Consider the following 215,078-nt stretch of genomic DNA (forward strand, 5'->3'; position numbering starts at 1 on the left):
TCTTTAGGGCAGATACAAGAAGGTGCTTGTTTGTTTGTGCGTGTGTGAGCAATAAAAGCGGCTCAATAACTCTTTTACAGGAGCCTCACATCTACATCAGAGCAGAGCTAAAATCCTAATGCACCTGATTGATTTTTTGGGAGATTCTTTTCCCGTAAAAGCATTGACTGACGTGATTCAAAGTGCTTTGTTGGCATTCAATTTAAAATAAAATAGTCATATTAGAGACGGTGAAAATGAAGTTTGTAGAAAGTGTGATGCTGCTCCAACTCCAACCTGCATGCTCTTCTCCACAATTACAAGACAAAAATACCCCACATGCAAAGATATGTCGGAGGCATTGAGTAAATGAATCGGCGTAATCTGAAACCACTGTGCTGAGATTACAGAAATCCCTAATCTGGGCTGTTCCAGGATCAACCACATCTTCAGATAAGAGTCTTATTTCCTCGTATCTGCAGTGCAAAAGAAAAGCAGGTTGTAAACACAGAAAACTCAGGAAGATTTGTTTAAAACATTGTATTGGTTTTTGACAAAATAAAAGGTACAGTGTGTAGGATTTGGCAGCATCTAGTGGTGTGGTTTCAGATTGCAAACAACTGAGTACCCCTCCGCTCACTGCTCCCTCTCCAAGACTGTGGTAACGTGAGCCACTGAGTGCAAAACCGTGGTAATGCTGTTCGCCTCGCTCAGAGGTCATCCTAACCATAATAACACTACTTTAGAAGTAATGGAAGTCAGAAGGCGGCTGACAATACAACAGTTATGCACTCTGAGGTTCATGTTACCACAGTTTCACAACTACCCAGAGAACTACGCTGACCTTCAGGTAATGTAAAAATGTGAAAGGCTCTCTCTAGAGTCTGTGTTTTGTTTGTCCATTCTGGGCTACTGTAGAAACATGGCTGACTCCGTGAAGAGGACCCGCTCCCTATGTAGATATGAAGGGCTCATTCTAAGCTAATGAAAACACAATTATTAGTTTCAGGTGATTATACACTAATGAAAACATAGCTATTATAGTCCATTTCTGCTAATAGATCCCCCGAAATGCTACACGCTGTTCCTTTAATCCATTGATATAACTTCAGACTGGAAAGGTGTCCTGCAGGACTCCCTGGCAGTTAACGAGCCACAGATGCTGTCAGGTAAAGGCAGACCAGGTGTGCTTCGTTAACCACCAGCAAGGACCATAAAGGTGCAGGACTTCGGTCCAAAGCAACAGTGATTCTTTACAATCCAGTGAGTTAACGGTGTTTGAACAACAACAGGCTGAACTGATGCAGGTAGCTGATTATAGTGACACGTGATACTTGAGGATAAATCAAAAGTTGCTTCCCTAAACTAGAGGCTCTCAGGAAGTTTCCAGGTGAGTGTAATTAGTGGTTATTAACTTCCTGGTAGGATAGAAAACTAGAAGTAGGTTGGGTCTGTTTGGATAGACAAAAACTAGTAAAGGCCCACTGGTGTTTTCAATCAGGTTGTCTGATAGGGAATGGGAATGTGACGTCACCGACTGCAAGTCGACCATTTTTTGGAGCATAAAGGGTTGTTTACTGCGTCAAAAGTACTGCTGAACTAACACAAAACACTGCACGCTGAATAAAAATCAAAAGACAAAATTGTAGTATATATAGTATACAGTCAGATACAAAGGTAGGCTAACGTTATGGGTTTCATTTTGCAAAATATCAGTAGATTAATTATGCTGTATGAGCATAAAATTAGCTATTTTATCTCTGTTTGGAGGAATGTGTAGTTGGCATTTGGCTTGTAGATCTGAAGGTCCTGTACCCTCTCGTTTGTAAATTGGACATGGGCCTCCAAAGATTAACATTTTTTGAATTGTTGACATGTGTAGGGAATAGGAATGTGACGTCACCGACAGCAAGTCCGCCATTTTTGGAGGATAAAGGGCTGATTGCCTTCCGTATCAAAAGACAACACAAAAACACTGCAAAGTGAATAGGATTAAAAACACAAAATGTAGTAGTATACAGTTAGACGCAAAGGTAGGCTAACGTTATGGGCTTGATTTTACAAGATACCGGTAGATTAATTATGCAGTATTACTCAATTAAAGGTTCTATGATATTTAGAGCATTAATATAGCAGCAAACGACTAGCAGAGAATGAAGTCACTCTCCCTCTATGTGTGTTGTAATCCCAGTTGCTCTGTGCTTTGTTTATATAGCCGGCCGGGCCTTTTAGTGCATGTTCCTGCATGTGAGCGTGCCCCACTGACTAGCTCACGGCCGCCGCTCTGCACCGCTCTCAAATGGCGGTTACAGCTGATAACGCCATCTTGACAAACGGCATCGTCGTGGAAGCGTAGCGCCCACCCTCCGGTTCCTCCTCAGGTAAACACGGTTATCTCTGTCAGCACTGTTGCTGTTTTTTGCACTGTCAGCGATGTTAGCAGCATCGCCATGTTGAGAGCCGTGTGTAGGCAATAGATACGCTCTCAATTTCGAACATGTGCAACAAGGGGATGTCAATCAAACGCGGTCTGCACCTGTGCGGGTGCACCATAAGGTGTGCAGTGACTTTTTAAGTATTGATAATTTACTGAACATTCTGGGAAAATCAAGATATATATATATAAAAAAAAAATTTAAAAAATCATGGCTGACTGAGCTACAGCTTCAGGTTTATTGGAGTCCTGGAACTGACAAAATGTAGTAAAAGATTATCAGACAAGTAAAAAATATAACTGAATATATCAATTATTAATACAAATAAAAAGAAATATAAAGTGTTATTCTTTTCCTTTAACTTTCAATCAGTTCGTAGCATAATGCATTATGGATGATTGATGACACACATTGGACTAATCATGGAAGAGTACAATAAATCATAAATCAATAAAAAGTTTTAATTAATATAATCCACTGGTTAGTGGAGAAGGAACAGCATGTCTTTGTATTTCTTTTTGCGGTCCATTTTTATCAGTTTTTCGGGGCTCCATGCTGTGCTCTTCTGTGAAACTAACTTCATGAGGAATTCTTCTCGAGGTCACAATGACATTTTTCTGAGAAACTTGAGAAATGTCAATGTCGAGTGAAGCATAACAGACAAAACACAGCAGGACCAGGTCCGCCCACAGAAATGGCTTGGCCCCTGAAAAGGTCTGATGAAGGGTGAATCCCCAAATCTCCTATGCAAATTAGCTAATAGTTAGTTTAGATCAGTAAATTTCTTCTTCTTTCTTTCGTCCTTTGTTGTTGTTGTTGTTTTTATCTGCAACCGTTGTGTACAGTTTTTTTTTTTTACAGAGGAGGTTTTCATCATGAAAAAGGCTATATTTTAATAAAGCAACAATAATACAATGTTTATTTTTGTTGTTTTAATAAGTAATGGTGAATATTTAAAAAAAAAAAAAAAAAAAAAAAAATTATATTTAGTATGAACATGATTTGTTGGCCTCCATGTGCCCCCATAGCGGCTGGGCCTCAGAAAGCTTTCCCCTTTTTACACCCCTGAGTCGGCCTATGTTGTATTATGTTACTGTAGTTTCATAAAGCCTTTTACCTTCCCATTGGCTGCTTTACATCATTGTTCAAATCATAAATTGAACCATGTTTTCCTGTTTTTCTTCTACATCTTGGGCTCAAAATGAGTGAGTGTTGTTGTCCAAAATATTTCCCCTAATCTTCAGTACTTGTTCTCAATGTCTCTGTCAGTTTCTTGGTATCACTTCATGTCCACATCCAGCAGTGAGCAGGCCACCTCTGCTCTTATTTAACGTAGTACAGTATGCAGTGGTGTTGTTATGCTCTGTGCTGCTGTTTTGCCACATGGGTAATGTGGTGGGTGGTGCCTGTGAAAGACTGAGCTGAGCTATTTATAGTCTCTGCAGTCCTGAGCTGGGCCGCCTTACAGCAGGTCTCCTGGCGGCAGCAGCAGCAGCAGAAGCGTCTGTGTTTGTCTCCCCTCTGCTCTCCAACACTAGCAGGATCCAGCAGGGACCCACCAGCCTCACATATGCTTTAAATCATCAGGTACACTGACAGGTACAGGCTCATTGTTCAGAACCATTCGTGTGGAAAGCAGTTTAGCTTCAGTAGGCTGCACAGGAGGTTCATTATGAACCTGCGAGGATAAAATCTGATCTGTTCTTTGCTGCTGAAACAACATCTAGAAGGCTGATGTAATAATATGTAAAATATTGTGTGATCCACAACAGAAATATGGCCTCAAACAGTAGTTGTTGAATCAATGTCTGACATGATCTCAATATAAATCTGAAATTAGGCTCACAGGAAACCATCTGCAAAATGTGTCACAAAATATGTTAAATTTCTTATTTGTTTAAATGCCCCTGTGAGGGTTTATATTTGTTTTATAATTTAATTAATGTGTTTTATTAATTCTTCATTTAAAGGGACTGTTGTAAGATTCAGAAATGCTTGTTAACAGTGACACCTGTGGCCGTTAAGTCAACGAAAGTCAGCGTCGGGCTCGCACTTGCTCGCTCCACATAGACATGAACGAGCATCGCTCAACACAATGAGGCGACACACGTCAGCTAAAACCACAATATCACTCTATATTTCACCTGCTTGGCAGTAATGTTAGCTGACCAGACGAAGGTCTCTCTATGAATCAATGCTGATCCTAGTGTTGGCTTTTCCTGCTTCAGCCTCCCGACCAGGAACAGGGGAGACACCGGCACCCGGTTTGAGACGATAACGTTACTCGCTGCGGAGCCCCGTCACTTCACAAGACACGGGAAACCTCTGTTGGTCTGTAGGAGCTGCAGCATTTACTAGATAGAACTTCACTAGATATAACTTTGCAGTTTTGGTGCTTCCGTGTAGTTTGTGTTGGAGTCTGAGTCTGAACAGCGTAGCCACACGCGAGCGCGCATATGCGAGCGCGCATGGGAAACCGACCCGGGAGATTTATATGTGTAAGAAGTTACAAACAGTCCCTTTTAAAGGCCCAAATGTAACCCAGATTTTTTCATAATGTTAGATAGGCACAATCGGTCTGCTAACTCTTAAACTACTGTATTAATCAGGTTTACATTTGATTGTTCTCCACAGACTAAAATATAAATTCAGAGAAATAAATCTCCATCCTATCAAGTCTTTTCTGTCAATAATCAAGTTCTTAAAAGACATTTTCATCAAAAGTGAAAAACAAATCTGTAATTGCATTCAAAATCAACTTTTTTTTTCAAGACATTTTCCAGGAATTAGAAATAGAAAGTACTTTTTGTTATTGCTAAAGCTAATTGCTTTTGTACTATTGAAATTTGTCTTTGGTTTGCATGTGCAAAACCTGCTTTTAAAAAAAAGGTACATTAAAACACAACATATCACATCCAGACAGGACTCAATAAAACACATTAAAACACATAGACACTACATTAAAAGGTGCACCAGGTACTCGATTCAGAAGCAGCTTCTGTCCTGACCTGATCCCTAACAGACCTGATGTGACCTATATTCTGTTCACACTTTATAGATAATTAGGTGACCTCCCATGAAATCACCTGGGCATGTCCTGAGCCCAGCTGCAGAGGAATTCACCTGAAAGGAACAACCTCTGCATTGTAAAACCACCTGAATGCTCGTACTGTTTATAGAAGGGTTTATCTGAATAGGAGTGTCATCACTCAGGCCGCCCTCACTGAGGGCCTTTGAATGCCTCGTTTTGTGCTGCCTTTGCACATTGCTCTCCAGCGAGGCCGGCATCGGCCCGCTTTTGAGTGCCTGATGCAGATATGAGGTCACGGGATGAGGAAAAAAAGCCTTCCCCTCTCTACTGAGGCCTGTGGGTACTTCTACCCGAGTAAACAAACAAGCAGGCGGCACTTTGCGTCCCTCAGGGGCCAATGATTCCCCTCCAAAAAGAAGCAGGAGCCACAAAAGCAGCTTTTAGATGCTGGTGCAGACGATCCCCCGGGGACGCTTCGTGGCTCCGTAAAGATCATCAATATCTGGTGCCACTTAGGTGTATAACAGGAGCTTTTAGAAGTGAGACAGCACATTTTTATTTAACAAAAAAAGATATTCACTGCTCTCATAAAGCAGCGGGTTGTTGCTCTTTGTGCTGCGACTCAACAGACTTCAAGGAGAATTATTAAGCATTTTGTGTTGTCTGTGTGATGCAGCTGGAAAAGTAAATTAAAGCAATTAATCAGGGACAGCGGCATCATAACATGGCATGTGGCTCCCTGTTTGTATTATGTTATTTCCCTCAGCAATACTTAAGTGTCGCAGTGGTGGTTTTGTGTCGGTGTGTGTGTGAGTGTGTGACTGTGTGCTCGCTTGTCTGTGCATGATGGATGATTACGCTGTGAGCCATTAGAGACTTTAAAGAGGCTCCTGTGTGAGTGCGCTCCCGAACTGCTGTATTAGTGAGGACCAAAAGTTGCTTTCCGAGAGTTAGGTGAGAATATGAACACCACTTTCAAACCTGTACAGTAAATATGAAGCTGCAGCCAGTTAGCTTAGCTTAGCACAAAGACTGGAAACGAGGGGAAACTGCTAGCCTGGTTCTGTCCAAAGGAAACAAAACCCTCCTACCAGCACCTCTAAAGTTCACTCGTTATATCTAACACGTTATATCTAGTTTCTGTTCAAAAACCGAAGTGTAAAAACGACAATGCGCCAGTCGTTAAGCAACCAGTGGAGACTCCAGGAAGTTACTGGTCAGTAAGATAATCTCCACAAATGAAAACCACTTTTATGATTGCTGAAGTGTGAATGCTATCGGCAGAAGTAAAAAGCTAACATTAGGCTATAGATGAACTACACCACAGTTGCATGAGCACAAGTATACACAACGAGGCTGTAAAGGCGGACGAGTCGCCGTGATGGCGTTTATTAATCTCGTTTAACCGCTTGTTAGCAACCGCCTTTTTTAAGACACATTTAAGGCTTCAAAATTCACGAGTGGGGATATTTATTGATGTATTTTATGTCGTAGAACAAAGCATTAAAATCTCTTAAGCTTGTGTTAACCACAGACATTATTTCATCTAACTAAAAACCCATTCAAAAAAAAATTGACTTCCAGACGAGGGACCTGGAGGTGCTAAAATGCGACCTCATTTCCAGGTTTTAGGACTCATTCCTGCAGCGCTCTATTCTGAAAACTTGAAGCTCATGTACACGGGAATAGAGATTTAAATGTATTTACATAATGTTCATAAATAAACCTGAGATAAACCAATGAAGTGGAGTGTAGTAGAGCTATATTTAGGGTCCTCATATGTATGCAGATACTACTGTATGTGTGTGTGAGCCTGCAGGTCGGAGGTAGCATGAAAGCACAATGCCATGTAAGGTCCTTATTTACCCTCCTGTCTTTATAAAGTGCAGCAGTGTGTGTGCGTCTGTGTGTGTATGTTGTAGCCTGGCGGAATGAATCTACAGCGTTGCATGTCTCTACATGCAGACGAGATGTGAGTGTGTTTTCATCCGGATGGTAATGAGCTTTTTAAATACCTAAACAGACATTTAGCAGCTAGAAATACCATGAATGTGGGCCTTTAAACCCGACGTGACCCAGATGTGATCTTTCCCTGCCGTCACCACATACGTGAACATCTGTAAAAATCTGGGTTACAAATCACATTGCTTGTCCTGCTTTGCACATTTTTGCACATCACATTTAATCATTACACATGTATATTAATCCAGACAGTCGGCCCCTGCCCTACTTTAGCGTCCGCGAGAGAGAGAGACAGACGTAAACGTAGACATCAACACCGAGAGAGGCGGTCAGGTCAATCAAAGAGACAGAGGAGGAGTGGGCATGGCAGACCCAGACAGTGCATGACACCAACTCCTCCACCGCTCTGTTTTAGGAAAAAGAGAGAGAGAGAGAGACGGGGTTGCTAGGAGACCTCACCCAATGCAAACATAGCACCATCTGCTGCAGTGAGATTTGGAGTGGGTTAGCCAAGTCGGACAGAGAGAGGGAGATCAGCCCAGGAGGATCACTGGAAACAACACTACAGGCAGAGACAGGGGAGGACAGGAGGAGGAGGAGGAGGGGAGGATAAAGGATGATAATAGAAGATGAAAGTAAGATATGAGAGTGGAGGGGAGTGGGAATTAGGAGAACAGGGAGAAAGTAAGCATGACGAGAAGCTTGATTAATGTATGATTAAAAGGTGTGATACCCACTCATAACCCTCCTCCGCACGTGAGCATCACCATCCCGTCACCTTCTGTATTAAGGTGCGATGTAAACACTAGTGGAGGCGACACCAAGCTGCTGCTGCTGACGTTGGTTTGTTCCCATTAGTAACAGATGATGCACTTGTTACCATGGGGACAATAAAATGTCCCCATCAGATATCAGTCGCAGCAGGCTTTGTGCCCACGTTATCTGATGACGCCTGGTCAATTCACACAAACATCAACCTCATAATTAGTGTGAATGACTCATTTCTCTCATCGCTCTCTCGCTGTTTTGTTATTGGTGTGTTTTAAGTAGGAGGAATGTGATCAGTGTGCTGAGAGGCACCGATCATCTGCAAAAACAAAACATTAGGTTCACATGAGTTATCTATGTCGCAGACGAGGCTGCACTGATCCAATTCAATCTCTTAAAGGGGCTCTCCAGTTTTACACATGGGCTTCTTAAATCAAACCAATATATAACTTTTTTTTTAAAAACAAATAACACATTATTCTTCTCACAGAAGAAAAGTTGAACACATAAGCAATAAAACAAACCCTTTCTCAGTCCAATACACTGGGCTTTGATATTATTGCCCAACAGAGCCAAAACTACATTACATATTTGGAAAAAAATTGACCAGAATCAGATTTGTTTACATCATACCTTGCCATAAACATTATTATACCATTGAAATGTGTAATGTCTGGGGGGGAAACAGCATGAAACATTTCCTAAGAACTACAAAACGGAGGTAAAAATCAAACTGCAGTGATGGTACTGCCACTGCCGCTGGTGAGATATCCTTGGCTAAAGCTGATTTATTTCCTGTTTCCTGGCATTGAAAAATGAACTTTGATGCTCCAACATCTTAGCAATCAAGTTTGCAATGGCAGATAAAAGAACAGTGGCTAAATCTTTCATCATAATAGATTGGTGCAGGAATGAGTCATGTGTAAATATCATAAATGTTTGTTTATGCCACAGAGCTTATTTTCTGCAATAACCCAAAAGCCAATGGAAAAATCTCATTGGGCGATTCTAACTTCCTGGTTGGCCTACAAAAATACCTCATCCCTGCAGCAACACCAGATAAACTAGTTCTGCTAAAAACTAAAAAGTTTAGCTTTGCAGATGATCAGTAGCTGTCATTTCTGCATCCTCTGATTTTAGAATTTAGCACGATCCCTTTCTTGTCACTTGTGGTCACCATTTAGCAAAGCTGAATCCGCTATAGTCTTGCTTTAAGGCATAAGAAAATAACCCAGATGATGTCACCAGGATTATCTTGAATTTTGCTTTAGACTTCTTCTTCTTTTTTTTATGTAGTAAAGATTAAAAGGCGCAGGCATTCACGGAGCGGCATGGTCCAATGAAAGACGCTACTTAGTTGCGTTACAGAGAATGAATTCCTGTGTTATTGTTGCTCAACTCATACTTGAGATTCAAAATCAGGATATATCAGCCTCTGCTGTATCAATTTTAAATATTTCTAAATATCTCTTGTGAGTCGGCCAACTTAATTAAGGTGCATTGCTAAATCATTGACGCTTTAAAGTGCATCACACTTAAGAGATTTAAGGTTGCATGAGAAAAAACAAACACTATATTCCATACAGATATCAAGGTGCATTTTATTAGATGAAGATCCAATGATATATAGTCAACATCAGCATCCTCCTTTACAAAAGACATTAAAATTGAAACATTTTCAGTAAAAAAGTAGTATCGTACAGCCAATGTGGGGTACCAGAGAGAAAGCATGACATGACCTAAATCATATTCATTCATCATCGTATGGATCATAGATAAAACACAATACATTAACACTATTTACAGTCTGTAACACAGAGGTTGACATGAATGGTAATCCTCATGGTGAGTACAGTAAATAGAATATATTCATATATTAAGATCTTTTGTTTACAAAATCATAATGCATTATATATATATCACAGAGAAAGGCTATCCACAACCTTGGCTTTCAGCTATACACACCCCCTTGTTTAGCAACACGTTGCCCAAGCAAAATGAGATCTTTTGTTTGGTCAATTTATTGTAGATGGGTGGGTTCTTTGGTTGTGCTGGGTTTAATGTCGCTGCCTCCGACTGAGCAGTCAGCTGCTGAGTGTTACTGAAGAGAGTTTAGGTTTGGTTGTAACAGGAGAGTCTTGAACAGCACTCACCATATACAGGGCAACTTCTAGAGCAATGTTAGCCACAACGGGAAACTATGTGTGACAAACAGGGCAACTAATTTTAATTTTCTAACAGGATAACATTTAACCTGAAGAAGAAGGATCTCACAGCTCAAATGGACTGAAGTGAAACTGATTAGACGTTGTATTACAGCACAAGGTTTCATTGCAACTCTAGTACACACAAAATGTTCTTTTCACAAAAATGTGACGAGGACCGAGCACAAAACTGGTCAGAACACTTGTTTCACTTCATGCATGCATTAACGTTGCATTACCACGGGATGGATTCTCTCATTTGAAAATAATACATTTCCACCAGAGAATAATAACACATCCAGCACATTTAAGGGATAGTTTGGGTGTTTTGAAGTGGGGTTGTATGAGGTACTGATCTATAGTCAGTGTATTACCTACAGTAGATGACGGTTTGTACGACCCCAGTTTGGAGAAGCAGACAGGAGTAAAGCAATGTACTGCTGTGGACGGGGCTTTTAACCACCTAAAAGAAACAATATCAGTTTAAGTGTACGCTATATTTAGAATATTTTCACCGCTTTATCTTGCCGTCAGACAGCCCTTTCCAACTGGGAACTGAAGCCGTTGCATCCAGCTATAAAAACAAATTTCATTTTACTTTAGGGTTGCTGGTCTACTGCTGCGTCAATTGGTTAGTTTGTTTGTGTTATTGTATGACTTTGGTTAGTTCGGATTCACCAAAGTCAGCAAGAGTAGACTTGAGACACCCGTGTTCTGTGAGGTAAAATTACAGTTTTTTTCAATGGAGTCTGGTGCATAGATAGCGGCTTCAGCTCCCCGTCAGAAACATTGACTGTATAGCTGTCTCTCGGCAAAAATATTCTAGATAGAGCGTACACTTTTGGATAAGTTCCTCACACAACCCCACTGCAAAACACCCTAACTATCCCTTTATGTAGGATCGCAAAGAAAAAGTAGCATCGAGGTACCTGAGCAATGCTTCCCCTTAATGTTACCTCAAATATTACCCAGGTGTCATAACTCAAAGGGCCATGATACATGAGGAATATTTAAGCTAACTGAGATGGAAGAAAAATGATCTAAAACGTGGGCAAAACCTAAGAAGATAATGTGTTGGCGCATTAAAGAACAAAAGAATAAGCGGTCTATCTAGTGCATTGCTTCATAATGTTGCCCAGTAGGTTTGTTATGTTTTGTGAGGGCCAGTTAGTGAAGATCAGCAGTTAAACAGCAGTCATCCCAGACTGAAAGAGAGCCTAAGAGTGATACCTTTTATACATCTACTGTACACACCTCTGTGGTCATGTATATACCTCGTAACTTCAGTAAAAGTAATACTTTACTTTCTGTGTTAATTTCTTTACTATTTGCATTTTCCCTTGGCCCATGAAACCACTTATGCTTTGGGCATTTGTCAGTTTCTTCAAATCACACTGTTATTTGCACGATAGCAGGGGTTGTGTTCGTATCTGACCGATCACTAGCCTGCAGAGCTTCGTCACCTTCGACCTCCAACAGCAAACAGATGCTCACAGTGCTCGCAAACCTTTTGGGAATCCCAGCCAAAGTTGTTCACCTGAGACACGCTTATGTTGTGTAATTCTATCTGGCCAAGTAACAAAGGTGGACGCAGCGATGCGTCCGCCCGACACCAGACAAACACGGGGAGGATCAGCAGATCACTTTACATGACTCGTTGTATTAAAGGATGAATAAAACCCAGGGGAGCTGCTTTGCTGCTGCGAGGGCAAATTCCTGTGAGGTTTTAGGACAAGCTGGTGGTCGTCTCTCTTTCACTCTCAGCCCGTCCTGAGCTGCATCACTGGCAAGACACGGAGTGAATCCCAGCCAGAGGCCATCAAAGCCACCGCATAACTGGATCAGGATCTTCCTCTCCTCACCATGTTGAGAGAGCGGCCTGGTGGGTGGCAATCCCTGCACCCACCCCCGCGCCACAACCCGACGCCCATGTGCTCGGGCCTCTGTGCCAGGCCTCAGCGCGAGGCCTCATCACTGGCCCAGCTGGCATGGCCCCGATCAGCTGGATTTGCTATAATCATCTTAGGTCATCTGATTCAAGCTGAGAACAGTGAATGCCCGTCAGCTCTTCAACCAAGGCCAATGAACCCCGCCAGGCCGGCATAACCGCCCCGCTTCTGGCTAAATTTCCACTGAATGACCCGTTAACAACTGGTTTTCAACATTTTTGTTAGTACTTAACACAATGGAGGCGTCTTCTAGCAGGTTTAGAGGGAATGTTGCCACCTTTTTGAAGAGTTATATTCAGTAAAAAAAACAAACGTGAGAATGAGACATCTTGCTGGCCAGTCATCTAGTCCTGCTAGCTGCGTACAAGCCTGCCTGTCTGTCTCTCTGTCAAGCTGGGATGTCTGGGACCTTGATGTGTGTTGTTTGTGAGTGTGTACATCAAGAGGTGTGGTAGGGAGGGATGGGCAGAGAGTTACAGAGGTTAATGGTAAATCAGCCAAACCAAAGTCACACACTCACCCACCACACACGACCCCCGTCCCTCCCTCCCTACCATCCGTCCATTTGTCCATCCACCCCCCCACCCTCCCTCTCCTCTGCTGCGTTCGTGTCCCGGTTGCTCGTCCCTCAATCCCAGCCGTTGTCCTTGATCATGTGAGCCAGCTCGATGATGAACTTGCCCTCTTTATACTTCTGACTGCTCTCAAAGGCATGTTCCTGGAGGGCGTGGCAGAGGACAGGAGAGACAGCATTTAAGTCACGTGACAGAGAATAATAACATGTTTATATCTTTGACAGTGAGTAGGATAGTTAGACACAAGGTGCATAAAAAAATGACATGTCCTTTCAGCTGTAAATCCTTGACTCAATCCTGGCCTGTCTCTGCTGCTGGCTCTTTAATGGCAGTTGGTTACATAACCATCAGTCACTGCAGAGGAGCCTGCAGAACCAAATCTCTGACCCGACTGGATCGTCATACCTTAAACTGGCAGGAATCTGTCTCTCACCACTAAAAACAGCAAAACCCAAAAGGCCACAGGTTTGTGCCTCACAACAGCCAACACAGACGTAGAGTCTGTTCTATTTTTGCAGGCTGTAACATGCATTTCTACTTTTGTGGTCGGTGTGTAATCCAAAATTCCTCTGGAAAATATGAATGGGATTTATAAGTCTGAGTCTGAGCAACACAGAAACGTATCAGCTCCACTTTGTGTTGCTCTATTAAGTGAAATACATCAACTAACACCATAATCATTATTTTTCACAGTTTATCATCTTCCTACAGGCTACAATTGTTGACTGCAAAATGTCAATCATTTGAAAAGCATGATTGCAACAGTCATTTGCCAAGCTTACTGAGATACGGTAAGTTACCAAGTAAGAGAATCCAGTAGCAGTTAATGAAAACAAAATAAAAATTCATGATGGCAGGTCGCACCCAACAAGGCTACACGTGTAAAGCTGTCTACACATGATCAGTGGTAAAATTGCTCTGCGCTGGCTGTGCCATTGTTTTCCTATTGGGAGAGCAAACGCTACCCTTGAAATCGCCACCTACCACTGCACTCAAAGTCAACTTTGACCTTGGTTTTTATATACGCATCCCTTTAAAAAAAAAAAAAAAGCCTATATTTTATGTAGGGCTGCCCCCTCTTAGTCGATGAGAGTTATTACTTTTTTCATGTCTGTGACATATTCTACAGATGTAGACATTGAAACTGTAATAATATTGCTGGTATGATGTCAATATACTGTCATTAGAACATTTTCAGTCTATCTTTGCTGTGAACTACACGCAGAAAAATTAGGCGAGACCTCGAATCTCTAGAAGAGATGCAGCTGACACGCAGCCGAGCTGAACCTCGCTGCTCTAACCTGTTAACATGGAAAAAATAAAAAGCAAGAGGTTCCGCAACACTCATGCGCTGCTCATGCATCCAATGTGTGGCCCAGACGTGAGTCATTTTTCATGCTGAATAACTTTATTTCCAAGAACCTTATGATCACATCTGGTAAACACAAGATTTAAAGTGGTGCTTTTGTGTGATTCTTTGTGGAGAAACTCAGTTTCACAGATCTGTCGATTAAATCAACTAATCTTTTAGTCAACAAAATTGTGTGTTAGTCAACTAAGAATTTTGTTGGTCGAGGACAGCCCTAACATGAGGATCATTTCGACACAGCTCTTGTTTTGAAAACTATTTAAAACGTTGCAAAATCAATGCCATACAAAATGACACAAAATGATGACTTCTGCCTCCTGTCCAAGTCCATTAACAACCGTGTGTTCTTGTTCTTCTCACTCACTGTAGGCCTCCCTTGAAAGCAGAGTCACAGAGTCGGCTGATATAAATGTTCTCTCTGTACCTTGCTTTGTCTTTGGCTATTTTGGTTCAGAGCTGCAGAGGCACGTTATCAGATTTCTTGGTTTAGAAGTGCAGTAGGTCAAGCCTCTCAATGGAACTTTGACGACTGCGGAAAATCAATACTGCTGCAACTGATATTAATGGAAACCCTCCATTAAGTCCTATCTAGTGTGTCTGCGTGCTGGTGCATGCATGTGACCTCTGTTTTCTCTGCCTTGCGGGGGTCCTGACAGGAATAGAAACTACCCAGAAAAGTATCTACTTCTGAAGCTGGCTCGCCAGGTGTTGGTACCAGGCGTCACAAGGAAAACAGTTATTTTTAGCCTGAAAGGTTATAGTTGAACACGTAGCGGTGAATGTTATGGTTAGAGGTTAGGCAAAGAGAGCTGGTCAATGCAGGCTTCTCAGAAGTCAAACAACAAGGATACTGTGTGAATGTGTGTGTGTGTGTGTTAACCACTTAAGGATACAGTCACGTGTCCTATAGTGTTAACTCTCACCTCCACGTGGACAGGGTTCACCAGTGACAGCTGCACATGCTCGGCTTGCTTGATATACTGTATGAAGAGAGCTAACATGTGTGGATGCTGTTTAGTTCACCCTGGCATGGGACCTAAAATACATCCTGTAAATACATCCTGCACGTGTATTTTGATATGCTCTATCACAGCTTTACAGAGACTTAGACTGTACATATGGCTCTCTGATATTAGCCAAAGCTACATAGTGAGGCTCTCAATGTTATTTAACTCTGAAACAGTTCAAATAAACTACACTGTCAATGTTCAATCAACATTATTAACACCTAGAAATGTTCAATGTACAATGATCTACTGTTAGAGTAAGTGGTAAACGCCCCTCGGCACCAGAAACCGATGCACGGAGGCATCCTTTAGCAATAGTATGACAAATCGGGCTTTGAAGTAACTCCAATGTAAACCCACCTGCGGTGTTATTCAACGGTCAGAGCAAGTGACGTAGTATCAATAGCGTGAAAGTCCACTAATGGGGCAAACAAAAACAAGACTTTCAACCAGGTGACCGCTGTTCGTGTCCCGTGTGCAACTAAAAGTAACAGTTGACTTATTTTGTCACGTCAGTCTTTAGTCGCGTGACTTGTTAGTATCGTCAGTCACGTGAGTCGTTTTCTGTCGTCAGCCCCGTGAGTCAGTAGTCAGTGAAGTAAACGTCAACCACAACCATTTCCTAACCCTAACTGTGTTGCCTAAACCTAACTTCCTGTAAAAACAAAAGTTTATTTTGAAAGGACACTTGGCATGTAACGAGCGTACATTGACACGCCATCCCCGGTCTGTCCAAAAGTAATGCAAGCGAGGTACCCCGTGCGTCGATGCCGAGGGGCACTGACCGTGCGGCGGTATTCGATAAGTGGGGTGTGAGAATGTGTTGACTGGTAAAAACCTAAAGAGTAAACTACATGCTGATGGTTTTCACTTTCTCAAAACGTTAAAAACTAATCACAAGTCACATAAGATAAATAAAGACTTCTCCTTCATGTCTCCATCTGTTCTGAGAAATCTATCTCATAATTAATTCAGCCCACAGCTGTAACACTGCGTCAACCCAGAGAGAAGAGGAGGTTTAAATATAATTAGGGTGCAAATAAAATTAGGGTGTGCTATAATAACAACCTCCCAGTTTATCTTCCTCTAACCTTGGATGCAGTTTGTGGTGCTCGTGCATGAAATCACCCGAGGGTACTTACGTATTTCCAGCCCAGGGTGGTCTTGCAGTTCTCACAGTAGATATCTGCTACAGCGTGCAGGCCTGTGAGCAGGACTCTCTCCTCTGCAGGGCCACAGCCGACGTTCACCCTGAGAGAGAGAACGGAGGGGAGATGGGATTGTGGAGAGGAAAGTAGAGAGGAAGGAAAAACAAGCAGAGACAAAAGTTACAAATTATTTTTGTGCAAGTGGTTCAAGCTGCTCTGTTGTACTGTATGATGTGTTCAGACTGAGTCACTGCCTCACACCCAGTCACACAGCGCGTACTGACAGGGCGCCAGGCCAAGGAGCATAGATTCAAACAGCCTAATTTTCACACTCAATTCAGCTGCTAGTGACTCCGAGGCACAGGCTGGTTTAAACAAACACAACTACTGTGTGGAAAAATATGCATTATTAACCTATTTTGAAACACCTGAGCATTTTAGATCACTGTTCGGACAAAGTTGTCACTCATCTGGTGATTGCAATGTGCTTTCCTACGCTATGACAAGAGTGTGTGGATGAAGCATTAAGTCAACTACTCTGGCTCTTTATGCTACGTAATGTTACTACTCGTTTTAGTCATTACTGCAAAACCTTACCTAAGTGAGTCCGCGACTTGTCGAAAGTCAGTTTAGTTTATACGGAAGTTAGCAAACTGCAACGGTACACATAAAAATGGCGGCTGCTCGGATCATCCTGCTCAAAGAGTATAGACGCAAAGAGATGAAACTCTGGTGTTTTTTTGACAATAGCCGCTGCTGCCATGTTGGACTTTTTTGGAAATTTTGGAAAACGCTTATTATATTTATAATATTTTATTGTTCAACATTGTTGTTCAGGCCATTTCGGTAGAATATGACAATAGAAGTGTAGCTTTGCTGCTGGGCGCTGATGTAAAAGTAAAATGTATATCAGCTTTTATTGTCACACAATACTTTGTACACGTCACACAGTGAAATTCATTCACTGCATTTAACCCATCCTAGTATTAGGCTACTATACAGCGCCCAGGTTGCAGTGCCTTGCTCAAGTGCACCCTGGCAGTGCCCAGGAAGTGAACTGGCACCTCTCCTGCTACCAGTCCACAGTCCGTACTTGGTCCATGCAGGGACTTGAACCGGCGATCATCCGGTTCCCAAGCCAAGCCACGGACAATTAAGCGAACAATTAACTTTCACTTCTTGGCAATATATGTTCTTTGTCCCGCTACATTTATTTGAATGGGAATGTCCGTTCCACTCCTATATTCTATTTCCATGGTTTTTCCTGACACATAACATCAACCAGGTGAGTTGAAATGCAACAAGAGAGGGCTACTCACACTGAGTTGAACAGGTAGGCTCTGCCTTGGCTGCCCTGGAACGACTGCAAAGACGAGATGAGACAAAGATGAAAAGGCTGAAACAAGAATAGGCCCTTTCATACAGTACAGTAACTCTATAAAATTATATAAGCACACTATTATATGGCCATAGTGCTTCAGTCAGATAAGAGAGAGAGGTTTGGTTTCCTTATAAAACGCCCACATGTTGATTTGAGACAGGCCTTTACTTTAATAGAAGCTCTTATTTTAAAACCTGCAGACAAAATCTATTTTAATATCGACTTTAAAATGGGGCGCAGTCTCCCAGTAACAGCCCATATGCTACTGATAACATCATGGTTGGCTTATGCTTAAGTGGCTTTACCACTATGCGTTTATTGTCGTGCAGGCCTTTATTTTCCACAACATGAGAGCTTCTATTGATGAGACACGTTAAACCAATTCATGTTGTGCAGATGTGTTAAAGAGGTCTTTGTGCATAGGTGAGCGGCGTTTTCATAATCGCTCATGGAAAAAGTGATTCATAATCCAATTCACTAACCAGTTTATGTCATAATCCATCCACACGTAATAGTGTGGCGGCGGCTGACAAAGACATACAGGTGCTCAGCCTGTTGTTTGTTTTCATAATTCCTCATCCGTTCTCCCTCTTTTTTAATCTTCAACGCTTGTCCTTTTAATTGCTGTTAATCCTTCGTCAATTATATTCTGTATTATTGATCGTGCTATAATGAAAGAGACAAAAACTATACAGTAAATTGCTTGTCTCTAAAGTAAAACATTACCTGTGATAAAGTACTTTTTCAGTCTGTAATAATTAGCTGCCTGAATGTAAGTACTGCCTTAATGGTTTCCAGGGGCAACCACGGTTGGTAAGATGAGTCAAGTCACCGGCGGTTACCTTGGAGATGAGCTCGTCGTGGTTGGCCAGGTGAGCTCGGCAGTGGATGCAGCTGTACGTCCGGTGGCAGCTCGGCAGGTACGCCTGGAAGGTCTTGGAGCGCGTCATTCTGACCATGGGCGGAGTTGGCGGGCGGTGCAAGAAGGGACTGCCAGCCCAGGTCGGCTCACAAGGGAAGCACCGCAACACACAGGTGAGGGCCGTGGTGGGCGGTGGGTTGGGAGGCGAACACCTGAGCACAGGGAGGATAATAAAAGAGCAGCTAATGGTTACATGGTTGTGTAACAGCTGCTTCTTTAAACTGATGCTGTAAAGTGAGCCACAGGTGTACTATTGCCGATGGGATTAGTCGGCTCTGTGCGTTCAGAGAATTCTCCAACCTGCTCGCGTCTTTAAAACCTCAAAGAGCAAAGATGTGATGAGACATCATGCATTATTAATGAGTCTGTGTTCCAGGCTGAGTCACTACATTTCACATTTCAGTCTCTCAGAAACTGAACAAAGAAATTCTACTTTAATTCTACTTTAGGAGAAGAGATTCAAACATGGTACAGATACAGGTTTCCACCACACAGGAAACCACTACTTCTACCAAGAGGCCAAAAATGAGTCCTAGTTGATCAAGTGGACAGTTTTGGGGACCAAACAGGGACAGAAAAAACCTCAATTGGCAGCTATTTTGATAATTGCTTAGTTAAAGTAATTTTTTAACATGCTAGCGGCGCAGCTCAAGGGATGACAATGTCAGTCCTCCACCAAAACATCTCAACAACTACTGGATGAATTGCCATGACAATTTGTACAGACATTCATGGTGCTCAGAGGATGAATCCTGACTTGGCCATCCACTTCTCCTCTAGTGCCACCATAAAAGCAAAAGTTTAATTTTTCCAATGCAGGTAGGCTATCTGCCAGTGGACAACCTCTGGTTCTGTAAAGTGAAGCCAATGCCGAAGTGCCTTAAACTTGCATTCTTTCTAACAGCCAGCAGGATTCGACTCCTCTCGTTGCAAAAAGAAGTCTGATTGTACAGAAGTCTATGAGAAAATGACCCTAATTCTCACTTGATTTATTACCTCAGTAAACATTGTAAACATGAGTTTATTTAGCATGATGTTTACTTTGTAAATTATGGTCCCATTTAGAGTAAAGTAGATGATAAACCTGGGTAAACTCGAGGCTTCAAAACGGCAGTCCACAAACCAATGCGAGACATCACGGTGACTACGTCCACTCCGGTGCAGACAAATGAAGCCAATGTGGATGTGCCAAAAACTGCAGTTCATTCACTGGCTACTTGAGGCTGGCTCCAAAAGTGAGTCATTTCTCATAGACCCCCATGTTAATATACCCAACTTTACAGCAGAAATAAACATGTTTACAGCCTGGTACAAAAAATGGTTTTGATCTCCAGCCTATAGCTAATTTCCCCGTTCATGACAACTGTACCGGGGTTTTATATAACTCACCCATTTACATTATATTAAGGCATAAAGTTTGGCATAATTGTGGCCGTGGCCTTTTTGAATGACAGGTGGTTGCTGTACCAAGTCACTAGCTGTCTGCTCTGCTGCGTCAGCCGGTCCTCAGCTCCACCAACGATCCACCTCTTTGCCCATTTTTGGATTAGCTGTGAGTTGTCATCACTGCCAAGATGTCGACAGCCGGAGCCGCCCACTCCGAGCATCACAACGGCTCTTTAGAAACCTATGCGTGACGTCACGGAGACTACCTCCATATTTTATACAGTCTATGGTATTAATTAGCAAATGTTAACATGCTAAACTAAGATGCTGAACATAGCAAATATTATAAACATTGACATGTTGTGTGCATGTCGGCATGCCGACATTAGCATTTAGTTCAATGTATGTAAGTGCAGCCTCACAGAGCTACTAGCGTGGCTTTAGACTCTTAGTTCCAGCTTCTCAAATATGACGATTTGTATTATTCAAGTCAATTTCAAGTCAAGTTAATTTTGTTTATATAGCCCAATATCACAAATTACAAATTTGCCTCATGGGGCTTTACAATCTGTACAGCATACGACTCCCTCTGTCATTAGAGCCATGCATCGATAAGGAACAACTTTACCCGAGCCGAGAAACCTCGGGAAGAGCAACCGAGGAGGGATCTCCCTCCTAGGACGGACAGACATGCAATAGATGTCATGTGTACTACATAATAACTAACATACAGTAATAATATTACAACATAGACACTCCATATAACGAAAATGATCCATGATCCATCATTTTATTATATCATTGTGAATTGAACTCCTCTGGGCTTTTGACTGTTGGTCGGGCATTTAAACATTTTTAGATCTGGTAGGCATTTTTCACTCTATTCTGGCATTTTATAGACCAAACAATTAATTTGTTGTTAATTCATGCGGCAGATCAATTGATTATGAAAACAATCTGCACTGACTGTAATTCAATGCAGAACACACAGCCAGCAACGCTATAGCTCCCATTCTGTGTTTAAGTCTATGAGGCTGCAAAGATAATCTGCTTAGCGTAGCACAACTGCGAGGATCGTGCTCTGCTCACTCCATGATATCCAAATAGACCGAGCCCTTAAAATACTTGCGCTGGTGTGCCCTGGTGACTGAGAAGATTAGTGGGCTGGTCTGGGAACCCATCCCAAAGGCTCGGGGCCAGGAGGACAGGAGGGTGTTTTGACTAACTGTACAGGAGGTGGTTCGGGGCCTTTGCTCTCTACTTTGTGCTGCAGATATCATCTTTGTGGTTTTTTATTGCTTAATGCAACTTTAATTGTGATTCCAGCCCCGTAGCGATGGTGCTGAACACAGACTATCAATCGCAAGATTTAATCTAGTTTTATTCCCCAGAGCTACTTTTCATAAAGCTGTTGAGGAGCCTCACTAAAACAGTATATACACCTTTTATTGTCTACCTGGCTACTATTCTTTCTAATTTAGTTTAATGTATCACAGTAAAATATAAAAACATGACCCTTCTAACTAAATACTTTACAGGACTATGGCTCTATAAGATTCTATAATGACTTGAGTTGTTTCATCGTCATCAGACTGTCTCCTCTACTTCCTGTACGTCTTTACTGAACCATCTGGAAAAACTAATAAAATACTGAATGGGAACAGGAGGCCTCTGTGAGTTCAGGACAAACAAGAGAGAGAGAGGCCTCTTCACTGCTCTGCAATATGATTGTTTTTAGTGTCGGCGGCTGATAAAGGCTCCAGTGCTGAGGGGAAGGACCGGGGGATATAAATAAATAAGGCGGTGAGACGTGCCCTTGTTTTCTCTACTCTGACTCGGTGCCAGCGGCGTGGGATAGGGGCACAAAGACACGCTCAGTACAGTTGCCGGAGTGACCCCTGACACACACACACACAGGCTGGTGTTTAACCCGAAGCGTGTTTTACCCTTTCGGTCATTTCAGGACTGAGGACAAGGAAGAAGTTTACGTAGGATCCTCTGAGATCTGATCAGAATATTGAGAACTGCCATACAGAACTGGCACACAGATATTTACTTACATAATTAGAGACGTTTGCCACTTAATTATTTTATATTTGGCTGCTGTGGAACTTAGAGCTGAAATGATTAGTGAATTAATTGATTAGTCAATTGACAGAAAATGAATTTGTATAATCTTTTAAAGGAACAGTGTATAACATTTCGGGGGATGTTCAAATTTTGGGACAATTTCACAAACTGCTGCGAGACTGTGTTGTATCTACATCCACCATGTTGCTCCGCCATGTTTCTACAGTAGCCCAGAACGGACAAACCAAACACTTGCTCTAGAGAGAGCCTTTCATGTTTTTACATTAACTGAAGGCCACCTTAAGTTCTCCGACACACGTGTGAAACTGCGGAGCCGCAGAGTGCAAAACCGTGGTACTGCCAGCCACCGTCTGACTTCCGTTGCTCCTAAAGTAATGTTATTATGGTACGGATGGCCTCTGAGTGAGATGAACGGCTTACCACGGGTTTGCACTCGACGGCTCACGTTACCGCAGTCTTGGGAAGGGAGGAGTGAGCGGAGGGGTACTCAGTTGGTTGCAATCTGCAACCACACCACTAGATGCCACCAAATCCTACACACTGCCCCTTTAAATGTGAATGTTCGCTAATTTTCTAAGCCTTTTATGATAGTAAACTGAATATATCTGAGTTTAAGACAAAAACAAGCCATTTAAATTTCAATTAATCAAGAAAATCTCTTACATTTGCACAAAGCTGCCTGATTATAGCTCAGTAATTAGTCTTATAGGTAATCTAGGAATGTAAGCTTCAAACTTAAGCTTCAAATTTAATTACATTAAATTCAAGCTTCTTCTTTAAAGCCTCTAACGCTGCATCTGCTACAAGTCACTCAGGATAAAAGTACAGGCTAAATATCTTAAATGTAAATATAATGTATAGACGAGGAGCTGTCCGTCACAGCTGACAGGCGAGATGTAAACTATTATCGAAAGTTCTGTGGGATGCTGTTAACTGTCAGCATGTTGTAGTGCATCATGATACTAATGTGCCCTCAACAGACAGACATTCAACAGCAGTGCTGGATTATAGTAGTGCATGTGTTACACATCTTCTTGTGGGTCATACATAATCCATGTGGAGTTCTCTCTGTGTATTATCTGCAGTCGGCCTCTGAAGAATCATTACAGCTATAACAACAACAGTGTGTCAGTATATGTCAGCGGCTTTGGATGAAAATACGTCATACTCATGATTAAAAATACAGTCATTTGCTGTTTTTTTTCTTATCATTTTAAACTGAATATATTTAGATTTTGGACTGTTGGACATTTTGAAACTCAACTTGAGCTCTGGGAACTTGTGACAAACATTTATTCACTCTTTTCTGACATTTTAGAGCAAACAATTTAATCGATTAACCGTGAGAATAATTAGCAGATTAACTGATAATGAAAATAATCTTTAGTTGCAGCCCTATAAATAGGGATGCACTGATCTGACTTTTTCAGTCCTGATACTGATAGTGATAATGATACCGATACCTGGGCTTTGAGTATCGGCCGACACCGAGTATCGATCCGATACGTAAGGGATCATGTACAGCGAGCCGGTCATTGTTGTGAAATAAACCCCTTAAGGGCAACGCTGAGTCTCCCTGTCAGTGTTTATTTCACAGAAATGACCCGCTAGCTGTAAATGATCCCGCTTATTACACAGCTACTTACTTAAAAAATCAATAATTTTATACAAAAACGGTCCGCCAGAGTCCGACAACAGAACTGCATCCATAGCAACGGTCTGTTATCCATAGCAACGGTGTGTTATACATAGCAACGGCAGTAGAATGCCGTGATTGACCAATCAGAATCGAGTATTCAACAAAGCCGTGTAATACCAGCGTTTAATTAATAAGCTGTATGTCTCACTATGTGGAAATGACTGGGATCATTCTTTTATGTGTAAGGCAACATCAGGCCTGACTTAAACATTGCTTTCTTAACTTTGTAAAACAAAATGTAATAAATAAATACATAGATATAAATTTACTGAACTATTGTATATGTTATTTATTATTAAAAATAAGTAAGCATACGTGAAATATCTCCAAACAGTTGACATGTTTGTTGTTAGCTCCCTCAGCCAGAGGTGGGACCAAATCATTTGCACTCAAGTCCCAAGTCCTAAACTTTGAGTTTCGAGTCCTAAACAAGTCATCATGTGTTATTCACCAAACGCAATGCCATTTGTGTCACTGTCTGTAATTTTTGACACGTACGTTTTGTATACTGCAGTCAGTTTTCTGTTGACCAACGCATAGTTTCTGTACGCAAACTAAATTGTCTTTGGTATCATTTTATCCAACTGCCGCTCATTTACGTAACGTTCTTCATGGTTTTCTCCTGCAATTTGATTGGATGCTGTCGGATTTGTTCAAACAAAGGGGATCTGGGGAATTAAGTGTCGACTTACTGCGAACGAATAGCGTTACCGTTAGTTGATTCAGGATATGAAGGGAAATTTGTGGCCCACTTGTTAAACAGCATACTTTTTAATCTTTGGGCTTGGGGGAAGGTATCAAAAGGCTCAAGTCCAAGTGAAGTCACGAGTCATTGGTGTTGAAGTCCAAGTCTAGTTGCAAGTCTTTTTTGATTTTGAAGTCGAGTCATCAAATTTGTGGCTCGAGTCTGAATCGAGTCCATTACATGTGACCCCATTGTCAACGATATCCAGCTATTTGAGTCAGTATCGCCCCAATATCCCATATCAGTATCAGATTGGTGCATCCCTACCTAGAAATGTTATGGCTTTGGTTTAGCAGTAGAACCCGCCGGTGTGAGAATAACACGATAATGTCCAAGGCAAAAGCGTGTAATAAGAAGAAAAACTTATTTTGGTTTATTCCATACACATTTTCTAGTGACTGACTTTCAACGCTGAAAAAAACTTAAGTAACTGTAAAGACAAGAACACCACCGAACATAAAGTACAAGAGAAAGCAGGTCCACGCTTTAGTACCACATTAAACAGATGAATATGTCCTTCACTATGACGCTGTTTGACATTTCAAAACAATTAGTTTCCAAGAACAGCACAGCACTCATCTTGGTGGGTGGACATGCTTTGAAACTCATTTCGCAGGGCAACATTGTTTGAGGGAACAAGGATGCTGACGCGCTGTAAAACGCTGACGCAAAGAGTCAATCAGGGCTGCTTTGCTCTGAAAAAAACCCTCTTTGACAGAATAACAAATTGCATAAATGATCAAATGACTAGAAGAACTGGTCGCTGCGATCCAGATCAGACGGGTGCCAACAGCAAGAAATTTTAGCAAAACTGACTGTCTGCATAACGTCAGTATGTGTCTTTGGTGTTTGTCCATCTTTTATCTGTTTATTGCTCTCCGTCTGTCTCTATGCCTCTCAGCCTGTTTGTATATTTATTTTTTCTGCTGTCACTCTGTCTATTCATCAGTTCTGCCGCGGGTCGTTTGAGGTCACCGAGCCGTCCATTCTGGTCATTTCTGGGTGTCATCACAAAAGGCTACGTGCCACGAGTCTCAACAGCCAAAAAGGGCCCTTGTATCCCAACAAAAAACCTTTGTTATGTAACGCACTGATGCTGCCGCTGCTGATGCTGCTTCTGACAATGATCGAGAGGAGGAGGAAAGGATACAAGGGGGGAAAGATGAGAGTCAGACGGGGACAGAGAGGGAGTTAAATGAGAAGAGAGAGAGAGAATGAGGGAAGAAGCAGTGTGTGTCCCTTCAGCAGTGGATGAGCTATACTGCCCACGAGCTGCACCGACACGATGTCTGTACTTCGTGTACTTTCATTCTGCTCTTCGTTCAGTCTTACACAAAGGCCAACAGCATACAGCAGCATGACATCACTCACTAGAGGAGGAAAAAGCTTCCCTCTGCCCCCCCAACCATATCAAATCTCACTGATGAGGCGATGCTCCTGCATCCCAGGTGTGTGTGTGTGTGTGCCTGGTTACTGTTGCTATGTTTCATCCGTACTCACATCTAATTTTCTGTCTCTATTTCGTCCTCTGTGGCGAGGAGGGCAGCTTGTTTTCAGGTACTTCAGGCAATTGTATTTCCTTACAGAGTTGAAGGGACACACTCTTTAAAGGCTCATTACCTGGCTTGTTCATACGTATAATTTCTGTTGCATTTCTGTGTGGCTAACAGATGATAAACAGTGAGAGTGTCAAAAAAAAGTGACAAAAAACGAAGTGGGTGATGTGACAACAGACCTGTTAAAACTGCAGGCAACACGTTGGACTAGGGCTGTCCCGAATACCACTTTTGGGCTTCGGCGAGCTTCGCGGTGCAGCGTTTTCACCACACTACTGTACACACACTCACCTCTACACGCAGCAAACAGCGATATCTGTCTGAGAATAACTAATAATAATTAATGTTGAATATGAATAATGATTAATGTGGCATTATTCCTTATTTCATGAGCTATTTGGGGATTTATACTTTATTATTACATACTTATATATAAAAGATTTAATAAACAAAGCATTTGAATAGTGCTTTGAAGCATTGTGCGCAACCTTTGTTTATGTATGCAAGTGAAGGATCACCTTTCAAGGCCTGCAACACTCTGACCCCCATCTTCGATCCCTGTGTATCGACTCCTCACATGATCAATAACTATCTCTGCATGCACGCTTTGCAATGAAAATAGATCAGTGCCATGATAAAAGTGTCTTAAACTGTCTCACATGGGCTTTATTTAGTTTTTTTTGGGGAGGGGGGGTGCAGCATTTCCACCTGCTGGCCTAACTGTCATTGACTTGTATGTGATGGTTGAGATGTCACGTGGGGCTAACACATCAATAAATACACAAAAACATGAAGGCTTAAGGTTTACAGTGTGTGTGTGTGTGTGTGTGTGAGTGACAGAGTGTGTGTGTGTGTGTGTGTGTGTGTGATTATTGAATCAGGTCACAGGCAGTGGCGCACTTCATCTGGGGCAGAACTTCAGCCACCAACACGCAGCAGCACAGATGGTGGGGATGCCTCAGCTCAGCAATGCTGAAAACACACACACACACTCGCACACACACACGCACGCACGCACGCACACATGTACGCACGCACCACCCCACTCTGAAAAGCTTTAACATCTGCAATGACTTTTTTTTTTGCAGATATCGATGAGAAGCAGGTGATTGTCGTCAGAGCGTGTGATCACATGCTTGTATTACATGATAACCCGCATTGATCACCTCTACTGTAAAGGAGGTGCACCATCACGACCAAGCGCGCACACAGTGATGACGATGGCGCATACGTGCATGACTGCCACCACCACCAACACACAGCATGTGTCCTAATAATAACAACCACTAGATACTGTAGCTCCACTGCAGAGCAGACCTCAGCAAAAAAACATCAATCCAGGCATGATAAATACATATTACTATCATGTGATACATGTTGTTGTTGTAATACATGCTGCAACCATATTCTTATATTATGATATTACAGGCATGATAAATACATATCATGTAATACATGTTGTTGTAATACATGCTGCAACCATTATTCTTCTATTGTGATATTACAGGCATGATAAATACATATCATGTAATGCATGTTGTTGTTATACATGCTACAACCATTATTCTTTTATTGTGATATTACAGGCATGATAAATACATATCATGTAATGAATGTTGTTGTAATACATGCTACAACCATATTATTGTATTGTGATATTACAGGCATGATAAATACATACCATGTAATGAATGTTGTTGTTGTAATACATGCTACAACCATTATTCTTTTATTATGATATTATAGCACGTGTGAAAAGTTGCCTCAGGTTAAAAAGTAGGCTATTGCATGAGCTGTAGCTTGCATCACTGTATAATAAAGGCTGGAATAAGCTTCATAGAGCGATATGAAAACAGTGCGTAACAACAAAATGCACCACAGTGGGAACAAAATAACGCAGAGGAAGAAGAAGTCATTTTTACCTTTGAAGGGAAGAAAAACCAGATCTCCACGTAGCTTAGAAAATGCCTCCTCGTTTTCCTCCTGGCAATGCCAATCCTTAAACCCCCTTTTGCATTCCTTAAACAGGCAAATTGTCCTCTTCTTCTCTGTCTCTGGGCCCTGGCAAACAAGTCCTGCAGAGACGCAATGTTTTGACGCGCAGTGATGCCCAGCAGAGTTTAGATGAGGCAGCCAGAGAGAGAGAGAGAGAGAGAGAGAGTGGTGACAGAGCCAGCCGGAGCGAGAGGGTTCACTCCAACTCACTTCCGCCTTCGCAGGAAGTCCTTTTGTCAAAGGTAGGACAGCTTTCTTCTGTTTTTCTGTAAAGTCGTGTCTCATTACTTAGGTTGCTTTTAGACGTTTAGCCACGTGATATGAAGACGCTTGTTGGTGTGATTGCTGGAAGCATTCACATTATGTTATTCTACTGAGTTTATTTTTATTTTTCGTTAGACCACTTTTTTTGCATCGCTACTCGTTCCACATTTTTTGAAACTCCATTCAAACATCAAAACGTGCAGCTCAATTAGTACATGATGGCTATTACTTTTCTCATTCATAACTTTCATATTTTCAAAATTATTAACCATAATTCATAAAAAAAATCTCCATTGAAATGAATGGAAGACATGTTCAGAATTTAAAATTGTTTAAGCATTTTCAACTCTTCACTGCTCATTCATACTTTCACCTAGAAACTCCATTCAAACTGTAAAATGTTCCACATCTTCCATAGATTCTGGCTATTATTCAACTTTCATTCATCCCATTTGTACTTTTTGAAATATTTAACTTTGTTTGGAGCTTGAAGCTTGGAGCTTAAAATCCCCCCTTTTGTATGTTAACAGGAAACTAGGGATTCACCTATTTTTTCAAAATAAAAGCCCCAGAAGGTAACTTTCTTAACAGGGAACTCAGAACTAACTATTTATAAGGCTTCAGCTGCTTTTCATGCAATTACAATTTTTATTTACTGATTCATAATCTTTTGATTCTGATTCTGTATCCTAAACCAGCAATGCAGTTTAGCGTCAGCAATTCAAAAACCTTAAAATATTCCACATCATTATACACTATTGATATTATTCAACTTTTCAATGAAATTCATACAAATTAAACCCATTCCCACTTTTCCACTATTCCTACTACTTCACCTTCTTCTCCCAACATTTAAGCCAGCATTACAGCGTAGCGTCAGCTCTTCAGAAACCAGCATTCACACCACAATTTCTTCAGAAATTGCTTTTCTAGTTACTTATACTGTTGTAATACGTAGACATACTAGCTAATATTGTGTTTAAAGACACGGTAACAAGACAGTTACCATAGCAACTGAGCCTCCTTTCAAAAGAAAAGTTCACATTTATTACGTTTTCTAACATCCCAACACAGCTTTTTTATAAAATTAAATTGGAGGGTTGTATTTGGTTACTTTACTAATAACCTAGTGGTAAAACTTTACCGTTATCACGACACGACAGGTCATATTCAGCGCAAACTCCGTGAAGACGTGAGTTATCTTGACGGCCGGAGTTGATGATCTTTGGCAAAAAGAAAATCACACTGGAACGTTGACTTGATGAATGAGTGACAGCTGTGTCAGCCAATCAGCGAGCTGATAAGGCATAGCAACACTGCGCTGATTGGTCGAGAGCAGAAGCGAGTGACCAATCATGTCAAATTTGTTTAATGAATTCTCCATGAATCAGTGTACACCACTTTAGCTACATGTGAGTGTAGTTTTATGAAAGAAAGAGTTGCTGAGTGCAGTTGTTGAAATGGTTGTGTTTTTTTTGTTTGTTTTTTCTTCTTGAGGTATTTATTTATTTTGTCTTATCTTTTATTTTCTTTATTAGATATGTGAAATACATGAAATGAGTGAAAGGAGGACAAATCAAAAACCTAATAATCACAAAAACAATTACTCCTTTGTCAGGGATGGTCAGGACAATAACTATCTGCTTCAACTCCAACTTTCTGATCCACTCCGTCAACAAAGCTGTAATTTCTAAAATGTTCAGTGAGAAATATTCTTCTAAATACTCCCAAAAGGCACTGCACAACAATAATATTTTCTGCAGAGTATGCATTGCCTCAAATCCACGCAGGCACATCAATGATGGGTAAAAACAAAATGTATTCTCCAAGTGTACTGTGGAAATTCTTACTAAACATTTCATTGTATAATTTAATTATTAATATTGTTAGTCTGTCTGTATGTGTATATATGTTTATATGTAAAATTCAATAAAAAAAATGTGGGATGGGTTTTATAAACCAGCAGGACCAGCACATGGATGTATACAGACAACAGTATCATTTACTTTTCCTCTACAGGGAACACTTGTTAAATCCCTCCAGTCTACAGCGCCACCTCCTGTCAGTCTGCAGGTGGTTACCAAATATTCATCCATATAAAGTTGTTAATATACTACACATGTACATAACTATACAACACCTCTCTAACTGTACAACACCTCTCTAGGTAGGGGGGGGGGGACAAAGGAGGACGGTCTGCAGGACAGATAATAATGCACACAGTGCACTTTCATAGACTAAGCTACTTTTTTAATTCTGCACACCACCAACAGCTCTACTCTGCACATTTATAGACTGTTTTTTACTGTATTATACCAATAATGCACAGCTTTATTCTGCACTTTAGTCTATTTTTAAAAAAAACTTTCTACCTCAGTTATCATCCCACATTATATTCCATATTTGACATTTCTTAATCCCCTGGTCTCTACTGTATATCTCCTATATTGTATTATTTATTATTCAGCACTATATTACTTTTTGCACTATATTCACATTTTTAATAGTCCTGAGTCACAGTTGTTACCCTGCACTATATTCAGTTTCAACAGTTTTCTTCATCTCAGTGTATTTTTATATCTGCTATATTTTTTTGTACTTTTTACTACTAACTTTTTTACTTCCTTTTTACTAACATGTTTTGCACTATGGAACTGTGATGCTGGAAACTTGAATTTCCCTCAGGATCAATAAAGTTACTATCTATCTATCTCACATACACACACTGCTTGTATTACAATATTTTTTTAGTGTTTATTGATTGATAAAATTTTACTTTTTCAATAATTTCTCATCAAATCAAATGGCATACTCCATGTGGGATAAGGCGTTTTGATAGGGTCCCACAAACTGGCTCTGTCAAAGTCACAGCATATTCAATCACTACACAAATATTCATTTAGGCATGCAAAACAATCAACAGCACAGGTAATGTAATCAAAAATACTCAATAATTCATTAATGTATCTGTACTATGATTGGTAGATCACAATAATGATTTTTGGATGTACAGAGAAAACAAGATATCATCAGACAAAACTGCAGATTTCACTCCATCCATTCAGTGACAGCACTAATACAAAATGCCCAACAACAAACTAAAGAATACTGTTTTGACAGTAAAATACCAAACAATATACAGTACATTCAACTAGTACTACATTCATTACCGACCCTCGCTGTGTGGTCACAAGTTTGGATTACAGTCAGTGGTGAAATAATCCTAATAATCTTTTACACTTTGTGACACCCACAGTGAGGGATTGCTAAAAAAGCAGCGGTCTTTAATATATTTCAATTTCAAGTGACTGCAATGAAGCAATCAATCAACATGTATCAGTGCTTCTTCTGCATTTCCAACACACTTATAATTGCCCATACATTAAAATTGTTCATATTTCTTAAATATCAAGTTCAATTCTGTTTATGATTACATTAACACAGGTGAAAAAGGTACGACTCATTACTAAAACAAACAAGTTTGTTATTATTTTGTGCAAAAATCTCTCAGTCATATTCATTAATGGACAAACTCAGTTTCAGAGGAAAAGCTAGAGACCAATTATACATAAACACGCAACACAATGACTTTAAAAAACAATATATAAAAACAATCCACAATTCCATTGAATGTGCCTTTGAATTGTAAATACGGAGCAGTGGCACGACCCACCTCAGTACTGACAATCTGAAACTCGATGTAGCCGAGGACTTGTCTCTGTTATTTATGAGAAGTAGAATTTTTTGACTGCATCTGGCACAGATAGGAAATATCTCACAACTTAGATTAGTGTATTATTGCATGTGCTAAGTGAAAGAAATCGGACCTTGAATCATTGTAAAGCTGCCGGTAAATTAAAATCAAACTTCATCTGCTGGTGCTTTAACTAGCACAATACTTAGAACATAATGCAGTAATACTGCAAATTGTCATTTACTTGAAAGCATTACAAAAAAATGCTAAAATAATGCCTTTACATCTGTAAAACTTAAAAAAAAAAAAATTCAAGTCAAAAGCCATTAATTTGTAATGAAATTCAATGTGGCTGAGACTTGCAAATACTAAATTTAAATGGCCATTTTGTCCCATTTTATAGATATAGTTAAAGGTGCTAAATTCAAATTCAGAGCATTAATATAGCAGCAAACAACTATTTTCGATATAGAGGAGTAAAGACTACCCTCTGTGTGTGTTGTAATCCAAGCTTCTCTGTGCTTTGTTTACATAGCCGGGCCGGCCACGCGTGTATGTCAGTGCAAGTGAGTCCCATTGTGGGTGTCCAACTGGCCAGCTAATTGCTGCCGCTCTGCACTGCGCTTATGAGGCGGTTACCGCTGATAACGCCCCCCCGACCGTGGATGTATAAAGAGAACTGGATACAGCGTTTGAGGTGGGCTCCCGTTCATTCCTATTAAAGTTGCTAGCCGCCATCTTAGCCGTCGCAATTTGGAGGCAATCTCTCAATCATAGAATTTTAGATTTAGCACCTTTAAAAAGATTGTGTGGTTATAAATAGCAGTGTGATACCGTGTGTAAAATCTCACACTGTTGTGTGTGTGTACGTGGGTATCTAGCGAGGGAACAAAGAACCTGTAAAGAACACAACTCATAATATATAGCAGATACGGTGTGTGTCTTTTAAGAGTATTTTACGTGATTGAAAATATAGAGGTTTGTGTTACCAGTACAACAACTGGTTCCTCAAACCAGAGCATGACGGAGATCCCTACCGACTGTGAAACACAGTGTGAGAGGAGTTCGGCTGGAATGCATGCGGTAAAAGTGGGTGCACTTTGGGGGAGGGTGCTGGTTTGGCAGGTGAGTCAGGTTGAAGGGTGAGGTAGAGTTTGGCGGGTCACTCGGGCTTAGAAAGGCCATTCCTGTCCAAGAAGTCTTTAAGCTTGGTGGGAAAATCTGTCATAACTCCTGTGGCTCCCAAATCAAATGCCCTCTGGAAGTCCTCCTCGTCGTTCAGCACCCAGACGTACACCTTAAAATCACACATCACACAGCGGAGGGAGTCAGACAAAGATAGAGAATGCTTCTGTACTCTAACAGCACTGTTAGCAGCCACTCTAGCCTATTTTTAAACCTGCAGGAACCGGGAACATTTCCCAGTAACTGCTCTTAACTACGAGCATAACACTGAAACCACTACACCAAACACTCTCAGCATGCAGACTGGCTCAATTTATACTATGGAAAGTTGTTCAGTCATTCCTGGAAGTAAAGACAATACAGGGAAAGTGACTTAATCTTTACAAAAATCTGTATACGTCCCTAGTTGCTCTTAACTATGTCAACACTGGATACGCTTTACAAAAACAGCCTCCTATAACGTTGGAAAAAAAGTCTGCAGCTCAAGTAAAAATGAAAGAAACAGTATGATAAATTGACTTAACGTCTACGTATTCATCCCAAGGTTTTTCTCTTTTATGAGGACTACTATAGAAGCTACATAACAGCAGCTTTACCTGTATCCCCCTGGCAGTTAAATGCTGAAACAGAGCTTTCCTCATCAGCAAACTGCAAGAGAAAAAGAAATACTCATCTGCAGGAAGAAACTGCAAGTACAGCAAAGCTAGAGAGATGTGTAGTTGCACAACTGTAAAGGTTTTGCATTAATCATGGTCACACGGTAACGTATGTGTGTATTATTTTGTTATCAGAATTCTTCCTAGTTCAACAAAGTATTATGGAGTCAGATCAGTCTCAGTATTAATGAATGCACACAGAAGGATTCACAAATGTATTTTGTGATTTGTATATAAATGACTCTCTCCACAAAAATATTTTTCAATGAACACAAAAACAGTTATCGCTGTATATAAATGCAGAAACATCCAAATATAAAATAAATACGGTTCACAAATATACATCTGACACATGCACAAATATTTCTTGTTTTAAATACATGTAATATAAATCCACAAATATATGTATTTAAAAGTATTTGCATTTGAATGTTGATACATTTATATACAAACTGCTGAACCTCCATTTACAAACTGCTTGTCATGTGTGAAGTTCACTGCATTCGTGTGTGGGTTTTTGAGACGGATCTGACTCCATAAAGTATCATCACTTCTCCAAAACACAAATAAAAATTGTTCAGAAGAGAGAAATACATAATAGTAGTTACAAATAAAAAACATAGATACAATGAATGAGAATGAAAAAGCCCAGATATAGGTATACAGATTTAAAGTAGTGAGTTACAAACTCTCACAGATTTCAGCCACTCTGGCATTAAAATAAAGAAGACAGACGGATTTCAGATATTCAGACAAATTAGTGACTTACGTGTCTGCAAGCCAGGCGATCACTCGCTGACTCCGAGTTAATCTGCTGGGATCTCTTAGTCTGAAAAATCACACAGAAAAAAAAGTGTCAGAATGTTACATTAAACTGATGTAGTTGCCGCAGTCAGACTTCTCGTAGGTGGAAGGAAATTGTTATATTCAATCAATGCTCTTTCACTTTTGCAGTACAGGCTATTTGAGGTGCAAAATGATGATATACAGCTAAATTTTCACTGGTCAAATACAGCCCACAGAAGCTGAAATACATTCTAGGAAATTAAGGAAATCATTAACTAAAGTAGACGTGCACATGCACACAACAACTCTTAATCACATAATAACTTGTCGGGCACATTATACAGAACAGATTGATGATACATGTATGTACAGTAAAGCTGTAAGAGTGTTTGAGGGGGGAGATTTGTATGAATGCAACTTTTTTTAGTGCAACATAAATACTTTAGTGGCCTTAAAGGAAATCACTTAATCCTTAATGAATGTCCGGCATGTATAATCTGCTCTTTGACCTTGATCCTTATGATCCACTATCTCACATAGGCAAAGGGTGTGCATGTTTTTTATTGTTTTAATTACTTCATTAGTGAGTGACAAACGGCATTGTGGCCCAGATCACAGAGACAGAAAGGACACAACCAGGGACCGCTAGCAGTGTTTAAAAACCAAACATTAAGAGTACATTTAATCAAAGAAAACACAGTAAAGTAAGTGAGTAACTTTTGGAAATCAACATCAAGGAGGAAATAATTAATGATTTCATACAAACAAGTGCAAGGTCCACTAACTGGAAAGTTTTCAGAGCTTTTAGCCAAATCTCTTGGCCTTCATCAGCAGATAGAGTTGGCTCATACAGCTTAGCATGAACCCCCCTGTCTCTGTTCAAGGTTTGCCCCTGGTGTCTGATGTGATGATGTGTCTATCTGCTGATGAAGGCTACAAGATATGGCTGAAAGGTCAGGGAATGTCCCAGTATAGACCTTGTGCTAAAATTTTTTGTCAAACAGCTGTTTCCAGGGACCATAATGAGGGGAAGCACCGAGAGACAGAAAGCAATTGAGACTTGGAGGTAAGCGAAATGCAATGTTTGGTGGTACGTAAGTCGGAGTTTAGTGTTTACTACTGTTGCCAGGCAGCCTACTTTCATATCCGATGACACCTGTTGACTTCTTGCTTATCCAAGGAATATTTTGTCTGCACGCCTCCTGGCGTTTCGGAGCATATTGCAACGAACAACGTGCTGAGCATAAATGCCTCTGTGCATGCTCGTAGTGCGTGCGCCATCTACGGAGGCCCGCGTCACGGTGTCTCGCGCAAGCATAATCAAAGCTTAACACTGTTACCTCTGTTAGTGTTTCCTTTGTTTTCACTGTTAGGCATGTTAGCTACGAGTTGCCGGCTCAGCCGTCGCCACGTTGAGAGAAGTGTGGAGGCAATAGTAATGCTCCCAATCTTGCATTTAGCATCTTTAATGAGCTGCAGGTAAAAGCGTTAGTAAAAGTGATAAAAGTAAAAGTGTTTCCAACCGTAGTATGAAACCAATAGTACACAAATTGCATACTATTTCCGGTGAAATATTACAGTATGCAACGCTGGACACTACGGCGGCATAAATATCCCACAATGCGCTGCGGTAGTAACGACAATGTTCATAACAGACGTTTGACGGACAGCTCTGCAACATCAATAACGCTTCAATTTAAGTGTAAGTATTTCACTTTGCTAGGCGTAATATATATTTTAAATTTAGACTTTGATTCTCACAAATCATTGTTTTGGTCACGAGGTCAGCACGGGTCACCATGGTTACACGTTTCCAACCGGCAAGGAGGCTCTCAGGAAGTGACGACATAAATTACTGCTCAGTGCGTCCAAACAGATACATACGAGTGTTTATTCACACAAAAGTATACTTGAAGAATAGTACAACTACTGAGTATGTAGCGCATAGTATGCGATTTTGGATGCAGCCAATGACATAAACTGACAGGAAGTAAACATGGACCCAAGCTGTTGCCTAGCAATGCAATTCCAATGAAATGGTCTATACTCTCTGTATCTTACTGACAAACTAGAACTGTAGAGGAATTGTATCTGTGTTGTGTTGTACAACAACCAGTACAGTGTTACTGAAGGTTGAGGCATGCTGACCTCTCCTATAAGCGAATCTCTTTTTTAATTTAATTGCTATTTGTATTTGTATGTGTGTATACCTACTTGGTGATAATAGAGGGCATGGGGATCTCTAGAAACTGCTCTTTGAGGGGAACGAAAGGCAGGAGGCCGGTGTAGAAGAGGCCGATCAGCTGCAACACTTTGGGAAGGCTGAACAACACTGGAATACGCGGGTTCTGCAAAACACAAACAACCAGCATTCATTGTCAATTCCCTGAAATTCAGTCACTACTGGTGATAAGTGACGTCTGAAATTTACTCAACAGTGCAAAACCTACAGTATAAGACAGATTTAGTAGTTGTATTGTAAAGAGCACAGTTCCTGCTTTCTGTGGCACACTATCCATGCCAATATAAGGCGTAATAGATGAAAATAATAATATTACTTACTGGTAGAAAGTGTTTGTTTTAAGGGAGATTGACTCCCTGAATCTGACTGGATTGAAGGTAAAGTGAACTTTGCATTTCATGTAAATGTACCTCTTTGTAACACTTCTTTACAATCTGGTTGCTGGCGTTGCCCCAGACCGTCAGATGCTCTCTGTCGTACTTAACAACCATCTCCGAGACCTGCAAAGTTAGTTTCAGTGTCAGCCTGTTTATGTACACCTTTTGATATACAATTATTGTATTACTTCTTATTTAAGGACAAACAAATACAGCTAAAAATCTGTCAATAGAAACATGACATGGAAAATTGGCAAACAAAGAAAGAGAGAGAAAAACGGAGATAATAGGGTTAAAGTAGCAAAAGCAAAAATAGGAGACACACCCACCTTCTTGATGAGCGTGTCATTGTTGACCTTGATGTCAATGTTGACAGGCGTATTGGGAAATGCATCAAAAACGTCCGTGAGCAGAGGGATGCGTTTGTCTTCTCCCCCCTCGCAGTAACACTCTGCACAATGACAAGGACAAGTCGAAAACACAGTCAGCTTCATATTATACTCAACATGTTGGGTGGGGACACATTGACCCACGTGTATTCATTCAACTGCGGCCAACAGCTTGTAAAATAAAAATATATTATCTGTCAAAAGTAATTGTAATTTTAAAGGGGTGTTGCAGATGAATTGATCCATTGTACTAATGAATTGACAAAGTTTGAATAAACACAATATTTGTTCCTATATACAAACACGCATCACGGATATCTCAGAGGAACAAACTGACTACTGAAGTTGGTGATACGTATCTGTATGTGGGTGGTGTTAGCTTTGCAGTAATTACACCAGTCTTGGCAATGCGATGCTCACCTCTCTGAAAAGTCACACCCAGCTTGCAGAGGTACGGAGGGAGTTCCTGCAAAAGAGCACACGTCAATCAGTGGTGAACAGACAAGAAATACAGCATTATAGTCCAACCCTGTAAGGTCAGGTCGGGATCAGAGGTGTCGTGATGAGTGTGATTAAGGGTGTTCACATTCATAGAAAAGAGACAGGAAGGCAAGGGCAAGGCAAAGCAAGATTAATGTAAAGTACTCTGTGCTTCTTCGTACTACACGGCCAAATAGCAGTGAAACTGAGAACCCAATCTTCAGTTACAAAAATATCAATTTGGTGTCAAATAATTTAAGGCTTCTCAAAAGACCCAGGCTGCATCTAAAAATCACATACTATGCACTACATACTACATAATAGGTGTACTATCGTTCAACATACTTTAGTGTGAACAAACAGTAGTATGTATCTTTTCAGACGCACTGAGCGGTAATTTATGTCGTCACTTCCTGAGAGCCTCCTTGCCGGTTGGAGACGTGTAACCATGGTGACCCGTGCTAACCTTGTCCTTAGTGAGCAGCAATTAATCCACTGACTCAGCAAGAATTTCTGTTGGATTCGATTTGCTTTAATCAGGCAAAAGTTCATCATGTGACCTGTCAGGTGACTTGGTGTGGACCTCACCAGATCGAGGCACATGATCCATCAATGCTGTTACCTCATTTACAGAAGTGTTTACAGAAACAAAGTTGTGTTGAGTTGTTATCTCAAATATTTGTGGACCTCTTGGCTTCTGTTCTCTTTTACATGTTAAGAGGGGCTCATAGAGAAACAGATACCTGGGTGCTAATAGCATCTGCCTGACTTAAATTATCATTAACATTATCCTTTTTTTTAGGTTGCCTAGAAAAGGAAAAGGGACAGCCAAACAATTCATAGAGCTAGAAGGGAGATTGGAAAATCAGTAAAGAGGTAGTTACTTCCCTGACAGATAGCCTATAGAAATGGGATGATAATGCAGAGCAGTAACTCACAGCGTAGGACATGTTGCAGATGTGGGCGTTGATGCCAGAGGCCCTCTGCAAGCTGGCATCATGTGACACCACTACCTGTTCGTCTTTCGTCAGGTGACAGTCCAACTCCAGCATGTCTGTACCAAGATCCACAGCGCTGCGGGGACCAACACACAGTACACATATTGTATTTATCACTATACCTTGGGAGATGTCATTGACCTTTATCACACTCACATTCAACCACAGCAGTATATCATCTGAGGCTTTGACTCGAGTGTGGATGTACGTGCAAAGACAGACAGTGTGGTCTCAAACAAAGCTCAGATGACACAAACTGGCCACAATCACATGAACAAGCACCAGATATGTTTCACACCTACACACAAAGATCAAAGAAAGAGCTTTGTCATTGTGACTAAAGTTTCTACTCACTGCTTGAAAGCTGCCATGGTGTTTTCCAGGTTTTCACCTGCTCCTGCAATAAAAAAAGATAAGTGTTTTCTTTATATTTGCTTTACTGTGGGTGGGACCCACAGCTGGAACATTGCCCTCGGCTGTTCGTCTGATGGCAGCACAGTAATAAATACAGTGCAATATAACCAAAACCATGCAAATAAATCTATAAATCTAAAAACGAAAGTGGCAAATTCTGTGTAAATTGTCATGCACTCTTTTACTTGATGGAGATTTAGAGAGAAAGGGAAAAAAATCAAACATGACAAATGCTGAAATCAGAGTGAGTGTCACCCAGACTTACCTCCACGGTGGGAAATGTGCCTGCTGAGAAAAGTCTCTCGCTTCTTTCGGTGCAAAAGATTCGGGCATTTCATCAGCAGGGCAGAGGTGAGCACGTAGCCCGTTACCGTCGACAGGACATACACAGCAGCACACATCTCCTATCAGTGGGCTGGAAAGAAAAAAAACACAACACACTCAAAGGCGATATTTACAGTGAAGCAGTTAGATTTATTTGTCCCAAACGGGATATTTGTTTCCAAAGCCAGTACACGGAAACATACAGATATACACGTAGCAACACATAGAAACATACAGATCAGATAACACACAAGTAGTTTACAAAATCGTCATGTATGCACTCATTTCATCTCAGCTCACCACAGTGTTAGTGAGGCAAACTGTTCAGGGCTGCAGGGTTTCAATAGACTCACTTTTTCAAATTAATTAATCACTAAATAAAATACCAAAAATGAGAAATGGCCAAAGTGAAGTCTTAAAGGTCCCATATCATGCTCATTTTCAGGTTCATACTTGTATTTTGTGTTTCTACTAGAACATGTTTACATGCTGTAATGTTCAAAAAAAACTTTATTTTACTCATACTGTCGGCCTGAATATGCCTGTATTTACCCTCTGTCTGAAACGCTCCGTTTTAGTGCATTTGACGGAATAGCGACGGAATTGAAACCGGATTGTGTTGCTAGGCAACAGCTTGGATCCATGTGTACTGCCTGTCAGCTGATGTCATTCACGTACACTGCAACCAGTAATAAACTGGGACACATTTAGAATGTTTATGTTTAAAACTGCATAAAGGATCTAAATATTGTATATTTGTGACATCACAAATGGACAGAAATCCTGACAGCTTGTTTCAAATGCAGAGTTTCTGAATACGGGCTGTGTGTATTTCCCTGTGGATTGAGTGTTTCGATACTTTCACAGTATTTATATAGGACTTAAGCCTCCTTTATAATATTTTAAGGTTCTTACCTGACAGCCAAAACCCCCAAAGTATTACATTTATATTGATATAAATGAATAATGACATCTTTGCAAGTGAGGAGCTGTACCCAGAATAATTCATACGTTAAAAATTATGGAAAATTATTTACCCATTATCAAAATTCCAGTCAATTATTTGTGTCAACCAAGCATATAAGCTCTGTGTGAGGTACATGACTAGTTTGTGCCTTTCAAGTATCAGATTTCTGTCACAAATTTAGGCTTTGTGATTAATAATAATTAATACATTTACACAATTATGCTCACTAAAGAGTAACTAATCCAGCCATCACAGGGGACAGAAAGCCACAGACACCACATTTCATCTGCTCAAAATATTTAAGATTTTAAATTTGATCTTTTATTATTATTATTATTTATTATTATTATATTGTTATATTGTTATTATTATCATTATTATTGTTATTATTTGATCTCTCATCTTATTTTATGTTTCATCTGTTTACATTTAGATAATATATTAACTAGACAACATTAAGGACATCCTTTCTCATTAACAACACAGTTGCAATAAAGTTAATAACCAGCTTATAGATGATATTGGGTATTAGCTCATTAGGCTAACGTTAGCTGAGCTGGGATCAGACTCTCAAGATGAAATCTTACCTTTGTCATCAAATAGTTGTGTTTTTCTGTCCTTCTTTCTTTGTGTTGACTAACCTCTATAGTCCCAGTAGGAGTTAGTTTGTGTCCAGGAAGCTGTGCAGCAAAGCTACTTATGTAGTATGAAGGTATACAGATGAATCTGACCTCTCCTCTCCTCTGCACCACAAACACACACGCGCAGACACACAGCTGACTCTCTCTGGTCACAACACTCACCGGCCGCTGTCAGCTCAATGCGCATGCGCGAAACTGAGTTCTCCCTCACTTCCGCCCGAATATTCCAGAATAAAAGCCACATTTATTTTTTTCCAAAAAAAAGTTAGTTTTTCTTAAACTGGTAGATGTGATGATGCATCACAGGTCAGCAGAAGTATATAGCAACAGTAGTATTTTGACATTGAAAAAATAAAAGACACAGAATAGGATGATGACTGAATTGTGCACAGATTTCTTTTAATTGATTATATGTATATGTGTTTTTGTATGTGTACATACTGCGTGTGCGTATATGTGTATGTATGTATATATGTATATATATATATGTATATATAAATAGATTTTATTTAATTTTATTGTTTTTAATTTTTTTTTTTTTTACTCGTGTATATTCTTTTTACTTATTTATCTATTTTTTGTATATAATATGTTTTTCCTGTATCTATACTGGCTTATTTTATATTAATATTAGGTTTGTTAGGTTTCTTTGTACCGAGAATGTTACTATTGGGGACGTTTGTGAATGTTTGTTCTGTTGTTTCAAAATGAACAAAAAAACAATAAATATAATATTGGAAAAAAAAAATTAGTTGACACTTTTTATTTGTTAATTTGTCAGTCCAACAATAGAAAATATAGTTGAAATGACAGCTTCCTCAAAATTAGATATAGAAAAATGGCTCATATGTTACACACATGTACTTGCGGCATATAGCCTACCTGTACCTAAACCTGTGTAGATATAGATTCAGTATAGGCTATAGTTATCCTCAATACACATGTATACAACTCAAATTTAGCAGTTTGTCTACCAATAGAAGAAAATGTAGGCTACAGTACTTGACTTGCACTAACCATGGTCAGCAACAGGGCACCATCATTATATATGCTGTATGTAGTGTTCTGTTTTTGTTTTTGTTTAGTTTCTAGCCTAAATTTAAATCTAAGATTTCTAAAATTTTAGCTATTCATGTTTTTGAAATGTCATTTCGTATCTACCCTACCTCTTGAGTGTCATATCCTTTGTGATTTATTTGACTCTATATATCTATTATCTACATACCTATCTATCTATCTTACAAAACGTCACACAAATCATAAATGCAACAACTTATTATTAAATGTTACAACATACAGTGTTACTTATTTTGACTTTGACTTAAATGTGTTTAATTGTTTTTACATGTTTAATTATAGGGGAATTGTAGTGTCAAGACAATACAGTCTTATTATATGTGCAGGTTTTACAATTAAAAAGAACACATGGCATTTTCTTATCAAACTATTTAAATGTCGTAATTAAAAAAATATATTATTGTTTCCGCCAATTTGTCATTTGTGCTATCAAATTACAACAAACAAAACATTTCCCCTCGACATCAGTCTCTATGGTAAAGTGAGTTTATCACTGATTTAATCCTTTCATCCACCAGATGTTGCTAATGTGCAGCTGTGTAAGTGACAAACTAAATATGCTGGTTGAACCATAGCAAATGTAAAAAAAAATATATATATATAGACCTCTCTTTGCATTGTGTATAATATAGTCAACAATAATAACCTATCGTCTTTGGCTCTGTGATTGATAACTGAACAATGTGATAACCAGAGAATTTCCACAGAACAATGTCCATTTCAAAATCCAGTCAAAGTTCACTTTATGCAATAAACCGTCCAGATTCACACCCTGAAGACATAGCATTATGTGCAAGTCATTTCTTGGTGGTTAAACAATTATAGAGCTCTACTGGGTATTACTTTCAGTGGGTCTGTGTCTGCTGTCAGTGAAAGATAAAGTGTTCACAAAATGTCTCAAGGTTTAAGAGTCGTTCTGGAGGAGTGGAAATGTCTGGAAGGAGAGTATCAACAACTTCAGGTAAGAAACGAACCAAAATCAGCCGACAATGACAGATAAATCATGATTAACACGCTGTTTGCTTGCTGTTGTGTTACTCAAACCACATGATGAAATGGGTTTTTTTTTTTTAAACTTGTAAAACTGTCATTCTGTATGTCAGTAATACTTAGTTTCATGTCAAATATCTTGTGCTCCAGATTGTAATCTACCATATTCCTTGTAATCTATATTTTCCTTAGTTGTCGATTTAACCCCCATGCTCTCCTCATCCAGGAGACACACAGAATGTACTTAGAGAAACTGGATGAAATTTCCAAACTACAAAAAAAGTGCTCCTCCTCCATTTCCAGTCAGCGCATGAAGCTGAAGGATGTGTCCCACCTAGTGAAGAAGTAAGTTTACACACACACAAACAAATTTGCATGGACACATACTTATCATAGTAACACATACAGATTGACACAGTACATCCGGTCATTCACACACACACATATATGTACACAGGGTGAAAGAAAGGCTTACTGATATGAACAAAGTGGACTCCTCTCAGTTCAACAACCACAATAAAACAAACATGTCACGTTGTGTTAATGATACAGACCTATCTTATGCTCTTATATCATCAATCAGATGCAGCAGAGAACCCTCAGAAGAAGATGCAAAGACCTTGGATGCAATAAATGAGAAGATAAAGACGCGACCAAATGCTTTCTCTGAGATGGAAGCTTTCCTTCCCAACAAAAACGGGTGATGACTTCTATTTAAAAACACAAGTTGATGCCATTGCTCTGATTGAAATACATAAAAACAGTTTAAGGCAAAACATTGTTTTTCGTGCATTGATCAATTTTGGGCTATTTTGCTTCCATAACATGTCTTCTTTCAGACTAGTAGAAAGGAAACATCCAACATTCATATTTAGGTGTTTATTTTACTACTTTATCTATTTGTGTCTGTAGATTTCTCCTAATTTCACCAAAAGTCAGTATTAGATAATGCCTCATTTTTATATTTAAACATACAATTTTAGAAAACTTGTATTACAAAAAAAAATATTTCTTAATGTAAGTAATCAACAGGGGAAGTTTCATGGTGATATCTATTAGTTAAAATTGTGAACCCTAGTATCTTGCAAACTATATGGAATTTTACCATCCATATCTTTAAAGGCCATTTTCTCAAAATGAAGTTTTTCTCAAACTCAGAGCCAGAAATCTCCACTTCAGTAACACTTACGTACACCAAACTACAATATTTTCTGATTTATGGAGTGACAAAAAGAGATATCCCAAATCACCTCTGTAAAAACCTTTGACTCTCATATGTCAATAAAATGAAACAAGAATTTTGAACCTGGCTTCACCCATTGTTCAGATTTTTGTTCTGGAAATTTGATTAGATAATGCCTCATTTGCATATTTAAACATGACACATTTTTAGAAAACTTGTAATACAAAAAATAATTGCCTTAATGTCAGTAATCAACTGGGGAAGTTTCATGGTGATATCTGCAGTATTAATTGTTTTTTTTTTACCCTATTCACCTGGGTTGTCTCCCCTTAATAATATTTATTACCTTAAAGTTACATAAGAAAAACAATATGATTGTTTCATATTTCAGGTTGTACCTCAGTCTGGTTCTTGGAAATGTGAATGTCACTCTTCTCAGCAAGCAGTCAAAGTAAGCAACAACCATCAAAGCCAACACACAACCTGAAATTAACCTTTAAATGAATATTGAAAAGATTCCTTATTTCCTTGTACTGTGTATTGAGACCTGAATTTGTCACATCCTTGTCAGATTTGCCTACAAAGACGAATACGAGAAGTTCAAGCTGTACCTCACAGTCCTCCTGCTGCTCTTCTCCTTCATCTGCTATTTCTTTGTGGGCTACAGGTGAGCATCATCACATCACTGCTGCTCCATCTTCATTCATCAGCTACAATCAGTTTATTACATGGACACTGCATGTACTGTGTGTGTGTCTAAATGTCTTATGTCCCTGACTTTAGATTTCTGGATGCAATCTTCAACTTCCTGCTGGTGTGGTACTATTGTACATTAACCCTCAGGGAAAGTATCCTCATCGCCAACGGCTCCAGGTCAGCCCACCACCCTTCCAACCAGCCTATACCAAACATAATGAAACATAAATGTCATGATCTCATAAATAAAATACATTGGTAGCTCTCTGACCTTTCACTTTTTTTACATTATTAAAAGGGGGTGTAAGAAAATATTGATACACTTGAGTATTGTGATATTATGTTTTGTGATACTGTCTCGATTCTCAATATATTGAACCATAACTCCAGTATCATGATACGTATCCTATCGCCAGATTCTTGCCTAATTAGTCATTATTGCTCAAGCAAATATCCTTCTTTAAGCAAGTAAGTGTAAAAACATACAATCTAAATATCTAATAAAATGTATCTTGCATCATAGAATCAAAGGCTGGTGGGTTTTTCATCACTACGTCTCAGCGTTTTTGTCCGGTGTAATGCTGACATGGTGAGTAGAGGAAGATAAAAACAGATTAAGAAACAATGAAACTCTATCTTAACACATTCAGAAAATGTAATTCATACAATGCTTGCCATTGATTCTTACCCACACATATTTTTGTTCTGGTAGAGAAGCATAATCCATTAAATAAACATTTCCTCCCTTTCACTTTCACCCATAAGGCCAGACGGGAACCTGTACAAGATATTCAGGAACCAGTTCCTTGCCTACTCATTGTATCAAAGTAAGGTCAAAATACTTGAAATGCATTTATGGTTCAGACTTTTTACTAAATCAAATCAAAGCCTGATCCGAGTTTCTTTTGTCACAGGTTTTGTTCAGTGCCTGCAGTGCTATTATCAGAGCGGATGTCTGTACAGGCTGCGAGCCCTGGGAGAAAGACACAACATGGATCTGACCGTGGGTGAGATATACTGTGGCACGCCAAGGACACACTCAGCCAGGCATATCGTAAAATACTTTGGTGACGTTTTGAGAGACAATTTTGCTCCATTAGGCATTTCTGGGACTCCTCCTTGTCACTGTTGTAATAAACACATGTGGAAGTTGAAAGAAAAAAAAATGTAATTCTTCTTTTTTTTTCAGAGGGATTTCAGTCGTGGATGTGGAAAGGGCTGACGTTTCTGTTGCCGTTCCTGTTTTTTGGTCATGTGAGTACAGGCTGTGACGCTGAGATCTTCACAACATCCTCTAACTATTGCTTAAAAATTTTGCTTTGTCATGGTTTAGACTGGATGACAAAAATGCTGATGTCATTCTAGACTTAATATAATTCTGTGCATTTAGGCATGATTTGAGACAATGTTTAATTTTTTGGTGATCCGAATAACAGTTTAAAGGTGCAGTGTGTAGGATTTGGTGACATCTAGTGGTGTGGTTGCAAATTGCAACCCGTACCCATCCGCTCACTCCTTCCTTTCCAATGTAACCCCCGAGTGCAAAACCGTGGTAACGCCGTTCGCCTCGCTCAGAGGCCATCCTTACTATAATAACACTTCTTTAGGAGCAACAGAGGTCAGACGGTGGCTGGCGGTACCACGGTTTTATACTCTGCAGCTCACGTTACCGCAGTTTCACAAGCGTGTCGGAGAACTACGGCGGCCTTCAGGTAACGTAAAAAGTGCCCTCTCTAGAGTCAGTGTTCGGTTTGTCCGTTCTGGGCTACTATAGAAACATGGCGGAGCACCATGGCCAACACGTTCTCATCCCAACTCGTCACATACCGCCGCTTTGTCACGCCCCTTGGCGTCACTTTAGGATTAGGCAACAAAACCCCTATAGTTAGGTCTAGGAAATAAATACATGGTGGGGCTTAAAACTACTACTTTTGTACAGTGAAAATGACACTGAACATTGTGAATACAGGACACGAACCAACAGCTGATTGTAACGTGACGCACAGGACACGAACAGCGATCTCCTGGATGAAGTGGTTGTCCACCTTCTCTTCCACCCGCCCGGTGTGTGTCTTAGCCCTTTAAACTAAGTCACTACACTCCCGGCGCACTTTCTCGGAGCGTTATTGTTGCCGCGGATGGGTTTACATTGTAGTTAATGGAACGCCCGGTGCCTTGTGCGGCGGTATTGAATGCCGATTGGCGTGAAACGCCTTGGTATTTGAAGCCCTGGGAATGAGAACGGGCTAACACGGTGGACTCTGTAAAGAGGACCCGCTCCGTAGGGATCATTCAAAGCTAACAAAAACACAATTCATAGTTTCAGGTGATTATACACTAATGAAGACATAGTTATGAATATTATATTCCATTTCTGCTAATAGATCCCCCGAAACGTTACACACTGATCCTTTAAGCTTTAGCGTGTCTTTGTTTGCACAGCTGCAAACTATATAATTCACTTTATACATGACAAATCCTCATGTTTTGTCTTCTAGTTCTGGCAGCTCTTCAACAGCCTCTCTCTCTTCAGAATGGCTCAGCTACCGGACTGTAAAGAATGGCAGGTCAGTGCTTTCATTATTTCACCCTGTTTCTTCTTTTATAACATTAAAGATGTGTAGTAAATATTCATCTATCATCTACCCTGCATTAACACTTCTTATCTGCATGGCTAGAACTGTGTGTTCACAATTTCTCTAAGATACTACTGACAGCCTCGTGTTACATTACCCGCCATATATTAAGAAAATGATGATGAATTGAATCTCTTATGCTTACTCACGTCTTGTTCTCCATGTTCCACATGATGCCAGGTCATGATGTGCGGTCTCTGCTTCCTCATTCTGTTCATGGGAAACTTCTTCACCACCGTTGCTGTGGTCCGCCACAAGGTCAAGAGCAGGAATCAGAAACCAAAGAGTCTGTGATACATACTATAATAATAAAAATCACACACACACAACATGTCTACAAAATATTGTCCCACATGCTCCTCTCCAAATTTAAAGCTCACATCATCATTATTGCCATCATTGATATTATTTGCTGTGTTATTATGCTATCAAATAATTATAAATCATGGCTATCATTACAAAACATGTGTCGTAGATGTAAGGTTTCATGTCTAATCAATCATCATTAAAGGTTGAATTATGCTCCACAATACCTCCATGTTCTTATCTTTGTATAATTAGTAAAATGACTAGGAAAAGACAAACAATGAATAAAAGCTCTCTCCAATAAAGAATTTCCTTTTACTATACTAGCCTCTGTGAAGCTTTTTTTTGCATAGTTTGTGCTTGTGCATACATGTGTCTGAATATGTTTGATTGCAGCCTTTTTAAATTGAACGTTTAAATTTGGAGTTTCCCTGCAGGGATTAAAGAGGTACTCTCATTATGTTACATTGGGCAAATGTTTTCCTCCCTGTGTTGTAACAGGCTACATAACTGAAGATATAACCAACAGTACATTCGCTCATGTATTGTATTTAAATACAATTTTAAAGTACTTGTACAACATTACTTGAATATTTCCATTTGCTGTTACTTTACACTTTACACGCGCGCTCACTCCACACTGCAGAAAAGTTAGTAGCTCTGAGAATATCTAGTGAACGTGTTAACAAGCATTTCTGAAAGTTACAAATAGTCCCTTTAAGAAAAGTAAAATTAAGTATTCTTGCCTTATAGGCCTACAGAAATAATTCTTGGCTTGTAGTTGTGCTTACTTTTTGATAGAGTAATCTATTAAAATGTGTGAGAGTTTGTAAAAGTATGTTTTGATGTGACTTTACTTCAATTCATCAAGTTTTTGGATTATCCGTTAACCGTAGAGGCATGCGAGAAAAACACATTAAATCTCATCACAAATCATCAAGTCGAATAGCAAACGGAGTAAGCATCTTTATGTAATACATAAATCATTGGCTAAGTACTATAAGTTAAAGTATACAAAGTGTACTGTCGTGAACTAAAAAACAGAGATGCTCACAAGTCATATTTTGCAAGTTTCAAGTCTGAACTTTTACTTAAAACTTTGAATGCATGTCCTTTACTTATAAAAGAGTTCTTGTTTTTGGCATAGCTACTTTTACTTAAATAATCTAAATACTTCTTCCACTCTGAGAGTGCAGGCAGAAAACCCTCACAGGTTGTTGGGCAATGTACCACGTGCCCTTGGCATTGTGAAAAAAACAAAAAAAAACACCCTTTTTAGGATTCAAGATTCAAGATTCAAGATGTTTATTGTCACGCCGGTTATACAAGTACAATCTTGTGAAATGCTTTTTGCTGGGAAGCTCCATTAAAAATAAAAAGTTATATTACAATTATAAAAGGAAATACTTTGTACAAGGGCATATTAAGAACATATACATATCAGGAAGTATGAATGTACATATATAAGAAATACTGTGCACAAGACATATTAAGAACATATACATAAAGAACATATACAGTATATACAGTATACGACAAGGGTTCTCAACCTTTTGTAACCCGAGGCCCCTCCGCTTGTTAAAAAATGTTCCCTTTCCAAATAAATGACAAACTGGGCTATAAAAATGTGTTACGCCACTGTCAGGTGTAATGACCCACATTACACCTGACTTAACCTCACCCATCACTGCCTGCCATTATGAATCCAAAGTATTCATGATCATATTTCCTCTCCACACACTTTTACTGCCTTCAACAATTGCTTGATTTTGTGTCACCGCATCTGTGACATATATGTCTGTAAAGGGGAGACTCGTGGGTACCCATAGAACCTATTTTCATTCACATATCTTGAGGTCAGAGGTCAAGGGACCCATTTGAAAATGGCCATGGCAGTTTTTCCTCACCAAAAATCAGCGTAAGTTTGGAGCATTATTTAACCTCCTTCCCGACAAGCTAGTATGACATGGTTGGTACCGACGGGTTCCTTAGGTTTTTATAGTTTCATATGATGCCAGTATCTTTATTCTAGCTTTATAAGTGAGCCCGCAATAACCTCTGAAATACAGAATAGCGGTTAATCTAACCATTTTGCAGCACCTTCTCGGCCCATTAGGTGTCTCTCTGAGGCCCACCAGTGGGCCGCGGCCCAGTGGTTGAGAATCCCTGGTATTATATGATTGAGGTACTTTTTGTGTGAGAAGGTGTCGTATGAATTATCTATTTAGAAGTCTGAGGAGGACACTTTTTGATGAGTCTGCAATTTCAGTCTGTCAGGGATACACACACAAACACACTGTGCTGGTTGGATTTACATAACCATGACCTTTGTCCTGCTGCATCCATGGAAGCATGGGCTGCACCTCCACGGTGGGTTACATACACTGGTCACATACACTGTGATATTAGGTAATGCCTCTGTGGACGGTACCAAATTGAGACACGTGCTCGCATGAAATAAACACATAAAAAAACTCTATTTGAGCACACAATTCAAACAGAAACGTACTTTTAAAAAAGACAAACATATGTAGTTTATGAATTTATGTAACTATGTCTTGATTAATGTTTATTTTGGCGTTGAAAGTGCAGGAATCCACCCCCGCTAGGACGTGAGTTGGTATCGTCCTCCATGGCGGAGAGATTCCCTTCCGTGTTGAGTTGACAGTGTGAAGCGAGTCTGACACAAAGAGGGGAGGTGAAAAGGTAAGAACAACCACTAATAACTCACATTTATAATGTTTTACATCTGTGGCAGTCTGCGGGGATTACACAGAAGCTGTATTAGCATCACATTGAAGCTAGAAACTTTAAATACAGGTGATATTTGTCAGTGAAAACATGTTATTAGAAGCCTCCAAAGTGAGGCGAACTTAAGGAACAAGTCGTGTCCTAGGCAATAGCCAGGGCCTTAAATCCTCTCCCGCTGGCTATCTTTACTTAACTTCATCCTTTTATTTTAGATTTTCTCATTAAAACTAGTGAAACTTGGAGGTCTTCATTACACGTGTAGCTTCCATACAGACTGTGGGAAACCCGGTGCCGCTACTCTTCTAGTGTTGCATAATTGTTTGCTTAAAGGCAGAAGAGCCAAGAAGGATGAACTCTTGTAAACCTGGTCCCATGGCTGGTTTCACTGGTAGTTCAAACCCGAGAAGCTTCTTTCACTTGACTTGATTGGCGACTAACCGAAGTCCCACATGACTTTGAATAGACCATGTGTTGGCTTACAGTATATACAGTGTCTATTACCAAGAAACCTCTTCTCTTTATCAAGAATAGGCACTTCTTTTATGGACATTTTTGTGTGTGAAATCAGTAATAAATTGTCAAAATAATTAGTAAAAGTTGCCTAAGTTGTGTGTGTAGTTTTTATTTATTAATTTATTTGACAGGGTCAATACATGTAAGGCAATGCAGCTTTATTTGTATAGCACATTTCAGCAACAGGGCAATTCAAAGTGCTTTACATAAACATTCAAGAACATTGCGACAAAGTGCAAAACAACATTAAGACATAATTAAAACAGTTATGAAAACAAAAAACTGATAGATAAATATACAGTATATAAAGTGTCTATCAAAGGTGTGTGTGGCTTTACCAAGAAACTACTCTTGATAAGGAGAAGTCCTTATTAAGAATAGTCACTTCTTTTATGGACACGTGTGTGAAATCAGCAAGGAAAAATCAGTAATAAATTGTCAAAATAATTAGTAAAAGTTGCCTTAATTGTGTGTGTAGTTTTTATTTATTAATTTATTTGACAGGGATAATATATGTAGGCAGGGTCTGAATTTTTTTTCATTATATTAGCCACCAGGTTACATCTGTATAGACAATAAGTCACACAATGGTGAGATTAGTGCTGATCAGAAGTGTCTTCTATTAGTTTTGGGTTTGGAGGTAAATATTTGGTGATTTGGCAGTAATTCCAAAGAAATTTCAAATAGGTAACTTGCCAATTATCACCAAATTACCATGAAATTGCAAGTGGCAGGTCACTGAACATTTCTACTGGCCACTTCATTTTTTTTTGTCTGCCACTTCTGAAATCTAGGTAGAACGCTTTAAAACTGTAAACACTGAGTCAGCGGTACCAGACGGTAGAATAATGGAATATATCATGTAACCTTATTGCATGACTATATTTGGTAACACTTCATTTTACAGGTCCGCAAATTTCATGGTAATTAGGTGATAATTGTCAAGTTACCTATTTGAAATTTCTTTGGAATTACTGCCAAATTACCCAAATATTTACCTCCAAAACCAAAACTAATAGAAGACATTTCTGATCATCACTAATCTCACCATTGTGTGACTTTTTATCTATACAGATGTAACCTGGTAGCTAATATGATGAATCAGGGAGTTTTTAAAGAAATTTGAAAGAAGTTATTTACTAATTATTATCTATGTATCAGCAGACATGGATTGTCATGAATTTCATTCATTATACATAAAATACAACATCTTACATTCAAACCAATTTACATATGTATGTTCCCAATCAGTGATCCCGGGTTTTTGTTTAGTTTCAGTCAGTGTTTCACCTTTTCATTAAACATTTTCAGGTCAGATTGTATTTTTTTTTTCGTTGGTAGGGTTCGCCAAAAATGATGACTGACCAAAGGTTGTTTTTGCTCTGTGCCACTCTGCAGTTACCATTTGTTGATCCACTAGTGGCTATTCTATTGGTATTCATTTTTGAAGTGAGTTTTGTCTGTTGTTGTGACTACCATTAGCAGCTAACTTTATACCTACACTATATAACACAAAATGAACTTGAAACAGGAGGACTTGTGATCTCAGTTTGCTAATTGACCCTCCTGGGAGATCACTGAGCAAAGCAGTCTGCATAACTACAAACAGGAGATACTGTATGAGTGATTTTAGTTTGTGCCTTATCTCCTGATCAGACTTAACATTATTACATATTCTATCCATAAATGGGGTAACCTTTCAGTATAATGCAATACAATTCAATCGCACCACAAATGGTTATGGTATAAAGTATGTCATAATAAAGTATAAATCCCCAAATAGCCCATGAAATAAAGAATAACCCAACAACATTGTTTATTATTCATATTCAACATTAATTATTATTAATTATTCTCAGACGGATATCTCTGTTTGTTGTGTGTAGAGGTGCGTGAGTACAGTAGTGCGGCAACGGCACTGAAATGGGGGAGATGGAGACAGACAGAAGAACATATCATCCTGCTGCGCCACAAAGCTTTTAATATTTCTCATCGAAGCTTCAAAACCCCAAAAAATGGTATTCGAGACATTCGGCCCTAGTACTGTTCCTTATTCGATTCCAGCTGGTGACCCCTGTTGCATAACATCCCCTTGTTTGCTGCCTCTATACTGGCCACTGTCCAATAACGACAAAATGTCCCAAAAAGTATTTTAAAACGGTATAATATCAATTTAAAAAAATTATATTAATACCCTTTATGAAGGTAAGACTGCAGGGTTTTATCTAGGTGTACTTAACGTATATCTGGGTTTCTGCTTTTGAGATAGACTATAATTTTGTTACGGCACCTAATATCACTCACAAATCTCCATTAATAATATAAATAATATCTTATTTGTGTACATGTCGGCGACTAAAAAGACAAGAAATGTCAGTACAGAGATGTGATGCAAAGGTGTCTTTGGGTCGTGTTTAGAAGGAAACACAAATTGCAAAACTCTGGCAAAAAGGTTAAGGTTAGGCATTGACATTGAATGATTAAGGTTAGGCATTGTCATTGAATGATTAAGGTTAGGCATTGTCATTGAATGATTAAGGTTAGTCATTGACATTGAATGATTAAGGTTAGGCATTGACATTGAATGATTAAGGTTAGGCATTGTCATTGAATGATTAAGGTTAGTCATTGACATTGAATGATTAAGGTTAGGCATTGACATTGAATGATTAAGGTTAGGCATTGACATTGAATGATTAAGGTTAGGCATTGACATTGAATGGTTAAGGTTAGGCATTGACATTGAATGATTAAGGTTAGGCATTGTCATTGAATGGTTAAGGCTAGGCATTGACATTGAATGATTAAGGTTAGGCATTGACATTGAATGATTAAGGTTAGGCATTGACATTGAATGGTTAAGGTTAGGCATTGACATTGAATGATTAAGGTTAGGCATTGTCATTGAATGGTTAAGGCTAGGCATTGACATTGAATGATTAAGGTTAGGCATTGACATTGAATGATTAAGGTTAGGCATTGACATTGAATGGTTAAGGTTAGGCATTGTCATTGAATGATTAAGGTTAGTCATTGACATTGAATGATTAAGGTTAGGCATTGACATTGAATGATTAAGGTTAGGCATTGACATTGAATGGTTAAGGTTAGGCATTGACATTGAATGATTAAGGTTAGGCATTGTCATTGAATGGTTAAGGCTAGGCATTGACATTGAGTGGTTAAGGTTAGTCACTGACCACGAATGGTTAAGGTTAAGGCCCAGACACACCAACCCGACATCTAAGAACTAGCCGTGACGAAGGCCGACTGTTGCGTAGCCACACGGCGTCTTTGTTTTGGTCGTCAAGTTTCACCCGAACACATTACAAAGACTACAGCCGACGGCCAGTTAGAACGTACGTTCTGAGCCTGAATGAGATTAAATAATTCTGCATACCAGCAGGTCGCGTTAGTCTGTATTCATTTGTCATTCAAAAAGGGAAACCCGAAGACCGAGGACTGTTGATATACAAGCCATTGTTATGATACGTACATGAAATAAAGCGACGTCTGCCGACCATTTTCACATCACTCACACTCACCACTTAGCTTCATTCCAGATGGCCATGTCGTTGTGAAAATATCTGTGTATTGGAATGATGAGATGAGATAAAAAAAAGAGAAGAGCCTTCTGTGTGACTTTACTCGTTCGCTTGCTTTTCTCACGTCCGTTTCTCTTCTCGTGCACTGATTGTGACTGTACAAAAGTGAGGCCAAAATGTCCCTGATACGGGAACTGCCATCTTGAGACACAACAACTAACTATAATATCTCTAAATAAATACATTTATGAACAAAGTGACACTCTATTACACAGACTTCTGACGGTTATGGAAAGTTAAAGTTACATCACCTCTCTTGTACAATTCCCGAGCCTCCGGCTGCATGACTACTTCACTCAGAGCGGCTGTCAATCATGACGTCTAACCTCCTTTTTATAGCATCAAATAACTACTTAAAACCAAACTTAACAAAAATATCAACATTTGAACATACATCAGCGTGATGAGAACTACCCAAAATGACAGAAACCATCTTTGGGAAAAATGTATTTGACATGTACTTTGACTTTTTAGTTTGTCGCTGTCTTTATATACAGTAGCAATGTTGTATAACATAGTTGTCAATCAAACTGAAGTTTATTGTTTTATATGTTCCCTTTAGTACATATTTTGGCCTTTGGCCTTATCAAAATGTTTGTTTATGTTATGTGTGCATCAGACTTTTTAAACTCTTAAATATCTATTGGTATCGGCCTTAAAGATCCAGTATTGGTCAGGCTATAATGTAGATTTGGTAAAAGGCACAATTGATATTGCTATTACAAAACTAGCAAGTGCAATTTTAACAGACCAGTTAAACATATTAACAAAGCTGCTGCTGTGTAGCTACTGTCATGTTAAAACTGAATTGTCTAGTGACAAAATGTTACACATTAAATAAGAGATGATCACATATTTGTATTCCATTGTATTATGCTGATTTATGAAAATATCATTGAAATATTCTATTTAAGATTTACAGGGAAGTGTTTTTGACTGTATTATGTTTTCATCTGACAATAGTGTAGAAATCCTTGAGGTCACAGCGTCTTCTGTACCACGTTTGACACGTAGGCATCTTTTTTGCGTAATAGTTGAAGCGGTTTTCTTAATAAGTCAATGAGTCAGAAGTCTAGTAGCGAGCAAGCCAGCGCTGAGCGTGTTCTCTCGTTGTGGACCAGCCAGCCTATAGGAATCACAGAAAATTCAATCTCATTGTTTTCTCTCCTTGAACCAAATTGAAATTTGAGAGCTCAGAACATGATGTTCTCTTGTGCTCCGTGTGAAAAGAGCGTGATGTATGACAAGAAATTCCTCTTGTGTCGAAAGCAGCGGGTTACAATGTTATAGTATGTAGAGCCAATTGTCCAATAATGCCTGCACAAAAGTCATCATTGTATGGTGTGTAGAACACTGCTCACATATGTTAGCAATCATATTGTTCTGTGCAGCATTTTAACCAGTTTTATGCCAGAGTCCCCCAGTTTTGCTCAGTTGGGGTTTTTAACTGAACTGAAACAGATTTTAAAATGCAGATTTAAAATTATAGCTTGCTTAATCATTATAAGATGATGGTTATGTTAAAAATAAATCTGTCGAATAGTAAAAAAGTAACAAATGTCCAACCCTTCAGTCAAAACAAATGTCTTCAAGCTGCTTATTACAGTCCAAGTGGATTTATTATACAATAATATGAGCTGGAAGCGGCAAATATTTGCTATTTTTACTGAAAAAAATGATGGCTCAATGATCAAATTTGATTCATTTTCTGCAAAATAATCAATCATATAACTGTTTTGCACTATAGTATTGCATGTTAGATTCTGATCTAACACTGTTTGTTCTGTCCCCATGTAGAGTGTCAACATGACCGACATGGACGCTGAAACCACCACCCACACCGAGCCCACGGTGGATGAAGAGGAGCCTCTTTTCAGCAACCTGGACCTCTTCCTCTTCACCCTGATTGTCGGCTTCGTCATCTATTGGTTCATGTCCCGCAAGAAGCCAGAGCCCCTCCCCGAATTCAAGAGGCTCGACACACCGTGAGTACCCATCACAGTATATCTTAGATTTAATTATTTTTCAAAAGAGTTTGGAGTATTACATGATTCCTATTCAGATCTGAACACATCTTTAGGAGAACAAAATTAAGTCTGACAAATGTAAGGAGAAGAGCATATGTGTTTTTTTTTTGTTGATAATTTTGATAATCGATTCATCGTTCATGCTAAAATGTCAGACAATGCTGTTTTCAGCCTCTCAAATATGGAGATTACCTGATTTTGTTTGTTTTCAATCATATTAAACTGAATATCTTTGGGTTTTGTACTGACAAAACAAGACATTTAAAGACACCACCCTGGACTTTGAGAAACTAAGACATTTTCTATTCTTTTCTGACATTTTATAGACCAAACAATGGACCAAGAATGTTTTGTCATTTACTTTCAAATGAAATCTAGTTAGCCACATTGTGTATTTGTACTCACGCATACTATAGTTCATGTTAAAGCTATATTGTATATTGTGTGCTTATCTGGAATTGCACCTGTTGTTCTGCAGCTGCAAGAAATATTTTCATTTATCACTGAAGTGAAGAAGCTACTTGTTTAGTCTGCGTGTTTTTGTCATTGGACATAGAAGAATGATGAATAGGTGTATCTTCAGTGATCTGCATGTGTCTTATAACATAAAAGCAGTTTGACATTTTTTTTTATACTATATGGGCCCTAAAGCAAGTGTGTGAGAGTGCACGGCTTAGGGCTTGTAAATGTTCCACTATTAGTGACCTTTGTTTCTCACTCCGTGTCCTGCTCTTTTGCACACTATCTGTTACTTATCTGATCCTCCCTCTCTCTCTCTCGTGTGAGTGCTTCTATTACCTCCCCTCATCATTAGGGCTCTCACAATCGTGTCATTTTATTTGACAATTGTCATACAAATAACAGAGTTAAAATTGTAGTGTTCATTTTATGCAACAAAGCGGTGCTGCTGTGTTTGGCTTTGCAACTAGACCTAAATCCATGTTGTTAATTTCAATGGCTACTTTGAAAAGATGCTTGCCCTGGCTCTATTTTCGCAAAGTTTTGTGCACCTGCTCCACCTCCAACCTATTTTCATTGATCAAAATCGACGCTGGAAGTAAATGACATAAATCAATTTCACTCTATGTAATATAGAGTGAAATTGCTCGTAGTATATCTGGACAATTTTTTGCTAATCATTCGCCAGAGTTCGTTCGCTTGCTTGCTGTTAAGAGGTATGAGACACTCAGTTCACCTAGTGCACTACACAGTGAGGTATTTCTGAAAGGACCCAAGCTACTCTTATAACACCATGTTTCCTTCCAAACATTGTTATGGGAATTATCTCATTAGAAAAGCTTAATGGAGCGACAACTCCAGCATAACTTTTCACAGAGCTGTCAGACACACTGCTGCACCCGTAGGAGATCAAGAGAGCCGTTATTGGCACCAGAAAAACTTGCCCAACAGCCATAAGATCCAGACAGTCAAGCTCTCTCTTTTCCCATGTTTGTTCCTGACATTGGAACCATGTGCTCAGGTAGACACTTATCAGGAGAAACGATACTTTGGTACCAAGTCGATGCCAAAATTCTGCAAATATGACGGTAATCGTTTTTCTACAGTACCGCAAGGATCAGGGCTCGAGACTAACTGCGTCCCGTCAGCCTGGGGACAATAGAATCGTCCCTGATAATGCTCCTTTGCAAACAACAAATCTGTGTGTAATAATCAGCAGTAGGAGAGCTAGTTAACGTTAGCTGCTAGCAGTTAGCAGCCGGTGGGCAGCACAGTCCTGCTTGGCTAAATAGCAGAGCTAACAGCTAGCATTAACAGAGGTTGCATTGAGTTCAAGCTCTATTCAGTAAAAATGAGTATTGGGTGAAGGTAAATTATAATGTTATTATGATGTGTTCAAATGTAATCTTGTAAAAATTTAGTTTTTGGCAAGAATCTTGAGGCAGATTGTCAGGGATTAATAATAAATTCACCAAAAAAAGTATGCAAACGGTAGTAAAAGAGTGTATGTTGAAGTACATGGCATGTATTGTTTTGTTTTTGTTTTCTACCGTATTATCAAATTTGTATTGAGAATCGTGCAATTTCACGTGAATTGATGAAGCCCCCAGGAAGAGTATCGGGTTGTGAAGATAATTTTCATAGTGGCCGAACGGTGGAATTACAACCTCTGTGTCCGTCATATGATGCCATTGGGCCCAAAAGACTTTTTCCCATAGACTTACATTGGGAAAGAGACGTCTGTAAATCAGCGGATAATGTTTTTTTGAGGTAAATCAACTTCCCAGTATGAACACTTGAATAGCCCTTATTTAAATCATTAGGTCCTAAAAGTTGTAAAATACACTTATAGCCAAATCCAAAGTTATTTCCCTTCCTCCGTTCATTTGAATGAAACCCATACCGCGGCTGGACCGAGTGCTGGGAGGCGGAGTTAAAGGAAAGCGCTACTTTGCCTGCGCTATGGGCCAAATGGATGCAGAGGATCGCCGGAAGATCCGGGCACTTTATCTCTCAGCAGTCGAGCCATTTTGGCTTCATGCGTCACTGAGCAACTCTCATAGGAATGAATTATCTTTATACATCCACGGTATTGGTATGGACTGCTAAACTTCTGGTATCGTGACATCCCTACTTGTAACATCGGCTTTAAATTCCCTTGATTGTGGAATCTAACGATTAGGCAAATTGATCGTGGTCAGCTCAAATAATCGTGATTATGTAATAATTGCGACGGGCTTAATCATCACTTATCAGTGGAGTGATGGAGGCTTTGCTTAAGTTCAGTGGACTCTCCTTCCACTGGCCACTTTTTAAGCCCCTCCCCACCCACGACACTATTTCTTTGGTCACCAGAGTAAAGCCTCTAAACAGCAGCAGCCTCACTCTCTGGGTGGCTGAGGTCATCTGAATGGAGACAGTGTTGGAGGCCGAGTGGGGGAGATCCTGAGCATTTGTGTTGAAACAAGGGGTTGGCTTAAAAGCGGGGGGAAAGACCCCTGTAGAGCACGTTTTGCTTTGGGAAGAGTGTGCATCTGTGGAGGGCGGGAATACAGGAAGGGAACATAGAGCTCCCCTCCCCTTTTAAAGAGAGCAGTGATTACCTAACTGTTATGAAGGGGGCGTAGTCTTCCATGTCTTTCCTGTGCTTTTGTTTTTGGCCCTGAACCCATTTTGAAAGTTCCCTGGAGAGCAAACTAGGAAGGCGAGCCAAGCTGCTTTTGTGAGTCCTCTCCAAAGGTGGAAAGTTGAGGCAAAAGACAAGCAACCCTTTCTTTGCCCTGAGTTACTTTTTTTTTCATTCTTCTTTCCCCACTCCCCTGTTTTTCTTTTTAGTGTGTGTGTGTGTGTGGGCTGAGCTGCGCTGCCATTGGAGAAAGGCCATGTCACAAATGGAATCCTTTTATGATAAATGAGGTTGCCATAGCAATGACATTCCCCTCTCTCCTCCAGTGAGATGGGGGCGGGGGATACTTCAGAAGAAAAAACAACAACTACCATTCACAGCTCTTTCCCCCCTCCTTCAGTGGTCCACCGAGGAGTTGCTCTGATAACCAGCCAGAATGGATCTTGTAGACTTTTTCGTTCCCAACACCTTTCAGCTCGGAGAGGAAAAGGGGCGGGGATGAGGAGGAAGGCATTTTCAGCCCTAGAGTGTTTCAGTGTGTGTTTGTGTGAGTCAAAAGTGTGGGTCTGCAGCTCCGGCTACATTTTATGGGAAAGTCAGTTTCCCACCATTGTGTCCTCAGCGGTTGCCAGACACTGACGGGGCTTGTAGGCTGTGTGGAGAACAGACGCTGCTGGTTTCAGAGAGCAGCACAGGAAGAGTTCAGATCGTGTAGGAGCCTCTGAGGTGAAGGCAGGCAGCTCCTCCAAAACCTGCGAGTGTCCGGCTGGCGGCTGCCTTTCTGGACTGGTTTTGTTTTTCCATCCTGTGGTTGTGGAGTGTTGACGTCCTGCTTTTGATTTTGAGCGTGGCGGTTCCCGGCGTGGCGGCCTAGCCAGTGGTGCTAGTGGCAGCGGTGAGCTACAGGGCTGCATGCCATGGGCTGTGTCTTCTCCCTGCCAGAGGACAGGAGAGATGCTGCTGAGAGGTCAGTAAAGTGACAGATTTACTGCTCCTTCTAAAGATCTTTTTTAAACAATACTTGCTTGAAATTGTCTTAAATATTTTTCACCAGCTATTGTTTAATCCTACTGTTTAGATAACACGTGGGCATGTACATAAGTTGTTGAGTGACACCTTGTAAGTGATTTGTAAGGGTTGAACTTTTGGCTTATTTCCAAAGTAAGCTCTTCGCACGTTGTACTTGATAGACAGGTAGTGGTTTCAAAACCATACAATGTTCCCAGGAGGTTATGTAAGAGATGGTCATACAATCTGTTTAACTACAAACACAATTTGATTATTGTGTCTTCTGTTTTTTCCTTCTTCTCCACAAGCTCCTCAAACGCTGTTCAGTCGGTTATCATTGTGTTGCACGTTTCTAGCTTCGTTAAATTTTATTGTTTTTCATTTAAGTCAGATTGCAAAATGAAAAGCATCGACTGTAGTGTCTTAAGATTACCTCCACGTTTGAGTGTTGGAGTTTAAGACTACACTCGAGTATGTTTGCATGAAAAGGTTTAGTTTCTGGATGGATGAATGAATGGAAAGTTAATTCTGACAGTATATATACAGATGATGAGCTCTGAACTATTTGGACTAGACTGTGAATTGTTCAAACAATGACTAAACCCAAACATGCATGAGTTGTTTTCATGTTGGACCCGAGCAATCGCAGGAAGGAAAAGGTGTTCGAGATTATGAGGCCATGTGTGTGTTATCAGAGTCAAACTGGCCGTCTCGGCAGATAACTTCATCCCCAACACAGGCCCTTTCGGAAGAATATGACAATAGAATAGAAATGATTTTGTTTTACACTTGTAAGGCACTTTTTAGGCAGACGTTTTATTGGTGTCCGGTAGCTGATTTCAGTCCAAAATGGCGGAAGCATAGCTTTGCTGCTAGGCGCTGATGCTGCAATTGAACGGACAATTGACTTCTTGGCAATATACGTTCTTTGATAGGCAGCGGGTCCTCTTCACGGAGTCCGCCATGTTGCTCCGGCATGTTTCTACAGTAGCCCAGAACAGACGAACCAAAACACTGGCTCTAGAGAGAGTCTTTCACATTTTTACGTTACCTGAAGGCCACCGTAGTTCTCCAACACACTTGTGAAGCTGTGGAAACGTGAGTCACAGAGTGCAAAACCGTGGTACCGCCAGCCGTCTGACTTCTTTTGCACACTTGCTCCTAAAGTATTGTTATTATCGTAAGGATGGCCTCTGAGCGGGGCGAATGGCGTTACCATGGTTTTGCACTCGGTGGCTCACATTACCGCAGTCTTGGAAAAGGAGGAGAGAGCGGAGGGGTGCTCAGTTGTTTGTATTTAGAGTTACACAGATGGGGAAATCAATCAGAAGGGATATCTTTTGCTGTATGTACTTAATGTTTAATTTTCCACATGCTCAAGATACTTTGCATTTGTTGACACAGTATTAAGATACTGGAGAGATTCAGCTAGCTATTTTCTAATGATGCAGAGAAAATCCTCCCCGTTGAGTGACTGTAAGGTGAGACAAGGCTATTTTATTTATAGAGCACCATTCAGACACAAGGCAATTCAAAGTGCTTTACAGGGGCATACAAATATATTAAATATATTAAACATAACACTTAAAACATTAAAATTGCATTTAAAAGACAATGAAAAATAAATGGAAAGCGAGGACAAGCAAATAAGTAGTTGAACATTAGATGGAAATTGCATTTTTAAAAAGCAATAAAAACAAAAAGCAAGCACATTTTATAATAAGTTATGTGTGTAATTTAATGGAAAAACCAAAGCAAACAATAATGTTTTAAGCCCTGATTTAAGAGCTGACCGCTTCAGTAGACCTCAGACCAGTGGTCTCAAACTCAATTTACCTGGGGGCCGCTGGAGGCAGAGTCTGGGTGAGGCTGGGCCGCATCAGGTATTCCACAAAAAAAGCTTTGTTAAAAAAAAAAACAATCTTCTCAAACGTCATTATTAACAGTTCTTTAACTTGAATGGGTTCTTCTGAACATGAACTGTCCTGAACATTAATGGAACATTGAAGAACATGAACGGTTCTTCTGAACATGGCCTCTATTGCGTCTCCCACTTTTCCTGAAATTGTCTGTGCTCGTCACCAACCTTTCTCTTCACTGCAGGCTTTGAAAAAGACATGATTGGGGCTGTGTGACAAGATATATATTCATTCCACTTGGTGTCACTCCGCAATAAAGTTGTGCCTGCTGTGTTTGTGTTGCTCTGCAATTACACCACCAAACCGCTAGTTGGCGGCGGCGTCTCTATGAGTTTCCTTCTTCTTCTTGTACTACAAACAGAAACTGAGCGGAGTTGGAGCTAATAACTGTTGAACCACAGAACTTTTACTGACATTACTGCAACGCCGAAAAGAGAAAATATATCTGAGTGGATTTGTGTGAACAAACATTGAAAAGATGGAGGCAGAGAGAAGTAGAACTTTCTGTGGTTGTCCGGGGTCCTGGCCGCTCAGCATCGCTGAGAGACTGGACCAATCACAGCTGTTGCGGTCTGCGTCGCCGCGACGTGTAGTTACATTTCTGGAGAGGTGCACGTCAGGCTATAAATCAAGCTTTAATCGAGTTTATGCGATGTTACACGGGCGCCACCATAGTTGTTGTGAAATGTTTCTCTGCTTGCATCAAGCCCGGCCGATTGCCCGTCCCCGGGAGCCATATACCCCACTGTGATGGGTAGGTTCGTTCAGCTCGGGCTCGCGCAACAAAGGGACCTTCAACGGCAAACTGCCATTCACATAAAACTCGCGGGCCGAGGGCGCCTGGTTAGCTCAGTTGGTAGAGCGGGCGCCCATGTAACAAGACTTGGTCCTGACCGCGGCGGCCCGGGTTCGAATCCGGCCTGTGGCCCTTTCCGCATCCACTCTCTCTCTCCCCCCTTTCCAAGACTCTATCCACTGTCCTGTCAATAAAAATGAAAAAATGCCCCCAAAAAAAACTTTATAAAAAACTTTATAAAAAAAAAAAAAATTTGCGGGCCGCACTAACATTAAACTTTCATATCAAGGTGGGGGCCACAAAATATCGTCTTGCGGGCCGCAATTGGCCCGCGGGCCGCGAGTTTGAGACCCCTGCCTCAGACCATTCAGGAAGCTTGTTCTACAGGTGGGAAGCATACTGTAGAAACTAAAAGCTGCTTCACCTCTCTTGGTTTTGATCCTGGGAACACTGCGTCAACCTGTCCCAGATGACCTGAGGGGTCTGGACGCTTTGTAATGTACAGTAAATCAGAGAAGTGCTTAGGCCCAGGACCATTTAGTGCTCTATAGATGAGTAATAGGATTTTAAAATCCATCCTTTGGAAGTAGAGGCAGACGCTCTCAGCTGGTAACCGCTCAGGCAGATCCTGCTAACGCTGCCAGGAATGTTTCACCTTGGGGGAAAAGGCTTGTTTTAGATTTCAATGAGGAATTTACACTTTGCTTCAGTCCGCATTAACCACGGGGGTCCATTTTTATGGCGTGTTGGGCATCAATCCCACATGCCTGCACACCTTTGTTCTGTAGACGGGTTCTTTAGGTTGTAAATTGTTTGACTAAATGTGTGTTAGAGGTCAAATATAGCTAATGAATATATTGTCTCTAGTTCTCTTCGATTTTATGGCTGTCCTACAGCCTTTTGGATGTGGAAAACCTGAAACCATATTCATCTGGCAGGCATACTATTCCTGCTTGTAGTCATGTGTATCCGTTTTTATTCCCTTTTTCGGTGCCGACAGAGTTGCAGCTGTCCACTTGGACCTTTGATGCTGAATGAAGCGGTGTTGCCTTTTATTTGCCTCCATAATAGATTTCGCTTCCTGTGTCCCTGTTTTACTTGCACAGTGTGTTTGCACGTGTCATTTTGATCTGTTTCCATCCATTAATTACTTCCTGGATGAATCTGAATCAAAAATTTTGAATCACCATGCGGTGTAACATGTAGTAATTGTGAATCAATTTGAAAATTGCATGATGTAATGTGCGTAGTATGTGACCGTGTACATAGTTAGTATGACTAATGCTTCTATGGCAGCTGAGTCACTGCTCTGCTGCTCCCTGTTGTCGTAACACTAACAATGAAGAGACAATTTGCCCATGTTGCCCGAGAGTTGGTGCTACACATTTATTCAGATGCTGATTATTTTAATCAATAACTTGCTATTATGAGAATATTTTTGGAAATATTACATCGCAGTATGGCAAATTAATGAAACAATCACATGAAATAATCAAAATTCATGCTTTAATGGAATGTTATGCAAAACATCAGACAAAACTCTTCACATGCATAAAACAAAACGATTCAATAAAGTTTTTTGTAGTTTGCTTAGAATCATTAATTTGATCAATATGATCATGTGACCATGACACTGCAATTCCCTAAAAGTCAGTGAATGATAATGTTGACTCGTCATCAACCAGTTCTATTGTTTGTTTGTGGGCCTTTTTACCTTGAAGATGATTAAGCAGTTGAGCTTGTTTGACCGTTTTTACATTAAAGGCACAATAAGTAGGAGGATTTGTCACCAGCGGGTAAAAGCCAACCCCAGATTCTCTCTCGGTTTTGGGCGAGCTTTGTTTGTTTTTTCGGCACCGTGTCGTAGCTTCCTATTGGATGCGTGCTTACAATCTGGCACCTGGTCGCTACGTTTTTATAGAGGTTTATGCCCAGAAACGTCCCAAACACAGCGAGATAAGAAAATACAGTCAGTGGGGCTGGGCAATATATCGATATCATATAATATATGAGACAAAATATTGTCTTGGATTTTGGATTTTTAAAGGCTGCATTACAGTAAAGTGATATTTTCTGAACTTACCAGACTGCTCTAGCTGTTCCATTATTTGCCTTTACCCACTTTGTCATTACATCCACATTTCTGATTATTATTTATCATAAATCTCATGTGTAAATATTTTGTAAAAGCACCAATGGTCCACCCTACAATATCGTCCTAATATCAATATCGAGGTATTTGGTGAAAAATAATGTGATATTGGATAGATTCTTTTCTAGGAAATCCTACAAATTGTGTCTTTAACTGTCTCATGAGTCATTAATCTCTTCACCTTTTGCTTTCTTGATAAAGCTTAATCACTTGTGGGGTAAATCATGTTTATTGATCTTCCTGGCCTCACTCTGAACTTTGACATTTATTGACAGGTGGTCATTTAATACACAATAGCTAGACAACAGCTATATGTACATTTTTTAATGTCTTCTAGTGCTGTTAAAGGTTTGTTTACAACAGTAATGTTTACAACAGTAATGTTTGTAAGATATCAGTACGACAGGCCTATATTTCCACCCGTGATTAGGTTCGATCATTTGAGTCACATTCTTCAGTATGTCGTGAGTTGAGATCAGATTAGAAGATTTAATTATGCGTTTAAATGATAAAGAGTACTTCCTCTTCTCCTGTGTGAAAGTTATCTGACTGTACTATCATAAGTAGGATGACCTTGTAATTGAATGTTGTATGTGGAAAGACGATACATTTCATTCGTTTGGTGAACATGGTCGTTGCTAAATAGTTGGTTTTCAATCACAGTATCGTGGTAAAGGTCAGGTTGTCTCTTTGTGTTTATTTAGGCTTAACTTCAGGTCAAACCTGTGTTGTTTTTTTTCCCAGAGCACCCACGACAAGAGAGACCAGTTTCATCGAGAAAATGAAGAAAACAGTGAGTGAAGTTACTTAATCCTTCCCATCATTTCTGCTTCACTTGTGTTCTGTCTCATGTTTCCAACATGGATATATTCTCCAGGAGCAGATTTGATACTGTTGTTCCAAAAAATTAGTCAGGGTTTAAAAGAGCCATTTGGACTGGCAAATGTACAACTTTAAACAGTGTTGGTGTTGAGATCCTTCACCAGGTTTTGACCTCAAAGTTGTTTTCCTTTTCCTTTTTTCCAGTAAAAAAATGTTTGATGTGCAAGTCAAAACACTTCAGTTGAATAGTGGATGTGTAGTGTTTTAGTAAATATTAGTTTTCCTACTCTTTTGCTCAAACGATGAAGAATATGACGACTATAATTGTCTCCCCTGCTAATGTGATAATACTGTATGCAGTTCTAGATTAATGTGATAATTCTACATGCAGTTTTAGATTAATGTGATAATACTGTATGCAGTTCTAGATTAATGTGATAATTCTACATGCAGTTTTAGATTAATGTGATAATACCGTATGCAGTTCTAGGTTTAGAAACACTGTTTTGACTTTGATGATCCTCTGTTTTCAAGCCAGCCTTGAGAAAAGACTTTGGGTTTGAATCATGTGGTTTTGCAGCAAATAGTTTTGGTCCACAGTGACATTTAATTTAGTCTCTGTTTTCCTTTGTTATGAATTATCATGGCAACACTGTAGGCAAGGATAAAGTATTTAAAGATACTTAAAAATATACATGCACAGATGGAGCTGTTTGTTCATGTAAAGATAAGCCATATGTTGGAGAAATGGAGAAATGCTTGGTTGGTTCTTGTCTGTGTTTACATTTGCTTAGAAGTGAAGTTATTTAGTCTTTACATTATGCAGTTTGTCACATGCAGGAGCACTCTAGTTGGCAATGCTGCACTTCAGGGTTTGGGAGAAAATAAATTCTGAATACATTTTAGGTAAATTACAAAAGATATGCTGCATCTGTTGTACTTGCACGTGGTCTGTGTTTCGTAACGAGACCGACATGAGAAACAGGTCAGTTTTTTATTGTTGTTGTTGTTGTTGTTGTGTGGGAGAAAGCTTTTACATGCCCCAAGTAAATGTTTTTTTTTGTCAATGTGTAACCAGAGCAAGAACATCATTGTGTTCTACGGCTCCCAGACGGGCACAGGAGAGGAATTTGCCAACAGACTGTCCAAAGACGCTCAGCGCTACGGCATGAAAGGAATGTCTGCCGATCCAGAGGAGTATGAAATGGTAACTTGCATCAGTGGAACAACATACAAACCACAGACTTAAGATTAACATCCTCCTCGTTCTTTTGGATGGTACTCATTATAGCTGCCAGTTAATTATTTGGGATAGTGTCATGGAAAAAGTATCACTGCAGTGCTGCAGACTGAAGAAGTCATTGTGTTATTATGGCAAAGCAATCATTAAGTTTACATCTCAGTGTTTATAATCTGATTCTCCTGCATTGTCCAGACATGAGACTTCTGTCATTGTGATGATGATGATTTAATACACATCACATGGCAGAGTCTAACTGAGCCACATAGCAGTTTATAATAACTGCTGGAGTAATGTGATCTCTTCTAATTATACATTACTGTGCTGAAATAAAACATGTCTAGGCAAGTGAGTCCATAAAGACGCAAGGACGGCACAAGCTCAGAGCATTATGCGTATGATATTTCAGTCACATACTGTACATACAAAGTGCACAATCCAGTCTAGGCATAGATAATATGCTTTGATTAGTTAGTCATATTTAAAGGGATAGTTTGGGTGTTTTGAAGTGGGGTAGTATGAGGTACTTATCCATAGTCAGTATATTACCTACAGTAGAGTTTGGAGAAACAGACAGGAGTTACCGCACGGAACCAAAGTAATGTGCTGCTGTGGACGGGGCCGGCAGCAAAACATATTTTAGCCACCTAAAAGAAAGACTCACCTAAAAAAAATCAATATCAGTTTAAATGCACACTATATTTAGAATATTTTCACTGCTTTACCTTTCCATCAGATAGCTATACAGTCTATGTTTCTAACGGGGAACTGAAGCCGTTGTTTCCGATTATGCTCTCGCAAAAGCCGCCAGACTCCATTGGAAATTTTTTTTATTTTAATTTCTTTAATTTCTGAGAGGTACAATTACAGTCTTTTTCAATGGAGTCTGGTGGCTTTTGCGAGGGCATAGATAACGGCTCTAGTTCCCCTTCTGAAACATCAACTGTATAGCTGTCTCAGGGCAAGGTAAACCAGCAAAAATATTCCAAATATAGCATACGCTTAAATTGATATTGATTTTTTTAGGTGAGCCTTTCTTCTAGTGGCTAAAGTATGTTTTGCTGCCGGCCCCGTCCACAGCAGTACATTGCTTTGGTTCCGTGTGGTAACTCCTGTCTGCTTCTCCAAACTGAAGCCGTGCCGACCGTCATCTACTGTAGGTAATACACTGACTATGGATAAATACCTCTTACAACCCCACTTCAAAACCCCCAAACTATCCCTTTAATAACTTGCATGTTTGCTGACAGGGCAACTCTTGAGATAACCAGTTCAATATTGAAGACAAACTTCCTTAAACTCATTTCAGTGCTCACGGTTTCTGATTGTGATGTGTTGTGTTCCAGGGGGAGCTGGCCCGTCTGTCTGAGATTAAAAACTCCCTGGCCATATTTTGCATGGCCACCTATGGTGAAGGAGACCCAACAGATAATGCCCAGGACTTCTACGACTGGCTGCAGGAAAAGGATGAAGACCTCTCCGGACTGACGTACACTGTGAGTCTTTATGCTAAAGTTTTAAACATACAGTAATGTATATCTAATTTTGATTGTATAGGTAATATGTCATTTAATAAGCACAACACAAAGCACAAAGGGGAGAGTAACATGCATATTGTGCATGATGTCAATAACCATACAAACATTGTGCTACACTCTCTGTTCTGCATGTGTTTGTTGCTTTGTCCCATGTAGGCCTGCAGCTAATGATTATTTAAATTATCAATTAATCTATCAGTTATTTTTGCAATTAAACGTTTGATTCATACAACATCAGAAAACGCCAGAGCCCCAATGTGACGTCATCAAGCCCGAAACAAACAAACTCAATAAAAATATTACATTTACAGTAATTTAAGACCAAGAAAATTAATTAATTCTCACAATTGAGAAACCATTAAACACTTGGCATTAAAAATTACTGTAACTATTAATAGTTGCTGATTAATGGTCTATTGATTGACTGATGGACTCATTGTGTTCACTCGTGTTAAAATCATGTGAGCTCAATTGATGCAATATACTTCATATATGCCGATCAGCCATATCATTAGGCTATACGCAGCCCCATACGCAACAAACTGCGAAGCATTGTGTGTTCTGACACCTTTCTATCAGAACCAGCATTAACCTTTTCAGCAATTTGAGCTACAGTAGCTCTTCTATTGGATCGGACAACACGACCCAGCCTTCGCGCCCCACGTGCATCAATGAGCCTTGGGTCTGACCCTGTCACCGGTTCACCGATTTTCCTTCCTTGGACCACTTTTAGTAGGTCCTGACCACTGCAGACCGGGAACATCCCACAAGAGCTGCAGTTTTGGAGAGGCTCTGACCCAGTCAGGCCCTTGTCAAAGTCGCTCACATCCTTATGCTTGCCCTTTTTTTCTGCTTCCAACACAATGTTAAAATTTCAAAATGTTCACTTGCTGTCTAATATATCCAACCCACTGCCAGGTGCCATTGTAACGAGATAATCAATGTTATTCGCTTCACTTGTCAGTGGTCTTAATGTTATGGCTGATCAGTGTATATGAGTGACCACATTTTTTCAATGTGCACATTTACCGTTTAACTTCTGTTTGATCACTATAATGATGGAAAAACATTAATCTAAAAAAAAGCAAAGGATTTCTCTTTAATATTTTTTAGAGGTAATTGGAGTAAGTTTGGACCACAACCTATTTATTTAGTGAGTCACGCTATGTCAGTTTGTCTTGCTGACGTAGAACACACAGGCTTCACTAGCATGAGCTGCATCGACCTTTTGTGAGCACCATGAAAGAGCGGGCTTTGTGTGTTGTGTTGTCTGGTCTGTCTCTGCGTGTGTGTGTCATTGTGTCGTTGTTGGGGTGCAGAGGCCCTGGCCTCATTTCAGTGAAGAACTTGACTGTGGGAAATCTAGTTAAATTCTTCTGGCATCCTTCCTCCTGTACAGTAATTCATCTGTTGTGTCTGGTCTGTATTAGAGAGACGTGGGCAGATGTTTGGCTGCTTTTCAGTCCAACAATTTTCAGATTGTTTGTTGACAACAACTTCAAGTTCATCATGCACTTTTATTTCCAGCTTGCAAGGCCACATACTGATGGTTTCTCTCTGCGCCCTGTTCTGTTTCTAGGTATTTGCGTTGGGCAACAAGACATACGAACACTACAATGCAACGGGAAAATACGTTGACAAAAGGCTCGAAGAACTTGGGGCTAAGCGCATCTTTGACCTTGGTTTAGGAGATGATGATGGCAAGTAAGTGACCTGTTAATCCTCTGAGCCAAAAAGGAAATGATGTCTAAACTTTTCTCTGAGTGTAGAGGTGTTCAGTGCAGTACAAATAACATGGTGTGAGTATACGTTAGGCAGCCTAACCAGCATGTCCACAAGAAACCTTGAACTCTGATGAACTGTGAAATCTACTGAACACGTTCCTGCCGTCAAGGATTAACTCTTTACATTATGAACACTGCATGAAGCCACTCTTAAGCCACCCACAGGCCACATTGTCGACATTGTACTCAAATTATTTAATAATTTGACAGATTTTTACCCTCAGGGCAAAATTTACATTTTTGACCCTTAAATCATAACAACCAGTATGTTTGCTGAATCAAACACATATTATGGCTTGGTTTCGACATTAACCATGGCCACAAAAAGTTACTCCACCAAATATCCCCTGTCGGTGACCCCCTGTGGCCACCAAGTTTTATCAGGTCTCTTGAGAATGAGCGCGTCAATGGGATTACGGTGTCCCTGTCCTAACTGAATGCAACGCGAGCGTCAGCGTCAAAATATGTATAATTGCATTGTTTTCTATTGGAGTGTTCTAACTAGTCGTGAGCGACGCAGCCCTGAACATGTTTGACATGTTGTCAGCTTATTTTCAAAAGACAGTCCATCATTCTCAAATAGTTTTGTTTTTAAATGTACTGTACATGAAATATGAAGTCTTGTTGAACAAGGGTGAATTCAAACATGTTCTCAGCTGACTGTCCTGGTTTTGTCTTTCAGTCTGGAAGAGGACTTTGTTTCATGGAGAGAGCAGTTCTGGCCGGCCGTCTGTGAGCACTTTGGAGTTGAAGCCTCAGGAGATGACTCAAGGTTCATTCACAGACAATTTCACCTTTTTTATTATCATTTCAAGATTTTACTTCTTTTCCATATTTTTGTCCCCATCCTTCTTTAATGTCTTATCTTTACCCTAAATCTTTTTCTTTCCCAATCTCACTCTTTACCAGCTCTTTACCGTCGTAAAGCCGGGAACATTATTAAAAAGATGATGACAGCTACATTAACACTAACTTATGGGTTCTGAAGTAACGGTTAAGTGATTATTGTCTTCTTCAGATGTACGGTAGTTTTCGCAGTAAGATGAGGCGTTCATATTTTCACATTGGCTGTGATTCTTTAAAGTGGACCTATTATGCTCCATTTCCAGCTCTATATTTTAATTCTGGGACTCCACTAGATCCATAGTTAAAAAAAAAAATCCTTATTTAACTTATACTGGTTCTTCATGCAGGCCATCAGTTCATCCTCTGTCAGAAACAAGCCGTTATAGCTCACTGGCCAGATACTTTTACGAACTTTTACCTCATTATTTAACACTTTGGCCACTTTTAATATGAACATCCATCATTGTAACGTTATATACTGTATGTGACAGAAAATAAGGAAAAGCAAAAAAAATTCTCCTTTAAGTAGAATTTCCACATTGACTCCTTCAGCTGAGGTTTAAACAAGAAAATAGTCACCAGGGTTCATACAAAGTCTTGAAAGTTTGGAAAATAATTAATTTTAACCGTTACGTTTTCAAGGTTGGGAATATGCTTGAATTCGAATAATACTCCTTGAATAATGTTCAACATAATCTGTTGTTTGATCTACACAATTACTCATGTAAACCAAAAGAACGTCCCATCATGATATTATATCGTCATCAATCAAAGTTAATATGAACAACAAATATAAGCAAAGTGACAATATACATTTATTGCTGTCGGTACAAAGGTCGTACCAATTTAGAAGTGATGATGAAGGCTTTGAGAGTCTGGAAATCTTTAGTTTAGGGACCTTGAAAGTGCTTGAATTTTACTCTTAAAAAGCTGTATGAACCCTGAATAACAGACTGAAGTTACAAGGTGATTACCAAACAGGACTTATCGTACAGGTTCAAATGCTACTCCACCCAAAGTCTTTTTCTTTGTTCTGTTTCAGAAATGTCCACATCTTGATTACTTGTTATATAATGCTAGACATATCTGATTTATGACAAACCCCACCCATCTGTATGTGAATTGGACAAATGCCAAGAATGTTATTTGACTTAGGTGGGCATGCATTAGTGCGTCAACTTTACATACATTTTTATTTTTATTTCACTAGGAATTAAACTGATTTCCTTATGTGTGTATGCAGTGTCTGAGACTAACTTCAGGTTATTTCCCCTCGCAGCATACGGCAGTACGAGCTGAAGGAGCACACTGACATCAACATGAACAAAGTGTACACAGGAGAAATTGGCCGTCTCAAGAGTTTTGAGGTCCAAAAGCCGTAAGTACTGCAACAAAGACGCTGCTCGCCACCATAACTCATTCATCATGAGAGCGCTGTCTGCTCAGTCATTGCTCACATTTCACCCACTTTTATAACCACGTCTACCAAAGGTCACTTTCTAAAAATGAAGCTTTCTGCCCCCTAGTGGATGTTGGAAACACATTTCTGCAGCCTTTTTTAATCAAACATTAATAATTGATTTATTTATAAAGTGATAGATCTTTGTAATATTTTTTCTTTCTCTCTTTTATTTATAGACCCTTTGACTCGAAAAACCCTTTCCTGGCTCCAGTCACTGTGAACCGCAGACTCAACAAAGCCGGTGACAGACACCTTATGCACCTGGAACTAGACATAACAGGCTCCAAGATCAGGTGAAGACTGGCTTGATATATCAATAGTTAATTGCTGGTTGATGCTTTTACAATACAGACAATAGGTCAAAGTCTGAATTTGTCGCCCTCTATGATTATAGATATGAGTCAGGAGACCACGTTGCCGTTTTCCCCACAAATGACTCTGCGTTGGTGAACAAGCTGGGACAAGTCCTCGGAGTGGACCTTGATGCGGTTATCTCTCTCAACAACCTTGATGGTATGGCATTGAACGCAAGAAGCACCTTGACTTTACTAGCTTGTCCCTGAAACCTTCTCACGAAAACCTCCCTTGATATCCAGACTTGCAGTATTGGCTCACTTTATGCAGATGAATTGTATGTTGTTATATTATTGCAATCACATGTTATTGCTGTAATATAAGGTGTTGACTTTTGTTACGAATTAAATTAGTTTCCTGTCGTCATAGAGGTCATCAGATGTACTTTGTAGTGGCATCAGTGATAATTAAAGCAGCTCCTGTCCAGTGTTTATTAACATTATTGAAAATGACATTAAATGCTTAGTAATGAAATTAATTAAAGCCTGCTTTTAATAGACATACAGTGTAGTAATACAACGACAAAAAAACACAAATAACCATAGTTATGTGTTAAACATTGTTGAAACATAAAATAAACAGTCAAGGACCCCCTTTACACCTGGTATTAAAACCTCATTACATTTACCCCTGGTATTAATATCTGTATTCAGTGTCCACATTGAGATCCGATCGCTCCGTCTGAAAGGGCTGAGAGGAAGGCTGTGAAAGCTGCACTACCCACGCGTTTGCAGCCGGGCGCTGGCAGAGAGGCAGTGCGTAATGCGCAGACACATGAGCCTCAAAACGCCGCTATATAGGGGGAGAGGGCCCGCAAATGGAGAGGAAACTCTGAGCACAGACAGAGCGGTGGCGTTGATCTCTCTGGTTACGACGGACCAGTGATCAGAGGAGAGCTGAGAGTGCGCTGCAGGTTGAGCAGCACACACACATACATGGTTCAAATATTCGTTGCTGATTACTACCAAAGCTCCGGAGCTCAAAAACATGATGCTCGGGACAACCCTACCATTTACGTAATGCGTCCTCTATGTGTTTTGGCTGCATTTACACCTGTATTTTCATGTGGTCGAGCATAATCTCTCTATTAACCATTTATGATTATCAGTTGACCATGAAATGAATGTTGAGACAATCCTTGACTATATAATCTGTTTATGTATTTATCAGAGGAGTCCAACAAGAAGCACCCTTTCCCCTGCCCCACCACCTACCGCACGGCCCTCACTCACTACCTGGACATCACAAACTACCCTCGCACCAATGTCCTCTATGAGCTGGCACAGTACGCCTCCGACCCCAAAGACCAGGAGAACATGCGCAAGATGGCCTCCTCCGCACCTGAGGGCAAGGTCAGTGCCAGGCGGTAACGATTCACTGGTGTTAGAATAACGTTTAATATTACAGACCCATGTGATGCCCTTTTTTAAAACTTTTCCACCTTTCATACTTCATGTTATTGTCTTTTTGTTGCTGCCTCTCTACAGGCTCTCTACCAGAGCTGGGTGTTGGGTAGCAATAGAAACATCCTCGCCGTCCTGGAGGATATGCCTTCATTGAGGCCTCCCGTCGATCACGTGTGTGAGTTGCTGCCTCGTCTCCAGGCTCGCTATTACTCCATCGCCTCCTCCTCAAAGGTAATTTCCTGTTAAATCACACAAGACGGGCAGAACCCTTTTAACTTTTGTCACAGACTTAATTTGCACAAATGGTCTTTGATATGGGTTTTAAAGTAGAGGGCTGTCGGTAACTCTCCTCTGTTCTGTAGGTTCACACCAACAGCATCCACATCTGTGCCGTAGTGGTGGAGTACGAGACCTCGACTGGCCGCACCAACAAGGGAGTCGCAACCAACTGGCTGAAGAACAAACTGGTCACTGACAACGGCCACAAGTCCACCGTTCCCATGTACATCCGCAAGTCTCAGTTCCGCTTGCCCTTCAAAGCCACCAACCCGGTGATCATGATCGGCCCTGGGACAGGAATCGCTCCCTTCATGGGCTTCATCCAAGAGAGGGGCTGGCTCAAACAACAAGGTATTTATAGAGACCATGTGTTTGTGTGTGTGTTTGTGTGTGTGTGTGTGTGTGTGTGTGTTGTTGTTGTTTGTCTGACCTCTTTACAACCTTATGTCCCCACAAGGCTAGAACGATGAAGGAAAAAACCTCCACATATATGTGTGTCTTTTCTGTCCTTGTGTACACTATACCTGCAACCTTGGCCGACTTTACTGTCTTTCAAAGGCTGTAGCAGGCTCAGTTTAAGAGCAACCATGTCATGCTAGCTCGTCGGGAAGGGTTTCAAATAATGCTCCAAAGTTAGGCTAAATTTTGGCGAGGGAAAAACTGGCATGACCATTTTCAAAGGAGTCCATTGACCTCCGACCTCAAGATATGTGAATGAAAATGGTTTCTATGGGATCCCACGAGTCTCCCCTTTCCAGACATGCCCACTTTATGATAATCACATGCAGCTTTGGGTAGTAACATGCATTTTTTTGCAGCAGAAGATGTTAAAAAAGCATTAGGGTTGATGGATAGAAGTAATTAGCAGATTAGCATCTGTCTATTAGTTAAGTAGGAAGTGTGAGATAGTATGCTTACAAAGTTACTCATAAAACATGATAAATGTGTGTGTAGTTGGGTCTGAGAATTACTTGATCAATTGTATTTTTTAAAAACCTCAGTGGAAGAGCCTAAATGGAATAAACAGCATGTACAAAATAACCAATGGTTTGTTTTATTTCCTCTATAGGAAAGGAGGTTGGAGAGACGGTGATGTTTTTCGGCTGCAGACATAAGAACGAGGATTATATCTACCAGGAGGAGCTGGAGGAAGCAGAGAAGGATGGAGTCCTAACACAGCTTAATGTTGCCTTCTCCAGAGACCAGGACCAGAAGGTACGGCTGTCTACCTCACTGCTGTTAGAGCTCAACAAAATCATCTTGATGTTATTTAAATAATTGAACACCATTTTGCTAAAATAACAAAGCGAGGAAACCCTGTTTAAGTGGTGAATTAGATGATGTACAGTACACTGTAGATTATTTATCTGTGTGTATTGATAAACCCTTTTATTTTCTGTGTGTTTGGAACTTTTCGATCATATGATGCACTCATGATCATTATGACCATTCTGGCCTCTATTCACTGGTTACCAGTACAAGCTAGAGCTGATTTTAAGGATCTTCTTTTAACTTATGAGGCCTTGCGTGGTCTTGCAACACCTTACCTATCTGAGCTACAGGGTCGGAGCCAGAGTATTAGGGGGCGGACGGGCAATCAGCTTTGACGGGGGGCATTCTTTTTCACCTCATATAGCCTCTATGAAGTGTATATTTAACATTATCATGTTTCATGAAAGAAATAAACTGACAGAGAGACGTATACATACTGTCACTAACACCGTGTCGACACTGAATACGTTAAATCTGCACTTCTGTTCCGTCATGTAAACAAACCACTTACATATCAGCTGTGAGCTCCAGATCAGACTGGAGCTGGAGACGTACAGTAACCACTTAAAAGATGGTTTAGTTGTTATCTTCCTACGTTTGTAGCCTACTTTTTAAACAGAAAACACACGTTTTATATTGTGATATTTACTGGAAATAACATACGATATAGCCAAGAGTAAGTAAGGTGTTATCTAGCTATCTTCTCCAGCCAGCTGCCACCTTATTATGGTTTCTGTAGTGAAATCAGGAGGTGCTGTAGGCTACAGATAATTCCTCAGGCACGCCGTGTGTTTTGCTTGTGCCAGGGTCAAAATGTGCACACACACGGGTGCCGAGATAAACAGGGAGTTAAACAACACATTAATCTAACAGGCTGACTGATTTCTTCATAACCATAATTTCAGTCAATAAAGACTAAATGTGGATGTTTCACTCACCAGTTGTTGTCCCTGCTCAGCCTGCTGTAGTGTAACATTAGTCCATTGTTTTATTCCACGATACTGAACAGAATAATCCAAACAGGTAGAAAAAGTAAGATGTGAGAGGAGCACAGCATGGCTTTTACTCTCTTGGTCCTAATTGCGCTTTAATGCACCAGATTTGTAGGCCTACTTTCTCTAATTTTTTTTCTATTGAGCTGGATTTAACAGACAAAACGTCGCACCGCGCTGTGCAGCGCTGTGTTGCTCGCGGCCAGTTAAGACACTCCAATAGAAAACAATGTATTCAAGCCCAAGTACATGTCGTAGTTGTTTCCTAAATGCAAAACTATCACTGTTTTGTGCTTTATTTTGCATTGCAGTGTTAAGTCCTTCCATTACCAAACAGTATGACTTAATTTTACTTATAGCCCAGCTGTTATTTCAGTTTAGTTTTTTTGTCAGGAGAGAATTCAGCTGAGGGGGCACAGTGACCTTTTTTGGACGGGCCTGGACCCCCAAGGCCCGCCCCTAACTCCGACGCTGCTGAGCTAATTACACCATCTACACCAGCAGTCAATCCTTCAGTTAAAAAGAAATCAGATGGCTTCAGAGCATTTGCATACAAGTGCGCCTTATCCCTGGATTGGCCTTCCATTACATGTTAAAGAAGCAAGTTCAGTTGAGATCTTTAAATCAAGACTGAAAACCTGCCTTTATTCACCTTATTACAGCCTACCCTAGAACTTAGTCGGGTTAATTAGCTTTTAACATAATTTTAACATCGATGTTCTTCATGTGTTTTTTTTATATGGTGTATTATTTATTTGCTTGCTGTGTGTTCTGTCCCTTTTATTTATTACAGCCTGCCCTTGAACTTAGTCGGGTCCATCACCCTTTTAACCTCCCTCTAATACTAATACTGTTTTTATCATGGTTGCTTCACTTTACGTCTTTATTTGGTTATGTGCTTTCTGTGTGTTTTGTTCTATGTATTTTATTTTAAATTGTAAAGTGTATTGGGACCATGCTGCATGGTGATTCTGCACTTAAAATAAAATAGATTATTTTTTTCTCCTCTTTCCATTTTCCATAATAAAGGTGTATGTGCAGCATCTCATGAAGACAAATAAGGAGGACCTCTGGAAGCTGATTCACTCAGACAATGCTCATATCTACGTCTGCGGGTAATTAAACACATTTGAACAGCAAAAGATTCACATTAAATGTCAGGTATTCAAAAAGATCGAACTTTCACATTCATGCTGTGAAAGAATACTGATTTGAGTTGTTGAATTTTGGTAAACTTGAATCGATGTTGCTGATAATTTGATATAAATGAATTAGAGGGGAAACAAATGCTGAAATGCGGAAACCCGCATTCTCTTTGGTGCTTTGGCGCCTTCTAGTGGGATAATAAATTGGTTTATATACTGCCATCACTCAGGAATCAAAAGTGACTACAGTGGAAACTGCTTATAGTGATCACGGTTACAGTGATCAACCGCTTTTATTACACAGCTTTGTTGAATATAAAGATTCTGATTGGTCAATCATGGCTTTCTACGGTCTGTTATTTCTTTGTAGCAGAACGTTGCTATGTATAACAGACCATTGCTATGGACACAGTTCTGATGTCGGACTCTGGCGGACCGCTTTTGTGACAAATTATTGATTTCTTAAGTAAGTAGTCATGTAATAAGCAGGATAATGTACAGCCAGCGGGTCATTGTTGTGAAATAAACCCCGACAGGGCGATGTGGTCTTGCATCGCTGTACATTATCCCTTACGTAAATAGTGAAGCTGTCCATTTCATTACTTAATATTAATTTAATAAATATACTTAAATGTCAATTAGATGGTAATCTGCATGAGAAATGAAGAAAAAGAAAAAGATTGGTTGTAGTAATCTTCTTACAGTGATCAATTTGAACGTGATCACTATAAGAGGTTTCCATTGTAACTTCCACCATGTTAGAAGTGAACATTATTGTTGGCTGATGATTTTGATTACAGGGAAATATTTTCCAGTAGATGGACAAACAAGAAAAAGAAAAAAAAAACACTGAAACAAAGAGGACCAGACATCTAAAGTGCTCTCTCTCCTGCTTTAGGGATGCAAAGAACATGGCTAAGGATGTGCAGACGGCCCTCCATGAAATCGGAGAAGAACTGGGAGGCATGACGCGCACGCAGGCCACAGATTACATCAAGAAACTGATGACCAAGGGACGCTACTCACAAGATGTCTGGAGTTAAAGAAACTCCGTCTCCCTGCTCAAAGTGGTTTTCAATTTTCTATTTTTATTGTGTGTCTTGTTTTATCAGGACTGAATATATATATATATATATATAAAACAGTAAACACTTGTTCATCACCCTGGTTCATGAGAGCAGAGATCATGAGGCAAACGCTACCTCAGCAGGTTTTTGTTGATAAACACATTCAGCAATTTTGAGTCTGTATTTCCTTTGTGTACTACATTATGTATCCGGATCACCAGCCTTTGTCTGCTGGGGTCCTCACCTGAGCCGTGGTCTCAGACCAAATAACGGTTAACCCGTCTGGTTTCAAGAAACCATCTCTGATATAAATGAATGAATTTGTGTAATTGGGTGTTTGACTGCAACTCTGGGTTGGATGTAGGACCCCGCTGGCTTGAAATCCCTCAATCAATCATGCAAATGCAGCAAGAGAGTCATCTTCATTTCAGATTTAATTTTGATTAGATTCATTGTTATATTAATGAGTCGATCAGAGCAGCTTTATAACTTTATAAGCAGCTGATGACGATGACTCGCTGCGCCCCACCGACAGCAACAGCTGTTCAAGATTTAATCCCACTGAGAACATAAAGATTGAAAGAAAGCTCACTCAGTTTGCCGTCTTGAGATATGTGTAACTAATTGATTAACAGATTGTAGATGTAAGCAGATAACAATGGATCATATGTGAATATACGGAGCGTTGTGTGTTCCTGTTGCAGCTCAGAGGCGCTTTACACATGAAAGGGTGCTGACTTCTGTTTCTCTCTGAGCTGATCTTGTCGTACTTTAGAAAGTACTAAAATGTTTTAGAAAATATGTCAAAATTGTAATGATTAGTATGCAATTATCTTTTGACAAGGGATTTTGCCTGTTATGCAGAAGTTGCTGTTCATTTTATCAGTAACGGAAACCTTTTGAGAGGCACAAAAAGTGATGCAAAGGGGAACAATTGTGCATTTTATTTCCCATAAAAGCAGGCCTTTAAATATTATGAAAATGAATCTGTTGGTACGCTGTAATATTTGTAAAATATCAATTTGAAATATTGGCCTTGAAACCTGTGACATGTGGCAGTAACACTCGGACATGTAACAACCACTTCTGTTCAATTGTTATATGTATATTGTTTTTTCTTTTGTCCAATCACATATGCACCACTACACGGAGATGACCAGACAAATCAAAAACATTTTGCGTGTCTCCCAGCATCACTCAGTCAGTGCTCATCTCAGTACTTTGTGTGGCTTATATCTGGAGTTTGAGGAGGTCCAGTGAAAGTGCAGCCCGTGCCTTTTTAACACTGCCTTGTGTATTAAGTTAGCATTTAAATCCTGACACTTCAGTCTTTTTAATATTTTTTTTTTTTCTTCCATGCTTACAGTGTGATAAAAAGTCACTTTACACAGTACTGTCACTTTTTTTGTCATTCTACTTGATGATGTAATTGTTTGATTTTATCAAGGCATGCATTTTTTAATGAATAAAATTGGAATAATTTGTTGGGTTGATGACTTTTTTGATGGTTTGCGTTCAGCGTGGTAAAATGACTGTTTTAGTGAATGGAGTCTGATCTGGTTTTGAGGACTGTGATATCTATTTCTACGGTTAATACATTGACTATAAGGCTGTATATGTACTGTTACTGTACATGTAGCTCCATCACAATAACTGTGCATTTCAATATCAATATTACCATACTATTGAGTATGAAAAATAAATATTTAGTATGTCCCAATACATAATATGTCAAATGTAGTATGCCAAAAATACCATCCTGCATCTGGTCGTATTTTGCAGCATGCAAGCCAGCATGCTTTTCTGACTATTCTGACCCACAATCCTCTGCGCATTTTGAACAGATTTTGAACTATCAGTTTAAGTTATCTGAACAAAATCTGTTACAATGACTGATTTGATAAATCCTGTTCTGGGTTACAAAAAGTTATTGTCCAAAAAGTCATTTTTATTTTTATTATTGTCTTTACAGTACAATATATTGGTCCAGAAACTATTCATAGCAAGAAGACCAGAGGTGGGATCATAGAAATATATATTTTATTTCTATGCGTGGAACTAATATTTTTAGTGATGACTGAATGTGCTTCAATTAAATGTCCCAGTAAGCCAGCCCATAGTGAGTATGCACTGTACTAGGATCCTGAAATGGACACATCTATATGGAGTGCAGCCATCTACTAATATAATTATTAATTACAGCTGTGTTTTTCCAACTGGGACATATAAAAAAATAATAAAAATATTATTATAAATATATACATACATCAATGCCTTACATATAAAGAACTATACCAGTGCCTCCACAGCTGTGATTGGTACCGTGTAGTGCTAAATCTGATCCTTAGACAACCGCAAGATTATGTCATTCTCAGAGTGATTTAGCTGGCATATATAATATAATATATATATAATTAAAATATACAGCTTTCTATATGATAAAACCACAATACACTACAAATATGGAAATACAATCAAATACACATCACACAAGACACATACCACCATACACATACACTAATATTTAATCTTTTAAAACTGACAAAAGAGCACACAAACTGCAGTTCTGTTCTAGGCCAGGGGTCAGCAACCTGAGGCTCTGGAGCCACATGAGGCTCTTTAGCTCCTCTCCAGTGGCTCGCTGTGGATTTTTTTTTTAAGAATTAGTGGAAATGAATAACTGTTGTTTTGTTTACATTTTCATTTAAAGTCATAGTATTACGAGAATAAAGTCCTAAGTTTACGAGTAAAAAAAGTTGTATTATTATGAGAATAAAGTCATAATATAAAGTAGTAATTTTACGTGTTATTTTCTTTTTTCTCGTAATATTACAACTTTTTTCTCGTAAAGTTATGACTTTATTCTCGTAAACTTCTGACTTTTTGTTGCGTAAAGTTATGACTTTATTCTCGTAATATTACAACTTTTTTCTTGTAAAATTATGACTTTATTCTCGTAAACTTCTGCCTTTTTTTCTCCTAAAGTTATGACTTCATTCTCGTAACATTACGACTTTTTTCTCGTAAAGTTATGACTATATTCTCGTAACATTACGACTTTTTTCTCGTAAAGTTATGACTTTATTCTCGTAATATTACGACTTTTTTTCTCGTAAATTTATGACTTTATTCTCGTAAACTTCTGACTTTTTCACCTAAAGTTATGACTTTATTCTCGTAACATTGCGACTTTTTTCTCCTAAACTTATGACTATATTCTCGTAACATTACGACTTTTTTCTCGTAAAGTTATGACTTTATTCTCATAACATTCCGACTTTTTTCACCTAAAGTAATGACTTTATTCTCGTAATATTACGACTTTTTTCTCGTAGATTTATGACTTTATTCTCGTAAACTTCTGCTTTTTTCTCGTAAATTTATGACTTTATTCTCGTAAACTTCTGACTTTTTTTAGCGTAAAGTTATGACTTTATTCTCGTAATATTACAACTTTTTGCTTGTAAATTTATGACTTTATTCTCGTAAACTTCTGCCTTTTTTTCTTCTAAAGTGATGACTTTATTCTTGTATATTTATGACTTTATTCTCGTAAACTTCTGCCTTTTTTTCTCCTAAAGCGATGACTTTATTCTCGTACATTTATGACTTTATTCTCGTAAACTTCTGCCTTTTTTTCTCCGAAAGTGATGACTTTATTCTCGTAATATTACAACTTTCTTCTCGTTAAGTTATGACTTTATTCTTGTATTATTACAACTTTCTTTCTCGTAAATTTATGACTTTATTCTCGTAAACTTCTGACTTTTTTTCACCTAGAGTTATGACTTTATTCTCGTAACATTCCGACTTTTTTCTCGTAAAGTTATGACTTTATTCTCGTAACATTCCGACTTTTTTCTCGTAGATTTATGACTTTATTCTCGTAAACTTCTGCTTTTTTCTCGTAAATTTATGACTTTATTCTCGTAAACTTCTGACTTTTTTTAGCGTAAAGTTATGACTTTATTCTCGTAATATTACAACTTTTTGCTTGTAAATTTATGACTTTATTCTCGTAAACTTCTGCCTTTTTTTCTTCTAAAGTGATGACTTTATTCTCGTATATTTATGACTTTATTCTCGTAAACTTCTGCCTTTTTTTCTCCTAAAGCGATGACTTTATTCTCGTACATTTATGACTTTATTCTCGTAAACTTCTGCCTTTTTTTCTCCGAAAGTGATGACTTTATTTTCGTAATATTACAACTTTCTTCTCGTTAAGTTATGACTTTATTCTTGTATTATTCCAACTTTTTTTCTCGTAAATTTATGACTTTATTCTCGTAAACTTCTGACTTTTTTTCACCTAGAGTTATGACTTTATTCTCGTAACATTCCGACTTTTTTCTCGTAAAGTTATGACTTTATTCTCGTAACATTCCGACTTTTTTCTCGTAGATTTATGACTTTATTCTCGTAATATTATGACTTTTTTCACCTAAAGTAATGACTTTATTCTCGTAATATTATGACTTTTTTCTCGTAAATTTATGGCTTTATTCTCGTAAACTTCTGACTTTTTTTCACCTAAAGTTATGACTTTATTCTCGTAACATTACGACTTTTTTCTCGTAAAGTTATGACTTTATTCTCGTAACATTCCGACTTTTTTCTCGTAGATTTATGACTTTATTCTCGTAATATTACGACTTTTTTCACCTAAAGTAATGACTTTATTCTCGTAACATTACGACTTTTTTCTCGTAAATTTATGACTTTATTCTCGTAAACTTCTGCCTTTTTTTCTCCTAAAGTTATGACTTTATTCTCGTAATATTACGACTTTTTTTCTCATAATATTCTGACTTTATCCTCGAAATCTCAGATTTCTTTTATTATTATTTTTGCCTAAAATGTGTCTCTTTTGATAGTAAAGGTTGCTGACCCCAGTCCTAGGCCATGGTGTATTGTATTGTACTGTATTGTATTGTATTGTATTATAATGTATTGTACTGTATTGTATTGTATTGTATTGTATTGTATTGTATTGTATTGTACTGTATTGTATTGTATTGTATTGTATTGTATTGTACTGTATTGTATTGTATTGTACTGTATTGTACTGTATTGTATTGTATTGTATTGTCTCTCTCTCACCAGTAGGTGGCGGTGTGGTGAGGTATCCGTGAGTAGCAGCAGCTCTGAACAGGAAGCAGAAGAAGAAGGTCTGAATAAGGGAAGTGTGTCGCAGAGTGTTTCATCTCTACATTCTGCTGCGCTGCGTCGATGTCAACCAGGGTTTTTATCAGCTAATCACGAGAAAACAACACTTCATTGTATTTTTAACCACACATACAACGTCACAGAATGGCCACTGGTAAGTCTAGCATGTTATTTATTATATACAGATAGTAGATAGTGGGTAAAATACGTATAATAATAGCATTTTGAGCTAAAGTAGCGGCTAACCGCGAGGCCGAGAAGAAGGAACGGCTCCGTCTAACTCCTGGAGCGTGGCTCGTCTTTGTTTATACCGATGCTTTTGATTCTCTAAAGAACTAGAAACCTTTTAAAATACTCACACAAATGTTGTTTTAGAACAAGCAATATTTATATTCAACCCATGTGGTTTAAATGAATCTGCCCCAGAGGATGGACTGTATTTATAAATCTATGTTAGGTTGTTTCAGGATTTAGCCAGAGCCCGAGACCACACTGACCGCCATTTTTCTTGTTACTGGAGTGGCGTGGTGACATCTGGGCCTGCTGTCGACTTCACATTACTTTATCACGTTTTATCTTTATTTCAACGCTTTGCTCCTACTGCTGGTATGGTATACTTGTTTTTTTGCTGATAGGTGAGATAAATGTGCTATTTTATTAATATACTGTTTATTCTTTGATCTGTAAGTAGTTTGTTTCATTTTGTCATTGTTTTAATTAGCTCCTTTTATTTATTAATCTTTGTATTAATTCCCTTATTTATTTACTCTTCTGTTTAATTTTCCTTTTTATTTATTTAAGATTTTTTTTTTAATACATTTTTAAATTAATTAATTTATTTTTGCATTTCTTTATTCTCTATTATATATATATATTATATATATATATATATATTTTTTTATATTTCTTTTTAAATTGTATTTATTTGTATGCTCTGACCTCATGACACACATTGAGAAACAGCCCCCTCATTGGCATAATGAGGCAGAAATGCATAAAGAAATGAGAAAAAAAGATGCATAAAGGAAAGAATACAGAAATAAATTCGTACATTTTAATAAGTTTGGGGAAACAAATAAGGGGTGAAATGTATAAATAAGTAAACAAACCTCCATGTACATAGACAGCTTATAGAAAGGCGTGCAGCTAACTTAGCTGTTCCTACTTTTTCTGTCTTCAAACTGCATAATCTGTTTAGTCAATTTGATATTTTACACATTTTTTTTTAGAAAAAAAGTTCTTGAATGAAAGACTTTATTTTGAATATAAAAATAAATAAAAACAGATACAAAATAATAACAAACAAAACAAGAGTAATAGTGTCCAAAAAGGAGTAGGTAGAAGTAAAACTTATAATTCCCAACCCCTTTCTCACTTTTGCTCTAATAACTAAATTCTTTGTATTAATGTTAAACTATTGTTTTATTCCTCTTTCAGATTCAGGCTACGGTGGCTCACAAAGGTAAATGCACAAACAAAACAAGCCTCACATTAATCTCCTATATAAACTGGGGGGCGGGGGGAGTTCAGAAACTTGCCAAACAATGTGCCTTACCTATTTGTCTTAATCAGAATGACATTAAACATGATAATTGAGAACAATTAGATGAAACAATGAAGTACTGTGTGACCCATTAAAAGTGGTTTCTCCATTGGATACATAAGAATTAAAGAAAGCTTGAGGTAACAGCTCAACAAACATAGCAATGCATTTGTCAACAACACAACACTCTAAGCTCAGGTTTGTCATTATTACACTCACAGTAAAGCATTAAGGGAAGTAAACTGGGGGGGGGGGGGAGTTTGGAAACTTGTGTTTGTTGGATTATTTCTCTGTTGTTCCAATGCTAATTGACTTTGTATTTTACATCGTTGGAAAGCCTGTTTATTCACCTTCACAATGATGGCCAACTTGTAAGGATCATGCATTTGTGGGATGAGCAGCACAGCTGATTATGTGGGTAGTTTTCTTGGGTGCTACCCACATAATCAGTTGTGCTGCTCATCCCACAAATGCATGATCCTTACAAGTTGGACATCATTGTGAAGGTAAATAAACAGGCTTTCAAACCATGTAAAATACAATGCCAATTAGCATTGTAACAACAGAAATAATCGACCAAACACAAGTTTCCGAAATGTTTCCCCCCAGTTTATGTAATGTTATAGATTAACTGTTGTAAACATTATTATTATTATTCAAAGCATGCTTTACATGTAACCACGGAGAGACACACACAAAGTGAGTTTTTGTATGCAACAGAAAACGGAAGTTAACTGCTTCTATCATGTGTTTTTGTAGCTATGGGTCATATGGCGGCCAGCAGAGTGGACAGGTAAGACATTTTACACCAAGTTACTATCAGTCTGTTAGCTGTAACAGTTTTTAAATCAGTTTTTACTTTTTGATTATACTCTGTCTAACTGTGCTTCCTGATTGACAGGGTTATGGACAAGGAAATGGCAGTGGCTCTTATGGGGGACAGGGTTACGCCGGCTATGGACAGCAAGGCGCAGCATCACAAGGTATCTATAGCGCCTTTCAGAAACCCAAGTACGCTTTACAAAGGGGGCACACAAAATCATACTAATAAATAACACGGAGGAGAAACTATAGCTAAGTAATTAATGAGAGTGACGTGTAGGAAGAGTCAGCTGAGATCATAGGCCTTGATGAACAGGTGCTGCTTGAGGTGTTTTTTGAAAGTATCCAGGGATGAAGCATTTCTTATTTCAGGAGGGAGAGAGGGCGCAGGCCGTGACGCTGAAGGCTCTGTCGCCTAATGTTCTCAGCCGGGTGTGGGAGGTGGAGAGCAGACCAGGGTCAGAGGATCGTAGTTTCCGGGATGGAGTGTAGGGGTGTAGAAGGTCGTTTAGGTACTGATGGGCAAGGGCCCATGATGCCTTGCGTGAATTGTGTCCGTATTCCGGCGCGTCATGTCACTGAATCGTTTTCCAGCAACGCTAATTGTCTCTCCTAGAGCGACCTGTATAAAAAAATCTAGTAAAACGTGTGAACACCACCTATTATTATTATTATTATTATTATTATTATTATTATAGCTCACCTGAAGAAGTGGCCTCAGATAACCTACACTAGCATATTTAGCTAATTTATTGACTCCGTTGATACAGACGGTGAAACGATCAACAATGTGAAAAGCTCTGACGCAGATCAGGACTTCTACAGTAACAAAGGTTTGTTTTTATCCTACACAGGTAACCGTACTTAAACTATTTGTAGTGTAATGCTGCCATGCACTCCGTGCCATGAACTGCCTTACATTTTAAACTACAGAAAATAGGGAAAGTAACTGGCTGTCATTAAACCAACGCTACAATGATGTGTCCTCCCTACACATCAAATCATAGCTGATGTTCTCCTGGCACTGCTGTCAGTCCTTTTAAGGACCTGACATCGCTTCTACGCTGCTCTTTCGTAGCCCGACTAACGTACACTAACTATATTCTGTACACTAACGATGTTCCGTACAGATACAGTTTTTCTGCCGATCGCTGAATAAATATTTCCGGATCGTGCATAACATTTATAGGCGTGTCATCGTCAGTTCCCCCTCTTTCATTCCCGACCAAGCAAGAGACCTCCACCATTTGGTCCAAACGACATCAGTCAAAGTGTAGACTGTCTAATAGATAATCCCCTGGAGAATGAGCACACAAACAAGCTTGTCTGTCTCTTAACAACAGAGGAGTGCTGACGGGCATAAAGTGTACGGAACACCTTACCACAGCTCCGCAAGGACATTTTAGAAAATGCCAATTTAACGTTCGTTAAATATCTGTGAAAAATAAAGCGGGATTTTGTAAAATGAAGGTGAATTACTTTTCAAAAGAAGCGCCTTTGGTGGTTAGCCACTATGGTTAGCCTATGGGACTAACTAGCGTACTGCTACTTCTGATACCTCATGGGAAGTTAAAGACATAATCATTTTTACAGTAACACCCCTGAGAATAAGGTGGATAGTATATGTGTATTTAAGATAATAGCAATGATTGGTGCATTGCACTGATGCCTTCTTAATTGCTTACATTGTCAATATTTATTAGGCCAACCAACCTATGAGATTGCCTCCAAAAGGGGAGGTGTTCAGTTAAATGACAGTCACTCGTGTATCCAGTATGAAGTCACTTGAAGATATTGTGGCTTAGAATACTTGCTTTAGCCATATTGGTTCTCAACCAGGGATCTGGGTCCCCAGAAAAATGGGGAATAGTTTATTTTAGATATTTTAATTCACTATAGAAGTGAGCCCAATTTGAGTAAGAATAACAAGAGTGACTAGTCTGATCATAGCTTTCACTTCCTCCATGGTTATCTCCTCAAATGTAGTTGACAACTAGAGAATTCTGGTCTTACTCGTATCTAACAACCAAACTCTTATCAAATGGGTGTCTATGACCTAATGTGTATGAAATTAGGGGTCTTTGACACTAAAAAGGTTGAGAACCACTACCATAGAAAAGTCACAGAAGAATTCAAGATGCTTTTTTGTTTTGTTGTTTAGTAACATATTTGATTCACTTTATTGCATGCAACAATGCTTTGTTTTGAAAGAAATTAGATTTTTCTCAATTTTGTGAATTTTCTCTTTGACAGATGGTTATGGCCAGTCTCAGCCACAGAGCACTGATAGTTACGGACAAGCGCCAACTGGGTAAGGCACCAATATTGCATTGTTCAGGGACTTTATTAATTTGTATCAGTACTGTGATTTTTCTGGGGCGCGTGATTCTCACTGACATTCTTTGCCCCATAATGGCTTATTAATATCAAGATGTAAAATATTCTAAAACATTATAACATACCAGAATCGGAGCATTATTAAACAACATAATACAAAACTATACAGCATATTGTAACACATTTGATAAACCCAGAGGCAAAATTGTATTTGTAGAAAACTGAAATGCAAGTCATGTAAACCAGCAAATCAATTATGCAATATAGTTTTAATTTGACTAATGATTAATATTGTCATTTACAGCTCCACTTCATGGTTGACAACTGCTTTTTTTAACTCCCTGATGATGAAAGATGAAAACAACTCATTAATAGATTCAATTATTTGGTATCTCTGTTGTGCTAACTGTAACTCTTTGCTAAAACTACTTCAAGGTATGGCGACAAGACAACAACATCGTCGTCGTCGTCTTATGGGCAGCAAGGTTCCTATGGTAGCCAGGGTCAAGGAGGAAACAGCTATGGTCAGCAAAGCTCCTATGGTAGCCAGGGGCAAGGCGGTGGTGGTAGTGGCGGCGACAGCAGTCGCGGCGGCAGCGGTGGCGGCACTGCTGGTGGCGGCAGTGCTGGTGGCGGCGGCGGCAGCAGCTATGGAAGATGGAGTGACGGTACAGATAACTGGCTTTTTAAATAATATAGACTACATGTGTGTTCTGTAAGTACTTATGAATGAGACACAAATGTGCTGTCTCATAAGTCAGGTTGCGTAGTTGCTCAATGAATCTTTCTGAAAACCAGGTGAAAGCGGTGGTCAGGGTGGGAGGTTTGGACGTGACCAAGGAGACCGTTCCGAAGGCGGAGGTGGCTTCAGAGGCCGAGGCCGTGGTGGCGGCGAGGGCGGTGGCTATGACCGTGGCGGTTTTGACCGCAGTGGCAGTGGTGGATATGACCGCAGTGCTGGATACGACCGTGGCGGAAGGGGTGGAGATCCTGGTATGGGGTAAGTTGCATAGTGCCACTACCCCCAAGGTACCTCTATACACTGTGAAATATGAGACATGACTTGTTGTCACTCAACACATCATCACTCATCAACTACAAACCACCCACATAGATGATTTTCACCAACCATCTGCTTTGTGCTCCAGATCTCAAAACTCTGGTATTTCTTTTTTTTTTTTCTTTTTTTTCTCCCAAAACTGGATTCATCCAAAGTTGTTCACACAGGTAATATTCACCAACCCTCTGCATTGTGCTCCAGGTGCCTGAACCGTACGATTTTTTCCCCCCCGAAATCGGATTCACCTGAAGTTTTTATACAGGAAACATGCTGGTGTCAAATCCACATTGCTGTTAAGATCAAATGATCGGTAAACAGGCATAAGTGGTGGTTGATTAAAGGTTAGAGATGAATGTTTGGCCCACTGAGGATCTACTCGTTATCATTGGGGTCTTAAGTAAATGAATGGAGACTGAACATGTCTGCACAAATAGGGTTGCAAAGGGTCTGACAATTTCCAAGGGAAATTAAGCTTGGAAATTTGGGAATTTTTCCACAATTTCAATATAAAATTATACCTTTCTCTTATTATTATTATTATTATTGAACTAATTTAGTGGAGAAATGCACATACAAAAATACTAGCTCTTATGGCATGTGTTGCCTGTTAAACTGAAGTATAATCATGAACTGCATTCAGCAGCGCACTCTCTATCACATGTACAGATAATTGGCATTCCATTAAATAAGAATTAACCCTTTGGCTCAGACAGTGCAGTAGTGTGGGCTGCACATGTGATTGGAGAATGCACTGTGCATGCAGAGGACTACATGCTTTTATGTAAGTTTTGATTATGTTAATGGAGTGACTATATATTTTATACTTTCATACGTCAGTTAACCAGCAGATAGTAGCCCAAAGTACACAGTTTATAACTTAACACACGGAATGAGAGAGTTGGCATTTGACAAATTCATGGATTTATTTGGTGCATTAATGAATTGTCTGCTTATGCTATGGCAAAAGGTTAGCTTCTATCTGCATATGACAGTGTATATATAGCCTGAACAGATAACCCCTGTTTACATTTTATTTCCCATTAATTCCCATGGAAGGTTTCCACTTAGAATTTTCCTGGGATTTTGCAACCCTTGGCACCACAGACCCGGTTGCGCAACCATATTATCCCAGACATTTGGACGGTTTTGTCCATTCTGCAACAGAACGTCGACAGTTTTATATCAGCCAGGAGGACAGACCATGTGTCATTTTTTAGAGGCTGTATAGTATTGGGAGAGAAATGAAGAGCTCTACTCAACCAGATGTTTCTGTAAGGAGAACAACACTGCAGCACATCATTCATTAAGTGCTTTCTTACACATGGAAATCTTGTGCTCCACACTGAGATGCATACTATGACTCTGTGGCTTTACCCTTTTTAGGAGCTGAAAAAAGTAGCACTTCTCAGTTTTGAAGAGATTCTAGCTAAGGTGCCCGTCTGCTCATGTGTTTGAGGAGTGGAGAAAAATATGCATTGTAATTATTTTGAGACCGACTTTTGTACGACCTAAAAACTTCACATGTTGGTCCACTAGGTCATTGTGGAGGCGACTGGCACAACAATGTGTTATTTGTTCTACCAGTGAAAGCCCTTTTTAATTCAGGCAAGAGCTTTTCTGTCAAATTTGACCTTGATCCAGAGAGGATTTTTTTTTTTTGTGCTTTCATATTTTTATCAAAGTTTAAATCTCCAGCAGCCATACTTTTTCAATTGCCAGAAATTCAATTTTGGTGTTTCTTGTGCTCCGAGTACCACATGTTAGTTTTTGAACAATGGAAACTCCACTGAAACGATGCCCTTAGACCTGGAGCCACATCTTCAGCTGCTTCACATTCAAACAGGTTTCATTCAAGTGTTGTATATTTGACAATGGCGAACATGTGTGCTGTGTTAACATGGATCTACATTTTATACTACAGGTGTTCAGAGTGACTGAACTAAAACTTGGACCTCAGTTAAAGGATCTCATTAACGCACTCAGTGGAAGATTGCTTATCAGTTGCTACACCCCTTCACACCAATTCGGCTTCTCATTTAAAAAATTCAGCTGGTTTACCGGCTCTTAGTATCCAATCTGGTCATGTAAAAAGTACCAAATTCATTGTAAATGGTGACCGAGATGTGATGATGTCTTCACTCGTCTACCTGATTGTTCAGTCAGAGCTGCCTAGTCGTCTGTTCATTGATCTCTAATGTCAAAGACTAACGTATTCCTCGTGTGAGACATTTCCACCATAGTCGCACACCCTGGCAGGAGTGCATACTGATGGGGATGTAGGGGAGCTTTGAGCTCTCAGTTGGGACAAAGGAAAAGCCATCATATCTCCAATTTTTCCTCTGCAGAGGTGGTGACCGTGGTGGCTACAAAAATTACGGTGGTAAGTGACGAGCATCAGAACTGTGTCGGTGGGGGAGGAAAGAACTTGAGTTAGAAAAAAGAAAAGAGGGGGATTTAAAAAAAAAAAAATTGGTGAATGCCACCATTTTCATGTCCAGATCCCAAAGGGACTCCACCTATTATTCTTAGCAGGGTTTCTCTTAGATGACTTCAGATATGGTAAAGAACATGGAGCCTGAGTTGTAAAGTTATGGTATTGTTGCATGAAGACGAGGGCTGATTGTAAATGACATGAGGTGCTCCCAGGACGAAAAAGGAAAACTTTCTAAAACTGGAGACTTTTTTGGTTGTTTTCATTTCTGGTGTAAGCTCAAAAAAACCAGAACACTTCTGTTCTTGTTGCACGTTGTTGGTATGTGATGCAACGGTATGAAAACACCCATCAGAGAGCTGTAAACATGGACATTTGTTTAATTTTTTTTATCATTATGCATTGATAGGGATGAAGTTTATAATTATTTGTGTGAAACAGTGCAACGGTTTTTAAGTTTCCCTGCTCAAGTGTTCTCCTCCACCCTCTCCTCTGTTTTACAGGCTCTCGAGACTTCGACTCAAGGGATGAACCAGGTAAGACTCTATTTGAACGTTACCTAATTAAATAACCAGAGTTTGTACTGATCAATGGGCTCTAATTCAAAATCAGTCCAGTCACTGTAATCTGATATTAGAGCGTCAATATCACAAATTATATTTTCAGTTGTAATGAGTTGGATCATAACTTCAGGAACTTCAAGGATTTAGCAAAAATGTTCAAGTTAATGAGATATGGTTTGTTATAAACTGTAAATGGATATTCTCAAAGTTCCTGATTGTTTCTGCAAATGTATATATTATGAAAAAGCAATGAGTTGCCATGGTTTCCCATATGGATATGATTATTTGTGATATCCTACAATACACTTCATTCTCACACTTCACACTATTTTATTTTTGTTAGATGTCCAATATAATCATTGCTTGCATTTTTTTATCTCTTCCACAGCTGGTGAGCAGGACAACTCTGACAACAACACCATTTTTGTTCAGGGACTGGCAGAAGAAGCCACAGTTCAGGAAATCGGTGACTACTTCAAGCAAATTGGCATCATCAAGGTACTGAGTTAGACTCTTGGCACATTCTCACTCCATTTACACAGCAACATGCATCTTAATGACGTTGGAGACTTGATTAAACAGCCAATGTTTCTACCGCTACTTTCTAAATTTATCTCTAGTTTGTTACTTTAATGTGACATTTAGGGCTGGGCAATATGGCTTATAAATAGTATCTCAATATTTTTAGGCTATATCGCGATATACGATATATAATGGACCTATAACTGATAAATTGAGAATTATAAAATTGAAAGGTGTTTCTATTTTAACCGGCACAGCTTTTCTAGTCTTTGCAGCCCAGAAACTCACAGACCAATTATTTACATTGTAAATATTATCACGTGATGCTACTCAGACAATCAAATCTATGCTGAGTGAGATACACACACGGGAGAGACGAGACAACAGAAGACAGAGCTTTTTATCCAGAATGGACAGACTCTTACATGTTCATTCTTCCAACGGGCAGTTTAAAAACAGTATGTCCCATGTGCAGAGACCGTGGCGATTATTAAAAAAGCGGTAATGTCTTTTTCATGGTTGAGGCAGGCATCTTCATCACCGTTTCCAACCTCAACAGGTATAAACTCGCTTCGGCACTTCACTTCTTCAACTCTCTCCAGGCTCTTTCCCTGTTCCCTGCTTCACTCTAGATACAAACACACACGCCCCATACGCACATTCATGCTTATACGCCACACACACACACACTCGCCCAGGAGAGAGGGAGAGCGCCATGGGAGAAGTGAAACGCCAAAGCGAGTCTCATGCCGGTGACTTAAAAAAATTACAATATTTACACTCGGTGTTGCCGATATAGTAATTTACTACATCCCACGTAGAACAAGCCAGAATACATTGAGTATATTCAATATATCGCCCACCCCTAGGTACATTAGTATTTTTGGAGCAAATCAATGTCACAAAAAGTCTTCATAAAAATTAGGTACTCGATACATCTTCCCTGCATCAGATTGTTGTAGCTCTTTATCCTTTGAACCAGTAGCATTAAGATTTTGTTGAGCGTTAACCTCTTCCTGTGAATACCTGCCACCTAGCCCAAGCAGGTGTAGAAATGATAAATGCAAACCGTAAGCACTGAGAATCCGGTCTTCAATTTTTGTGCTTTTAGGTAAACAAGAAGACTGCCCAGCTAATGATCAACATCTACACTGACAAGGCCACCGGTCAGCCAAAGGGAGAGTGTACAGTGTCATTTGATGACCCGCCCTCTGCCAAAGCTGCTATTGACTGGTTTGATGGTAAGCGCACTGGCGTATTTTTCAATTTCTCTAATCATGCACTCGTATCATTCAGGGTCCCTCTGACTGATTATGTTTCATTGCAGGCAAGGAGTTCAACGGCAAACCCATCAAAGTATCATTTGCCACCCGCAGAGCTGAGTTCACACAGAGAGGAGGAGCAGCAGGAGGAGCAGGAGGAGCAGGAGGAGCAGGGGGAGGAGCAGGAGGTGGTGGAAGAGGGGGACGAGGAGGAGGTAGGTGTTGAACCAGCTGTCTCAGGGCTCATATAGCAGTCAAATATCTTAAAGATTGAAGTTCTTGTTAGTGTGGCTGCTTCTGAAGTTTTTGACTAATTGTCCGTCGCTTTCAGGTTTCAGAGGTCGTGGCGGTGGAGGAGGAGGCGGAGGAGGACCCAACTTTGACATTAAAGGAGGAGACTGGCCCTGTCCCAACAGGTTTGTTTGCTTTTTATGTAAATGCTTATTAATATACAGCAGAAGGGACTCACTTGGCCTCATTGGTGCGTTTTTTAATGTATAATATATCCATTTGATTTGTCCTCAGCTCTTGTGGCAACATGAATTTTGCACGGCGGCACGAGTGTAACAAGTGTGGCGCTCCGAAACCAGGAGATGGAGGATTCGGAGGTGGAGGTGAGTGCTTTTAACCCTTTGAACTCTGCAATAGAGATGGTCTGCCAGTGCCTGCATTGGTGTTCATCCTTACTGTGAAGTCTTTTCCCAAAATGTTACTAAATAAACACACAAGACATAAAGATCTTAAATATTTCTTAACTCTCAATAAGTTATTTGAACTAAACACATTTTTTAGTTTTGGAGATCTGCTCATTTTAACGAGCAGATCGAGTGCAAAGGCGGCTGGATAGTTTCGTATGTTCTGCATGTAACGCGACTTAAAGACGTCATCATGAGCGTACAACGTGATGACATGAAAGACGGAAGCCTTAGCTTTCTGCTGCAAAAAGAATGAATGCTTTAGCTATTATGTTTTTTATTTTGGATCGATTTTAAACAGGATCGTGCAATTTCCCGTGGGAAATCAGTTTTTTTTTTTTTTTAAAGGGTTAATTTAATTTCAATACTGAAGAAAATTGTTGTATCAACAGCATGTCTGTCCAGTGCCTGTTGTCTGACATAATATTTGTGACTGTGTTTGCAGACCGTGGAGGCAGAGGTGGTTATGGCGGTGACCGAGGCGGTGGCTTCAGAGGTCGTGGTGGAGGTTTCCGTGGTGGAGACCGTGGAGGAGACCGTGGGGGAGACCGTGGAGGCTACGGCGGAGGTGGCGGATTCGGAGGGGGTTACAAAATGGGAGGAAGGTTGGTTAAATCCTTTTTTTGGGGGGGGTTTTCACATTGTGTACATTTGACATGTAAGCTGACCTTCTGCAAGAGGATATCTTTGCTGATGTAGTTTGATCATGTGACCACAATGGGGCGCAGCCTGCCTGAGATTAGTCAACAAATGACTAAAGATGTGCTCTGTCCCAGTTTCACACTACATACTAACTGGATACCATAGTGTGCTATACACCAATCTTTATATTATACTGTATACTCTCAGGAAAGGATATAATACTTGATTACTTGTCAACTATTAAATTAATCGCCAACTATTTTAATGATTAATCGGTTCGAGTCATTTTTTAAGAGTAAAATTCTGATTCCAGCTTCTTAAATGTGAATATTTTCTGGTTTCTTTACTTCTCTATGACAGTAAACTGAATATCTTTGAGTTGTGGACAAAACGAGACATTTGAAGACATCATCTTGGGCTTTGGGAAACGCTGATTGACATTTTTCACCATTTTCTGACATTTCATAGACCAAATAAGTAATCGAGAAAGAAATCGAAAATGAAAATAATCGCTAGTTGCAGCCCTACATCAAAACACCACTGCCTTTTTAAACTCGGAAGAGACGGTAACATCTTTTTCTGTGACGGTTACATTTTTATTTTCTGGCTTTGAAGAGGAATAGTGTTCAACAGCACTTAAATCAAGTTAATTTAAAAGTGTGTACTTAATTTTGTCACTTTCCCAAATTGGGTATTCAGTCCATCCTGACACCAAGACTCTTAAACCAAAGAGCCATTTTAACTCCCTGCTCATTAAGAATCCAAGTGTGTCTAAATATTCATGGTACACCCTTCACTCAATATTTTGGTGTCCTTCGAGGGTCTCGGCTATTTGCAAATTGATATATTGCTGCTCAGTGAAGGTGAAGTGCTGCGTTAATCGAGGGGTTGTTGGAGGAAGGACGGTCTGCTTTTTATTGAAAGCAAATCCATTTACAAATTTAAAAGGTGAATGAGGACTCACTCTCATATCTGTCGTTCAGACGATGGCGGTTAATTCAATGACAAAGGGGGATGTTGCTAGCTGGTAACCGACATATTTTGTCTCTTCTTTGCAGAGGTGACCGTAGAGACGACAGAAGAGAGCGGCCATACTAAGTGTTGAGCAGACGGAAACCATCTCAGCCCACGAGTTCGCCATGGAGGGGAGGGTTTAGTTTGGGAAAACTGAGGGGGGGGAAAGGACCGGGATCAGACGTTCTGATTTGTGCACCTTTTTTTTGTAGCCAGTGCATCCTAACTATTACTGCTCGTCTGAGCGAGGGACGGGTGTGTTGAGCTACTGTAAAGGGACTCTGGGGCTGATTGGCATGCTGTCAAATGTTTTGGTTTTTTTTTTCTCTGCTTTTTTGTTTTGGTTTTATTTCTTTGTACATCTTTTTAATTTCCTCTCAGATTCTAGTTGCAGATGTTTTTGTGAGGTAGACTTCGTATCATTGTTTTGTATGAACGGATTAAGTGTTTTACTTGGGTTCTTTTTTTTCAAAATATTAAAAAACTGTGATCTTTTCTCTTTGTGCTTTGTGTGAGTTTATACCCCATTATCTGCAAATACTATTTTTATACAGCCAGACATTTAAAGGGACTGTTTGTAACTCTTTAAGCGTATAAATCTACCAGGTCGGTTTCCAATGCCCGCTCGCGTGTGGCTACACTGTTCAGACTCCCTGTGGACACGTACTTTCAGACTCCAACACAAACTACACGGAAGCACCAAAACCTCTTGGTTCTATCTAGTGAAGCCTGTCTTGCAAAACAGTGTTGGCGGCGGTCGTAGTACGCAGGGGAAACCGTAACTTTGGTCTCCAGGACCGAAGTCTGCTCTGCTGCCTGCTTGCCGTCACTCACACAACGCGCTCATTCTCGCTCCACCTCTCACGTGCATGCGCGCACGCTACACACTGCAGAAGAGTTCGTAGCTCTGAGAATATCTAGAGACTGTACAATGGACGTTTATGCAGAAATAAATGCTGCAGCTCCTCCAGACCAACAGGTTTCCCGTGTCTTGTGAAGTGACAGAGCTCCGCAGCGAGAAACGTTATCGTCTCAGACCAAAACTCCGGTGTCTCCCCTGTTCCCTCCGACCGTGGTCGGGAGGCTGAAGCAGGAAAAGCCAACACTAGGATCAGCAGTGATTCGTGGAGAGACCTTCGTCTGGTCAGCTAACATTACTGCCAAGCAGCTGAAATATAGAGTGATATTGTGGTTTTAGCTGACGTGTGTCGCCTCACTGTTTTAAGTGGTGCTCGTTCATGACTTTTGCTGACTTAACGGCCACAGGTGCGGTTAAGCATTTCTGAAAATTACAAACAGTCCCTTTAAAATCTATTAAGTGCACTAGTATGTTGGATCATTCTGCTGGTGTTTGGCCCTCAGCTGCTGTGCTGGAGGACGGAGAGAGATGAGAGGCGGTGCTCTCCCCGGCCCTCCCCCTGCATCCCTCCGGTGTTTGAACACGCTCCGGAGCGTCCGTCACTCCTCGCAGTGGATGATGGAGATGTGAGGCGAGCAACAGCATGCTCTCGGTTTACTGACAGCGAGAGAAAACCCAACAATGAAGCAATACCTGGAGCTCAACAGAGATGCGCCATGCGAGGAGGAGCGGAGTGGAGATAGTGAGGTTGTCCAGAGATGAGCCACCAACCTCCGGACCGGGACATGAGGAGGGCAGCCTGGATCCTGACCGTGATGAGCAGCCTCATCACCGCGAGGACTGCCAGAGGATCACCGCTGCTCACAGACCCGGGGGTACTGCTTTCTTTACACCCATAGACTGATTTATCACTGAAATTTTGTTTATCCTTTTAATTTTTTTTATCCTTTTGTTTTTAACTTATACTTTTATGTTCTTTTATTCGTTATTTTATGCACTTTGTGCTCTTATCTTGCTTTTATATATGTAAAGCACTTTAAATTGCCTTTGTGTATGAAATGTGCTATATAAATAAACTTGGCTTGCCTTGAATTAAATAAGGTAAAAGTTAACTGCACATATATATATATATATTAAAAATAATAATAATATAGCACCTTTCAAAATAAGGTTACAAAATGCTTAACAATACAAAATAATTAACATCTAAGAAGATAAAATCATCAGGCACGTTATTTTTTGTTTCTTGCACTTTCTAAGGATTGCATTTAAATTTCGTTGTATTTGTACAATGACAATAAAGATATATTCTTCTATTCTTCTTACAACAATGTGCCATCAGTTATGAAAAAGCCATAATATAAAAGTGAGTCTTAAAGAAGAGATTTAAAGGAAGTTGTTGAGATCCTCAGACAAAAGCTATTTTATAAGGAAATATGTATAACCTGTAGTCATGTTGGCATTAATCCAATGGTTTGTTTGGGTTCTTAGCCCTCTTTAACAACAGCTCAAAACATACTTAACATTGTTTTTATCACCTTTAAATTTGATGACATCTACCAATTTTATGAAAATGGCCCATAAACATGATTTTGGACTGTTTGGGTTTGATATTTTTAGATGCTTAGTATCAGTAATTGATGACTACCTTTTTTTACCTCCTAAATCCCAAATAAGCCTTTTAGGATTTATGATGGAGTGTTAAATCCCTCTGGGGTCTAATTCACTGGTTTTCAAAGTGGGGTTTGGGGTCCCCAGCAACAACAAACGAGGGATTTTTGTTTTATCCATAACATGAAATTTGTTGTAATAACGATGCTTTATGCTAATTGTCACCTTCATCAAAAGTGCAAACTCAGTTTGTGACAAACGGGAATGGTTATCACTTCAATACTTTTCTGCATATTGTGTTTTTAATAAGAAAACAAAATGATAATATAATAACTTTATATAACTTATCCAAACAAGGTTACTAAATGCTTCACAATCTACCTGAGAATAAAACAATAAGTAACATACAATATAGTTATATTGATAAAACCAATAAGAACTAAAATAATAGTGTGCAGAAAGGCAAAAACGGAACAAAACAAAATAACGCAACACAATATTTACAACTCGGGTATCGAGAAAGGCTTTCCTATAAAATAATATAGACATTTAAAGAAAAAAAATGAGTTGATTTTGCAGCATGCTTTATTTCTATACATACGGCAGAGGTTGGTGAATGGAAATGAAGCTAATTTCAACAAAACAAAGAGGTTAAACTCTGATGTCTCGTTATGTCCCTTAAAAATGACAACAATGCCATTTAAAATAGAACTACATTGGAGGATTTCCCCTTAAGGCTGTTATGAAACTACTTTTATTGAGGAAAAGTTAAATGTAACCATTACTGTCTTGAAAACTGCTGCATGTTTAGTTTATTGTCTACAATAACATGCTGCATATAGGGACATACAAGGAGACCAAGCCCAATACAACTATTTGTGTCTTAAGGGTGTTTTAATTGCCTCGCTGTGGTTTGGACGGCATCAGTTTAATGTGACAGCTGTCTTTGCTGTCCATGGAGCATACATAGCATCAGGCTATTACATTTGTTTCCACAACTTGTTCTTACATTTAAAAAAGCCCTTCTGGCATGTTTCAGTGTCTCTAATGGGACGAGGGACATTTTTGTTGCACATTCCTGTTTTTGACGAAGCACATCTGTCATCTCCTCAATTTTAATTTCCATCCCACCTTTACCACATCTGTAATCATAGCTGTGCCTGCTGTTGTCTGAACACGAAACTTGCGACATACATCCACATGAGAGATCGTAATATTAAACCAGTAACATGGCTCGTCTGAAACCACAACGCAACAACAGCTGTTGTCATGTACCAAGCTGGTTCATTTTATTACAATATTTTATAGGCTGTAAAGTATTCTCAGCTTACATGAAATTCTTGAGGAATAGTAACTATGAATTTTCAGGGACACCCCAGGGTTTGTCTCTCTTATGGGTGGTCCAGATCTACACATCTGCCTTGGCTACCTCAGGCAGCTACAGAACAAATGGGGAATTATCTTTACACTTTTATGGTTTCTTTTTTCCCCCTCATGGGGAGGTTTGCCTCTTCTGGGGATTTACCGGAGTGTTCTTATGAGAAGCAAAGTGTTACTGTGAGATAATCATAGATCTATGGATATAATCACATTTAATAGAGGGGCATTTGGATGCAAAGTAATAATCGGAAAGTTGGAGCATTTCTGTATTAACAAGTTTTAATATCAAATGCAGGTTTTTCTGGAGAAGTACGGCTACCTCCATGAGGACAACCACATCCACAATGCAGTAGAGATGCAGTCAGCTATCAGGTACGTGGTAAAGCTCGTCTTCATCTATTAAACCTCTGAGATCCACAATAGACCTGTTTTTCTCTTTTTTAGGCGGGTACAATGGCGATGGCGAGCACTTCTGTTCCGGAAACTGCTCAGAAACCCCCTTATTGTCAATCTACCTAGAAAAACCATCCATCCTCTGAATGCGCTAGGTCTGTAGTTTGTGGCTGTAAAGTTTCATGAGGCTGTGATTATCCTAGAGGTCACCACAAGTAATTGTATACAGTGAGGTCAATGAAATGGCTCCTATGGGGACTAACATCACACATGAATACAATTGGGCTCATTGGATCCACAAGAGTCTCAGCTTTACAGTCAGCCCCAATTTATGCAATTCTGAGACTATTTAGGGACCCCAGTATATATAGAAATATTCAAATACATCATCTTTAGAATAGGCGAAAATAACACATTTACACTGCATGCAAAAAAACTGCACGTGATTATCATAAAGTGAGCATGTCTGTAAAGGGGAGACTCGTGGGTACCCGTAGAACCCATTTTCATCACATATCTTGAGGTCAGAGGTCAAGGGACCCCTTTGACAATCCCCATGCCAGTTTTTCCTCGCTCTAAAACTGAAACTGTTACAGCCTCTGAAAGACAGTAAAGTCGGTTGGGAGTCTTGGGGGTATAAAGTGTTTTTTTTGCCGGAAACATGTAGTTAACAGTTGTGCCAATATTAATGTACAAATTACGAGTCCTAAAATGAATGTGACATGATTTTAGAACAAAGTGATATATATTTTCCTCTACATTTGGTGCTGCGTGTGTTCATCAGGGGGAAGGGTGAGCTGGGTGTGGGATAAGCCTCGGAGCTGAACGTCAGTGTAGGGCCGTAAAACACACCCTCACCTCTTCACTGGGAAACCTCTACTGAACCCTCTCTGAACCACCCAGGAATGTCAAGAACCTCGCCCTCTGGCCCATATACTGTCTGTACTGTAATGGAAACTGATTGAAGAGCTTTGCTTATGCTGAAAACTTGTGCTGAGCGTTGGGTGGTAAACTGTGTGCGGTTGACAAACATGTAAAGTGTCAACATGTTCATCCCGTGATGAGCTTCAAAATGTTTCAGCCTGTCTCAAACATTGAAATGATAAATAGATGTAAATAATTTATGAACCTCTTGAGCCACCGTTCCATCCAGCCGCTGTCTGTGTTGTAAAAACCACTGACAGCTTCATGACACTGCGGTACATTTAAGAAATTGCATTACATATCTTTATTCAGCAGTATAATGAGCAATGTGTTAAAGGAACAGTGTGTAACAATTAGGAGGATCTATTGGCAGAAGAGGACCATTCGCATTTTCACGTTGGTCACTGTAGTTCTCCATCACGCTTGGCACATGGGAAAGGCTCCAGTTGGTTGCATCTCCTCTGGATCTGCCGGCATCTAGCGGTGAGGTGAGGAGATTGAAACCAACTGAAGCCTCTCCCGTGTACCAAGCGTGTAGGAGAACGCCGACGCGAAAATATGAAAACGTAAATGACCCTATCTAGAGCCAGTGTTTGGTTTGTCCGATCTGGGCTACTGTAGAAACATGGCGGACTCAGTGGAGAGGACCCGCTTCGTAATTAGATATAAACGGCTCATTCTAAGGTAATGAAAACACAATGATTTGTATTTTAGGTGATTATACACTAAAGAAAACCTACTTATTATATTACATTTCTGCTAATAGATCCCCCTAAATGTTACACACAGTTCCTTTAAACTCTTCTTAACTTGCCTGAAGAGCATCATGCAAACATTTCCTCTCTCTGCAGCGAGTTCCAGTGGTTGTCCCGGCTTCCTGTCACAGGCGAGCTTGACAGCGCCACCCTGAGGCAGATGGCGGAGCCCCGCTGTGGGGTTTCGGATGAGGACAGCCAGCAGATCTGGGCTCAGAGAGTAAACGCCATCTTCACTGGGAAGAGCGCCGCTCTCAGACAACCACAGCGCCGCAGGAGGCGCTCTTATGTGCAAGGTATTGTGTGTAACCGGTACATATGTGAGACACCATGTTTATAGTAGGGCTGTGCATTGGCAAAAATCTTGCGATACAATACATATCATGATACAGGGGTTACGATTCAATATATTGCGATATATTGCGATACTGAAAGCAAGGCGATATATTGCGATTTTTTAAAATCTAATTTTAGGAAAACTGTCATAGTATAACGAACACACCGCCATATGCATAAAATCTGAGTAAAACAAAGTTTACTTTTTTATGAAATCAGAAAAGTGGAATCTGCATTTGCATTTATCACAGTGAGAGGGTGCATCGCTTTGCAAATGAAATAAAGTATTAGTTGAGTTAGTATGAGTTAATATTTGCATGTAAACTATTAATTAAAAGTCAATAGTGTTTTTGATAATCGATACAGTATCACAAAACTTAATATCGCGATGTGTTTATGTGCAGTTGAAACTGAACACTAGCAAGCTGTGATATAATTAATTACCATGTAGGGCAAAATTCTGGGAATATTCAATGTGGGAATTAACGTGAAATAACGGTAGTAAAATGACAATAGTTACATGCTCAGGCTGTATTTTATAAAAATGAAAAAGAAAATCAACAATATAGTTGAGTTTAACTTTAATTAAATGAGTCATTTAACATTATATGCGCTAACGTCTAACAAAAACATGTTATAAGACCTAGTATTGCTTTATGTGTATTTTCACTATTAAAAGGTAAGATTTTATATTGAAATTGTGCAAAATTTCCCAAAATCCTGACTTCCTATAGAACATTTTCTGGAAATTTACCGACCTTTCGTAACCCTATTGCCCTGTATGTGTAGGTTTTGTGTGTCCTGTTGTTTAGTGGTCATAAAGACAACAGTTAACTGGGAGGGTCCACCTCCGTAAACTAAAGTACTAAATAGAGCTGAGGGGTGTAATTAAAGCTGGTGGAGCGTTTGATGTTGCACGTGTCAGCCTGAATGGTTCCTCCTCTGAGCTGCAATTACACAAGTCCTTGTATCTTGTACGTCATCTTTACTGGGGGAAACCTGCACAGTAACATTTTTATATCTTTAGTCTAGGAGTTACATGCTCTTCTGTAGGTTGAGAAGGTTTGAAAATCCCTCGAGTCAAAAAGACCTCTTAACCCTCTGGATAGTTTTTATTTGTTTGTAAAATGATTTGGGAGATGTCTGTGAAACAACAGCAGCTCCAGTTCCAGTTTCTGTCTGAGCTCTCGCATCTAAGCAATTTCCTCTATAATTCCAAGTTATGTCGCTACAGATGCTCCAGTTTTGACCAGTGCCGCCTTTAAATTCCTCTAAATAATTATTGAGGCTCTAGTTGGAGATTATCCAAATGACTTGCCATGGGCACACATTCATTGGCGAGCTCATTACAATTTGAACTGGCTACAGACGGCAGGATTTAAAGTGTTAACGGTGGTAAAGAGTGCAGCTGGGCACTGCCTGATTTCTTGCAGACTGTGAGGTAATTGAGGTACTCCCCTCCTGTCTTTGGGTGCTTTACAGAACATTTTTGAGAACTACCAAGTGGTGTAATTTCTCTCTTATATAAACGTGTGTGGGAGATATTGAGTGGAGCTGGGAATGGATTTTTTTATGCCTCCATGCCGGCAACAGCCGTAGCCGGAAGCATTATGCATTAAATATCCACTCAGACTCAAGGGTGAAATGATTAGAATTTGTTTTTCAACGTCACTGTGACCTTACAGTCGTCCCATTCTCATGAAAGCGATATCTCAGGGACACCTGGAGGGAACTGTATTACATTTGGCACAAACATCCACTTGAAGTCAAGGATGAACTGATTTGATTTTGGTGGTCAAAGGTCATTGTGACCTCACAAAACAATAGGGGTTGATAAAGCGATATGGCTCAGGGAATCTGTTCATTTGGTGACGTTGCCAGCAGGATATCTCAAAAATGACTCAATGGATTTCAATGAAATTTGGTGGCAAGTCAGAGCACGGACCCAGGAGTATTATTTCTTATGTATCTGGATCCATTTTCACCTTGTTATAGACTTATAGCATGCATGTTAAAACCATAGACTGACAAAGTCACCACGTCATCACACATTGGTTTGTGGACTGCTGTTTTTTTGAAGCCTTAAGTTCGGCATTTTGGCTGTTGCCATCTTTGGATTTTGTGTCTTTGATGGCTTATGTTTTCATATTTCTTTTGTTCTTACTGTCTCAATGAATGCACATCAGCAGCCGCAGGCTGGTGACAACACCAGGAGTCGGAGGTTTTCTTCTCCTCTCTCTCTGCTTGTGCCTCCAGCCTCATGATGTGCGTAGCCTCTGCATTCCTGTCACTGACAAAGTTGGCTAACGTTTGGGGAATGCAGCAGCGGCTGATGTTTGCTGCTGCCTCTGACATGTTCCTTCTGGTAAACACATCCATAACTGGATGACTGGATTATTTGTTCGCCAGACTGGCTGACTATCTCAATGGCCAGAAATCTTACTGGCTAAATGAGTGGATATCTTGCTGAGTGACTGACGTATGGATGGATTACAGCCTGTTCTTGATTAAGAAAACAATTCTCTGTCATTATTTTGGTCCCAGACGTGACTCATATGACAGGTGGCAGTATTATTACACAAAGAGTTAAGTGGCAGATACTTTTACACCCTCAGGTCAAACCTCTTTTAGATCTGGCTTCATATATCCACTGATGTTGCTTTGTAATGACTTAATTGTGAGTATAGTGAGGCTGTGTAACCACCGCCTTGTACTCAAACATTAGTTTGCTTTGTCCTACAGCGGCAGCAGTTATCTTTCTGCCCGTGATTTGATGAATGCTTACTGAGAGAGTTGGTCGAACAGATTCAGACTTGGTTAAATGCCAGTGAACCCACCTTTGTTAGATAAACTTTATCTCTGTGGCTCAGCGGGTAGAGCAGGTCGCCCACCAATCAGAAGGTCGGCGGTTTGATCCCGGCTCCTTCAGTCCACATGTCGAAGTGTAAGCAAGATACTTAACCCCAAATTGCTACCGAAGGCTGTGCCATCAGTGTGTGAATGAGTATTTAGATTAGATCCTGATGGGCAGGTTGGCACGTTGCATGGCAGCCTCTGCCATCAGTGTATGAACGTGTGTGTGAATGGGTGAATGCTGACATGTAGTGTAAAGCACTTTGAGTGGTCGGTAGACTAGAAAAAGGCGCTGTATAAATGTGAGTCCGTTTTCCATTTACCCCTGACTGTAGGCTCTTTCATTGTTTCTGGATCAGTAGTATTGATATTTCAGGTATTGATCCGCCCACCCTTGTAGTTTACCAATCGTCTCTGCAGTTAGGATACCTGCTAATCATCCCATCCAGGACTTAAACCCAATGCTTAACTCTTTGAGTAGTTTGTCCTTGACAGCTGAAACTGGCTATTAAACGCAGCCTGCAGACTACAGCAACATGCAGATGAGTTAGACGACGGGCCGCCTGTTTATTCACTCTCAGCTGTGGTGTGATGAGATTTTGTTTTGTGTGAACATGGCTGCTTCTGAGCTTCCTGGAAACTGTAAACACACCTTGACTTGTGGTGGAATCTGATGGTCGTTCCCACTGATATTTTCAGAGCTGACATTCCACCACCCTTGTCCAAGATAAGCGCCACAAGTGTGCGATAGGTGTGTGTGTGTGTGTGTGTGTGTGTGTGTGTGTGTGTGTGTGTGTGTGTTTCAGATGTGTGCACTTATGGATCTCATCTGTGCAATGCTCTGGAAACGGTTAACCACTTTATTGCCATTTTACAACAATGTTGATTACTGTAATTTTACACTATTACAGCAGAATGCACAGATTGGAGCTCAGGGTTTTGCTCACAACTATTGCTTGATTAGTCAATTGTAAAACGCTCAGATGATGAACCAATTCGTTTTAACGGCACATGTGATTTTTAGGTTGTAGCGTGCTCAGTTTAAAGCTAGAGTGAAGATACTGGCATCATTGGAACTGTAACACCTAAGGAATTCATTGGTACCAAACATGTCCAACTTGCTGTGAAGGAGGTTAAATAACCTAAACATAAACTTACGCTAAATGTTTTGTTTTGGTAAAGTTCTAGTCAGCTGTCAGTGTGTCAGCACACTGACAGCTGTTATTGCCTGTTGGACTTGAGATAGCCATGTTATGATTTTAGCATATTTTTTATGTTAAATGCAGTACCTGTGAGGGTTTCTGGACAATATTTGTTATTGTTTTGTGTTGTTAATTGATTTCCAGTAATAAATATAAACATTCATTTGCATAAAGCAACCATATTTCTGCATACCCAGATTAATTTGCGATTAATCGTAATTAACTATTTTAATCGATTGACAGCCCTAAATTGTGAGCATGTTAGCGTCCTGACCTTAACATTTAGCTGTGTCAAACAGCCTCCAAGTTGACAATAGTAACAAACAAAATCTTTCTGCACCTCCACAAACAATAACGTTGGCTATCAGGTGATCTCAGTGACTTCTAATGTGTGTGATAGCCCGCCCTCCCCACACTGCTGCTATAGAGGGCATCATAATTGCTTCCATAAGGGAAGTGAGGGAATGTCTTGTGTATCTGACTTCCTGGCTTCTCTGCCGTCCTCGGGGACTTCTTACTCTACGGCGGTCTGGGACGGCGAGAATTAGGCGCCTGAGCTCTGCTGAGAATACAGATCTACACACATCATGTGGCAACAAGCCTGATGCATGTAGTTCATCTGGGAGTGAAACATGAAGCTGGGTTGGGAAAGCTGGGGAGTGTTCAATTCTTACCTTCTTGTTACCTCTTGTATCTTTTTTTATTGCATTATGTTTTCGGGCTGTCCGTCCCATTCTCGTGAACGCGATATCTCAGGAATGCTCGGAGGGAATTTCTTCAAATTTGGCACAAACGTCCACTTGGACCATAAACTGTAAATAAGAAGTGAACATAGTCACCGTGACGTCGCCCATTGGTTTGTGGACTGCCGTTTTGAAGCCTTGAATTTGGCATTTTGGCCGTCGTCATCTTGGTTTTTTGCAACCAGAAGAGACACGAAAGGATGGAGCTAAGTACAACTGAAAGCTGAATAAGACGTTTTTAGGCGACCAAAAAGTTGTGAACTGAAAACACACTGTGAAAGAGATAAAGTTGTAAGTCGAAAACACAGACAACACCCAGACTGGACAACGCTGTGGTAGAGACCTGTCAATCACAAGGTAGCCACGCCCTAAAGCATACCCTGCTTTACGGTCTATTTGACTCTAAATGGGACCATAATTTACTAAATGAACATCATGCTGTATTGAAGAAGACACATTGAAACTAGCGATTGAGACCATAAACTCATGTTTATAATGTTTACTGAGGTAATAAATCAAGTGAGAAGTAGGGTCATTTTCTCATAGACTTCTATACAATCAGACATCTTTATGCAACCAGAGGAGTCGCCCCCTGCTGGATATTAGAAAGAATGCAAGTTTAAGGCACTTCAGCATTGGCTTCACTTTTCAGACCCGGAGGTAGCCCACTGACTTGGACTCAAGGATGAACTGATTAGAATTTGGTGGTCAAAGGTCAAGGTTCCTGTGACCTCACAAAGCATGTTTTTGGCCATAACTTTAAAAATTTATATACTAATTATCACAATTTCAGACAAATGTCTAACAGGATAAAATGATGAAGTGATGAGTGATAAACTGCTACTTGACTGGTTGGCAGATGCATAAAACCGCGAGGCGGTAATTTTAGTTTTTTTTCTTGAATGAATGTAAATCAATGGGATGGATGTTATTCACTCCCATACAGTTGTAGTGTTCGAGGCCCTGCTGCTTCCACTTTTATTATCTAATATTTCTGTGAAGCGTTGCAACAAAAATAAGGATCAAGTTTACACAACTCAAGTTTACACCGAGATTTGTGTTGAGTTGCTGCTGAAGCACAAATTCTGTCTGTAAAGAGAAACACACATTGATGTCATTGCCAGACCCATGTCTTAATGGCTCCAGATATCCAGATATTTTCCTTTCTCCAGGGTGCTATTGAGGTCTCATGGCAGTTCACAGTAATGCATGCATACCTCTTGTTTATCGCTCTCATCTTTCACATGACTCTCTGCTGTATATTATTTATATAACGGAGCACAAACGGCATTCAAATAACTCAAAGGTCCACATTCTCAAACCTGACTGCCTCCGTGTGTGATTGAGCAGAAGTGTACAATGCAGGCGTATGTGCAGACCTCCCACTCGCATTTGGCCTCCACATCGGGGCAAACATATACCGCATCTTTAAATATTTTGACAACTGTAAGTGTGCTGGAGCTATCTTGCCACTCTCTAGTTAAGCCTCAAATGTGAAAGTATGTGTACATTTATAAAGTGCATGAAGTGCGTTACCTACTACACAAGCCACTTCCATTGGATTTGGTTCTAGCACTCTGCGTATCAGCCTCTCAAGTCCTCTTACCAATACAAGTACAAATACTTTCAAAGGGCAGTAAACTCATTTTGTTAGTTATTGCCACTGCACCTTTGCAGCGGTAATGTTTACTTTTTGTTTTAAGACTATGATATGAACAATATGTAGAATACTGGAAGGAATTGACTATATATACGAGCCTATAGGATGCACATACGTCATTGAAAGACCCTGTTCCTGTGCAAGTATTGTGCTGCTCATGTGACATTAATTTTGGTTGGAAATATTAATAAAAATAAAGCAAAATAAAAGCATAAGGTAAATGTCAGTTGCTGGTTTGCATGTGGCCATTTCCATGGAATTAATTAATTAATTATTTAAAATATAATTTTAAAGAGATATTCATCCTGCATTTTAAGTTTATTTGTCCAGGTATAAGGTAACAAATATTTTCATCATCTCTTGAGCAATCTCGTGTCAATATGAAAAAGTTAGAGGACTAGAAATATAGAAAATCTGAACAATTTTAGCTATTTTTTTGGGAGATTTAGACGATTATAACATCCAAATCTGCTTCTGAAAATTCCTCTTCTTGTTTAAAACGTGTTCACCAACTCTTTAACCACTGCAGTCCACTCTTGAACAGTCATAGTCCAGCGTCTCCGGCTGCCGCTCCCTAAAGGTTCATTTTATCTAATGATTGTTTCCTGTGAGGCGGCCACTCCGTCTGCTTGTTGTGAATGTGTGCTGCATGGTCGAGAGCTTATGTGTGTGTTTGCTTTGTCTCCAGATTACTACATTGAGTAATCCCCAAATATATACGAAGAGATTAGCATTTTGTAAATTAAAGAACGGCTGAATTTAACTCCCCACTTCTCTCTATCCCTAAAACAAATGTGAGATTCTGAAGTTTGCGACACGTGTAATTATGTCTAAGCTGAGAAACCACAGACACGTGTTGAAGTAAATTGTTTAGTCAAGCGTGTACTCAGAGTGCTTGTTAGTTTACCCAGCTGGGAGCTAATGTGGTTAACATCCTATCATTTTGGATGTTGAGAGGCTCTACTTCAAAACATCACGGCTGAACATGGGACATGTGACATCCGAATTTATAATACAGATATGCAAGATGTAAATACGTATCTACTCCAGTAATATGAATTGTTGTGAAACTATTTTCAAAACTACCTTAAATGTCAATAAAAAAAACCCAGTAGAAATACCAGGCATGAATTCAAACAAGTTTGCATACAAACCGACAGAAAACAGCCAGATTAGTTGGATGAAAATGAATTTCATGGTCTATCAGTGAAAGAAAAATGTAATGGAGGTGGCTACAAATACAACAGCAAAACAATGTGCTAGATTCTGACTCTCAAACTAATATTTTTAATGAAGCCAACCGAAATGAGTGATGGCATGTGGCGAAAATGGAAAAAGGTTGAAGTGAAAATTTCCCATGCATTCAAATATGTAGCTCGCATAACTCATTTGTGTTAGATTATTACAATAAAAAGTGTTTTATTGACAAAACGTTGAAATGTTCTTGCTCACAGAAACACAGCCAGGGTTATTCTTTTGATTATCTGGTGATTTGAGCTTATCTGCATTTGCACTGGCTGTAAGTCTGTGATGAATCTGATTTTGAGCTTGGTACCTGCATGTCTCATATCTCTGTATCTCTTGCTCTCTGCGTGTGGTTGTTTTCTCCAGCTGAGAAGTGGTACAAACGTCATCTGACCTACCAGATAGTGAACTGTCCTCGCCACCTGACTCTGGGCTCTGTGCGGCTGGCGGTGCGTGCTGCCTTCCAGCTGTGGAGCAACGTGTCTGGCCTGGTGTTCCAGGAGGCCCCTGAAGGTCCCGCAGACATCCGGTTGGCATTTTACGAGGGAGACCACAACGACGGGGCCAGCAATGCCTTCGACGGACCAGGTCAGGGACAACAACACACTGATTCAATCATTGATCTATCTAGCTGATCTGTGTGTGATGACTGTTTTGTGTCATGATCTTGTGTATGTAATTTGCTCTAGGGCTTCTCATGCAAATGTAAACTTGATCCCAACTTCCTGAACAACTAAAGCTGAACAAATCCTGCTGTTTGTGTTCACAATAACTGGATTACTGTGAATAAACCAGATTAAGATATTAGTTTGATTACACACTCTGCACTGACCTGAATTACACAATAACAAGAGTTTGTATGATTTGTAAACATGATGTTAACTAATCAGGTTAGTGTATTTAAAGATGTGTGGCCACCTGCAGGAAACATTGTATTAGTGTCACAAGTATGGTATAATGTGTAATATAGTTTGAGCAGTGGTTTCCAGGGTTATTTGCATGTGACCTCTTAATATGAAGCAATGTCCACCTGTGACTCCTCATCAACCAACCGAACAGTTACTCAAGTCACCACTCGGCTTTTGTGAATGTATAACTTTATTTCAGTCAGATATGACTGATGTTGAACTGTAAAGATATTCTGATACTGTACGACACACTGCCTCTAACTGTTTCTCTCTTCTTGGACTTTCAGGAGGAACTCTGGCTCACGCCTTCCTGCCTCGCCGGGGGGAGGCCCACTTCGACATGGCGGAGAGGTGGACGCTAAACGGACACAAGGGACACAACCTGTTCATGGTGACCGCCCACGAGATCGGACACACGCTGGGCCTGGAGCACTCCCCCGTCCGTCACGCCTTAATGTCGCCGTACTACAGGAAACTGGGCCGCAGCCTGGTGCTGAGCTGGGACGACATCATCGCAGTGCAGCAGCTGTACGGTGAGATGATGCAATTTTTCATGGTGATCTCTTCCAGATCATGTTTGTGGGTTCATTGTTAAAAACTGTTTGGACAAGCAATTGTTCAAAAATGTTTTACTGTAAATTCTCATCCAGATTCAAATATTTCCGAGATGCCAAAAAAAGCTTGACAGCTCAACTCAAGGGAAATGTTTTCTTAGTGGCATGGAAAGTGTGTAGTCCCACAGTCAGGAGGAGTGTTAAACGTAGCACCTTCACTTGACACACAGAGATATTTTTACCACTTTTTCCTCTGGTTTAAAGTGTGAAGGGTTGGGGGTCGGAGGGCTCTTTAGTGGACAGATGACAAATGTCTCACTGTCTGGCCTCAGGACGGCTGAGTTAAAGATGGTGAAATGAGGTTGCAGTTTAGAATGAACTATTATTGGAATACATAGAACCACTTACTTGAATTAATGACTTGTTATGAAACCAGACTTGTTTTTGAGGAAACGCAGAAGTAGAGTATTTTTTTTTTACTTGAAACAACACCCTCTCTTTGTGCTTGTAGTTGAGTTTGTCTCTAACAGCATGAGGAGTCTGTTCTATCAGTTCCAGCTCTGTGACCTCTCAGCTGCTGAGAAAAGAAGGTTTAGACTGAGGGCAGCAGAGGTGGTGTTAAAGTCAAAATAACACTCTGCCCTGAAACACGTGCACACACACACACCAACACACAGTTACACACAGTCAGTGGGCTGTTTGTATATTATTATTATCCAGCCTCTCAGTGCTACACACAGTGTTTACCTGGGAGTTTTGTCGGCTCTGCTGTTGTTGCAGCGTGTTGGAGCGTTACATACAGTACGTCTGTGTGCATGACAAATATAATAGTTTCTGTTTACCATGAGCAGTGTGTTGTCCCTTCTGGCATGTGTAAGGCAGGTTTCCACATGTGCGGACTTCTCCTGTTAGTTGTGTTTTCTCTGCAGCTAAGACACTGATTTCACTGCAGCAGTTGCACAAGAACATCGTCTTTTAAAGTAGCTTCTGCAATTACTTCCTCCTGTGTGATGATGTGGTACTTTGAATGTACAAGATGCAAATAGTGCATTAAATGCTTTCCCTGGTAAACAGCTGCAAAGAGGCCGGTAAAGAGCACAGCATGCTGCAGGAAAGTTTGCATGGCTGCAGGACAGCCTCGCAATCTTTGGATAATTCAACCCTGAACTGGAAATTCAGCCCAACAGAAGCTGGCAGGCAGGCCACGTCCAGATTCCTCTTTTTCTGTTTAATATTTGAGGAGTCCCATCTGCTCTGCCTCTGGAGATATTCTGGCCTCAGCTTCCTAAAATGGTATTTACCAGCCTTTTTCTCCTCAGGGCCTCCCTTATTCACTCTGGATTAAAAAAAAAACAGCCACTTACCACTCTGCTGCCTCAGACACTCATTTACATTTTCAGCTCAGTTACGCTCAATAACTGCAACACTTAACGCCACTTTGATTTATTATGTGACCATATTGAATTAATAGCCACTAATGAGCAGTAATTAGAACAGATGATTAGTTTTTAGTTGCTCATTGAGCTGTATGTGTTTGCTTTACACTGAAAGCTCAACCTGGCAATGTTTGCTTATTATATTAAGAATCCACGACCGCTCACTCTAACCTTTTTTTATTACTTCACAAAATGTTATCCAGGATTCTTTTAGTTGCTCAGGTGGAGTTTAGCAAAGAGCAACATGCTTTTAACATGTTATCAACCTGATTTCCACCCTGTGGCAGTCATTTCTGCAGCTGCTCCCATGTAAATGTCAAGCAGCTCCAGAGACAGACGTGGACGGCAGGCATCCTGAAAATGCTACATCTGCTTAAAGATATGAGCTGTGCGTATATCTGCTTGTGTGTGTGTGTTGAATAATTCCTCTTGTTGGCATTATGATCTGATGAGAAGCAGATGTTAGGCAGCCTGCATATGTCAGTTTCCAGAGCTCCTCTGATTGCTCTGTGACAAGAAACATGACAACCCTCGACACATCTTACATTAAACACCATGCTCGTGGTGGTTCTGCTTTTATAAGACACAGTATGTTCGATGAACAGCAGTGGTATTCCGATCCTTTACTGAAGTAATAGTTATACCACAATATAAAAATCCTTAAAGGTCCAGCGTGTTGGATTTAGGGGGATTTATTGGCAGGAATGGAATATAATATTCACAACTATGTTTCCATTAGTGTATAATCACCTGAAAATAAGAATCATTGTGTTTTCGTTAGCTTAAAATGAGCCCTTCATATCTACATAGGGAGCGGGTCCTCTTCACGGAGTCCGCCATGTTTCTACAGTAGCCCAGAATGGACAAACCAAACACTGGCTCTAGAGAGAGCCTCTCATGTTTTTACGTTACCTGAAGGCCACCGTAGTTCTCCGACACGCCTGAAAAGGAATTGGCGGGCTGAGTGGTTTTCAATTGGTTGCAATCTGCAACCTCACCACTAGATTCCACTAAATCCTACACACGGGTCCTTTAATTACAAGTAAAAGTCCTGCATTGTAAACGTTACTATGATTATTATTTAGTATGATTAGAAAACTACCCTTAAAGTATCAAACGTTGGCCCCTGTGAGTGTTATTGTATTAAATAGATTATTATTACTGATGCATTAATGTCTAATTAGCATTTTGCCACTGTAGTTGGTCAAGGTGGATTGATTTGAACCATTATATATATATATACTGTAAGGTACTTTAATCTGTAACATAACATCTGTAAGTTACAGTTGTACTTAATTTATCGAATAAACTACAAAACCATATATGAAGCTGTTAGAATTAGTTCTATCTTGATCAGTTGCAACATTAAAATGCTGCTAACAAGTTAATGCAACACAATAATCTGCATAAGAGTATGAAAAATATAATTCTGCATAATTACTACTTTTAATACTAAGTACATTTTGTTAATAATACTCATGACATTTTGAATGCTGGACTTTTTACATTTTGATACTTTTTGCTGAAGCAGAACTGAACATTTCTTCCACCACTGATGAATGTAAACAGCGTAAAGAGGGAGGTTTTGTGTTTGAGTCAAGTCAGACATCCAGCCCTTATCTTACAACACTGCTCCCACACACACACACACACACACACACACACACACACACACACACACACACACACACACACACACACACCGTTTCTGGTTAGCTGTTCATGTGTTATCCACTGTGGTGTGTGTATATCTATTTTTCCTGCCGTCTTCCTCCTGTTCTTGGGTGTGCTGATTTTATCCACCTCCTACACAAATGTTTGTTCAGCTCCTTGCAAACAAAATGGCTATAATCATGTCTAAAGAACTATCTTATGCTTCGGTATGTTGTGCTTTTTCCTTTTGTCCTACTTGCATTCTTCCTTTATTCTTTTGATCTCATGTGCCAGGAATCTGCACTGTGAGGCTGTACAGGCCAAAAAACAGGGTTTTTTTGTGCCAACACTAAAGTAAGTTTAAGGTTTCAGCGTGGCTCTATCTAGAGTTCTTTGTTTATTTCCTGTGCAGTGTAATGTCATCCATCAGTATACATCAACTCAGCCACATCCTGTAAAGGACAATTTAAATGTTAACATTATCCAAGTCCTGTTTTAGGAGATGTCTCCACTGTTTGTCTTTCAATTTGTTCCCATGCTGTCCAATTTAGATATATACTAAAATAGCTTTTGGCGTGCATGAGAAATAAGACTATCTGTGCCTCTCAGTAACATACTGTCTGTCATCACAGCTTTGTTTGGTCACTGTAGGTTTTAAATAACAACTTATGCATAGGAGATTTAAGCAAAGGTGGACAGACAACAACCCTACTCAAAGTGATTATGACTTTCATGATGCCTTTAAGGTTCACTGTTTTGTTGCTTTGTTTATTCCCTCAGGAAAGCCATCAGGTAATCGCCTTGTGAGGCTACCAGGCCAGGTATTGCACGCCACTCTGCAGGAGTGGGAGTTCACAGAGCTTCACAACGGGCATCAGACCACGGGACAGCCTCTCTACTGCCAGGGTGTCTTTGATGCCATCACTATGGGTGAGCTCCGGAGGATGTATTAGAAAATAACATTCAGCCACATCCTTCATGACTGTGGTTACTGGTGTGCCTTAAAAAAGCAGAAAAATAAAATAAAATCCTGCAGAAACGGAAGTTACCATATTTATCTCTCTAAAACAAGTTGACAAAGCTATATTATAGGGACTTGAAATTAAACAAAACAAAACAGGAAAAAGAGCAGAACGTTTTCATCCAATTATTTTCTGCACCAGTTTATTCTCTTAGAAAAGATTTTTATCCGACGCTTTCAACTGATGACCAGTGAACTTTGAGCTTTGATAGAAAGTAATACATGAGACTTTGGTGATCTTCAGGGGGAAGATGTCATGTAGGAGCTCCCTCTTAACCCAAACCCACCATGGCATGTGAACAAAAATGCATGATAGGGACCAAATTTTTGACATACTATACTATGCCTTTTTTTCAACATACCACACCATGACTTTTTAAAAAAATTATATTATGTCGAAAAAAGTCATCGTATGGTTTTTTGAAAAAAGTAAAAAAAAGTCATAGTATAATTTTTGTTGAAAAAAGTAAAAAAAAAAAAGAAAAAGTCATAGTATAGTATGTTGAAAAACTTAAAAAAAGGTAAAAAAAAAAGATGGTAAAAATAAGTCATAGTATGTCGAAATAAATCATAGTATAGTTTGTCGAAAAAAAGTAAAAAAAAGTCATAGTATAGTTTGTCAACAAAGGTAAAAAAAAAGTCAAAGTATAGTATGTCGAAAAAAGTAAAAAAAAAAAAAAACATGTATGTCGACAAGTCATAACATTTTTTTTCTAAAAAGCAAAAAAAAAAAATCATGGTATGTTGAAAAAAGTAAAGAAAAAAAAAAAAGTCATAATACAGTATGTCGAAAAAAGTTTTTTTTTTTTTAAATTAAAAAGTCATAGTACAGTATGTCGAAAAAAGTAATAATATATAATGTCGAAAAAAGTAAAAAAAAAAAGTCATAGTATGTCGAAAAAAGTCAGTATAGTTTGTCGAAAAAAAGTAAAAAAAAAGTCATAGTATAGTTTGTTGACAAAAGTAAAAAAAAAAGTCAAAGTATAGTATGTCGAAAAAAGTAAAAAAAAAAGTCATAGTATATCAGAAAAAAAAGATTGGAAAAAATCATAGTATAGTTTGTCGAAAAAAGTAAAAAAAAAAAAGTCATAGTAAAGAATGTCTAAGAAAGCCATAAAAAAAAAAAAGTAAAAAAAATAAGTCACTGTTCATAGTACAGTATGTCGAAAAAAGTAATAATATATAATGTCGAAAAAAAGTAAAAAAAAAAAAGTCATAGTATGTCGAAAAAAATCATAGTATAGTTTGTCGAAAAAAGTAAAAAAAAAGTCATAGTATAGTTTGTCGACAAAAGTAAAAAAAAAAGTCATCGTATAGTATATCAGATAAAAAAGATTGGAAAAAATCATAGTATAAAGTGTTTTTTTTTAAATTAAAAAATCATAGTATAGTTTGTCTAAAAAGGTAAAAAAAAAAAGTCATAGTATAGTATGTTGAAAAAAATTAAATAAGGCATAGGATAGTATGTCGAAAAAAGTAAAAAAAATTCATAGTATAGTATGTCAAAAGTAAGAATAGTATGTTGAAAAACTTAAAAAAGGTTAAAAAAATGACTGTTTGGAGTTCACAAGTGATTGACAGCGGCTCAGAGACGGCAGGCTCCAGCTTGGTTCTGATTGGTTGTTTTCTTCCGGTCTGTGAAATCTTGCAGATGCAATTAGGAGCCCCGGAGGACTCAGAGGCACATGATTGTTTTCAGATTACCTGTCTCATGCACTACTGTCAGGACATAGCAACCATTTTATAAAAATAACTTTTTTTAAATCATAATTGCTCCAATGTCGCCTACTGCTGCTTTAATGTGATACATATATATTTACCCTTGTGTTTCTTTTCTGTTTGTGTCTTCAGACCAGAACGAGACGGTGCTGGTGTTTCGGGGTGGTTTGTACTGGACAGTATCGGCTGAAGGCAGTGTGAGCGGCCCGCTGCCTCTCCGTCAACGCTGGTCTGACCTCCCTCCAGTCATCGAGGCTGCTGCCTTCTCCCCGCTGGACTCCAAGTGGTATTTTTTCAAAGGTACTGCTTCACTGAACTCATTAATGTGACTCTCACACTTCCTTTTAAAGACATTCCCTAAACTACTGCCTAACCTCACGAATCAGGTAAAGCTCCCAAAATAGATTCTATTGTGCCTTTAAGTAGGAAAGTGCTATTTAAAGACTATACTGCACTGCGGCCACAGCTGTAGTTTTAAAGTAGCTTCACCTTTGTGCTAAAGGATAACTTGTTTGAAGTTATTGCCAAGTTTAACTTTCCTGCCAAGAGCCAAAAACCTGACAGGGCTATCTAGAGTCACTTATCTGCTAAATGCAAAATACAGACGCTCTACTAAAACATTATTTATACTATACTTATCTCCATCTTTATCTGTGAGCTAGAAGAGGCACTGTCGCCACTTTGTTCTCATAAGCAGCAGGTTGCATTTCCTAAAGACACTGAATTCTACATCTCTCTCTGGAGAAGAGTGGAAAATAAGTCTGTATTGTCTTTTGCAAGGGTTATACTTGGGGTGTAATCTGTATATGTGCGCAGCATGCACCAATCTCATCCTCTGAACTGTACAGCCATGGGTGACAAAGCAGGAGGGCAGGCGAGAGGTTCATTAAAATATAGACAATAGTAGGCGATGAGGTCGGGCAATGTTTGTTTTTTTACTTAGCTAGTTTACTGGTCTGCCTCTGAAAAACGAGAGCCGCTCAACAGGCAGAGAGAGAGACATCATATTTTCACATCAAACTCTGTGAAATGAGGGTTTATTTCGCCCAAACCAGAGTTGGTGATTTTTGGAGAATTTAATTTTGTTTCTGTCAAGTTTGAATTACGATGCTCCGCCACTAGAAGAGCTAATCTCAACATAAACAAATACACGTGGATGATGACGCAACTGTACTCGGGTACTGAACAACTTTACTAATGTGAAAGCGGAGAGGGCAGAGGGGAATCGTACTCGGGTACAGTACAAATCAATCGTACCTAATATGAAAACGCCCTTAGTTTTAAAAAAAGCAGAGCTTATTGCATTTCTGTATTTTGATAGAAATCATAGACTTGTCTTTTAAAGAGCAAGTGGCCAAGTGAGTTAGAGGATTTCTTAAAAAAATTCTAAATTGTTTTATATTTGACTCAGAATTTGTAACTTGCGCTCCTCTCCTCGTCTCTTGGTGTGCAGGGAAGCGGATGTGGCGTTACACAGGCAGTGTGCTGGACCCCAGCTTCCCCAGGAAGAGCAGTGAGTTGGGGCTGCCTCGCCACCCTGACTGTGCCTTCTACTACGCTCCCCTGGGTCACATGGTCCTCTTCAAGGGCTCCCGTTACTCTGTGCTTAACCTCAAAACCCTTCACCAGGAGCCCTACTATCCCCGCAGGCTGAAAGACTGGACTGGTGTGCCACAGGGGACCAACGGGGCGCTGACCCGTCCCGACGGACGCCTCTACCTGTTCAGAGAACAGCGGTTCTGGAGATTTGACCCAAACAAGGTGAGAGTCACCAGAGAGGGCCAGTGGGCCAAGGATCTGAGCTGGACTGGTTGCAGCAACGCTCCTCAGAGTAACAACATTCTTTGACCAGCAGAGGGAGCTGGAAGCTTTAGGTAAAGTGCAATGTGTTAATGTATACTATAATGTAATAACTATTTCAAAAGGAGCCTAGCTCAGCAAACTCATGCCATGAAGGGATTCAACAAAAATAAAACCACTTGGTTTATACATTTTGAAGCACATATAGTATTTATACTGCAGAGCAATGGATATTACTGTATATGGATGTCCAATTATAACCTCATTAATATAGGTAAGATAATGAAAGGACTGTGCACTCTTAAGTAGGTTTTTTTTGTTTGTAACTATGCTTTTATAACCCTCTTCTTTTCTCTTGTAGTAATTGCAAACTAACAGAGAAACCAAATGTATGTGTACATATGTACACTATAAGTGACTGGCTTGTGATTGTGTGTTCCCCGCTAATTGCTCGCCATAGTAGAAGTTGTTACCCAAGATCATTGATTACATTTCATTTTGACAATGGCATTACGTTGGTATTGAAACTTTGTCATGTAGAAACATGTCAGGACACCGTTCATAATCTGACCACAACAGAAAGCTCTTTTTGTTCATTTATCTTTTAATACTAAGCCTCAAGACATTTCTCTGCTTCACTGAACATTTTACACACTAAGGAGACTCACAGTTGATGCTTCCTCACTGAGCATACTTGCCTTTTTTCCAATAATACTCATTTACAGTAAACAGTTAAAACATTCACAACTGCGAGCCGCTGTGTACTGTCCTGCTGACCAGTGAGCAGAGGCCTGGACTACGAAGCAGGATTTGGGGCTGGCGAGGTAACTTCAGGTTTAACTCTGGGTGAATGTGTTCATAGACAGATTGAGAAACCCTGGGTTGTCTTACCGAGTTGATAACCACCGTCGTGGGACCATTTAGCGGGATCGCGTTTGTTAGGGTTACTTAAGCCAGATAATGTTGAACTCACTTGGTAGTACAGGCCTCTGCTCATTCAGTATAACCTTAAATTGTATACATTTGATCAAGCATTTTCCATAATGCACCAGTGAATACCAGATTCACATTTATCTGTGAGTGGTTTAAGTTTAGAAGGTCCTTGGCCACAATTGAAAGTTTTAGTCAACATAAGAAGATGTAAAGTAATCTGTGTTGGAGAAGAGACTAATATGACCTGAGTCATTAAATGCATAGTATTTTGCACTCCTCACAATACAATATTATCTTTTATCAGATTGGTCTCTAAACAACTATTACCACTAAAATGATCAAAATGCAAAAATATTGAGGGTTTGACTACCATCTGTTGTCCAATACATGGTTACGTTTTCACTTAAATTAATCTGTCTGCTGATCCCTCAGTTTACAGCCTTACAGTAATTAACATTTCTGAGGTCCCAGGACACATTTGGGCTGTTTGTGACACTTCACACACTAATGGTTAGATTCCAAATATTCTGCCTAAGTAATTGTTAGAAAATCCTGTTAACTCTAGGCTATCTGAGGAGAAACGGAAACCGTAGTCCTCTCTTTTCAGTAATTTGGTCAGGTTTAGTCCATAATTTATACATTTTAAGACAAATTCTAGAGTAAAGATAATTTGAAGTGCATTTAAACAAACGTAATCAAAAGCCACTAGGTCATATTTTTAACGGACGGAGAGTGCTGCACTGTGGAGAGCAATCAGACTAAATCAGACTTCTAATCACGATCAACAGCGACATCAAAATGTGCCTGAGATCATCTGTTTAAAAGGCAAACGAAAAATAAAACATTAGCTCGCCTAGCTGAGTAATGTGAGAGAAACCTAGACTGTCATTTGTTCCCTGATAGTAACACTTCATACAGGACTACATTTTAGCACAATAGCTGCACAAATAATTAGTTGGATCTAAATATAAAAGTCATTTAGGCATTCAAGAATATTATTACCTGCACGTAGTAGCAGGAATTTAGATGAAGAACTCATCAACTGGCTCCTCGTTGTTTGTGCGTGCTGACAGCAGCTCAGCTGTAGTCCTGTTCTCCACAAAGGGCCCTTTGGAGGGGCTTTGTCCTGCTGCCACAGTCCTGCTACCGCAGCCCTTCCTGGCTGCATCTGTACATCCAGCGGAGCCCCATGTCCTGGAGGCAACCTGAGGGCGTATGTGTGTCCGTGGCAGACATTCAATCAGCTCCTTGGCCAGACCCTCAACAGCTGAAGCACCAACAGCTGTAGGTCTCGCAGAGTGGCGAGACATCAAAAGGTCCATGGAGGAAGAGCGAGCAATTATTTTGACTGCCGTGTCAGAGTGCAGTGAGATGGGGACTCCTGTGTCTACGTTGGTCTCTGGCTCCTCCTCATCCTCTTCCAGAAGGAGATGGGAGAGAGAACGGGTGATGGAGGGGCGCAGAGGAGAGTCGGGGTGATTGGTGGTTGAGGGCGGTGCAGGGCTGCTGCGCTGGGATGAGTAACAGGAGCTGCCTGGAGGGGTGCTACAGCAGCTACCTGATCCCTGGCTCTCTGCTCCACCACCTCCTCCTTGAAGCTTCTCAAGGACAGGGTCACTGCGCGGTCTGTGACCTGTTGACAACCAAAGACACATCACAAAAAGAGTCACAAAAGTGAGCAATTAGAAACCTTTGCTATTTTGTGGGTTAGTTAAACTGCATAGTAATGTGGCTAAATGTCTTGTAAAAACATTCCAACTGTTATTCAACTCAAATATTAAAGGTTACCTGTGGAGTTTTCTTGTAAACAAGTTTTTTTTCACATTCAGTGTTACTCACCATTATGTGTATTCTTGAGGTCTAACAAATATGTAGAATACATTTCCTTCCTTGTCATTTGCAAAGCATAAAGTATTTTGAATCCTGTATTGTTTACATTCATGTTCAGTAGCTACCAGCCTTCTTCACTGCCTTTGTTGGCACATTGCTTTTTTGGTGCATTACTACCACCTGTAGATCAGTGGACTAGTGTAAAACCATAGTCCTTTTTCACAGCAGGCATGTTGACTTGTCATAGTAGGAAAACACAGGTGTAACTAATAACACTAATGTATCATAGTATGTTATAAAATAGTCATAAAATGTCATAGTATAGTATACCATGGAAAAGTAATGAAAAGGCATAAAAAAGTCAGTAAAAAGAATCGCAAGTCTTTAAAATGCCATAAAAATGTAATGAAATACTGTGCCATAAAAGTCACAAGTCATAGTATGTCATGAATTGACAAAAATGGCATAGTATAGTATGTCATAAAAATGCAATAAAAAGCCATAGTATACTTTGCCATAAAGAGCCATAAAGTCATAGCATAGTACGTCATAAAAATATAAAAATTCATAAAAATGTCATGAAAGTCATAGTATAGTATGTAAAAAAATAGTCATAGTATCGTATGTCGAAAAGAAGTCAATCTTAGTATAATATGTCGAAAAAGTCATACAATAGTCATAGTATGTTGAAAAAACGAATAAAGAAGTCATAGTATTTTATGTCGAAAAAAGTCAAAGTATAAGATGTTGAAAAGTCAAAAAAGTCTGTTGAACATGTCGAAATAAGTAAAAAAACTGTCATTGTATGTCGAAAAAACTATTAAATAAGTCATGGTATGTTGAAAAAAGTAAAAAAAATAGTTGTATTGCATTGTTGAAAAAAAGTCATAGTATAGCATGTCGAAACAAGTCACAGTATAGTATGTTGAAAAGTCAAAAAAGTCAGTTTAACATGTCGAAATAAGTAAAGAAAATAGTAATATTATTGTATGTTGAAAAAAGCATAAATAAGTCATAGTATGTTGAAAAAAGTCATAGTATGTTGAAAAAAGTCATAGTATAGTATGTTGAAAAAAAAAAAAAAGTAATTATTGTATGTCGAAAAAACGAATAAAAAAGTAATTGTATAGTATGTCGAAAAAAGTCATAATATAGTATAATATACATTTTGAAAACAAGATTCAAAATTTAATACCTCGGAAAATGGCATTTTAGACTTTTTAAGGGCCTTAATTTTCACTATATTTATTTATCAACTTTTAATAGTTTTAAGACCCAGTGGACACCCTTAATTCATCTTCGACCCTGTGAAAACAGTTTCCACTTCTGTGTACTTACCTTGCCTGTGTGTTTGCCAGGGCAGCGGCGTTGTGAGGCTGCAGGGTGACAGGCTGTGGCCCTGTCCCGAGCTCCTGAGCTGCATTCCTCGAGGGGACACGCTGGGGCAGCTCGGGGGGAAAGCACAGGTCAGAGGTCGCTGAGGTTGAGCCAGGGTTTTCACCTACAGCACAGAAGGACAGACGGAGAGGGATTATGATTTACACTAGGACTATAGAGATTTAAGCAGGTTAAGTAACTTTGACCGAATTAACATACACTCATCTTACATATGGCTACTCTGACAGCTTTGAGTTGGTTCTGTGAAAGACAGCAACCACATGCCTTTTTGATTTCATCATCTCAGGAAGAATGACATGACAAGCATTTTTACATTTGTATTATTGAACTGATGCTGTTTTATCTATTGAGGCTGGTCTTAATAGATTTTAATACCAGTTGAAAGCTTGATTTCTTTATGCATCACATGCAATTCTTACGAAGTGTGATTTGCATAATAAAAATCATGTGCATGCGGCACACTATCTGATGTGTGTCTCTTTGTTTACTGTGAGATAATTGTGAATGGAAGAACATCTTCTCCTTGATGTACTCCAGGTTAAATAATCATCAGTTTGTCAAACACAACATGAAACATAAAACTGAAGGCAACACATTAACATTCCTTCACAAACTACGGCTGCTTTCCCTCAAAAGCAAACTTGTTATTCCCTCGAGGAACCTGGCCAGCTGCATATTGAGTACAACAGTTCCCATTCTACAAATAACATTTATTATAGAGTAAACCTTCCAGCAGACTGCAGCATGTTTACAGTTAATGTAGGGCTGCTTCACACTGACGCAACCACTGATGTATGACAAACCTCATGACTTAACCTGACAAATCAAGAAGCTTTTCCTCCTTTCACAATTATATAACATGTTGTAGAAAGAGTGGGGCAGACTAAAAGACTTAGAAACCACACATCATCTGTCATTACGCTGCATGTAAAACATACAATTAAAAAGCAGGAACTGAACAATCATGTCCACAACATTAGACATCAGGCAACATGATGCATGTGCACATTTTGAAACATTCGATGGCGTATTTTAAGCTGCACTTACCTGGAAGAGAACCTTGTTTCCATCCAGGTCTTCGGTCTGCCAGCGTGTGGTGCTGATGGGGGTGCAGGGGTTGGGCAACAGAGGGACTAGCTGGCCAATTTCTTCCACGCTAAACTGCAGCACGGCAGAGCTGCATGGCTCCACCCGAACCCCTGGTGACAACTGTTTTAAAGCCAGCTGCAGGCACAGCCCAGGCTCTGTGGGGGAAAACAAGGGATTCTTGTGTCTATTTTCTTTCCTTCTTATTATAATAAAAAAGCAACGCCTTAAAGGTCTAATTGATAACATTTTTATGTAGATGAATATCTTTAAAAAAAGAATACATCTACAGAGCCTTTAGAATCGTTACGAATAAAAGTAAGGCTTTTCCTGAAAAAAATAATTATGATTGTGAATTAATCATTTTAAAAAATGTTGGCGGGTCCAAAATTAATGTTTTGTTTATCTCTGTGGAAGTTTGGTTCCCACTTCTGACAAGACCTGTGAGCCAATAGTAAAACGATGTTGGTATCACGTGGTATCTCTGGGTCGTCAGTGTGGAAAAAAACAGATAAAATAATGGCTGAGATTGACGATAAGTGCATGGCAATGACTTGTTGAGGGAGAATGCAACATCTTGTGGCTGAATGTTATCAACAGTACCTTTAAAGCTGGACTTGTTGAGATGAATCAGTTAAATTTGTATTGCTTTAATATATAAACACTATAAAAAAAATCAAAGAGCAGCACTTTTAAGACGTACCTGTGTGGAGAGTGAACCAGCAGAAGCCCGTCTTCTGCTCCTCTGCCTGTCGCTGCAGCACCGTCTCATAGAGCCGCACAGCATCCTCATAGTTGTCATATCCACTGTACAGTGTCACACGTAGTATTTCTCCTCCACAGTGGACTGGTCGAACCCCCCACACGGGCATGCCTGCACCCAAACTATAGAAGTCTCTGCTGGGCAGGAGGTAGGGCCGCAGCATGGCATTGCCGGGGGAGCTGCTGGAGGTAATGTGGATCCCTCCGGTTCGGCTACCGCAGGTCTCGGTGTGGTGGTACTGCCAGGGTGGACGCTGAAAGAAGTCCAGCACTTTGAGGATTCGCTCCTCTCCATAGGCCTCATGGAGGAAGAAGGTGATGGCCACAGAAGGGTAGCCTGAAACATTTTTGGAAAAAGATTTATTCTCAATCAACCTTAAATAGAAAACAGATGCAGTTCTAACAAGGGAAGCTCGTTGTGGAATGGCATGTTTACGCCATACACAGAGTAAATGTAGTATTCAGTTAAGAGTACAACATTTGAGGGGGTTGTTGACATGAAAATGGTTGAAATTTCTGTAAACATGTCTTGTTCTCACATATGGAAATTATTATTATTTTCCTCTCTACGGAAAAAATACACCTACAGAATGTGCAATGAGGTTGTACGGGTACAACACAACTTTTACATCCCTACCAATACCTGAGACCCAACTGTATAACAAGATGTAAGTATAACCATACAGTAAGGATCCGTACCTGCCACAGGACAGAGGCTGGTGTAACTTCTGAATGGGGAGGCCCTCTCTGACACATGGAAGATGCGGAGGCTCGGGCAGAGCCAGCGGAGGAGGCGATCCAGGGTGTGCTGCAGCAGCAGGGAGTCTCCAGGGTTGGCCAGCAGATGCAAGTTCACTAGCAGGAGCTGCTGCCTCTGCTGCCTGACCCGACCGGTCAAGAGCTCAACTGGGGTTACAAACAAAAACACAATGCATATAAGTTTACAAGACAGGTGCAAACATGCCAATGCAAAAAAACAGGCAGCACAGAAGTTTTAGTAGAAGCCATATCCAATATCTAGTTAGTTAAAGGTGTACTCCACCGAGTTCACACATCAAGATCATGTCATGGGGAGTATGACTCCGCTTGTTTGTCTTCTTTGGAAAGGTACAGCCACATTACAACAGACAAATTCAAGAATGCGTTTAGCATTTAGTTTAGTGACAAACACTGATGCACTGTTTGGAGATGGAGGTCATTATTCTAGCATGTCTCATCACCACCAAAGTATTTTAAATTACAGGAGTGCCTCTGTAACTTCTGAAGGAATACTTACTGCCAGATGATGACATCCTGCTGCAGTCAGATCTGAATAAAGACACAATAAAAAAAAACCACATGAGTAATCCATTCTCAAAAACACATATTAGGGGTTTTTCATTGGCAGGAGTAAAGAGAAAAATCTGTCTCCATCTTGTGGTTGGTTGGCTTGGAAACGTGCCCCCCTCTTCGTCTCCATGACAACACAGTATCTGTTGTTAGCCAACATTAGCGTAAAAAAAGCCAATTTATGAGGGAAAATAGCACAGAGCACAACAGTTATAAACACCTTAAGATGCTAAGATGTTAAAACAACATGTTAAGTTGCTGGTTTTAACTGAAGTTACTCCAGTGTGGCTACAAAAGGCTAAAAAGTTAGCTTAGCTAGAGTTAGCGCTGAAACAAACACTCACTCAGTTTCAGCTCCGGAGTCCACGTTTTCATCCTCTTTAACTCCACCTCTCTACCACCAAACATCGTCCGGTAGCTTCACTTTCTCTCACATTTGGTGGAGCCATCTGCACAGAGAGTTTGCAGCAGCAGAGCGGAGACTGAGAGTGAGAAGCATCCTGAGAGATTTCTTTCCACCAGTCTGAAAAAAACGTGCCTCTCTTTAGGTGGGACGCTGACGTCATCACGCAACCATACACCGTTATGGTTAAACACAGGCTCTAGATTCAGGGGTCAGCAACCTGAGGCAGTGGATATGAATAACTGTTTTGTTTACATTTTCATTTTTATTTATCATTGTTGTAGGTCTATGGTACGACGGTACGAAAGTCATAATATTACGAGGAAAAAAAGGCGTAATATTATGAGAATAAAGTCATAATATTAGTATATATATGTATAGTAGTAGTTATTTTCTTTTTTTCTCGTAATACAACAACTTTTTTTCTCGTAAAGTTATGACTTTATTCTCGTAATATTACGACCTTTTTCTCTTAGAGTTGTGACTTTATTCTCGTAATACGACTTTTTTTCCCTCTTAAAGTTATGACTTTATTCTGGTAATATGACTTTTTTTCTTGTAAAGTTGACTTTATTCTGGTTATATTCCGACTTTTTTTCTCGTAAAGTTATGACTTTTTTTCTCGTAAAGTTATGACTTTTTTCTCGTAAAGTTATGACTTTATTCTGGTAATAATACAACTTTTTTCTCTTAGAGTTGTGACTTTTTTTCTCGTAAAGTTATGACTTTATTCTCGTAATATTACGACTTTTTTTCTCGTAAAACTGTGACTTTATTCTCATTATAATACGACTTTTTTTCTCGTAAAGTTATGACTTTTTTCTCTTAAAGTTGTGACTTTAAACTCGTAATATTACAACTTTTTTTCTCGTAAAGTTATGACTTTATTCTCAAAATCTCAGATTTTTTTCCCCCTCGATGTGGCTGCAAATGTTTTTGCAGCTCCAGACAGATTTGTTTTTGCCTAAAATGTCTCTTTTGATAGTAAAGGTTGCCGACCCCTGCTCTAGAAGAAGTGCATGCTGGACTATGTTTAGGAAGCTGCTGAGGCTAAAGTCTGAGGGCGAAAGGGACCAGCAGAAGCTGCTGCTGCTTTCAATCTAAAGCCGCCTATAATAATAATAACATGGAGCAGATGGCATGCGTCCAACAATATGAGAGGACAAAGGAGACCGTCCAGACGGGCTGGACAGATTTAAAAGTGCAGGGGGACATATGGAGGGGAGGCATAAACCCTGAAAATTAAAAACATTGTTTGTTAAGACCTTGTTAAGAGCATTAAACTCGCACAAAACCTGTGAAAGACATGCACTCAGTTGCCAGTTTATGTTATGTAAACAATCTATGTGCAGCAAAAACTAATGCAGTTCAATAAAATACATCTTACCTTAATGTTGGGGACTAAAAGTGTTCAATATTAAACAAATAAACACATTATTATATAAATACAGATATGATACATGCAATTTAACCATGATACTGTGAAATAATCTTATACAGCTCATTATAAAGTGTTATTTCATCCTGCTTCTTTTCACAATAAGATGGTTTATTGCAGGTAATTTGTATTTAATTCCAGCAGTTTTAATTTAATAATTTTCCGAAGTCTGTCTTTAAATGAACAATGGATTTTCATTATGATGTCTTTCAATTAAGACCAGCTGGGAAGAGACTTTAGTTAGTTTTTGACAGAAATGTCGTTTCAAAATAAAAAAAGTACCTGAAAAAAACTGCAAGCAGGACAAAATAACAGTTGATAATATTTTAACAGTTTCATGAGTATAGTGCATTTTTTTGTCAATCGTTTGAACCGTTTTAGAAAAATTCATAAATTTCCAAAGTCTGTCTTAAATTCACAATGATCTTCATCATGAAGTCTTTGTCTGACCAGCTGGAAAGAGACTTTGGTTAGTTTTTGACAGAAATGATCCTTATGAAATAAAAAACGCCATGAAATAAACTGAAAAAGCAGAACAAAAAGAACAGTTCATATTAATGACCCCAGTTTTAAAATAAAATAATTTACCAGTTTCATGAGTATAGTGCATATTTTGTCAATCGATCAATTGTTGAAACTGTTTTAGAAAATTTCATGATTTTCTGTCCGTCAATTAAGACCATCTGGGCAGAGACTTTGGTTAGTTTTTGACATAGAAATGATTGTTATGAATTTTAAAAAATTACCTGAAATAAACTGAAAAAGCAGGACAAAAATAACATAATAATAATGAGGCCAGTTTAAAAAAATATTTGGACAGTTTCATGAGTATAGTGAATATTTTGTCAATCAATCAATTGTTGGAACTGTTTTAGAAAGGATTCAACTTTATGGTCATTAAGGCTGCAGTTTTTGTTGTTTCTATAAGTCGGTACACTCATTTTATATCCAAGGTTAAATATTGGAAACAACTCTCAGTATAACACAATATAATTCAACAAAACACAAACTAAAGCCTCCAAAATGATCACACAGTTGAATCTACACCTCTCCAAAACAGTTTTAACAACACAACACATTTAACTGTTTGTTTTCTTGAAAAAAAAAAAGAAAAGAAAAAAGATGCACTTAAATCTCAAAATACTGTAGTAAACAATGTACTTCTGAGGCCTGCAAAGTTCCTCTTGTGAACACAAAGCTAAGCTTTAATTATGGTTAGAGAGGCAAGTACTTTGCCAAGGCCTTCGCATGAGAGATGTAAAAAAAAGAAAGAAAAAAAAACGGTAAAAAAAACATCCCCTCATTTTTTTATTCTACATTTAATATGATGAAAACAAGGCCCTGTACAATCCACCTTCGCAGTGAGTACAATAATTATTTTACAATTTGTACACATTAGAACATGGTGCTAGACTGGTTCCACCCGTTCGAAAATGCAGTCGAGAATGAAAAAAAAAAAAATGTCTTTGAAAGCTGCACCACAAGGAACCTTCCATTCAAAGAGAGGAGATCATTTTTTTGGCCGATCATACAGCAGGCCTGAAGTGAAAAATGTGTCATGAGAGACCAAACACCATTTATGGAGCTTTTATGTGTCTTATTCCCCTGATTGATCCGTTAGATAAAAGCATGCTGTGAAGCTCTTGATCTCTCTAACCACTAGTACAGACCTGGCCAAAGTATTGAAAATGGCATTAAATATTTCAGCTATGTGAGGTGCACTTAATTCATATCAGACATTAAAACGACCAGACATATTTTCAACATAAATTAAGCACTCTTCATGTGTTCTCCGGTACTCAAAATGTCTTTTACTGCTGTTGTAAACCAGGTCTGTACCAGTTATCACTTTGTCCTCTTCTTGAAATTTAAAACCCTCTGGGAGGAAAAAGGCCAAGAGTGTCTGTCGACCTGTACAGCCATCAATGTGCCACAAAAAACAAACAGAACACATTGACATCAACATTTAAAACAGGGGAGTGAATTCAAATGTTTTCTTGGTCTCCACGTAGCTGCATGTTTGCTTTAACATGTTTACGCTCGTTCTCGACAGCACGCAGTTAATTGGCAAACAGGCTCACCCAATTCTCTCCAAAGGCCACAAGAAACATGATTTTGTACAAAACTAGATCCCCTCCTTTCATTTCTCTCAGCAGAAGAAATCTAATATTGCTAGAAAACTTCCCCATCTTTTGCATGATTTTCTCTTTTTACACATTTTTATGGAAGAAAAGTTAAGCTTCCCAGTGTTTCCCAGAATCAATGATGAAAGCACTTCCAAGTTCATTCAAACGCATAGCAGTCCACAAAAAACAAGGCTCTCAGTTTCTCTCAACTCGATGTTAGCTTTCATTGAATTCACGTGTTTTATGCTACATAAGTGTACACTTTGCGGTCCTCTGGCGTTCGCGCCAAATATTCCCTCTCAATGAGTCCTTCAATGCGCTTCTTGATGACTACAGGACTAGGGAGGAATCGTGCTCGCAACTGCTGCGTGACCTGTGGAGACACCAAAAACAGTAACGAATCAGTACTTCATCCTATCGTCATCATCGTCACTACTCTCATTTTATCATACACTACACTACACTGTCCAATACTGTGGACAAGTTGTGGTCAAAAGAAAGAAAGCGCATAAAGCATTTTTATTAAATTATATAGTAAGGCCCTGATTGTTGCTAGGCAACCACCAAATGAGTGCTAACGTTACCTTAATACAAACCATGAACTGTACGCTAGCCAAATTGTTAAAGGGCGGGTCCATCTGTGTTCTGTCCCGTATTTTTTTTTTCAAAAAAAGAAAATCAATATCAGTTTACGTTATATTTAGAATATTTTCACTGCTTTAACTCGCCATCAGACAGACGGTAGACTGAAGCTGTTATATCGCTGTCTTCACACTGACTATAAGGACGTATATATACTGTACATGTACTAGCGTCATCATGCAGAAAACTACAGAAAACCTAGTTTTTAGAAGGGCTTGGGAAAATAGCAATTTGATACTAAAACATACATACACTGACCAAAATTTGAATGTTCGGATTTGAATGCAGAAGGGACACCACTGTGCTACAGATAGATATTTATTTACAAAAAGCTGCAAAAACACACCCTGTCTCATCAGGCCCTAAGATTTCCTTTTATTGACCATGTGCGATGTTCAATTTCAACTCAATTTTAACTCCAATCAATAACTTGCCCTTGTTTCCTTACTGAGGACCACTTCTTGTAAATCATAAAGTTCCTCACTAAAGGGAAGACAATGTGCAAATGGAAATGTAGGAGCAAATGCAACCATCTCAGTTGACTGACCTCTGCTACTAGAATGTTGTGCTGCATCTTCTTTCTGGACTTCATGATGCGAACGATGGCAGCTTCGATCTCATGCTTCCTGTCGTCGTCCACTTTCTGCCGTGTCTCCTTCCTCTCTGGGTCGGACTCCCCTTGTTTAGCAGCCACTAGGTGGTGCACAACAAAAGAAAAATAAATTAAAAAGACAAGTAGTGGGACTGAAGGTATACATGTTCTTTTCCCAAATAAGTGCTTTAAATAATTGACTGCGATCAGGTGAAAAGTACTATAATAGTACTATAAAGGCAAGGCAGCGCCTTTACCACCTCCAACAGCTGAAGAGATTCAGAGTCTCCCTGAGGATCCTTCAGTCCTTCTACTCTGGAGCTGTAGAAAGCCTCCTGACAGGAAGCATCACTGCCTGGTTTGGCAACAGCTCTGCGCAGGATAGGAGGGCTCTGTAGAGAGTAGTGCGTTCGAACACACTACTGGAACCACACTCCCCTTCCTGCAGGACCTGTACACCAGAAGGTGCAGAACCAGAGCCTATAGGATTATGAAGGATCCTCACCACCCAAACAACGGACTGTTCCAGCTGCTAGCAACGGCAAGCGCCTCCGCAGCCACGCTCCCAAAACAGAGAGACTGAGACGGAGTTTCTTTCACCAGGCCATCAGGACTGAACTCTGACCTCTCCAGGGTACCCACCAAGCGCCACATGCTGCCCCTCTTATCCATACACGTTCACACACACACACACACACACACACACACACACACACATAGGGCTACACAGAGAATACACACACACACACACTCATTATTATTCTATTGACACACTTATATTTATATTCCATATTGTATATAGACCCCTCTCACTGTAAATGATGCCGTTGTCCCTACAATTTTTATTAGATTTTAAAAATATTTGTATAGTTGATGTTGTTTTGCACAATCTTGTGAGCACTGCCACTTTGCATGTAATACCTTTCCTTGTCTTTAAAAGCTGCATTACAGATCAGTGCTGCAATTTTATGAATTGTTTTATATGTTCAGAAAGCGCTTCAGACCACGTTCAACATTTACAACATATAACAATCCATCCGAAATTCAAAATAAGACATTATGTTACTGTACGTCTTAAGAGAACATGATTTTGTGTACCTGTCTGGATCTTGACACGGTGAAGCTTGGAGGTAAACTGGTCGTTGACTGTAAACACATGGCCGTTCTCGATCTCCTTGGACTTGGGCTCCTTGGTGAGGACTCTCTGAGTGGGCTTCCCACAGGCCAGAGACTGCAGCGCTCGCACCAGCTCCCTCTCTGGGATGTCCGTCTCCTGCTGGATCTCCTGCAGGGTGGAACGATCACATTCGGGATCATAAAACAATAAGCAGGCAATAAGCTGCTGTTTAAAGGCTATTTGTCTTTCTTGGCACGGCAAGTTGTTTTTGTCAAACTAGGGGAACCTATTAATGTTACACTGCGTTGGGCAGTAAGGTATTAAATTGCGTACCTCAAAGATGGACTTGTCTCTGTTGTTGAAAAGCATGAGGATGGTCATCTGGAAGGTGGAGACCTGCAGGATGTGCTTCCTGGTGTTGGAGCCGGTAACCTGGGCTCCTCCAACTACGACCTCTGACCCGTCCTCCTTTTGGCATGTTGGGATGAAAAACAAGAATCTAAAAACGTGATTCAGAATCCCCCTCACCGAGAAATCATGTTTTCTGTTACTGAAAGTCCTCAAAAATGTAGATTTCCTTGTTACTCAAATAATAACAGAAAATTATCACAACTCCTTGAAAAAATGACATGACAGTCTACCAGTTCTAATTACTTGACAGTTTTGCATTCCCAGCATAGACTGTGTATAAGAAGTAGACAGTCACCGACATCACTCATTGGTTTGTGAACTATGGTTTTGAAGCCTTGAGTTTGGCATTTTGGCCGTCGCCATCTTGGTTTTTTGCAATCAGAAGTGACACAAGAGGGTGGAGCTAAGTACAACTGAACACTGAATAATACATTTTTAGGCGACCAAAGTGTTACAACTTGTTAACTTTCATGAACTGAAACCACATTGTGAAAGGGTTAAAGTTGTAAGACGAAAAAGCAGACAACTCCCAGACCGGACAACGCCGTGGTAGCGACCTGTCAATCACACGGTAGCCACGCCCTAAAGCATCCCCTGCTTTATGGTCTATCTGACACTAAATGGGACCATCATTTACTGAATGAACATCATGCTGTATTGAAGAAGACTTGAAACTAGAGATTGAGATCATAAACTCATGTTTACAATGTTTACTGAGGTAATAAATCAAGTGAGAAGTAGGGTCATTTTCTCATAGACATCTATACAATCAGACTTCTTTCTGCAACCAGAGGAGTCGCCCCCTGCTGGCTGTTAGAAAGAATGCAAGTTTAAGGCTCTTTTGCATTGGCTTCACTTTTCAGACGCGGAGGTTGCCCACTGGTTCTCAGTAAAATAACGGAGTTGTTTTTACAATAATTAGTCACATCAACACAGTGTCCATTACTCTGTGTTTACTTCAATGTTACAAGGTGTTTTTTGCAATACATTTAAAAAGTATTATACTTTGAAAATAAAAAACACTTACTTATAAGAATAAAACATTATCCGACCTCTGAAAATTGGCAACAACACTTTGGAAAACTGAAACGGCACTATGGACGATGCATGGCGAACTAAGTCACCTTGTTATTTTCAACTGTACATTCACATGACACTATAGATTTCACATTTTTTGTTTGTAAAAGTTTGTAAATCATTGCAACACAAACTGTGCCATCAAAAAATAATTGAAAATCTGTTCTATGGCATAATGACAACATACAGTATTTTTTTAATTTTGCTGATGTTACATTTTAATGTGGCGTGTACCTTTTTGATGGGACCGTAGAAGGTGGCGTTTAGATCTGCAGAGCCCATATGGTGCTGCAGTGTGAGTTGTCTTCCGCTGTGCTTACCAAGATAAAACCTACAAGCAGAGGGGAGTCACTCCAGGTTAACATCTAAAAATAGTCAATGTAGCATAATTAATCCAATCTTATGTGTTAGTAGGAATAGATACAAGCTTATATCATCAAGAATAGGTCAGAAACTGAAAAAGGTTGTTACTCTGGTCATCTTCCAATTGTAACAAAACATAATGTGACTTAGCAAGACTTCCTTTTGGATCACACACAAACTAAATTAAACCATTCACACATACTGTATAAACTATACACTCCTGGTGATACTGAACTGACCTTCTAAAGACTTCAAACGCATGTCGCGGTGAAGGGGGGATGTTGCACTTGGGTGTTGCTGATTGTGTTGGCCAGTATCCCGTTGTCAGGACTCTCACAGTGAGATCAACTCCTCCGAGTGACACCTGAAGTTAGAAAAAACACAAGACGCACAATACGGTTTCAGTCTTCACTGATGTAAATACACACTGCAGCTCACTGCTACTGTACACTGACTTTTATTGGTGCAACTAGGTTAGAAACAGATAAAAAAAAGGCTTAACTTAATTAGACAAAAAGTACTTACAGGCCATTGACACAAACTAGGTACATGTGCTGTTTATCTGAAACGGTTCACTGTGTGTGTGTTAATCACCAAATATTTTGATAATCAATTAATATGTTTGAGCTATATTTTAAGAAAAAAAGTCAAAATTCTCTGATTCCAGCTTCTTAAATATGAATATTTTCTGGTTTCTTTACTCCTCTATGACAGTAAACGGAATATCTTTGAGTTGTGGACAAAACAGGACATTTCAGGACGTCATCTTGGGCTTTGGGAAACACTGATTGATATTTTTCACAATTTTCTGACATTTTATAGACCAAACAACTAAACGATTAAAAGAGAAATTAATTGACAGATACTGTATATCGACATTGAAAATAATAGAATAAATTAGAAAGAATAGGTTTAAAGGACCTTTTATCTATAGACTACTAAGCAAAAACATGCAAATAATTACTGTATACTCCACAGGTAATTCACTAAGTTAATTCCCAACATGAATCACACTGACAATCCGATACAGTGACAGACACTCTGGTGACAAAAAGCCATGTGACAGCACATCACAAGCCAGTAATTAGCACCGTGTATTCCCAGGATATGGATAGTTAGATGCATAATTGTTTTTATGTAACTGAGCAACGCAGCCATGCACTGATTACAGATAGCAAATGGGCTCATTATTTCTGACAGAATGAGTTTTGGCGTGCAGCGTCTCCTCACCCCGGTTGTCTGTAGATGTTGTCTAAACTCATCCATGGTGGTGTTGGAGATGCTCATATCCCGGAACATGCCCTCCAGTTTAGAGGTGAACTGACAGCCGCACTCGGTCTAGGAAATGAAAACCATAAGAGGGATCACATTTAGTTTATCAAAAGCTGTTAAAGGTAAATCAACACTCACATGGCGGCCATCAAATCTTTGTAACAGCGGCAAGTGGACACAGCCTGCTTACTGTGTGTTTCCTCTATCTAAACTTTGTAGTGTACATATGCATTGAATAAAGCTCTTTTTTAGCATTAGCTGCCTCCCAGTAAATTTCTAGATATCCAGTTCTCATCTAGATGCGGAAGGTTTTTCATTCAGCCAAAATCTCATTATTTGATTCCAAAGAACATAACGTGGTTATATCACACTCCTTCTCACCTTGAGCTTTGAGATCATGTTCTTCTCAGAGTCGTCAGAGACGCTCTTGTTGGTGAGCAGCCTGCGGGCGAGGTGCTGCTTGTAGTACCTCTCAAACACGTCCTTCTCCTGCATGAAGCGGAACAGCACCATGGCCTTGTCCAGTATGGACTCCACCTCCTGCTCTGTCAACTGGACAAAAAACAAAATGATGCAGGTTACATAGGATGGTCATAAACAGAGCCTGGACTCCCTATTGCCCTTGATACACTTCAAGCTACTCCAACAGGTTACACATTACAAATAATTAGGATATTTCCTAGGGTTAGACCCGAATATTCAACTATTCGGTTATTTATTCGTTAGGTAGGTATTCGGTTTTCAATTTTGGTATTGGGATATTAGTTGTTGTTTTTTTAACCCCTCAGGATTACAAACATGCATAAAACACACTAAAACTTTTGAAAAGTGCTTCTTATTCAATAACAAATAACAATACAAAAAACAATACTGTAGAACAGAATGCCTCTTAATAAACTGAATGACACGTGTTACAGGGATATGCCGTCCAACTCAGCCTAGAACGGAGAAATGTCTGGCGGAGTCCTTCCTAAGTCATGTCAGCCAAGAGCCCTTGTCGCCGTTGCTTATGTTGGAGCCAAACACATGTGGGGCTCAGGCCAAAAGGGCTGAGAGGAAGCCTCCGCAGGCCGCATTACACCCACACTTATAGCCGGGATCTGTGGTGCGTATATGCGTGGAGACAGCAGCCTCAAAACGCCACCATTTAGGGGGAGAGGTCCCACAAGATGCTGAGCGCAGACAGAGGCGTGTGTGCACAGTCCACACGAGGCGTAAAAACAGCACTCATGGACTCATCATGACACATTTTTCGAAAAAGCATGTAAGCCCCAATATTCACTACTTATATAACATAAATAATATAAGCAATAATAGCATTGCTTGTTTGGGTGATAAAATCTAAATGTTTTATGTTACAGTGTGATGTCAAACGTGAATAAGCAGGCCAGTAACATCTGTGGCGTCTCCTAAAATAAGAGTATATGTCCGTTAGAGGGCTCACCCCTTTTACTCCTTTCTTCAGTTTGTCATCAATGAAGAGTGAGAGGTACTCGGGCGAGCGAGAGTTGAGGTTAAGGAAGTACTCAAAGTCGCCTGCAATAGTTTGCTTGAAGAGCCGGTCATTATTGAAGGACTCCTGGAGGAAACGGTCAAAACGTGACTTCAGGTCCAGCAAACCCTGCAGGAAAGGAGACAGGGATCATAAGGAATAATACAGCAGCAGGTTACATTAGCAGCAGCTTAACACAGCAGTTACAGCTCCAGCTGTAGCTACAGCAGAGAAAAGTTGGTCTCATCAACAAAGAGTCGGGCTGCTGTCGGTTAGACGAGAGTAAGAACAGGAACGTAGGAGTAGAACCAGGGTTTACATTAGCCAGCATACTGTATGCCTTCTTTTTGATGGTATCACGTGTAGTTGTCCAACAGATTAAACTGTCCAACATGTCTGTTGGGAAATATGCCAAATAATAAATTAATTCATAGCATATTAAATAGCCTAATATTGTGTGACCTATGTTTCCAATACAACTTAAATATAAACTTATATTATACAAAAGTTAACATGCCTCCGCTGCGATTCTAATCCAATACACTTTTTGTCAAATTCAATAAATATCTGCTCACAGTCTGTTGTCTGTCCGTTCTGTGTGTGATAAAAGAGAAAATCTTCATACGCAGCCAGCTGACTGACTTGTCTGGGAAACAGACAACGTGGCTCGGACCAAGCCACTAGGTACCAAATGTCATTTTTCGAATGAAGCTTTGAATGTCTGTTCTCTTTTTTTGACCACAGTGAAAATGTTGTTTTTGAAAGGTTAAACGCCAACAAATATGGATTTGAATTTCAATACATTTTGACTTTTGGATTAAGGACTGAGACAATCACAGTGACGAGGGGTGCTGCAGCACGAGTGTCTGTGTGTCTTTGAGACAAACAGAGAGACAGAAAGAGGGGAAGAAAAGGTGGACTATTGCACGCAATGTTTTGGCAAGGTATTAATAATAATAATTCCAATGTCAAAGTTATGAATGAAGCTTCAAACTATTCGGCAGCCCTATGAACCACACAACACTATTTTGAATTTGATAAATGCGGAAATCGGATCAACCAGCCTATTATTGTATTTTTTTAATGCTGCTTCATCATTTAACTTATTTTCAAGTTATGTCAAATGTAGGCTTTTATATGGCTATATTAAACATATGTCTGGTAGTTGTTTATATAGCCGTAATTCTTGAATATTAAAGGACATATTGGCAGTCAAAAAAAAAAGTCATGGTAAACCCTGGATGGCATTGCAAACAGACTGTTTCACACAGGAGCTTTAAAAAGATGAACATAACGAGACATTAAAAAAGAATGCCTTCTCTCTGGTGACCCGAATGACCTCACGTGTTATTCAGTACAGTGCAACGACACAGTGTGGTTGAGGGCAGAGACCATCATGGCTTGTGGCCACAAGTGCAGAGGGTCACAACAGTTATGCTCTGCCGGGAGGCGATGGAAGTACATTATGGTCGAGGCTTGGCACGCAATGTGCGCAGTGCTAAAGTGTGCAGAGCCAGTAGAAATTACTCCATGAGCTCTAACAAGGTTAGATCTCTCTCATTCACCTAAAATATGTGCATTTAGAAGGTCATAGTGTGCTTCAACAGAGACTGCCTACTACTGTTGCAGCAGCAAATTAATTGAACATTTTACAACACGCTCCTGCAGATTCACAAGAATGAGCGATGACATCCCTGCACTCTACTACGGATGTCACAAGAACTGATACTTCGGTACCAAGTTGAAATGTTGAAAACCTGACGGTACTTGTTTTTCTACAGTACCACAGGTACCATCAGGGCTCAAGACTAATGTCATCCCGGGGATGATAGAAAATGTGTTTGGGACACTGTTTTTTTTCTCTGATAATGCTGCATTGCAAACAACAAATCCTTGTTGAAATCGGCAGGACGAGAGCTAGTTAACGTTAGCCGTTAGCTCCCTGCAGGACTGTGCTGCTTACCGGCTGCTAACGGGTAAAGTTAACCGTCTCCTGATGCACCGTTGTCTTACCTGGATGTAGTCTACAGGGTTCTTTCCCTCTCCCTCCTCTGACACGAGGGCCTTTCCTTGCTCCCGCAGGTATGAGCTCATGCACTCACACATGGTCTTCAGCCCGTTGGGAACCCTGCTGAACAGCTTGTACATGCACGCCAAATCTGTGATGGATATGCACGAATACACAAACAAGCACACATGTTTAGAAATCTATTTCTACCAACTGAAAAGCACTGAGAAGCTGAGATCTGCTGAGGAGGAGGCTTATTTGTGCAGAGTGAAATAAAATACCTCTGAGCGTACTGATGATGTGAGAATATTTTCTGAAGGCTGAAGCTACAGTACTACAGTCCCAGTTTAATCTAGATCTAATCATCAAAATTACATTCCTCATATTTGTGACATGAGCAAGGGGAACACTGTGATTAAATTACTGATCCAGTAAACTATACATCTCTTGCAAGTGACAGTCACACAGTTTATTTAAAGAGCGTATCTGGAGTGAGGCATGAAATTTAACTCTGTAATTAAGTACATTTAAATAAACAACCAACTACAAATGCTAAAGACATGAAGCTAAGCAGCACAGGACTGACTGCAGCACCCTTACCGTCTGTCTTGCCGTTTTTGAGCATGTGGACGAGGCCAGAGTTCTCCATCTCTACGATCGTCTTCATGTGTTTGGAGATGAGCTCCCGTTCCACCACCTTGACAATCGGCTCTTCTGTGGATTTATCCAGGCAGTGCATCACTCGCTCAATCTCCTCATTGATTCTGGCCTCCACCTTCTTTATGTACACACTGGCACTGTTTTCTGCAAGGAACTTTTGGCTCTCCATCTGAGTGAAAACAAGAAACACTTGTTAGCTGGAAAAGACAAAAGATTCCCAAACTCCTTTCCATTTTTGGTATTTTTTTTCACAATTTAGTTATCTGGCCTATAGTACATACTGCTATATAAGTTGTATTGTTAATCCTTTCAAAGATGTTTCGAGAATCATCTGTATTTACACTGTATTTTATTTATATGGACCCCAGAAAGGGAAGATGTGGCCAAGATAATTGGGATCCAAATAAAAGATAAAACAATGAACAGTCAGGGAAATGATGTACTCCCACACACCTGGAAAAACTCTGCAGACATTTCTAGGAACGGAGCCTCAAAGTCTTCTTCATAAACAGATCTCCCTTCAAGGCCGAGGATCATTAACATTTGGCAGGCATTTCTAATGGCCCCCCTGGTGGAGAGGAGAAGCAGACCAAATGTTGAAGGCACAGTCAGTCATGAAAAAGAAAGTAATTGCTATGTACAGAAAAAAACATTTCTGGATTTCACACTTACTATGGCTGCCAAATAACTTTTGATTATTCGGTCATCAAAAAACAAACACACGAACAGCGCAGGCTCAGAAAATTCAATGTTTTATATGCCAGGGGCTGTTTCAGTGAACAGTAAGTAGCAAATGTACTTGACAGCTCTTTTATTGTTTATGCCAAATATATGCACCCTGTGATGATTTAACATTTCCCTTCATTTTTTTCACCCCAATTTATGTACAACTGAAATTAAAATGAACTTGTCAACATCAGTTAATTAGGTTGTCATGCAATCGATCCTGTTTGTGAGTCCTACCTGTCCACCACCTCCCCTTTCCTCTCGCGTGCGATCATGTCCAGCAGGGTCTGTCGGAGGTGGTCTCTGATGCAGCCATAACGAACCACTTGATCCCTAAAGATGATGAGACCCAGGTTGTAGACATTCTCTACGTTGTTCTGCTGTACGTACACCCGATCCTGTGAGACATACACACAAAAAGGACAACAATGAATACACGCATCTTCCCCTCAACATCTGTTATGAGGTTAAATGTGTTTCTTTGTCATCCTTTAAAGTGGGTTTAAGCTCAAGTGTTGTTTAACTGAATATAAACACTGAATTAACACATTAAAACAGTTTCAGGTTGATTTTCAAATACATATACACAAAGTAATGAAACGGACAGCTTCGCTATTTACTGGCTCGCTGCCAATTCTTCTGCCTTTTTCCCTTTCCTGGGGATCCTCGCTTGCTCACTCGTTAGCGGCATGAAGGGAAGCGGGCATTGGTCTGCATGTGCTGCTGGCGCTGCATTGCTGCAGAGCCGGTTGATGACCGGCAAAGTTTCACTTGAGGGCATTACGTGACTCGGCATTATATCAATTCACTTGACGAGGGCGGCTTCAACCACAGGTGCCCTTCCCATGCACATTAGTTTTTCATTAAGAGAAAATTACTTCCCTTTCCCTGTCATGTGCACGCAGCGCAGGTATCCAGCCAGAAAGCAGACGGTCCGCGAAGGAAAGTATCAGGGGAGTTATTAAAAAACTTAACAAATATTCAATTAATGTTAGTCTAATGTAGTGGGGTTTTTTTTTTTAAAGATTATTTTTGGGGCTTTTTGCCTTTTACCTGATAGTGACAGTGATAGTTATGAAAGGGGGAGAGAGTGGGGATGACATGCAGCAAAGGGCCGTGGGTCAGATTCAAACCTCGGGCTGCTGTGGTAAGGATTCAGCCTTGGTACATGAGGCAGGGGAGCCCCAGTCTAACATAGTTTTAAAATGTTTTTCCATATGTTGTCATGTATGAAAAGACCCAAAATAAACACTGTAAGTGGACTACTTGATTACTATAAGCTCATTAATTAAAACAGCATTTGTATAGGAATGATTCCGTCCCAAGCTTTTTGATCACTATAAGCGATTTCCACTATATATGCAAATATGACCATAATGTATTTCCACACAATTTCTGGCACTGACAACAATCCTTCTACATAAAGGTCAATCATGTCACAGTCACAGGCTGTCATTTGTCATATCAGAATCAGAAGCCATTACGCTAATGTTACAATTGCTGATATAATCAAAAAAGTTTAATTATACCGTGGTAATCACAGTAGTTAAGAGTACTAACCAATACTTCAGTATTTTATAGAATGAAGTCAAATAGTATTCCATGTATGTGTTGTTTTTATTGTTGTAGCTCAGCTAATAAATGTTTCACTACTTTGAATCTACATGTACCTGAATCACAACCACTGTGACAGAAGACAATTTTTCTTTAGTCAGAGCAACCATGAATAAGAAGCAAGGCTGGACACGATTATTCGACTATTCGATTATTTGTTTGTTGGGTAGGTATTCGGTTTTCAATTTTGGGACTCGGATATTATTATTATATATTTTTTTATCCTCTTGGGATTACAAACATTCATAAAACACTTCAAACCTTTTGGAAAATGCTTCTTATTCAATAACAAATACCAATACAAACAACACTACTGTAGAATAACAGAAAACAAATGAATGTGGAATTAAAAATTAATGCCTTTAATTCAACCTAAAGACACGTGTTGCAGCGCTATGCCGTCATCTCAGTCGAGAACGGAGAAATATCTGCTGAGTCCTCCCGGGTCATGTCATGGAGACGAGCCAAGCCAGAGCCCTCGTCACCACTGCTTTTGACGGTGTGCAACCCAGGCAAGGCTCGGTTGGAAAGGGCTGAGAGGAAGCCGCTGTAGGCTGCCGTTTAGGGGGAGAGGGCCGGCAACGTGACTTTGAGGTCTACACTCGCACACACACAGAGGGATGAGGAGTGGAGGCCAAGTAAAGGCGTAAAAACAGCACTCGAGGACTCATCATGACAAAATTGTTTCACGAAAAAACATGAGTGGGGGACGCCTCCGAGTGTGTGACAGGGGAATTGTGCTGTCTGCTTTAATTAGTCTGTGCTGCCTACTAACCAAGCGCTCCTCTGGTCACTGCTGTCCCCCCCACCCCGGTCGAACTAATGACCAGTATTTAGTTTTAAAAGTCTGTTGTATTCTCTGATGTGTGCTGTTGTTAAGCTGTGTAAAATGTGTTCAATGAGAAACATCAGCTACTCACCATATACATCAGGATGTCTCTGATCATCACCATAGCTGTTTGATGGTCATTCCAGGCCTGATTTAGGGTTTGAAGGAAGTTATTGTTTAGGGAGTTGAGGACATCTTCTCGTACCTTTAGGGGAGACAAACACACATGCATGAGGTGGGTATACTACACCAAGTTCTTCAGTGTGTTAGTGACGACACAATGCCTGACCAAGGGCAAAAATCGTGTTCTTGTTCAAGAGGAAAAAAGCTCCTGCATTAAGCCAACACTTACTTTTGTGATTTCTTGTTCATGCAGTCTTTTAATGGGACCTTTGCTGTTTCTTTCATACCCTTTCTCTACTAGTCAGGCATACAATAGCTTGATAACAGTCCCACTGCAGTGTGACTCAGCATTGTAAACGTCTCTGTAGAGTAAGATTCTTAAGGGCACACCGACCTGCCCCCTTTTCTCCTTCTAGAGAGAGATGATGAATTATCACCTCTGCCCTACTAATACACAAGATCAACCCTCACAGACCCACTAACATCTTCTTATTCACAGCCAGATCTAATGTTGAGGAGCAAGATAGAAGATAAGCCATAAATCTGCCTTTAAATCAAAGACTCATGCACACTCATCACTTACTTATAAAAGTAATTATGAGGTTACTATTGAGGCTTGGTGCTGATAAGATGAAGCTTATGTTCATCTGTTCTGTTAATTTCTAATGCTGCTGCTTCCATCATAATAAACATGATACAATATTACAGCAATATACATAAATTAACAATATTAAAGTATTGAATGAATGCTATTTAAACATTACACTGTACATTAGCGTAGTCTCTGCAGCTTTCTTAATGCATACTGGATGCATAATGGATTATTTTCTCTGTACATTGCACATATACTTGATACTGCGACATTTTGCACTTTCAAGCACAAAATTGTACATCTGTTAAAAACAGATATTGTATATATAATTTTTACAATATTTTTTTAAATTTTTCTATTTTATCTTTATGTTTCTTGAGTTTTGCAGTATTCGCTTTTTATCTTTTTTATTTTCTCTTACTATGTTTATTGTTATGCAACAAAAAATGAAATGAAATAATGACATATTTAGAAAGATGTGAGACTGTAAATAATTGAAGTCGAAACAAGAGTGTGATTTCTTCCACTGGCTTCTAGATATTAGATATTAGATATTAGATATTAGTGAGCGTGAAACAATCAAACTTTATTTATATAGCACCTTTCGAACAAATCAAATGCACTTCAAAGTGCTTTAAAAGCGATAGGCAATTGACAAATGTTATAATGATCAACAGTTACTCAAAGTAGTAAAATGTTGATAAAACAAAATATGAGTAAAATAGATATGAAAATAGTATAAAAATAGTATGAATAATAAAACCACAAAAATTATAAAAGCCAGACTAAATAGATGAGTTTTTAGTTTAAGTTTAAAAATATCAATATTTTCAGCTCCTCTCAGATCCTCTGGAAGGCTGTTCCAGCGACTTGGAGCGTAACGGCTGAAAGCAGCATCGCCAAATGTTTTTGTTTTGCTTCGAGGAACAGCTGAAAGAGAAGAACCAGTCGGATTGGAGGGGATCTTCCTGGTTCATAAACCAAAAGCATTTCTAAGAGGAAGTCTGGTGCATGGCCACGCAGTGCCTTATAAACTAATAAAATAATTTTAAAATCAATACATAAACTATAAGGAAACCAGTGTAAAGACTTTAAAATAGGCGTAATGTGCTCTTCTTTTGGTCTTTTTCAGCACTCGTTCATTGTGTATACGGCTGTTGCCATGTTTTTTGGTGTCACAGGGGGAACATTAGAAGAAGCTAAATTAACCTGAATGCCAGAAGTTTTGCAGAAAAAAAGGCTTCATATTTTTAGTGAAAAGGTGGTCATGGATGAGCTGACATGCATGAAGGTGTGCGGGATTTTAAGCTCCTCTTCAGCCTAGATGAAATTATAGGAATTGTATTTGACACCTCTTTTATGCTGGCTTCAAATTGCACCTGCTGTTCTGGCTGCCTGGTCAGTGCACAGCAGTAAATTGAGCTGAGGGTATAAACTCAAACAGTGTTATTGTCCAAAGAAATGTTTCATCTCCAAATCCTTCTGTCAGTAATTCTTAATGCCAGCAATTATTAGGCCTAATACAATCTATTTAACCAAACTGAGAAGTAGAGAGACTTTCGCATAGGAAGAGGCTTACAATATATCTTTAAAGGGATAGTTTGGGTGTTTTGAAGTGGCGTTGTATGAGGTACTTATCCATAGTCCGTGTTTTACCTACAGTAGATGTCGGTCGGCACGCCCCCATATTATAATATATAGATATATTTAGAATATTTTGCCTTTAACCCTTTGCTGTCTGACGGCAAGGTAAGGCCGTGAAAATATTAGAAATATAGCGTACACTTAAAAAGATATAATTTTTTTAGGTGGGCCTTGCTTTTAGGTAGCTAAAATACGTTTTGCTGCCAGCCCCGTCCACAGCATTACTTTACTTTGTTCCGGTGTTGGTACTCCCCATCGGAAACATAGACTGTATAGCTGTCTTATAGCAAGGTAAAAAAGCAACAATATTCTAAATATAGCGTACACTTAAACTGATATTGATTTTTTCAGGTGGCTAAAATAGTCCACAGCACTATATTGCTTTGCTCGCGGGCTGGTACTCGTCTGTTTCTCCAAACTGGGGGTGTGCTGACCGTCATATACTGTAGGCAATACACTGACTATGGATAAGTACCTCACACAACCCCACTTCAAAACACCCAAATTATCCCTTTAAGATCTAACAGTTGAGATGCAAAAAAATCATCATCTTGGAGTTGTTTTCAATACTTCAGTCTGGTTGAAGTGTCCGAGGATAAGTCTGTAGTTTTTTAGGCTGCCTGCAAACCATTACTACTGTCTTTCTTCGAAAATGATAACAGGATCATCATTAGATAATAAAAACACACTCAGATGTCGGCTCTCTCGTCTTTGAACTGCCGCGTGTTGACATTCCCTGACTGCTGATTTACTAAACCTGCCAAGTTGAGAATGTACATTTAATTAAGCTGTAAAACCACCTGGCTGCTATTCAACAGCAGGCTGCTGAAATATTGCTCACTGGGTGTATGCACACTGTACGCTGCACAGAAGCACTCACTGCAGATATCACGGCCAAACCTAATTTGTTACTAATCATATGCAACAAAGAACAAGTGACAGCTTGTGAAAAATATTCACTGATGGGTTTTCAAACTTATCAGCAGGAATTTGAAAACACATCTTAGTAACAGGATCAGCAATGGATTGCCGTCCCTGATGCAATTCTTTTTAAAGACTGCTCAGAATAATCCACTTCACTAGCATTTCACATGTCTGACATTTCACTTTCAATGGATTTCTCCAGGCAAATAAATCAACTGAATGTACAGTTTGAGACAGTTGTGCTCTGTCAAGGCGCCATACTGTTGCACTCGTAACACACAAGGCAAAACCTGTTTCATGAAAGGCTAGCAGACAGATGACAAGCCTTGTGCAGCTGAAAACCCAGAACAAATAACAACTCAAGGACCTTCGTATCCACAAACCTGGGCACTTCCTAGCCAGTCACAGAAATGGGGAATCCGTCAAAAGGAGGTCTGAGTGATCCTTAAAGAGATTTACAAATCTCCCATTACACAAGACAAGAGTAATAACCTCTGAAATTGTATTCCCTAGCTTTCTCACTCCATTTAATACTTACTCACCCTCACAAGGCTGCTCACAAATGGAAACAGCTCATGTTTTTTGGTATTACCTTTGTTGTGCAAGGACAACACACAGGCTAATCAGTAATATGAATCTTAATATGAAGCCTATGACAGATTCTGTTCAGCATCAAGTAGGCTACTGAAAAGAGGCTGTCCTTCATCTTAAAGGGATAGTTTGGGTGTTTTGAAGTGGGGTTGTATGAGGCACTTATCCATAGTCAGTGTATTAACTACAGTAGATGATGGTCGGCACGCCCCCAGCTTTGGTGAATCCGAACTAATCAAAGTCACACAAAAACACAAACAAACTAACCAATCAAGGCAGCGGGAGACCACCAACTTCTGTGTTCTGAGAGGTCAAATTAATGTTTTTTTTCTCAATGGAGTCTGGTTGCTTAGGGGAGAGCATAGATAACGGTTTCAGTTCCCTGTCGGAAACATAGAATGTACAGCTGTCTCACGAAGGGAAACCGACAAAAATATTCAAAATAGCGTACACTTAAACTGATATACATTTTTTTAGATGGGCCTTTCTTTTAGGTGGCTAAAATACATTTTGCTGCCTGCCCCGTCCACAGCAGTACATTGCTTGTTTCTCCAAACTGGGGGCGTACCGACCGTCATCTACTGTAGGTAATACACTGATTATGGATAAGTAACTCATGCAACCCCACTTCAAAACACCCAAACTGTCGTTTTAAATTCAGCTCCACAATTAATATTTTACTTTACCTATTATTGTAGTAACTACCCACATGTCAAATCTCTTTGTACTTCAAACTGTTAGCTTTCAGCATTTCTAAATCAAAATCTAGTCTTAGATTTCCACAAGCATATCTTACTTGAGTGAAATGGCAGTCAAATATACTTTAAACATAACAAAAAATAGGTGCGGCATAAAGCATGTTTCAATTCATTCTGCCATCAATGTGTCATCACTTGACTTGAAGTGTCAGGCAAATTAACCAAGCTTAAGAGGTGCACCTCTGTGTGTTATAATTTCCTTTGATAGAGTAAAGTAGCACATTTGCTCGCTGAAATGGCAGCGATTTAAGGGTGTTTAAGGAATTCCTAATGTGTTTACTTACAACAGGAGTAATTACCTTGTCTTTATAATCTCAAAATCTAAAATATAATCATGCCTAATGTTTTTAAAATGCCTGCAATCTGTGTTATTCTTACTTTGTTGATAAGGTGTTCTGTGACGACCTCCCGCAGGCCCGTGTACAGCTTCTCTCCGTGTTTGTGGAGCACCATTGTGTAGGCGTTCCTGTACAGTTCCTCAAAGCTCAGGCCGCTGTTGTTCTTCCTCTGAATCTCCTGGATGGCATTCTTCAGAAGGTCCCAGATGTTGTTGACGTACTTTTCATCCATCGTCATCTGCAAAAGGCCAGTAATGGTTTGAATAAGATGACTCACATTCAATGATTAGTTGTATCAACACTTAGAGTAAGGAACTTGTTCCTAAATAAAGCCTCACAATGCAGATAGACTCCCACCTTTGTGTAGTTTAGTTGTAGATGTAACATTAAAAGGGATATATGCTTGGTGTGGGAAAAAAAATTGATAAGGCATTGTATCACGATATTTTGCATGGCAATAAATATTATATTGATACACGGACGTCAAGTATTGATCTTTTATGATATATACTATTAACCTCTTAAAAATCCGACGGCTATTATTCTGTCTTTCAGAGGTTGTAGCAGGCTCAGTCTTAAAGCTAGTGTGAATATACTGGTATCATATGAAACTAGAAAACCTAATGAATCAATTGGTACCAACCATGTCATAGCTTTTCAAGAAAATGCTAAATAACGCTCCAAAGTTACACAAAATTTTGGTGAGGAAAAACTGTCAATTGTTGGTGTACGATTCGTTATTTGAATAATAAATAACAATTCAGTAAATTTATATCTGTGTGTTTATATGTTACATTTTGTAATTCAAGTTAAGAAAGCAATGTTTAAGTCACAAAGTGAGGCAGCTTATTAATCAAACACTGGTATCGGATCGGTACTCGGTATCAGCCGATACCCAAAGCTCAGGTATCGCTATCAGTATCTGGACTGAAAAAGTTGTATTGGTGCATCCATATGTGCATATCTGAGATTACTGAGGACTGGGGTTCTGTATTAGTGTATCCGCTAACCCAAGACATTTCTAAATGTGGCATGAGGCTGTACAGTCCTTATTTGCTACTTACAGTATGCACACTGAAACCTACTGTAACTTTAATTTTTTAAGTTTTATCAAATAGGATTTAAAAGCTGGTGGTTGCCGATGAATGAGAAATGCAGGACAGGATTTTTAATTCACCAGCCACTATAGACAGTGTGTGAATAACCTGTAGTTCTGCACAGTACTAAGCTGCGGTAAATCCTTATAATTACAAATAAGAAGTTCTTGTGGACTTCCTAATAGCCAAAGACATATTGGCCAAAGGAGAAAACGTAATATGTGACACAGCTAGTGAGGAGGAACTGTGTGTGCGCCTCCTCACTCAGCAGACAAGCCCAAACACATGCATGTCAAGATGCTGCTCTACCAGCCAATCTGTCAGGACTGGGCCACATTCAACAGGCTTCACATGGGTCCTAAAAGGTCCTCTCTGTATTAACACAATAAGCTATGTGGCCACTGTCACCTGCACACAACCTGAAATAATCATAGGAGGAGTAACATAACAAGTATCTGGTTGATGCACAGCCAGTCACAATACAGGCTGAAATTTCAATTTAAGCAGAATGAGGTCAGTTATTAAATGAGATGACTTGCAAGACAAAGGGAGTGCCAGGTGGGCGAGGAGAGGAATCACAATGTTAACAATGAAATAACAGAAACCAGACTTTAGATCTACTACTGATACAGCACATTAATGCAGAACTAATGTTGGGGTTTGTGTTTTTTTTTTTGCATCCATATACAGATGTTAGAAATGTTATAATACTTGTTGCACACAGTTGGGAGTGCCAGGTGGACGAGGAGAGGAATCACAATGTTAACAATGAAATAACAACAGCAACAAGACTGAGATATCTACTACTGATACCAGCACATTAATGCAGAACTAATGTTGTGTGTTTTTCTTTGCATCCATATACAGATGTAGAAATGCTTGTTGCACACAGTTCTAGGGAATATAGCTGACATTTCTTTGCATTTAAAAGTCAGTCAGACACAAATACATCATACATTTGATAAAGAAAAGCCAAAAGCAATCAAAACAACAACAGACACAAGACTTTAAATCTACTACTGCTACAGCACATTAATGCAGAACAACTGTGTGTTTTTGCATCCATATACAGATGTTAGAAACATGAATGCTTGTTGCACACAATTATAGGGAATATAGCTGACATTTCTTTGCACTTCAAAGTCAGTCAAATGTAGAGCTGAGACACAAATATGTCATGCATTTGATTAAAGAAAGTCAAAACAACAAGTGTCAAGTATAAGGGGTAGCATCATGCTATGTCGACATCTGCTAGCTAGCTAGTTTGCTTGGGGAGTTATGAGGCATTTAAACACAATTACATTAATAAAACTCACTGAACTGGTAATATAACACAGTAACTATGTAACCAACCGATTAAGAGTGGAGAACACTGCACTATTTATCTGCTACACTTTGTTTACAGATAGGCACAGTCATATATCTGCAGCTCAGCTGGTTAGCATGTTAGCATGTTAGCCAGGCAGCCCCAGACCAGACCACGGTGATCGAGTCGCCGCCTGGCCGGCAGACAGAGCGCCTACAGCGGGGAGACTTACAGGAAAGGCCCGTATCCTCATCTTGGTGTCCTTCTTGGTGCCGCCTTTGCTGAGATTGGACATGGTTGCCTCCGTCCTGTGGGGCTCTCTGTATTCACATGAACGTGTTCTCCGGGGAGGGACAGGACTACAGGTTTGTGGAGCAGCCCGACGAGCTTTCACTCGGCCTCGTCGCTGCACGTCCCGGCACCGAGACTTTATTGTTGACAGCAGCCAAACAGACAACCAAGACTTCTTCACACAGCGATGGCGGACTACCTGCAGTTCTCATTGCGCAGAGCTCACGCACACCAAGCCTCGCGAGAGTTTTGAATAATTTGGAACATTTATCTCAACTTTACTTGCACCTGTACTTTAGACTCTAAAGTACAGGTGTGATAATGTACTCTAAAGTTTAGAGTACATTATCACACATATACTGTATATTACAGACAGCTCAGCAGGGAGTATTGATATTATATCCTTCCAATAGTTGTCTATTCTGTACTGTATTACTGGGGGGGATGAGCACAAGGGTGCTGTAATTTATCAATGGTTAATAATTAATAATTGATTTAAGATAAGATAAGATAAGATGAACCGTGAGGGATACATAAGAATGGTTGTGATTGTCAAAAAGAAATCCTACAAACTGACAATACAGTTGCCATCCAGGTGATAATTTTAGGCTGTTTTGGCTGTAGGCATCAAAGAAAACAAGTGTCAAGAAATTCAGGTGTCAAAGCAGCAACATAAGCAAACAGAGTGAAACACAGGAGAGGTAAAGGTATACAAAAATGATAAAAACAATAACAGAGATATAAAAGATACAGAGTGAATGGGTGAACATAGTGTGTGCAGTCTGTCAATAAATAAATGTAGTATGTACAATAAATAAATGTAATATGTACATATGTGCAGTCTATAAAGTGGTATATAGTGTAAAGTGCGCCAGTGGTTAGAGCCCAAGATGGTTGCAGATAGTGCATGTTTAAAGTTCTTAAAGTCCTAATAGTTCTCATATGGGGGTCAGCCTTGGTTGTGGAGCCTGATGGCTACCAGCATGAAGGACTGACCCAGGCGCTTATGGAGAAGGAGTGGGATTAAATACTTTTATACTTTTTCTCACTCCTTTTTTGAATATGTAAATCAAGGCATCAAGTGTTTAACAATTTATTTTCTTATGCTTTTCATTGTATGTAAATACTACTTGTTTCTGACTGTCCACTTGTTGGTATAATCATTTTAAAAAAAAAATTTATTCTATATTCTACATGTTCGAAATACATTTTGAAATGAAATGAATGAAATCAATATGATGTTCATGTCCTTTTTGTAAAATAATTAGTGAACTGTTTTTCATAACTTTTTTTATTATTATTATTTGTGAACAAATATAATTAATGAAACATTATTCAAAAGTTTTCTGAATCTGCTCTTTTTGGGAAAACATTTCCAGAAGAATTAAATGTTCAGACAAAGACAATGTACAGCCTTTTTATGTACTGAAACTGAAAATACACTAAAATCCTGCATTTCAATTTTACCCACATGCAGAAATACTGTCAGAAAAAAATATATATTATAGTATCAAAAGTAAAAAATACTCATGCAAAATGCCCCCTGTCAGTGTTATGTACATGTGCATATTGTAAAGTCAAATAGTTTCTGAGTTTTCATTCTACTATTTTATTTTTCAGATAATATGCTGGTGTAAAGTCCACCATTGTGATTTCCTTTGTTTTATTTTAGTGTGTTTTGTTTTATTGTGAGTTTTCTTTGTGTTCCAGCTCAATGTGATGTGATTGGGTTGGTTTGGACTGTGATGTGCTGTCTGAGACTTTGGACCAGCTGGATGAACTCCTCTCCGGCGGCATCTCTTGGCAGATTATTATTATGATTATTATGATTATTATTGTTGTTGTTATATTTTTATTGTTATTATTGTTAGCTTATTATTATTATTATTATTAATAATAATAATAATAATAATAATAATGTTATATTATTAGATTGTGTGGTGGTACTTTATGTTTGAGAATCACTTGCTTTCAAGGGGATGTACATTGTTAGCTATTCTGCTTTTTGTATTTTAAATATAAGATTAAAGATATAAAAATACAAGTTATGTTTCGACTGCATTATTTGGTGTTATTGGTGCAATATTCACTTGCATAACTCTGCATGCAAAGTATATATGCATTTATGTCCCCCTTCTCATATTCATAAATCAAATATCAGCCTACTCCCACAGAGAATGTATAGGTTATTTTACAAACTGGAATACTTTCAATCAGATTTTAATTGGGATGCCACATTTAATGCTTTCAATTAAATAGATTTCAAGTGGGTTAATTTGATTAAATACAGATGTGCATGGAAATAGGCATAATTCTAGGCACAACATCAGTTAATAACACTATGAAGGGACCTGTGTCAAATTCTTAAGTGATGCATCAGTATCAGTATGTGCAATAGGCCAACAGGATCAACAGAGACGCCACTGTGATGACTAAATCAGTGTTGCAGAGCCCTAATGTCACAGTATGGTGATACGACAGTATATGTTGTGCTGTGTGTACTATTAGAGACAGCAATCAAGAAGCCTTTCACCAGATTTATTCCAAGAAAGAAAAAAAATCTCAAAATGTCATCCATAATGTCCTTGTTCATTACATCTGAAGAAGAACAAGACCACCAGCACTCAGAACTCAACAAAACAAATAATTAACAGATGTCTGGATTTAGTCCTCAGTATAAGCATCATGTCTACATTTCAGATTAATTTGGGCTCTTATTTGTGGTAGAATATCATATGTATCATGGTTTTCTTTCATCTCCTCTGTCTAATAAGCTTGGGGTTGTTCAAAAATGGCATGAAAAAAAAAGAGAACAGGATGCAACCACTTTAAATACATTACAGAATTGAAAAACTTCCCATTGTAATAATGACAGACAATCAAGTAACATTTTCTTTTAAAACTTTGATATTTACAGTAATTATGTTTTTGCCACTTTTGATGATTATGTCACAGGTGATCATTACATCACAGGTGAGAGTCCCGCTGTTCTGTGATGATGATAGGAAATACACTGGGTTCCTGGATGAGCCACAATTTCAGACCTGGTCATGATTTATCAGAAAAGTTTTATATGAACACAGCCCTCGGACTTCCCTCCAACATTAAAGAACAAAAATAATTGAAGGTATTTTCACTTTGCAGCTTGGCCAGGAAGTAGACAATGTTGGCTTGGCACATTTAGCTCTCTAAAACATCACATAAAGGGACACACTCGGTATAGAAAAATGTCCGACCACGGTCTGGACTCTCAAAAGCATTTCAGGTTTAAAATTAGAATTTTTTTTCAATGGAAACATCGTGACCAAACACTCAAACGCATTTGGAAACGCAGACCTAATAATAATTTAACAAGAGGCATAGGTATTTACATAGGAATCTATGCAACGTCACAGAGGCAGACACTTCATATTGCACATGAAAAAGGCAGGTATGAAACAGTGGTTTAAAAATAATAGAAGTGGGTGAGAGAAAGAGCTTGAGAAAGAGAGAGAGAGAGTCTACAAATACGTCTGTGTGCCCTTTAAGAAATGTATCGTAAAAAATATTCAGTCCAAGAGGCAGATCAAACGAGTCCATCCAATCGCGCTGGTTGATGCATATCCCAATGTAGGTATAACACATACATCAAACCCCTTTGCTAACCAATTAATCTTCCTCCCTCCCCTTTCAAGAAAAAATGTATATTTAAATCATGTGATTGCAATATTTTTGCTTTCATCTACCTTCATTATCGACTGAAGAAGCTCTAGCAAGATCACTTGAGGTTTGAGTCTGCATCATTTATCAACAAAGACTGGTTATACTAAACATCCCCCTCTTGATCTCAACAGTCCTTTCTCTCTCTTTCTCTCTTATCTGCACACCCACTCGTCCATCCACTCATTTGCTCACTCTCACCCCTCCACACACAGCCTACATACAGTAGTCGTGTCCATTACAGAAGTTTCTCTTTGTGTAACTATTCTGTGGTTACCTTACCCTAACTAACTCTGCAGCATTTCCTATTTTAAACACCGTAAGGTAAAACAGAATATGGCATATTGTAACAAAAAACCCCAATTTATTTTTTTACATGAGGCACAATCTGAGAACTCTAATTTTCATTTCCTTTGGGATGCAGCAATATTGAACTGTTGATGCTTTCAGGACATTTATACGATGGCTACATCTCTAGTTCCTTCTTTAAATCTATTTTGGGAAAAAATGCTGTTGTGTCTGCCTAATATCCCCTGGTGGTTATATATATATATATATATATATATATATATAAAACCTAAAGAAGTGAACATGACATCTGAGGTCTTCGCACAGGTATTTCACATATACATCTTTTGAGCATCATTCATTCAGCACATTGATACTCAAACTATGTCTATAACAAATATACAACATACATACTAAAACAGACTCTTTATTTCAATTTTCATATATTAAAAGCTCTAAGAAAGGCAGCAAAGATGCGCAATAAGGCAGATCCATATGACACACTCGATGACACATTCCATATAACACGCTCTACTCTGGCACATTTACACTGACAGATGAGATGGATCTTTTAAAGGGCTTCGGTTTGCTCACTCTATCTAAAGTGGTTTATGTAGTAGTAAACTAAAAAGTAAAAGGAAGAGAGAACGGTGCAAGGGAGTAAAATAAACTGAGGGTGTGTTTTAGGTCATGAGTGACCTTTGTTTGAGGTGCACACTTGATGCATGTGTTTTAATGTTTTATGCATGGTGTGGGGTGTTATGGTCAGGGATATGTGACTCACTGATCAGTGATTGTCAATTTGTCCCTTAAAACTTCCCCAAAAATGAGGAAAAAGTGAATCATGAGGGTTATAACGCTGTGTAAGTAAATTCTCCCTTGTACAACTTTATGGTATTTTGGAGAGCTGAATACAAAAATCTGTTGTGATGGTTTAAAAATGGACTGCATTAATTTCTTAGCCATGGAGAAATCAGCATTGACGAAGATAAAAGGAATAATACGTGAGGTGTCCATACAGCATGCATTCATAAGCATCAGGTGAGGGAATATGGCAGCTGAGCCATTGAAATCAATATAAGCTATTATGAAACATTTTACAGAAAGTATAGCACTTTATCTCACTGTTACATGAAGTAGTCTTTTTCCATACGTTTTTTCTCTGTTGTGTGTCTAAACAGTATGCGCATGTACATATGTGTGTCGTCAGTGCGTGTGTGTGTGTGTGTGTGTGTGTTTTTACAATCTTAATCATCAGGATCAGTACTGTATGAATGAACGTGTGGTTAAAAACTTATTTTTCCAGTGTAGCTGCTGAAAAAGATAAAAGTCACCACCTTCTGCTTTCCTGAACTGGAGACACAAGCAACATGAATCGCTGAACCGGCTCCGCTCGTTTCAAATCACTTGTCTGATTCAATTAGTTTGAAACTTTGTCCATTCTGCATGGCCTCCTAAGCATCTAAGACGTGATTGACAGCAGAGAGATCGCTCCACTCTTCGGTCGCTTAAAAAAGGCGTCCTCAGCCTCTTATTGGACCACAGAAAACTTCAAGAACCCGTCAGCAGCCCCGCTGTTGTCACTGACCACTGCCTCCTTCTGCGTCGTCAAGGCAACCGTTGAGGCAGTGGTCGTCACTCCCGAAAGCACCCTGGGACTGCAGCAGCTCGTACTCCTGGTCCAGGAAGTCTAGGCTGTTGTTGCTAGGCAACCCACGGATGGTGAACTTGTGGGACACTTTGGTCCACTGCTCCCGGTTTGCCGCCACTCTCTCGTACAGCTCAGTGGCCCCAGGAAACAGTTCAGATAAGAGCCTAGAAGGACAGCGGCGGCAAGTGAGTTAGGATACAAGTTATTAAAGAGAATACATATGAAAAGAACTGGGAAAAATCAAATGTTTATATGAGAAACGACACCAACTAAATGAATGCCAACTAAAATACATGTGTATGAATATTGAAAAACTTCCAGATGACTAATCATTGTTGTTTGTTTCTGTTGATGTTGTTGTGCTGTTCTGTTTATATCTCTGCAAAAACTCAATAAAAACTTAAGTGTGGAAAAATAAGATACAAGTTATTGTGATAGTATAGTCCCAAATAAAAAGGTGAAAATGATAATTTAGTTAATTTTTTTTTTTAACCTAATTTCTTTTATTCTAATGTCTTGCATGTCTTATTTTCAACAGTGTTCTTAGTTATTTTTGATCCTGAGGGAAATATCTGTCTGCTAAATTCTCCACTATGTTCACCAACTAGTCGCAAACTGTGTCTGTCTGCTGTTTGATGCTGGTCGGGTAGCACACAGGGAGTTTATCACAGCTTTTTTCGCTGAAGACAGCTGCCTGCTGCGGCTAAAAATGCAACTGATGAGAGCGAATCAAAACAGTGAAGTTGCGGGGTCATAAGACCATAACAATAAGCTGAAAGACACTGAAATGCTCTGTAAAGCTGAGGGAGTCTGGGGATTTTTATCTGTGTGTGTTCGTCACTGAAAACAACCCTTAACACATTAATCATTTGATCCATTGTTGATATAAAAATACTGATTAGAGCAGCTTTAAACCCAAAACATACTGAATACAATCTAAATACAGTTTAAAGTTCTATATTTCTGGTGAACATAGATAGGAGATTCAATTGCAATGTGGGGACCAAGATCAGCCGTGACCCTGAGACAAAGTGATATGTGATTAAAGGGGTCAGGGTCGGGAGGATGAGATGTTTTAGCTCTTCGTACGCACTTGTAAATGGGCATGGCGATATGTTCCATGAAGCTTATCTGTAGTTCTGGGATGTACGCTTTCTCTCTGTCCATCATCTCACTGGGCCGGTTCCCCATGGCTTTTTCCTGCACACACACACATAATACAGACAGACATGAGTAATGAGCTCTCTATTGAATAAAATGACACACACTTCAGCCACTTATTAAATAATTTCACATGCCATTTAACAGCAAGCGTACGCTGACACATACCAGATCTCCTTGAGAGAAGAACTCTTTATAAATCAGCTCCTGTGGACACAAACAGGCAGACAGCTGTTATTGTTCATATGGGTTCATATTCATAGTGACATTGATTAAGTTCCCCTTAAAACAAAGCTTACTTATGTATGTAATGTCACACTATAAAGCAGCAAATATAATCTGGAATACTTTCATTTAACTTGAATAAAATTAGCATAAATACGTTTTAAAATAGAATATTACAATCTACTATGTAATACCATAATTAGAGCTGCAACCATTAACCAGTTAGTTGTCAACTATTAAATTAAATTTGAGCGTTTTTTGTAAAAATTCTCTGATTCCAGCTCCTTAAATGTGAATATTTTCTGGTTTCTTTAATCCTCTATGACAGTAAACTGAATATATTTGTGGTTGGGCAAAACAGGACATTTGAGGACGTCATCTTGGGCTTTGGGAAACACTGATCGTCATTTTCACAATTTTATAGACCAAACAACTAATCAGTTAATCAAGAAAACAATCAACAGATTAATCGACAATAAAAATAATTGTTGTTTGCAAACCTAACCATAATACCATGGTATTAACAGGGTTTTTAGCTTTGGGAGAGAGTTTCACATGTTTGTAAATATTACTGTAATTTGACAACGCTGCATCACAATAATGCTGTAATCTAAAATCCCCTTTACGACATTTCAATATTTGGTGTGATTGCTGTTTTTTCATTAATCAGAAGCTGAATGAAGCAGAAATGTGTTTTCAGTTTTGCGAGGAAGGATTACAGAGCATTTGCTGTAGGTGTTTGGAGATTTAGGGTGTAGGATTTAGGACAAGGGTCAGGGGTTTGGTGTTGAAAAGGGGGCAGACCAAGATTAAACATAATCCTAAAATGGAGCGCAGTTTCACAGAATAGAAATTAATGGAATATAGACTGAGAGGTTGTTTCCAACTGCACAGCTAAGAACCTCATAATCCTTACTGTCACAGAAAGGGGTCAGTTTTATTGTATAGCCATTGGAAATCTTTACGAATGCACTGCTGATAATAGGAGCTGCTATAATAATATAACACAATGGAGAAACACTTCATTTTACAGGTCCAGAGTGAATGGATTGTGAAAAACTTGAGATTTTGTTTGCAAAACTCATGAAAATATAAATTAATGGTCTTAACTTTTTTTTCTTTGCGAGTTACCATGGTGTAAGGGGGATAATGCCCCTTCGAGGTGTCCATAATCAGGAATTAACGGATGACGTGGAGGCCAGAACTGTTCGCGTTTTCCCCAATTTAAACTTAAATTTCCTAATGTGGTGATAAATAAACGTCCGTGCCAAACCATCTTTTTTTTGGTCGCAGTTCATCATATATTAAAAACTAAACATAATTATCTAAATTTGTGGATATATAATGTAAAGTTATAATGTAAAGTATAGACATCAGTGTAGACTATGAACTGACAGCAATCTTGCGTGTGGTTTTCCAGCCCTTGGTTTGGTCCGACAGGTCACATGACGTCATCAAGAGGCACAGCAGCATGGAGCGGTGGGTTCGGCTTTTTGGGTTGTATCCGTCTGAAACACACACATGCAAGAAAAATGACTGTCTAAGCTGCATTTGCACACTTATATTGGCAGTAAATTAGGTGACAGCTTTGTGAAGATCTGAAGCAAGGTTATGATAGTTTTGAATAAAAAAAAAAAAAAAAGAAGTGTTTATTTAATTTGACTTTTAGTTAGATTTTAGTGTGTGTTTGCCAGTTTTAGTTCAGTTTTTCCAGAAAGGTTTAGTTTAGTTTTGTCTCAGAAGTAGATACATATACATACAAAGTACATGGTAGAGAGCTGTGTAGGAATGGACATAATGTTTAATGTTTAATCTTCGCGCTACTTTAGTGTCCTATGTCAAGCAATTACAGCATAGCGCCATCTACTAGAATGTCAAGTCTGTTCAGTTTCTGTGGTTCAACGTCACGAGAGTTGACGGAAATTCACGCTTTCTTTTTTTCAGTAGTGATAAATTATAACTAAAAAACTAAACTTTTTTTTTAACCAGGCAATATATTTTCAGTGTAGTTTTTCTTAAAGGTTATAGTTTTTATATAGTTTCAGTTTACTAACAATATTTTTCACTGCTTATTTTCATTTTAGTTTCAGTTTTATTTTGCTATAATAACCCTGGTGTGAAGTAGTCTAGAGTTATTACCAGTGCACTGTAAAATTTCAGATTTTTTTAAACTCATTTTAGTGTCATGTACTCAAAATGACCGGTAACTATGTGTTGCTAGATATTGTTGATCAGACGCCACAGCCGTATGTTCGGTACAAGCAGTTTATGTATTATGTTTCAATGGCATCTCAACACTGACTGTATATTTCCATTCTGCGTTTGGTCAGACTATTTTCATTCATGACTGACAGGTTACACAATCTGTGGTGGAAGGCAGTCGCTAACTCATTTAGAGGCCTTGAATTACTTCAACAGCACAAAATTGATTCCACTGCGGAAACATCGACTCTGGATAACTTATAATTGGTTGCATTCAGGCGTAACAAACCACAGGCCAGGAGGTTACAGCCAATTACTTTATATAAGAGTGCAGTTAGCAACTGTCTCCTCAAAAGCGTAAATAGTCCAATAAAAGTAGAGGATTACTAAGAATGTCAGCTTGACCTCAGATCTCTGAAAAAGAAGTCATGAAGTAATGAAAATCTAGAGTCAGTATGTGCCTTTTGTATGGTGAAAAGAAAGGTACCGGCGGAGGAAAGGGTTCATACTTTCACTGTCTTCAACAGAAATCTGAACACTGGATAAAGCTAGGTTCAAATTTGTGTTTGATTTTTGTAAGATATATACATAGACATATAAGAGTCAAAGGTTTTTACTGAGGGAATGTTGGATATGTATTTTTAATCACTGTCAACCGCCATAAAAATATAATTTTTTGCCATGTTTTTAGGACTAAATTGTTCTATAAATCAGGCTATGAATGATATCTGAACAAACCCTTGTGTAAAAACCTTCAGAATATAGATAGGACTGAAACTGGAGAGGTTGGTGGATGTAAGTGTTACTGAAGTGGAGATTTCTGGCTCCGAGAAAAAACTCATTTTGAGAAAACGGCCTTGGAAGATATGGATTGTAAAATTCCATAAATTTTTTTCAAGACAGAATAGTGAAATAATTAACGAGCAGATATCACCATGAAGCTTCCCCAGTTGTTTACTTACTCAATTGTATGTTCTACAGACATAAATAAATACATTTTTAGTGAAATAAACACCTAAATGTGTATTTTGGATGCTTCCTTTCCACTAGTCTGAAAGAAGACATGCTATAGAAGCAAAATAGCCCAAAATCTCAAAATTGATCTGTGCATGAAAAACTGTTTTAGCCTGGGGTGCTGAAGAATAAAAATATTGGTTTGGTGTCACCGCTCTGAACCGAGGCTCCCTTTGCTGTGGTGAGTTTAAAGCTAAAGTAGAGACGTGGCTGTGCATACTGATCTACTGGGGCGTACGTACCATCAGCCATCTTCTGCAAGTCCTTGAAAATGCGTAGGTGGTGAGCGAGGTCTGTAGCCAGAATGACGTCTCTGATCAAATCCAGCATGCGCGTATAGTCCTAAAAAAACATCAAAAATAACTGTAGCTTGCACATACAGGGATAGCAGAATGAAGTAAATGCAAATTAAAGCTGCAGTGGGGAACTTTGAGCAAATATGATAAAACGTTATATTTATATCCTGACAGTAGTGCATGAGACAGATAACGTGTGAAAAGAAAATCATGGTCCTCTGTGTCCTCCTAGTGGCATTTGCAAGATTTTACCGCACCTGAACAAAAACTACCACTCAGAGCCGAGCAGTCTCTACAGCAGCTGTCAATCACTGCTCTCATGTTTTTGAGTACTGTTTAGCTGTAAAATGAGAAACTTTTGTTAAAACTGGCGCTGCCGACCGGCCGGAGCAAACTTTCTCATTTTACAGCTAAACAGTACACTACAAGATGTTTCTGAAAACATTTGAGGAGAGAAATAGGCATTACAGTAACAGAATATTGATTCATATTTGATCAGTGCTGCCTAGTTTGACTGTTGGATCGGAGTTTGCTTGTGATTGACAGCTGCTGTAGAGAACACTCAGCTCTGATTGGTTGTTTTCCTCTAGTCTGTGAAATCTTGCAGATGCCATTAGGAGCACCGGAGGACACACAGGCACATGTTTTTTTTTCACACATTATCTGTCTCGTGTACTTCTTTCAGGATATAGTGACAGTCTTATAAAAAATAACTTTTATTATCATATTTGCTCAAAGTTACTAGTTTGAGCTTTAAAGTTGAGAGACATGACTTGTAATGTGTGAGTGTCAGATTTGATATCATACCTTCCTGTTGAACTTCTCAAAGATGTTGCAGCCGTGAGTGTTCAGAATGGCGATGGCCTGGGCAAAGTGATGTCTCTGTCACGGCAAATAAAGCGTGATGGGAAAAGGAATGAGCACATTTGAATTTCTAAAGGAATGTTGAGTCATGTTGCAACGCAACAAGCAAAACCAATTTGCATGCCTCTCAGAGCCTCTGCAAGGAATTCAAGTTTGATTTTTGGCCACTAGGTGTCGTACCAGCACAAAACAATATCAGTAGATCACACATACTGAAGTTCATCAACAAGATAGGAAGAAATTAATATAAGAAAATTGTGTAAAACTTCATTTTTCAGGTCCGCAAATTTCATGGTAATTAGGTGATAATTAGCAAGTAACCTATTTGAAATATCGTTGGAATTACCGCCAAATTACCCCAATATTTACCTCAAAATGTATCGAAAATTACTTTGTTTGGCTGTCTTGACTTGGGACTTGACTCTGGACTTTTATTATTCTTATTATTTTATATCTATTATACATATTATTAAATAATTATATTCCACTATTTCCCAATAAGCAGTAATAAATAGCTGGTAATATGTTTAATACATTTCCAAGAAAAGAATACAAAGTTAATTGATATGGGTTATTTCTATATCTGCTGATAAATAAATAATAATTAGCAAATAACTTCTTTAAAAACTCCCTGAATCATGACATTAGCTACCAGGTTATATCTGTATAGACAATAAGTCACACAATGGTGAGATTTGTACCTAATCAGAAGTGTCTTCTATTATTTTGGTTTTCTACCTCCAATGAAGAGCAGCGCACAGCCGCTTCTCAAGCCTAAGGGCCCTATTTTAACGATTATATGCTATTTCAGCATATTATTATTAAATACTGTTTATAATAAAGTCATTTTAGATAAATTTAGATTTATTTAAAATAGGTTGCTTGCTCATTATCACCTAAGTACCATGATATTTGCGGACCTGTAAAATGAAGTGTTACCAAAAATTGTATTTATTCATAATATAATGCACTCATTAGCATTGAGGTCATATTTAGTGGTGGTGTGGTCTACATTATATTCAGAGGTGCTTCCAATATTCTCATGTATGGAAATGGAAAGGACAGAAACACATCTCAATACAATATAGTCCAGTACAACACAACCTTTAACTATATGACATCACTAATAAACACATTGTTCAATTCACACCTTTGTGAAGGTATAATTTATGGCAGAACTATACAGAACTAAAGTTGAATAAAGCTTTGTATAGACACAGATCCATCATGTTGTTACAGCTCTGATAGATTTCCAGTCGGCTGTGTGATGTGATGTAACTGGTTACCTCCATCACAGATCCCTCTGAGCTGTAGAGAGCAGCCAGCACAGATTGCTGAAAATAGAAACAGACAGACAAATGAAACCCAATCCTTTTAGTGTACACGTTATATTGATTCAAATGAAACAACATCCTTCAATAAAATCCTCCTCTTTAACTGTACTTGTCAGCTTTAATGTGGATCTTCAAATGGAAAAATCCTAAAAGAAGCTGATAAAACGATGACCTTTGTTGCATAATGGGAGCTGGTGTGTGCGTCATAGAGGTGCTGGAGGGTTGTGCATGATTATAGTGGAACAGAGTGCTTCTAGTCACAATGACATCCAGTGTTTCACTGGCGCGAATCCACACATGAGGAGACGCTGATATCAGTATGAGCCTGGCCCTTATTCTTCATCCTGAGCATCTAAAAGTAAAATTTATAGTCTGCATTTTTAAAGTGCAGGTGCAGTGCTGCTGTAATACCCTCTATTCTCTTGTGTCATTTTTTAAGCTTCATCCTAAACCCTCTAATACAGTGGATCTCAACCTTTTCGAGTCGACTCGACCCCCCCCCCAGAGAAATCGGTTTCGTTTTAACAGCTAGCACCAAGGCTTTGTCCAATGTGCTCCAGGTTTTGTGGATTTTTGATGCGTTCTGTGACTTTCTCTCCCTTGACCCGCTGGTCATCAGAAAATCATGTGCACTAGGAAAGATTTGAGCTGGTGCACCTCCACCTCTTTTTTTGTGCGCTTGCAAAGCGCTCAGTGTTATTTTTGTGCATACAGGATGGACATAGTCTCTTAACCTGCATATAATATAGCTAACATATTGACCTTGATTATGAGACAAACAAATAATTAAATCTGATCAGAATGCACCATTAACAGTAACATATAAAAAAACAAAACAATGTAAGCTGATATATATCTTTTAAATGAAATTGTCTATTTTGAATAGGCCAACAATGAAACTGTAGCCTACTAGTAGGGCTATTTCTAACATAATTTAACCATCTAAGAGAGAAGAATAGAACCATAGGTTATATTTTAATTAGACTCTGCCTGTCTCATTGATCACCATGATCTTAAAATTGGAATTATTCTCCTCCTCAGTTATTGGTTTACTTGGCCTTCTTTTAACCCTCTGACAATGACGCTGGATCATCTGACTGGCATTAATATTACTGTCAGTTGAAGGCCGCTGTGGGTTTCAGTTTTTAAGACACTGGACATAAGAGTGGTATCATATGAATCTTGAGATTGCGATGAATTTGTTGATACCAAACATGTCATGATAGCTTATTGGGAAAGGGGGTAAATATTGCTCCAAAGTGGAGCTGTCTTTACTACGAGGTCCGCGCCATCTCAGTGGCAAACGGCAGTGTTATGGCCAGACTGTTTGTGCCCCTCCGGCACTTGGTGCTCTACGCACAGCGCATGATGAGTGTGTGCCTAGCGGCAGCGCTGGCCCACACAATTTGACTCTGACAAACACTCAATAAAATATAATATGAGGCAAATTATATCACTGGTGCAGGCGATGTGATGTCCAAACCATTCCCTAGTCTAAAATCTGTTATTTTTAATGTTATTTAATTTTTCCCCACAACCATCTGGTGACCCCCCAGAAATGATCTCCCAACCCCCAGGATGAGAACCACTTCTCTAATAAAGCAGAAACATAATTTGCGGTCTTACTGAGTCGACTTGGAAAGAGTTGTTGGTGCCACGGTGGTCCAGGTCATGGCACATACAGGAGACAAAGAGAGCTAGAATCTCTATTTCCCTAAAGAGAGAAGAAAGAAGGAGGGTTGAGGATCGAAACGACTAAACGTTTGGCTCCTTGTGTCACCAGCGGGATAAGTGTTTTATACGTACTCGAGGTAGTTGGAGAGCCCTAGGTTTTTGTAGAGCAGGTAGCAGAAGTGTGAGACAGAGAAGGCGTGCATCCAGTTGTGGTAGGGAGGGTCCCTGTAGCCTTTCTTCACCATCAGACAGAACCTGACACCAAAGCAGCAGTTTAATTATCTTCATAACACAGCAGGCAACTAGTGACGCATGTAATCGAGGGATTTTTCCAATAAGGAATTGAGTGATTTATTCATGAGCTATGGAGCAGGTTTGTTCTTGTTCTGTTTCTTTCTTTCAATTAAGAAAAACAGTCACGATATTATGTGAAGTAGCATCAGAAATTGTCCCTATCAACCCAATTCACAAGTTTAAAGAATAATCTTGACTTGAAACACATATTCTAATAATTTTCCCGCTCTACTGTTACTGTTCTGTCTACTCCAACACACTATAGAGCAGTTGACAAGAATGTGATCATGGAAAAGGATTAAAAATAGGGATTAAATAATTAAATCATAGGTAAGAAGAGTGAAAAATCAACTATCAGAAACAATTTATTAATGCTTAAAGAAACTGGAGGACACACTCATACACTCTTATATTCAGTATATGAATTGATGGAGTTGTCAGACCTGGCGAGAGTGTGCAGGTCAATCTTGTATGTGTTGATGAAACCCATGTCTTCAAACATGCTGAGGATGCACTGCAGACACACACAACAGGATCAGTTACATTTCTTTGTTTCTGTTTTTGTCTCTAATCCCTCTCTGTCTCTCTCTCTTTCTCTCTTCTTCTTCTCTCAACCTCTGTGTCTTACCAACGGCGTGTCGTCGTCAGGTAGGGAGCGAGGCGTGTACGTGAACTCGGCGAAGCAGGGGTGGATCTCCATCACGGGTTCGATACCCACCACCAGCGCCTTACATACCTCTTCCTCTGACACCTGCAACGTACACATACTGAATCAAATTGAGTAAATAATACGGACGATGTCAGTAAATACGATGCGTCTGTGTGCGAGAGTGAGTGAGATGTACAAATGTGATTTTACCTTCATGTGGTACATCATCATCTCGTTGGCCAGGTGGGACCTGAACTGAGCTTCATGGACTCTCTTGTAGAGCAAAGACTAGAGACACAAACATCATATTACAGCAACACTACATAGTTTATTTAGTGTCCCATATACCTGGCTACTATATGATGTACAGTTCAGTTACAGCACAAGTAGGAGCACAGCCAAGAACGCTCCTCTTTTTTATTCTTTTTCTTTATTTTGAAAAAGATAACTGGGTAGACTGAGATGGTGTTTGATCTTTGGGATCAAAAAGAGCTTGATTTTAACCTTAAGAGACCAACATAGACCTATTTTGGTCTTTTTTAGGGGGGTATTTAGGGGGAGATAGCAGGTCAACAGTATATGTCACATAGAAGTGGCTGTATATCATCTGAAAGCTGGGAACCTGAAGATTAATTTGAGATGCAGATCAGCACTGCGTGTCATGTTGTTCTAGTCATAAATCAGAAATACAAATGAGTGAATTAAAATCAATTGTGAAACTGTATAAGGGCTTAGAACATTATGATGGCCATTCCCATGCTGTATTAGCAACTTTTGTGTTGATACCATGTGTTACACAGATTTGGTGCTAAATTTAACCATTTTTTCTACCACTCGATAATTAATAAAAAATGATTAATAATCCCTCAAAAATACCACATTAAGACACCAAGACCTTGAGGAACACCAGAAAGCCATGCTGTGATCAAAAACTTTTGACATTTGGAGATTTCAGAAATGCATTTTTCAGCGATTGCATGGCGAGCACTTCTGTTCTGGAAACTGCTCAGAAACCCCGTTATAGTCAATCTACCTAGGAAAGCCATCCATCCTCTGAATGCTCTAGGTCTGTAGTTTGTGGATGTAAAGTTTTATGAGGCTGTGATTATCCTAGAGGTCACAACAGGTCATTTTATACAGTGAGGTCAAATTTCAAACACATCACAATATCTTCAGAAAAAGCACCAGTCACAAACTGCTTATTATAGATCATCCTGCTCAACCCATTTTTGTCCCATCCCACATCCTGTACACCATGATACAGAGTGAGCCTACATAAATAATGCATGTGGTCATGTTTAAATGATTAACGAGCTGCCTGGAAGGTAATTATTCTCCCAATCAAATATCTTTATAGTTTATAGATAAACTATTGAGTACCTGCAGTCATTCAAAGGTCAGACGCTACAAGAGCTGCTGAATATGAAGGTGAAACGGAAACGCTGCATGAAATATCATCACAGCTGTACTTTCTGTATCAGCTCTTCCTTCCTTCCTCCCTTCATCTACAGTCTCTCTGCTTTAACTCCAGTACAGTGTCTTTCTTATGGCACGTTATGTGAAATCAGTATTAAATCCTTTAAATTACTCTATCAATTGCAAGACTGCTTAGAAGGAAGATAAATCACTCCAGTTAAATCAATATTTCCACTATGTTCTGGTAAAAGGTGAAAGTTGCTGCAGTAATGAGAAATAAGATGACGAAGTTTGATCATCATATTCTGAAAAACCTGTTTTACAGCAAATGGAAAAAAACAACCCATCTGAGATTATAAACATTGGGTTGTTGAAGGTGCTGATAGCAAACAATTAGAAAACAATGTCAACAATAAAAACCATAACAATATAACATAACAGCCCATCTTTATGAGCTACTTCCACTAGCGTAGCTGAATGTGTGTTAATGGGTTTGCAGCAGTCATACAATGCCTACGAATTACACCATAAAAGCCACTCAGTTCCATCACAGACTGAATCTCTTTAAATTTCCCTCGAGGCTTCGCTCTGCTCCGCCTTGACTGAGCATTTTGCTCCCACTGAACTGATCCCGTTTTGCCAGACGGGATCCATCTCTCTGACAGCACCAACAAAGGATCTACCTCACTGTTTTAAGAAGACACCTGATGATGGATACATTGTAAAAGCTTATTATTTTTCTAAACTTTCTCTTATTCCTCTCATGCAGTCAAATCAAATTAAGGATTATTTAAGTGCATGACACAGATTACATTATTATACATTCAGTTTGTGAGCTATGTTTCAAAACCAAGCTGAGTTAACGACCTGGCGTTGTTTACAATGAGTATGAAGATGAATGTGTAGCTTAAAAAAAGCTGCTGCATTTAGTCCCTTTTCATGTTTTACACTTTTAATAAGAAGAATAAGAGGAAATGATAGAAGTGGTTCTCTATTGAAAAGTGAGATGTCTAAGTTGTTAGTTCATTTGCAACTGATCATTTTTATCTAGCAACTGTGTCGTTTATGTAATTTATGCTTAATATGCTTTGTTTAAAGATGGGCTTATTTGTTTCTTCATATAAAAAAACAAGTGTTTTGACTGGTGTGGTGGCGGCATTTAAATAAATATACTGCAAACAATTGAATGCCCTGTTCCTGACCAGATGTCCGTATCTGTTCAACATAGCAAATCAGAAAATGTAAAGGCTATAGTGAGTCAGAGAGACTTACATGGGCGATGCTGATACCACAGTAGATGGAGAACGCCGTGGCCAGGTCCTCGTCAAAGCGGTTGAACCACGGCCCGTTCATTTTATTCACCAACTCAGCCACTCCAATCACCTCTAGACGAAGGAGGATTTAAAGAAAGAGGGGAAGAGGACAGAAGTAAAGATGGAGAGAGGAAAAAGACAGTGAGACATTGAGGTAGGCGATGAGGTGAAGAAGTAAAGCAAAGAAAGTTGATGATGAAGACAAATGGGGAGAGGAAGATGAGAGTCAAGGACGAGGAATATGAGGCCCAGAATGCAACAGTCAGAGGTGCAGAACAGACTCAAATAGAGCTGCTCGTGCTAACTTAAATTAATTTCACACTGAAGCTGAACCTAATTGCACATAAAAAGATCTGAATGACAGTTTTCTATATGGAGACAAATCACAGAGAATCTAAAGGTGATTTGATTGGATACGGCGAGAAGTAGGGAGCACCATCAAGGTCTGAGTTTTTCCTGTAATTTTCTAAGTATGGAACACACTGAGGATGGTTGCCTCTTCAATCTGCACTTTAACATTTAGCAGCAAAGGATGTGATGTAACAACTCTTTGTGCTATTCTGAGAGAGCAGCTGTGTGGAAACGTAGCTTCGTTTTTAAAAGGAAGAGTAGGTATGTGCTGTAGAGGACAAGAGAGGAGCAACTACCAATAGTGTAACAAAGCAAAATCTGATTTATTCTATTATCAGTAGCCTCGCTATTGCATTATCAGTGCATTATTGGGCTCTACATGGGTAACTGGGAAACTCCTTTAACAGATAACAGAGGTCGCCGCATTGGGTTAAAGTACAGCAGAAACTAGAATTACTGCATCGCGGCTGTATGCCTTTGCCATAGACTGTATATAAAGATGGACGACATGACCGCTCCCCAAAAATGAAGCCAAAACATCTGGATCGCCCCCTGGTGGCTGGCTGCAGAATAGGTCATAAATCCTCCATGTTAGCAGATAGGACATGGGCCAAAATAAAAAGTGAAAGTACACGTCAAATACATTTTTCCCAAAGATAGTTTCTGTCATTTTAGGTAGTTCTTCTCTACCTCTACGCTGATGTATGTTCAAGTGTTCATTTTGTCTCTCTGATTGACAGCTGCTTTGAGTGAAGTAGTCGCGGCGACGGAAGCTGGGAAATTGTACGAGAAATGAGATGTAACTTTAACTTTCCATAACCGTCACAAGTCTGTGTAATAGAACATGTCAGTTTGTTTATAAATATAGTTATAGAGATATTATGGTTATATTATGGTGCTAACGTAGCAGATGGGTGGCTCATGCTAGCACAAGCTGCGGCCCTGCTCGGCTTGTGATTGGCTCGACAGAAGTGTACAGAAATGGAGATGCGTCGTCCATCTTTTTATACAGTGTGTGGCCTCCGCCAACCAGTCTAGTAGCAGCTTACATCCATGTCTGTCCAAAATGTCATCTTCATCATTTTATCCCATTAGACATTTGTGTGAAATTGTCATAATTAGCGAATGATTTCCTGAGTTATGGCCAAAAACATGTTTTGTGAGGTCAGTGACCTTTGACCACCAAAATCGAACCAGTTCATCATTTGTACAGGTGGATGTTTGTGCCAAATTTGAGGAATCCTTTTATCTATTTCATTGTTTGTATATTTTTCCACTTTTATTGTTTCTATTTTGTGTGCATTAACCTCCTTGTGATATTGGTAGTATTTGTTTGTCTTCTTATTACTGTGGCTTGTCCGTCACAGTGAAATGCACTAACCTGTATGAAAGAAGCTTTACAAAATAAAGTTTGAGTGAGAAAGTTTTGATCGAAAAAAGAAACTTTTTGTGTATGTTGAGTGAAAGACGTTTTTGTGTGTGTGTTGACGTCATTGTTGCTACCGTTGTTCTCATCTTTGATGGGGAAGCAGAGGATGTTGCGTGTCTTGAAGCCGGTGCTGTCGTCCACACCGCGATAGAACAGAGGATGGGAGTAGGCGTCCTTAATGTTCAAGATCTGCCCGGTGGTCGCCACGTGACCTGCAATACCCTGATCTGCTGGAATACGAAACTCCTTCTGCACTCACACAAACACACAGACACACACACACAATTGCTTATGTCACCAAGATTATTATTCTTTTACACTTTTGTCTTTTAATTGATTGTTGACAGTAGAGTCAGACAGGAAATGTGAGCGAGTGGGCGAGAGCATAACAAATGCGACGCCGACAATGTAATTACAACGTACTGCATTCTAGTCTGGATCGGGGACCTTTGTTGAATGTCATTCCTTATTTCTCTCTCCCATCATGTCCTGTCAATCTCTACTGTCAACTCTCTAATTAAGGCATGAAATCTATCCTCTAAAAGGTCACAGCAAAGACACATAAACCTGTCCATGTTTGTGTGCGCTCGTGTGTCGTACCTCCTCGTCACTAACCACGCCTCCGTCAAACACCTTCGCCACCAACTCATGACTGACGCGATCCAGCAGGAACACTGAACAGCTACAGAAACAGAGAGAGAGTAACAGAGAACGAAGCAGAGCAAATGAGCATGTTTTTATCTCATTTCATCTCAGGTCATTTTGTCTACTTTAATTAAAAGCGGCAAGTCGGTTAAGAACAAATTGCCGAGATAGCCTTTTCAAATGGAGATAAAGACATTTACACTGCACACACGCTCTCTCTCTCTCTCTTTCACACACACACATTGAAGCATCCCTTTGAAGATGAATCAGAGGGCTTACATCTCTGCATCACTGAGGTTCCTGGCCTCCACTATAATTTCCTGTAACAGCACTGACACATCATCTGAAAGAATTAGAGAGAGACAGAGAGGGGGTTAGAGGGTGAGAGAGAGAGAGGAAACAAAAGGAAAACAGAGGAAATAACAGCAAAACCCAGATTAGACAGAAACAGAGATTATACAGTGGGTAGTGGTGGATTAGCTGTACAAGCTGATAAGAGCTTTTGTAATCAGCGGTTCGGTACACTGAGAGGGCAATTTGCTCTACCAGCAGATCAATTCTTTGCACCTGAAATCACGCAATGAATCATCAATGACTTATTCTGCAGTTACCGTTCTTACAGGTCAGAATCTGACTCAACGTAATTATAGCTTTAAATGCCCTTTTGATTTTACGGTTATGATCCTGGGTGTAATCACCTTTTCCGGTAATATCTCATTCAATTACGTGCGCCATTCGTTTCACTATAGTGATCACTTTAATATCGGCCATTAACGCAAATTGTCCTACAACTGTCTTTCTTCACAGAACTTACCCAAGTGTGTGAAGAGATTCTTGGCCACTTGTAACAGCGCCTGTGTGGAGAAAACAGCGGAAAAGCTCTTTAACTTCATGCATATTTATGTGTGTGCATGTTTGAGAGTGTGTGTGGGCATGTGCAGTACGTACCTGGCACTCCACTTTGAGTTTCTGTTCTTTCTGGAAGGCCAATGTTGAAGTGAGGACTGTTGAAGTGTAGCAGAAACAGTGCTGGATCGTATGTTCATCTGCCTCTGTGTGTCTGCGGCGGAGAAGAAACTGAATTTAGACAGAGCTATATTAGGCTGCTGTGGGACTTAGCAAACATCAGATATTCATATTATACACAGCCTACTTTGTGCGATCTGGTGTTGCTAATAGAACATTTAAGAAAGTAGAACTGAAACAGCAAATTAATTGATTATTTGGTCGTCAGAAAATTAATCTGCAACTAATTTGAAAATGGATGAATAATTTTTCAAGTGAAAACTCCTCGTTCTCTGGTTCCAGCTTTTCAATAATGAGGATTTGATGCTTTTTCTGTTTTATATCATTTTAAACTGAATCATTTTGGATGTTTTGTCATCTTTTGAAAAAAGGTGACTGATATTTTTCACCACTTTTTAAAATAGTTTTTATCAGCGGTGGAATGTACATTTACTCAATTATTATTATTTATTTATTTGATTATTTTAAAAGTACTTGTATTGTTTTTGTATTTTCATTTTATGATCATTTATACCTCTACTCCGCAACATTTCAGTGTGAAATATTGTACTTTTTACTCCACTATATATATCTGTTACTTTTATGGTCAAGATTTTATACGTAAAACAGTTCATAACTGATGCAGTGTTATAGATAAGACTACCCAACAGTATATAAAGCTGTTCAAATTGCACTGAATGAATATTCATATTCATGAAAAGTAGTATTCCAATAATACGTATATGATAAATGTAACACTCTGGAAAATTTGTATCTTTACTTTTGATACTTTCAGAGCTGCAACTAACGATTATTTTCATCGTTGATTAATCTGTCAATTATTTTATCCATTAATTGATTAGTTGTTTGGACTCAAAAATGTCTTAAAAATGTTGATCAGTGTTTCCCAAAGCCCAAGAAGACGTCCTTAAATATCTTGTTTTTTCCACAACTCAAAGATATTCAGTTTACTGTCATAGCAGAGTAAAGAAATCAGAAAATATTCACATTTAAGAATCTGTAATCAGAGAATTTTGATTTAGTTTTTTCTTAAAAAATTACTCAAACTGATTAATCAAAATAGTTTGCGATTAATTTAATAGTTGACAACTGATTGATTAATTATTGCAGCTCTAGATACTTTAAACATTTTTTTTTTTTACTTAAGTAAGTAAAATATCTTGTTACTTCTTCCACCACTGCATTTTATAGATAAAACAATTAATGGATTATTTGGGAAAAATAAGTGGTAGATTAATTGATAATGAAATAATCCTTAGTTGCAACCCTAAAAGAAAGGCATGATGCATAATTATTGACTAAAAAACACAGATCAGATGAAGAAAGAGCCACTTACAGCGGTCTGAAGTTACTGTAATACATCTAAATGAGTGAAAGCAGAGATAAACTCTGGTTTCCTGCAGGTGCTGAATGTGAGCGCCTTCAAAATGAAATGACGTGAGAACTTGACAGCATTAAGCAGGCAAATGAAGACTGATTAATGAAATTATCTGCAGTGACCACAGTGATGCTGGTAATTGCCTGCAGTTATCCCTCTCAGCCTACAGAGGGCAGTGGCACGTCATTGTGTTGACGTCCGGAGCGGTGTGTAGCTCAAGGGCTTCTAGGAATCTAGGTTCCCAGGAATCCTAGCAAGGGCGGCACAGTATTTGACCCGAGCCTGAAAAGGGCATGAGAAGCTCAATTTAAGAGCAATTAAGTTCATACCCTCAATACTTATTGGTCTCGTAAATCAGGCTTAGAATAATGTTCTGTGGAACCAGCTAGTTATTTCCAGTTTAGATAGAAATTGGTCTAAATGTCCGCACTTAGAAGGAAAAGCAGCAGGAGTCCGTATCCAAATGACCAGAAGTTGGACACACACAGCAGGAAGAAACCCCACTTTAAACACAAAGAAACTGGTACTTTTTGAAAAAGACTGTGAGCTATAATGTGTTTGGTGTTGTGTGACGCTGCTTTGGAGTTGGATGCAGTTTTTCAAAGGTACAGACAGCATGAGACCTCAGAAATACCCCCAACAGCCAACTAATATGGCCTTCCAAACAACATAAAACCTCATCATGTGTTGGCATTATATATCTTACTGTTTTTCTCATTCCCTTTGGCTCAATTCTTGAATGAGAATATGTTTTTTCAAAACAATAAGTTCAAACCTCTGAACAATTAGTTCGTTGTTTTTCATTCTTCAAGCAAATTGCACGTGTTTTGGCACAAGAGTCAGTACAATAACCACTTCAACATGACTAACTGATCAAAACTGATGAGTTGATTCTTAGTGAAATTGTCGTCCTCTTCACAACTTCTAAACATTCCTTCATCGTTTGAGCCGTCACACGCAAAATGATCCATTCAATTATCAAAATATGTCAGATGCACAGTACATTGTTGCAGGGTTGTTGTTGTTTTTTGGCATAGATGACTTTTTGTGGCAACATTTCTGTTCACTGTATATGACTTTACATTTTATGTTTATAATACATGTAACACATTGCATTAAATGTACTGTATACTTACAAATGTGCATATCCTTTTTCTGTGTAACTATTACAGTATTGTAGAGTATTTGACCTATTGTTGAATTGGGAATCTAGAAAGCTCAGTGTGATACACAACAGCATCCAGCAGGACAAAACTGACATTCTTGTATAATACAGTCAGTGTCAACAAAAAAGAGAAGAATAACAAAACAGAGATTTGTATATTAGAAACATTTCTAGTTGACTGCCATGGTGAATAAAACATCTAAACATTTTGACCAGTACGGCTCACACGATGACAAGACAACTTTTCATTTTGACTCCATTGACCAATTTACTGACACAATGACTCGGTTTTGAAGCATGAATGAAGAGTTCTGGGTGAGTTACTACTTCAGAGAAAGTTAAGACTGTTTCAAAAAATGAGCCAAAGCAAATGAGAAAAACTGTATATATATTTGCTGGCATCAAAAGTGAGTAATGGACCTGTTACTGGGGTCACAATATGTTTCTATCTGCCTTTGTCCTGGGGTAACAGGCTAATTTACACTTTTAGGAGGCCAGCCAAAGAGTTCCAATAAATTCTGCATATTATGAATATGCAATCAATATGATGAGGGGATGTATCTTTGCGATATATGCCGCTACTAAAATCTGGATGACTGTGCTTGGGGCAAAGGAGAGATTTATCACATTTTATGCATAGTCTCGCGACCATAATCCTGCTGCTGTTACTATGGTAATGAGATGCCAGCTCTGTCATCAGTGCCACTGGCAGAGGGAGAAATTTTAGGACATGATCCCGTCTCATCTATCTTAGTCCTCAGACAGAGAGAGAGAGAGAGAGAGAGAGCATGCAAAGGAGAGGGATTGTACTGTATGTGAGCACAAGCATGTGTTTCAGGAAAAAAAGATTTAAAATACATTAATCTACCAGCTCTTTAACATAAGTAGAGACATGCTGCTTGACAAGGAGATGGTGATAGATAGATAGATAGATAGATAGATAGATAGATAGATAGATACATAGACTGAAACTTTCCTCACACTTCCAGATTGTTTCGTAAACAAACAGGCACAGCTGGAGTGCGTTATACCGACTTCTGTATTCAGGAGATAGCAGCTTTGCTCCTGGCAGGATCACACGCAAACACACACACACACACACACACACACACACACACACACACACACACACACACACACACACACACACACACACACACACACACACACACACACACTAATGCATGCCAAAGCATAGTGCCAAACCAGGCGGCCAAGCCACCCGCTGTTAGACTCATGACCTGACTCTAGATCCTCGCATAGCCATCTGCATCGTCACACACACACACTACTGTGATTCGACACAGGCTCCATAGTGAAGGTATCCATTCACATGCAGCACATTCTGCTGGTTAGCGGCAGATTTGAACTCTTCACTGCTATAAAATAAACAAATCTGAGCTTTTGAGCTCAACCAATCGGGCTTACTCATCCCAACATTACTGTAAGCTGCTGCCAGATAAATCTCTACCATGAGTCAGCACTTCAGGAATTAGGAAAAGCCAAATCATTATTCAGACTGAATCACAGCATTTTAAATATACTTCAGCAATAAGTCATCGGTGGCTAAGTTACAGTGACTTTAAAAGTAAGCTAAAAGGTTAAAAAAATGTCTGATTTTGCTGTAAGAGCTCTGCTCTGCATGAAATACTTCAGTGTGATCATCTATTTGTTGTTTCCAGGGCAGGCTTAAAGCAGAAGTAGGCGAGATTGGAGCAAATGTGATTCAAAAAAGTTATTTTCATTAAACGCTCGCTATATCCCGACAGAAGTACATGAAACAGGTAATCTGAAAAAAAAGATTGTGTCCTCCGGCTTCCTCCAGTGCTCATAATGGCATCTGCAAGATTTCGCAGACCGGAGGACAACAACAGTCAAACTAGGCAGCACTGATCAAATATGAATCAATATTATGTTACGTTAATGCCTATTTCTCGCCTCAAATGTTTTCAAAAACATCTTGTAGTTTACTGTTTAGCTGTAAAATGAGAAAGTTTGTGACCCAGCAGGTTGAGATCTCTTGAGAAAGTACCAAGCACCGCTCACATGGCCGGAGCACAGCCAATAGGAACGCTCTCTCTCTGAAATTACCTGTGATTGGCCAAAGTCTCCTGATAGATTTTTTAAAGCCTGAAAACAGAGCTATGATGAGGTGCAGAAGTCTAGTTTTCTCTTAGAACTACAGTGGACGCCCGTCCTCATTTTCTGCTTTGAAGTAACAAATGAAAAAATAAATAAATAAATAAATACACCTTTCACCCCTGTAACTCTCTTTCTCACACTTTTTCATCTGCCCAGCCACACTTACAGTATTTGTTAATAAAAGTGTAAATTCTAGAGAAACTGACTAAATACTTTTTAAGCCAACAATATCAGGGACCAATTGTTTATTTATATTATAATAAATGCAGTTATTTATGAAAATGAAAATCGTAATTTTTGTCTTAAAAAAATTGTGATGTCTGATGTGTGTTGCGGTTTACAGGGTTAGGGTTCTGGGGGGTTGAACCTTAACCCTAGAGCGGCTCCCAAATCCAAATTTCGCCTAGGACATCAAAAAGGCTAGAGCCGGCCCGATTAATTCGTCTATAAAATGTCAGAAAATGGTGAAAGATGTCTATCAGTGTTTTCCAAAGCCCAAGATAACATCCTCAAATGTTCAGTCCACAAAGATATTCAGTTTACTCTCATAGACGAGTAAGGAAACCAGAAAATGTTCACATTTAAGAAGCTGGAATCAGAGAATATTGACTTTTTTCTCATAAAAAATGACTCACATCGATTAATTGATTATCATAAATAGTTGGTGATTAATTGAATAGTTGACATACATACCTCTGCCCGCCCTGCTTGTTGAAGGCGCACGCTAGCGCCACCACCTGACCGGTGGCCCTGCTGGCCACTGGAACACAAAGCATGGAGGTGATCTCACAGCCCAACATGCTGGACAGCTGCCGATGCTCCTCCTGAGAGGAAGAGAGGCAGAAATATCTGTTCAGTATGAAGGCAGAATAGATGAATAGATAACAAACAAAGAAAGAAAATGTCTCCTTACAGCACTGATGTCCTGAAGGCTAATTGACTTCTTCTTCTCGACAACCTGACCAAAGCGTCCAAACATCAGCTGAACAGAGAAAAGCAGAGAGATAAAGGGAATGAGTGTAATGAGGGCGAGAGACGGGAAGAAAGCAGACTCGTTGAGCGAGTCCCTGGAGATTCTTTCAGGATTAAAATATATAAATAAAGGTTGTTTATTCGGCGTGAAGTCTATTACCTCCCTTGTTAAATTAACTCAAACAACCCATCTAGGGTGTGTTTTTTTTGTGTCCTAATATCTCTCTACACTAACTACTATCCAGATTTCACACATCATTTGGCCTGGGGTACACGGTCTGCACCATAATGGAAACCTGTTAAAAATGCTACACAACCAGGGACAGGAGACTTAAAGCGACCTAAAGGAGGTGATTACCTGCAAAAATGTCATAATTATAACCCCTGCTAGGGATTATAAGAGATTACACGTGGGGGGTTTATTCTGTCGTTTCAGTCAAAGAGAACTACACGCAGGGTTACAACACTTGCATTAAAAGCATACTTATTAAAAATGGCAACAAACCTCCCATAATATAACTTAGTGTACCACTTCATGGCCCCCAGTGTAAAAAAGGCAAGTGAATGAACGACTGAATGAAGGCATGATGTACTTAAATGGCGGGTCCATGTACGTGCTTTTCCATTTTTTCAAATGGAAACGCCCACAGTGATAGGTTACCAAAGTAAGCAAATCAAAGCTAATCAATAAGGTTATGAAAATGTGAACGCTAGCAGTAGCTGAGTCAAAGTTAGCTGTGCTAAGTTTGGAAACAACTGAAAGGGATAGTTTTGATTTCTTTAAGTGGGGTTGTATGTATACTCCTGCATTCTGTGAGTAACATTACTGCTTTTGTGAATGTAATCTGGTGGCTTTGAAGGGAGAGATAAAACGTTCCCCTTGGGAGAGGGCGGTCTGACGGCGAGGTAAAGCATCTGTGGATGGGAGCAGCAGAAAAACAGATCTTAGCCATCTAAAAAAAGTGTACGCTGCTTTTAGAATATTTCCACCGCTTTACCTCGCCATCAAACAGCCCTTTCCGATGGGGAACTGAAGCCGTTATATCGTGGTCTTCAAAGCCACCAGACCAGACTCCATTCACAAAAACAGTAATTTTACCTGACAGAACACAGGGGTTGCTGGTCTACCGCTGCATCGATCGGTTAGTTCTTTGTGCTATTGTGTGATTTTTGGATCCATACTAATGTGGCGTCCATACCTACTGTGCTGGTATTCCTATCTGCTTTTAGAGTTTTTAGAAGGGCTTGGGAAAATAGCATTTTGACACTTAAACATACGTTCATTGAACAAAATTTGAATATTCGGATTTGAATACATAAGAAACACCACTGGGAAGCTACGGAATGATATAAAAACCTAAAAAATAAATAAATAAGGGACCCGACCTTTAACTGGGAACAGAGAACACAGACCAATACATGCAAATAACCACAGAATGAATATATGAATATTCATATGAATACATTTTTGTTTGTTGGACTCACCGGGAAGCTGATCTCTTCCTCCAGGACTTTTTCTCCGACTACCTAAAGGTCACAGAGGTCAAAGGTCACGGCTTATTCAATTAAGTCACTGCTAAAACGGTAGATGGCATTTGTGTTTTGTGTGTTTGTGTGTACCTGGCAGAAAAGCTGGTGGTTGTCCTCGGACACAAGCAGCAAACAGCAGCACTGCGACCGAGTCTGCTGCTGCAGCTGAAGGAGAACACAAACACAGCATCAGTCCCGATATACAATCACAGAAAAAGCTCTCATTATCAGACTCAGATTGTTTTTAGAGCCTCAATTCTGAGCGTAAGTGAGGTGTGAAGATAAGATTAGAAATCAGTGGACAGTGGAAAACGACTGGGGCTAGGGTGGGGCAAGAATTCAATATTGTCTTCATTGCGTTGCAGCAGCATCAAATTGTGAAAAAGACTTGATGGTGTGAACACATTTCTATTATTTACAGAAAATACAAATTAAATATGTCGCACTATAAAATCTGGAATAAATTTAGAGTTTTATTATACTAACATAGTAATCGTGAGAGGATTTATTCAACTGTGATTTTCCCAGAATTTTTACATATCTTTTTTACAATGAACAGCTTTACATTTCTTTACATTATCATATATACTCCCATTAATATTGCATTCTTCACCTTTCACTCATCATCTCCTAAAGGGATAGTTCGGGTGTTTTGAAGTGGGGTTGTGTGAGGTACTTATCCATAGTCAGCGTATTACCTACAGTAGATGACGGTCGGTACGCCCGCAGTTTGGAGAGGCAGACAAGAGTACCAACACAAAAGTAAAGTAATGTACCGTGTGGACGGGGCCGACAGAAAAACATATTTTAGTCACCTACATCACGAAAGGCTTGCCTAAAAAGATAAATATCTTTTTAAGTGTACGCTATGTTTAGAATATTTAAACTTAAACTGATATTTGATTTTTTTAGGTGGCTAAAATAAAAGGTTTTGCTGCCGGCCCTGTCCACAGCAGTACATTGCTATGCTCGCGTGTCGGTACTCCTGTCCGCTTCTACAAACTGGGCGCGTGCCGATCATCATCTACTGTAGGCAATACACTGACTATGGATAAGTACCTCATACAACCCCACTTCAAAACACCCAAACTATCCCTTTAATAAATGGTCAAATCATTCATGCTGCGTAAATAACAGAAAATATATTCACATACTGTTATTTTCACACAAGATCATTCTTTGAATGTGAAATCCCATAAACACAGAGACAATGTCAGATATACAGGTGTCTGTCTGTGTGTCTAAATGAAGGAGTGTGTATGCTCTCAGCGTCTCTGCTGCTGTGCTCTGTAAGACCTGCACAGTCGCAACCAATTTCCTGCTGCTATCTGTGATGAGAAACATTTCATTCATAGACTGAAATTCACTCTGAGGTGGGAACACACACACACATACACCTGTATATGTATGATGACACAAATACTGTAGGTACACGAGCACGTACGTGATCACATACCCACACACACATTCATACAGTCACACATCATTTTTCTCGGTAATCCACAGAGCTGGATAGAGAACAAGCAGGAGTGAGATCTACACCAGCCACTGCCAACATCCTCGCCCCCCCCCAGTCACACACGCAACATGCACACACATGAACACACGCAGCACAAACCCACGTATAATAATAAACCCTTCCACCCCCTTTTTTCCCAAATACACCTAATCCCATGAGAGCCGCCCCGAGCACTTCCCAACAAACTGACGATTCCTCAGAAGCAACAATCTTTTCCTCCCTCCCTCCTCTCGTCCTTCTACCCTCACCCCTTTTTACAACTGTAACAATAAACAGGCGAAACAAATCATGTCAGATTCAAAATACATTTTAGAAACCCCTGTAGCCTTTTGCACCACCACAACGTTTCCCTCTCCCTTCCTTCAGATGCAGGAAAAATACTACGAATTCAGGTTTAGAGGCATCAAAGACTGACATTTTACATGCAGGCAGCGACGCCACTGTGGTGTTGTTCTGCCCCATGGATCAAGTCCTGCGGCGTCAAAGTGGCAGGGAAGGTCTGGTCGGTGAGGACTGTTTAGATTTTACCATTTTTACAGGAATAATACCCTGATTTTTTTTTTAAAGGAGCAGATTGATTTGAACCGATTTTCATAAAGGAGTTTATGTCCCCATATATTTATGTTCTCTGCTGCAAGAGGACACTGATCACTGCAGTTAACAGTAAATGAGGTCCTCATTAATATAAAAATGTCAAGAGCTTCAGATTATGCACCAGAGTCCCTTTAATTAAGCAATTTAAAGATAAAACAGTCAACATTTTAACTACTGAGTGCATATGCTAGAAATGGTATTTGAAAAAACTGGTTTTCACATAATCTTTCTATATGATTAATTATTCAAAATCAGAGTCTTGTCTGTTGTTTAATTATTAAAACAAACACTGAGAGTGAACTATATTTTGAATCTCCAGAAATAGATTTCCTGTACATAAACTATATTATGGTTGCAATTGTTTTCGATATCAATTCATAGGGATGGGCAATATGACGGTATATTTGGGCAGACATGGAGGAGAGTGAAGTTGTAAATACAGAGCAGGAGGAGGCATCCCAACCAACCCAAGATGATGAAGAAGAACTCTGGTTACATGATTACCAGACATTTGCACACTGTTGTATATTTCGACAGTGTTTTGTCAGCTTTTTGAAATGAAAGATGAATTCATATGTTAATCAATTCATCATTTTGCCTACAAAAAGTCAGAATATAATCAAAAAAGTCTGTTACAAGTCCAAGATTAAATTTTTGACCACAAGCTATTCAGTTTAATATCACACAAGACAAAGAAAAGCAGCAAATCCTCGCTGGAACCAATGAATGAAAAAGTCCTTGATTTCTGATGTGCAGACAAACTCTGATTTAACTTTCTCCGCTTTACCAAAACTTGTTATAAAACATTCAAAACAAGTCCTTCACGCTCAATAAGTAGCATGAAAAAAGAATCACAAGTATGTGCGAACATCTATTAAGGTTTTCTGAAGGTCTGTTGCACTGAGACTTTGTCCCTTTGATGCCGTATAACCTTCAAATCTCTCTCTCTCTTGCCTCATCTCTCTCTATCTCATATTTTCTTTATCAGTGAATAATTTTAAATTGTTGTCAGGTTTCTGCACATACTGAAGCTGATATCTCCTCTCTCTCTCTCTCTCTCTCTCTCTCTCTTTCCTCTATCCTACAGCTTTTACCCTCACTGCAATCAATCATTACACTTCTCCTTCTGCTTCCCTCCTTGTCCATCCTATATATATATATATATATATATATATATATGGAGGGGGCATACTATGGGGAGACTATTGTGTGATAAAAAGCTTGTGTGATAAAAAGCTTATGGTATAGGGAACGACAGGAAATTTCATGTTTTGCATGTACTGTACGTATTTAACTGTGTGTGTGTGTGTGTGTGTGTGCATGGGGGAGCATATGAAAGATCTCAAGCACTTACATAATTGATGACTTTGAGCTGAAGAGAGGCTGCATCAAGGTCAAAGAGCTCACCTGAAAGAGAAAAGGGAGAGAGAGTGATGGGAGTAAAAACCAGAGAGGAGCGAGGGCAGATCGGCGTTAAGGAAGACGCAGAGAATGCAGAGCAGGTACGCCAGTGGACAGAAAGCAATCCGGGGAGGGATATATTGAGACATTGAGGTCGGGGAAGGGTGAACGTGAACCAGCCAACAGAGGGAGTAATAATGAAGACAAGACAGGGGATGGAGGGCTGCCTGGACTGCAGATGAAGACCGGAGGAAGGAGCTGGACAGAGAGGCAGAAAGGCGAGGCAAAAAACACTGAGGAGACTAAAGCCAACTCATATTTGTTGACAATTACCAGCGAGTAAACAACGTTGATGAATGTTTATGTGCACAGGAGCGGCGTTAGCGAGTCCACTTCCATTATGCATGAGATTTTAAACAGTGTTTTCACACAGGAGCTGTCACACATTCCTTGTGCCACTGACGCAGTCCATCTAAATTCATAGAGCTTTTTATCCAGATGGGCTTACTCTATTAACATACCCCACCTCATATATACACACACACAGTGTGTATATGTGTGTAATTATGTTTGCCTCACGGTTGTGTGTTTGTATACACAAGCTGTAGGAAATGTAAGATGCATGAGAGGAGGTTTATTTAATATGCCTTTATGTATGTTAACCATTTGTGTGTGCGTACCACAGAGTTGAAGGATGTTGCGGTCCAGTTCGCAGTAGTCCTGCTCCGAGACGTTGAGGTGCAGCAGTGCATTGTGGGACTGTATGGGAGAGGGGCTGAGAGGAGGCCTCTGGTAGGACGTCTGAATAGCCTGGACTCGCACACACGCCACCGATGCCTGTGACGTCATGCAGAAACACACAGACGAGCAGCAAAGTCAGTTGAGATGAAAAGCAGTAAGTATGCAAGAGAGTATGGAATTGTTTAAGTACCCTTTCATCCGCATGACGAATTACCTCTTTCACAGCTATTGGCAGTTACACAGCTTGTTATTTATGGTAGTTTGACTCCGCGAAAACCCGCCCTACTCTGCCTCTGATTGGCTATTACTCATTTCCTTCTTCGCAGGATTTGTTAAGATTGGTGGAGGGTTGGTAGGTTTAATGGTTTCAACTCAAATGTGGATGTTTTCATAAGGATCTTTTAGTGCTCTCATATATAATTACAACGTCTTGATTATGGGAGAAAAATGTTTTTTTTTAAATGTCGCTATGCACGTTGCCTATATGAATGGAATAAAATCACAGATTTGTTGGTGTCATAATTAAACTGTGCTATTTGTATGTCTATTTTGATGTTTTGTTCATGTATAATTTTCTTTTGAATGTCTCTGTCGAATGTCCGTTTTGTATTATGTCCTAAAATGCACAATAAAACTAATGATCCAAAAAAAACAACGATTACGCCCTCTCGTAGAGTATATACAGGCTGTGCTTCACCCCTTCTGTAAAACACCCTGATAAACGTCCTGTGCCGAAACCTGTTGGTTAAATAAATAGCAAACTCCTCCAGTAAGTCAGCTACTGTTACCAAGTTGCTTTTTCACATCTGTGACCATAAAAGACAAAGAAAGAGAGAAGCTTACATGTTTCTCCAGCATGTTAAGATGCAGTTCATCCTGATCAGATAGTGGATTACAGCCCACCTGCAACACACACAGACACATTTCAGTCCAGTCCAGTACCTGAGTTTGACTGTTGCAGGATGTGCTGCTGCCTCTGTGGAGTTCATTTAATGTGTAAATGTTAAATAAAACCAAAAGGAGGAGGTGATGACGCAATCAGTAGAGACTGCTTTTGTTACTTTGGTTTATTCATTTATTGAAACTCTATTGAATGCAAGGACTCACCAATAAGACAGCGATGGCCTTGTCCCGCTCCTGGTTCAAGAGAGGAATGACAACAGCTAAAAAGAAAGAAAGAAAAGCATTCATAATACATAATGCATTGATTCAGACAAAACACACTCTTGGTCCTTTCATTGCCCTCCTTTAATTCTCTCTCCATGTCCTTGTCTCGCTCTTAATCTTATTTTCTTTCTTCATGTTCTAATACGAAATAGAAATATGCAGGGGAAATGAACATGGAAAAAAACAACCTTAATGTCCTTGCATAACATTGTTTATTATTTTCTTTTCTTTCATTTGTTATTCTCATCGGTGTAGAGCAGATAGCAAGATATTTAGGGAGAAAGTAAGTTTGATTTTGGAGGTGCTGCATGTGTGGACAGCAAACAGAATGATGTGTGTACAAAACTAACTCTTATTTCTGCAACATCGTTAAATGTTCAGTGGTATTTATTGATCCACAGAGTGCAGAGCGGGCATGCAAGTGTACTTTAGGACGTCTCCATGATTACATCCCTCCAGGTTATTCTCTCATTTCTGTTTTTAGATTAAAAACAAAAAATGTTCATTTGAAGAGGAATGCAGAGTCTCTTCGTTGCACTCCATTCCAGCTTTTGCATTTTTTTCTCATCACAGACCTTTCATTGCTTTTTTTGGTGGTTGGTCTCTTGTCCAATTTTATTGCCCACGCGCGGCTCCATACCTATCCCTCGGCAATCATCATCTCTTGTTCACTACTTCTCTGCCTCCTTTCGTTTGTTTTTTCTCCCACGCGCTCACATCTCTGTGCTCCTCATGCAGGCTCACACATCCTCAAACAAGCACACACACACTTGGATGTTGGTCCATTTGTCTGTCCGCCGGCATCATTCAAGCCCTTGCTACACCCTTCAACACACACACATGTTGGATGCACACCTCTTCTGTGTGCTGGTAACGGCGCTGCGAGGCAGATTCTGTATTTCTCTGGCAGTTCGGACGGAGGGAGGCCGGCGCACTGACATCGCTTCAGCTGGTCCACGACACTCCTAAGACACAGAGACACGAGTTGAGTCATGTTTGAGAAAGACAATTACCTCCAGCACATCAGTCAGTGAGTGAGAGACAGAGAGTCTGTCAGACAATGGGGAGACAAAGAGGAAGAGGGGATTTGGAAGACAATTGGAGCAAATGGAAAAACAATCAGCAGCATTACAAAAACAGACACGTTGTGCTCATTGACACTAACCAAACATGTCTGAATAGAGCTACTATTCATTGTGAAATTATATGAACTCAATACAGCCGTTTGTGTGCGTGTGTGAAGGTGTTGGTGTGAAGCCAGGTGCGATGATGGCAAAGATGAGGGTCTTTGCGTGTGTTCTGTTTAATACAGAGAAGGCAGCTCTCTTATGCTAAAATATGAGACGTTTGTTTATTCTGGACTGACTACTGCCAAGCGACACAAAGACACACACACACACACACACACGCACACACACGTGGCGATGTCACTGCACACTTCAGTAAGCAAACACTCAGACTTGCATGAATATGGAAATGAAGGAAAAAAGAAGGAAAATAGTTTTGTTCATGCACACAGGTAGATTCATGATCTATGTGCGTCACATAATAATCTACTGAGCCCTCCAGCAGCTACACACACACACACACACACACACACACACACACACACACACACACACACACACACACACACACACACACACACACATTGCAGCAGTCACTCCATTACACGCTCACAGAGTCTGAAATCCCCTCCAACCATGGCAGCCAAATCTCTGCATGGTGCATTGATTTAAAAGTGTCCATTTATTACAGCTCACTGAGGAACAGTCAAAAAACACTCTCGTCGTAGTTTACTATGGTGGCAAATACAGCTGACCTTTGTGTAATGTCTTTGTTCAAAGAAGCTTTTCTGCACGACCATGAAGCCAATTTATAGCGGGCACAGCAAAGAGCAAAAAACCCACCCTGGGGCGTTGGGAAAAACACTGTTATTTAGCTTTCTCTGTGCACACATAACATAACGTTAGATGATTCAATTTCCGTATAAATGCCTGGTGTGTATGGAGATAGCTACAGTATAAGGTCAACTAAAGCTTCACAAATCTGCGTGGAACAGTTAGCAGCAACACTAGCTCAAATTGAATAACATATAGGTCGAGACTGGCGGGCTGGGCGGTGTGTTTACAATGCAGTGGTGACCAGTGACAACACTTAGCAGCAAAGCCTTAGAGATGGACATTTAAATAGGCCACTCAGACACAGTAGATGTGGGTGTGTAGGTGTGTATTTGGCACTCATAGAAATCAGCTGATGATTAATTGATCTAGGTTATGCTAATGACTTAATGTTCCTTCCTTTGAGCTCCATTTGTTCTAACTGCTGAACCATCATTAAGAAACACTGCCGTTCCTAGCAGCTGATGGTGTGTGTGTGTTAACGTTAATGCAGTTCAGGTATTGAGTGTGAGATTTTGCAGATGACAGAGAACAAGAGCGACATGATCAACAGTGCGTGAAATAATTCCTCTCTTGGAGGAGCTCCACTATAACAGTTATTAGTCTGTGTTTGTCCGTATGTTTGATCATTTGTGCAGCTCTGAGGGGGGATGGCGGTAACACACGCACTCTTTAAGGCCCTGTTCAGACCTGGTATTGACATGCGTCCTCAGTGATCGGATCACAAGTTGACAGCTCTAAGTACAGGTGTGACCGCACTCAGGACGCATTGAGGACGTATTGAGATCGGATCTTTCAAACCACATTCAGAGGTGATCTGGGCCACATATAGCCACGTTCTTTAAGTAGTGTGTACGCGAATGTGTCCTGGGCCACATTAAGAACAACCTATCAACTGACGTCCCGCTGGGATCCACTGATCTCTGTACTCTTCAGGTGAATAGACAGGCAGACATGAGCGCTTGTCTGCCTCGTGGCTTGGAAACGGTTTCTGTGCTCTACTGTATTCTGTCGGTACAACTGTATTTTATTAAAATATATCTATAGGCTATATATCTACAGACTATCAGACTAGGCACACAAAGTGCATTATTGTCATACTGTCAGAGACGTGTCGGTGTTTTTGTTCCGCTGCTTTGCACAGCGCCCACTCGCCCACCCGCTCGCTCTCATTCCCCGGCTCTCGGAGCTATGTGCCCCGCTGTTGCCTGACAAAGGCAGCGGTGCCGGCGGAGCAGAGGTGTCCGGGGACTGCCGGTACAATAACCTTTCATTTTGATGTTAATAATATTCACAAATATGTAGGACATTAATACTAATATTCATGTAATATTACATCACAACGTCTGCTGGATTAGCAATGTGTTTACTACGTGTCATTTGCATATAGAGCGGGGGAGGATGATTGGATCACAAGTGGTCACTCAAGACGCATGTGGAGATGCATTCTAATGCTAGGTGTGAACACGGCCTAAGAAACATAGCTTACAGAAAACTTGGTCTAGTCAGGCCAGTTACTGATTTACAAATATTTTGTACTTATCACTTGATAAGTGATATAATGTACATTTCAATTTTGAAGTTGTATCTGTTTGGTATTATAATGTGTTGTTATATAATTTGGCTGAAAATGAAAACTAAGAGTAACGGAACAGTTTAAATCCAAAATATGTAAAAGGTTAATGACATAAATGTATTACAATCTTACAAATCGAATGTTGTTAAAACCATAATGACATATAATGGCAAAAAAAAATCAAAGTAAATAAAATATGAATAGGTTCGGTTTCACAGCGCACAAGTTAAAGCAGACCAAATAAAAAAAAAATTGCGTAAGGGCGTGTACGAAGGAGCAAATTTATCTTTTTCCATTTGAGAGTTGACACTTCTACGGAGGGAATTGCGGTTTTTGACGTCACTATTTTTGTAGACTTTATTTAGCACATTCTGTATGTCATCTTTGGCCCAGATGTCAAGCAAACATCAGACTTCTGCAGAAGTTCATATCAGTCCTCTCCCACGCAAGCAGTCTCAGATGGTTTGTTTTGGTCCACACTTGAGTACGATTACTGCATTCACAACCGCCCAAGCAAACTGCACCAGAGTTCAATCAAAACAGACTCAATGTCGCCCTTAGATGGAAATAAAACTAACCTTCGACTGAAAACGTTTGTCGCAACAGTTGTGCAGCTGCATTGTGTATACTGTATGTATCACTGTATTCTGTTGTTTTAGACCTTGAACTCTGTGTTTTCCTTCTGCAGCATCTCCAACAATAGCTTGTTTGGCTGTGAGACATCAGTTATCTTGTGCACAACAAATATTTTAGAGGATAAACAATCATAAAAGCTGCTTTGGATGAACTTGTTGGAGCATTTTTTTCTTTGTGTGTCAAGGTCCAGTTTATGGGCTTGTATGTTTTGGAAAGTGGGCTGGAATGAGGCTCAAACAAAGTGGCCTTCTGCCTCTCAGATCAGTTCATGTAGTGTGTGTGTGGGGGGGTGTTTGTGCTTTGCGTGTGTGTGTGTGTGTGTAGGCCAAGGTCTTGATAACAGGCTTATATAAGCAGGTGAATTGGAGGGAGGAAAGTAACAAAGTGCCCTGTGGCTCTTTTAATATCCCCATTACCTCTAGCCCGCATGCAGCCCCGACAAATGTGTGTGTATGTGCGCTTGTGTCCTTGTGTCTGCATATGTGTGTTTGTGTGTGAGCCCGTGTTTGTGAGGCGATGAGGTGTTGGAAAAAAAAGGGTTCTTGTCTGACAAACAGACAGTTTCATCTATTATGTAGTGTTGGTTTTCGCTGGGCAGTAGTCGCAGTAGCACACAGGGTTGTAGAGCTTCAGAGAGCACTTAAGAGAGGAGAGGATCGCGGTGTCTCACTGAGGGACCCCGGGCGCTGTCACCTCGGCTATTAGCCCTGCGACGCTTCCGTGGGGAGAGGGATTGAAGGTGAGAGAGAAAAAGAGGGAGGGAAAGGGGGGAGTAGATAGACGAAACACAACCGGCTTAGTGCTTCATGGCTCTTCAGGGAGAGAGCAGGCTGAGAGGTAAAAAAGGGCAACGACAGACTGATGCAGCGAGGTGGGAAGGTGGGATAGCAGATGACAAGAGAGGAGAGAAAGAGGCGGAAATAAAGGGAGATAAAGGGAGAGTTTTAATGAGAGAGCAATAGAAGTGGGGAATGAGGAAAAAAGTAAGAGATGGTAAAAATGTAAGGGATACATTATCCCGCTTATTACACGGCTACTTACTTAAGAAATCAATAATTTGACATAAAAACGGTCCTCCAGAGTCAAACATCCGAACTGCTCCCATAGCAACAGTCCTTTATACATAACAGTCTGCTATAAAGAAATAACAGACAGTAGAACGCCGTGATTGACCAATCAAAATTGAGTATTCAACAAAGCTGTGTAATAAGAGAGGGTAAGAGACACGGAGAAGGTCCTCGTGTGTCTTCTAGGGCTGTGTATTGACAAGAATCTGGTGATACAGTACGTATCATGATACTGGGGTAACAATTCAATATATTGCGATATATTGTGATACTGTAAGCAAGGCGATATATTGTGATTTTTTAAAATTTTATTTTAGGAAAACTGTTATAGTAAGACCACACCACAAATAAACCATTTTAGAATAGGCAAACAACAAATGTATACTGCATGCAAAAAAGTACATGTTTTTGCCCCAAACTGCATGTGATTACCAGAAAGGGGGCATGTCTGTAAAGGGGAGATTCGTGGGTACCCATAGAACCCATTTTCATTCACATATCTTGAGGTCAGAGGTCACGAGATCCCTGTGAAAATCGCCATACCAGTTTTTCCTCACCCAACTTAGGAGCGTTATTTAGCCTCCTTCACGACAAGCTAGTATGACTTGGTTGGTACCACTAGATTCATTAGGTTTTTTCTAGTTTCATATGATGGCAGTAACTTCATTCTAGCTTTAAAACAGATTTTTAAGAGTTTAATAAAAAATCAATACAGTGTTTTGGAGAATTGATAAAGTGTCGCACAACATAATATCGCGATACTCATGTGTATCGATTTTTTTTTACACTCTTACTGTCTTCACGATGAGACTCGCTGTGTTGATGATGTGATTTTGGGCTGGGCGGCTCATATTAATTCAGGTGATACCTGCTTTTCACACAGAGAGAAAACAGCTGGCTCGGTTTCCCCTCTTCATCTCTCCCTTGTTCTATTGCGAAACATCTGCGGCTTGCTACGCGCACACTCACACACACACACACACACACACACACACACACACACACACACACACACACACACACACACACACACACACACACACACACACACACACACACACACACACACACACACACACACACACACACACACACACACACACGCACACAAACAAACAAAGAGTACGCACCTGATCTTTCCCTCCTGTGGCAGTTCGTGTGGCGGGTCGTCAGACAACAGCCTCGAGTATCCCTCCAGCATGTAGACACACACACACTCCTGGAATAAAACACACACATACGTGCACGTTCATTTATAATATTTATCAGATTTTAATTAATTTAATGAGCGATGAGCTTCATCCATTTGCAACAAGGTCTCTGTTCCCTGGTCTTATGCCAGGGCCAAGGCTTTTAGCTCCACCACTCTGAATACTAACAGGAAGCTTTTAGTTTTCAGGTGGTAAATCAAGGAAATATCAATTAGCTGTTTTTGCAGATGTAGTGTGTGTGTGTGTGCAAATACCGTGCTGGGTAGCAGCTCCTGTATGCTCTCTCGAAGGGCCACTCGGAGCGAGCGCGCGTCAACAACCGCCGCCAGCTGTAGCAAAGCATCCTGGGGAAGGAGACAAAACAGATGCCCTGATATCTGTTTGGTTGTTTGTTTGCGATCTCAGTGTACACCTCCAAAAACCTGAGGCCTTGGCAAAACTTTAGTTTTTTTTGTGGGTACAAGTTTCATGTTATAACAGCTCTTCCCCAGATATTTAACTTGGCAGGCTGCAAAGGCCTCTGATACAATATTTAAACTGTGTCACACTCTGTAACGCATAGCAATCTGTGCTTGTTGGAGGCACAAGTGAGGTACTAGAAAATGAACTCAACTCAAACATCGTCAGGGATTACTGTGAAGTTCGTTTTGCTCCTCGGGACACTCGATGCATTTGTTTCATTTTGGCACTGTAGAAACCAAGCACTTGGCAAGAAGCGGTTGATTATTCATGAAATGAAATGGCAGCAAAAAGAACTCATGGTTCATAAATTACATAACAGATATTTACTTTCTTCTCATTGCTGCGTTCTTTGAAGACTTGGAAGCACTTAACTTTGGAGGAGAGTGGTGGTTATCTTAATTACAGTCTGCTTCTGATCGGTCTGATCTATTTTTTTTTTATCTCTTTCGACTTTGAGCAAAATTCACAACACGCACGAATTCATAAAGACAGACGAGCATGAAGTCGCATCTGATCCCTTCTCATCACAGCTGAAACAAACCAGAAGGAAGTGACTCCCCTTCAAAGTAAAGGCCAGAGTATGCTTGAAACAAACTACAGTAATCTGTATAAAGTGTTGTCCAACCACATAAAGGCAAGAGTGTTCATAGCTGTTCCAAGAGGCTACACTTAAAGGCGGGGCAAAAAGCTGGTAGTTTGATGGTGTCCACAGGATCCTACATTTCCACACTTCCAAATTATTGTCAGTGTAAGCAGCCGTGCAATGCATGCTGGTAGCGTAGCGTTTCGAGAGACAGACCATCACGTTGCCCGCTCGTCAATTGCATAAAGTTGAGGTCTGAGGGCTACTTTATGCAAATCAAGGGTGTCCGTCGTTACTCGCCGCCTCCGGAAACTCACAAAAAACTCTTAAACTATAACCGTTGCCGATCTAAAATTAAGACAGGCTTATTTCTCGCCTAAAGTGTTTTCAGAAACACATTTCGTGAACTATTTTTGTAATATACGAGAAAAAGGTTTCCAAATGAGCCACCATGTTGGTTCTGGTTTGAAAGCCGGGAGCAGCAGCCCATGAGTGAAAGCGTTTGCCCAATCAGATTCCTATTGCCCAGTGGCAGCCCATCAAGCGTCCAATGCTGAGAGCAACGCGATCCCTCGTGTCCAAAAACGCCTCTGTGGACACGAACCATAAGTCTGCATTAACACCAGATCCGGCGTTGTGGTGATTTGCCGCAGGGTTATGCGGTTATCGGCCCGTTGACTGCACGAACATTAATGTCTTTTGTTCCCTCATGGCTGGGTTGTACAGCTCGGGATCACCGGTTACATGATTGACCACCGCAGCGTGACATCGGGCTGCATTTCTCCAAAAGCTGATTCTGTTTCTACTTTTTACCGCACCGCCGGATCTTGTGTGAATGCAGCCTAAAAGAAGGGGTGAGGCGCGATGAATCGTACAGATGGAGATAATGGAAAGTCATGATGTTGCATGATGAAGTAGTTGTGTGAAATTGTTACAAAAAAGAGAGCTTGAGGGAGAAGTAGCCATTCTTGTTCAATTGAAAAACAAGCCTCCCAATTCCGATGTCAAAGAGGTGTTTCAGATGCTGTCGGACAAGCACTTTGTTTGCAGCATACTAACACCTTAAAAGGGTCAATATAACTGCAAGGTGAGAGCAGTTTGTTTTCTCTTTTTGGTCCTCTCAAAGCAACTTTCTACTTTAATAAAGATGAGGTTTGGAAACAGAAGCAGAGCAATAGGAAACCAGGAGAGCTGATCTGAGATAACAGGGGAGCTTTTATCTTAAGGTCATGCAAGATTGAGTTTGTGCTTCAAGTTTTTTTTTTTTACTGTACGTTTTCACCTTCCACAAATATACAGCATACAGAGAGCCTCTCACAACCACAACTTCATCAGATGAGCGCTCGTAACATCCCATGTGACGGCTAGAAATTCAGGAATATTCACACTCTGCGTGCAGTCTATTTGAATCCCTACCAGTTCCACTTATCACACGGCATTATTATTACATGTAACAGCAGTCTAAAGAGAGAATCTTAGCGGGACTTCAAAATCTGATCAAAGCGTAGAAAAACACTGCAGAGGCTTAAAACAGCAGCTTTTAAAACTGCATACTGAATGTAAATTGGAAAGAAGAAGTCGATGTTGAAAATATTGCCTGTGACTGCCAGATCATCCTCTGTCAGTTGTTCTGACAAAGCTGTCAGTCACACAGCCGAGCCATTAGGAAGATCTTGTTCCCTCCTCAGGCGTACGATACCACAGAGGTACTGCGAGCTGCGTCTGCTGGGGACTCCATGTTCTACTGAGGGTGCCCATCTTTTATTTTTTATTTTTCTCCTCTTTTTGACACCCTCTCTCTACCCATTTCTCAGAGTAAACATGGAAAACAAGGGAGTGAGTCGTTAGTGGGCGGTGGAGGAGTGTCAAGGAGGGGGTGAGGAAGAAGAGAGGAAAAGGGAGAGAGAGTGTTGAGTCACGTCATGCCTGAGCACTCAGTGTTGGTTATTACATATGATTAGATATGATTAAATGCGATTAGTTTTGATCACTCAATCAGGCTGCAGAGTGCTGTTGTAATGAAGTTGGAGCTCTGCCAAACCATGTGTAGTGTGTGTGTGTGTGTGTGTGTGTAATTTAAAAGTGTGTTGCATCTTAAGCTGCTGGATCTTGAAATGCTCGCGCAAATCCCGATAAGTAATGTTTGATCGAAAGTAGATCTGAACAGCAGACAAACAACGAATGTCTCTGGCTCCCATCCTCCCCGCTCTGCTGTCAAGAACTCGTCGAGGATTGACGCTGAAACCATCCTTTGTGTCTGTGTGTGTGTGTGTGTGTGTGTGTGTATTACTAGTAATAAGATGTATGCCTTGGTAAATGTCAAACTCTGTCTTATGACCTTTCACAATCATTTCTTGCCATAAACCTCAAACCATCTGTTGTATTAATTTACCTGCTTCTCCACGCGACACACACTGACACACATGCATGAATTTTTTGTTTTAGCTTGTAACGTAATCACAGCTCTAGCGTTTATTGAAACCTTTTTTTCTATTTTTGCTTAATGAAATTTCACTTTAAATTTATTAATTCGATTTTTTTTGTTTTTTTGTTTACCATTTTCAGAAATCTAGTCAAAATCCTAAATTATTTTAGCAGATTTTTTTTTAACTTGTTTAATTGACCATTGTTGTATTATATTACCTTTATTATTTAGATGTTATTATTAGGGCTGTCAATTGATTAAAATATTGAATCGCGATTTATCGCATGATTGTCCATGATTAATCGTGATTATTCGCACATTTATCTGTTCAAAATGTACCTTAAAGGGAGATTTGTCAAGTATTTAATACTCTTATCAACATGGGATTGGACAAATATGATTGCTTTATGCAAATGTATGTATATATATTTATCATTGGAAATCAATTAACAACACAAACAATGACAAATATTGTCCAGAAACCCTCACAGGTACTGCACTTATAAACAAATATGCTCAGATCATAACATGGCAAACTGCAGCCCAACAGGCAACAACAGCTGTCAGTGTGTCAATGTGCTGACTTGACTATGACTTGCCCTAAACTGCATGTGATTACCATAAAGTGGGCATGTCTGTAAAGGGGAGACTCGTGGGTACCCATAGAACCCATTTTCATTCACATATCTTGAGGTCAGAGGTCAAGGGACCCCTTTGAAAATGACCATAATAGTTTTCCTCGCCAGAATTTAGCGCAAGTTTTGAGCGTTATTTAACCTTGTTCCCGACAAGCTATGACATGGTTGGTACCGATGGATTCCTTAGGTTTTTCTAGTTTGATATGATGCCAGTATCTTCACTCTAGCTTTAAAACTGAGCCCGCTTCAACCTCCGAAAGATCGATTGCGTTAACGTGTTAAAGAAATGAATGGCATTAAAACAAATTTGTGTTGATGTGTTATTATCATGTTAACTTTGACAGCCCTATTTATTATATCATATTATTGTGATTATCACAATTGATATTGTATATTTTTAAATGGTCTGTGTTCTATTGATACACTTATGTACTCAGGTCTCTTGAAAATTAGGTAATGATAAGATCATTGGGACTTACCTGATTAAATAAAGGTTTGAATTGAATTGAATTGAAAAAAAAAAGTCACGTAATGTCTCGAAAATGTTTTTGGGGAACTGAAAAGTAAATCTTTGTTTTTTAATTGAACACGGTACTTTTAGAGCTCATCCAATGGGGATTTTTAAGGGTCACTCAACCTCCCAAGCAAGAAGAATTAAATAGAGGACAACGTAATCCTTTAATTAGTACAAAACTGAAGCATGACTGCCTCTAAACAGCGACGTGATTTGATTACACTAACGCAGTTTGTTTTCCTCTAATGCCACTTCAATTTATGTCGATTTGGACAAAGCTTTTATCTGAATTGAGTTGAAAAATACCATAACAGGTTATAGTTTTAATAGGGGAGACGTCAAATCTCCCACTGACGATGGAGATAGAAACAAAGCATGACAGGACAATGTGGAGGGCCATTATGATAATGGTGTATATCTATTGTTTTCAATTAATTATATTTATTAAATTATAGAAGTACTCATAGATTCATTCATAATTTGTTACAGCGATGCACTCTGTTACATTACGTCTCTGTAAATGTCACACTAACATATGCTGGGAATTATGGGCTTTTGTTGGCGGTGAGTCCTCTTTTCCTATCGTTTAACCCCTTCCACTTCATCCCATCTCTCTTCCATTTCCTCCCTGCACCTTTCTACCTGAACCCCTATATGTTCTCCTCTTGTTCCTCCCCCACTCCTCCTTGCATCAGGCTATCGTCTTCTTCTGTTGTCTTTATCTGCAGCCTTTCTAATCACTCGGAGCGCTCTGACATTATGAAGGGCACCTGTGATCAGCATAACTAAACACAGGTTCCTCTCTCTCTTTATCTTTATCAGACACATGGAAACACATTTTCCTTAGGCTCTTCTGTTTACCATCTGACATTTTGCACATCACGCTGCTCATATAAAACTGTAATTTTCATGTGATATTTAGGTTATCAGACTGATTGAGACTGTCTCTCTCTCCCCGGTCGTATGACTCACAAGTTCTCTTTCCCTGAATGTGTGAATCACCAAAATCTAATCATCATCCCTACCACTGTGACATGTCCCACAAAGCACCTGAATATGTCTTACATAACAACATATCTAAGGTAATCATGATTTTATCCAACCAATTAATACTTCTACTGGTTGCTCTTGCCCTATTACTCAAAGCTGCAGCCCCAACAAAACCCTCAAACTCTTTTTTTCTAAATATCAGATCATTGTCTACCAAAGCCTTACTGGTAAATGATTTGATTCTTAAGCATGGTCTGGATATGACTGGTTTAAATGAAACATGGCTGAAACCAAATGTTTTCTTCTTACCATTTAATGAAGCCTCCCAACCTGACGATACCAATTCAATTTAACCTCCAAACTTGATAGTAAGACTTGAGGCTCTTGCACACAATCAGCTATGAATTGCTTTGTCCGGGGCAGCAGACCTTGTGCTACTCCATCTGGCCCGAATCCCTGATAATCTTAAACTTTTGAGACTCACTCTTGAAACGTTGTTTAAACAGGTGCTGGCCTGCAATGCTGAATATTCATTTATGGTAAATGGTAAATAGACTGCATTTATATAGCACTTTTCTAGTCTTAGCAGATGTCACAAGAACCGATACTGCGGTACCAAGTCGATGCGAAAATTCTGAAAACACGAGGGAACTCATTATTCTAGTCAGGGCTCGAGGCTAACGGTGCCCCGTTGTGCCGGAGCTGATAGGAAATGTGTTTGGGAAGCAGTGAACTCACAATCAACTCATCCAGGGGACACACCCTATTTATTTCCCTGATGATGCTACAATGCAAACAACAAATCTGCATTGAAATTGGCAGGATGAGAGTTAGTTAACGTTAGCTGTTCGCTTCGTGCAGGACTGTGCCGCTTACAGCTAATGTTAACTAGCTCTTGTCCTGCCAGTTTCAACACGGGAGGTGCCACTGATTTACATTATGATGCGTTCAGGCTCTATTCAGAAAAAGGAGTATTGAGCGAAGGTAAATTCTGACGCTATTGCGATGTGTTCAAATGTAATCTTGTAAAATGTAGTTTTTGGTGAGAAACTTGAATAAATCCAGTTGTTTCAAGGAGATGTTTCACAGCAATATAAAATAAATAATAGAGAGGGAATTATGAGCTGTTTAACTTCCTAACAAACACCAGTATGCAAACAATGTGTATGTTGAAATACATGGAAATTTATTGTTTAACTTAAATTTTTTACCGTGGAATCGAATTGGGTATCGAGAATCATGGAATTTCACTGGTTTTGGTATCGACTACTAAATTTCTGGTCCTATTAGCGACCATTCAAAACGCTTTACAACACAAGCAGCATTCACCCATTCACACACATTCATACACTGGTATATATATATAAGGTGCCACCTGCTCATCAGGAGCGATAAACATTTGGGGTTCAGTATCTTGCCCAAGGACACTTCAACATGTAGGCTGCAGCGGCCCACCGACCTTCCACCACCATTAACCTTCTGATTAGAGGAGCAAATGTCCCCACTATAGCTTTAAGACTGCTATAGTAATGATCTTCTGCTTCCTATGGATTCGGATTCCATCTCACTGCTTCTATTACTGGATCTCAGTGCAGCTTTGACACCATAGATCACTGTATACTCCTAGACTGACTGGAAAATCAATTTGGCGTCTCTGGCCTGGCTCTCACGTGGTTAAACTCTTTCTTATCTTTTCACCTTAACTTTCAGTTAGCCTTTGATTACTTCGTTCAGGCCTTGTACCTATTATCTGTACTATTATCGCTCTGGCGGGTTGGTCTCAGTCTCAATATATTGTCTTTATCCTCTATCTTACCTTCTACTTTTATTTGTGTTTACTGCAGGTTTTCAACTGTAAGGAAAGAGTAAAACTGTGTCTGAAGTGTGTACCCTACTCCTGCAAGAGCTACGCGCAATTTGCTCTTCAGGAGGGCACTCAAGCCTTAAACATCTCTGTGAAGCTGCTTTGCAGATGTGTAAAAAGCCAAGAACATAGTGGTCAGCACACATGTATAATGGTATGGAAATGAGAAAGAGGAGAGGAGAGAAAAAGGACTTGACTGTTGAACAAGAAAATGCCGACCTGCTAATAAATGTAGGTAAGGACAAAAAAGTACGGGTCAAAATGTTACTCGCTCATTCAATCTTTTCCCTGAACTACAGCAGTCATAAATCAGAGGGAGGCAGACATTTGGAGCATAACTCCAGGAGGACAACTCACTAAAAATCTTAATTAAGTCTACATTGGACAGAGCAGTAGCTCGCAGGATGAAGCCAAATCAGCTCTGTGTAATGCCGAGATAATTTCCTATTGAGCAGAACTAGGCCAGATAATATTTGCACATTCTTTCTAAGGTTTATTTCAGCCTGGCTGCCTGGTGGAGAGCAGGGATTTTTTTTGGCACATAGAATAATACAGTGCGTACTATATTATCTGGAGTTGTACTTCTATATGAGAGACAACTTTCATGTTACTGCCTGATTTGTAAAAATTGTTATGTGCTGTATGATTTCAAGCTGAATAAAACAAGATGATTTCCCGCAGGTATTTAACCCAGCTGTGCTAGTCAGTTCTCATGTTTGCTGTATTTTTGCTTGCTGATGGTGAAAGTATAATTGCACAATAGTTGTACAGTTGTATTTGGTGGTGCAGGATCTGCTCTCTGAGGGGCATACTATATGAAGCCAGCAGCGGTGTGTGAAACATTCAGCAGGAAGCAGATTTGAGGCCCTGAGGAGCACATCATCTGGAATAATAATAATAATAATAATAAAGTATTTATATAGCCCAATTCATGTACAAAAATGCAACACAAAGTGCTTATGATTAAAAAAAAATCAACACAAGGAAAATAAAATAAAATAAATTTGAATTAAAACAGCTGGATAGGCGCGAATGCAGGCGATCGCCACAATATTTGTGCTGAACGTAGTGCCAAGTGGGGTCAACCACACGCACATCTTTGCTATTGGTTGAGGCTGCGACTTTGCAGACATATCAAGAATATGGATCTCAGTTGTCATGGAGATGGTTTGTTCATCTCCATGACAACTGATGTTTTTTGGTAACTTAAGATGGCCTTGCCAGAGAAGGTCAGTGCCTGCAGTTTATTTGGATCTGATGTTGATCAGCCGATGTGACATGCATGACTTAGAGGTTGTGTTCTTAGAGAACTAGCCACAACAATCCAATAAATAAATAAAATCAAACACAATTTCTTTGTCTTGTGCACTCCCATCTGTGGAAGATCAAAACTGTAATCATCATCAAAGTAAATAATCTATTCATTTTCTTCTACTGATCCTCTCTCTCCACCATCAATAAAAAGCAGCCACTTTAATATAGCTACATGAAAAAAAAAAATATTTTTTAAAGGACACACAACACCTTTGAAGTTTTCTATCACCGAAGTCGATATTACACTTTCAAAAGACATCTCTGTGGACACAATCAAAATGTTCCTGCGTATTATTCATGGTCATATAAGAGCTGCCTTTAATTTTTATGTACTGGTATGTATGTACTTCAAAACCTGGTTAGAGATTCTACAGTTTTTACACTTTCTTTGAGTCATTGTACCAGATGTCAGCTGTGGGTGAATTTCATTATTGTTGAAGATAGGAAGCACATGATATGAGTTATATTCCACAGCTGATTCCCTCCTCAGCTCTGAGGCTGAGTAAGACTCAAATTGAGTTAAAACCAGTGTGCAACCTAGGCGTCTGAGAAGTGAAGCCAATGCAGAAGTGCCTTAAACATGCATTCTTTCTAATAGCCAGCAGGGGGCGACTCCTCGGGTTGCAAAAAGAAGTCTGATTGTATAGAGGTCTATGAGAAAATGACTCCTTCTCACTTGATTTATTACCTCAGTAAACATTGTAAACATGAGTTTATGGTCTCAATCACTAGTTTCAAGTCTTCTTCAATACAGCATGATATTCATTTAGTAAATTATGGTCCCATTTAGAGTCAAATAGACCATAAAGCAGGGGATGCTTTAGGGCGTGGCTACCTTGTGATCACTACCACAGTGTTGTCCGGTCTGGGAGTTGTCTACGTGTTCGTCTTACAACTTTAACCCTTTCATAGTGCGTTTGCAGTTCATAAAATTTAATTGTAATATTTTGGTTCCCTACAAATGTCAGCTCCACCCCCTTGTGTCACTTCTGGTTGCAAAAAAACAAGATGGTGACGGCCAAAATGCTGAACTCGAGTAGGATTTTGAAAAAATATCATTGCGATATGATTTGCAATATTAGAGAGAATGATAATTTTTAGATCATTATTCTCATTTTCATTGAAAAACATATTAAAATGATTATGGTGTGATTTTTGTTAGGATCTGTACCAAACAAAGATGTTTTCTTAGGGCTGTAGAATATGATGTGTAGGCCAGGACATCTCTGCAGCAACACAATATTCAATTTTAAATGGTCCTTTAACAAATATTGCACCTCCTGATATTTGAAAATTGCCGTAGGCCATATTGTGACTTCGATAAGATTTGGATTAATTGTGCAGCCGTAAACTCGAGGCTTCAAAACGGCAGTCCACAAACCATTGGGTGACCTCACGGTGACTATACGTCCACTTCTTATAAACAGTCTATGATTAAAACATGAAGCATTCATACATTAAAACTTCTGGAGTAAGGGTTTTGTTTTCATTGCAATGACATCTTCATGTGTAACTATTCTACAAAATATTCACTGTGCACAATGTATTGAACACATTCATTTGAGAATCAGATTTTAGATTAGCCAGATTGCTGAATACTAATATTCTAAATTGGCCACATTAGATAAAGACCGAGGTTAGCTAAAGACTCGGCTGGGAGGATTAGTTTAAGGAGCTAATTGGAGCCTTTAGGCTAGCTCCCGAATTTCTTATCTGCTGCATTGTTCACAGAGCAGTCTGACTCTGTGAATCAAGTCAATCTGCGTTTCAAGAGCTTTACTGTTCGACCTTGATCTAACAGCAAGAGGATGAAGGGTAATGGCATCCCACTTGCACATGATTAAAGGCATCCTTCTTCATGCCTATAGATCTTTATGTTAAACCAACGAACAACATGCTGTAACAAGCCCCTTGGTGTATTACAGCAAATCACTAGCACGCTCACTTCTTCACCTGCTATGTGTTTAACCGTGAATGTTTAAGTCGGCAAGGAACGGCTCTTCACTCTTTAACATTTGAGTTAAGTGAATTACTGATGCGGATTGATTTTCGCCAGTTTGTCAGTCGCTACAGAGAGAGAGGAGGGAAAGTGGACAAATACACACACACACACACACACACACACACACACACACACACACACACACACACACACACACACACACACACACACACACACACACACACACACACACACACACACACACACACACACCATGGCCAGAGGGAGGCTGGTAGCGTTGCAGTGGGTCCTGGTTGTTATTCCAACAGAGCTGGGTCTCCAGTAGCATCACTAACATACTGGAGACACATGCACTGTAGAATACAGCCAAGCCATGATGAAGGGCCCCGCCATGTAAGTACACACACACACACACACACACACACACACACACACACACAAACACACATATACACGATGCCCCAGTGATATCGGAGAAATCAGACACAACATAGTTTGATGACATTTTTTCTAAATCTAAGTTCACACTTCACGACTTTCAGAGTCGTCAGATCTCAGTACTGTTCACACTACACAACTTGCTGTCTTATAATCAGGAGTCTTTAAGTTGTTGTGGTTTTCACGCTACATGACTGACCAGCAACAGGGGGTCACACACTACAAGATCTGTCACAGATTTGGTCTCCAAACTACGCTTTGTCACGAAAACACACGTGATAACTACACGGTAAATGACGTGATACCACATGCTAGACACATTACTGATGTTGTTGTTGGCACATGTGTTTACAAAATAGCCTGTTTCCACCAAGCCCCCTGAAGAGCGCCGGTCGTTGATCCCAATTTTCGTAGTGGCCAAACGGAAGTACTACAACCTCCGTGTCCGTCACGTGATGCCTTTGGGCCATAAAAGACTTTTTCCCATAGTCTTACATTGGGTAAGAGACGTCTGTAACTCAGCAGATAATTTTTTTTGAGGTGAATCAATTTCCCAGTACGAACACTCTAATAGCCCTTATTTAAATCAGTTGTAAAACGCACTAATAGCCGAATCCAGAGTTATTTCCCTTCCCCCGTTCATATGAATGAGGCTGGGATCGAGGCTGGAGCGAGGGCTGGCCGAGCGGTACCCAAGTACCGCGCGGTCTAATGTGGCCAATTTATAATATTAGTATTCAGCTATCTGGCTAATCTAAAATCTGATTCTCAAATTAATGTGTTCAATACATTTTGTACTGTGAATATTTTGTAAAGTAGTTTCACATGAAGATGTCATTGCAATTAAAACAAAACCCTTACTCCACTCGGTCCGTTCTGCGCCTGCTGTCCGGACTGCGCCTGCTCCATGAGCCCAATGGATGCGGAAGATCGCTGGTAGATCCGGGCACTTTTCCAGTCAAGCCACTTTGGCTTCGTGCTCCACTGAGCAACTTTCATTGGAATGAACGGGGCCCCGCCTCCAACACTGTATCCAGTTCTCTTAATACATCCATGGTTTCCACCGGTTTCCACATTTATTCCTTTAGGTGCAACAACAACTTTGCTCCGTGTTGCAAATGCAACACATACAGTAAGTTCCTATTGTTACAGGTGATCCCTCCTCTCCAGGTTTCCCCTCAACCCATGTCTTGCGCTCTCATTGGCTGTAGCTCGTGGACGGAGTCCCCGACAGGTCCAGATATTTAGCATACTAGATATCTGGAATGAGTCTGTGAGACATCGGCGAGCGCCGGCAAGCCTCTTGACTCGCGTCTTTGGACAGTTCACACATAACATTTGAGCTTCAATGTGCGAGCAGCGAGCTAATGCCAATTTGCCTCTGATCTGGGGCTTTTGTCGGGGAGCTCCAAAAACTGTCGGGTATCGGAAAATCAGGGCTAAAGTCGTGTAGTATGAACTAGGCATTAGTCAATGGACGCTCACAGAGAAAAAGGAAGGGAACTATTTTTTTTCTCTCTCTCATAAACACGCACACACACAGAAGAAGACTGTACACTGGAGGTGTAAAACAATAAAGTGATGCTGCCATGGCGCTGACAACGCTGACCTAACACTGTGAGGAACAGGAGAAACAGGTGCATCACGGTGCTGCTGCTTAATTAACCAACCTCTCTGTGTGTGTGCGTGTGTGTGTGTAAGAAAGAGAGAGAGCGTGAGAGGAAGAGTTATTTTTCTAGGGTTTTGAGTGAAATCTATTAAACTGAGACGCCAGCAGCCCATAATTCATAAATATTTCCTCAGCGTGACTCGAGGGAAGTGGATGATAGACAGAAAGAGTGAGAAACAGAAGTTCAGACCTGGAAGAAAGAGAAAGTAGAAAGGTAGGAATTGACAGACTAAATCAGGGGAACCCAATCCCATAAAGACAGGAAACTGCTCACTGATGAAATTCACACATCGCTCCGAGGAAAAAACAAGAAACAACCCCAGATACTGTACCACAGTGAGGAGTCTCTACTGCCGTTTGATCAGTTTAAGTCCAATCTGTGCGTTATGGGTACTGTGCTCTAATATATCACAGACCTATGATAAAAATCAATCATTCATATCGCCTATTTTGTTCTATCATTGAGGCTCCTTACCTTAATGAAAGCCTGTGGCCAAATTTCAGACGGGCTCATCTATAACCAATTCAACAACATTGATTTGATGCTATAAAACTTGACGGAAATATTCTGGCAGTAATGAATGCTGCCAATTTTCCTCTCAGTCTGAGGCTATTCTGGCATCTCCAGAGACAACAGCAGACGGCTGCTCTCATCTAGTCTCATCGACCTTACCTTTTAATTAAAGAAGAATTTAAAAAGTGAGCGAAGTAGATTTAGAATCTAATTTAGGGAAATTCGTCTATATGAAACCTGATAGCTACTTCCTCTTATTGGTATTTTGGTGAAAATAACAATGTATTAGGTTCTGTAATTTCACTTTTATATGCAGGTTTACCTGCAAAATATGCAGATCTAATGCATGCACAAAAAGATGTATGTGATGCAAAACAGGCCTATTGGTTAACCACAGGATTAGGTTTTGCTTCCTGACACACCTGCATTTAGATTTATTCTTTAGTCTTCTATTTTACTTAGTTTTAATCCTTTTAAATCCTATTGATGTGTATTTTTAAATCGCCTTACGTTTCTTGTCTTGATGCATTTGTGTGTTATGTAAAGCACTTTAAATTGCCTTGCTGTTGAAAGGTGCTATACAAATACATTTGCATTGCTTTGCCTTTGTTGGTGCTTTTAAATTCAAATTCAGATTCAGAGTTTGACCTCTTGTAGCGCAACAGAGGAATAGTTTCAAGAATGGGTCTCCATTTCGTTAGTATGTTCTGCTTTTGTTCTAGGATACTCACGTGGGTGACATGATACGCTGTTCTGCCCATAGACTGTATAAAATGATGGACGACATGACAGCTCCCTAAAAGTGAAGCCAAAACATCTCGATCGCCGCCAACCTCATGTGACCAAAACGACGGTTTGTGAGAATCAAAGTCTGAATTAATTTAAAATATAAATTACGCCTAGCAAAGTGAAATCTTATACTTACAGTTAAATCGAAGCGTTAGTGATGTTACAGAGCTGTCCGTCAACGTCTGTTATGAACGTTGTCGCCACTACCGCATTGCATTGTGGGATATTTATGCTGCTGTAGTATCCAGCATTGCATACTGTCATATAGTATGTAATTCACGTACTATTGGTTTCATACTAAGGTTTCGGACACACTCAAAAATCTCACATACTGTTTTAGCGTACCAAATAGCATGTTAGTATGCAACCAGAGATACCGATACTGACGTGTAAGTCACGCTGAATCTAACAGTGTCAGTGTTCAGATTTTGATCACTGTTTTGATAACATATTACTTTTTAATAATATCCCAGTCTGGTCTCTGTTCTGCTCCTGATGCACACTGAGTGGGGATGCAGTAAAATGCTAAGCACCTTGTCTAATTTAAATGGCTCTGATTGTCATCAGGGAATGGCCTCCTCTTAAATGTCAACAACTGCCAATCAGGGCTGCTCTAAATATCATGGCCGCTCAAACACTACCTTGGGAAAATGCAACAGATGTGTCGTGCATGATAGCACCTTTGTTAGAGACAATGATACCTGAGCTCTTCTACTTTCTCTCGTTCCCGCAGCGCTGCTGCTGCTGTAAGGAGCTATTCAAAGCACAGGGCAGGAAAAGAGGGAGAATGATGGGAGTGCACAGGAGAAACACATCACTTCTTTCTCATTCACACCAACTCTGGCAGGGAGGCTACAATAATGGTCTCCATTCTTCATCCTCACCTTCTTTTTTTCCTCCACCTTTTGCTCATCTGTATCTGATTCACGCTCTCCCTCTTTGTCGCTCTGTTCTCGTTAATGTTTTGCACCGTCTCACTATTCACATTTTACACCCCCACCCCTTTCCCTCTGTCACTTTGTCACCTGTCTGTTTCTCCATTTGTCCCTCGCATCTCATTATCTCTCTCTCTCTCTCTCTCTCTCTCTTTCTGCTTCACCACTGCAGGTGTTTGACAGTCATACTGTCGTCATATGGCTGTTGTTCTATTTTAATCTGACTCTTCTGTTCAGGAACAGACACCCACCTGCTCTCGCCATTGTCTTGGCTGCATTTCACTTTCTATTCACTCTTTTCTATCCACCAGTAGGTTTATCTATCTATCTATCTATCTATCTATCTATCTATCTATCTATCTATCTATCTATATGACATTATTAAAAGGTAAAGTAATTAGTTAAACAGTCGGCTTCTGCCAAAAGGATTTTTAAGAGAAGCTCAGATAAGGCAACAAGTGTTGCTGCCTAGGAAACTGCTTGCGTACTAGACAACCAAATCACCATGGATACAGCTATTACAGTTGCCATGTGACAATGCAGCACTTGATAATGGCTCTGGCTCCACTGATAGTTTGTTACACAGAAATCACTTTATTTAACCGGCTCGTAATGTCCTAATAATTTCTTATATGGTTCCTGTAAATAACAATCAAATAAAGACAAAGACATATATTTGAGGCACTTAGTTGTGTTGAATTTATGAGCAGTTAGAAATCTTCCAGAGGGATTTCATTGGAAGAATTGCTGCATTTACAACCAAGTAAATAATTCATTGTTCAATTTGAGACTCTCCTCCCGAGAACAATGACAGCATCAGTTGTCGCAAGTGCCAACAAAACGACATATGTTTATGTTCAAGTAACAAAGCCCTCGAACAGTAACTGTGACCGGAGAGAAGGAGGAAGTAAGGTGACGTCAATATGAAGAGACAAAGGGAGGAGGTCGGTAGGGGTGGGAATCACCAGAGGCCCCATGATACGATATTATCACAATACTTGAGTCATGATACGATCTTATTGTGATTTTAAACATTTTGCGATATGCTGAGTATTGCGATAAGATATATTGCGACCTCTGAAATATTTTAATCGATTAACAGCCCTAATAATAAAAGATTGATACTTGACGTCCGTGTATCAATACAATATTGCCAAGCAAATTATCATGATACAATGCTGTATCGATTTTTTCCCCCACCCCTAGAGGTCAGGGTGGATGGATGGGTCAACAAGACATTGGTCTTTGGGTGATCGCTGATGGTTTCCTTATCCCGTGTCTGTTGTAACCATGGCGACAAGGCTACCTTAAGGCACAGCCCACCATGCGCAAAATTAACATTGGCCTCCCGTTCATTCCCATTCTATGTGAGCTAAGGGCGAAAAAACATTTGCGGTGTTGAACTTTCAGCTCGAAAATCGCCTCGGCAGGCGATGGTCACTCGACTGCATTTGCACACGTGTGACTGTGCCTTTACCTCAACAATGTACAAACAATGCTATTTGAACTCAAGCCATGATTTTTCCTTAAACCTAACCAAGTTGTTTTTGTGCCTAAACCAAACCGCAGTATAGCGTTGACATCATAAAGCATATTCATGTCTTAACAGTGATTTATAACAGTTTTGGAAGGCATGAATGATGTGGTCCAGCTGATAGCGCCGTCAGATCAGAAAACACTTCTGTATGTCATTCTAGAGGGTGTCGACCAACAACGCATTTTGTCATTTAATTTGCAGGACTTGCTGTTTATTTTGGGAAACTGTATACTCATAACATGTTGGATTGTGTGCCTGCCTATAGCCAGATTTAACATGTTGGCATGTTTGGTTGACCTGCTGTGCCCTGACTAACAGACTCGATGTTACGCTTAACTGGAAGTGTACCAATTGAACACTGTCTCCACGATCCCTGTAATTAGTATTAAATGATCAATTCTTCTTCTGTTTCCTTCTAGTAAATTATAGGAATGTGTGGCACCTGTAAAGCAAAGTGTTACAGCTGAATTTCCAAAACAAATTTGCATAATTCTTGTTATATATTTGGTGCTACACAACGTCAGCTTCTCAAGTTCATGCTGTTGTTGTCTCTGCTTCTCTTTTGTGTTTTCTCCAGCTGGATCTGCACAGCAACTGGTTGCTGAAATCAATCAGGTTTGAAAATAGTTGCAGGGCCAGAAAATGTGAAAGTCTCAGTTGTTGCACACTGAATTTGTGTTATGTCACATCACTCACGGGGACATGCAGGGCTTCAAAGCCATTAGGAGCCACCCAGGGGATTCAGTTGGCAACAAGTAAGAGAGTCTCTTCTGAACCCTCATTAAACTTTATAGTGGGAGATGTAAAACAGCTGTTAGAAATAACTGAGTAATGAATATGAAAGGTGATATAACACTCAGCGGATTTGAAAAAAACCCCTGCTAATCCCTATGCTGTTTTGGGAGTTCTGTTTGTCATATTTTTAACTATAGCCATATATTTCCAATCACAAAGCCATCAGTGTTGCTATTAATACATCTGAGAGGCAGCCGAGCCAACGTATGGTCACATTAACCTGCCAGCTAGATAATAACTGGAACCAAACAAATTACTGTTCTCTGCACAGGGGAGAAATCTGGAAACAAATCTACCGTATCAGACTGCTGAATTATAATGCATTGAACTATACAGCGATTAACACGGTCAACTTTACTCACAGCCAAATCTCCTGTAGCTCTTCACAATGGCTACCAGGAGATTTGAGACGCAACTGTAAATATTCCCTCCCTCTATGTCTGTCTTTCGCTCGGTTAATTGTCAACACTGAGTGTTTCCTCTTTGGAAACAGGAAGTCAGGAATACCTACACACACACACACACACACACACACACACGCAGAAACTCAGGAAAGAGAGAGGCCTATTCCCTACGCTCACTTGTTCACACACTTGTTATTTTAACCGCGGAGCCTTTCACCCGACTCCAGCCTTCTGGTTTAACACGTCACTGTGTGAAAGGCTGTGTGTGCTCTTGTGTATGCGAGATACCGCTTCAAAGTGTACACCTGGGGCAGCCACTGTATTGCACATGAATGCGGCAAATTAAAAAGGAAAATTAATTAAATTGAATTGTAAACACTGCGTGATTAGTTAACCCAAACACACACACACACACAAATGGAAATATGCACAGGTGCAAGCTCACAAATACGATTTAATGACTGAATAACGAGCAAAACAGGAAATATTAGATGCAAAGACCACACATATACTACACACACACACACACACACACACACACACATAAGCAAGCACATATTGTCCGAGGTGATTTGGTTTAAATATTTTGCTGTACTGTATTGCACTTTTAATGAGATTCAGGCTTTGTGTGTGTGTGTGTGTGTGTGTGTGTGTGTGTGCGTGCACTCTGTCTTTTTGTGTGTGTGTGTGTGTGGGTGCATTATGCCATTGTTTAGGGGCAGAATAAATTTCCTGTTAAAAATTCCAGGATGGACTCCCCTCTGGGAGCTTCCCTGTTTATCTGTTCAGGAACAAACACACACATACGCACACACACATTTAAGCAGGGCAACACAATGCCTCTGTCTCCTGACGTTACCTCTAAGTCTCCTTGACATTTCGCTCACCTTTCCCTGTCTTCCTCTCTCCCTCCATGTCTCCCTCTCTCTCTTTTCTTCTACTGGGTCATCTCATGTGCCTGTACTCGCTCCTCTCCTTTCCCATAACCTCGTTTCCTCTTCTGTGTCCTTCGCCTTTAAGAAAAATCTTAGGTCATCTTGAGCAGTGTGTGTATTTGAATCTGTGGTGGAGTACTGACTGCACACAGCTCCAAGGTGAGGGAGGGTACCTCAAGTCTCTGAAATAAAGCGCCTACTGTGATCCTCAAGTGTGTATTCAGAAATATTTCATAGATTCATTTCATACTGTTCTAGTTTTCAAACAGGGTTAGTCCCCAAAAACATGATTTTTGAAAAATGTGATGCAGAAACTGCTATTGTATCTGAGAAAATGAAAATGAAATAAGCAGCAGGGACATTTGGTGAAACTTGACCTGTGCAAACTTTGATTGTGGTCCAGTAACTGATGAGCCTGAAGGTGTGTTTGAGTTGTTGACGGGAAGTGTTCACGGGAAGGATGGGGGGGTCGAAGGGGTCTTTCCTGTTCATTGGAGTCATAAATCTTTGCTACGCTCCTGGACGCTTGTGCGTGTGTCCTACTGGATGAAAGCTTATGATGAAAAGAGAAACTGATAACTGAGAGGTGGATGGGTTTAGGTGTAAACATGTTAGAGGCGCGAGAATGGGTCAGCAGTAAACTGAGGTGTTGACATGCAACTATCATCGTTTTTACCAGTGGATAAAGTCAACACTTCACTCAGGTTGTGAACTACAAAACCTCATTTTTTAAGGATAAAAAAAGAGTATAATCTTTAGCAATGATTGTCATTCTTTGCTTTTAACATCCATTACAAACTACTTATCTTGCTCAAAGTTGCATGCACTGGATGAGAGGCAGCATATACACTGGATCCAGTTTCTTTAGTGCAATGATTTGCTGCTTTTCTTAGTTTTATATCATTATAAATTGAATATCTTGCAAACCTGCATCAACTGATTTTCTTAGCCACTTGGGGGCAGCGGACAGAAGTTGTGAACACAAGTTGATATGGCGTATGTGTTAGCAAACAGATGCTTATTTTCACATCCAACATTTATGGAGCAACATCATCATTCATTTGGAGTTGTGTTTCTGTCAGCCTCACTCTCTTTTATCTCCGTTTTTGGTCTCCACCAACTCCTAAGGGAAATATCTGTCTCTTTAGCTGCTAAATGCTCCACTAGTTCACCAGCTGGTCTCTGTGTTTAGAGCTCATTCGCTGAAAACAGTTGCCTGCTGAGGCCAAAACGACACACAGAGTGGTGAGAGTGAACCAAAACAGTAAAGTTGCAGCCGGACAGATAAACAATGAGCTGAAAGTCACTATAAAGCTCTCTATATTAGAACTGGGCAATATGGAGAAAATCAAATATCACAATATTTTCGGCCATAAATAATCATCATTGTGTGTAGAGGCATATAATAGAACAGCTAGAACAGTCTGGTTCGTTCAGAAAATTACATCAATTTGCTGTAATGCAGCCTTTAAAACCAGGAAAAGACAACACTTATGCCATATTACGATATCCAAAATCTATGACAATATTTAGTCTCATATCATGATATTGATATATTGCCCAGCCCTACTGTAAAGTCGAGAAGGGCTGCAGATTCAGGTGATAATCCCTGCAAATTCATCACTACGAGCAACCCCTTTCACATTGTCTCTATAAAACTATAGATTATAGCTATCTCACATAACTTCCCGTCCTAAAAATAGTATCTAATTCCCTTTTGCGGTCCTAATGCAAACAGACAAATGTGAAAGTAAATCCACAAATGCACCGAACTACAGCTGCTCATTATACAGCAGCACTCCTGGCACTGGAACAACCGACGTATACTCTTGGTTAGATGAAACACACGACGGTGCATTGTTTCAGTTGGCAAAGAGTATGATTCAGGACAATAATTGTAACCCTGATAGCGTGAACATATTAAAGAACAAGCCCAGAAACAGTAATTACAAGCTGGCTAGATGAGTCTTTTAATTTAAGCGAGCTAATTTGTTGCCTTAAGATAATTAAACAATGGCTGTGACATGTCAGAAGACAGATTGATTCATAGTGAAAAAGACTTATACGGATGAATTCTTAAGGGGGATTGTGTATTAGGTGTGCCTGCATTGCTTCCACTGTAAATAGTTCTCACACTCATCTGGGTGAGTCTGATTATTTCAAGCGAGTAATTAAGAAGTCAGTAGCACCGTGGCTCAATGGTTAGCACTTAATATTTAGTGGATTTGGGTGGATTTTGGCTCCTTGGTACAATGAAACACTAGCAGACCAACTCTAAACCGACTGCAGGTGAAGATTTGTTCGTCTGTCTGTGTTTTCACCCTGCG

At 39.6% G+C, this 215,078-nt stretch overlaps 9 protein-coding genes and 1 long non-coding RNA gene across 19 annotated transcripts in view; 5 read left to right on the plus strand and 5 right to left on the minus strand.

Annotated features, from left to right (window-relative positions):
• Nucleotides 1-2,258: 2,258 nt before the first annotated feature.
• On the plus strand, nucleotides 2,259-27,430 carry LOC141771470 (uncharacterized). The gene is made up of 3 exons (XR_012594723.1): nucleotides 2,259-2,360; nucleotides 27,089-27,154; nucleotides 27,296-27,430. It is a non-coding gene; the product is annotated as an uncharacterized LOC141771470 (long non-coding RNA).
• ypel2b (yippee-like 2b) lies at nucleotides 12,893-29,696 on the minus strand. Of its 2 annotated transcripts, none has more exons than XM_074641796.1 (5): nucleotides 29,611-29,696; nucleotides 18,651-18,882; nucleotides 17,747-17,790; nucleotides 16,422-16,530; nucleotides 12,893-13,046 (listed from the first exon to the last, which is right to left on the minus strand). In XM_074641796.1, exons 2-5 carry the CDS (start codon nucleotides 18,765-18,767, stop codon nucleotides 12,957-12,959), a joined length of 360 nt encoding a protein of 119 aa, XP_074497897.1. In that variant the 5' UTR covers nucleotides 18,768-18,882; nucleotides 29,611-29,696; the 3' UTR covers nucleotides 12,893-12,956. The 2 variants fall into 2 exon arrangements, with proteins under 2 accessions (XP_074497897.1, XP_074497896.1); XM_074641795.1 differs by lacking the exon at nucleotides 29,611-29,696 and adding an exon at nucleotides 28,130-28,270.
• A 1,499-nt stretch (nucleotides 29,697-31,195) lies between these two features.
• Nucleotides 31,196-41,766, minus strand: gdpd1 (glycerophosphodiester phosphodiesterase domain containing 1). 2 transcript variants are annotated; one of them, XM_074641794.1, is made up of 11 exons: nucleotides 41,620-41,766; nucleotides 39,953-40,102; nucleotides 39,628-39,670; nucleotides 39,214-39,349; nucleotides 38,216-38,261; nucleotides 37,736-37,857; nucleotides 37,440-37,529; nucleotides 37,002-37,135; nucleotides 34,771-34,830; nucleotides 33,942-33,993; nucleotides 31,196-33,457 (listed from the first exon to the last, which is right to left on the minus strand). In XM_074641794.1, exons 2-11 carry the CDS (start codon nucleotides 40,086-40,088, stop codon nucleotides 33,323-33,325), a joined length of 954 nt encoding a protein of 317 aa, XP_074497895.1. In that variant the 5' UTR covers nucleotides 40,089-40,102; nucleotides 41,620-41,766; the 3' UTR covers nucleotides 31,196-33,322. The 2 variants fall into 2 exon arrangements, with proteins under 2 accessions (XP_074497895.1, XP_074497894.1); XM_074641793.1 differs by having other exon boundaries at nucleotides 41,566-41,765.
• Nucleotides 41,767-43,474: 1,708 nt separating this feature from the next.
• On the plus strand, nucleotides 43,475-48,830 carry tmem120ab (transmembrane protein 120Ab). Its single transcript, XM_074641792.1, has 12 exons — nucleotides 43,475-43,657; nucleotides 43,913-44,031; nucleotides 44,270-44,386; nucleotides 45,261-45,320; nucleotides 45,441-45,536; nucleotides 45,653-45,742; nucleotides 46,089-46,154; nucleotides 46,331-46,392; nucleotides 46,480-46,572; nucleotides 46,755-46,819; nucleotides 48,064-48,132; nucleotides 48,382-48,830. Exons 1-12 carry the CDS (start codon nucleotides 43,589-43,591, stop codon nucleotides 48,493-48,495), a joined length of 1,020 nt encoding a protein of 339 aa, XP_074497893.1. The 5' UTR covers nucleotides 43,475-43,588; the 3' UTR covers nucleotides 48,496-48,830.
• Nucleotides 48,831-51,074: 2,244 nt separating this feature from the next.
• Nucleotides 51,075-82,052, plus strand: porb (P450 (cytochrome) oxidoreductase b). Of its 2 annotated transcripts, XM_074641790.1 has the most exons (16): nucleotides 51,075-51,213; nucleotides 57,174-57,361; nucleotides 67,108-67,156; nucleotides 68,264-68,392; nucleotides 69,772-69,921; nucleotides 71,543-71,667; nucleotides 72,430-72,519; nucleotides 73,873-73,971; nucleotides 74,232-74,348; nucleotides 74,450-74,568; nucleotides 75,580-75,761; nucleotides 75,897-76,046; nucleotides 76,178-76,445; nucleotides 77,164-77,309; nucleotides 79,388-79,473; nucleotides 80,402-82,052. In XM_074641790.1, exons 2-16 carry the CDS (start codon nucleotides 57,183-57,185, stop codon nucleotides 80,544-80,546), a joined length of 2,034 nt encoding a protein of 677 aa, XP_074497891.1. In that variant the 5' UTR covers nucleotides 51,075-51,213; nucleotides 57,174-57,182; the 3' UTR covers nucleotides 80,547-82,052. The 2 variants fall into 2 exon arrangements, with proteins under 2 accessions (XP_074497891.1, XP_074497892.1); XM_074641791.1 differs by lacking the exons at nucleotides 51,075-51,213; nucleotides 57,174-57,361 and adding an exon at nucleotides 61,289-61,455.
• A 3,676-nt stretch (nucleotides 82,053-85,728) lies between these two features.
• On the plus strand, nucleotides 85,729-99,122 carry taf15 (TAF15 RNA polymerase II, TATA box binding protein (TBP)-associated factor). 4 transcript variants are annotated; one of them, XM_074641800.1, is made up of 18 exons: nucleotides 85,730-85,890; nucleotides 87,174-87,198; nucleotides 88,039-88,072; nucleotides 88,181-88,262; nucleotides 88,872-88,934; nucleotides 90,355-90,412; nucleotides 90,874-91,025; nucleotides 91,074-91,106; nucleotides 91,237-91,438; nucleotides 93,844-93,878; nucleotides 94,433-94,465; nucleotides 94,881-94,990; nucleotides 96,126-96,255; nucleotides 96,342-96,491; nucleotides 96,608-96,692; nucleotides 96,802-96,890; nucleotides 97,417-97,576; nucleotides 98,672-99,122. In XM_074641800.1, the coding sequence occupies exons 1-18, from the start codon at nucleotides 85,881-85,883 to the stop codon at nucleotides 98,709-98,711; spliced, it is 1,491 nt and encodes a 496-aa protein (XP_074497901.1). In that variant the 5' UTR covers nucleotides 85,730-85,880; the 3' UTR covers nucleotides 98,712-99,122. The 4 variants fall into 4 exon arrangements, with proteins under 4 accessions (XP_074497903.1, XP_074497901.1, XP_074497904.1 ...); XM_074641803.1 differs by having other exon boundaries at nucleotides 96,342-96,467; XM_074641801.1 differs by having other exon boundaries at nucleotides 85,731-85,890; nucleotides 96,802-96,886; nucleotides 97,416-97,576.
• A 157-nt stretch (nucleotides 99,123-99,279) lies between these two features.
• Nucleotides 99,280-124,407, plus strand: mmp28 (matrix metallopeptidase 28). The gene is made up of 8 exons (XM_074641799.1): nucleotides 99,280-100,361; nucleotides 102,773-102,849; nucleotides 104,646-104,845; nucleotides 112,955-113,176; nucleotides 113,784-114,029; nucleotides 117,920-118,069; nucleotides 120,012-120,179; nucleotides 121,333-124,407. The coding sequence occupies exons 1-8, from the start codon at nucleotides 100,245-100,247 to the stop codon at nucleotides 121,725-121,727; spliced, it is 1,575 nt and encodes a 524-aa protein (XP_074497900.1). The 5' UTR covers nucleotides 99,280-100,244; the 3' UTR covers nucleotides 121,728-124,407.
• Nucleotides 122,264-129,576, minus strand: fam124b (family with sequence similarity 124B). Its single transcript, XM_074641798.1, has 7 exons — nucleotides 129,362-129,576; nucleotides 128,965-128,996; nucleotides 128,388-128,594; nucleotides 127,630-128,025; nucleotides 126,888-127,084; nucleotides 125,781-125,943; nucleotides 122,264-124,245 (listed from the first exon to the last, which is right to left on the minus strand). Exons 2-7 carry the CDS (start codon nucleotides 128,978-128,980, stop codon nucleotides 123,635-123,637), a joined length of 1,590 nt encoding a protein of 529 aa, XP_074497899.1. The 5' UTR covers nucleotides 128,981-128,996; nucleotides 129,362-129,576; the 3' UTR covers nucleotides 122,264-123,634.
• A 2,577-nt stretch (nucleotides 129,577-132,153) lies between these two features.
• cul3b (cullin 3b) lies at nucleotides 132,154-153,668 on the minus strand. 2 transcript variants are annotated; one of them, XM_074641805.1, is made up of 16 exons: nucleotides 153,393-153,668; nucleotides 150,798-150,995; nucleotides 145,879-145,992; nucleotides 143,582-143,742; nucleotides 143,072-143,186; nucleotides 142,559-142,787; nucleotides 141,964-142,109; nucleotides 139,903-140,079; nucleotides 138,840-139,010; nucleotides 138,417-138,524; nucleotides 137,426-137,550; nucleotides 137,058-137,154; nucleotides 135,669-135,803; nucleotides 135,317-135,503; nucleotides 134,174-134,319; nucleotides 132,154-133,357 (listed from the first exon to the last, which is right to left on the minus strand). In XM_074641805.1, exons 1-16 carry the CDS (start codon nucleotides 153,453-153,455, stop codon nucleotides 133,226-133,228), a joined length of 2,304 nt encoding a protein of 767 aa, XP_074497906.1. In that variant the 5' UTR covers nucleotides 153,456-153,668; the 3' UTR covers nucleotides 132,154-133,225. The 2 variants fall into 2 exon arrangements, with proteins under 2 accessions (XP_074497906.1, XP_074497905.1); XM_074641804.1 differs by having other exon boundaries at nucleotides 135,669-135,800; nucleotides 153,393-153,470.
• Nucleotides 153,669-157,849: 4,181 nt separating this feature from the next.
• pde2a (phosphodiesterase 2A) overlaps nucleotides 157,850-215,078 on the minus strand; it is a 178,031-nt gene continuing 120,802 nt past the window's right edge. For 2 of the 3 annotated variants that reach the window (XM_074641808.1, XM_074641806.1), the window contains exons 3-31: nucleotides 194,237-194,326; nucleotides 193,902-193,990; nucleotides 188,447-188,556; nucleotides 187,532-187,587; nucleotides 187,268-187,327; nucleotides 186,364-186,520; nucleotides 185,637-185,689; nucleotides 182,260-182,334; nucleotides 182,125-182,166; nucleotides 180,581-180,649; nucleotides 180,361-180,491; nucleotides 174,905-175,016; nucleotides 174,771-174,810; nucleotides 174,236-174,299; nucleotides 173,912-173,993; nucleotides 173,386-173,560; nucleotides 171,491-171,603; nucleotides 169,013-169,090; nucleotides 168,782-168,904; nucleotides 168,597-168,667; nucleotides 167,992-168,114; nucleotides 167,812-167,899; nucleotides 166,138-166,185; nucleotides 164,795-164,869; nucleotides 163,934-164,033; nucleotides 161,871-161,983; nucleotides 160,419-160,457; nucleotides 160,183-160,289; nucleotides 157,850-159,253 (exon numbers count right to left, since the gene is read on the minus strand). In XM_074641808.1, coding sequence (XP_074497909.1) covers nucleotides 159,019-159,253; nucleotides 160,183-160,289; nucleotides 160,419-160,457; nucleotides 161,871-161,983; nucleotides 163,934-164,033; nucleotides 164,795-164,869; nucleotides 166,138-166,185; nucleotides 167,812-167,899; nucleotides 167,992-168,114; nucleotides 168,597-168,667; nucleotides 168,782-168,904; nucleotides 169,013-169,090; nucleotides 171,491-171,603; nucleotides 173,386-173,560; nucleotides 173,912-173,993; nucleotides 174,236-174,299; nucleotides 174,771-174,810; nucleotides 174,905-175,016; nucleotides 180,361-180,491; nucleotides 180,581-180,649; nucleotides 182,125-182,166; nucleotides 182,260-182,334; nucleotides 185,637-185,689; nucleotides 186,364-186,520; nucleotides 187,268-187,327; nucleotides 187,532-187,587; nucleotides 188,447-188,556; nucleotides 193,902-193,990; nucleotides 194,237-194,326 — 2,718 coding nt within the window. In that variant the 3' untranslated portion in view covers nucleotides 157,850-159,018. Of the gene's footprint in view, nucleotides 159,254-160,182; nucleotides 160,290-160,418; nucleotides 160,458-161,870; nucleotides 161,984-163,933; nucleotides 164,034-164,794; nucleotides 164,870-166,137; nucleotides 166,186-167,811; nucleotides 167,900-167,991; nucleotides 168,115-168,596; nucleotides 168,668-168,781; nucleotides 168,905-169,012; nucleotides 169,091-171,490; nucleotides 171,604-173,385; nucleotides 173,561-173,911; nucleotides 173,994-174,235; nucleotides 174,300-174,770; nucleotides 174,811-174,904; nucleotides 175,017-180,360; nucleotides 180,492-180,580; nucleotides 180,650-182,124; nucleotides 182,167-182,259; nucleotides 182,335-185,636; nucleotides 185,690-186,363; nucleotides 186,521-187,267; nucleotides 187,328-187,531; nucleotides 187,588-188,446; nucleotides 188,557-193,901; nucleotides 193,991-194,236; nucleotides 194,327-209,331; nucleotides 209,374-215,078 lie in introns of those variants that run through there. The other variant, XM_074641807.1, reaches the window with a different exon arrangement.

This window comes from Sebastes fasciatus, chromosome 7 (assembly GCF_043250625.1).
Source record: "Sebastes fasciatus isolate fSebFas1 chromosome 7, fSebFas1.pri, whole genome shotgun sequence".
In the NCBI taxonomy this organism is placed as follows: Eukaryota; Metazoa; Chordata; class Actinopteri; order Perciformes; family Sebastidae; genus Sebastes; species Sebastes fasciatus.

What these genes read in the sequence shown, in the direction of transcription:
- porb (XM_074641790.1), top strand. Translation starts at nt 57,183, where the DNA reads ATGACCGACATGGACGCTGAAACCACCACCCACACCGAGCCCACGGTG. An exon ending in CTCTCTCAACAACCTTGATG is followed by an intron (nt 74,569 to 75,579) that starts GTATGGCATTGA and finishes TGTATTTATCAG; the next exon opens with AGGAGTCCAACAAGAAGCAC. An exon ending in CCTCCGCACCTGAGGGCAAG is followed by an intron (nt 75,762 to 75,896) that starts GTCAGTGCCAGG and finishes GCCTCTCTACAG; the next exon opens with GCTCTCTACCAGAGCTGGGT.
- taf15 (XM_074641800.1), top strand. An exon ending in TACGGACAAGCGCCAACTGG is followed by an intron (nt 90,413 to 90,873) that starts GTAAGGCACCAA and finishes AACTACTTCAAG; the next exon opens with GTATGGCGACAAGACAACAA. An exon ending in GGTTACAAAATGGGAGGAAG is followed by an intron (nt 97,577 to 98,671) that starts GTTGGTTAAATC and finishes TCTTCTTTGCAG; the next exon opens with AGGTGACCGTAGAGACGACA.
- mmp28 (XM_074641799.1), top strand. Translation starts at nt 100,245, where the DNA reads ATGAGCCACCAACCTCCGGACCGGGACATGAGGAGGGCAGCCTGGATC. An exon ending in GAGATGCAGTCAGCTATCAG is followed by an intron (nt 102,850 to 104,645) that starts GTACGTGGTAAA and finishes CTCTCTCTGCAG; the next exon opens with CGAGTTCCAGTGGTTGTCCC. An exon ending in GAGGCGCTCTTATGTGCAAG is followed by an intron (nt 104,846 to 112,954) that starts GTATTGTGTGTA and finishes TGTTTTCTCCAG; the next exon opens with CTGAGAAGTGGTACAAACGT.
- fam124b (XM_074641798.1), bottom strand. An exon ending in GAAACAAGGTTCTCTTCCAG is followed by an intron (nt 125,944 to 126,887) that starts GTAAGTGCAGCT and finishes TCTGTGCTGTAG; the next exon opens with GTGAAAACCCTGGCTCAACC. An exon ending in CTGGCAAACACACAGGCAAG is followed by an intron (nt 124,246 to 125,780) that starts GTAAGTACACAG and finishes GGTTGTCAACAG; the next exon opens with GTCACAGACCGCGCAGTGAC.
- ypel2b (XM_074641796.1), bottom strand. Translation starts at nt 18,767, where the DNA reads ATGGTCAGAATGACGCGCTCCAAGACCTTCCAGGCGTACCTGCCGAGC. An exon ending in ACGACGAGCTCATCTCCAAG is followed by an intron (nt 17,791 to 18,650) that starts GTAACCGCCGGT and finishes TCGTCTTTGCAG; the next exon opens with TCGTTCCAGGGCAGCCAAGG. An exon ending in CCACCCTGGGCTGGAAATAC is followed by an intron (nt 13,047 to 16,421) that starts GTAAGTACCCTC and finishes CACGCCCTCCAG; the next exon opens with GAACATGCCTTTGAGAGCAG.
- gdpd1 (XM_074641794.1), bottom strand. Translation starts at nt 40,088, where the DNA reads ATGTGTGCTGCTGTGTATGTCCTGTCGACGGTAACGGGCTACGTGCTC. An exon ending in TAAAGAAGTGTTACAAAGAG is followed by an intron (nt 37,136 to 37,439) that starts GTACATTTACAT and finishes TGTGTTTTGCAG; the next exon opens with AACCCGCGTATTCCAGTGTT. An exon ending in TAACTGCCAGGGGGATACAG is followed by an intron (nt 33,458 to 33,941) that starts GTAAAGCTGCTG and finishes TGTGATTTTAAG; the next exon opens with GTGTACGTCTGGGTGCTGAA.
- cul3b (XM_074641805.1), bottom strand. Translation starts at nt 153,455, where the DNA reads ATGTCCAATCTCAGCAAAGGCGGCACCAAGAAGGACACCAAGATGAGG. An exon ending in TGTCTGCAGAGTTTTTCCAG is followed by an intron (nt 142,788 to 143,071) that starts GTGTGTGGGAGT and finishes GTTTTCACTCAG; the next exon opens with ATGGAGAGCCAAAAGTTCCT. An exon ending in CAAAAACGGCAAGACAGACG is followed by an intron (nt 142,110 to 142,558) that starts GTAAGGGTGCTG and finishes TATCCATCACAG; the next exon opens with ATTTGGCGTGCATGTACAAG.
- tmem120ab (XM_074641792.1), top strand. Translation starts at nt 43,589, where the DNA reads ATGTCTCAAGGTTTAAGAGTCGTTCTGGAGGAGTGGAAATGTCTGGAA. An exon ending in TATTTCTTTGTGGGCTACAG is followed by an intron (nt 45,537 to 45,652) that starts GTGAGCATCATC and finishes CCCTGACTTTAG; the next exon opens with ATTTCTGGATGCAATCTTCA. An exon ending in TCCGGTGTAATGCTGACATG is followed by an intron (nt 46,155 to 46,330) that starts GTGAGTAGAGGA and finishes TTCACCCATAAG; the next exon opens with GCCAGACGGGAACCTGTACA.